General features: G+C 31.0%; 14 protein-coding genes across 17 annotated transcripts; 9 read left to right on the top strand and 5 right to left on the bottom strand.

The window, feature by feature from the left end:
- The first annotated feature begins 114,016 nt into the window (after window positions 1–114,016).
- LOC129906084 (steroidogenic acute regulatory protein-like) lies at window positions 114,017–126,485 on the top strand. Its single transcript, XM_055981717.1, has 12 exons — window positions 114,017–114,161; window positions 120,541–120,696; window positions 120,762–120,910; window positions 120,972–121,130; window positions 121,192–121,245; window positions 121,314–121,446; window positions 121,505–121,635; window positions 125,161–125,313; window positions 125,391–125,495; window positions 125,552–126,102; window positions 126,168–126,291; window positions 126,343–126,485. The coding sequence occupies exons 2-12, from the start codon at window positions 120,591–120,593 to the stop codon at window positions 126,463–126,465; spliced, it is 1,788 nt and encodes a 595-aa protein (XP_055837692.1). The 5' UTR covers window positions 114,017–114,161; window positions 120,541–120,590; the 3' UTR covers window positions 126,466–126,485.
- Window positions 126,486–130,110: 3,625 nt separating this feature from the next.
- Window positions 130,111–131,522, bottom strand: LOC129906095 (cilia- and flagella-associated protein 57). Its single transcript, XM_055981732.1, has 2 exons — window positions 130,829–131,522; window positions 130,111–130,770 (listed from the first exon to the last, which is right to left on the bottom strand). The coding sequence occupies exons 1-2, from the start codon at window positions 131,389–131,391 to the stop codon at window positions 130,176–130,178; spliced, it is 1,158 nt and encodes a 385-aa protein (XP_055837707.1). The 5' UTR covers window positions 131,392–131,522; the 3' UTR covers window positions 130,111–130,175.
- A 2,033-nt stretch (window positions 131,523–133,555) lies between these two features.
- LOC129910984 (uncharacterized) lies at window positions 133,556–135,679 on the bottom strand. Its single transcript, XM_055988608.1, has 8 exons — window positions 135,547–135,679; window positions 135,354–135,483; window positions 135,172–135,288; window positions 134,974–135,112; window positions 134,639–134,922; window positions 134,322–134,582; window positions 134,179–134,261; window positions 133,556–133,651 (listed from the first exon to the last, which is right to left on the bottom strand). Exons 1-8 carry the CDS (start codon window positions 135,634–135,636, stop codon window positions 133,556–133,558), a joined length of 1,200 nt encoding a protein of 399 aa, XP_055844583.1. The 5' UTR covers window positions 135,637–135,679.
- Window positions 135,680–143,640: 7,961 nt separating this feature from the next.
- Window positions 143,641–210,196, top strand: LOC129906086 (cuticlin-4). Of its 3 annotated transcripts, XM_055981720.1 has the most exons (10): window positions 172,031–172,144; window positions 179,787–179,833; window positions 181,838–181,886; window positions 186,592–186,775; window positions 186,842–186,908; window positions 208,099–208,607; window positions 208,678–208,837; window positions 208,892–209,050; window positions 209,109–209,332; window positions 209,388–210,196. In XM_055981720.1, exons 1-9 carry the CDS (start codon window positions 172,123–172,125, stop codon window positions 209,304–209,306), a joined length of 1,395 nt encoding a protein of 464 aa, XP_055837695.1. In that variant the 5' UTR covers window positions 172,031–172,122; the 3' UTR covers window positions 209,307–209,332; window positions 209,388–210,196. The 3 variants fall into 3 exon arrangements, with proteins under 3 accessions (XP_055837696.1, XP_055837695.1, XP_055837694.1); XM_055981721.1 differs by lacking the exon at window positions 172,031–172,144 and adding an exon at window positions 143,641–144,406 and having other exon boundaries at window positions 209,109–210,196; XM_055981719.1 differs by having other exon boundaries at window positions 209,109–210,196.
- Window positions 190,108–191,219, bottom strand: LOC129906092 (apolipoprotein D-like). Its single transcript, XM_055981729.1, has 6 exons — window positions 191,100–191,219; window positions 190,908–191,025; window positions 190,717–190,847; window positions 190,536–190,624; window positions 190,369–190,464; window positions 190,108–190,279 (listed from the first exon to the last, which is right to left on the bottom strand). The coding sequence occupies exons 1-6, from the start codon at window positions 191,114–191,116 to the stop codon at window positions 190,152–190,154; spliced, it is 579 nt and encodes a 192-aa protein (XP_055837704.1). The 5' UTR covers window positions 191,117–191,219; the 3' UTR covers window positions 190,108–190,151.
- An 8,098-nt stretch (window positions 210,197–218,294) lies between the features above and the next one.
- Window positions 218,295–225,895, top strand: LOC129906082 (nucleolar GTP-binding protein 1). Its single transcript, XM_055981714.1, has 3 exons — window positions 218,295–218,453; window positions 218,582–218,856; window positions 224,105–225,895. The coding sequence occupies exons 1-3, from the start codon at window positions 218,406–218,408 to the stop codon at window positions 225,741–225,743; spliced, it is 1,962 nt and encodes a 653-aa protein (XP_055837689.1). The 5' UTR covers window positions 218,295–218,405; the 3' UTR covers window positions 225,744–225,895.
- On the bottom strand, window positions 225,771–239,479 carry LOC129906087 (odorant receptor 56a). Of its 2 annotated transcripts, none has more exons than XM_055981723.1 (9): window positions 239,277–239,479; window positions 233,407–233,524; window positions 233,121–233,338; window positions 232,854–233,057; window positions 227,929–228,059; window positions 226,422–226,524; window positions 226,258–226,359; window positions 226,035–226,187; window positions 225,771–225,970 (listed from the first exon to the last, which is right to left on the bottom strand). In XM_055981723.1, exons 2-9 carry the CDS (start codon window positions 233,477–233,479, stop codon window positions 225,917–225,919), a joined length of 1,038 nt encoding a protein of 345 aa, XP_055837698.1. In that variant the 5' UTR covers window positions 233,480–233,524; window positions 239,277–239,479; the 3' UTR covers window positions 225,771–225,916. The 2 variants fall into 2 exon arrangements, with proteins under 2 accessions (XP_055837698.1, XP_055837697.1); XM_055981722.1 differs by lacking the exon at window positions 239,277–239,479 and adding an exon at window positions 233,592–233,784.
- LOC129906093 (dynein axonemal light chain 1) lies at window positions 237,643–238,523 on the top strand. Its single transcript, XM_055981730.1, has 3 exons — window positions 237,643–237,829; window positions 237,901–238,012; window positions 238,072–238,523. The coding sequence occupies exons 1-3, from the start codon at window positions 237,678–237,680 to the stop codon at window positions 238,375–238,377; spliced, it is 570 nt and encodes a 189-aa protein (XP_055837705.1). The 5' UTR covers window positions 237,643–237,677; the 3' UTR covers window positions 238,378–238,523.
- Window positions 239,480–242,806: 3,327 nt separating the features above from the next.
- LOC129910976 (odorant receptor 85c-like) lies at window positions 242,807–243,718 on the top strand. Its single transcript, XM_055988596.1, has 2 exons — window positions 242,807–243,543; window positions 243,607–243,718. Exons 1-2 carry the CDS (start codon window positions 242,807–242,809, stop codon window positions 243,716–243,718), a joined length of 849 nt encoding a protein of 282 aa, XP_055844571.1.
- Window positions 243,719–246,956: 3,238 nt separating this feature from the next.
- Window positions 246,957–264,145, top strand: LOC129906091 (putative odorant receptor 92a). The gene is made up of 4 exons (XM_055981728.1): window positions 246,957–247,699; window positions 263,590–263,791; window positions 263,851–264,006; window positions 264,064–264,145. Exons 1-4 carry the CDS (start codon window positions 247,044–247,046, stop codon window positions 264,109–264,111), a joined length of 1,062 nt encoding a protein of 353 aa, XP_055837703.1. The 5' UTR covers window positions 246,957–247,043; the 3' UTR covers window positions 264,112–264,145.
- A 2,166-nt stretch (window positions 264,146–266,311) lies between these two features.
- On the top strand, window positions 266,312–267,740 carry LOC129910967 (odorant receptor 67c-like). Its single transcript, XM_055988583.1, has 5 exons — window positions 266,312–266,966; window positions 267,039–267,167; window positions 267,218–267,419; window positions 267,479–267,634; window positions 267,693–267,740. Exons 1-5 carry the CDS (start codon window positions 266,425–266,427, stop codon window positions 267,738–267,740), a joined length of 1,077 nt encoding a protein of 358 aa, XP_055844558.1. The 5' UTR covers window positions 266,312–266,424.
- Window positions 267,741–272,136: 4,396 nt separating this feature from the next.
- On the top strand, window positions 272,137–273,398 carry LOC129906089 (uncharacterized). Its single transcript, XM_055981726.1, has one exon. The coding sequence runs from the start codon at window positions 272,199–272,201 to the stop codon at window positions 273,381–273,383; it is 1,185 nt and encodes a 394-aa protein (XP_055837701.1). The 5' UTR covers window positions 272,137–272,198; the 3' UTR covers window positions 273,384–273,398.
- Window positions 273,399–274,868: 1,470 nt separating this feature from the next.
- Window positions 274,869–283,132, top strand: LOC129906085 (fatty acyl-CoA reductase wat-like). Its single transcript, XM_055981718.1, has 6 exons — window positions 274,869–275,083; window positions 279,083–279,170; window positions 279,231–279,479; window positions 279,560–280,106; window positions 280,163–280,343; window positions 282,683–283,132. The coding sequence occupies exons 1-6, from the start codon at window positions 274,926–274,928 to the stop codon at window positions 283,095–283,097; spliced, it is 1,638 nt and encodes a 545-aa protein (XP_055837693.1). The 5' UTR covers window positions 274,869–274,925; the 3' UTR covers window positions 283,098–283,132.
- Window positions 283,133–283,144: 12 nt separating this feature from the next.
- Window positions 283,145–287,070, bottom strand: LOC129910959 (putative odorant receptor 92a). The gene is made up of 4 exons (XM_055988572.1): window positions 286,499–287,070; window positions 283,676–283,877; window positions 283,460–283,615; window positions 283,145–283,394 (listed from the first exon to the last, which is right to left on the bottom strand). The coding sequence occupies exons 1-4, from the start codon at window positions 287,068–287,070 to the stop codon at window positions 283,347–283,349; spliced, it is 978 nt and encodes a 325-aa protein (XP_055844547.1). The 3' UTR covers window positions 283,145–283,346.
- Between the last annotated feature and the right edge of the window lie 1,288 nt (window positions 287,071–288,358).

The raw sequence follows: 288,358 nt of genomic DNA, 5'->3' as shown, positions 1-288,358 counted from the left end.
TTCAGGAGAAGCAAAAGCGAAAAAGGTTACCAAAGGTTTTTCCTTTTGGAGCACCTCTCTCTCATCTTTCAAGCTCTGTGCGAGCTCTCTAGAGCTCTGTAGTGAGTGATGATATGGAAGTGCGGTGGTCGGTTCGGTGGTGGTGCTTGTGGAAGAGTGGATGATGCCAGCTCAAGCCTCTCATTCTTACGGGACAAACCGATTTGCATGTGTTCCTTTTGTATCAAAGCAAAGAAAAAAAAATGTAGTCGCCCCAATCTGTGGAGTGGAAAAGGCGGCCAGAAAAAAAAAACAAAACGGCACAAAATATAAAAAGCAAAAAAAAAAAAAAAAACACAAAATAACAAAAACCAGGAACGACTCCAACGCAGCCATATTTAATGACAGAGCTTCGGTTGCTTTTACATACCTCAGCGTAGCCAACACTTGACGATAAGAGGAGCGGTTGGTTGGCTGGCTATACCTACTCTTGTATCTTGCGCTTTTTTGCATTAGGTATATCTATAGAGTTGCTTTTGGGTCTCCCGGTCGGTGTTTCTTTGGATATTGCTTTTTTTTTCCTCTCGTGTCGTTATCCAATATGGCGAAGAAACAAGGAACGTACAATGTGTGGGGGAGCCAACCGAAAGCAACCGACCACAATATCTGGACAAAGTATCTACCAATTCCACGTATAGTTTTGTGCAACAACAAGTAAAACAGAATGTTTTTTTTCCAGGATCGTAATCAATTATTCAATAATTTGGGCGCCAGGATCGATTGCATAAGGACAAAATTATCCAAATTTGGTTTCAAATTTTTGCCCCCAATTTCCAACATTATGGAATTCTTTGTATTAATGGTAGGTAGAAGTGTTTATTTCTAATCCGAATTTCTTGGAAACTACTATGTAATTCGATTTCAACGAAAATTTTTCTAAAAAAGGATTCATATAATTTTAGTATAACCCACAAACAAAATTTTTTGTAAAATAACACTGGTCAACAAGGTTTTCGCCACAAGAACCAAAATATACTTTTCTATATGTTTTTGATGTGCTGAACTCAAATCTGAAGTCAGAAAATTTGTTTCCGTTTTGGAAATATTACCGTTAGAAAATGCCGAAAAACGTCATTTTGGCTGTTTTCGAGGTTATGTTTTTATGTGGGGTAATTCCTTATGAAAAAATTTGTTACGGTGCCTATAAGAACTGGTTTTATTCTTCCAAAAAATGTTTTAATCTTTCTGATATCTCTTTTACTGCCCGAGAGATTTAAAATTTAAGGAGTGGTCTTTGACCCAGAAACAGCACTGGCCAAATAAATTAAACTTTTTTTGCCTTTTCTAAAGGTTTTTGGGTTGTTGAAATCGAATCCGCAGTCAGAAAAATTATATTGGCCTCCGTTCTTGAAATATAACCGTTATAAAATGCAAAAAAAAGTGTTTTTTTTATAACGGTTATATTTCAAAAACGGAAGCTAATAGAATTTTTTTGATTGCGGATTTGAGTTTAGCGACCTAAAAACCTCTAGAAAAGTATATATTGGTTCTTGTGGCAAAAATTTTATGACCAGTCACTTAAACTTTAGATTAAGTTTAGTTTCTATTTGGCTTACTAACTTAAACTTAAGATATATCGAGCGATTAAAGAGATATCGGGAAAATTTAAACAGTTTTTCAAAGAAGAATATCTGTTCTTATAATCACCGGTACAAATTTGTTTATAATGCATTACCCCACATAAAAACAGAAGCTCGAAAAAATCAAAAAATGAAGTTTTTTTTAGCATTTTATAACTGTAATATCTCAAAAACGGAGGCCAATCAAATTTTCCTGACTTCAGATTCGAGTTCAGCACATCAAAAACCTCTAGAAAAGTATATCTTGGTTCTTGTGGCAAAAAAAAAGTTCAATTTTGTTGACCAGTGATAATTTGTAGATTTTTAAATAATTTGTGGATTTAAAAAAAAAAATTTGGTTTTTTTTTTTTTGAAAAATCAAATTTTCGAAAATCTGACATTGAATTATTTTGAAATTTTGGTTTTAGATGTTGATCAGTGATTTCTAAAAAATGACATACCAATTTTATTTTAAAACTTTTTTTTCAAAAAAAATTATTTATAAAAAATTAGTTTTTTTGAAAAACCGCTCTAACGATTTTTTTTCTAAAAATGCATCTTAGTAAAACAAATAAAATTGCATACTTGTTTAAGAGAGAAATTTAATTTAAGATGATGTTTTATTCCTTTGAAAACGATACAATAAATACATTGCTAAATAAAAAGTCCTAAAAATTCTAATACCTTGAACCCAAAGAGAAAGTTCGTGCTACCCAGTCGTGCATTTTTTTTATATAAACGTTTTTTTTTTTTATTGATTCACTTTTTATTTAAGAAGCAACAAATATTTTGTACAAGAAGCCAAATAATTTTAATTAAAAATTGAAATTATTTCGCACAGACTCTGTTAGACCATATTTCATATTGAGAATTTTATGAAAGTCAATATGTAAATTTTTCCAATCAATTTGGGCAGAATGTTCATTTGATGAATGAACACCACATAATAATATTTCTTGCAATTTATCTTGGAAGGTCACTGTGGCGTATGTGGAACTTTTTATAATTGTTAATTTTAATGTCTAATGGAAATTTGTATATTCTTGAGCAGTTAATCAAATCAATTGAGATTTGTTGTAATTCTTATGGTTAAATTGATCATTCGAACTTACAAATATGGTAGCCAACACTAAGCGCCAGTTAAAATTTGTAGTACAGTAGCTTTAGTTAAGAAAAACTGATATAAATGTAATAGAATAAGATTTTCAACTTTTTAGTTTTTCTAATTTTAACTTTTCTGTTTATAAAATTTTACTATTGAAAATATTATTGAAAAACAGATTTTGAAAGAAAAAAAGAAAAGACATAATAGGTTTTTACGATGTCAAAAATTTAATCTTGCAGAACAGAAAAACTGTTGAATAAAGAAATTTGTAAATTTGCAGATTTATTTCGGGTGCGTAAAGCCTTAAAAAGCAGTCCTCAATTTATGATATCTTTATTTACTTAATAAATGTAGCGAAATAATTTATGAATGGATACCTTCCTCTAAACGTTTTCGAGGTATTGCAATTTTCTCGAAAACGTTGCTTAGTCGATTTAATTTGGTGAGAGTCAGGGAAGTTATTAAAACAAAACTTGATTAAAAACAAAAAGTTAATTTTTTTTTAAATTTTTTTTTTAACTTATAAATATTGTGTGAAAAAAAATTGAACATTGCAGAGTTTTAATAAATAAAATGCATGACTGGGTCGCACGAACTTGCTCTTTGAGTTAAAGTTGCTTAAATTTTTAAGACTTTTTATATAGAAATTTGGAAAAAAAATAAAATTCGTTTTTAAAAAAAAAATAAAATAAAATCTTAAATTAAATTGCCCTCCGAAACAAGTATGCAGTTTTGATTGATATATTAAGATGCATTTTTAGAAAAAAAAATTTCAAAATCGTTAGAGCCGTTTTTTTAAAAATTAATTTTTTATAAATAATTTTTTTGGAAAAAAAGTTTTAAAACAAAATTGGTATGCCATTTTGTAGAAATCACTAATCAACATCTAAAAACAAAATTTAAAAAAAAAATTCAATGTCCCGTTTTCGAAAACTTAATTTTTCAAAAAAAAATTTTCAAATTTTTTTTAAAAAATCCAAAATATATTTTTTCAAAATTTTATTTTTGTTTTACGTTAAAATTATATAAATGCTTCTTCACAAAAAGTTTCGTTGAAATCGAACAATCAGTTTCGGAGATAATCGGATTTGAAAAAAAAACGGTACTATGGCAGGTACCGTTAATATTGATTTAAAAAAAAAATTTTCATCAAGAGATAGACCGTGTTTTAAAACTTACATTTGAATTTTTTAAACAAAATCGTTCAAGCCGTTTTTGAGCAATTTCAATTTTACTAAAATCGGTATATGTCAAGTACCGTTACATTTTATCCAAAAAAATTAATTCCAAAAACCCCTCTGGAGAGTCACCAAATAACGCTACATACCAAGTTTGACATTAATCGGTCCATCCGTTTAGGCTGTAGCTTCGTACACACACAGACAGACCGAAAGACTTACTTCCGGGACCCACTTTTTTGGCATTCTATATCATCGTAATGTCATGGAAAAATGTTATCTCCATACAAATAAACAAGCAAAAAGTAATATTTTAACTAGATAAGAAATGACATTTATATCACAGCTTAAATAGCCAAACGTCATTTTAAGCTAAAATGAAATTTATTGGAGCAGTTTTTCAAATTATTTTCTAACAGCTTACAGGAACAAATTTTAAAGAAATTGCTTTTTTTTTGTTTTGAAAAACCCTGCTTTTACCGACTTCCAAAAAGGAGGAGGTATTTAATTCGTCTGTATTTTTTTTTATTTTTATGTTTGTTACCGCATAACTTTGGACAGAGTCAATCAATTTTGATAATTCTTTTTGTATTGGAAAGCTAGTGGCTACAGTGTGGTCCCATTTCAATTTCGTTCAGTTAAAGCCATAGGAACTATTAAAAAAACATAAAACCCCGTTTTGAATCATGGAAGTCGGTTTTGTTTTTTTTTTTTATATAAAAATGATTATGTTGTCTTCAAATTGTAATATTTTTCGATCCAACTTCAACTTTGGAAACTTTTATGCTTTTTTTGAGAACTGCAAAACCGGGACAAGTTTTTAAAATAATAAACCAGTGTCACACCATACAAATATTTTCGAAATAAAAGTAAAAAATTGAGTTTTTATAAATCTTTCAAAAGAGCGTATGAAATGAAAAATATTTTAATCAATTAATTGTTTCTTAATATTGGGCAATGTTTAAGTGAGAGAATATTAAAAAAACAAAAACAATTATGGGTGGAGAAAGCAAAATACTGTTGCAAAAGGAGGGAGTTTTGAAATTGCACAAAAACTGCGTTTAATGATGAATGGATGAACAAGTTATCAAATTCTGAAAAACCTTAACCTATCAGAACAGTGACCATCCGTCCCGGTTTTTCCGGGACTGTCCCGTATTTCTAAAGCTTTACACGGGTTTTTATTAAAAAAAAAAAACGGGACGTAATAGTGTCAGGTATTTTGTAATTTGTCCTGTATTTCTCTGACTTTTTTAATCAAAATTTTAAATAATAAAAAGAAATAAAAGTTTTCTAATTTTTCGGATTTTTCTTCAATTATTCAGTTTCCACTTGTGTTTGTCAGATTGAAAAGCTACAACAGAAAAAAGTTTTTTTTTTCGAATAATGAAAATGTGGAAGAGTTACAAACCCAGCTAAATTTTAAAACTTTTAAGAACATGTTAAAAGTAGAATTAAAGGTTCTAAATTTCAAAATCATTTAAAATTAAATAAAATAAAATAAAATAAATAAAATAAAATAAAATAAAATAAAATAAAATAAATTAAAATAAAATAAAATAAAATAAAATAAAATAAAATAAAATAAAATAAAATAAAATAAAATAAAATAAAATAAAATAAAATAAAATAAAAAAAAATAAAATAAAATAAAATAAAATAAAATAAAATAAAATAAAATAAAATAAAATAAAATAAAATAAAATAAAATAAAATAAAATAAAATAAAATAAAATAAAATAAAATAAAATAAAATAAAATAAAATAAAATAAAATAAAATAAAATAAAATAAAATAAAATAAAATAAAATAAAATAAAATAAAATAAAATAAAATAAAATAAAATAAAATAAAATAAAATAAAATAAAATAAAATAAAATAAAATAAAATAAAATAAAATAAAATAAAATAAAATAAAATAAAATAAAAAAACAGCTCTCACGATTTTGATTAAAAAAAATATTTTATAGAAATTAACAGTTTAAACAGTAATATGCCCGTGTTCTTAATTTCGTTAACGACTGATTTCAACAAAAATAATGACATAAAATCGTTTAAGAAATCTTGAACGAAATTTAAAAAAAATTAAATCTCATATTTTTTTGAAGAATCAGTATTTTTAAAACGATCCAACAAATTTTTTTTCTGTTCTGGGTTTCGTTCCTAGAAATATGCACAGTTACATACACCTATAAAACCAAAACCATCCGCCTAACTTTGCTAAGTCACCGTTCTTCGGGCCACTCAAAATTATTAAATTCAGCCCTGAATGTTTTCATCACTTCAGAACGTTGGTTATGAATACCTTGGCAGGGCGCTGCTTTATAATTTTTTTTCAGTTTCTTTTTTTTGTTTTTGTATATATTTTGTGTGCGGCATATCTACATAAAGTATCTTATATGCGAACAGGTACACAATATAAGGCCCGTTTGTTGTTGCATGATATAAAATATTCATATATCGTTGCCATTGGATTGGATTGGGTGCCGGTGGGCCCCATGTATTTTTAATAGGGGGGCATGTTGCATGCACAGCAGAGAGAGGCCTTAGAGCGCCGGGAAGGCATTTCGTTTTTATTTTTTTTTTTAAGAAGGAACAACAACGTCATGTCGTCATGCATATGTACCGAGCGTAGGTTGAACGTACGTATAGTGGGATAGAGTTGAATTGTGCACGAAGCACACACATATCGAAATGACATGCATCCCAGAAGAAAACACAACACAAAAAAAAAACTATTGGTACACCTTTTATATATATTTGTAGGTATATAAGTTTTTATTAAGCAGAATGGTGTACCGAAGTGCGGTTGCCTTATAAAAATGTTGGCTACATTTGCCGATAGCAGGAGGCGTCATCGAAGTTTAAAACAAAAATTGAAAAAAAAAAAATAACTTTCAAAATGGGAATTCACTTTTTTTATCGGTCTTGAGGTTTTCTGGTTATTCGGGATCCTTTAAAGAAATATTTTGTTATCCCTCACATAGCTTGAAGGTCTTGTTTTTGTTTGGCCAAAGCTTTCTATATAGCAAGTCAAGTATGGCGTCCATCATATTTTTGCTTCGTTCAGCCAACACACGAAGGGAACTAAAAGATGGGAAAATAAAATCTTTAGTAAGAAATCTATCATGAATTGCATATTCATATCCATTTTACCTGATAGATGCTTTGATAAGATAGAATTTTTATTAAAGCGTGTTTTTACAGAAGTGCATATACTCGTATGAATAATTTTAACATTATTGTGCCAGTGCCATACTTTTCCTACGAATTCAAATTAATTAAGTCAAAATATCGACTTAGTGTTAAAAAACACTGAAAAATACTGAAAAATGTATGATACTTTTGAGTAATTCCGTTTAAATATAGAGATTTAAAAAGATAAATGCCCATTAACAATTTCTGAATAATTTGAAAGACCTTATTTTATACGGTCATTGGGGGTGTATGTGTACTTTTTTACTTGCGATATAGGTACTATTATATCAAGTTATGCATTCGTACAAAAAAAAAAAGTTGAGATAGCATTTTTCCATGACATTACGTATTACGATGGTAAAGAATGCCAAAAAAGTGGGTCCCGGAAGTCCGTCTATCTGTCCGTCTGTCAGTCTGTCTGTCTGTAAACGAAGCTAAAGCCTAAACGGATGGACCGATTGAAACTTGGTATGTAGCATTATTTGGCGACTCTCCAGAGTGGTTTTTGGAATAAATTTTTTCGGACCAAAAATAACAGTAATTGTCATATACCGATTTTAGTAAAATTGAAATTGCTCAAAAACGGCTTCAACGATTTTGTTTAAAAAATTCAAATGTAAGTTCAAAGACAAAGTCTAACTTCTAATGAAAAATTTTTTTTTGAAAATCATTATTAACGGTACCTGCCATAGAACCGTTTTTTTTTTCAAATCCGATTATCTCCAAAACCAATTATTCGATTTAAAAATAAAAAATTAAAATTTGAAAAAAATAATTTTTGGATTTTTAAAACAATTTTGAATTTTTTTTTTTTTGAAAAATCAAATTTTCGAAAACGGGACCTCTAATTTTTTTAAATTTTGTTTTTAGATGTTGATTAGTGATTTCTACAAAATGGCATACCAATTTTATTTTAAAACTTTTTTCCCAAAAAAATATTTATAAAAAATTAGTTTTTTTTAAAAACGGCTCTAATGATTTTGAAATTTTTTTTTCTAAAAGTGCATCTAAATATATCAATCAAAACTGCATACTTGTTTTGGAGGGAAATTTGATTTCAGATTTTATTTTATTTTTTTTTTTTTTGTACCTATACATATAGTAGGTACCTACATTTTCCAAATTTCTATATAAAAAGTCTTAAAATTTTAAACAACTTTAAGTCTAAGAGCAAGTTCGTGCGAACCAGTCGTGCATTTTTTTCTTAAGAAATTCCTTATTTGATTTGAGCAAAAAAACATTTGTGGGAATCGTTAATTTTATTCTGAAGACTTTTTTTGTTATTAAAGAAAAAGTTTAATTTTAATTAAAACGTTCCACCAGTGTGGCATAAATTTCAATTAAAAATTAAAAATAAACTCTTGGAGATACTAAAATCTTTTATAGTTTATTTAAAAGTCAATAACCTAAAGGCAATTAGAAATATTTTCTAAACGCGACGTTGTAAGAATTTGAAATTTATTGCTAGGCTAACAAAGGTATCGAAAAAATTTTAGAAAATTTCAAAACCAAGTTATAAATGGTTTTTTTTTTTAAACTTAAACATGTGGTAGGCCTTTGACAAAGTAGTGATTATATGTAGGTAGGAAAAATTTTGTTTGACAATTTGAAAAATGCCATTCAATAAGTAATGGAAAAAAATTTGGAGTTTGATATAGATTTTTTTTCGTCTCTGCGTTTTATTTCGAAATATGAATTTTTGAAAAAACACCTAGTTTTTTAGAGGTTCTTTTGGGTGTTTTTTTTTTTTTTTAATTTTTAACAGTTTTTTGGAGCACTTTAACTTAGAGGATATATACGTTGTGGCCATGCTTATGCATGTGCAAAAAATTAGTATTCTCAAATGATTTTTTACTGAATAACGGGAAAAACAAGTTTTTGACCGTTTCTAACAGTTTTTTATTTTTATCTTTCTTCAACATATAAATAAATGAAATTTATATCGTTGATAGATAATAGGCAGGACTTTATTTCTGCAAAATTTCAATCAATTTCTCCTTTACAATTTTGAGATAACAATAAAATTAAATTCTTTTTTTTAAACACGTTCTTTTGATCTAGAGCACATAAAAATGTATTTAACTCCATTGAGCATGCTGATAATATTACCTTTTATTTGATATATCACACATTACGGTACATTTACTACAAGCTACACAATGTTAAATTAAAAAATCTCAGAAATACCTCAAAACACCTGTGCGGATCTGTTGCCCATGACCTGACCAGCCACCAGTGTGGGAAGTAGCGTAAAATCTTACTTTTTTGTAGGCATCGTAGAAATATGATTAAGGCGTCATATAAAAGGTAAAATTATAAGCTTTCAGATGATATAAAATATATTATATGTTGTCATATAAAAAAATTGATTAAATGGTGGTAGGAGATAAAAAAGATTGATTTTTGCTTTTTTTTGAAGAAAGTTGATTGGGTTCAAAATATTCTAGCTCTTTCTGTAGATGTCGTACAGGCATGGTTGATATGAGTATTTTGAGCTGAAACAATAGGCTTTTAGATGGTATAAAATTTATTAAATGTAGTTAAGAAAAATGGATTTAATAGTGTTAGAAAAAAAAAAAGTTTGATTTTTTCACTAATTTCATGAAAAATGATTGTTTTTAATAAATTATTTGTATACCTATTTTGCATTTTAAAAATTTAAATATGGCTTATGATTGGATTCTAAAAGTTATTCAGTTTTTCTGCAAAACATACAGATATAAATATGTAAGGTTCATCTTTAGCTTAAGTACTTTCTATAAGAGCTATTTTTTTATATATTTTTTTACAAGAAAGTTGGCAAAATAATTTTTAGATCATTTTTTTTTTCAACAAAAGCACACAACCTGTTTTCTTATGACGTTATCACCTAAAATCATCGTCCGTAAACCAACTTTACAGACAACCACTTTTCTTTAAATATTTTCTGTCATTTTTACATTTCATGTCACATTTTTGCAAAATAGTCTCAAACGGTCACTGTGGTGTATACGTAACATTGTTTTTTTTACATAGTTTTCTGTTATTTTATAGCTCCTCTTCCTAAAATATCAATAAAAAGTTGAAACAAATGCCATTTAGTTGTTTTTAAAATAATATTTATCATCAAATTGAACCGGAAATATGCCATGATGCATTGCCTTCAAAACCTGATTGATCTTTAGTCAATTGAATTTAAAACTGACTTTTAAATCGAAAGCAAAGCATCATCTTATAAAAAAGTACCTATATGACGTGAGTAAAGATATTTATCCTCCTCTTTAGTCCGAAAGTTCACCCCGCCACTCTCTCCCCTTTTGCTCGATATGTCAGCACCTTTACATTGTGTATTATGGCATCCAATTTAAGATATTAGATTCCATGAAACTGTGCAATTTCATGACCGCCAAACGTATAATTTTCGCACATTTCTATGGAAATGCAATGATGACGGCGGATAAAGGAAAAAAATGTTGCACCCCGATGGATGAACCGAAGCTATAATGCTCCCTACGTTCTGACACACAACCATCAGCTTGAGCACTATATGTGTTTTCAATTAGCATTATCGTGCTGTGCCCTGTTACTGGCTACTATACAAAACCATCATCGTCAGCGTTGGTCGTCACGTCAAAGTGATTCATTTCAATCATTCCCAGGGCATGATGTGTTGTTATAGTAGTAAAGTCCAAGATCAGGTGGTGGTGCCTATAAAACCTATACTTGAAGCTTACCTAGTGAGAAAAAGTATTTAATCGGATGGCTGGACTTGATAGGCACCTTTGGTAGCTAGCTAGCTGACGGACGCTCCCGAGCCTGACACTGGCAATATAATGCAAATATGTTATTATATTTTTTTCTAGAGTTACCAACTCGAGAGGTTTGAAACTGGGGGGTTGGGGTACATATCTATAAATTTAATTAAAAAAAAAAAAAGTTAGCAAACCTGCTGTAAACCGCAATCAGCGTAATAGAGAATGAGAAAAAAATGAAAAAAAAAAAAAACCTATTAAAACAACTATATCGACTTTGCCACCCATCAGATGACCAACCCCATCGTGGTGCCAGGATAAGAAAAGACTTCCATTTCCTCTTCTTTTTTGAATATGTTGTGTTGGCTCCATGATGGACCGCCACGCGCATGATCCTTTGGCATTTCATCCCCCCAAAAGCCCATCAAAAGCCATCAGAGCAGTCATGCGAGAATAAGGAACGTGAATGAAATTTCATGATGGCGTTCGTCAACGCAGAAGGTGGTCATGACTGGTGACTGGTGACGGTGAGGTTTTACGTAAAGACAGAAAAAATACAGGAAAAAAAAAAACTAAATGCCAAACCTTATGCTTAGGGAGCAAGCACGTATAAGACTTCTTTCATCCATGGATGGAAAGTGGAGTAAAAAGTTGGCAACTAGCAATGGCAACTGGTTCCTGGATGGGTTCATTATGAATTCAATTTTTTTGTTTTATTTTTTTTTTGCAGGTTTTTTTTTTGCTTGATGCTTTATTTCATTGCAGCATCAACGTGACTGGAAGATTGATTTTTTGTATCCATCAATCCAAAAACCATTATGCTCGGTGATTGTTCATGATGATGTCTTTATATTCATATGGAAAGTTTTTTTTTCTTTCTTTCACTTTTATAGGATGGAGCTTTAAATGATTTTCTTGAATGAAAAAAAAAAAAATATGGTAAAAACAAAATGTTATTCATTGGAGCAAATATTAATAAAACTTTATAGCCGTAACTAGATATCAAACAGTTTAAAAATAGAATCTAAACCTTATGTAACACTTAATTTAGTTGAGATTAAAAAGTCTTGAACTAAAATTTTAATAAATGAAAAAGTTTAGAAATACAAATTTAACAATTTATCTATACTAAAAAGAAAACTTAAGTTCGAATTTCGTAAACATTTTTTTTTCTAAGCCAATTTTAAACTGATTTTCATAAAAAATACCTCGTTTGATTTGGAAATAAATATTATTTTAGAATATATTTTTAAAACATCATGTTGTTGTCAAAATATATAACTTTAATTTGATGTCGAAGCTGGGTAAATGACGAAAAAAATGGAATTTTTGAACTTTGAGAGCTTAAAAATTATAAATGGTTTAACCGAGTTATATGTTTTATATATTGTTGTACATATATTAATCTCCTACCAGAAACTCGAAAATCGAAAATGGGTAAAAATTTGACAAAGCTAGATTTTTTTTTAAATGGGTGAAGGTAAAAAAAAACCGTTTTTTGGCCCTAACTCCAGATTTTGGGGGTGTTAGGGACTTTTTAAATACCGTTTCGTAATCAGTGCGACTAGCTCTACAAAAAGTGATATGTCTCCGCCCGCGTATATTTTGAGTGTTACACCGTGTTATTGGCTTTATGGCACTTTTAACAGAATTTAATCCCTCGTCGAAAAAAAAACACCCTTTTATCCTTGGTTTCTATCTCAAATCAACGTAATATTCAAATTTTATCAATGCACCCTATCATTTATGTTTTTTTTTTCAAAAGAACTACATTTTAACCACATTCGTATAGATACTTTAGGTTCAAAATTCCAATCTTAAATGTAATATAACAGCAGGATTTCAGTATGGTTTTACTATTTATTACATTTATAACATTTCCCTTGCACTTCAAAAAACACTTTTTCACTTGAAAAATGAATAGACTTTTTGATTCGTAATTCCCATGGCAAAATTAAATAAATTTTATAAGGCTACCTTTTATACCATGGATTTTTTAGGATTTATCGCGAATTTTACTTATTAAAAAAAAAAACACCCTATTACATAAAATATTTGTATACACTGCTTAAATTCCTACTTTCTGTCCCAATTGAAACAGTTTTACCAATTTTCATTGGGGAATATCACTTTTTTTTTACAGTTTTTTAGGTATTCTGAAGTTCATCTTTTCTTAAAAAACAAAAAAATACCCTCAAGATTATTTTATAGACTATTTATATTCTTAATTTTTATAACAAACGAAACATTTTAACCAAGTTTGAAAAATAAACAAAATTTATGTCAGCTGTTATGAAACTTTTTTTTTATATTAACTTCAAAAATATTGAGAAAATCGCAAAAATACGATTTTTTGATTGTTTATTTTTTGTTTTCACAAAAATAGTTGGATTTTAACAAAACTTTTTTTTTTAGAAAAAAATAATTTTTGTATTTAAAAACATAGTCTATTTTGCATTTAAAAAAGTCACCAAAATTTGTTTGAATTTAGAAATTTCTGGGATGCCGTGTTTAAGATAAAAACAATATTTAAGACTTTTATTTAAAAAAATATTTGGAAAATTTTTAAAAATTAAAAAACGATTTATTAAGATCAATTTTTCCGTGAATGATAATAATATTGGCCGCAGCCAAATTTCGCCATAGATATTTTTGTATTGGATTTTGAATTAATTTTAGCCTAAAAAAAGTAAAGTACCTATGTACACTGAGGAAAAAAACGCAACTTAAAATGTAATATGTTCAACGTTGATTTAATGTTGAAATAATCATTTTTATCAATAAATTTTATCCATAGATCAAAACTGGGTTTTATGGTTTTTCTCATAGTTTCTATAGCCAGAACTGAACGAAATTAAATTGGGACCACACTACATACATCAGCTTATCAAAATTGATTCTCTCAGTCCAAAGTTATGAGGAAATCGGTAAAAAATTAACATGAAACATCTTTAAATTATAATTAAAACAACGTAAAACATTATTTTTATTTTTGTCGAACTTCAGCTTTTATTTCCAACAGTGAGATAGCACTTTGGTAAAGCATTTGCCTGGTGACCCAAGAGTTGTAGGTTCCATCACCAGTGACTGCCAATTTTTTTTTTTTTTCTAATAAATTGATGCTTTTTTCAAAGTTCAAGTAACTTTTTATAACGGCAAACCACTTTAAACTAACGATGTTCTACTTTAATTTTAAAATTTTCGTTTTCAACGAAAAATCATTCCGAAAAATAATGGAATGAACTAGATATTTTATTTTATAAAAAAAAAAAAAAAATTGAACAACAAGAAATATCCTTCAAAAGGAAAGGAATTAAAATCCACACGAATCTAATTCTTTTTTTTAATGTCAAAACAATATCATCATCATCATCATGTTGTATAGTGACTGAAAACCAAATGAATGTTATTTATATAAACACATAACAAATAAAAATAAATAGAAACCACTTCTTTCTCTGTTTGACTGTCCAAGGGCCGTTTCTGAATCCGGATATCCGGAATTCCATTGTTTCTCCATATGACTCCCGAAGCACTTGATGAAGAAGAAGAGAGGATGCATTGTTTCTAACATCTCTCATTCCATCAGACACTTGAATTTCTTTAAACTGTTCTTATTGTGGGTATAGAAGTGGAAAAAATAGGTACATAACAAAAAAACAAAGCCAAATACGAAGAAAACAAAAAGAAGAACAATTTTCAGAATTTTTTTTGTTTTGTTTTTTAAAAATCAAAAAAATGAAAAAAAAAAATGAGAAAACAATGCAATTGCACTTGACACACTTCCTCTCTTATTGGTAAGTTGGCCCGGCCCGTTGCAGCTCCAGGACCACATTTATACACAATAGAAGTAGAAGATATGGTAAATGGCAGTTGTAGATGGTGCCGGTGGTGGTGGTGATGGTGTTGGTTGCTTGGTTTGGTCGGCTGGGTGCTCCGCTGTTTTAATTCATTGTTTCCCCACTTGCTGTTGCTATTGTTCAACAATAAACAAAACATTTTTCACATTCCAACTTCCACAGCTTCACCATATTGCGAACGGACGCGACGACGACGATGATGATGACGACGGAGACGGGCGAAGGTTGTGGTCGGTGGTGTTGTCATTGTTTTCCTAAGGGATGCTGGGGTCCTATATTCCTCCATATGGAGATGGAAAAGGTATAAACATGGACGGGAAGAGAAACAAGAACGATGAAAAATACTTTGTTGCCTCTCTGTAATTATGCTCAATTAGGGGATGGAATGAGTTACACCTTTTGTCTTAGCTAGTCTTGAGCATCAATCCAATCATCCGTCCTTGCCATTTCTGTGTACTACCCTCACATTCATGTGAATTTAGGTATTGCTTGGCTTTCCTCATGAGATGAAACACTTGAAAGGGAATTTGAATTGTTTTGTAACCCTTGTCATTCTTGGTGGGTTTTTTTTTTCATCCGCGTGAATTGATGATGATTATACTCGTATAAATGGTATTAAGGGATGATGGTTGTAAATAAAATAGGGTGGTCGACCTTCGTCTGGATTATACGTATTTTACGGTAATGATATTACGTCACAACAATATAAAACTAATTCAATATTATCTCAGTAATGAGCCACGATTTATTTGTTGTTAGTTTAACGTCACTGAATTTTGAAAAGAGTACTGACCTTCGACAAATTTTTAGCTGTGGTAAGTCTAATGTAAACTAAAAACTAACAGATTACTTTATTGAACTGTTTTAAGAAGAAACCTTATAGCTGGAGAAGTGACCCTTGAGTTACTTAGCTCATAAGGTAAGAGGTTAAAATTGGTGGCAAATAAAAGAAAAGTTGGTTCTGAAAATAAAAAAATTGGGTTTTCCACTTTTAGAATGGGAACTTCTATGTGGCAACCCTATTTTAAAGTACAAATTGTCATATAACTAATACTCTCATAACTTTGTTGTTTGTCCAGATACAAACATTTTTGAAATGCTAAACGAAAGTCTATATATGTACTTAGTAAAAAAAAAAATTAAAATAATATAGGGAACGTAAGCCTACAAGTGTGGCAACCCTATTCAAATGAAAATAACAATGACAAAAAAAAATCTTCTTTGAAAAAACAGTACAACTTTTTATACACTAAAAAGCTAAATTATACACAATAGTTTAAATAATACTCTCTTCTCTCTTGGTTATCACCTCTCAATTATGGATAACTCGGCAACCCTTTCCAAATGCTAAAAAACACTAAAATCACTACTTTTCAAGCTACAATGTATAATATTTGATGGAGTTAAAGGCTAAAACATACATCCGCTTTTAGCTAAGACTCTCTTCTGTCTTAAAAATGTTGGATGCCACCTCTCAAATACAGACAAGTACTCGGAAACCCTAGGCAAATGCTAAAAAAACTAAACTAAACTTAAAAATATTCGAAAAAATTGAATAAAAAAACGGTTTTTAAGACCGATTTTTTCGTAATATTGGCTAGAAATATTTTTCTCTACAGACCCAATTTGTCTTATTGCCTTTGACCTTCTTAATTTGAATCTAGCATTATAATGGCTCTACCGTGTCAAGTTTTTGAGATATTGAATTTTGAACTATGAAAAACTCTCTTTTTTTGATGTTTTTGAACTCGAAACTACTCAAAACTGCAATTTAGATTTTTGATGCAGAAATGTTTTTTTGGGATCTCAATAATAAAGTTAATGTTTCTTTAAATCCGTTATCTAGATATTCGCCTTTGCGGGCTTACTTTTACGTTTCCTTACTCATGTTGACGCAAATAGCTCTGTTATAAAAATGGTAGAAACTTAAATAATGGCTTTGTTTTTAGAAGAAACATGACCCTTTTATACCGCGTTTCAATAAAATTGAAATCGTTTTTAAATTTTATATATTTTGATATTCAATTCTGACCGATCGATTTTTCTGCCCTATTCGATTTTGAGATATTACCGTCCATAAATATCACAAGAATAGTGTTGGAAATAGCATTTGGAAATGCATAGGTTTAATTGATGCATCATGTTTTATCGAATTAAATAAATAGTTCACAGAACTCGACTTTGTTTTGTTGAATTCATTTGAAATTAATCGTTTTTTTTTTCATGCTTTATGAAATTCATCATTAATTCTTTTAACTTTTCATCTACCTGATAATCAGGTCCTGATTTTATTGGAAAATTCGAGCTAATTTTATTACTTTTTAATTGTGTCCGTGCGTTTTCTCATTCTTCAGTGGATTTTGCGTAATTTTCTATGTCCTTTCTATTATTTCCGAATACTCTCTTAGTTTTCTCTCAATACTTTGCCAGATTTGTCTGTTATTTGCAAAAGTTTAACAGCATCGACAACGAGAAAAACGGGTTTGAAACCAATCATCTGATATCTTATTTGATGAAAATACTGAAAAAGACGGAAAATATCTCAAATACATAAAATCAACTTACTGTCAATTTCAGGTTTTTGGAAGTGAAATAAATTTCACTTTAATATGCTAGAAAGCTTAATCTTGAACCAGAGCTAAAATACTGGATTGTTAATTATACCAAAATCTAATTTCTTTCCTTGTGCCATTCTAAAGGCTCTAGGTTTGTAGAGTCTTTATCCAAATAACATCGAGTATCTTCAATTTTTGAAATCGTCCTTTCAAAAATTTTAATAATTAATTGAAGAAACTACACACTTTCTGCATAGATAATAAAATAGATATAAGCACGATACAAAGTAGAATAATTAATGTCTGTTTTTACAACATGGAAATACCAATTCTTGTCGCATCAAAATCAATCGCTACTTCTGTCAATAAGTAATATTATCAAAATAATTTATATTTGTTATGCCCATGGAAAGACTATACTATACTGCATTAAACCTACTATTCTGAGATATTCATGAAATTAAGTTTCCTTCGCTTGAGCTTCACTTTTCCACCCTGTAATTTTGCCACGCCTTTGCAGCGGCAGAAGTAGAACACGCTCCATCAACAACAACACAGCATCACAGAGATAAAGTCACTCCACATCGACATCCTTTGGAGCCATGCATAGCATACCTATACCTATGACTCAAATGCTCTTCTGCTCCGGATAAATCCCAGGGTAGATAGATGAAAGTCGATGCGCCATTTTGAATTTTAAGGCAGAAACATGTCTCACTATGAGGAGTACCGAAAGGGGGAGGTATAGCAGGCGCTTTATCTCTGGTTTTTTTTTTCCTGCACTGTAAAGGGCATCATCCCTTGAATGTTTGCGTGTGGCAAAAAAATGAAAAAAAAAAAAGAAGAAAAATCAATCAAACCTGCAACGTGTCGAGAGCATCTCGAAATGGAGGCATCAACCTCTCATCTCCTTGGTCCTGTCATGGCACCAATCCAATCTACTCGAGGAGAAATCAAGTCACGTATTTGATTAAACATTTCCATGTCAAGCCATTTACCTTCGATTTAATTGGCGCTCACTTCAGGTTCCAGAGCAGCGTCCCAGGATCTCATCTTCATCTTCTTCTATACGCGCAACACTATCTGGATGCGGTTCCAAGACAAGAGGTGATGACGACCGACGACGATGGAGAGGAATAAAATGATTAGCTATGCTCCATCAGATGCAGATCCTATTCCAATCGATGCGGCTATGACTGGGTGGAAACGCATGGAACCTATCATCATCGCTTTTAATTGAACTGCTTGCGCTCACTCGCTGCAGTTCAACGTTTCATCTTTATTAGTTGTATGGAAGATGCCAGTGAAGCTAATGCACCTGAAGGTGATGATGGTTCGAACTTGAAGCTGCCAGGAAATGTCTTCAACCGGCAAAAGGATGTTCTATATCGCTGGGATATAATATTATATGCTTAGATGCTTATACACACGTCTGCGCTGCTGGATGCAATGCAGGTGAATTCATAATTGAATTGAATTTTTTTTTGTGTCAAAAGGAATGCAATTTAAGTTTAAGAGATTGCAATGCTGCAGAAAGGTGTTGACATATCTCATTGAAAATGCAAAGTCACGATTGCATCTATTCAAATACTGGAATTAATTTTATAGCATTTATTCTATAACTTATTTAACACACACAAATATACTTAAATGTACAAATATATCTTCTTAAGAATTAAACAAATCAAAGATGCTTGAATGAAAAACCAGATAAATCTTAGTTGAAATTATGTACTAATCAAAAATTTCTCATCCGATACGGAAGAAGATGATTTTTTACTATTATTGAAAAAAATTAAATTGGAGCAAGTCATTTTGATATTTCCGCTATTGGAAACCCAAATATAGCATTTATGACTCAAAAAAACTCGATTCCGAGAATCCAGATCATCGTAAATGATTTAAACATGATATTTAGTTAAATTTTGTTAAATAAAAATCAACTTTAGAAATTATAAGTAAAGGAATCTAAAGTGTCGTAATTTATTGATGTTGAAAAAAGGCACTTATAATATGAGTTTATATTATGTATGCTTTCAATCTTGATTTAACATTTTTGTAAATATTTTCAAAGGTTTCAATATCGAATATAACATTATCGCTATATGATTCCACATTTTGTTCTTCGCCTAAAATAGCACTTGCATATAAAATAAATTGCACGACTGGGTCGCACGTACTTGATCTTGTGGGTCAAAGTATCGATATCTTAAATATCTATCGGAAATTTATGATTTTGTTAAGTTTCGAGAAACAAATAAAAAAAAATATAAAGTTAAAAATAAATTTTATATCTTTTTTTTTCAAAAACTTAATTTTTTGGTTACATTTAACACTTAAAAATTATAAGAAATACCTGTCTGTAAGTTTTGAATAAAATTGGCTTATGCTTTGACGATATAAACGAACTTTAAAAATATGTCAATTTTTGAAAAAAACCGCAACGCCATATTTTTGTTCTCCGCATTTTTCTAGAAAAACTAAAAACGCAGTTTTGTTACAATTAATAAGACTATTACGTACACCAAATTTAATCAAAATCGTTAGAGCCGTTTTCGAGAAAATTGTAATACCTCGAAAGCGTTATATGGGAGATATGCGTTAAAAAGGCGATATTTAAAAAATAAAAAAAAAAAAACGGGAATTACGCAAAAATCATATGTGCCAAATTTCAAGCAAATCCATCCATCCGTTTAGGCCCTAGCTCGATGTACAGATGGACGCACAGACGCACAGACGCACGGACGCACGAAACCAATTGCCCTATAGAGCAAGTAAAAATTGTGTAAATGTAAATGTAATTAATTGGAAGCATACTATTGTATATCATTTAGGTTTTTTTACTTGTCACAGATTTTTTCTTTTTCCCAAAATTACACATTTTCAATTTTGGGTTGGGGTCGAAATTCTGTATGTTGCAAAAATCTGTATTCAAAATGCTGTACGAACAAAATTCTGAAAGTCAAAATTCTGTATAGCAAAATTCTGGTTGGTCAAAATACTGTATTTCAAAATTCTGTACATCAAAATTCTGTATAGCAAAATTCTGTAAAAATGCTGTAAAAAATATCGTTTTGATAATGTAAAAAAGTGCGTTTGTGTTCCTAAAATTGATTTACTTTTTTACTTTAATAATTATGTTTGTATAAAATTAAAACTTTACTGTCAATAATTATATTTAAAGCTAATATTGAGTGTTTTTTTTTTATCAAAGGAAATTTCTTTAAAAATACAGTATTTTGCCGTACAGAATTTTACAAAACAGAATTTTGCAAGTCAGTATTTTGTTCATACAGTATTTTGACGTACAGAATTTTGTATTTACAGTATAATGACGTACAGAATTATGGTCTTACAGTATTTTGACCCCACAGAATTTTGTCGTACAAACATTTTTAACATTTTTATGCGATCTACTAAGATTCTTGTTTTTTTATGTTGATTTCTTACCTGTTTCCATAGGGGTACCATTTTTGTCATACTTTTGGCAATATTTCTGAGTTTTAACATTTCCCAAAAATACACCCTTTATAAGAATAAATTAAAATAGACACATACAATTGAGTGAGCATATTATTATTCAAGTTTGATTATTATTCAAGTTTGTTGCTCAGCTCTTTTGTTTTTAATTTTGCTCATACTTTATGATTATTGTAGTACAGCGATGTCAATAAAAATATGGTGCAATATTATTTTGTTTATGAGGATTTTGTGCATTGTTAAACTTACTGTCAAATTAATTCCATGTTACCTCAGGTGCAGAGAAATTCTATCAAATTGCATCCAGCAATAAAAAGAATTATTGAAATGGGCAAGGTCAAAAACAATAAAATACGCGATTGGGTAGCAAGTACTTGCCTGTAAGATAGTGCAAAGATGGTTTAAATTTTTCAACAAAAATTTGTATAAATTGATGATAATTTCGAAATTTCTTTTTTTAATGTTAATTAACTAATTATTTCTTCAAAATGTCATACTAACATTAAAGAGTGCTTTCTTTTGATGTCTCATTCGATGGATTTATAGAAAATTTCTAAAAATTCGTAATTTTTTAACATTGTGTAGCTTGTAGTTAGTCTACCGTTATGTGTGATATACCAAATGAAAGGTAATTGTGTCAGGATTCTCATAAAAGTTTAATAAAATCTATCTATCTGCTCTTGGTCAAAAGTTATAACCTGTTGAATTCTAATTATTTTTCCGTTATCTCAAAATTGTGTTTACGAAAATGATTGAAATTTCGCACACATATAGTCGTAGTCATGGTCTATCATTACTCCAAATATAATATTCCTCTATCTATTAAAGAAAAAAAGGTAAAAATTAAAAACGATGAAAATCGGTTAAAAACGGCCAAAAAAAGTGTTTTTTAAAAACTTATTTTTCTCCGTATTCAGTCAAAACTCTTTTAACGATTCCAATTTTTTGCACATGTATGCGCATTTCCCATATAACTTGAACGCTCCAAAAAAAAGCTAATAATCAAAAACTACCCAAAAATACCCCTAAAAAAGTAGGTATTTTTCAAAAATTCATATTTCGAAACGCAGAGAGTTGGAAAAAAATCCGTATGAGACACCTAATTTTTTTTCCTTCATCTTTCACCTGGCACCTTTAGAATTGTCAAAAAAAATTTCCCCTACCCATAATCAACATTTTGTCATACCCACAACACCTGATCATAACGTTCAAACAAAACGTTATAGCGGAGTTCCAGAAATTTTTAGAATTTTTTCTTAAATGCAGTTATCAGTCTCTTCTATCTATAACAAAATGAATCAACTCTCTACGACCACGCTTTTAGATTTTCGCCCAAATTTCATCTTTCCGTTTTACCCTATTAAATGACGGAATTTTTAAAAATCCTTCATTTGGATTAGGCTTTAGATTATTATCTTTCAAATAAGCTTTAGGACATTTTTGTATCTCTAATTGTTTATTTTTAATTTTAAATTTAAATTTTTTGCCGCACTGCGAAAGTGCGAGAGTGTAACGCTAGAAAATGGCGTCACTTTTTTGTGGTGGCTGCCATGGTTCATCGATTTATAAGACGTTATCACGTCAAAAAAAAAAATATTTCGATTGCAAATAATTCAACAACCCGAACTCGTACAAACTTTTGGTTCTCAGTTATGAATAGAGTCTAAAGAGTCCTTTCTTTTGATATCTCATTTGATGGATTTGGAGAAAATTTTTGAAAATTCAGAATTTTTAGACAAGGGGTACCCCTTGTATAATTTTCGAAAATCTTGAAAAAAATAAATTTGTAATTTTTTTAACTGAATGCGTAGGCAAAAACTTGTTTGGGGACTTTGATCCGAAAATATCTACTTTCGAATTTTAAAAAAATATTTGAGATATCCTTCCGATACTGTTGTTATTTTCTTTAAAAAAAAGGTCTATCTCTCAAAAAAATGTAATTCCAACCAACTAGACAAATAAAAGGATAACATCAACAAAATACAATACAAAATGTTGAATAGGACATTAATGTCATAGGGCAATCAAAACAACACTGCGGGATAATAAGGGCGCACATCACAGTCACACAGGATATTCCCATCACACACCCATCAAGGAGTGCGGGTGCTGGAATGTGGAAAAGGAACCCAGTTAAACAACCCACAATCAATCGCCATGCCGCATTATGATTCCGGATTATACTCCCCTGTCTAATGAAGGGGGATGGTAAAAGACTATTCCGATGAAGTATGACGCCACTGCTACTATACCGCCGCCGCCGCCATCAAAGACTTCTTCATCATCATCAACATCATCCGTCGTCGTCGTCGTCGAGGTTTCCTAACGACCATATCGTGATGGCTTGTAGTGATGTTTTTTTTTTGTATTTTGTGTTTTCAATTCATGTGCAACATTGTGTCGACTCCTTTATTCCCATGCAATATTGTATACCAAAGGGCTTAATTAATTGACAATGGCATTAAATTGAGGATGCAATGAAACGTGTAATCTTCAGGATAGCACGTGCTCTTCAAGAGAATCAATTCGATTGATGATGGGATGCTGTTTCTTATTGGATGCAAAACTACAACCAAAATGCACTTTTTAACTGGAAATAAAGAGAGAGCAATGACAAATCGCTTCGTGGTGGAATATATGCATAGCGGAAGTGGACCCTTCAAAACTAGACAATCGTAATCTCATTACGACATCATCGAAATCCCATTAAACATTCCCTAATCGCTGAACTGGAAAACGAGCTGCGTTCACGTTCAGTTGAATGAGCTGATTCTCTCTGGAGTCATATATGAATATGTCTTCTTTTCATTCTTTGTCATGAATGACCAGGCCACAATGAATGTAGAATTAGTCCGTTGGTGTTCCTGTTTCTATTTGAACAACAAAAAAAAAGTGACACACGTTGTCAAAAGTCACGCGGCAATCGCTGCTGGCTGTTATCGAATCGACATTCATCAATGCGCCAATGAATATCTTTTTATAGATGATCGCTGGATTAGGATTCTAAGCTGGCTGATAGTACAAAGACTCAGAATACGCGGGAGCTATGTATGCGTTCCCATCAAAAGCTTTTGTGTCAATTCTGTGAAGTGACAAAATTTAGCTGCCTCTGCATCTATTCAGAATCAACGAACTGATATTTGATTCAATGTGAATGCGAATTGTTATAGTGTCAAGTTTGGGTGGCGCTTTACTGCTGAGCTAAAGAGTGTGGGATCTGCTTTGATAATCCATACGCAGCAGGACATTGGTGTTAGGAAATTGTGGCAATTCCCGGGGACTATATTCTATTTTATAAGAACGACGACGATAACTATGGCGACGACGACGACGATGATGATGATGACAACGCACAGGAACTCTCTCTCTCTGTATCTATTCGGTGTGTGAATAGAATAGGGAATGGGGACGAACGAACTGAAGAAACAGCGAAGCACGAAATTAGAGCTGATTGTTGTGATTTGAAGTTGAAGGATTCAACAAATTGAATAGACTTGATTGTGCGGTGCGCTATGTCTGTGTGTATATTATGCTTTGTCTGGTTTAAGTTGACTCTGGATTCGTAATGTGTGCGATGATAAGGATAACGATGACAGAAGTTATATAATATGGAAAGAATATCTTTTTATCCGGTCAGCAGGTATCACAATGGTGGAAGTAAGTTGGTAAATTTTGTAATGTCGAGTGGAAGTAATTTTAAAGAATTTTGATTCAGGAAGTTTCAATTCTTCAAGAAATGTCAAATGGTGTTTTTGGAACTTGCGTAATTAGGTAACATAGGAGAAATAATCTATTCATGGAGATTTTAAAAGAAGGGAAATTTCGAATAAGGTTAGATTTTTTTCATTGGGAAAAAACTATCTGTACAACTTTGTTGATAGGTTTATTTAGTTGTGAAGGGAACTATCGAATGATTTGAACTATCGAAAGTTAGTAACTGAATGATTTGAACTATTGAATAGTTCATTCATTCATTTATTTATTCATTCGAATAAAAGCTATCGAATAAACTATCAAATAAACTATCGAATAAAAAAAACTATTCGATTGAAAAAACTATCGAATAAAAAACTATCGAATGAAAAATCTATTCGAATAAAAATAGTAACTATTTAAATGAATGAATAAATGATTTAAAACTATCGAATGAATGAATATTTCAAAACTATCGATAGTTTATATTCTATAGTTCCCATCACTAATATTTAGCAGGTTAAATTAATAATTATATTAATCCACTGTTTTTCATACTGATAAGATAATCATTTTCGCTGGAAAAAAACACTATTTTTGCACACAAAAAAATCACACGTATCCTACCCATCACAAGCGTTTCCTAACGAATGAATTCAACACTTTATTACTAAAGCTTTCGAACCCACCAAAAAAAGCCGGACAACTAAGAAAACAATTTTTTATACAATAACAATGTATACTACTTCTTCTAAGCTGAAAACCAATACACTTTCTGGATTTACATTTGTTATATCTTTTTTTCAAAATTATGACCATATAAAAAAAAAATTGAACTTCAGTCCCTTTTTTGATAAAAAAAAAAATTAAAACCATTTCACTAACTTTTTATACTAATCCAGTAACTAGACATTATTATATTATTATCTTTCAATTAAGCCATTGAAACCTAAAAAAACTATTTTATGGAATATTTTTTACGAATTTTTAAATATATGTTACATGAGAGTAACACTGAGTTCGAAAGGGTTAAGTAATTCTATACTTATCAAGACTGTCCTATCCATTTTACTTGACAAATCGTGATTTTACATATATGACGTATGATTAGGTTAGGTAGAAATGGCTGTCAGGAAAACAACTGACACACTTAGACCATTTATTGGTCCGTTGTGATACCATGATTTTGTGAGGAAATTCCTCACTAATTAAACCAGTTGGAGCTTTTAATAAAGCGGTGAAGGTTGAAGATGTCAGTATTGATTAGCTCTCTGGTATCTTCTAAGAAATATTTTTCCAGGTATTTTTTACGTCTACTGGAAAGGGCAGGACATGAGCAGAGAAGATGTTGGATTGTTTCTTCTTCTTCCTCATCAAGGCAACTTCTACAGAAGTCGTTAGAGATTACGCCAAGTCTTATGGCGTGTCTACCTATGAGACAGTGTCCTGTTAAGACACCTATTACAGAGCTGATATGCAATCTGCTTAGAGACAACAAATTTTTTGAACGTTTTGGATCTAGCCTAGGCCAGATCTGCTTGGTCGTTTGGCAAGTTATAATGTTTGACCATCGTATGTTTGTTGCCTCTATAGCTTCTTGCTTCAGCATGAGTTTGCACGTTGCGATTGGTATACCAATATTTGCCTTATTGGGTAAAATTGGTATTAGAGTTCCATTTCTGGCGAGTTCGTCTGCTTCACAGTTTCCCAGAATATCTCTGTGACCCGGCACCCAGAAAAGGTGAATGTTAAACTGTTCTGACATCTCCATGAGAGATGATCGACAGTCGCGGGCAGTAACGGAGTTTGTGGAAACCGAAGCTAACGATTTAAGGGCGGCCTGGCTATCAGAGAAGATGCGGATATCCGATTTAGATATCACGTTTTCTTTGAGCCAAGTCAGTACTTCTTTAATCGCCATTATTTCCGCTTGGAACACGCTGCAGTGATTAGGGAGACGGAAGGAGAGACTAACATTAAGTCTATCGGAGTAAACCCCGCCACCCACTCCGTCATTGGTTTTAGAACCATCTGTATAGAAATGAATTGAATCATCTCTTAGAAACTCGGCATTGTCCCATTCTGATCTATTTGGGATGGTGACTTCATAATTATTGCCGAAAACCAATTGTGGGGTGGTGTAGTCGGAGTGACTGTGGATTGATCCGAATGAATTCAGAATATTTGTGTGGCCAATAGAGTTATTGGTCCATTGAGAGATGGCTTGGAGTCGAATAGCAGTGCTCGCGGCCACCTGCTTGCTGAATATATCTATGGGTGGAAGATTGAGTAATATATCAAGAGCGGCGGAAGGTGTCGAACGGAGAGCTCCGCTGATGCACATGCAGGCTGAACGTTGGACTTTGCTTAACTTGTCTCGATATGTTACTTTTTCCAGAGCAGTCCACCAAACTGCTACCCCGTAAGTGAGAATAGGTCTGATGACTGCAGTGTATAGCCAATGAGTTATTTTAGGAGATAGTCCCCATTTATTCCCTATAGCTTTTTTGCAAGAAAAGAGTGCCACTGTGGCTTTTCTTATTCTTTCTTGTATGTTGGTTTTCCAGTTTAATTTGCTATCCAAAATAAGACCCAGGTATTTGGCTTCGCTGGCAAAATTAAGTGGAACACCATTAATAGAGGGGGGGTCTAGTTGTGGAATTTTATATTTCTTTGTAAAGAGGACAAGTTCTGTTTTTTGAGGATTTACCCCCAATCCACAGTTTGTTGCCCATTTTAGTAGCTTATTTAGAGCAGTTTGCATTAGTTCTATTATAGTATGGAGATGTTTTCCTGATATGGCAATGGCGACGTCGTCAGCGTATGCAATCACTTTGAATCCATCTACTTCTAGACCGACTAGTAGTTCATTAACCACTAAGTTCCACAGGAGTGGGGAGAGTACCCCTCCTTGTGGTGTACCTCTACTAACAGATCTTCTTGCTGAGAAATCTCCTAGAGTTGAGTTAATAATTCTGCTTTTCAGCATAAGGTCTATTAGCTCGCTCAGTGAGCTATCTACTTTAAGGTTCTTCAGTGCATTTGTGATTGCTATGTTGCTGACGTTGTTGAACGCGCCTTCAATATCAAGAAATGCAACTAAGGTGAACTCTTTATGATGGAGGGAATATTCAATAGTGCGCACTACAGTATGTAGTGCTGTTTCAACCGATTTCCCTTTACAATAAGCGTGTTGTGCTGTAGATATAAGATTGGGATCTATGACATTACGCAAGTGGATATCAATCATTCGTTCTAAGGTTTTAAGAAGGAATGATGATAGGCTGATAGGTCGGAGGTCTTTCGGATTGACATGAGAGAATTTGCCTGCTTTGGGTATGAATACAACTTTAACTTCTCTCCATAGGGCAGGGATGTGTTTCAATTTTACACATCCATTCAGAATTATCTCTAAGATGGGAATTAGAATATCTGATGCCATTTGAAGTTCGGCTGGTATTATACCATCCGGTCCAGCGGATTTGTATGGTTTGAAGGCGTTGATGGCCCACTTTAGCTTCTCTCTTGTAATCAGACCAAGATTGTTTTTTGAATTTGTGTCTGGCCCTGATGGGTCGACTCTGTTTATAATGTTTGAGCTACTTGGAAAATGAGTATCTAGTAGCAAATTGAGTGATTCTTCACAGGAGTTGGTCCAGGCCCCGTTATGATTAATCCCCAAGAAGCTACCAAACGAAGACAATTTGAGAAGGGGAACTTCAACGTGGAAGAACTTTAATCTAAAAAGACTGCCACTGCCTAGTCCGCTAAAGTATTTTTAGGATATACAAATATCTAACAAGTGATAAAATGGACCCAAAAGATCACTGGGAAAATTGATAGAATGAACTAAAGCTAAGCTAGCTATAAGCTTGATGTGGCCTAAGTTTTTTTCCAAACCAACAAGTTGATGTTACATCTAATTATCGTGTATTTCATTCAACAGTCAATACCTATATAATGGTCATCAAGTCTTTGGATATTTGCCTCTCGGAAAATTCAAAAGAATCCAAAGCGTCTGGTATAACACCCATTTCTACAAACAACTAACTCAGTTTGAAGAGACTATTTCAATCAGCTGATAAATGCTGATGAAGATGAAAACTCCACAAATAGGTAGCCAGTAGAAATCAACCTGGAGAATATTCTAGAGCTCAAAAAAAAGATCAAAGAAGCTATCGCAAGGCTTAAATTCAACAAAGCAGCATTAACTAATGGAATAATATCAGAACATTTCAAAAGTGAAACCTTAGGTTCATCTGTGTCATACATGAAAAAATGAAAAAAGCCTTCTCTACGCTTAACTAAGGTAGGTAGGTAAGATTGGGGGTCTCTACCCAACTAACAATTTTACTTCCACAAGGGTCTAACGAAGCTGTTTCGATTTTAGAAATATTGCTTGTATACGACCATAGAGAAGCCCATTTGGCCAACCCGAGAAGAACAATATAGAACAATTTCTCAGAAAAGCCCTATTAGCCCTGATTTGCGTCTTTTGTGGTCTTTATTGTTTGTGGAATGGTTAAGCTTGGTTCTGGTTTGTTTTAGAATCCGTTTATCCCAATCACCCTCCAGTTTTGAGCAAAATGCAAACCACTAAACAAAAAGGCAATTTTTTGACTTTTTTTTTTGGCATTTTGTTCAAAACCGGAGGGTTGGAATTCCGATTCAGCGTGTCCAAATACATCTGGATAGATAGGTCTGGTCCCAAGTACATGCTCCTTTTTTTTATTGGTGTGCCGTGCCGGTGTAATTTTACCCATATCAGATGAGAAAAGCAATGTTGTGTTAAGTGGCATGAGAGATTTTGAATGTTTGCCTTTGGCCCTATTGCACCAACCACTTTTCATTTTGCAACTTTGCAAAACAATACTTTTCTGCAAAGTAAAAGTTCAAAGTGTTGCACCAAAATTAAAAGTTCCCCACTTTGCAATTTGCAATTTTTGATGTTTTTTTGCAAAGTAAAAAGTGCGGGCGTTGCACCAACTACAAATGAAAGTTTGCATAATTTGAAAAGTTGCAAAATAAAACAATGTAAATAGTTTCAACTTCTTTCGTTGTTAAAATAGTTGAGAACTTGTGTTTTTACTTCACCAACGATGTCTTTCGAAATTTTGTTGTACTATACTAAATCATTTGTTATTTTTTGGTCATATTTACTATGTACAAATGTTGATTTGCTGTAATTTGATTAAAGAAGTAAGTATTATATTAGAGTTTTTAATATCAACATAATATCATGATTTTAACTTTAGATTGCAATCGTTTTGTATTTTTTTAATTCAAATATTTTTAATAATTATTATAATGCAAGAAAATTTTGAATACAAAACATGATTTTCAGTTATAATAATGGAAATGGCATTATTCTAAAAAAAAATAGTTTTTTGACAGTTTTACAGTATCTAAATCATTCCTAAATGCTTAAAAAAAACCTTTCCTCTTCAACAATTAGTTTTGACAAAGCCATAGTTAACTATGGTTAAAAAAAAGGGTGATGTGTTTGGCAAGAAACAACCAAATTTAATTTGTTGCAAGTAGCAACACACTTCAATCGTAATACTCGTACTTCAAGGAATGCTTATTAGTTTACACTTGAGCTCAACTTCAGACGCACCGTCAAGTACAGAGAATCTTTCTATAGTCGTACTACGAGAATGTGGAATGCATTACGCCCCTCAGTTTTTTCCTTCTATTTTAATACTCAGAACTTTAAAACTAATGTGCATCGGCATCTCCTTTTAAATCCTTCACTCTTTTCCTGACCCTCGTACTGCGTTTAAATAATTACGGTTACCCAAAACTCCTTTAGCGCACGTTATAATAATAATAAGAAAAAAATTTTGTCTTTGCATATTATTGCAAAACTTTGCAGAATTTGAAATGGAAAGTGCAAAGTGTTTTTGTTCAGTGCAACGAAATCAAAGAATTCTTTGCAAACTGGCAAAACTTTGCCCTTTTTACAAAAGTACTTTGTACTTTGCAAATTTGCTGTTGGTGCAACAAAATTTGCAAAGAAGAAATTTTTGTTTTACTTTTCAAAAAAATAATTTCCTCTTTGCAAATTGGAGTTTGGTGCAACAGAATTTGCAAAGTTAAAGTGCAAAGTTGCAAAATGCAAAGTGCAAAGTGGTTGGTGCAATAGGGCCCTTGTCCAGCAAAACAGTTATCCGCTTAACGACCTGTTATACTGATAGGGACTATACTTAGTTTCGCCATCCATTTCCCAACGCCGATTCCAAAGCCGTCAATCAGGGGACCCAGCCAGTTTTTTGCTCGAAAGGGTGCCTATAAATTTCGCTCACTTTTGGATTGGATTTGATTGCTGGAATAGATTTAACTTAATATGGACCCTGAATAAGATCTGTTCTTTTACACAACACTACATCGTGTAAGATCCTTATTAAACTTCTCAATCTGTTTTCTGAACCTTTTTTTGGACCTTTTCAATGTGGCTCGAGACCTGGAAAATCCACATAGGTAACTTTCATAGGTTTACTACATCTAAATACAGTGAAAAGTATATCTAATCGACAACAAATTATTTTCTAGGATCACTTAATAATTCTTGAATCTATTCTTATAAAGTGAGCTATAAACAAACAACTTTTAATATCTATTAATTTTGTTTTCAGTGTTTAAAAAAAAAAATTTTCTTTTATTGTTCCTTTTAAAATTCAGTTATCTAAAAGCAATTATTGAAAATCAAAGTTTTTCACAAAAAAATTACAAAAAAAAAACAAAATGTAATTTCATTCTAAAATTTGCTTCATAACAAGAAAAGTTTTTTTTAAAAGAAAACTTTATCACAAAATCAACAGAAGAAAGAAAAACTTTAAGCTGACAACTTCTTTCAATTTATTCTCTCAACCAATTTTATTTGGTAAGCATGTTGGCCAACCAGCTACAGCATATTATCATTACCACCAACTGCTTTTACACAAAATCCATTTCCCAAACCACCTCACTCTTGAATATGTACTAGATACTATTAGGGTTGTATAAGACTTTTTCAAACCCCACATAAGAAAATATCTCAAACCAAAAGTTTCTTATGAATATTTGACAAAGAAAGAACATACATATATCATATACCTACCACAAAGGCATCCTAGAAAATTCAAGGAAAAAGACTAAAGACGTCGTCGTCGGTAAGTAAAGGAAACACAAAAAAATGTCTGTGCTAGTGCCAGCTTGTGTGTTGCCAAGAAGTTTTCCATTTTCTTGCAATTAATTTAATGGCAGATCCTATCCCCCCACGGAAGTTAGTCAACCAAAGAAAGGACTTCACATTTTATGTAACTAAACATCACTTCACATAGCTACATAGATAAATAGCTATGTCTATATGCTTGCTTTCTTTAGTATGTGGTAAAACTATAGGAAGTAAAAGACTGTGAGTTGAGTAGCTTGACATAATATAAGGAATATAAGGGTGGTTCATCCCTTATTTATGTGAGATGTTCTGTAATGATAAATGAGTTGAACTGATGGAAATGTCTGTCCACTGCCAAATAGAATTGCGGTCGAATAACGCGACAAATGTGGTAGATACTTCAAAATAGATATTCCAATGACTAGAGCTACATTTTGTTTGGTTATATTTTTAATGAAGGGAGTTTTTTGTTTAGTTTCGGGAAAAGATTAAACTCAAAATGGTGGACGTCTTTTAGTGCTTCAAAATAATGGTTTTTAGGTTCACATACATAATCCTGACATGAATAAATAAAATATGGTAATTTTTTACAATTCCAATAGGAATTTTTTTATCGCACACAACAATTGGAAAAAATCATTGTTTTTTACCTATATACAAAAAATGTTTCTTAGACTTGACAATATTGATGTTTTTGTTTTTTTTTTTTAATCCTTAAGTTGCTCGAACAATTTTTTACTAAAATAAAATGTAAGAAAAATAAGAAGTTGATGTTTAAATTACGTTGCAATATAAAGAAAAGAAAATATGAAATTCTCAACCTATTAAAACGCTCTATAATAACAACAACCGTATAAAATAAGAATTAAGGCAATGCGCTGTCAAAAAGTGACACACTTACAATTCACTTTCATTTTTACTAAAAATAACTTCCCTTGACTTTTTAAAAATGTTGTTACTTAAAAAAAAAATACTTAAACATTACAATTTCTTACAAATTTTATGGAACCTACTGATATCACAATTGGATCTCCTATCCTCTACGAGAATCAATAGGTACATCCTGGGCCCTGTTTAGAGCTACTACATCAACTACATCAGCTACATTTACTATATCAACAACCTTAAAAGCCAATAGTTGAGTCTGATTGAACGTCGGGAAATACTTGTTATGGTTTAAATAGTGAAATTGTTCAAAAAAGTGCTTAGGGTAGTCCAACAGGCCGCCGCAATTAATGTTTAAAGTCATTGATGTAAACAATGTAGTATGCTTTGAAATAAGCCTAAGGCCCTGTTTTTAAATATCCGCATCTACTCTTAAGGTTTTTGTATAATATTTAAAATCTTGTATAAATTAGGGGTTAATGGAAAGTTTCAAGAGGTGTTTTATAAAGTATCTATGCAACTTGCCAAATTTTTCATTTTCTTCGAAGCCTCTTGCCTGACTTTCGTAGCAAAAAAATTATTCGACATTTATGGATGTAACTTCTTTTCTACACAAAAAAAAATTTTCTTTTCCAACTTACAATTTATCAACTTTTCTTGTGGGAGCAAGCTGAGGTTTATGCTAAAATATTTACATACCTACACTGTTTCATTGTTAAACTCCTTTTGGTTTTGATGGGTTGATAACGATGATTCTATTTATTGAAATATTCCGCTAGTCTGTTTTTCATGAACTGAAGTGTATTTGGCTTTTATACTAGCAAAAAACAAGCCTTTGATAGATCATTATTGAGTATTATTCTTCCAGAAAGTTTTTCAAAAAGATCATGCAGAAACAAGCTGAACAAAAGTGGTCCAACTTAATACTGTTTTATGCCGGAAAATTTCTATTCGATTCCAAAAAGGAATTACACTATCCTTTTAGATATTTTCTAATGAAAAGGGCTTTTTAGAAGATAATCCAATGTTGAGTAGTTTTATTTAAGCAAAAGAGCTCTCTTATTTACTGAGTCAAAGGTATGTAGTTCGAAAATCAATAAAAAGGAATAGAGCTTTCTTCCATTTCCAAGATAAATTTTCCCAATATATCCAAGCACAAAAATACTGTTCGTTGCTGAGTAGCTTGTCCTGAAACACATTAGTTTCTATCCAACATGTGTGAATTAAGGAATGAATTTCTCTGTAGTTTCCTATATTGATCGGGTACGTACTCTTGTTTAAAAATGGGAAATCTGATTTTTTAACGGTTCCTAGAGTATAAATGATTTGAAAATTTTTTTTTTTTAAACTGGACTAAACTTTGTGTCGTATTTTTATAAAATTCAAAAAATATTGCAACTGTATGAAAGAAATATTTATGCTTCTTTTTTAAAGGTTAGTTAATATGCAAATGCCCAGCTCTGGATTCAACCAAACGACAAAGTTATAAAAAGCATTAAATACTGATGTAATTTTTTTCTATAAAGTCGAGTTGACCAATGCCAAATTTTCTTTCGTTAAACATCAAATTAAACTTCTAACCTTACAGAATTTAATCACTTGAAAGAAGTACACAATTGTAAATGTTTCGAATTCTGTAAAGATTTTTAAGCTTGATGAACGAAACAAATTTTCACGAACGTAAGCACGTACCAACCATTTTTTATAAAAATGACAGATTTATATTCAATTTCAATCGGAGAGATGTGTACAATTCGATAAATCAGACGAATCACAATAGCTTCATGGATGTTTAAAAAAAAATAAAGTTCGCTGCTCAGCTCTTTTGTTTAATTAGATCAATAATAAGCTAGCAACAAAAAATGGTTATTTTTCTATTATAAAGTTTGAATCATTAAAGATTAAATAAAAAAAATAGTAATTTTGTTTATTAGCAGCTTGAAAAATCATAAAAATGCCGTTATTCGAATATATTTGAACAATGTTAAGTGGGTTTTTTTTCTTCCTAATAAATAGCGCTGTTTAAGAAACTTGAGCAATTTTTCATTTGTTTTATATTTGAACGACGAGTTCAAAAACACGCCATACATTATTTACACTACAAATCAAGATACAATCATATGTACTTCAAAGGTTCAAACATATTTTCAAAATCAAAATTTTGACAAAAGAAAATAAAAACTAACAAAATAATTATGAAAAATTATTTTATCAGATTTTTCATTTTTCAAAATATTTTTTTTGTTTTTATTTGTTTTTATTTTTCAATTTTCTCAAAAACTAGAAGACATAGAATCATATAGTTTTCACTGTTCGATAAGGAATCAATTGAGGCAGTTTTCTGTGTGAGTAATTTTTTTTTATTAAAATTCACAGTCTGGACAAAAATAGTATAAAATGAGTTTTAAAAATTTTTTTTTCGCCTATTTTTAACTTTGAAATCGATTAATTCAAAAACTATTGGTTAGAATATATTGATTCACAAATTAGAATTAAATGTACAATTTTGCCTTTCGGAAATGGTATCATTTATTACTGTAAGTGTTGCCGTTGTTTTTTAATATTTTTTTTTTCTTTTGATAATTTTTTTTTTAGAAAACTGCCCCTCCCACCTAAACGGGGGGAGATAGACCCCATCCCAAAGAAAAAAAAGTTTGTATTGAACTCCTCTACAAAAACCCGTTATCAAATCCTGGCGCCCAAGTTATCCTACTACGTGCCAAAACAACATTTTTGTTCTATACCTAAAAGTTCGAATTTCTGTATCTGGGTTGAAATCGTAAAATTTTTTTTTCTAACCCAATTTTAAACTGATTTTCATAAAAAATACCTCGTTTGATTTGGAAATAAATATTATTTTTGAATATATTTTTAAAACAGCATGTTGTTGTGAAAATATATCCATTAATTTGATGTCGAAGTTGGATAAATGACGAAAAAAATGAAATTTTTGAACTTTGGCAACCTATAAATTGTAGGTGGTTTAACCGAGTTACATGTTTTATATTTATCTCCTATCAGAAACTATAAAAAAATCGAAAATGGGTAAAAATTTGACGAAGTTAGATTTTTTTCAATGGTTGAAGGTCAAAAAAACTGTTTTTTGCCCCTAACTCCAGATTTTGGTTGTGTTATCGACTTTTTAAATACCGTTTCGTAATCAGTGCGACTAGCACTACAAAATGTGATAGGTCTCTGCCCGCGTATATTTTAAAACCTCATTTTTGTAACACCGTGTAATTTAATACTGAGTCCTTTTTATTCATAAAAAGAACCTAAGAAAATTCAATTCTCGCCAAAACTATGCACAAAGTAGAAATCGTCTGTTTCCTTTCTAACAACGGAAATGTCTTTTCGGTCTTCCATTATACCTATTTCGTCCTTCGCAACACGCATCCCTTAAAATCCTGCTGGCCCACCTTCTTCACATCAATGTACATATATGAAGGTAATTACAATAATTATTCTTATCGAGTGAACAAATGGCCATTCAGATGAATTAAATTTCGTATACATCAATAGACTTGCGGTGCCTAGACGAAGAAGGGCGTGTCACACACCCTCTCAACTTGAGCCCGTTTCAAATGTGACTTTTGTCTGACACTAATTACTTATGTTACGTTTCCAAAATTCATCCAACAACATATACAGAGAGACCATACCGCGCTACTACATCCATCGCATCCATCGGTTGTCCTTCTCAGAGAAAAAGGAACAGGATGGATTCACGTAGGTTCTTCTTCTTCAATGTGTGATCTGCACAATTTTGGGCAAATGACCCATCAATTTTATTGGACGGATGCGAGGACGACGCAAGAAAGCAGTCAACCATCACGATGACCTACGACTACTAGCTCTCTATTGACAACGACCGACGACGCTCAGTTGACCAAAGTTAATTACTGGTTATAAAGCAACATTGTCTTCAATTATATCGAATGCCCCGATTGCATCAGAGGATCCAGGAAGTTGCTGCATCCGAGAATTTTATCTAAGAAAATGGAATGTCTTGTTTTGTAATTAATTGAGTCTGTCGTATTTATATGGGATTGGATTGGATATAATGATTTTGTGAAGAGTGCAGATGTGAATATATGAAAATAGAGACATCTAAGGGGTTATCTGGCGTTCTGATGACTGCGATGGCACCTTTGACGAGAGGAAAATGTCCGCCATGCTTGGGTTTAAACTACCTTTTAAAGGAAACATAATGGCAGGTGGCTCTATATATTATTGCTGTTAAGCTAAAGCTGATGTGTGGCTGAGCGACTACCTATAACTTTCTTTGGAATTTTGCTGATTTTTTGTGTTTGCGCGGCTTCTCCATTGGACATTCTGTCCTTTGACTCTGTGTCATTCGTCAGGCTGAGAGAGCGCGTTTGCGTTTGCGTTCGCGCAACCAAAGGAACACCGGTGGAATTCTTATCATAGTACCGCGGACAGTGACGGATCTCTTTGATGTCATACCGCGCAACGCTACAGAGCGGCCTGTCAAAAGCTGAAGGCTGTTAAACTGGTCACTCTTTCTATCTGGTGCGAGGAAATGATGATGGGGATACACACTATATATCGAGAGGGGGTGGGGTTAGGAATGTTGTGGCTGTTTTTTCTGCTGCTTTGGCATCTCCGCGTGCGACACAACAAATATTTCTCCATTTCCGACCGAGCGAGAGGCTTTTGGAACAAAGGCCGCAACTAAGCAATCCACATCATCATCATGACGACTTAGAGAGACGTTGGGCTTTGCGATGATGACCGAAGCAGCAGCGATGGATTAAAGAAAAAGGAAGGAAATTCCCACATTTTCCCTAGTCGCAATTCACAAGGCTCCGTCCGACTTTGCTAAGGTGAATTTATGCGAAAATCTCAATCCCGATTGCACACTTCTGCATTCAGTGTTGCCCCCACTGTGTTAAGCTTGCGTTGATGATTTTTGTTGTGTCCTCTATCACTCACACCCGGACAGACGGACACGGATGGACAGATTGAATTAGTGGATGGACGGCAGATGGATAGACGCCAATTTATGTGCGGATAAGTTTTCCAAAGAAATCAAAAGAAAAAACGACAGACATTTTTGGATTTCCCTGTGCGCTTTAGCTTTTCCCAATGTGCGCACATTTCACTAGGTTTTGATGGTCAGTCTCTCTTGGATGCGCATTTGAAAAATTCAACTCTCTGAGTTGACAAGCGCATCAGTTCTGAGTAGAGTGGAGATGGGAGCTGGACTGTAGACAATGCTGTTGCACACACGACTGACAGGGATCGAACGATGAGTAAATCAATGGGACAAGGTGAGTAGTAAGTTTGCCATCGCGCATTTCGCATAAAGCGGCATCTATCTGGAGATTTTGTAGAAGAAAGGCAAAAACAAACAAACACAAAGATTACGGTATGCTAAATATTTTCCTTGAGAATCGTGCGCAAATGGATACATGTTCTTTGATGATGGTTTTGTGGGATCAATGAACCGAATCGAGAAGGTGGATTATAATGACTTTGTTAGATAGAACCCGCATAAAGCTGTTAGGGTCAACTAAATTTTTTTTATCGTGGAAACACGGTTCTTTGACGGTTGTTTGATCTGCGATAGATTATTCAATAGCATCAATGTGATATAGAAAAAAACAACTCTTAAATAAAAATACAAAATAGTTTAAAAGTGGAATAACTTTAGCTCAAAAAATAGGAATTTTTCAAACAAAGATTGCTAAAAAAAAGGATACAAAATTGCTGCTGTTGCGGCAACACTTAGGTCCAATTTATTCACTCTCCATTATATTTAAAGTCTCCATTAAAAATTATAAATCTGTCAAATCGCATACAAATTTTAAAATTTCCCTTTTTTAATGGCGACTTTAAATTTAATGGAGTGTGAATAAATTGGACCTTAGACATACTTTAAAAATTTATAAATTTTTAAAATTCAGAAACTGATTCCTGTCTTTTAGCTTAAAATCGAATTAATTGAGGCCCATTTGCTCATACGGATCATAACTTTTAATCTAAGCTTTGTCGAACATAGCTCTTATATTTTACTAAGTTCATTCTAAGTTGCTAAAAAATATTTATGTTCAACCTAGCAATGATTTACTTTCATGCTGAGAATTCAAAATGTCAAATAGAGACAAACGTCAGTAATTTAAATAATATAGAGAGTGGCAAAAAATAGGATTCTGGTTTAATAAAAAAAATTTTATTTGAAGTTTTTTTTTTGTGTAAATGTGTTTGTATGTCACAATTTGTTTGGGAATTGTAACAGCAAAATGATGAAGCTTTCAAATTCGTGCGTCAAATTGTACCATGGTTAACACAAATAAAAGTAAGTTTACCGTTGTAAAATCTAAAATTGATGTTAATTTTGCAGACAAAATCATTTTTTAAGGGACGTTATTTCTTTTTTGTTCAATAAAAGGGCTTAAGTAGAACATAAAACCCTTATGTTCTACTATTTCTTCCCCCTAAGTTATGATAAACTTAGAGAAATTTATGACACAATTTTAAGTTCGTGCAAACCGATATGTAGAACTTAAGGGTTTAAGTATCACATAAATATTTAAGTTTCGTTTCAGCAAATGGGCCTGAATAAAGCGTTTTTGAAAATCTGGTCCTAAAAATCCGAATTTTGAAAACAAAAATTACAGTTTAGAAACATTTTTTTTTAAATTGCTAAATTTTCATTCAAAACTTTTACTAAATCAAAATTTTTGTTTTGAAATATATAATTATCTCTTTTACTTTAACACATTAGAACTTCAAACTTACAGCAAAATTCATATTACATTATTGTAATTTTATTTTTGTTTTCTGTTTGAAGTCAATTTTTGAGAAAATTGCACCTACCACCTGAACGATGCAAAGTGGTCCACAACACACAACATTTTTAGAAAAATTTGTTCTTGTTCACAAAAATCTAAAGTGTCTAAAAATAAACCCTAAATAAAGTTTTAGTGTCTGCCTCTGATAAATTTGAAAAAAAAAAAATGACAAATAGCGTAGATAGATGGATGCTTGTAGAGTTAAATCCGTATGTAATGTACAAAGGTTCCTATTACTAAAATTTTAATCATGCATCCAAATATGTATATGTATATAGATATTTTTGTTTCAATCGCTAAGGACTTTTTGAAGTTAAAACTTCTTTAGTATATCTTAGTGATTTGAAACAAGATGACACGAAAACGCGACACGAATATTCAACTTGCTTTAACTTTTTTGTTTTAATAGATAGTTGAATGAAATTTGTACTGTATAGATAGGTAATTAAATAAACTATAAATGTACAAAATTTCAATTAATTTTATATTCAAAATTCTGAGATAACGGTAAAAAGATGTTCTTTTTCTACACACGTTATATCTTTTGATCTAGTGCACATACAAATTTGATTTAACTTTAATACGCATGCTGATAACAAATTTTTTTATTTGATAAGTATATCACACATCGGTACGTGCTCTACAAGTTACACAATCTTAAATTGAAAAAAATTGAAAAATACCTCAAAACACCTGTGGAGATCTGTTGCCCATGACCAGCCACCAGTGTAGGAAGTACCGTAATCTCAGTCTGGAAATTCGACATGGTTGACTTTAAAAAAATCTAACTTCTCTTGCAGGCATCTTTGAAATGAGATTGATACGTCATATGAAAGGTGAAACAATAAGCTTTCACATAGTATATAATTTTTTATAGGTTGTCAGATGGTGTAAACATTTTTATAGGTTGTTAAGGAAAAAAATGTATTTGATAGCGTGAGAAGATAAAAATACGTGTTTTTTCGCTTTTTTTGATGGAAATTGATCGAGTTCAAAAAATTCTAGCTCTTTTTGTAGATGTCTAATAAACCTGATCGATATATTATATATTTTGAGCTAAGACAATAAGCTATCAGATGGTGTAAAAATAGGTTAATGAGGAAAAAAATTACGTAATTTTTTCGCTTTTTTGATGAAAATGATTGTTTTGAATAAATTATTTTTATGCTTTTTGCGTATTGTAAAAATTTAAGTATATGGCTTAATTCTTAAGAAAACTTTGTAAGCTTTTTGATAGTTTATTTTTTTTTTTTTTCAAGAAAAATGATTTTTTAAGGTTTCACTTCTACCACTTGTGCATTGCACACACGATTTTTTTTATTTTTGAGTAGAAAAAAAAAATTGAACTTAAAACTTTATTATTTTTATTAAAACTTACCTACATATGAGGCGTTCAGAATAATAATGGGTCAAGTTCATTTGAAATTTGGGCATTATTTTGAACTTTGAGAATCTTTTTCTCAGGAAATAAACGAAAGGAAAGAAAAATGGTTCAAAAAGACCAAAAACAGAAGATTTTAAAAGTCCATATTTTATTTAATTTTCGCCGTATTCAATTTTGGTGAATATTATGTTTAAAGATAAAGTATCTTCTTTTCTCTAGTGACATGTTACAAGTTACATGTTCAGTAGCTATAAATGTTCAAAGGATAAAAATAGACCAATTAGTAAAACCATCAGCAATTTGTTATTTTTTTTCCACTTTTTTGAATAGTTTTTTTTTTTAACAATATTTTAGTTTTAATTAAAGGATACACATCGATAGGAAATTTAATTATCTACAAAAATTTACTTGTTAAAAATTTTCAAATTCCGCTTTTCAAGTTATAGACGAAAACTCAAAAAAATAACAGAAAAATTTACAAAAATGGTCATATCTTTATAATTCATGCATAGGAAAAGGGGGAGCATTTGCCAGTGGGGTGCCTTTGCCAGTCCAGGTTTTTTTCCAAACCAACAGAATATTAAATACCGAAAAATCATTTTCTGTTGCACATTTATGATTGAAAACTTTCCACAAAGTTTGACAGCTTTTGGCTGGACACGAAATAAATTAGACGCTTGTGTTTTTTTTTTAGTTTTTTAATGTTGAAAACCAAAATATGAAGGAACATAATCGTCGTAAATTTTTAATATTTGTCTTGTTAAATTACTTTTTTATACAAATATCTTTTGAAAATTATGTGTACCATGCTGTGTAGAAGTGATTTTTTTATTGTTTAACTTATAAAAAAGTTATAAGTGAATTTTTGAAAAATTAGCTTGTGGGGTGCATTTGCCATTTGTTTTTGGGTAGGTTTTGCCAGTACCCCCCCATGGGGTACATTTGCCAGAAGCAAGCTTCCTCAAAAGAGGATGACAGAATCCTTAAAAATCAATCCCTTCTTCGTACTTTCAGCTAAAAAGAAGTTTTGTTTATGATTATTGGTTCTATTTGTATTAACTTTTATATTTAGGTAACTGGCAACCCCTCCCCACCCCCGTGGCAAAACCTCCCACCTGGGGAGGCTTTGCCACATCACTTTTCGTTTTTTTGAATAAATTATTAAAAATATAAATAATTAATATATCAAGATGAAAAAAATATTTAAGTGAAGATGACAAAGTCAATAATAATATCAGATATAAAAAAATTAAAAGAAACGTAAAAACTTTGCGTTATATCAATTTTCCTAAATCCTGGCAAATCCTCCCCCTTCTACCCTATATATGTTGAAGAAAATTATCTTTTTATCTTTGTTAGAAAGTGTACTACACATGAAAAATTTAAAACTATGAGGATTCAAAAGATTTTGATTTTTTTCTTTCAGTACTTAATAAAGTTTTTTTTTTGCAAAAATTTCCTTTAAAAAATCGATTTTTTAAAATGTTTACATTGAACTTAAGCATCTGGAGTGACCCAGAAAAGTTGTTCTAGTGTTTATTGCTTATTGTACTCAGCTTTCAGGAGCTGGTTTTTCTGTTCGAATTAGTCGTTTATTAATCAATATTAGCCCGAATTCTAAGTATGCTGGGAAGAACAACGACAAAAAACTTTGAAAAGTCATATCTCGAAACACTATCCATAAATATTTTTTTTAGATAAGATTTTTTGAGTTTTCTGAGCTCAAATATATACGAAAAGCATAACGGCAGTTGGTGTCCAAAAATATTTGATTTTTTTGTAAACTAGTGTAAATGACAATTATTTCAATCCATGAGTCTTTGGAAAAAATCTTTGAAGTGGACAATTTAATTTTAAGAAGGCTCATTTCTAGAACATAAAATAAGTGCGTTCAAATAAATACATGCATACCTATATGGTTAAAAATTAATTTATTGTATATTTCTATACAGGGTGTCCCAAAAGTTAACGTCAAACGAAAACGGTAGATAGGGCAGGTGGTGACAGTTATCAGAAAAATAATAAAAAAAATCGCAGCCATATATTTTGGGAGTTATTGGCATTTGAAAAAAAGTCGAAAAAATGGTCACCATGTAAAGGTTTTTCATGTGCTGTGACTACAAATTTTAATTTTTCTCATTTTTTTCTTTTGTTACGGAACCTTGAATAACCCTGCTATCAAATGCATTCACTAATACTTTTTTACCCAACTTAGTACTAAACAATTTTACATGACTCTAATTCAATGAGCCGTAGTGTAAAAAAAATGCACTACGATGTTTCAGCAAGTTGCCTTAAAAGTTGGTGTGTTCAATTCTCTTTTCAAAATGGAATAACATTGTTGGGGGTATTTCATTAATAACCGAGATAATTTTTTTTTTCTTAAGAAATCCGACCTTTTTTTTAGTTAATTTTTCCATATTATTTAAGTTTTTGTATTCTGAAAGGTTCTGAAAGGGTACAAAACTTGAATAACATGGAAAAATTACCTCATAAAAAAGTCGGATTTCTTAAGAAAAAAAAATTTATCTCGGTTATTTATGGAATATTCCCAACAATGTTGTACCATTTTGAAAAGAGAATTGAACACACCAACTTTTAAGGTAACTTGCCGAAACATCGTAGTGCATTTTTTTTACACTACGGTTCATTCAATTAGAGTCATGTAAAATTTTTTAATACTTAGTTGGGCAAAAAAGTAATATTTGCTTTAAAACTGATGCAGCTCAGTTAAAATTGTTGAATGTATTTGGTAGCAGGGTTATTCAAGGTTCCGTAACAAAAAAAAAAAATGAGAAAAATTAAGATTTGTAGTCACAGCACATGAAAAACCGTCACATGGTGACCATTTTTTCGACTTTTTTTCAAATGCCAATAACTCCCAAAATATATGGCTGCGATTTTTTTTATTATTTTTCTGATAACTGTCACCACCTACCCTATGTACTGTTTTCGTTTCGACGTTAACTTTTGGGACACCCTGTATATTACACTGGTTAACAAAATTAAACTTTTTTTTTGTTGCCGGAACAAAAATATACTTTTCTGAAGGTTTTCGGTGTGCTGAACTCGAATCCGAAGTCAAAAAAAAATTAATCAGCTCCCGTTTTTTAAATGTTGCCGTTATAAAATGCAGTACTTCGGACCTTATTCTTTTATATAACGAAAATTGTTTGAGCATAATTAGTAACGGTTTTTAAAAGAAATATTTTCCACCTTTTTAAATCTGTTTAAATCTTCTCGATATCTTTTTTACTGCCCGAGATATTCTCAGTTGTTTGGTATTTTTATAAATTTTATAACGTCATTATCTCCTTTATGATGTATGAAGCCAAACCCACTTGATGAGATAGTTTCAAAGATATCCTGATTATAGAATTTTCGAATCGGTACTAGATGTGTTTGAAATCATATCGTAACTTTCAAAACAACTAACGGAAACAATTATGAAAAGAAAAAAACAATGGTTCCGCAGTTCCACAATTTCTACGGATAACTATATCTAGTGAATCTAATACCATACCATTCTCATTCTTACCATAAATTAGCTCACTTTTACTTTATCCAATTAGTTGTTACCAGTGGGCAGTGGCATTAAAATTGATCCAGCTACCAAGCTTCCAAATGCATTTATTTCCATCGACATCCAATCTACGGGCCATCATTCATCACAAAAACTGGAAATAATTCGGCACAAGCTTGAATCCTCGTTTAGCAAATGTAAATCCATCACAATCACTGTTCTACTGGTAAACATTAAAAAAGTGTTTTTCTAAATTACCAACTAATTAGGTTATCAAATACATTCTGCGGAATCAACTGCAACCGACTTCATCAACACAATCCACCCGCCATTATCTTTTTTTTTTTCTCTTTGGCGCGCGCAAATTACATAAAGCCACAGCACAAAACAAAGCCCCCTTCCTAAGCCTGCTGTTGTCTGTGTGAATCGCCAACGCCATCGCATATTATACCTATATCGAACCCCCGGACCAATTAACATGATTTAATAATAACAATCAACAGTTATCATGTCACCTATTAACGGTAATGTTCCCCTAAACGCTGAAAATTTGTATCAAACTCTTCTAATTGACAGCTTGGTGACAAGTGTACCTACACTTCAATATAATATATGGCAAAGGAGAATCATAATTTTCTCAACCAACCTCCACACCACCACCGCCGCAATAGCTACAAGCTGCCAGGCGGTTAATGGCAGTTTATTTAGCATTTTTTAATTTATGATTTAAAAATTCAATGCTCATGATACACTACAATTAACGGATAATGGAGTGCTGAATTAAAACGATTGCTGTATGGCGGTGGTGGCGGCAGCGGGTGGTTACGGAAGAAGAAGGGAGAATAGAACAATAAAATAATAAAAATAAAAAAAAAAAAGAGATACAAATGGACAGATTGCATTAAGAATAAGAACAAGTTGAAGAGCTTGCAGAAAATAAAAAAAAAAATTGAAAAAAAACGAAAAGATACTTTTGATTTCGTTTAAATTGCACAGGTTTTGTGGTTTGGTTTGTTTATGGTTTGGTTATTCGCCTTTTTTTAACCCCCTTTTTTTGATGTTTGATTCCTTTTTTGAAGAAAAAAAAATCCCCCTCTTCTTGCACTGACATGACAGTTTAATTATTATTTTGGCCACAAAGAAAATAACCATAAAAGTTCTTTTAGACTGGAAATAGAAGTGTATTAGTGAGTGGAACTGGAAATACATTTTAAATCCCACCTCTTTTTTATTATTAGCTTGTTCAATATCAACGGGTGGGAGAGAGATGGAGTGTAGATGATGAATGTTAGCTGGAAGAAAACATCATGGCAGACAATTGAGTGGGGAATATGTAATAATACATCTATGGCCATCTAGCGGATGGTAGTGAAATCATAAATGAAGGTAAGGTAGTGTTCACAGTGTAGTACAAGAATATTGGACACTGGGGAAAATATACTTATGTATTTAATTTTAAATGCTGATTGACTTTTGAAAAGTCAGTTCGTCGGCTCAACGAAAATATTTAATTTTTCGTAATATGAAAACCTTCATCAATTAATGAAAACGTTTCATACACTTTTTCTTCCTTTTTAGTGCCAAAAAATCCAATTTAATGAAAAGATTCATCAATTTAACGAAAAATTGTATAGGTACTCATTTTAAAGAATAAAAATAAGAATTTTTTCCTTACTTTATCAAAGTTTTAATTAAGTAACGAAAAAATTCATTCATCAACTTATGAAATTCACCATTAACTAACGAAAATCTTCATAAACTTATGAAAATTCTTCATATAGGCACTAATGAAATATTACATCGGCTTATGAAAAAATACATCAATTAACGAAAAAAAATCGTTGACTTACAAAAAAAAAAAACGTAGACTTGGGTGCATTTCTGTTTTAATTATTAAAAATTGAATCTTGCTGGATATAGTTCACATTAGGTTTTTGTTTAAAAATCTATGTAAGTTCACCTGAATATAAAAAATATTTGCGTATTGACAAGGTGTCTCACGATAAGTCAACTGATGAGTCCAAGTGAGCTCCACCGGGACAAAACGCCAATTTATAAAAAAAATTCAAAATATGTTTTTTTTTATGGTGAAAAATTTTCAGCGGATTTTCTGAATTTCAGGTTTTTTTATATGAAATGAATCAAAAACGAAAAAATTCGTAATTCTACGAAAAGAATGTATTTACGTAAGGATTTATTTCAGTGTAGTAAAATTTGTTTGAGAAATATGCATTTAAAATAAATATATCAAATCTTCATTGGAAAAAGCTGACAAATTGTTTTTAATTAGCATCGATTTCTTCTTCTTTAGCAGTTTCTTGTTGTTCTCGTTAGATGATGATATCTGAGCATTTCGATAAATTATTCAAGTTCGGGTCTCAGCTCTTTTGTTTTCCATTGGATTTTGAAATATAATACATAAGTAAAAAAACAAAATGTAATTCTTTTCTAAATAAATTTATAATCCAGTCAAATAAGGGTTTAACCTCGGAATGAATGTTAGTAGAAATTTTTTTTGCTCAATATCTTCCTTTTGCCATTCTATAATATATCTCAAAAGTCTAGAAAAATCTCATGTCCGCTTGTCGCGATTTCAAGGTCAAATCGCGAAATGGAGATTTTCAAAATTAGCAATAATAGGCTATGGTATTATATACACATATGATACATGATTTCAAGGTATTTTTAAATACTGATTCCAAAAAATCTAAAATCAAGACAATCTGACGTCTCTGGAAAAAGTTATACCTGTTTTTCATCTGTCAACTCTTATTATTATAACAGTTGCAAACTTACTGCCGAAAAACCCTTAAAAGTTATGGTAGATGAACTAAATTTTGCATTAAGATTTTAGAATCCATCATTATTAAAAATCAAAACAATCCATTACAAAAATATATATACCTACGAAATAATGGTATTTTTTGATGGAGGGGCAAATTTTAGAATATGCACTAAAGAAGATTCTTGTTCATCTTAGGAATAAGTGCAAATAGGCTAATTTTTTCATTTTAATCTTTGTTTGGATATTCTTTAATTACCCTCAAAAATTTAAAAAAAATCTCATGTCCGCAAGTCCTAATTTTCTTGGTTTGAAAATAAGGTGCAGATTTAAAAAAATTGAAAAACTACACCTTAGATATTTGTGTCAGATCAACATGAATAAGGTGCATTACTTTTCAGGGATGGTCAGGTTGACTTGTTTGTGAGTTTTGTTGGAATTAGTGTTAAAAAATACCTTTAAATCATGTCGCTTAAGTTGGTATACATATAAAAATTTAAACTTTTCTTATTAATTTTTTAAAATCTGCACCTTATTTTCAAACCAAGAAAATTAGGTCTTGCGGACATGAGATTTTTTTAGATTTTTGAGGGTAATTAAAGAATATCCAAACAAAGATTAAAATGAAAAAATTAGGCTATTTGCACTTATTCCTAAGATGAACAAGAATCTTCTTTAGTGCATATCCTAAAATTTGCCCCTCCATCAAAAAATACCATTATTTCGTAGGTGTATATATTTTTTGTAAGGGATCGTTTTGATTTTTAATAATGATGGATTCTAAAATCTTCATGCAAAATTTGGTTCGTCTATCATAACTTTTAAGGGTTTTTCGGCAGTAAGTTTGCAACTGTTATAATAATATGAGTTGACAGATGAAAAACAGGTATAACTTTTTCCAGAGACGTCAGATTGTCTTAATTTTAGATTTTTTGGAATCAGCATTAAAATATACCTTGAAATCATGTATCATATGTGTATATAATACCATAGCCTATTTTTGCTAATTTTGAAAATCTCCATTTCGCGATTTGGCCTTGAAATCGCGACAAGCGGACATGAGATTTTTCTAGACTTTTGAGATATGTTATAGAATGGCAAAAGGAAGATATTGAGCAAAAAAAATTTCTACTAACATTCATTCCGAGATTTACCCCTTTTTTCTCCTTATTTGACTGTATTATTAAAGTTTCATCAAATTATTAAAAAACGATTAAAAAAAAAAAAAAACATATTCTTTTTCAAACCAAAAAACTTTAACCCTTAAGTATTAACCATCTATTTAAAAGCTTGAGCTCTTTTAAGATATTTAAATACAAATTTTAACCTAATCCCGATGTATAATTTATCCTCTAAGTTTATATGAGAGGTTCAAAGACCTTGAAAAAAATGTCGAACTTATTTTATAGTTTAAGATAAGAAGAGCATTTGGTTGAGTTTAGAAAAATTGTAAAAGAAAATTCCAAGTTTCATCAAAAAGTTATGAAACGCATTTTTGCCACGAAACTTATACTAAATATTTAGGAACTAAAAATAATTTATGCAGGTGGTATTAGTTAGTTATACTCCTTTATTATTTTCTTAAATGAACGTTCAAAAAACTGAATGGGTAAACTAACAGAATTAAGTAACACTGGGATATTAAAAAAAAAAAACAAACAGACCTTACGGTTACATTCAATGAATTTAGCATATCAAACAAAAAAAAATGTCTGCTCAATTTTAAATTTTACACGTGTGTAACGCGCAAAAAGAAGTATAGAATGAAAAATAGTTGAAGAATTGATGGAAATTAAATTAAAAATAGAAATTTTTGGGACCATAAATAGTATTAACCATATTTAATAGCATTAAATTGTTCTCCGAAGTTTAAAATATAAACACAAAATTTGGCGTATTTTTCCTCCTTATTAAAAATTGTCCTTCTCAGTTGATCAAATCAATTAATTTAAACTCATCAATTTGGGTGAAATATTTGTGTTAATATTCCATTTTTTAATTTTTTATTTATAAATCAACATTCAGTTTTCAATCTTTTCTTCTTTTTATCGGTTTAGTAGCATTGTCTTCGGCTGTGTTAAAAAATACTCTTTATATTCAAGTTCGCTGCTCAGCTCTTTTGTTTTCCATCATATTTTCTTTGTTTATATAAAAAGTTTTAACAGCAGGAATCTTTTTCTTTGTTATTCTGTTATTATGTATGTACATCAATATAAATGGTGACATTATATAAAAAAAAAAAAAAGATATTATTGCCGTTTTACTTCAAGCACGGAAATTCGAAGTCACATTAATTTAAAATTTAAACTATAAAAATAAATTTAAAAATCATAGCTCTTATCTTTTAATTATCAGTTAGGCTATCAAAAGAATAATCTCAACATGAAAAAATGGATGTTCTTATTAATGAGCTCGCACGTTTATTTGAAAACTGAAAATTCAGGGCTTATAAAAAATGTTAAAGAAGTGCAAATCGTCATCAAAATATTAATAAAAAAAAACAAAAACACATTACAACTCTTAAGCCCAAAAACATTAACACCTTCACTCGTATAGTCAATTCCTGTTTCAATGGCCAAAAATGAGTAAAGTAAAATAAAATGAATTTCTCGTTTAATATTACGTCTAAAGCATTTGCAAGAAAATCGTTATTTTTTGTTCATTTTATTTTAATTTTAATGAAAATAAAAAAAAACACCCATAAGCCCAATGAATCTTAAATGATTCCTGTTATAGCGTTGACCCTAACGACCATCCATTTAAAATCTTGAACTCTTTTTATAGACATTAAAATGAAGTAAAGTAAAATAAAAAAAATATTAAACCTTCATCGCAAAAAATAATCAAGAATCAAGTACATCACCAACCATAATAATTTAACATGCATACCTAACTACATATATGTATATAAAAAGAATGAAAGGGAAAATGATTCATCTGCACCGGGCCCTTAGGGCGAATACAAGTATAAACATGGAAGACCTTAAACCGAACGAAATGCATAAATGCTATATTTCCCTGTTTCTTTTGGTTCTTTTTCGAATAAAGTTGTATATCATTTTTATTGCTGCCATTTTTCTTTTGATATCAAAATTGGAAATATACAAAAAAAAAAAAAAACAAAAATAACAACTAACAAGTTATAAGAAACTTATGAAAATTTATTGCAAAAAGTATGAATGCACAGGGACTTTGTACAATTTTTGTAGCACATTATAAAATAAAATTTGTATTTATTATGAAAATGTTTACAAGATTAAGAATCTTCAAATCAAAACATTACCACCATTAGAAGATGAATTGTCACATTTACGTCATTAAGGCTTTTTTTTAAATAACTCCTGTATTTTTAGAAACATATCTTAAAAGGAACATGATTCAAGAATCCGTCTACTTAAACCAATGTTTGATAAGGTTTTAAACTGTGGGGTAGAGTTGCCTAATTCCGGCCGTCTCCAGTAGGCGGCCACCTTTCAGAAAAATCGTTATAGTGATTTCGTAGCATTTATTCCAACTTTTTTTTTAAATGTCTCTCCTAGATGGCCGAAAATAGGAAACAAAGGCCGAATTTATGAAAATCGGTCTTTTTTTACAAAAAGTTAAATAGATTATTTTTGGGAAAAATTATTAACTTTTTTTTTAATTTCATAGGAAAAGAAATATGTACTTTACCATACATTTTACTTCAAGAACTATTCGAAAATAGTGATATTTGACGTTTATGTGCTTTATTTAATGAAAAAAAAATCCTTAAGGGGCTGGCTACTAGCAACTCTACCCTACTTTTTTAAGATAATAAAGTGTTTTCCAATAAAAAGTTCTTTAGTAGGTAATTTATTTTATAATTATTATGATCAAAGAGTTTTGATGCATTTTATGAAAAAAAAAAAACTCAACCAAGATATTTCAAATTTAGATAAGTCGCTATTCTTAATTTGGCAATACTGCACTAATATACATTATGTGCGTCTGAAAAAGACATTTAAGTCCTATCATCACATAAAATAGTTCGATTTTTATAAAATTTTGTGACAATATTAATTTTCCTATCTTATTTTTTTTTAAACTAAGCATCGATTTTCGGTAACTTAACAAATTTTATTGTAATCAAGAAATGTACATTTTGCTTCAAGAAAAAGAAAAAAAAAATGCAAGACTGGGTCGCAAGTCATTGCTCTTATAGAAAAAATTTTAATGAATGGAATATAAAACCTTTTTTGTAAAAATTCATTAAAGAATATTTTTAACATAATTTTATAAGAAATTCAATAAAAACTTAAAACATAAACTTATTTTTTTTTTTTTTAATATTTCAAAAACATCACGAAGTTTGACAATTATTGTTAATAACAGTTAAAAAATTTATTTTTTTAGAATTAGGACCTTATTTTTGTCTGGTAGAAATGGCAGCCTCTAAAGCATTTGCTCAGAGTTGAACAATTAGCGCTGATTTGCCCCGTTTTTGATGCCAAAAAACTTGACCTTAATTGTTTATGGAATCGGGTTAAAATCAGAAAAACCGAAAGCCCACAAGCCCGAAAATTAAAAAAATCACCTATGTGATTCTAAAGCCCATAATCCGAAAAATCTGAATCCTTAAATCCCAAATGGGATCCCGAAACGCTGAAAAACTAAATTTTCGCAAATTTTTCTTTCATAAAATTTTTCGGGTTTTAGATTTCGGAAAATAGTCTTTATTGTAAAATGGAAAAAATTATCTTCGGTGAGATAAAAAACATAAAAAAACGATACAATCTTAAAGAGAAAAAAAATTTTGATTAACGCTGAACGCAATGATATTTTTCATTTTTGAAATGTGAGTCCAATTGCTCACTAAATACTACATCCATAACCTACAACGTTGATTTTTCCTAGAAAATAATACCATTAAACACTTCTCAAGACCGCAATAATGTGGCGCAAACAATTCTTGTTCTCCATCAACTTCATAACATGTTGTATATCCACTATAGCCACCACAAAACGAACCAAAACCTAACCAAAATGCAGTGTATTCCAGGAAAAGGAGCAAAAAAAGTTTGTAACATGGCGACCAGCACAAGATACGACAGAAACAAAAACAAAGCAAAAAAAAACTATTTCGCCTTGAGTTCATATAAAATGAATTTTTTACGAGGATTTTGGCGCATCCATCTTGGCAAGTAATTGAAAGGTGTTATTAGAGGATCGCGAACATGCTCCACAGACACAGAAGATATACTATACAACAGCATATGTCTCACATCTGCTGCACATATAAGGATATAGTAGAGCCTTGTTGCATTTTGACTGGGGGAATGAACGAAGAAGATATACCTATAATTTAAATCCAAAGATCATAAGGTAAAAAAGGATGCTATTAACATAGGCACTCTCTTGTGCATCATCATGATGAGAAAAATCTCTCTGCCAGGATATATACGGTGCCTCGGTCTCGGTCTCCTGTTGCACTCAATCTGATGACTGATGCAATAATTAACACGTGAGCTTGATGGACGGACATTTCATTCGTGGTTCTTGGAAAACATCGTCATTTGACGGAATAGCCAAATAACTTATTCACGAAACTCCATCCGCATGTTCGCGAGGCGACCATCAGGAAGACCCACCAGGACGAAACACTATACAAATGAACAACCAGGATAATTTGTTTACTTTGAATAATTGAATCGAGCTGAGAGGCCGACTTTACCTACATGGCATTGTGTGTTTATTGAAGATGTCGTTCGTCATCGCACCATCGTCGTCGTCGTCAGCGGAAGCACAGTCGTCGTCGTTGTATTTAGTTTGACGAACATGAAATTAGGTTGTTTGAGTCAACAGAGGAATGTCCTCGTCTTACACCACTCAGTCATACAACCGTAATTGCGAAGGGGGGGTTTAGTTGGATGAAAAATAGAAAAAAAAAAAAAGGACATTCGTCGTAGAGCTGTCGTCCACCTCAAATGTATTACCTAGAATTCCGCCCTAGAAATTAGTTATGTATGTAGATGTCCACTATTGTCGCATGTCGTCCATCAAGGAGTCGCGCGAGAGTGGAATTGTTTGTGCTGTGACCCTTCCAATTACCTATACCCACATTAACGGTATACAAAGAATACGAACGTTATGGTTTTGTTCGCACCAAGAAACGAGGAGTAGCAACGATTGGACTTTTCGTCCATCAAATATTCAAGATAAGTAAATAAAATACTAGAAAATGGGTAGTCTCTTGTGAAAGAGAATGATTGAAAAAAAAAAAATAAGTAAAAATGAGGAAGTGGACAAGGGAATAAATAAAATAAAAAAAAAACAGGACATACACGTGAAGTAACGTGACCTCCATATTATAAGGCATTTGTATAAGAAACAGTGGCAGCTACTTACATACATGTTGTCGTTATTTTTTTTTTTTTTGCTCTTATGTGTCCTTTTAAATTTGTAATGGCGGAAGAAGTTCAAAGGGGCACGCAACCACAAAGGTACATAGTGTTATGGTCATCGTGTGTGCCAGGATAACGAAATGATTTGGATGGATAGGTTTATTGGCTAATTATTATTGCAACATTTATTTTGTGGTTAACTAGTATTTGTTGAATTTTTATTATGAATAACAAAATGATCTATGTTTTGAGAATTGTGTCATATGGGAAGTTGTTAGGAAAAAGAAGTAATGGTCCCAAATAATGAAGAAGGTGCTTAAATGATTTGTTGTTTGGGACAATTCAGTCAAAACAATTAAAAAATAGATTCACAATTTAACCGATGAAGAAAAAAAAATTAAAAAAAAAAAACTTGTAAACTGTGTAAGCTTTTACGAATTTAAGTCGGAAAGAAGGAATTTGGTCAGACATAATTTTGTGAACATTTAAAAACTTTTTAAAAATTCTCATTTTGCTTGTTTTAGTTTTCCGTACACTTAAAATAAGTATGGATAAAGAAAAATCATTCCTTCGAAATTTTTTCGGGATTAATTTTTGGAATAATTTGTTTTTAATTGTTGAATATGTAAAAACTCAATATCGTTGGTAGAGTTCAGATAATTTAAGTAGGAAAACAACAGAGTTAAACTAAGATTAAATATAAATTTGAGCTATTTTTGATAAATTCTTCATTTACCTACTTTAACTTCCAAAAATGGGTATATTTTTTCCAAATTATTTTTAATGAATATTTTTTGTTGAAATACGAATATTTTTCAATTTTTTTTTATAAACACAAAATTATTCATATAACTCTTTGTGCTTAAAAAGCTATTGCCTTTGATAAAATTAAATGTACCTACTTTTGACAAAAAACACTTTGCTATGTTCTGTTTTTCATTTCTATATAATTTCAATTATTAAGCATTAGGTATAGTTTTGCATTTGGTAAACGTTTATTGAAAATTTGCAATTTAAAAACTTGCTTACATAATTTAAAGAATTACCCCTGCCATTGAAATAGGCTCTTGAAAACAAAAGAGCTGAGTAGCAAACTTGAATAGAGTATTGAAATAAAAATCCCTTTTTTTAAATATGATTGTAGACAGCAAAAAAATATTTAAATACAATGAAAAAACTTACAACATCAAGGCGTTTACTTAAGGCGAAATTCCTGTCTTTTATTTACATTTCAAAACTTGTACAGATAAATTAAAATAAAAATTGAAATAAATTTTACATTTCTATTAAAAAAAAAAAACCTTTTACTCAAAATGCGCACCAATCGTGGAACTGAGTGGTAAATTTCCTTAAGTTTTATTTTTGTAATTTTTTCATAACATTCCTATTAGTACGGGACCATTCCATCAAACTTACATTTTGGTCCAACATCCAACTTCATTGTTATTCTTGCAAACAATTTTATAATGTCCATGCTGTTTGATTACACACATTGCTCACTCTCTCTGTTTTTTTTTTTTTTTTTTTCAAACCAAGTTTTTTTCATGAATAAATTTTTGGAATTTGTGAACTTTTTTTTAATATTTCTTTCATTTGCAAATGCTTTGGTAGTAGACATCACAATTCACAAATATCTAAATTGTAGTGTCTAAGATAAAAAAAAAAAACTTAAGATTATCATAATGAAACTTTTTTGACTGATTTAACCGAAGTGTTCGAGAAAGTCAATCATCCATTTTATACTTACCGATACCAGCAAAACAAAAGATTTTTAAAAATTCATAATGGTATTTTAAATCTAATTTAAAAAAAAAAATTACTAAAACTTGAAAAAATTATAAAATTTTTATATAAAATTACAAAAACATAAAAAAATTTGACATCAAAACCTCAACGTAACTTTTCTTGGAAAACAGCGAATTTTTAGGATATTTTTTGTTTGAAAATCGTAAGAGCCGTTTTTAATTTGGTATGCCAATAAAAACGAAATATTAATCGACATATAAAAATAATTTTTTTGAAAATCATTCTCAACTTTGAGATTTAGGTTAACAAAACGTTTTTTTTTTCAACTTTTTTTTTGTTAAAATCGATTACGTACCGTTAATATCGGTCCAAAAAATATTTTTGTATGTAAAAGTAGGACCTTGTTGGTTTAAAAAAAAACCGTTATGTGAACAGATAGATTGTACAGCTCTTAAATTATTTTTTTTTATACAGGGAACACGATGGCACAACTAGAAAATGATTAAAGATATTTGGGAAATTTCCATCAGATTGCCTTCATGAATTATCAACAATCAATTCTTTATAATACCCATAGTGAAAATTTCAATATTCTAATTTTGAAATTGTGTTTTCCATTTTTCGAAGAAAAATTTAAAAAAAATTGACATTTTCAGTGATTCTGTATTTGTTATCAACAATGGATCTCAAATGTATTATACTTTTTTTGACTCAATGCTTATACCTAATATAATTTTCATAACATTTACCAAGAATTTGTTTTATTTTAAAATATATTCACTACCAACCTATATTTACTTATTCTTAGACGTCATACAAGATCCAAAACAAACCCTATAATTTAAAAATTCCTTTTATGATTCACTAAATTCAAACTCCAACTCTCCATTTTGCAATATGTTTGAATATAAGTAGATTTACCCAAACCAAAAATAATAAGCAGTTTGTTGCCAATAAAATATTTCGTCCATCCGCTGAAACAAAAAAACAGACAAATAAAATATATTATCCGCATACTGCAAGCTGAGCCGCATATATTCTACCGCCGCCATTTTGTATAGATCGATCATTCGAATCGCCCGCAACACAAGACCCCATCGACTCTACTTGATGCGAATGCGCGAATAACCATAAAGAGATCTATCTTGCTGCAAGTAAATCATGCATCCCAACAACAATATGGTGGAATATGCCACACAAATAATGGACACAGGCAACCCAACACGAACCAAACAAAAGCCAACGATCTGGCGGCTTTTAATTGTATATCCCTGGCGATGTTGGCTGGACCTGGATGGACTCGGACTGTTAAAAAAAAAACCATACCTTTATGCAGGCACCGCGTCTTTGTGTCTTGTGGATGCAAGATCGTGTTGCATTATTGGCTGATGATGATCCTGATGTATCTCTCCATTGCCAACATCCGAGTCGAGAATAAAACTCCAACTTGCAAAGAAAAAAGAAAAAGTCTTTATAGGAGAGGTATAAGATCCTCGATACAGCTCTTAGGTCGCGGCACCACCATCCACCGCCACCGATACCATCAAAAATTGCCGGAGTGGCAGGCAGGCAAAGCCATTTCAACTGCAATCCAATGAGGTGCCACGGTGCACTATCGTTTGTTGGAATCTCAAATCACGTTCTGTGCCGCTCAACTTCATCATGCATGGACCGCAGCAGCATACAAAATGCCGCCTTAGCCCAAGCCCCAAAGCAGATTCAGCCAGACAAATGTTATACCTTTTGAATTTTATTCTTTTTGTCTCTGTTGGTTTTTTTTATGTTTTATTCTTTAACATAGCCATTTTTCTTCAAGACATATTTGAAGGCGTGGGAGCGAGCTTCGCCATTTTTTTTTTTTTTTCTTAACTTGCCATACCTTCATAAGCTACAAGTAACTCAAGTTTGTTTGTGTTTATACGGGGCTCACATAAGCTGAATTCTAGTTTGTGTTTGGTTCTAGTCCCTGTTTAGCCTGAAGACTTGGTTTTTTTTTTTAATTCATAGGCTAGCCAATGTTATGGTAACCGCAACATGCAACACAAATGACGTGACATGACAAATTTAATGTCAGCGGGGGTTGTGTTCTACTCCCTTGTTCAACTTGATTGCACACAAGAGAAACCACATTTTGACAGCCACAATTTGTGGGCAAAGCAGGATATAGGCAACTTGGGTGCAACTTTTTCCAATGAAAAGGCAAAAAAAATAAGAAGAGTCCTTGTATGAGAATGGATTTCTGCTCTCCCGAAGTTAAAAGCTCCATGGGAATGACATTTTTTTGTCAAAAATAAATTCGTCAATGCTTGCATTCCTTCTGTCATTTTTAGCAAATTTTTAACGCACCTTCCGTACTACACGAGATTCTGTCGATTTTGCTGCTTTTTCCACATTCTCAAATTATAGACAAATCGATAGCTTAAAGCCCCACAGGTTAACTATTTGCGAATACAAGAAATATACCTTTAAATCCGTCAGTACCAAGGACATTTCTCACACGATTTATACTATGCTTTGCTATGTGCCACGAAAACTGTCGAAAAATTGCAATAAGCTACCAATCAACTGTCTTGCCGCGATATCCACCAAAAGGTATAATCGTCAGCTCACGATCTTTCTTAAAGGTACTTTGCTGTAGTGTGTCTTTTTTTTATGTGTGAGTTTAGTCTTCAACCCCATTAATTATAGGTATGCTTATTCATGACATGGTAAACTGGCTGAGAGATGTTGGCTCTATATGCACCTCAAATAACCAAGCTTAAAGATAAACTTCTTGTCCATTTTGCTGTCTTGCTGGCTTATATAAGAAAATTGTAGTCAGATACTTTTTTTTGTTGTGTGTCTATTGTTGTACTTATTTTTATGTTCTTTTTGGACAAAGTGATCAATGATGGATCTTTGGGTATAAAGTAAGTGATTTTTTAATGTTAGGTTATCCCTTAAGGGGGTTGTTATAGATGTTTTGTATATGGGTATGTTGTACTGTTTTTTTTACAGTCAATGCTGTGTTTATGGCTTTGTTTTTTTTTTAAATCGTGTCACGCTTTTAGGAACACTCCTTTTGTACCTAACACAAAAAAAAAACTTGAAAAAAAAAAATTGTAGCTGAATTTTAGTGTCACGATGTTGATTTTATTTTACCATCGAACAAGATTAAGTGATTGACGTTGGTGGTCCTATAGGTGAATTCTGTCAAAGAATGGTGATTCTAGTTTCGTTTTGAATTTATTTCAGGATCAATAATAGACTAATAAAATTATTAAGCAAAAATACCTTTTTAAATTAGCTATTTTGAAGGTTTAAAATATAACCTTTACCAATAAGATTTTTACGTTTCTTAATAAAACTTTTATTTTTTGATAAAGTTTTGGTGAACGCTTAAGCTTTTATTAATAAACGACAAGGCTTCTTAGAGCTGCCATATAAATATACTACAAAGCCAGTTGTTATAAGCACATTCTAAATTTCTGAATGTTGCTGGTTTCTAAAAGGCATCAAAGAAACTTTATGGCGAAACAAAAATTCGTATATGCTCGGTTTTCTGAAATACTGAATTTTCCGCTAAAATCAATCTGAAGAAGAAGTGATTTAGTAAGCTATAAACTTTGTTTTATTTTCTTTTAAAAAATTTCCGCTTAAATAAAATTGAGGTTAGGGGACCGGACGACAGTAAAACGGTTTGTTTTTTTTTTTTTTTTTAAAGTCCAATATTGTAGCTAATTAAATACTTATTTGATGTGCACAAATTAGTTTTGTAGCTCCTATTGGTAAATTGACCTTTCAATTTAAGTTTAAAAATGCACTTCCGGCTTTAAAAAAATAATGTTTGGAAAATGTTTTTTTCTCCGTAATTATAGTTTTTGAAAATATAACTTTTGGTGCAAACACCAATAGTTAAAATATTTTTTTTTATTAAAGCAATTGAAAACCTTCAAATGTCGATGCCACATGACTTATTTTAACGGAAAATTCAATAACTCGAAAACGCGAAATACAAACTATAGTTTTTTTGTTTGCGTAACAAATTAACATTTAGTAAGCTATAGTTTCTGAGATCATTTTTTCCGCCACAAAGTGTTAGCCAAAGTAAGAGACATCCATCAAAGAGATTTATTGACTGCGTTTTCAATCAACTTATATGACTCTTCAAAAACCTATCAAGCTTCTCGAGTGTTTCAAATGGACTCTATCAATTGTATACAAACAATTTTTCTGAATCCGAAATAGCTTCGTCATCGTTAGTCCAGTATGGAAGTAAAATTGTTAGCTTTGTGTGTTTCTTTTAAATTCTGAACTTTGAACTTAAAGTATTTGAGGTAAATGCGCACGCTTATGGAATATAGAATTGAGGTTAATATTTATGACCTTAAATCACGATGTTACCAAATAAATTAATTTAATTACTTTGGAAGTGAACTAGCAGAGGTTGTAGATATTACTGAGTACATCATATTTCGGCATTTGAAATTTTTCATAGACCCTCAAAATTTCAAGTTATCGTCAAAAAACCGTTTGTCAATGTTTTCACATTTCAAAGATTTTTTACTCAGTTATTTTTCGGTCAGTTTCAGATTTTTTTTAAGTCTTAAACAGAGGAGTACTTGTTCTTTTTGAAAATATTTTTTTATTTTGCTCAAGCACCAAATTGCGTGTAAATTTCATTTACTGAATCTCAAAGTACAACATTTTGTCCCCGTTTTTTAGAATTCGGAGATCGTTTTAAGCTACATTTTGCTAGCTATGTATATGAAATGTTTCTCACACATAACTCAACTCCTCAAAAATAAACCTTTTAACCAAAAATATTTTTATGAAATTTATGGATTCCGTGTCCCTGCTTTATCATAAACCTCAATGAAAAAATATAAATTTAAAAACAAGATAATTATTATTTTATTTTTATTTTTAATTTTATTTTTAGTTTTAAAACTTAATATTTACAACATTTTTTTTTTGTTTAATTTTTAAATATTGCGACGCGTTTCGGATTTAATCCATCATCGGGCAGAGGTGTAGTTGACGTCAACTACACCTCTGCCCGATGATGGATTAAATCCGAAACGCGTCGCAATATTTAAAAATTAAACAAAAAAAAAAAAAAAAAAAAATTTTGTAAATATTAAGTTTTAAAACTAAAAATAAAATTAAAAATAAAAATAAAATAATAATTATCTTGTTTTTAAATTTATATTTTTTCATATACACTATACAACATGGAGACAACACCACAAATTATATAAACCTCAATCTTGAATTTGTTCAGTGTATCACGTTTTTCACATGCACTCAATCCGAAACTTTTTTTAGAGTTATTTTATTTAATTTTGATTCAGCATAAAAAAAATAACTTGAAAACATGTGTCATGATTTTTGTTTAACTGTCTTGTTGACCTAAACCCCTTGCCTCTATTCCGCGAAAAAAAAATTTTCAACCCAGAGTTCTTAAGGGGGTCGCGGCCGCAGGCCAAATATTGATAAAAAAAAATAAAAATAATTCTAAATAAAAACAAAAGACAAAAAAAATTTCTCAGTGCGACAAATGTGTTTGTATGTTTTTTAATAAATGTTGAAATCTTGGATTGATCTCTGATACTTAAACGATTAAATCGTTTTCCAAGTTGATTCTGTTTTTCTTCATAGTTTTCATGCAAAGTGCACTAACAACCGCAAAGCTTTGTTTGCTAGCTCAGAATACTATTCATTCTTACTATACCACCTGCAGCTAAATCTATAAGGTTTTCTTTCAGTTTTACAGACAAGATAAGCAAATTCAACCGAATTATTAGTTTTTCGAGAAATCTTCTGATCTTGTCTTTTGCAGTTATATTGTTTTCCTCTCTTCCATTCAGGATCTTATTAAGGAATTTTAAGTACTCCAAAAGATTAGATTTTGAATTTTGAACCAATTTGATCGCATACAATCCTAAAAATTCGACTTTGCAAGGCCTTCCTTTTATAAAGTTCACTTCTCTAATCACATCTTAAAGCACCTTTTAATTCTGAAGGCAGTACCTTCTATGCAAGAACTTGTCGATGAAGAAAGCAGTACACACTGCTCATGAAGAGTTTGGCATTATGATTTATGAGTTTCAATTTTGTAATTAGTCCTTTTTTGTTGCCGTTCAAAGCTTTGGCACCATCGTTAAGCGTTCTAAAAGCATGTGGTACAAACACTGGCCATAAGTGTAAGCAGGAAGAGCAATGTGCAATGAGCATGTGCAACACGGGAAAAAATTTCTTCGCGAATAAGTAAAATCTTATGTAATTAGATCGAGTTTTGAACGGGTACAACAGTGAACAGCTATTTAAAAATACTGACACATTATAGTATGAGGGGGTCGCCAAAATATTTTTCCTCTCAAGGGGGTCGCGAACTCAAAAAGTTTGAAAAACACTGAGCTAGATAAAACATATACAAATACATAGTCCAATGCATTTATGAAATTTTGTTTGAGTTACCCAGCAGTAACCGCAACTTTTTTTTTTCATTTAGGAAATCGGCAGAAAATCTTTGTCGCACTTATTTTAGTAGCAAAAATCACGTTTGACGGCCATGAGAAAAAAATTGAAGTTGGTACAAACTGCTGCGTCAAATGATAAATTACTGGGAAGCTGCGTTAAAGTTAATTTTAAATTCTGTATGTTTCCATGCTGACAATCTAACATAAAAAAAAATAAAATCATTTATTGATTTACTCGTATTTCAAGAAATGTAAAAAAAAATTCAATTACCTTAAAACAATTGATTTTGTATATTAAATTTTTAAAGCAAATTCAGAAACAAAATCATAAAGTCTTATAAATCAATGAACAACGGCTGCATGTACAAAAAAGTATGATGTTCCACCTGTGCCCGTTAGCAGAGTGGTAGATTGCAATTTCACCTTAAAGGTCAAGAGATATGAAGTCAAGTGCCACTTTAACAAAGTTAAAAGCTGGATTTTTATATACGTTTAGTTGTTTAAAGATTTGTCTTTTGCACCAGAGCAGAGGTCCAAGGTTCGAATCTCAAAACAGTCCAATACCCTTTTTTATTACTTTTTTCTTTGCTCTCAAATAAAATAAATAACATGACAATTTTTTGAAAAATGTAGATATTCATTGAGAACATGCCTTCCTTCTGCACACTAAGCTTCAATTGCAACTGTTCATCTTTAATTGACCCAATTATGCAATTCTATCTGTCTACGTATGAGCATTTAATTATAACTTCCATTACTTAATATTTTTAATTGAAAATTGAAGTTATATTAATTTATTCAAAACATAATAATTTGATTGCAAACGATCAAAATCCTCAGGCCATCTCTTGTCGTCTTCTGTACACAAGGTTAACATAAGCTTTATTTTTCTTTAAAAAAAACTGCAATTTTATTTTGTTTTCAAACATAGAAAATTGTAATCAAACCTTGTTGTAATTGTTACCCTTCAAGCAAGAAAACTGAGTTCAACAAAGACACTCCGCCCTCAGAACGCGAAAAAAGGGGTTGCACTCACACACTTGCAACTTTTTGTGTATGAACACAAAAGTCGAAGGAGAAGCGTGGTGAAAAATGAGAAAAGGAAAAGAAAGACAAGGCCAACAAGAGCCAAAGCGTCATTTTGTTATTTTTTGTTGAAGTGTTTGGTCGCGTCGTGTCTCGTGTCGTTGTTTGTATAATGTTAGTTTATTAATTATAAACAATTTTATTAAATTATAAACAATATGGAAAACAAAAAAGGTATGTTTTATATATCGCTCAAAGTGTTTGGGTTAAAATGTTGTTTCTTCTTGTGTTGTAGATGAAGAAAAATCTAGAAGGTGAAACATGCGATTGGGAATTAAAAAAAACACCAACAACAGCAGCAGCATCAAATGAAATAAAATAAAAAAAAAGTTATTGTATTTTATATTGTATTTATTGTGAAAATTTCGTTTGCCAAAATAAAATAAAAAATAAAACAGTTTCAGTGAAAAAAAAAAATAAATCTTGTTCTTTTTTTGGTCGCAAATGCGAAATGTCATCCCTTTCTTATTCCTCTTTCTGGTAGGTTTTCGCTGCTCCGGCTCAGGTCCGCCTTCGGCTCCGTTTTCTCGGAATGGAGATTTTCACCACACCAATACATATGCAATCGACTTCGCGGTGATTATAATTTCCATACTAATTTGAGCCGCCTTCGGACCAGTTTCTGATCCGAAGTCGGACTCAGCTCCGCCTCAGGCGGAGCGGATTCGGACCGAGGTCGGACCTGTTTGCTTGAAGGGTATCCTTTAACTTATGTCAGTTTCATTCACTCAACTGTCATATGTCAGTGCATTTGCATTGCTCAAACAAGGGTTCTGTCATTTGTCAAAAAATACTAAGTCCCTCACCAAAAGACAACTTCCTTTCTTACTCTGACGGTTTGTCTGTCCATCATCTTGCATCATTTTCTTTTTTTTTTGGCCCTCACGCAAAAACCTTAAACAGAATCGTGTACGCACGCAATCTCTATCTACCTACACCACCACCCGATACGTCTAGTATGTCCAACATCCGCCAATTTGTACTTCTCGTGTGCTCAACAACAACAACTGTTGTTGTTTCTGGCCTTCTGACATGTCGACGGATTTAAGACAAGAACATAAGAAAAAAAAACCTTCCATCGCATCGTTTTGATCGGGATTCTTTTTCTTCTGGTGGAGCGCATGAGAGTAGCCAAATAGACCAAGTCCAATGTTTTCATGTTTCTCCTGCCTGACGGTCCGATAAGACATCGTCATGTGAGCTGGAATCGCAGTAAAACGCAACGCCACATTGTGTTTTGTTTTGAGACTTGGCCCAAGATATACCGACATACAGGTGTAATTACTGGTATACGAGTCAAGTCGAGACTGAGACATGGAAGAGATGCGTTACAACTGGAAATTTCCCTGCGGTTTGCCTTGCGTGGTATTTTTAAGGCAGAAGATGCAACCAAAGAAACAATTCAAGTACGAATCCGAATGTTCGTGATTTCGAATGATAAAAGTTGAAAGAAAAGAAAAAAATAAGAATCTAAGCTGAGAATGCGTCCCACCAGTACGCAAGTAAGGAAACTACATCCTCATCCGGGGACAAAAGTCTGAGATGCTGCCGGAGTGGTTTCATGGTTCTGGAAGAGCGCCCTGTAATTATAGATACTGGGGGTATCTCTTTTCTCAGGCACCTTTACGAAACAACCCTAAACTTCTTCGAAGGAGCTAAGTGTAAATTTAACAATACACAAGTTTTATAGAGTCCAGGTAGATAGCAAGTCGATTGGTTTTTATAGATGACAGTTAGAAGTCCTTTAATAGCATATAGGAAGTATCTATCAGAAAAAATATCAAAAAATATAATTTTTCGGGAGGATATTGCCGACAAATTTTCCTCAATGAAAATCGTCCGGCATCTGAATTATTCCTGAGATATACACGCCCTCCATATTGGAGGCTCTGCTCAATCGTCTATTTCCACACACACAACAATGAGCAAGGTTTGACTCTAATTGCTGCCGGATGAATTATTGAAATTAATTGCCTAGCAATTATGGGATCAGAGGATAATAATTATTACAATTTGTGCATTCGGACTTGGAATTTGTGTTTTGTTCTTTTTTTTTATTATATTTTGTTTTATTTCATGCCGACGGAATATATTCATTCATAAAATTTACAAAAGAAGTCAATTTGGTTACTTTTATTGTTATATGTTTTGTTTTTATTTCGAATGAAAAATACGAGTGCTCTGGGCAAGGTGGATGTTTTTCGGAACAGGCAGGGTGGTCTGACATGTACCGTCATTGTGATGCGGAAGGATATATGATTTGTTTAATGTGATAAAGCGTGCTTTTAAGGAGATCAACGTTTTTAATTTGTTAAGTACTTATACGAAATTTTGAAAAAAGATGAATGCGATGAACTTAAGCTAATGAGGATTTTTTTCTATCCAGTTTCAATAAAGTTTAAAAAAAATTGATGCAACTGTTGAAATTGAACTGTTGTTCCAATGCGGCAATAGCTATTTCAGAAATTTCTCACTACAAACTTCTTAAGCTGGAAAAGATCTTAGAAACTTTCAGATACAATGGTTCAAGAAATGCAATTGGCTCACAAATTTGGAAAATCGGTGAGTCAGCATTTTGTTTAATTTTTCCTGACAACACGCTGAGCAACGCAAAGAACCCTAAGCTTCGGTGGAGTGGGAAATCAAATGTCATTTCCATATTCCGTCTGTGGTGTGAAAAAAATGTTCCTTTCGTTACAAAATCATTATTTCTTTATTCCAAGCTCAAGACTGGCTTACTTTAAGTGTCAAGGTCTATAGAGGGATTAAAAAAATATATGCAGAGTGTCCTACACTCATTCTTAAATTTAACCACTCTGATCAACATTTTTTGAACGTTGGAGCATTTTTATTGCAGCAGTAATATCATAAACGGATTTTCAACTGGTTTATATAACTTAAATAAAACTATAAATGTGTTTTCTTTTAATTTAAAAAAACATTTTTCAATACCAAAATTCAATCATAACATCTACACTTCTCCATTTTTTTATCAACAAGTTAATTGTTAAGGGTGTAATTTGAGTTATGTTTAGTTTAAATTAAGGTTTTTATATAGGCATGTTGTTGCAACTCAACATTTTTGCATAAAACTTAAATAAAATTTGTATGTAACAAGCATTAAAAAGAGCTTAAAGCACTGTTTTTATCTGCAAAAGAAAATTAATAAGAAATGGCTCTTGTTTCTTGTACATATCGCTAGTTGAGAATTATAAGGGTGTATTTCATACAAAATACAAAAAATGAGTTTTATACACCAAAATTTTCGTAATTTCAACGGCTTTCAGATAAAATTTTAAAAAAAATTAGAAACAAATTAATGGCGACGGTACAGGTAAAAAAGACATACAACTTTCATGATTTCACATAAATTTATTAATATAATAAGGTTCTATGTTATTCAAATTGCAACATAGAACCCTTTTACTGATTTTTTTCCAAACAAAAAAATACATTGATTTAAGTTACATAGAACTTTTTTACGCAAATTTTTCAAAATGAAATCTTATGGAAATGATATTTTTTTTAATTAAAGTAAAAAAGATCTTTTGATTTTTTTTTTGTGGGTATTGAACAACAGGTGTGGAATCGGCTAACTTGATAGTCAATAGTTGACAGTCAAAAACGACGATTTTGCTCCATAATTCGTAGTTTTTTGACTATAAACTATATACTAAAACAAGTTAGCGAATTTCACTCTAGGGCTTTTGCTAAACAGTAAAGAATATTTGTATCTCGTTCTGTACTCTTTAAACCAAAATATGTACTATCCAACTGTAACTTTTGCAATAATTCTTTCGGGTTACCTAACCTAGATATTCTTACATCATAATATAATTAGAGTAATGTTTTTTTTTTTTGTGCCAAGAATTGGAAGTGATTTTTTGAAAACTTTTTTTTCATAATCGAGGTTGGGAATTTCATAGTTCGTATTAATAAACAAAAAGTTAAAGAAATGCTAAGATTCCTTAACTTAAAACAAGTACCTTCGGACAAACCTAAATTCGATGGCAAGATATACTAGGATAAAGCAAACGAGATTCAGCTTTCACCTTAGTACCCAAAAAACAAAAATATTAAACAAAAAATTAACTTTAAGTCAAGATTTTACTCTACTAACCGAAGTGAACTCTTCGTTATTCATCTTTACAATTATATTGCTGTATTTCTATTAATAGTTTCATCGAATAAAACTTTTTTTTTTTTAACTTGAAGCAAATTTACTTACGTTATACATGGAGACAAAGAAGGCACTTAGAACCAAGATGATACTCCTCTAAAATCCAATCCTCTTAAATTAATAAGATTTCTAATAAAAATAAGTAAAATTTGTTTAAACTTTGCTAAAATCAAAGTGAACTTCATTTTAACAAGAATTTACTTTTAAAGAAAATTTAAGTGTAGATACCAACTAAGATTGAAATGATTTTTTTAATAATTTTATGTGCATTTTTAATTAAAATTAAAATATTAAACAAACTTTCAATTTTTTTTTTGGCATACATTTTGCATCGTAGATGAATTGTTGTTTTCTATAAATGCAACAACGTGATTTGTGGTATTTCTTTCTGTTATTTAAAATAGAATTTGACTGTTTTGTGCAAAACTTAAATAAAATTAAATTAAATCAAAGCCTATTTCACGATGAAGTTAGTTTTTTTTTCATATAAAATCCATTTATTACATGTAAGCTCTTTATAACTAAAAGGTTCTATGTTGAACATAGAACCTTTTTCAAATTCAAATAAAAAGGTTCTATGTCATTTTTAAAAAATTCTCATAGAATCCTTTTTTCTTGTGAAATTAATGTTTTTTTTTTCATGGTTTTATGATTTTTTTTAGGGTCCTTTATAAGATTGCATCAATACTTTACTGCTATGATACTATTTTATTCGAAAACCAGCCTTAAAAAACTTTGAGATCGATTTTCTCAAAACTAAGGTTAATTGACATACAACCCTATAATTCTCAGCCAGCGATATATTAAAAACAAAGATTCTTGAATAATAACATTATAGGCAAGTTGCCACAAAAAACAAAAACATAAATACTCATAAATAAAAGGAAAAACTTGTATTGATATAAAGGCCATCAATCGTAAATAAAATGAAATTTTTTTTTCTCAAAAATTTAGCCCTATAATTTGGTATGAAGATTCTTAATTTCCAATTATAAAGATTTTTTCATGCATAACTATATTCAGGGAAGTCAGATTGCCTTGGGTTAAGGTACGGAGATAGCTTAAAAAAATGTCCTAAGAAACTTCTTTCAAATTCGGATTATTTAAAAAAAAAAATAAGATTCTCTTGATTCATTATTGTGTTACTATCATTCAAAAAAAAAGTTACAGTATCATTTAAAAACTTAAATTAAGTTACATTAAAAGTTGGTGTTTTCAATTCTCTTTTCAAATTGGTATAACATTGTTGAGAATATTCCATAAATAACCGAGATAAAAATTTTTTTCCGACTTTTTTATTAAGTAATTTGTCCATGTTATTTAAGTTTTGTACCCTTTCAGAAACTTTCAGAATACAAAAACTTCAATAATATGGAAAAATTACCTAATAAAAAAAATTGAAATTCATACAATTGTTTTTTGTTATTTTTTTTTTATTCAAAATTTTTTTTTTTGTATTTTTATTTTACTTACTGAATCGAAATACATTACATTCGAAACAAATTGTTTGCAACTTCAAAAACGCTTGTAATAATAAAATCTAAAAAAAATTAGTATGAAATTACCCCAAAAATGTGAAAAATTAAAATATCTAAAAAAAAATAGAGCTCGTAGAAAGCATCCAGTGTTATTTTTAGGCTAAGTGAACCCAAATTAATTAGGTTCGATAAGAAAATTTCTGGAAAATGTTAACAAACAGTTAAAATAAGCATAACATTAAAATAAGTACGAAATTACCCCCAAAATGTGGAAAACTACAATATTTATAAAAAAATAGAGCTCCTAGAAATAAATAAATGTGATTTTTAGATTTACTGGCCCCAAATATGTACATTGAGTTTAATATAAATTTTTCTTGAAAATTTTAATAAACGCTCGTAATAAGAAAAACTTAAAAATTAGTATGAATACTTCCCCAAATATGTAAAATTAAATATTTCAAAAACTAGAGCGTCTAAAAAAAACCAATATTATTTTTGAGCTTACTGAACCCAAATCTATAAAATTTGATATAAAACTTTCTGGAAAATTTTAAAAAGTTGAAAATTGTTGGTCAGTGTTATCATCGAAAAAATAATGTAATAATGTGTATACCTAGGAGAATTTTGTGTGCATCTATTTAGTCTCCAATAAATAGTAAATTTGTAAAAATGTTGATTACAGTACCAAATTATTAAAAACTGATTTGTACAAACTCACAAAAATAATAACTTCATTGTGAAGTCTATTAAAAGAGCAGCTATCAATTAATGTTTTCATTTTAGAAAATTTCTCTCTCCCCCAAAAATATTTTCAAATACAAATTAAATTTTCAACCAGAATAAGAAAAAAATCCTTAAAGGAAAAAAGGGTAATAAATTAATCAAACGCTTCATCAAAAATTCCAACAAACATTCATGTACGCACATATAAAATCTATAAATTATTATACACACTGTAACAATTCATCGAATTGATTTATGTTCCAAATATATGTTCCTTCGATCCTTATTTGACGAAGAGACTAGATACAATGCAAACACCATCATCGAACTCCATTCCGAAAACGAAGCAAAATATAATAGCAGTATCGATCCTTTGAGGCAATTCCATCGAATCAATATCAATCAATCAAAAGTGGTTTCGCTTTTTTTTAGACATATCTCCTCGAGTCTAACCCAGAGGGCGGTAGGCGTGCTGTAGACGCTTATATTCGAAAACATTCTGATGCTATACCCAGTTTAGACACATATAAGAGAGGGTGTGCTAGCTTTACCGCTGTGTATTGCTTCATCACGACACAACCAAGCCCAGGACAAACGCTTCGTATATCGTGATCTGATCCTGACCGATTTGATAATTTATTACAAATTGAAGTCGACTCTTTACTTTGTTTAATCGAGAAGAAAAAAAAACGACGATGAGGGCGCTCCAATCGAATGATGGATGACTTATCGCAGACAGTTTTTGACGCGTTATTTACGACTGACAGCTATGGTGGCGGGCATTTTGAATATTAATAAGGCGCGCAAACTCCAACCATCGTCGTAGTCCCTCGCTTTCAGCTCGATTTACATTTAAATTGGAACAAATCTAGCCAAGTTGGGTCTGGTGTTTTGGGTCCATGAGTGGAATCTCTTCCATCTCGCATTGATATGATGGCGATAGCGATGGCTTGATGATGCACAATCTCACCAAGTCTTCATATATGGAGAGGACGATTAGAGAATTATGGTTCATTATTTTATTACATTGTGATTACTTATTCAGGTTCAGCGGAGAGTATTATGTCTGGTGGAACGAAACGGAACCACTTCTCATGACCCAAAAGCTAGCCTTTCCTCAATGTCGACGATGTGATGAGATGGTTGGTGGTATGGTGACTTCAAGCATGAGATTGAAATGAAGCTCCATAACCGCCGCCGAAGCTTGATGATTATGATGATGATGATGACGCTCACGCTGCTGGTGGTAATGGTGGCGTTGATGTTGGCTGGCCATGACGATGATGAATTTCTCTCTCTCCTCTATGCAGCGCCAATTGATTCCTCCGTCTAAATTACAGTCATTTTCACAATTTTCTAATTATTTAATCGATTTAATCGACTATTATTGATTTTGATGAGCACTAAAGAGCATCTTTAGGGTGCGTGAGAAACTACTGGCTCTATTCTGATGACGATCCTGTCCTGATGGCTAAGATAATCACTTGGGTAACAAGCACGTGGCACATTATATACGTTTGGGGAAATCCCTGATATGGAATGAAGACATACCTAAATGGCTGACGGTTTACCCCGATACACATCCTGAATCCTGATATAAATGGAATGTCCCAGAGAGAGTAAGATGTGATTATCCCTCGAGGGGTAAATATGTGTTGCACTTTTTCAAATTCGATTGTGGATCGCGCATATTATGTCAATTAAGTTGTTTGGGAGGTGAATTTAAGTGCCATGACGTTTCTGTATCGCTCGCCGGAATACCGGGAAAGTGTTTCCATTGGAGCAATCAAATGTAATCGAGTGATGATTATTATTTGGCCAACAAACGTGTTGGTATTTTATTTGTATATTATTTATTTCTTTATAAAAAAAAATAAAATTACCTACACTCGCACTCGATAATGGGAATCTGTCTTGTTGATTCGAGGATAATTGGACAACCAAGTCCATCGAGGTGAGTTAAATTGAGTTTTCACTTTCGTTTTTTTGTCGTTACACCGACCACATTCAGGCTGATATGGGTGGTTATGGAATTTGGTTGTGGAGAGATAATTTGGATAAGTATCGTAACGGTATGCTGGTTTGTATTTGGAATGAGTATGTATTTACAGTAATGAAGTGGATTTTGGAATACCTTTTTTTCTATTGATGGGGTTTGGAAATTATTCAGAAGGTAAAGGATAATTCAATTAAGGGTTAGTTATATAAATTGAAGGGTTATTTTGGTCGTGAATCTTTGAGTGAAGCAATTTGTTAGATAAACTTTTGATGGTCGGCAATTGATGAAATTGTTATTTTTTGAATAATTGTTAATAAATTGAAAACCTTGGAACAAAAAGATAGGATTTTTGAGAACGAAAATGGAACTTAATGGTGACCATGCCTCACTTTTAAAGCTAGTAAAAGCTTAAAACAATTATTCTTACATCAACTTGTGAACAATTTAAGCCAAAAACTATTTTGCTAAGTTTCCATATCGATTATATTCATATTTTTCAATATAAACGAAAGAGTTGACGTTCGAACCTTACATACTTATATTATAAAAACCATTTGTTTTATTTTTTTCTAATTTTTGTTTTTAAAACCTCTTAATAGTTCAATTAATGGCTTCCATAATAACATTGATAAGTACGATTTATTCTATTAATGGCTTCTTTTTAGAAAAGAAGAAAACGAAGCAAAAAAGGCGGAACATAATTTTTTTTCTCAAAGATTATGTTAAGTGAATTCAAGACAAAAGAGTCGCACACTTGTGACTGGTTAGTAATTTCTATTTTACTTTACACTTCATATATCTTGCGGACAGATGCGTTGGAAGTTTTCACATTGTTGGCTAAGCAAATTAAATATATTCATAAATCCATTATCTAGTGTAGAGAAGAAAAAAAAAATAACGTTAGAACTAAAGTCTAACAAAAATATAGGTGGGAGAATAGTTCTTATACAGTTTTGTTCAACACCTCAGAAAAAATCTACTTCTCAACTAATTTGTTAAAAAAAAAAAAAATTCAATCATATGTAGGTAGGGTAAAACCTACACACGACTTTTCTTAAAGGTGTGAGCCGTTTGTGAGAAGTGATGATTAGAATAGTGTATTTGCGCACTTAAATCACTGGTTTGCTGTTTTTATACTTGTAGAAAAGGAGTGTCAGTTTTTTTTTTATTTTTCTACTTATTTTTGCAAATCATATGCAAATTAAGTACCTGCGATGCAGCTACTGGCTTTTTGTATAAGTAATTTTTGTTTTTACTTTTAATTTTATATTCACATGCCCCAACGGCATTTTTATACCTAATACCTACATATAATTATACAAACTTGCTGTCGATTGATGTTTTTTTTTTTTTGTTACGTTGCTACTTTGTGGTGTAGCTTTGTGTTTTTTAAATATTTCTTTCTTTGAATATGCTATTTTGTGTACTAAATTGTTTAATAAAACCGAAGAATATTGAAGAAAAGCTTGAGTTCAGAGTACAACACAAAAAAGCAACCAAACTGATAATTTGATTAGAAATAACTTGAATTTTTACACAAAGCAGCTAAAATATATTAATATGATTTACACACATATTTTTCAATGTATTAAAAATATGTTAATTTATTTAAAGTCGATATTAAAATAATTAAAAAAAAGTTTTAGAAAAAGATTAAATAGCGCTCTAGTTAGCGCTTCTAGTTTTAGCCTATTTGCATTTAAAGAATTTTCTAAAACAGAGTTATGAAGTTGAATTTTGACCCCGTCAAAATTTCAAACCCAAACCATGACGAAAAGCATTTTTTTGGATTTCTCCATTATCGTAATGTTAATTCGAAGACTTTAGTCGAAGATTTTTTTTTTTTGTATATATTTATTTGTCGTCGACTTTAGTCGTCGACTTTTGTCGTCGATTTTTGTCATCGACTTTTGTAGTCGACTTTTGTCGTCGACTTTTGTTGTCGACTTTTGTCGTCGACTTTTGTCGTCGATTTTTGTCATCGACTTTTGTCATCGACTTTTGTCGTCGACTTTTGTCGTCGACTTTTGTCATCGACTTTTGTCATCGACTTTTGTCATCGACTTTTGTCGTCGACTTTTGTCGTCGACTTTTGTCGTCGACTTTTGTCGTCGACTTTTGTCGTCGACTTTTGTCGTCGACTTTTGTCGTCGACTTTTGTCGTCGACTTTTGTCGTCGACTTTTATCGTCGACTTTTGTCGTCGACTTTTGTCGTCGACTTTTGTCGTCGACTTTTGTCATCGACTTTTGTCGTCGACTTTTGTCGTCGACTTTTGTCGTCGACTTTTGTCGTCGATTTTTGTCGTCGACTTTTGTCGTCGACTTTTGTCGTCGACTTTTGTCGTCGACTTTAGTCGTCGATTTTTGTCATTGACTTTCGTCGTCGACTTTCGTCGTCGACTTTCGTCGTCGACTTTCGTCGTCGATTTTAGTCGTCGGCTTTTGTCGTCGACTTTTGTCGTCGACATTTGACGTCGACTTTAGTCGAAGACTTTAGTCATGGACTTTAGTCGTGGACTTTGTAATGAAACATTACAATTGCATTACCGCCTTTACCTGCCTATTTGAGTTTTGCCGAACGCTGCATCGATATTCACCACACACGATAAAGAAGAATTTAGATAATAAAGGAGAATTGATAAAATTTCCTTATCAATCAGTAAGATCTACGCTGATGGCATCGATTTGCAAACGAACAACAGAGCTCGGTGGTGAATATGTTTCATGAAAATAAAATCATGAATGAGGAGAGGTGTGGTGGATAACGATGGAATATGATTATGTTTTTGTTCGACAGAAAACTATTGAAAATAACTCTTTGTGCTTAATAATTCACACTGAGTTAAGTTCAATAGTAATATAAGAAGCCGCCATACAAACGACAAAATCATCATTCAATCGTGATCATCTCAAGAGGAAGTAACTCCAGGAGCTAAGTAAAATATAAAATTAAATTATTAGACTTCCCCCCACCAGCGGTAAGGGGTCTAAATAATATAACCGACAGTGTACCAGATTACCGGAGGAAACTCCGTGATTTTTACCGGTGGTAACGCCGTGATTTTTACCGGTGGCAACGCCGTGATTTTTACCGGTGGCAACGCCGTGATTTTTACCGGTGGCAACGCCGTGATTTTTACCGGGGGCAACTCCGTGATTTTTACCGGTGGCAACGCCGTGATTTTTTACCGGGGGCAACTCCGTGATTTTTACCGGTGGCAACGCCGTGATTTTTACCGGTGGTAACGCCGAGATTTTTACCGGGGTCAACTCCGTGATTTTTACCGGTGGCAACGCCGTGATTTTTACCGGTGGCAACGCCGTGATTTTACCGGGAGCAATCCAAGATCTACCTAACAACCAAAACCCTTCCCTGCTAAAGAAGTTGAAGGAAACCGCTGACCGACCTGAAGAAATCAACAAGAACCGGAACCAGACCATAAATATTGAGAGAATTGTTTGTTGTTAATTAATATTTTAAGTTTTAAGAGTATAATAAAAGTAAAACCTTTTGATTAAAGTTAAGTGCTTACTTTAATTTGTACTTTGGAATCCGGCGAGCGAAACCTCAGCCTTTGACAAAAAAGCACATCACAAATTGGCGCCCGAGCAGGGACCTTAAAGGTCTTTACCGAAACAAACAAACTCTTAAATCTTAAAAAGGGGAAAAACGGCCTAAAACAACATTCAATTTAATTAATAACAATTTGGTCACCAAAACATTTCCTGAACACTTCGATTTTTTTTTTTAAATTCTGTACCCTTACCTAAAAGTAAGGCGACCTTCAAGGTCGAGCAAACTTATCAAATTAAAAAAAAAAAAATTTTTACCGAACCTGCACCGAACCGAAAGGTTACACACCGACCGTACCCCCACCGAACCCAGAGGTTACATACCGCCTGTTTTTTTTTAATCCCAAGAGGATTAAAAAAACAAAAACCGAAAAATTACCGTACCCGTACCGAACCGACAGGTTATCTACCGTCCGTATCTCTAAAATCCCACGAGGTCCAACAAATCAACCGAGAGGTTACCGTAACTGCACCGAACCGAAAGGTTACCCACCGTACAAAATCCCTAGCGGTCCAAACACAACCGAAAAACATCCGTACCCGAACCCGACCGAATTCCCGTTTTAAGCCAAAATGTCTGAAGAAGGAGATAGCTTCGACATATTTTCTAGTATAGGAGCAATTTATCTTCTTAATAAGGAGGAGCTCAAGCAAAGGATGGCTCAACTAGGCCTGAGTACCGAAGGTACCGTGGCTGCCCTGCGTGCAAGCTTCAGCGCACACATCAAAGAAGACAGAGTCCGAAAATCCATGCAAAACTTGTGTGAAGAAATGGAAAGGTTGGTTGCCGAAAGGGAGTATCATGAAGACGCCCCTCCAACTATCCCCGTTTCTTCCAAAGACTCTTTTGAAATCGAGAGCGTCACTGTATATCCGAGTGGATCTAATACCAACGGAAAGATACAGCAAACAGAGTATACAGAATACCAGTACCGAGTACCAGAGTTACAAAAACATCAGAAACCGATATATACCCCAGCTACTTACGCTGCAATCAACGACCTGGAGAAGATGACTCGGCACCCTGATTATAGAGATTGGTACTACCCATCAAATCTTGCAAGACCAGCCGTTACGACTATCACTTCAGCAGCCCATACCGCTATTACTGAGCTCGAACAGATGACGAAGTTACCTGAATACCGACCTTTTTACTATCCGGATGAAGATACTCAAAATATGGGGCCAAAAACGACCATGTCATACGTCCCATGTTCGTTACCAGGTCAGTATAAAATCACCGACAAAATCCCGAGCACAGAGATGCCAACCACTTCAGTAGCTACTCAACTACCAAGCCATAATCCGATTGTTAACTACCCAAGAACAACTTTACCAGAAAAATTTTCATACGATAGAATACTTATGAACCGAGATGCCGAAGTATTAAATACAGTCCGAAAATGGGGTCTACGATTCGACGGCTCCGGGAGCGCGTTGGAGTTTATAAGACGCATAGAGGAGCTTACCGAATCATACAGGATACAATCGTGTGACATGTTGCGGGCTCTCCCAGAAATTTTTCGAGGATCAGCTTTGGAGTGGTACCGCATTAACCGAGGAGGGTTCAGAAGCTGGGACGATTTCCACCAAGCATTTCTAGGACATTTCCTCCCCATTCGATTCGTTCACAAATTGGAAGATGAAATTTCAAGAAAAAGACAAGGCCCTCGAGAAAAGGCCAAGGATTTCATCAGGGCAACCCAATATTTGATTCACCAACATCCTACTATGCGTATAACCGACAGTGTCGATCGCATATATGACCGACTCCGACCAGAATACCATCTTTACATCCGGCGTAAAGATTTCCGTACGTTAGAGGAGCTGACTAAGCTGGCAGAGGAATTTGAATACATTCAAAGTAAAAGCCGTAACCTGAATACCACTACCACCAGAACAGTACCAAACACCCAACCGAATCCGTTCCGAGAACAACAACCACGGCGACAAGTTTCTGAACTGGACACTATTAATAACTATGAAACATGTAGAGAAAATTTGTATTACCTAGCCCCAGACCCAGCCCGAAATAAGTCTATTGAAAGGAGCAAACAGCCTGTTACAGAATATTACCGATGGTCTCATTGCTGGAAATGTAAGCGTCAAGGTCATAACCGGTTCCAATGCAAGAATCAACCCATAAAATTTTGCTCTCACTGCGGAAAAGAAGGTGTTCTGAGTAGGGATTGCACATGCCATCCCCATGGGTTCACCGTACTTGAAAAACCCAAAAATCGTTCATTCCACCAACCAAAACTAAAGGAAATTCGATGCAATGCTGTTTTAAAAGAAAACCAGCAGGCGCTTATGAGGGCTAATGGTGATCCTTCCGTTTGCTCTAAAAGGCAACCAACCCACTCCAAACGTCGAAACCGAAAACCCAGAAACACAAATATCAACGAGGCTAACAAAATCAAAGCCGAATCCGAAAAATATTCGGATAACAAGAAAGCAAATATAAAAATCCGATTAAAGAAAAAAATTAAACATCCCAACCAGAAAACTGCAATACCGAATTTTAAAAATAAAAAAAAAAAAAAAAATTTTGAAAGTAACGTCGTAAGAGAAAATAAAAAAAAAAAATAAAGTAGGTACCTACCTACATAATTTTCCTCAAAAAAAAAAAAAAACTGTTGTAATGTTTTTTTTGTTAAAAAAAAAATTACCTGAATTAATTAATACAAAGTTTTTTTTTAAGCTTCATTTAAAAAAAAAATATATTTTTAGTTATTTTTTTACCGGAATTGAACCTGAATTTCCCGTATCCGCATTCAAATAAAAAAAAAAAATTAATTTTTTTTCTATCCATTAATTTTGTATTTACCCGAATCATACCTGAATACAAACCCGTATCCGACTGAAATCTAAAAAAAAAAAAAAAAGGAAAAAAATGTTAAAAGTAATATTGTAACATTGTTTTTATCCCGTATCCGACCTACTCTCAAAAAAAAAAAAAACAAAAAAAAAAGGGTTAAAATTAATATTTTCAATATTTTTAATACTTGTTTTTTTTTATCATTTATTTTTTTTATATCATATTATATCATTTTGCTGCTTTTATTTTTTTTACCCGAGAAATAATTTCAGACGAGAAGGTTCTCGTCTCCGAAGAAGGGGTGAGTTGTAATGAAACATTACAATTGCATTACCGCCTTTACCTGCCTATTTGAGTTTTGCCGAACGCTGCATCGATATTCACCACACACGATAAAGAAGAATTTAGATAACAAAGGAGAATTGATAAAATTTCCTTATCAATCAGTAAGATCTACGCTGATGGCATCGATTTGCAAACGAACAACAGAGCTCGGTGGTGAATATGTTTCATGAAAATAAAATCATGAATGAGGAGAGGTGTGGTGGATAACGATGGAATATGATTATGTTTTTGTTCGACAGAAAACTATTGAAAATAACTCTTTGTGCTTAATAATTCACACTGAGTTAAGTTCAATAGTAATATAAGAAGCCGCCATACAAACGACAAAATCATCATTCAATCGTGATCATCTCAAGAGGAAGTAACTCCAGGAGCTAAGTAAAATATAAAATTAAATTATTAGACTTCCCCCCACCAGCGGTAAGGGGTCTAAATAATATAACCGACAGTGTACCAGATTACCGGAGGAAACTCCGTGATTTTTACCGGTGGTAACGCCGTGATTTTTACCGGTGGTAACGCCGTGATTTTTACCGGGGGCAACTCCGTGATTTTTACCGGTGGCAACGCCGTGATTTTTACCGGTGGCAACGCCGTGATTTTTACCGGGGGCAACTCCGTGATTTTTACCGGTGGCAACGCCGTGATTTTTACCGGGGGCAACTCCGTGATTTTTACCGGTGGTAACGCCGTGATTTTTACCGGGGGCAACTCCGTGATTTTTACCGGGGGCAACTCCGTGATTTTTACCGGTGGCAACGCCGTGATTTTTTACCGGGGGCAACTCAAGATCTACCTAACAACCAAAACCCTTCCCTGCTAAAGAAGTTGAAGGAAACCGCTGACCGACCTGAAGAAATCAACAAGAACCGGAACCAGACCATAAATATTGAGAGAATTGTTTGTTGTTAATTAATATTTTAAGTTTTAAGAGTATAATAAAAGTAAAACCTTTTGATTAAAGTTAAGTGCTTACTTTAATTTGTACTTTGGAATCCGGCGAGCGAAACCTCAGCCTTTGACAAAAAAGCACATCACAACTTTAGTCGTGGACTTTAGTCGTGGACTTTAGTCGTGGACTTTAGTCGTGGACTTTAGTCGTGGACTTTAGTCGTGGACTTTAGTCGTGGACTTTAGTCGTGGACTTTAGTCGTGGACTTTAGTCGTGGACTTTAGTCGTGGACTTAAGTCGTGGACTTAAGTCGTGGACTTAAGTCGTGGACTTTAGTCGTGGACTTTAGTCGTGGACTTTAGTCGTGGACTTTAGTCGTGGACTTTAGTCGTGGACTTTAGTCGTGGACTTTAGTCGTGGACTTTAGTCGTGGACTTTAGTCGTGGACTTTAGTCGTGGACTTTAGTCGTGGACTTTAGTCGTGGACTTTAGTCGTGGACTTTAGTCGTGGACTTTAGTCGTGGACTTTAGTCGTGGACTTTAGTCGTGGACTTTAGTCGTGGACTTTAGTCGTGGACTTTAGTCGTGGACTTAAGTCGTCGACTTTTGTCGACATTTGTCGTCGACTTTTGTTGTCGACATTTGTTTTTGTCGTCGACTTTTGTCGTCGACTTTTGTCCTCGACTTTTATCGTCGACTTTTGTCGTCGACTTTTGTCGTCGACTTTTATCGTCGACTTTTGTCGTCGACTTTTGTCGTCGACTTTTGTCATCGACTTTTGTCGTCGACTTTTGTCGTCGACTTTTGTCGTCGACTTTTGTCGTCGACTTTTGTCGTCGACTTTTGTCGTCGACTTTTGTCGTCGATTTTTGTCGTCGATTTTTGTCATCGACTTTTGTCGTCGATTTTTGTCATCGACTTTTGTCGTCGAATTTTGTCATCGACTTTTGTCATCGACTTTTGTCGTCGACTTTTGTCGTCGACTTTTGTCATCGACTTTTGTCGTCGACTTTTGTCGTCGACTTTTGTCGTCGACTTTTGTCATCGACTTTTGTCATCGACTTTTGTCGTCGACTTTTGTCGTCGACTTTTGTCATCGACTTTTGTCGTCGATTTTTGTCATCGACTTTTCTCGTCGACTTTTGTCGTCGACTTTTGTCGTCGACTTTTGTCGTCGACTTTTGTCGTCGACTTTTGTCGTCGACTTTTGTCGTCGACTTTTGTCGTCGACTTTTGTCATCGACTTTTGTCGTCGACTTTTGTCGTCGATTTTTGTCGTCGACTTTTGTCGTCGACTTTTGTCGTCGACTTTTGTCGTCGACTTTTGTCGTCGACTTTTGTCGTCGACTTTTGTCATCGACTTTTGTCATCGACTTTTGTCGTCGACTTTTGTCGTCGACTTTTGTCATCGACTTTTGTCGTCGACTTTTGTCGTCGACTTTTGTCGTCGACTTTTGTCGTCGACTTTTGTCGTCGATTTTTGTCATCGACTTTTCTCGTCGACTTTTCTCGTCGACTTTTGTCGTCGACTTTTGTCGTCGACTTTTGTCGTCGACTTTTGTCGTCGACTTTTGTCGTCGACTTTTGTCGTCGACTTTTGTCGCCGACTTTTGTCGTCGACTTTTGTCGTCGACTTTTGTCGTCGACTTTTGTCGCCGACTTTTGTCGTCGACTTTTGTCGTCGACTTTTGTCGTCGACTTTTGTCGTCGACTTTTGTCGTCGACTTTTGTCGTCGACTTTTGTCGTCGACTTTTGTCGTCGACTTTTGTCGTCGACTTTTGTCGTCGACTTTTGTCATCGACTTTTGTCATCGACTTTTGTCGTCGACTTTTGTCGTCGACTTTTGTCATCGACTTTTGTCGTCGATTTTTGTCATCGACTTTTCTCGTCGACTTTTGTCGTCGACTTTTGTCGTCGACTTTTGTCGTCGACTTTTGTCGTCGACTTTTGTCGTCGACTTTTGTCGTCGACTTTTGTCGTCGACTTTTGTCGTCGACTTTTGTCGTCGACTTTTGTCATCGACTTTTGTCGTCGACTTTTGTCGTCGATTTTTGTCGTCGACTTTTGTCGTCGACTTTTGTCGTCGACTTTTGTCGTCGACTTTTGTCGTCGACTTTTGTCGTCGACTTTTGTCGTCGACTTTTGTCGTCGACTTTTGTCATCGACTTTTGTAATCGACTTTTGTCGTCGACTTTTGTCGTCGACTTTTGTCATCGACTTTTGTCGTCGACTTTTGTCGTCGACTTTTTTCGTCGACTTTTGTCATCGACTTTTGTCATCGACTTTTGTCGTCGACTTTTGTCGCCGACTTTTGTCGTCGACTTTTGTCGTCGACTTTTGTCGTCGACTTTTGTCGTCGACTTTTGTCGTCGACTTTTGTCGTCGACTTTTGTCGTCGACTTTTGTCGTCGACTTTTGTCGTCGACTTTTGTCGTCGACTTTTTTCGTCGACTTTTGTCATCGACTTTTGTCATCGACTTTTGTCGTCGACTTTTGTCGCCGACTTTTGTCGTCGACTTTTGTCGTCGACTTTTGTCGTCGACTTTTGTCGTCGACTTTTGTCGCCGACTTTTGTCGTCGACTTTTGTCGTCGACTTTTGTCGTCGACTTTTGTCGTCGACTTTTGTCGTCGACTTTTGTCGTCGACTTTTTTCGTCGACTTTTGTCATCGACTTTTGTCATCGACTTTTGTCGTCGACTTTTGTCGTCGACTTTTGTCGTCGACTTTTGTCGTCGACTTTTGTCGTCGACTTTTGTCGTCGATTTTTGTCGTCGACTTTTGTCGTCGACTTTTTTCGTCGACTTTTGTCGTCGACTTTTGTCGTCGACTTTTGTCGTCGACTTTTGTCGCCGACTTTTGTCGTCGACTTTTGTCGTCGACTTTTGTCGTCGACTTTTGTCGTCGACTTTTGTCGTCGACTTTTGTCGTCGACTTTTGTCGTCGACTTTTTTCGTCGACTTTTGTCATCGACTTTTGTCATCGACTTTTGTCGTCGACTTTTGTCGTCGACTTTTGTCATCGACTTTTGTCGTCGATTTTTGTCATCGACTTTTCTCGTCGACTTTTGTCGTCGACTTTTGTCGTCGACTTTTGTCGTCGACTTTTGTCGTCGACTTTTGTCGTCGACTTTTGTCGTCGACTTTTGTCGTCGACTTTTGTCGTCGACTTTTGTCGTCGACTTTTGTCGTCGACTTTTGTCTACGACTTTTGTCGTCGACTTTTTTCGTCGACTTTTGTCATCGACTTTTGTCATCGACTTTTGTCGTCGACTTTTGTCGCCGACTTTTGTCATCGACTTTTGTCGTCGACTTTTGTCGTCGACTTTTGTCGTCGACTTTTGTCATCGACTTTTGTCATCGACTTTTGTCGTCGACTTTTGTCGTCGACTTTTGTCATCGACTTTTGTCGTCGATTTTTGTCATCGACTTTTTTCGTCGACTTTTGTCGTCGACTTTTTTCGTCGACTTTTGTCGTCGACTTTTGTCGTCGACTTTTGTCGTCGACTTTTGTCGTCGACTTTTGTCGTCGACTTTTGTCGTCGACTTTTGTCGTCGACTTTTGTCGTCGACTTTTGTCGTCGACTTTTGTCGTCGACTTTTGTCATCGACTTTTGTCATCGACTTTTGTCGTCGACTTTTGTCGTCGACTTTTGTCATCGACTTTTGTCGTCGACTTTTGTCGTCGACTTTTGTCGCCGACTTTTGTCGTCGACTTTTGTCGTCGACTTTTGTCGTCGATTTTTGTCATCGACTTTTCTCGTCGACTTTTGTCGCCGACTTTTGTCGTCGACTTTTGTCGTCGACTTTTGTCGTCGACTTTTGTCGTCGACTTTTGTCGTCGACTTTTACTTTTGTCGTCGACTTTTGTCGTCGACTTTTGTCGTCGACTTTTGTCGTCGACTTTTGTCGTCGACTTTTGTCATCGACTTTTGTCATCGACTTTTGTCGTCGACTTTTGTCGTCGACTTTTGTCATCGACTTTTGTCGTCGACTTTTGTCGTCGACTTTTGTCGTCGACTTTTGTCATCGACTTTTGTCGTCGATTTTTGTCATCGACTTTTCTCGTCGACTTTTGTCGTCGACTTTTGTCGTCGACTTTTGTCGTCGACTTTTGTCGTCGACTTTTGTCGTCGACTTTTGTCGTCGACTTTTGTCGTCGACTTTTGTCGTCGACTTTTGTCGTCGACTTTTGTCGTCGACTTTTGTCATCGACTTTTGTCATCGACTTTTGTCGTCGACTTTTGTCGTCGACTTTTGTCATCGACTTTTGTCGTCGACTTTTGTCGTCGACTTTTGTCGTCGACTTTTGTCGTCGACTTTTGTCGTCGACTTTTGTCATCGACTTTTGTCATCGACTTTTGTCGTCGACTTTTGTCGTCGACTTTTGTCATCGACTTTTGTCGTCGACTTTTGTCGCCGACTTTTGTCGTCGACTTTTGTCGTCGACTTTTGTCGTCGACTTTTGTCGTCGACTTTTGTCATCGACTTTTGTCGTCGACTTTTGTCGTCGATTTTTGTCGTCGACTTTTGTCGTCGACTTTTGTCGTCGACTTTTGTCGTCGACTTTTGTCGTCGACTTTTGTCGTCGACTTTTGTCGTCGACTTTTGTCGTCGACTTTTGTCGTCGACTTTTGTCGTCGACTTTTGTCATCGACTTTTGTCATCGACTTTTGTCGTCGACTTTTGTCGTCGACTTTTGTCATCGACTTTTGTCGTCGACTTTTGTCGTCGACTTTTGTCGCCGACTTTTGTCGTCGACTTTTGTCGTCGACTTTTGTCGTCGATTTTTGTCATCGACTTTTCTCGTCGACTTTTGTCGTCGACTTTTGTCGTCGACTTTTGTCGTCGACTTTTGTCGTCGACTTTTGTCGTCGACTTTTGTCGTCGACTTTTGTCGTCGACTTTTGTCGTCGACTTTTGTCGTCGACTTTTGTCGTCGACTTTTGTCATCGACTTTTGTCGTCGACTTTTGTCGTCGACTTTTGTCGTCGACTTTTGTCATCGACTTTTGTCGTCGACTTTTGTCGTCGACTTTTGTCGCCGACTTTTGTCGTCGACTTTTGTCGTCGACTTTTGTCGTCGATTTTTGTCATCGACTTTTCTCGTCGACTTTTGTCGCCGACTTTTGTCGTCGACTTTTGTCGTCGACTTTTGTCGTCGACTTTTGTCGTCGACTTTTACTTTTGTCGTCGACTTTTGTCGTCGACTTTTGTCGTCGACTTTTGTCGTCGACTTTTGTCGTCGACTTTTGTCATCGACTTTTGTCATCGACTTTTGTCGTCGACTTTTGTCGTCGACTTTTGTCATCGACTTTTGTCGTCGACTTTTGTCGTCGACTTTTGTCGTCGACTTTTGTCATCGACTTTTGTCGTCGATTTTTGTCATCGACTTTTCTCGTCGACTTTTGTCGTCGACTTTTGTCGTCGACTTTTGTCGTCGACTTTTGTCGTCGACTTTTGTCGTCGACTTTTGTCGTCGACTTTTGTCGTCGACTTTTGTCGTCGACTTTTGTCGTCGACTTTTGTCATCGACTTTTGTCATCGACTTTTGTCGTCGACTTTTGTCGTCGACTTTTGTCATCGACTTTTGTCGTCGACTTTTGTCGTCGACTTTTGTCGTCGACTTTTGTCGTCGACTTTTGTCGTCGACTTTTGTCATCGACTTTTGTCATCGACTTTTGTCGTCGACTTTTGTCGTCGACTTTTGTCATCGACTTTTGTCGTCGACTTTTGTCGCCGACTTTTGTCGTCGACTTTTGTCGTCGACTTTTGTCGTCGACTTTTGTCGTCGACTTTTGTCATCGACTTTTGTCGTCGACTTTTGTCGTCGATTTTTGTCGTCGACTTTTGTCGTCGACTTTTGTCGTCGACTTTTGTCGTCGACTTTTGTCGTCGACTTTTGTCGTCGACTTTTGTCGTCGACTTTTGTCGTCGACTTTTGTCGTCGACTTTTGTCGTCGACTTTTGTCATCGACTTTTGTCATCGACTTTTGTCGTCGACTTTTGTCGTCGACTTTTGTCATCGACTTTTGTCGTCGACTTTTGTCGTCGACTTTTGTCGCCGACTTTTGTCGTCGACTTTTGTCGTCGACTTTTGTCGTCGATTTTTGTCATCGACTTTTCTCGTCGACTTTTGTCGTCGACTTTTGTCGTCGACTTTTGTCGTCGACTTTTGTCGTCGACTTTTGTCGTCGACTTTTGTCGTCGACTTTTGTCGTCGACTTTTGTCGTCGACTTTTTTCGTCGACTTTTGTCGTCGACTTTTGTCGTCGACTTTTGTCGCCGACTTTTGTCGTCGACTTTTGTCGTCGACTTTTGTCGTCGACTTTTTTCGTCGACTTTTGTCGCCGACTTTTGTCGTCGACTTTTGTCGTCGACTTTTGTCGTCGACTTTTGTCGTCGACTTTTGTCGTCGACTTTTGTCGCCGACTTTTGTCGTCGACTTTTGTCATCGACTTTTGTCGTCGACTTTTGTCGTCGACTTTTGTCGTCGACTTTTGTCGTCGACTTTTGTCGTCGACTTTTGTCGTCGACTTTTGTCGTCTACTTTTGTCGTCGATTTTTGTCGTCGACTTTTGTCGTCGACTTTTGTCGTCTACTTTTGTCGTCGATTTTTGTCGTCGACTTTTGTCGTCGACTTTTGTCATCGACTTTTGTCGTCGACTTTTGTCGTCGACTTTTGTCGTCGACTTTTGTCGTCGACTTTTGTCATCGACTTTTGTCGTCGACTTTTGTCGTCGACTTTTGTCGTCGACTTTTGTCGTCGACTTTTGTCGTCGACTTTTGTCGTCGACTTTTGTCGTCTACTTTTGTCGTCGATTTTTGTCGTCGACTTTTGTCGTCGACTTTTGTCATCGACTTTTGTCGTCGACTTTTGTCGTCGACTTTTGTCGTCGACTTTTGTCGTCGACTTTTGTCGTCGACTTTTGTCGTCGACTTTTGTCGTCGACTTTTGTCGTCGACTTTTGTCGTCGACTTTTGTCGCCGACTTTCGTCGTCGACTTTTGTCGTCGACTTTTGTCGTCGACTTTTGTCGTCGACTTTTGTCGTCGACTTTTTTCGTCGACTTTTGTCGTCGACTTTTGTCGTCGACTTTTGTCGTCGACTTTTGTCGTCGACTTTTGTCGTCGACTTTTGTCGTCGACTTTTGTCGTCGACTTTTGTCCTCGACTTTTGTCCTCGACTTTTGTCGTCGACTTTTGTCGTCGATTATTGTCATCGACTTTTGTCGTCGACTTTTGTCGTCGAATTTTGTCGTCGACTTTTGTCGTCGACTTTTGTCGTCGACTTTTGTCGTCGACTTTTGTCGTCGACTTTTGTCGCCGACTTTCGTCGTCGACTTTTGTCGTCGACTTTTGTCGTCGACTTTTGTCGTCGACTTTTTTCGTCGACTTTTGTCATCGACTTTTGTCGTCGACTTTTGTCGTCGACTTTTGTCGTCGACTTTTGTCGTCGACTTTTGTCGTCGACTTTTGTCCTCGACTTTTGTCCTCGACTTTTGTCCTCGACTTTTGTCGTCGACTTTTGTCGTCGACTTTTGTCGTCGACTTTTGTCGTCGACTTTTGTCGTCGACTTTTGTCGTCGAATTTTGTCGTCGACTTTTGTCGTCGACTTTTGTCGTCGACTTTTGTCGTCGACTTTTGTCATCGACTTTTGTCGTCGACTTTTGTCGTCGACTTTTGTCGTCGACTTTTGTCGTCGACTTTTGTCGTCGACTTTTGTCGTCGACTTTTGTCGCCGACTTTCGTCGTCGACTTTTGTCGTCGACTTTTGTCGTCGACTTTTGTCGTCGACTTTTGTCGTCGACTTTTGTCGTCGACTTTTTTCGTCGACTTTTGTCATCGACTTTTGTCGTCGACTTTTGTCGTCGACTTTTGTCGTCGACTTTTGTCGTCGACTTTTGTCGTCGACTTTTGTCCTCGACTTTTGTCCTCGACTTTTGTCGTCGACTTTTGTCGTCGATTATTGTCATCGACTTTTGTCGTCGACTTTTGTCGTCGACTTTTGTCGTCGACTTTTGTCGTCGACTTTTGTCATCGACTTTTGTCGTCGACTTTTGTCATCGACTTTTGTCGTCGATTTTTGTCGTCGACTTTTGTCGTCGACTTTTGTCGTCGACTTTTGTCGTCGACTTTTGTCGTCGACTTTTGTCGTCGACTTTTGTCGTCGACTTTTGTCGTCGACTTTTGTCGTCGACTTTTTTCGTCGACTTTTGTCATCGACTTTTGTCGTCGACTTTTGTCGTCGACTTTTGTCCTCGACTTTTGTCGTCGACTTTTGTCGTCGACTTTTGTCGTCGACTTTTGTCATCGACTTTTGTCGTCGACTTTTTTCGTCGACTTTTGTCATCGACTTTTGTCGTCGACTTTTGTCATCGAATTTTGTCGTCGACTTTTGTCGTCGATTTTTGTCATCGACTTTTGTCGTCGACTTTTGTCATCGACTTTTGTCGTCGACTTTTATCGTCGATTTTTGTCATCGAATTTTGTCGTCGACTTTTGTCGTCGACTTTTGTCGTCGATTTTTGTCATCGACTTTCGTCGTCGACTTTTGTCGTCGACTTTTGTCGTCGGCTTTTGTCGTCGACTTTTGTCGTCGACTTTTGTCGTCGACTTTTGTCGTCGACTTTTGTCGTCGACTTTTGTCGTCGACATTTGTCGTCGACATTTGTCGTCGACTTTAGTCGAAGACTTTAGTCGCGGACTTTAGTCGTGGACTTTAGTCGTGGACTTTAGTCGTGGACTTTAGTCGTGGACTTAAGTCGTGGACTTTAGTCGTGGACTTTAGTCGTGGACTTTAGTCGTGGACTTTTGTCATCGACTTTTGTCGTCGACTTTTGTCGTCGACATTTGTTTTTGTCGTCGACTTTTGTCGTCGACTTTTGTCATCGACTTTTGTCGTCGACTTTTATCGTCGATTTTTGTCATCGACTTTTGTCGTCGACTTTTGTCATCGACTTTTGTCGTCGACTTTTATCGTCGATTTTTGTCATCGAATTTTGTCGTCGACTTTTGTCGTCGACTTTTGTCGTCGATTTTTGTCATCGACTTTCGTCGTCGACTTTTGTCGTCGACTTTTGTCGTCGGCTTTTGTCGTCGACTTTTGTCGTCGACTTTTGTCGTCGACTTTTGTCATCGACTTTCGTCGTCGACTTTTGTCGTCGACTTTTGTCGTCGACTTTTGTCGTCGACTTTTGTCGTCGACATTTGTCGTCGACATTTGTCGTCGACATTTGTCGTCGACTTTAGTCGAAGACTTTAGTCGCGGACTTTAGTCGTGGACTTTAGTCGTGGACTTTAGTCGTGGACTTTAGTCGTGGACTTAAGTCGTGGACTTTAGTCGTGGACTTTTGTCATCGACTTTTGTCGTCGACTTTTGTCGTCGACATTTGTTTTTGTCGTCGACTTTTGTCGTCGACTTTTGTCGTCGACTTTTGTCATCGACTTTTGTCATCGACTTTTGTCGTCGACTTTTGTCGTCGACTTTTGTCGTCGACTTTTGTCGTCGACTTTTGTCGTCGACTTTTGTCGTCGACTTTTGTCGTCGACTTTTGTCGTCGACTTTTGTCGTCGACTTTTGTCGTCGACTTTTGTCGTCGACTTTTGTCATCGACTTTTGTCGTCGACTTTTGTCGTCGACTTTTGTCGTCGACTTTTGTCGTCGACTTTTGTCGTCGACTTTTGTCGTCGATTTTTGTCATCGACTTTTGTCGTCGATTTTCGTCATCGACTTTTGTCGTCGACTTTTGTCGTCGACTTTTGTCGTCGACTTTTGTCGTCGACTTTTGTCATCGACTTTTGTCGTCGACTTTTGTCGTCGACTTTTGTCGTCGACTTTTGTCGTCGACTTTTGTCGTCGACTTTTGTCGTCGACTTTTGTCATCGACTTTTGTCGTCGACTTTTGTCGTCGACTTTTGTCGTCGACTTTTGTCGTCGACTTTTGTCGTCGACTTTTGTCGTCGATTTTTGTCATCGACTTTTGTCGTCGATTTTTGTCATCGAATTTTGTCGTCGACTTTTGTCGTCGACTTTTGTCGTCGATTTTTGTCATCGACTTTCGTCGTCGACTTTTGTCGTCGACTTTTGTCGTCGGCTTTTGTCGTCGACTTTTGTCGTCGACTTTTGTCGTCGACTTTTGTCATCGACTTTCGTCGTCGACTTTTGTCGTCGACTTTTGTCGTCGACTTTTGTCGTCGACATTTGTCGTCGACATTTGTCGTCGACTTTAGTCGAAGACTTTAGTCGCGGACTTTAGTCGTGGACTTTAGTCGTGGACTTTAGTCGTGGACTTTAGTCGTGGACTTTAGTCGTGGACTTAAGTCGTGGACTTTAGTCGTGGACTTTTGTCATCGACTTTTGTCGTCGACTTTTGTCGTCGACATTTGTTTTTGTCGTCGACTTTTGTCGTCGACTTTTGTCGTCGACTTTTGTCATCGACTTTTGTCATCGACTTTTGTCGTCGACTTTTGTCGTCGACATTTGTTTTTGTCGTCGACTTTTGTCGTCGACTTTTGTCGTCGACTTTTGTCGTCGACTTTTGTCGTCGACTTTTGTCGTCGACTTTTGTCGTCGACTTTTGTCGTCGACTTTTGTCGTCGACTTTTGTCGTCGACTTTTGTCATCGACTTTTGTCGTCGACTTTTGTCGTCGACTTTTGTCGTCGACTTTTGTCGTCGACTTTTGTCGTCGACTTTTGTCGTCGATTTTTGTCATCGACTTTTGTCGTCGATTTTCGTCATCGACTTTTGTCGTCGACTTTTGTCGTCGACTTTGTCATCGACTTTTGTCGTCGACTTTTGTCGTCGACTTTTGTCGTCGACTTTTGTCGTCGACTTTTGTCGTCGACTTTTGTCGTCGACTTTTGTCGTCGACTTTTGTCGTCGACCTTGTCATCGACTTTTGTCATCGACTTTTGTCGTTGACTTTTGTCGTCGACTTTAGTCGCCGACTTTAGTCGCCGACTTTAGTCGCCGACTTTAGTCGCCGACTTTAGTCGCCGACTTTAGTCGCCGACTTTAGTCGCCGACTTTAGTCGCCGACTTTAGTCACCGACCTTTTTCGTCGACTTTTGTCGTCGACTTTAGTCGAAGACTTTAGAAGACTTTAGTCGAAAACTTTAGTTGCCGACTTTAGTCACCGACCTTAGTCACCGACTTTAGTCATCGACTTCAGTCACCGACTTCACCGGCTTTAGTCGCTGACTTCACCGACTTTAGTATAATACATAGCTTGTTGAATTATGATAAGCAGTGTAGAAGAAAAAGAATTTTCTAAAACAGAGTTATGAAGTTGAATTTTGACCCCGTCAAAATTTCCAACCCAAACCATGACGAAAAGCACTTTTTTTTTGGATTTCTCCATTATCGTAATGTTATTTTTTTTTTAATTTTTATTAAAAACTCTAAATTTTTTTGACATAATTACTTTTGCCATATTCGACCAAGTAATAAAGAAAAGCCAACATTTACATCAATATTTACTTAAAAGTCTTATAATCTTATAATAACCTCCTAACTTTGACATCAATGTTAAGATTACACTGGTCAACAAAATTTAACTTTTTTTTTGCCACAAGAACCCAAATATACTTTTCTAGTAGTTTTTGGGGTGCTGAATCCGAATCTGAAGTCAGAAAAATTTGATTGGCCTTCGTTTTTGAAATATTACCGTTAGAAAATGTCAAAAAACGTAATTTTGGCTGTTTTCGAGGTTCTGTTTTTATGTGGGGTAATTCAATATAAATAAATTTGTAATGGTTATTATAAGAACAGATATTCTTCTTTCAAAAACTGTTTAAATTTTCCCGATATCTCTTTTATTGCTCGAGATATCTTTAGTTTCATTTAATAAGTCAAAGAGAAACTAAACTTAATCTAAAGTTTAAGTCACTGGCCACAGAATTTTTGCCACAAGAAACAAAATATACTTTTCTGAAGGTTTTTGAGTTGCTGAACTCAAATCCGCAATCGGAAAAATTCTATTAGCCTTCGTTCTTGAAATATAACCGTTATAAAAAAAAACCCTTTTTTGGATTTTATAACGGTAATATTTAAAGAACGAAGGCTAACAGAATTTTTCTGATAGTGGATTCGAGTTCAGCAACCCAAAAACCTTCAGAAAAGTATATTTTGATTCTTGTGGAAAAAAAAGTGTAATTTGGTTGGCCAGTGTTGTTTCTGATTCAAAGACCGCTACTTAAATTTTAAATATCTCGGGCAATAAAAGAGATATCGGAAAGATTTAAACATTTTTTGAATGAATAAAACTAGCTCTTATTGGCACCGTTATAAATTTATTCACAATTAATTACTCCACATAAAAACATAACCTCGAAAACAGCCAAAATTACGTTTTTTGACATTTTCTATTTGAAAAACGAAGGCCAATCAAATTTTTCTGACTTCAGATTCGGATTCAGCACCCCAAAAACTACTAGAAAAGTATATTTTGGTTCTTGTGGCAAAAACCTTGTTGACCAGTGTTATCATATTACTAGGCTTTATAAACCTTAACTTTAAATCTTTGCGTTACATATTTATTTACCAAAATATGACCAATATTTTAAATTGAAAAACGCTATAAGCTAAACATGAAAAAATCATTTCTACAAATCGAATATTTTGGACTTGCTGATTCAATAGAAACATAATTTAATTTATTGAAAATATTTTTGTGTTAAAATTTCACAATGTCCTAATATCCTTAAGGTATAGATTTTTTATTGGATAGATAGAAGTTTCTGAAGTAAATTTTCTTTTGTTGTGTTTCTTTTTTCTTTGCAAAAATGAAGTTTAGCAAAATAGTATCTATACTACTTCGAATGGCGACCGACAAAGAACACCAAGATAGAATAACCAAACTACGTATTTTTTTCTATTTTTTACTCAACATATCGCAAACCCCTTTAGCGGGCGCAGTATCATTCACAAAGCCTCACACGCGAGGCTAGTGTGCTTCTCCAATTAGAACGCCTCTAGCTACCAATTATACGAGGTGGGTTTTGCCCTAAAGGCCACCGATTTTATAAAGGTAGATATGTATAGGTTTAAACCTTTATAACTGCTATATGCAAGTCTATGCCATAGCCACAGACGCCAACAAACTTTATATGTTTTTTAGACGTTTGAATGTCAGTTTGGCACAACATTCTCTGCAGTCAGCCACGATGACGACTAACCGACAACGACTTCAGCCCCAAATACAAATCCACAGAGCGCAACAAAATTTAACCACAAACAAAACCTAAAAGCAATAACAAAATAAAAAAAAATTCACCACAAATGTGCTGAAAACTACCCCCGAGGGCAGAATTCGTATGCGATTCTCTCCCCTTTTATATCGGGAATCGGAGCCAGGTACCTTTATTGCTGGATTTTGCCGTTTTGCTTGAAACGGCAGCAATCAAGCCAAAGAAACGTATCACCGTATTCATTGCCCGAGCATAAAAAAGATACGTTCGACATCTTTTTTGTTTTATTCATGTAGGTTTTTTCAGCATCCAAAGCCTCTGTATGTGGATCTTCTCTTTCCCGCTGGACATTTCGAGCCCCTAGTAGAAGTTGATGTTCGGCGCGCATGAGATGGTAATTAAAAACCATCGAGCTGATGGAGTTTTAGCAATCAATCACCATTAAATCATGATCCAGTAATATAGTGGCTGCAAGACATCCACCAATATATAGGGTAGCCCCTAACCGACGACCGACACGATGCTTTGGTTGGGATTTTTTAGGAAATTAGTTCGACTGGTGGTTAGCACGAGCCAAAATATTTATACGGTTCATCTTCTTTTATGTTTCACGAACAGAAACCTTTTGATGAATTATTTATCATTAAATCTACATCAACAAAATATCTTGTCTAATATTCTCCTTAACCCAATAGCCCTTAAGATGTTACAGCAACTACTATTGACTATAAGATGTTGTATATAAATTAGTTTTATCTAGTTATGAAATTGAAGTGGATAATTATTTTAATTTTTTGTAGCTACTGGTATAAGTTTTGCCGTGCCTCAAACATCACACAGCGAGATATAATTATTATTTGTATAATATCCATACGATCCACGTGAGTAGCATGATAGACACATAACCTAAAAGGTGCGGTTACTGTATATGAAGTAATTAAAAATCAATAAAAAAAAAAACTACATACATATGAGAAGTTATAAATACTTGTTCACACCCAACTTCATGGAGGTAATTGACTTTTTTTTTCTTACTCAAAATAGTACTTTTATGAATATAATTAAGTTATAAATATACAATTTTTGTGATATGGTGTTAAAAAGTTGGGGACACTTTACTTTCATACTTTGTAAGTAACATTGAAAATAATTATTATTATTGAATTTGGTTGTTGTAAAAGCGAAAGGTAAACATGGTTATTGCATACATTAAAAATAATAGAATAGTTGTATATTTTCGACTTTTGTATATAAATTATAATAATCGAGCTATGTCGTATCTAATTAATCTTTAATAACTGGTTATTTCAAACATATTCAGTTACTTCAAAAGGATCAATAAAAAAAAACAAGTTGTATTGTTTTATCGGGATTTTTTTCTACTAATTATCGCACTATTTGACGCGCTATGAGCGTGATGTCAATAGGGCTTTTTTGAGCATCGATGCTTCGCTTTATGTACGTACAACCGTGCCAAGACCAATTTGGTGGGTTATAAGTTCACAAACCAATTACGGACTAACACTTGCAACACATCCAATTGGATCAAAAAACCAGGTTGTAAGTTTAAGGTGCTTAAGAAAGATTTATTTAGGCCCATTTGCTGAAACGGAACTTTAATATTTAAGTAAAACATAAAGGCCTTAGTTCCACATACCGGTTTGCACGAACTTAAAAGTAACCCCTAAATCTGACTAAGTTTAACATAATTTAAAATGAGGAAATAGTAGATCATAAGGGTTTTAAATGTTCTACTTAAGCAATTTTTATTGGGAAAAAAAGAAAAAACACCCCTATAAAATGATTTTGGGTGTAAAATAAAAAATAATTATAAGTTTAAGAACGGTTAACTTACTTTATACGTTTTAACCATTAGCAGATGGTAAAATGTGCCGCACAAATTCGTACACAATTTTTAACAAATTGTTGTCAAAATTTCCACACAAAATACAAACAAACACAGTGACACAGAAATACATATACACAAAAATAATCCTTCAAATGAATAATTTGTTTTTATTAACAAGTATAATATTTGTAACTTGAGTGTTAAAATTATTTTATTTTAGTTTTGAAATTTGTTTGAAGATTTTTTTTCGAAAAGTAAAACTGAAATTATTCTCGAGAAAGTTTTGAAAGATTTTCCAAAGTATAACAATTTCCAACTCTCGAACGATTCTGTATTAAATTTTCAAAAACCCTTATTTCCGTTTTTCAAAACTATTTTTGAAAATTTATAAATGTAAATTCTTTCGAAAGTTGACGCGGGTTTCATTTTTGAAAACTAAATAATGCAATATTCCAAATTTCACTCAAATTCTATATTTTGCTACTACTTAGAAAGAGACAGCGAATTAACTAAAAAGATAAGAGCACAGCAAATATGGATGAATCAAAACTGAACAGGAATTTTGTGTGACGCTATTCCTGACTGTATACTACTTTATGTCCCAGAGAAAAACGGATATAAAATCCCTTGCCCCACAAGACCAAAAATAACACGCAACTATTTAAATCATTGAATTCAATTTAAAAGTTCAAGTGACTTCAACTCCAACTATTTATTAATGTTTGTTATAATATTTTGTATAGAAACAGTTTTTCACAAACGCTTTATTTTAAAAATCTCGTTACTGGAAGTGGAATGTATTTTGCTTCCAGTTGAACATTTCAGGCTTTGTAAGAGAAGAACTTGGAAAGAATGTGGGCCTTCATCATTACAAATTTATTTTTAATCGGAACTTAAACCACTGAAAAAAGATTGTATTGGGTAGCAATTATTCAGAGATATTTGGATGTGTTATAGTAAATATATTATATGTAATTATTGCCAAATGGAATAAGCTTCCAAAATTTCACTAAGTCTTAATTGTTATTGATATTTATATTTATCACAAAAAGCAGCTGACGATAAAAGAAGAAGAACAAAGTGCGGACAAAAGTATATTAGTTAAGTCTCCTTGATTTTGGTGCTTTGGATGTTACATGGTTTCATATTCAATCATTGAGTTAGCAAAGCATCTAGAGTCATTGGACAGATTATAAGGCTACAAGTCTGCTAATTTTCTGTGATAGTTTCAACAAAAGAAAGTACCAACATTTTTTAAATTTAAGCGAAGATAAACTAACTAAAATTTTCACAAGCTTTATTTAAACCTTGATAGTTGTTTTGCTAACAACTTCCATGATTGTTTTTTTTTTTTTGTTTCGTGAAACCACAAAGTTGCGTTTTTTCGTAAATATTTAATTTATTTTATTTTTTATAAATTATTTGTATTCTTTTTTTCGGGGGTTTTTCGTGTTGCATGTTACTCGCTACGACCGACAAATTCTATTATGTTGCGGTTGCATGTTACGATCCAGGGTAAATGTTTAAACATGACAACCTAGCTACCTGTGATGAGTTTTTTTGGCAGCTAAAGGGTATAGAAAAGCCCATCCATGTTATCCAAATCGAAAAAGAAGTCATTTTTGAATTCTTGATTTCTCGATCCAACTTCTTGTCGTCTTGGTCGTGCAGGTTGTTTTGGACGGGACGATCCTAATTTTCACTTCCTGCCTGCAGGGTGAATTGCTGGCCCAGACAAACTTTACCAAATCCAAGAAGACATCTCCAAGAAATGCCGAACAACAATCAAAAATTAACTCTTTTCTTTTTTTTCGGGGGGATTTTAAGTTTGATAGTAATTTCCTGGATTCGAATGTTTCATGTTTGAAGTCTTTCTTTTTTTTTCTTTACTTTTTATGTTGAATGAAAATCTTTTTGGCGCACTGTAGTAATTATAGGTTAGATTGTCTGAAGACCAAAGCACAACCATTCGATGGTTATTTCTACAGAAATGTTTTTCTTTTTTTTCTTTATTTTATTTTTAATGTTCTTTAAAAGGGATATCACGCTTAAACCTTTATTTCTCCCTCTAATCGACATTTTGGGACTAAAGTTTTATCAGCAGCAATAAAAGTTGTTCGTTTTTCATCGCTTTGGGGGCATCTCAAATTGGAATATTAAAATCAAATTTATTTTAGATAATTAGGTTGTTTGAAGGTGAAGCGTTTTACATTCATCTATTCAATGTTGGTAGGTGTATAGGCAAAGGTTAAGACCAGTGGCTAGAACATGACAATTTAATAACCTCTTACCAGACATATGGAATGATAATTTAAATTGAAGATGGTGTAATTTCTAGTGAGCTCTTTCGGTTTATAATCTGTAAGGTCATAGGTGATAGGTACCGAGGCCGACGGCAGTATCATAATTTTCTTGAAGAAATAAAAGTTTGTGCAAGACTTTTTTAGGTAAGATTCTGGGTTTTTGATTTAAAAATAGCACTTAACCTTTTTGTTGAATGCAACAGAAGGAAAGGTTTAAAAGCTTCTTATTCTATGAGAAAAATAATTTATTACGGATTAAAATTAATGAAACTACTCTTATTTATTTAACATTATTTTTACGTTGATATAATTCCAAGTTGAATGTATACATATATTAGGCTACGAGAACAATAGTGGCGTAAGCCACAAAATGAAGTTTTGCGCTACGAGAGATTTAAGATACAGGGTTTTTTAAAACAACACTTTTTAGTGCCATCTAGTTCTGAGTGTATCTAGCTGCATAAATCAATTCTTGTATTAAAATAGATGTATTAAGAGACCAAGGTCTTATGAAAAACTCATTTTTGAAAAAAAGTGCTCTCATGGCCTCATATGTACTTGTACATAATACATTCAGATAATCATCAAATAAACTGTTTCTTTAGCACAACATTGCAAATTTCTAGGTATACAATGTTAGAAAAGTATCCAAAACAAACATTAACTTTCTTTAAGACTTTAAGTTAACAATGCAGAATTTTCTGCATTTAAACAAAAGAGCTGAGAAGCGAACTTTTTTTTTAAATGTTCTTAAATTAGTATTCTTAAATTCCTGTAATATATCATCATTTTACACTTCTAAATGTTGAAGTAGATTTCTATCTACCTATTTAAAAAAAAAAAAAAAACTTTATAAAAACGCCACAGAGTTCACAACTGAACTGAAAAAAGGGTATTTTTTTTCGATAAATCTAAAAAAAAAAAGACGACGCACACATGTAGAGGAATTACATTTTTTTTTAAGAAACATTTTATTTTTCATGAAATTTTTTTTTTTTTTTTGAAAAAAAAAATTTTTTTTGATTACTTTTAAATGTCCAAAATACAAAATTATTTGACTACGAGAGAAAAAATTCAGGATTAAAATTTTTATAACATTAATTATATAAATTTATATTAAAATTTTCTAGGTGCTGAAATTTTGCACAACTGCAATATTCTGCGGTTTAATTCTTAAGGATTTGTTAGGTAAGGAATTCAAGTTTTCATATAAATAACAACAGCTGCCAGATCTACCTCAATACATAAAGAAATATCTTTTTATACATAAAAATCTTTAAAAAAATATCTTTATTTTAACCCTTTTTTTCCGATCACCAAAAAATATTAAAATTAAAGAAATTTTATAAAATAAATTGTATTTGAAATGTCAAATAACTCTTGTTTCCGCTATTTTGACCAGAAAAAACTTAAACACTGCAATTTTAATAAAGGGGACTCCGCTCCAAAGCTTCTGATGTATTCTTAAAGTCGCAAGAGCTTCCTTTTGATGTTTTTGCTTTAAGCGAAACTAATTTAACTAATGATTTTAATAGTAATGAATTTTTTTCATCAGACTATAATGTTTACCGTAAAGATGGTCAGTTAGAATTAGGGAATAGGTCTGGAAGAGGGGTTCTTATTGCTGTTAACACTAGTTACGACAGTTCTCTGATTGAAATTCCTAATACCGAAAACATTGAAATGATTTGTGTAAAAATTAAACTTATGCGAAAAAACATTTATATTATGTGCTGCTATTTGCGACCTTGCAGCCCCATCGAAACTTATCAAAATCTCATTAATGCAGTTGACTTCTTGGATGACACTATTGAAGTTCATGATAACTTATTGGTCCTAGGTGATTTTAATCTTTCTAATCTGTCGTGGTCAAAGTCCGATGATGACTCACATTTTATTGCAACTAACGCAACAACCGAAAAAGAAACTTTATTCACTGATAATCTGTCTGATTGCGGCTTACTTCAGATTAGTGATATAAAAAATAACTTGAATAGGCAACTCGATCTGATCTTCTCCAATGATGCTCATAACTGCATCGTAAAGGAAAGTAGCCTTATTCTCTCAACTATTGACCTGTATCATCCACCACTATGCTTAAGCTTCGCCTATGAACATTGTAACTCAGAAGTAGAGTCTGAAAAACAATATTGTTTTAATTTCCGGAAGGCTAATTTTAACAAACTGAATGAGCTTCTAAGTAATATAAATTTTGATCTTATTTTAAATAGTGTCAACGATAGTATCGATAGTTTAACCACCAATTTTTACGTAGCCATTTTCGAATGTTTTTACCAGTCAGTACCATATTCACAAAAGAAAAATATGTCTTCTTCACCCCCATGGTATTCAAAGGAGCTTCGTTCTCTACGCAACTCCCGAAACGCTCTATGGAAGAAATATTTAAGATCTAGATCAGACATGGATTTTTCTCTTTATATGGATGTAAGCAATGAATTTTCGAGCCTTTCAAAACTTCTCTACGATGACTACATCAATCAAATGCAATTTGATTTAATTTCAAACCCTAAGCGTTTTTGGCAATTTATTAATCTAAAAAGAAAGTCAGACGGTTATCCTAATACCTTAAATTATTTAAATCACTCTTCTAGTGATTCTAAAGTTATAACTAATTTATTTGCCAATTTTTTCAGCCTTGCGTTTTTTGATAGTAACTTTGTGCCTGATAGTAACTACTTCACCTACATGAATAACTGTAACCAAACATCTTTAGTATCAATTAATATTACTGTTGAAGACGTGATACAAAAAATTCATAAACTTAAGAATGATTTCTCATCGGGTCCTGATGGCTTGCCCGCGATTGTACTAAAAAATTGTGTAGCCCATTTAGCCTCACCTATTGCCACTCTGTTTCAAAAATCCATAACTCTAGGGTTTTTTCCATCAATCTGGAAGGATTCATTCATCATCCCTATTCACAAAAAGGGATGCAAAAGTGATATTGCTAACTATAGACCAATTGCCAAATTATCGTGCATCCCAAAACTTTTTGAAAGTATTATCTTCGACACACTATATTTTAATTGTAAATCATTGTTTTCAGCCAGACAACACGGTTTTCTGAAAGGCAAATCTACGACCACTAATTTAACCGAGTTTGTATCGTACACTTTGAAATCATTAGAAAATAAGAACGAAGTTGATGTCATTGCTACAGACTTTAGCAAGGCGTTTGATAGAATATCACATAAAATTATATCGTTTAAACTTAAAGCTCTAGGATTTCCTCCCGGTTTTATTCAATGGATGAATTCATACCTTTATAATCGTAAATATCAAGTACTTTTTAGATCTTCAATCTCAGATCCATTTATTGCAAAGTCGGGCGTCCCACAAGGAAGTCATTTAGGCCCCATAATTTTTATTTTGACAATCAATGACGTAGAATCAGTCATTCAGCATTGTGAAGTCTCTACGTACGCAGATGATATGAAAATCTTTAGGACAATTTCATCGTCAAACGACCCTTTGCTTTTGCAAATTGATTTAGACAATTTCTTTGTTTGGTGTCAGAAAAATAACTTAGATCTTAATGTTGAAAAATGCCAAGCAATCACATATTCCCGCAAACGACTCCGTCCTCCACCACGAGACTATTTTATCAATGATTGTTTCAAGAGTAACAACCATTAAGGATTTGGGTGTAATTTGTGATAATGAACTTAACTTCAGATCCCACTATGACAATATTATATCTAGGGCTAATTCTGCTTTAGGTTTCGTCAAGCGCTTGTCTAAAGAGTTTTCTGACCCTTACGTTACGAAATCACTTTATACCACGTTTGTGAGGCCTTTACTTGAATATGCTAGCCAAGTCTGGTCCCCTTATCACCAAGTCCACATCAAGAGAATTGAAGCAGTACAGCGTAGATTCCTCCGTTTTGCCTTAAGAGGACTTCCGTGGGTTGATAATTTCAACTTGCCCCCTTATCAAGAACGTTTGCAACTCATTAACTTACAATCTTTAGAAAAACGTCGCGAAGTTGCCGATGTTATTTTCATACACCAAATTTTATGTAATGTAATTGAAAACTCCACCCTCCTTGAGCAAATTAGTTTTAACGTAAGTTCCTATTCTCTCAGAACGACCCCGCAATTTCATCAAGCTCTTCATAGAACTGATTATGGCAAAAATGAACCGATTACGAGAATGTTAAGGAATGTTAATAAAAATTGTAATATTTTTGATTGTAATAACAGCAAGATCACACAAAAAAACCTACTATATGGTATTTCATAGCCCTCTTGGACCTAAAGATTAGTAAAGATTAGTAAATAGTGAAATAGTAAAAGAGAAACTGAAACTGGACTTTTTATTTTTTTTACTGATCTAACAAGTGCTTAAGCATGCTTTTTTATTTTATTTATTGTTTTTTTTCTACACTTTTTTAATTTTTTTACTTATTTTTAAATTTTAACTTTATTTAATACTTTATTTTAATTTTTTTTCTATATGGTTGTATGTTTCCCCATGCTCCCATATAGTTACATATTTATTTTTACATTTTGTATCTGCTTGTAATAAGCAGCCCCGCTCTTATCTCGTGTTTATTTTTTTCTTCAAAAAACTCTAATTTAAGTGCCGATATGACTAGCCACCGCAAGTGCCATCATACTCGGTGTAAATGGACCCCAGCGCGTGCGGTATCTGGGGGGGAAAGAGGCGTGGGATAATTTAATTTAATTTAATTTAATAAATATCTAACACTTTCCCAAGACCGCGCAAATCACTTATTTGCCAAATCAGTACCTTCTCACAAAGTTTCAATGATTAAGTTCCGACTAATTTTTTTTTGGTTTCTCGCAATTGGAGAAGAGTGGGGTTTCAGCTTGTTGTTTTTTGGAGTGTCCTACTTGTTGAAATTATAACGGATAGATCATGCAAATATCTCTATGTGGCAAAATTTTTTATCAGAGAATTTTTTCTTTGCACATTCCAACATATGCTTACAAAAAACCATACATTTTTATAAGTTTCAAGCCATTAAACCTGGAAATTTGGAAGAAAAACTTTGAATAAAAAATGTGTTTTAGTTATTTTTGAACACAACTGGTATAAAATGTATAATACAAATTTTTCAAACGTGTTTTATCATTATCTAGAAGTAATTTTTTAAGTACCATATCTGGAAAATGTCCTCAAAGTATATTTTACTTATTATGCTATAAGAAATAATTCGCCGACCCAAAAGTTTAAATTCACCTTCCTTAAATTGAAGTTAAACCTTTATAAGAAGAAATTTTTGTTTATGTTTTGCGGACTTTATGAAGTTAAAAAGTTTTTATGACCTGTAGTCCAAAATGTTGTTGTACCCTTTCTAAGAAGCAAAATTTTGGTCGATGATTACCGACATTATTAAACCTTTGTTTTAAATTAAAGACAACGTTCACTTATCTTCTGAGCACTTTATCACTTTTCGTCCAAAGCTTGATTTCATTTTGCTGAGAAAGTCATAGATTAAAATATTCAACCTGACTAATTGTGTAGGTTGTTAAATAGATTCAATAATTTTGTTCAAACTTAATAAATTAAGTTTTTTTAAACTTTAAATTAAATCAAGGATAATTACGAACTTAATCTATACAATACAGTCAGTTTTCAGACAAAAAGTAATACCTTTATTTAATGCATTTTTTGTTTGCCTGCAATTTGTACATAAACCTTTTTTTATCTGCTACTGTTTTATGGTTACAAAATTAAATTAAAATGCAAAAATAAACTACCAACAAGAACAACTTTAAAAATAACTAACAACAACAACATAAATATTATCCTTAAAATTTTTTCTCCCTTGCCACTGAATTTTTGCCTACAATTTTCCAATATAATTTTCATTTGCCGCAATTTAATTATAACAAAGACCAATAATACTACCACCACCAGTAAATGGTTGAAACTCGCAAGCCACCATCCAACCACTCTTTCTCTATTGCAAAGGAAGAAGCAGCAAATCCATCAGCAGCGGCAGCAGACATTTTATTTTAAGTAACTTCCCACGGAAGTGTGGAATAAAAGAGGCATGGGTAACGGTAAACTAACAAAACTTCTAGCGCGCTACATTATTAGAAAAAAAACGTTTGTTGTTTGCGTGGTTTTTGGCCATATAAACCAAAATCTACCTTAATAACACGTTCTTCTATAAAATTGCACAAAAAAAACATTGAAGCTATAAAAAAAGAAACTAAAAAAGAAAAAAATACAAAATGTCCGCCGGAAAGTGTATTTTTTTTTTTTGGTTACTTTTTTTGTATTTTCTTGTGAAAAATTGGTGATGATGGGTTGTTGTGTAGGTGGCAAACACAATTTCACTCGATCAAAAAGGGTGATGGTAACGATTTATGTGGCAAATAGCATTTTCAAAAGCCGCTTAGATAATTGTTTGCAATTTGCACATTTGTATGTGAGTTACTTTTTTTTTGTGTTGTTTTTCTTTTAATTCTTGTTTTCTATTTCGAAATTAATTGAGTTAGTCCCAGGAGTGTGTTTGGGTGTTAAATGGAATTTGATTGTAAAAGTACAAATTTTATTTTAATGCAATCGCATAAACTTATCATTTAATGCACCCTTTAGAGGTAGGTCCTGTTTTGTTTAAGTAATTGCATTAGGAATGGACATGTATTTTATTAACAAATGGTTTTATATAGAATTTCCATTAGCTAAATTTTGTTATAGAGCAGACTGAAATTATTTCTGATGTTAGAGATAAAGTGAATAAAAGCCCTTTTAGAACAATAGATTGCATGAAAATTTGACTGTAGACAATTTTATTAAAGGAAATAATAGTTTGTTGAATTTTATTGAGATTTTACAATAGGTATTGCATTTGAGTACAAGATTTGGTTTGGGACATAATTTGATTAAACTAACTTTCAAGACAGCCTTTGAAAGCCTGCCCAAAGTATTATAGTTTTCTCTTTTGTTTTTTTTTTTTGTAAATAAAAATCTCATAAAAAATTGTCGATCATTAATTTTTCATGCTTTTCACTGCCTATACAGATAAAAAAAATGTTCAAGGACGCTTTATTTTGAAAGCGAATCTTCAAACATAGAATTATCCATTTAAATTCCAACCAAACAAGAGCATACGAGATTTTTCAAACATTTGCAATCAACAAAGCGGACTCAATGAAAAATGTTAGACCCAAAACATTGTAATTATCCTTGAATTAAAAGTTTGCCTTCAAAAAAAAAAACACACACACCTAATCATCTCTTTCGAATCATGCGGTCGTGTTCAGACGAATGGAACAAGAAAACGAAAAAAAAACTTAAAACAATCCACCCTTCACTTAATAACATGCAATTTTCAACTCACAAAACATCCTTTTGAAAATGCAACACAAGTTTCTGTTGGCATACAATATTTTCGTAGAAAGGATACTACAATCAATATAATATTTTATAAAAAACGAACAAAACTTCAACTTTATAAGAATCCATCTAACCCTTCAAGCCCAAGCCCTTGATAGTTTGGTGGACCAATATAATCAAGTCGTTGTGATTCTTGCGTTTCTTTCGTTGGTGGAAGGTCTGCGTGACTTTTTGTTTCGGAATTTATAGCAATTATCCTTTGGATTATAATTTCATGGTTTCACTAAAAATTTTGAACTTGACCTATAGCTTGTGAGAAAATGTTATTTTATTCCAGACATACCTACATATCTGAAACGTGGGTATATTTTTGGGTTTTGTTAAAACTTTTAACTGGCTTTATAAATAACTTATAATATATTGGGAATTTAATAGGTGTCGGATGAATATAAGATACACTATTAAAAGGATTACAATTTCAATATATCAATGCAAGCTTTGCATAGTATGAGTAGGCAAACAAAAAAAAAAAACTAAAAACTAATACCCGACTATTCTAAAAATAACTCTCTAAAAAGTATGAAGCAAGAAAATATTTTCATCAGAAATTATTATGTGATTTTTATTCATATGCCACCAAACATAATAAACAAAACTACTTTTAAAAGCGTGATTTAAGAATAGATTCTAATTTTTGGGTAAATTATCTCTGCGTTCGGGATTTTATGTCTTTTTCTTTCAATCCACTTCGAGTAGGTACCCTTTTAGTTCTTATTTTTTTCTCATTTTGTGGTTTTTTCTCTTTCTTAACGCCACAAAATAATAAACATTTTTTGCTCGGGAATAATTTTTACTTCAAGGTAAATCTGGAATATACTTCTCAGTGAAGTGAAAAAAACCATATTAATTTCATGATAAAGAATTTGAAGAGCGAGAGCGACAAGAAAACCCTTTATTTTTATTTTCAGACTTTTGTCTTGAGAGGGTGCAGCAGATCGGCCATTCCGTTTTAACTTTGAGGACATATAGACGCTTGTTATCTAGTTTATTTTGTTAAGGAAGCAATCTTTTCTCCTTAAACTTGGTGAGTTTTAAGGGCACATGATAAAGACGCGTACTCGTCTTCTCCGTTAGCGTCTTTATCTTTGAATAGTTTGATTAATTTTCCAATTAAAATACTTTTAAATGGCCTTTAGCAAAAGGAGCTACAATATTGTTTTCTGTTTATGGTATATTTGGGTAAGCATAAGGTGTAACTAGAACCTAGACTACTTCTTGTGGTGTCCCACCCTCTAAAATTGAATAATCTTTTCCGTGTCTAACGCGGAAAATTCTTTTCTCAAGATATTTTCTAAAATTTGTATACATTCATTCTGGCCATAATTTTTCAAAAGATTGAGACACATTTAAAAAAACCTCTGAGCAATTTTTCTTTCTTCAAAAGCTTTCTCTATAACTTCGCGTCGTGTGTCGGTGATTATTCTATCAATCGTGGAGAAATTTCTTCTAAAAACGAATTGGTGTTCAGACGAGACTTTTTTTCTATTATTTATATATTTGCTTGTATGATTAAATTTTCAAGAGGCATATTTTAACTAAGAGTAGTTTTCATTTCTCCAAAGCGTTTAACCAGCAATTAAGTCGTATTCTGGATTTTTTTCAACCTAAACTTCTTGATTTACTTGCATATTTCGGTTAGTGTAACATTTCCTGTAAAGAACCTTACACATATCTGAGTTACAAAGGTTTGTTTTATGTATATAACTATGCGTATTATGTTGCATTTTAGATAGATCATGGTTAAATAACAAGGTTATATAACAAGTTTTTACATAGAAACGAAAAATACATCAAAAAAGCTAAAGCTGCAAAACACTGAAAATTCATGCTTTTTTCCTTTAATTTTCGTCTTCATTAATTTGAGAACATTTTTTAGATAAAACAAAGTCAATATTTTATTAGAGACTTGTTTAGAGGCAAAATATCGTGTTTCCTAAGACGGTTTATGAATTAATTCTGAAAGTAACGTATTGACACGGTGCATTTAAAGTTTTTCTCGATCTATGTATTATGGATGCATACGATATTATAACAATGATATGATGAGTTTACATAATGATAAATAAGTGTAATAAAAAAGTTTATGAGTTCAATATTTTATTTTTAAAAACTAATAACTACTAAACATCATAGCATCATCATATAGATAAGATGGGACCAAGTTTGCAAGAATTTAAAATTTCATTGGCTCAAGACAGTTAGAAAAGAAAGCAAGAAACCTTACCGAAAATAAAAGAACAAAAACTGAAGAAAAACGAGGAAAAAGTCTGCTGGAATAAAAATGTAATTTAATAAGACTAAAAACAAATTCCCAGTTAACTTATCAATTCGTGATAAATTGCAATTCAAAAACATTCACTTATACAAAAGGAATTAAGAAAGTTAAACGCCTGACGATTCTTGTCTCAGAAAACGACTCTGAGACTTACGAGTACCAAAACGTTTTAGAAAATGAAGGGGGCAGGGGAAAAACGACACATGTCCACTTTTTGTCAAAAATAAACTAATGATGAGGTCTTGTAGTATTTACTGATAACATCCTTACTTTTATAAAACAAATTTAAGCCTTGCTGAAAAAATAAATAAATTGTGTGCTACTAAGTTGTAGATATGGAGAACAAAATTTTAAAATTCGTTTTTCTCGAAATGAATTGAAATGGACTTGTGCTGTTTTTCCCCTGGACCCTTCAAATGGTTAAAAACATATTTGACACTGATTTTGAGACATTGTAGTACAAGCTATAAATTTTGACATGAATACCTTTAACAGGGCTTCCAAGAACGCAAGCAGAAGTTCAGACCATATCTATAGCTTGCTTATTTCAAATAATTCAAATATTCTTCTCTTGAAATTAAATTAAATCTATTTAATGGATTTTATACATTTCGAGAACTATAAAACGACTGCCGTGATTTGTATTAAGCTCAAAACTATTTCCTAAAAGCTCTCTACCCTACATTGTCCAAAGCAAGTAGATATTCAATCATAAACCTTACCTGCCTTAGTTTTTGGAAAAAAAAAACGAAAAAAACTTTGTGGTAAGAACTTCCTGTGGCCTCGCAACCACAATTCAAAATTTCTTCTTCTTCTGTTGCCATTTCTATAAAACCACCACCATCAGTCAGACCACACACAATACCACCAACCAAAGTGGCGCCCAATTCAAGCTGTTTCAACGCGATTTCACCCTTACGATAAGAATTATTATGAATGTTACTTAAAAGTGTTCTCTTCTTCGTTCTTTTTTTTGCAAATATCCTGCAGGCATGCGAGAATTTTTTATGCAAACAAAGCACAGAGAAGCAACCCACAATATACCGAAACAAACATCAAACAGAAAAAAACAAACTTAATTCATTTGGCCTCGGTAAATATTTTGGCACCTGCCTGACTATATTTTTAGTAGAATCATGAAATTTATTGTCCTACATGTTTTCGGATATGGCATCCATGGTACGAGTATTCCATTTTTGTTTTTATTTATTCTGAGACCACCTTCATAAGGAGAAAATGTCAAATCTGTAATTTATTTCTGAAGTGACCCCCGATTGTAAAAGGAGGTTTACATTATGCCTCACAAAAAAAAAACCAGGTCTTTTACATGTTTGACTTTCTTTAGCAACAACGACCACCTTCTGGCCATAACGACTTCCTGATGATGCTGATGCGCTCTTGCTAATGTTCTGCTAACACATCGCATCGCTTCGATTGTGGCAGATCTTAGCAGTTGATATCCTTGCGGAGTGATTATAATTTTAAATTTTTTAATTGCTTCTGTGCCGTCGCATCGTTGGTCTTCGCCCAGAATTCTATACTAACTTGGCTGCTGGTAGCTTTTTAAAAACGGGGGCAGTGTTAGAGTTTTATTATTATTTTGTTCGTTTTTCATACTCGTATTGTATAAGAAGTATCATGGACAGAACGGCAACGATGACACCTTAGGTGGTTTTTGGTTGTTGTCGGGTTTTTTGATTTAATTTCGGAGAATGGATCCTTGAAGTTGTCTGAAGGCTTTAAATAAAAAACTGCTGAAAGTCAAGTTCAGAAAATGTAGTTTTTTGTTGTATTTGACTGGAAGTTGTTGTTGTAGATATATGTAACACTGTCTCTATTGCATAATAATGGACGGACGCCCCCGAGACGACGATTAAATGTCTTCATTCTGGTAAAGGGTGACAAATCCCAACTTATTAGCCAGTGGCTTTTTCTCAAATAACAATTTTTCTTCTTTAAATGATTACAAATTTATTTATTTAGAAGCTTCAGCTTCTGTAAAGCTTTATAGAAACAAAAGAGTTACTAAGGTTTAAGATTTGCGTGTGCGGATGAGTGAATGTGAACATGCGTGTATTTACTTGTAATCTTCTGTTCTATAAAAGTCTGTTACTTTGGCTTGAATGCAGCATGAGAACCAAAACCCGTAAAATGGGGATGAACATTTTTTTAACAAGATTCAAGGTAAATCCTTGTCATTCCTGTAAAACCCCAATTTACCTAGTTTCTTCAGTAAAACTTTATCTCAACCACAATCATTAGCTTAAAAACAAATTTTTGAAAAAAGAAAAAATCTCAAATAAAATCTAGAGAAATATCAGCACGTTCGCGCTTTAACCCCGATTTCGATAATCTTTTGTAAATCGGTCGGTAATCGTTCAATTATCGCATTCGTACATTTCGCACGTGGATACTTTTTTCTCTGCAATATAATCGCATCCACTTTTAAGACTTTTGCAAAGTTCCATAAGGATTTAAAATACCATCAAGTCGTATTGGATAGGTACTTTGCATAGAGAGCTTCAATTAGGTTCATATATAAGTATTTCCATCACACAGTACGAGTCCGGATCGAATAATTTTGTAATCGATTACAGGTTGAGATCTAAATTATGGCAATCAATTCACTGACACCGGACATATACGCTATTAGGCGATGATTATGCGAAGAAATCAGAGTATTTGAATCCCTGTTTTAAGACTCGTGACCTAAACTTTTGACATTTTGATGGTCATTGTGCAAGGGGATAATGTACGAACTATAGAGGATCTTCAGGATCTTTAATGGAAAGTACAAGAATTGGTACATGGATGGATGAAAACGTATAGGTCAAGGATTGAGTTTAAGCGTGAAACACCTTGAGAGTAAATCATTGTAATGAGAGGGCTTTCGAGCTAGGTCCTGGGAAACTATGTGTTTGATTGTATCCTGGGAAATATTTTAAGCAGGTGAAATTATCCCAATTAGATAGTAGGTAAAATTATTTTGTTTAACAAAAGAAAGCAAAAAATGATCTTTAAACATTTTTGATTTTTCTGTGAACGGGTATGTGAAAATCAGAGTCTGAAAAGTGTAATTTGCATGTAAACAATTTGTGGAAATAGGTCCAACGTATACCTACTAGTTATACAAACAAACAAAATGACTGCTTTGTGTTGAATATAGCTTTTAAATTTCTTAAACGTGTGATGAGTGATGTTTGTTTCTAACCAAAACAAGAATGGTTACTAATTCATAATTTTCAATAACTAATAAGACTTTTGAAAAAGAGGTGGTCTACATCCATTAATTTAACATTTAAAAACTTACACTTTTCAAACTAAAAATAGTAAAATAAAAAAAAATGCAACAACATCGTACAAGATAATTAATGGAATAGTTCAAGTGATCGAATCGGAGCAATGGCCTCGGCATTGTAAAGCGAACTTATGGGTTATACAAACAAAGACCATTATTTAGCTATACGAAGAAGTATACCTACCTACTTGGTTAAATTTTACTATCATAAGAGATAATTTGTCATGAGTGGAGACGCAGAGGTTGATTTGGTTTTCAACGTTAAAACGGTTTGCATTTCAGTTTACAACAAAGTTATGTACAGACAAATCATAGTAGTAATTAGAGGGGGGTTACAGGATTTAATCCTGTAGCCCAAGAAAATGATTTTTTAAGGTTTTACTTCTACCACGTGTGAATTGCACACATGACTTTTTTTTCAAAAAGTACTGATTTGTACGGAATTTTCAACCCTCTTATAATAAGGCGTACACAAAAACGGTTAAACATAAATTGAGTGGTCTTCCTTTAAAGTATACAGTTTTTGCTAAAAGAGCTCACTTTTGAAATAATACGCCATAAACTTGGGAATGTCATTCTTACTGCCATATTATTCACTACTTTAAAAAACACATCTGGATGTAAAATTGTCAAATGTCAAAAATAAATCCAAATCCAAAATAGTTATCCCGATTTTAACTATGAAAATAGTTAAAAAAATAGTTAAAAATGACTATTTTTTCTCTGCGTGTGATAGTGAATATTATGGATTTGGATTTATTTTTGACATTTCAATTTCTTTACATCCAGATGTATTTTTTAAACTTTAAACTAATATGGCCGTTATAGTTGTGTACTGAATAATTTGTTTGGTCAAATTCAGGTCCGTGCCGCTTGCGGTAGCACAGCAAACTAGGCTGAATATGAACAAGAAACGAAACTTTCATTTTTAAACGTTATAATATTGACAGTTTGGGTTGAGTTTTTTTTTTTTTTTTTGTAGATATTTATCACGAAAACGGATTTTTTTTACTTCCTATATTTGAATCTTAAACTGGCGTAAAAAAGTAAACAAAATTTTTTTAAATATTTTGCTGAACTTCTGAACAAGGAGTTAAAAATTGGATTTTTCAAATTTATACGTGATATACAATTTATATATGTAGGTACATTGATATTTAATAAAAAAAATTCTTTGAGATGGAAGATTTCAACTTGAATTCGATATTAAGGCCATGTGTGAATTGAGTTAAATATTTAGCCAAGGATATAGAAAAGTTTCCAAAAGATGAGCTCTTAAAATTAATATTTAGAGGTGCCTATTTCTATTTTTCTTATGGGAATAACAAGAGATTTCGGACCTCGTCCGATCAGTTTTAAATTGCAGCCAAACTATTTGTTTTTTTTTTTTTTTATTTTTTACATTTAATGTGTAAAGAACGACTTTTTTAAAAAAAAGTCTGAAAAAAATGATTTTCTTTACCGAGCTGAATCTTCGAAAGTATGACAGTTAGAAATCTCAAAAAAAAAAATCCGAATGATAGCTACAACTACATATATAAGGTTTAAGTCTGTAAACAACAAATAGTTTAGCTGGAATTTAAAACTGATCGGACGAGGTCCGAAATCCCTTGTTATTCCCATAAGAAACTTCAACCGCTTAGAGGAATGGGTTAGAATTATGTTAGAGAGTTCAAATTTTGGGAATATTGCCATTGCAAACGAAATATACGAAATAAAAGTCATAATTTCATATATTTTGAGCTTTAAGTTTGAATAACTTCAGTGGGGTTCACTCTAAAAAAAAATGTCTTGAAGACAGGTGAGGTGCTCAATTTACTATAAGAATCAAATAAAACTACAAAAATAAGATAAAAACAAAAATTTTTCCCATGTTATTTAGGTATATTGAAAATAGAAAATCAGAAATAGGTACCTCTAAATATTAATTTTAAGAGCTCATCTTTTGAGAGACTTTGTTCTTCATATTTTCGAAAATGTTAGGACTGTTTTTTTATTTGAAAAAGAAAAGTTGCCTCAAAACGACACAGTCTCCTATTGTTCATAGCTCTGGTTTATCATAACTTCGGTTTTTCATAACTTTGACGCGCATAAATTTGTCGGCCATAACTCTGGTGTTCATAACTCTGTTACTATTTCAGTTTCCATTGTCCACTATCACAAAGTTCAATCTTATGCATTATTTAAGCAAGAAAAAAAATCAGAATTATTAAAATTTTAACTGATTCATCCAAATCATCTCAAACCCAGCCAATAAATTAACTCCAGGCGGAGTTTATTTCGACTTAGAATTTTTCAACCTTCTCGCAACAATCGCCATTCAATATTGATTCCGAAGAACTCCATGAAAAAATAATTGATTTATACGTTTGCAGAGATTGATACGTGATGCTATACGGCATAAATATATTGGGGATTGGACGCCAATCATAATCCCAGCTTCGACGCCAAAACGAGAGAGGTTTTGCTTTTTGGAATGGTTCCACCTAGTCTTTGAGCACGTAGATACATCGCGAACAGGCTTCAGAACAGATGCTTTAATGATAGGTGTGTGCTGAGGAATAAGATTCAAGTATTTTTCTTGGAATTTAACAATTTTATTCGTGTTTCGCTTTTTGATATGCGAATTTCTTTTTTTTTTATTTTGTTTTTATTTTGCAAAAGTTATATATTCCGTAAAAAGCCCTTAAGGTATATGGAATTCATTGTGCAGCATGCGGGTATAACCTAGAATTTGAATTGAAACTTTTTTGATAAATAAAACGTAATAAATCTTTTGAATATTGGTGATTTATTGGTGAAAATGATCAGTGTCTAATGATTGTAGAAGATTTATGTGCTTCATGATTGCTCTTATTGGTGATTAATGATTTCTTTTTTTTTTTCGAATTAGAAAGAATGTTAAGTACGATTTGTGAAAAAGTAGATGATTTATAGATTTTTAGCAAACTTGGACTTCAGTATGAATCACTTTTATTGAAACATCGAAGCTTACGAGGAAATTTGTTAAACTTTTGGATTCAATCGAAAAAAAACCTGTGCATTTCTTACATTAGATAAAAAATGTTGAATAAAATAATATTTTACTAGAAAATGAGGATATACAAATACAATGCATTTATAGGATCTTAAAATTAAAATATACATAGAAAACCCTACTAACAATTTTGCTTCTATTGTATCTGTAAAGCTTTATAGAACCAAAATTGTTTGTTCAAATCAACTAGAAAAAAACCGTTAAGTTATTTTCCTTAATTTTAATTCAAATACAATACACCCCAGAAGTATGCAATAATATTTTTGCTGATGAAAGTATGGAATAAAATTTGTTTAACTCTGTCTTTTTCACAAGTTCTCAAACTGTTTTAGACAGTATAACAAAATACTATTATAGACAAGAACCATCTGAACTAAAACTGCATATCAGAGGTGTCATTGCCAATATCTGATAAATGTCAAAAGAATATCGTATTTAAAAGTATTATAAAAGTAAGCTGATTTTTGATAGTTGACTGTCAAATTCAAGAAAATTCGTCTGTGTAAGATGATAGTCAAAAGTGACTATCATATTTTTTTGACTTTTTCAGCTGACACCTATTTAGGTGTCAATTTGATACAATTTAACATTTGTAGCATATTTTTTTTTTCTTGGTTTTCGTTGTGCTTTTATTTTGTTTGGAAAAAATGAATATTTTTGTGCCCGTGCCATTATTTTAAGACTACAAAATTAAAAGTAACTGAATATGAAATAGAAAATAGAAGTCAGACTTGAAAAACAAATTAAATTATATTTTACATCCCCGACTCAAAGTAATTTGCAATCATACCTTTGTACACAAAAAAAAAAAAAATAATAATTTGAAATAATATTTAGCGCTTTTTATAGACTCGTACAAAATTTTCGAATAACATAAGATACTTTTTTTGAGTAAATTACACATTTTGGATCTGCCATCTGAATTCAAAGTTTATACAATATTTTGTGGGATTCTTTGTAAGCGATCCTTTTCGAGTTTTGTTTGCTGGATAGACATTAAAGTTATAAATTATTATTTTAAGCGTTTCAAAAAATATTAACTTACGTTTTTAATAATTGTCTTCTCAATTATTGTAGCTATGGAAGTGAAAAACTGAAACTCTGCATCGTTTTCTTTTTTAATTTAATGACGTTTGACAGATGTCAAACCGAAGTGATACCAACTAAACCAAAAATAAAAATGATCTAAAGACGATCACCTTACACAGATGGAAAATAGTTGACTATCAAATTTGATAGTAAAAAATATGATAGTCAAATATCATTTTAGCCGATTCCACCCCAGTTTTCACTAGAGCCCAAATACGATAATAGGTGTGTTTTTTATAACTAAACTGGACACGGCCACATGGTGAGGAGACGACATCTCGACAAGGTGACATGGCGACAAGGCGACATGGCAACAAGGCGATATGGTGACATAGCAACAAGGCGATATTGTGACAAGCGATATTGTGTGCACGCAAAACTATAGTAACATGAAAATGACGTTTTCCAAAAGTTCGAATGCTGGTAGCGGGGAAACCACGCAACTAAAAATTAAATCATCATGGATTTGCTTCCATACAGTCCTAGAGAACATCCCTACAAAGTTTGAGCAAAATCTAAAATGAGACAGCAATTCCAATTGAACGCTTGCATACGGAATGATGGTGAACGGTGATTAAAAATTGTTGTAATCGAAAGAGGTTACATTTTTGTTTTAAAATTCTTATTTGACCTATTAATAATGCAGCCCTATACTTGTTTTATATATTCATTGACTTTTTCTAGATTCCGAAATTTTACCAATTTTATGCTTAATTTTACTCGACTATGTGCTATTTTTGTATTGAAAATTTCGTTTCGCTTCAGCTGCGTACTAGACTCTACTAAAAACCTACTAAAAGTGTTATAAGCATTCTAAGACGACAGCACTGACTGTTGTGGTTGAAAGATGAACACATCTAATTTTGACATTTGCCATTTCTGACATTTGTCTGACAGTTTGTTTTCTTGTATTTTGCATATTTTTGCATTTACTTGCATTTGCCGTACAAGTACATAAGCGTATTTCTTGTTTTTTTGCAAATAAAAAAAAAACTATTTTATTATAAAATTCTTGCATTATAAAAAGTAAAATTTACTAAAACTCTTGGTGCTATAAAGTTAAAAACTTATATGCAGTTCGCATTGAATTGTTTTGTGAAACAAAAATAGGTCAGTAAACAATAAAGTATATTATTTATATAGCTACTTTAGTTTCCATCGATAAAAGTAACAAAGAAAATGCATTGCAAGATACGGAAAAATCTTTAATATTTTATTTTAAAAAATGATAAGCTTTTGTTTCTTATTTTGTTGATATAGCTACTTTAATAGATTTCAATTGTCCTTATTAACTCAAAAAATATGTCGAAAATCTAAACCATTACAAAAGACAAAACATTTTTTGCATTGAAGGTTTATAACCGAATAATTAACAAATTTCGCACTCAATAACCAATATATTAGTCATCATAACAATTTGTAAATTTTTTTTATCTTTTATTATTTATGGCATTTGATCTTTTGCTGGGATATAACAAAATAACAATGTTTTCGCCCAGCTGGGATCTTGGTTGTTATCAATTGAATACCAACAAATTAGTCATTCTCATTAAAAATTTGTTTAATTGGCTTACAAATAGAGTGTACCGCATTAAATGTACATATATAAAGTTCAAAACAATTTCGACAATTTGTTATTGATAAAGTGTATTATCAAGTGAAAGGTTTTGATTTTTCTTTTATATTAAAAGTTGACTTGTTTAGGACCTTTTCTTATCAAGTTTTAATCAAAAGGTATATATTTGGCAAGTATCTCCCGGTGGGTGTTATAGCTTTTAAGTTTTGTTGTTTAGTTTCTTTTCTTGGTGTTCTTATTTGGACCATCTCGCATTGACTAAATTTTATTATTGCAGTAGTATTTGCAGTTCGTAGTCTTTTTTCAACCTCAAGAAACATAATGGTAAATCCCTAGGTCAAACTTTAGTTAGGTTGCTTTTCGTCTTTTTGTCATCTTTGATTGTTTTTTACTCGCTAGTTTTTTACTTGCAGTTAATTGTCTCACTGTTGTTCTTGAAGATCCATTCTGTGACTTTAAATCTCAACACGCTTTCTCTTATAAAAAATTTCTATCGGTACATAATCACTTCTATAAAGAAAGCTCCTAAGTAATCTTTATCCACTGGTTCCTCCTCCTAGTCCCTTACTGTTAGTTAGGTTCATGGAACGTTGGGCAAGTAAGTTTGGTGTTCTGGCGGTTGGTGAACTGTCTTTTCATTTTCAAACTTTAGTGAATCGGTTGAAAAAGATATCTCTCTCAAGTGTTAAAAAAAAACCGAAATTCTTTTTTTTTTTAATTTACACTTCAAAAAATCGATTGCTAGAAACCTCTAGAATAAACTCACCAAATATTAGCTCTTTATATTAATGGGAAGAGGACCTTCCCATTAATATAAAGAGCTTCCCAATTTTCCATCATTTACATCAATCTTCTACAAAAAAATCATTTTCTTATAAATCGACTTTTTAGCAAATTTCTTTACATATTCTTGTAGGAAATTGAACGCTGAACAAAAAAGGCTTTGTATACTTTTGATATTTGAGGCCCAAAAATTGATAAATTCTTTGAAGATTCGTATTTTGTTCTTATAGGCTATTGATTATGTCGAAAAAAACAGGGCAATAAGGAACTAAGACGTTCACGGGTTTTTATTGCAGGAATCGTTCAATGGGTTATAAAAGAACATAAAACCGCGGAGTGCTATTAAATGAGAGGGTGGAAACTAAAGATAGGGGTGTAAAAGCCCCCTTTTTGTTTTTTTCAATATATCTCGTAAACCGAGCAAAATTTTAGTATATTGCTCTCAAAACTTTTTGTAGAGAATTGAATTTCCTATAAGAATAATGTTTTCTAAAAATTGAAAAAAAAATTTCCATACCAAAATAGACGAAACAATCATAAAAAAAATATCAAAAAAATCGATTTTTTGAGTTTTTTTGCTAGTTGTACATTTTTTTTGGGTTGAGATAGACATAAACATTGCTCCAAAGAAAAAAAGAAGATTAAATTTCCTTCAAAACCCTGTACTTACTAAATTTTTTCATTGAAAATTAACCGAAGTATGGCCATTTTAATCTATCTTTTTTTCGCATTTTTAGTTTTACTCAAGTAAAACAGAAACATTTGAGGGGATAATTCCAAAAGCTAGAATTATAAACTTAATATTAATTTTAAAATGAAGTTATTTTAATCAATTGTTTTTGAAATACCCGTTTTCAAAGTCAAAACTTGCGAAAAAAAAGTTTAAAAAGCACATTGAGTACAATTTTCACAAAGACTGTGGACTTCAATACGAAATTGATCGACAAAGTAAACTGCCTTAATTGATTTCTTATCAAATCATGAAAATCATAATATTCCTATGCCTTCTACTTTTTGAGAAAATTGAAAAATAGACAAAATATTTTCATTATTGGAATCACTCGTTTATTTCAAAAACAATTGATTAAAATAACTTCATTTTAAAATTAATATTAAGTTTATAATTCCAGCTTTTGGAAAAAGTATCAATCAAAACTGTGAGTGTTGCCGTTGTTTTTTAATAATTTTTTTTTATTTTAAGTATTTTTTTTAGAAAATTGCCCCTCCCGCCAAAACGGGGGGACATAGATCCCCCCTCCCATAGTAAACAATGATTGTATTTAACCCCTCTACAAAATCTCATTATCAGTTCTTGGTGCTTAAGTTATCGTACTTTCCCCTCAAATGTTTCTGTTTTACTTGAGTAAAACTAAAAATGCGAAAAAAAGATAGATTAAAATGGCCATACTTCGGTTAATTTTCAATGAAAAAATTTAGTAAGTACAGGGTTTTGAAGGAAATTTAATCTTCTTTTTTTCTTTGGAGCAATGTTTATGTCTATCTCAACCCAAAAAAAATGTACAACTAAAAAAGCAAAAAAACTCAAAAAATCGATTTTTTTGATATTTTTTTTATGATTGTTTCGTCTATTTTGGTATGGAAATTTTTTTTTCAATTTTTAGAAAACATTATTCTTATAGGAAATTCAATTCTCTACAAAAAGTTTTGAGAGCAATATACTAAAATTTTGATCGGTTTACGAGATATACTGAAAAAACCAAAAAGGGGGCTTTTACACCCCTATCTTCAGTTTCCACCCTCTCATTTAATAGCACTCCGCGGTTTTATGTTCTTTTATAACCCATTGAACGATTCCTGCAATAAAAACCCGTGAACGTCTTAGTTCCTTTCTAAATGACATAATCAATAGCCTATTAATTTCGTAACAAATTGAAAAATTATAATAAATCAGACAGGGAAGAAATATTCTTGTAGGAAACAGATTGCTCCACAAAAAAGGTCGTGTAAACTTTTATTATTTAACCATTTGAAAGATCTTCGACGTCAAAGCTAAAAAAAAATTATAAAAACATAAGAAAATTTTCTAATTCACTGAAAAGTCATTATTATCAAATAATCGAGATGTATTCTTGGAGGGGCTTAAACATTCTACAAAAAAGTCCGTAGCATCAAAGTGATTGTTTAAACGTTTTAGAAGACATTCGTATCCAAACCCTAATGCACATTGATTTCAATAGTTTTCTTATGACCATTGCGAATTTTTGTTTCGATTTTTTTGATCCACCTTACTCTACATTCTACAATGATGCCTGATTCACAATATAGCGAGACAAGACGAAAGCGTTGTGTTTTTCCTAACGTTTGGCATTAAAAAAAAAAAAAAAAACTATAAAACCGTTAGGTAATTTACAATGCTGCTATTTTTGGATAAATTGAATTAGTTTTTAGTAATGTAAGCAAAAAAATATATACATATTTCAAACCTTGTCATAGTTGACCTTAGCAAAGTTGACACAACTTTTTAAATAAAAAAAAAATCGTCGTCTCGTGTGTCTTTTAACAAAATTTTTAATAATTCACGCAACGAGAATCACAATATTGTGTATTGTTTTATACAATTTCATTGTTTGAAAATTTTAAAAATTGTCAACGAGGTTCTCGCAATGATCTCTCGTTTTGCAATTTTGTGAATCGCGCATGATCAAGATCACAAACGTTCCGAGAGGCAAAGATAGGCTTGAAGTTTAAAAATTCAAATGCAAATATTCGAAGCTCTATTTGATATTATTAGGAACTTCGATTTTGACATGTTGGTATCACAAAAAACTGCATGTTCCTGATCGCGGCTCCCTCAATCTCTTGAATAGCTATATCACCAGACACAGTGAACACACTGCTAACCTGGCAAAAAATATGCTGCCTTCACTGATGTAATGGCATCGGGTTGGGCTCCTAGTGTGGGCAGCCGATTAAATAGTCGACTCGATAGGAAGTATTTTAGTTTGAAGGCAATTGTGTAGCAAAACAAACTTTTTTTTTCGATCGAACAAACTTTTTCATCGGCCGATACTTATGTCGTTTTCGATTGGAATCACTCAAGGATTCACTCATTCTGAAATCCAATAAAACAGTTTGAATCGCTTCCACTCAATTCTGTTTTTTTTGTGTTTGTGTTTGTTTTTCTTTGAAAATTAAAATGTCAAACATGGCATACGACTTGAAAAAAAATTAATATTTAAAGAAAATTTTACCTAATTTTTAACGAATTAATGGGAAATTCCTTTTGGAAAATATTTTAAAGGCATAATTTATTTGTTTGAAAATAAATTATCAAATTAATTGCAGAAAACAAAAAAAAAAATTGAATGGAAAACAGAAAAAAACAATGATTGAGTTTTTCTTTGACATGTAAGTATAAATGTATTAGTGCTTCTTGATTCGATTCTGATTTGAAATCGAGAAGAGAATTTCTCTTCTGAGAAGCGTTCTGGCTGTCATTTCCATGCCAATAAAACGGTATCAGAAGGCTTCTGAATGCTTCCGGACGCTTCTGGACGTCCAATCGAAAACGACATTAATCATTGTAGTGTGCGCACTTTCATACATTTCCATACTGATTAAGAGACCGATTAAACTGTAGGCCGATAGAGGGTTTGTAGTGTGCAGGGGCTCTAAAAAATATACAGGGTGTCCCACAGTCACCGCCCCAAATGAAAACCATGGATTCCTGAGGTCATTTTAAGTCGAAAAACTTAAGAGGTAATTTTCTCGTTTTCGTCCCGTTTTCGAGTTACAACGGTTTTTATGATTTTTTCTCTTTTGTCCTTTAACTGGCCTTATCTTTGCCAAACTACCTTTGATTTGAAAGATTTTGTTTGCAACTAATCAAGAATTTATTGCAGTTATTAAAAAATTTTTCTGAGCTTTATCTATTTGTTCTTTTCTTAACCACAATTGCTCAGAAAAAGTTTTTAATTCATTTAAATTAATTTTGTATTTAAAAATTATTTTTTTTTTTCATTCACTCAGTTTGTTTATTTTTTTTAATTACTTTCAGTAGCCTTTTTTATGAAATAAAACTTATTTTTTTTTTTATGAAAATAAACTGGGCTTTAATAAAATGCACAAAAAATTTATACTCATTAACGTGTTTTTTGACTTAAATGATATGAAAGTGTAAAAAACAACTTAAAAAACGAAAAAAGTTGTGTTTGATGCAAAATTGTGGAGAAACGGTTGTCCGCAGAAAAAAAAGTTTTGAGACAAACTTAAACTGCAATAAATTCTTGATTGGTTGCAAAAAAAATCTTTCAAATCAAAGGTAGTTTGGCAAAGATAAGGCCAGTTAAAGGACAAAAGAGAAAAAATCATAAAAACCGTGGTAATTTGAAAACGGGACGAAAACGAGAAAATTACCTCTTAAGTTTTTCGACTTAAAATGAATTCAGGAATCCATGGTTTTCATTTGGGGCGGTGACTGTGGGACACCCTGTATATTATTCGACACTAAAAACAAAGTTTCAATAAAATTCATTGGCCCGTTTTCAAAATATTTCTTCCATATTTGTTGTATTTTTTTCGAGTCGTTTTTGAGTCGTTGACTTTTTTTCATAAAACGACAAGAAAACGACCTCCTCTAGGAGCGCCACTCTCCGCCCTTCTTCCCTATAATAACGATAATTTTGGCTCCGTCGTTTTTGTGTCGTTTTATGACAAACGCCTACCGTTTATTTTTATACATATCAAATCCCCCAAAAAGCATCAACCAAATGCACCACACACCAAAGCCGCAGGAAGCTTATATTCTTAACTTTGCACACATAAAACTGCCTTATTTTGAAAATATACTAAACATTTCAATGAATAATGCAATTCTAGAATTTTTTCTTAAATTACTTAACGGAAGTAAGAAAGCCCTTGTTTATGTCCTTGAAACATTCCTTGCATAAGTCGCCCATGCTGAGTTTCATATTTTTCTTGTATAGGGTAATAGTAATGTTTGCAAAAAACAGCAAGGATTTTTATACTTAATTCGGTACATCATTTCTTTATCCAACCAAGGATTTCATAGATCACGGTTATATCCCTCATATTTAAACCATATTTAACATTTTTTATTATTATTATAAAAAAGTATTTGTTTCTCCAATTTCCTAACTTCTTTTACAGACATGCATCGATGTTAGATGATCAAAAAATAATTGGAAACCATCTATATTATGCCCCGTGAACATGCAGATGGCATTCGTATAGCAGCCGAAGCAATCTACAGCAACGCCCGCCCAATGAATCATCGTGGACCCTATCAACCGCAGTTCGACTACAGTAATTGAACTATCTTCCAAAATATGCTTTCTTATTGATTAATTTTATTTATTTATTATTTTAAGATCGAGCCCATGCTGTTAACCTCCTCTCGGAAGATTTCCTTGGTGGTTATATGCAAGATGGACGAATGTCGGTTGTTCGGAGATTCTTTTGCTTGTTTGTCACATTCGATTTGTTTTTTGTGTCTTTCCTCTGGATAATATGTATTATGGTAAGCAAAATCATATTGATCGCGTAACATGGATGTATTAGATTGAAGTCTCTTTTTTTAGCTCCATGGTGGAACAATAATGGATGCCCTCCAGAAACAGGTGGTGCACTATACAATCTACACGTCATTGTTTGATGTTGTGGGAACGGCCATTTGTCGATTTGTTGCCCTGGTTTTATTCTATGGACTTTTTTACATGAATCATTGGTCGATAATTGCTGTAAGTTGAATAAGTTCTATTGAATTTTAACTTGTGTCTTCTAATAAATTATTATTTTCAGTTATCAACGACTGCTTCGTGCGCGTTTCTCATCTCCAAAGTTTTCTTTTTTGATGTAAGTTTTTCTTTTTTGAATTCATATTTTAACAGAATTCTCATATTAATTGGATTTATATTTTGCAGTGGGTACATTCACCAGAACCTGTATTCGGAGTTGTTCTTGTTTTAACATCCTTTGTGCTGTCTTGGGGTGAAGCATGGTTCTTTGATGGCAGAGTTATACCTCAAGAGCGACATGCGAGGAGTTATCTTGCAGGTTTGTGGAATATTTTTAATAATATTATTCAAACAGTAAAGGAAAAAAATTGAATTAGCTTTATCGTCAAACGATCGTTCACCACTGATGGCTCCATTTTTGGCCTCTGAAGGAGAACGACCCCCACCAGAGAGTGTGTTCTATTCACCTTTTGATACTAGGCAAAACAGTGATGACGAAGAAGAACAGGTATGTAAATATTAACATCATTCAATGTGATTGTGACACACAGAATACTTGCCCCTTTCTTTAAGTCAACAAACTGGTTACCTGTTTTATAAATTATGCAACAACTATTTATTGCCAAATTTTGCAGAAAAAATTAAAACAGTTAATGATTTTTTTTGTATTTACCGAACCTGTTTATTTGCAATTGCTATTTAAAAGTTAAAACAAACAAGAATTCTACAAAATTTGACAATAGGGGCTAGGAGTTGATTTTGTCATTATTTGAAATCGCATCTATGGTATCAAGTTCATTGTGTGAAATAGATTTATTTTATTTTTTAAATAATGGCAACGACAAGCGACGTAAGTTCTTCATTCGGTTCTTAGTAATCTAAAATTGAAATGCTTATTTTTACTTAATTTTAACGAAGACATTGTGTTATTTTGTTAGTTGATAGTATACTATCTATGTAGGTATATATTATATCTGCACCTAAAGCGAAGTGCAACGCGGCAAACCAAATGAACTGTGTTCCAATAGCTTCCTAACATAAAATATGAATTGAAGTGCTTAAATGAAATACCTTGTAGTGATTTTTTTTTTTTTTTTCATGAAGAGAAGTTTAAATATCAACAAGAAGAATTTTTTGTCCAATAAGTATTATCTCAAATGAACTGCCATCTTTTTTCTTAAATTCAGAAGCAGATATTTTGGGATCAACGTGTCGAAAAATGTTTTGGTTTGCAGATATGAGCTCAAAATGAACAGGCCTATCAATTTTTGTAAAAATATTAGATTTTTTTTTTTTGAGGATTTTCGAGAAAAAATCAAGGTTAACCCCTTGTCTGAAAAAAATCGATTTTAAAAAAAATTTCTCCAAAACCATCGAGTGATACATCAAAAAAAAGGTCTCTCTGAGTACTATTTGTTAGTGAAAACCAAACGTTTCTAGGACTTCTGGTTGCGATGATATTTGCGATGGAAATATTTTTTTTTTTTATTTTTCTTTATATTTCAATTGCATATTTCAATTGAATTTGATGTTGGGACTTGTTGAAAACATTTTTAATTTGTATAACATTGACTTAGTAAGAATTAGTAAGTGTTCTCCGTTGTCTAAAAGAATTTACATAAATAGTAAATTATAAATAGTGAATATATTCCCTTTGTAAAATCAAAGAGATATTGGATTGAATGTTTTTGGAAGAACAAAAACATTTCTCATAGACATCGTTACAACTTATGTTGAAATAAATTACCACACATTAAAGCATAACATAACAGTCAAAATAATTTTTTTTAAATTTTAATACAATAATATAACCTTCAGAAAAGTATATTTTGGTTGTTGTGGCAAAAAAAGGTTAATATTAAGCAGCTTTTATTTTTTTTTTGAGGTAATTATTAGTTAATATTTTTGACGCTATACTTCTATGTATATCAGCTTTTCATTTTTGAGATGCGTTTCTTAAAATAAATGCTAAAGCGAGTTTACAATCATTTTGTGTAATTTGTTTTACTGATAGTAAATGTAAAAGAATTATTGAAATACTGATTTATATTAAAAACAAGTTAATATAATTTTTTTTTAACATTATGTACCAAAAATACCTAAGTGAAATGTCAATTAAATCTCTCCACATTTCCCTTCCGCGAAAAAAACACCGTTTTAACCAAAGTATTTGAAAGCAAAGCATACACGATACACGATGATTTAAGCTCGTAGAAGATTTCGGGTGTGAACGATAGTAAAATATTAATTGTATTTTGGAAACATAATAATAAATCGGACGCTTTTATTTTGTATTTTTAACCATTAGATGCACTTTGCTTATTGAAGGCGGAAAATCCAAAAATCTATTAATACATGAGTTTTTCTAGTATGAGACTAAAATATTCTATCGGTGTGTCAACCATTTTGTTGGTGTCACAATTACTAATCTTAAGAGCCCCCATTACGGCCTGCTTGAATTGCACATCTTAAACACATACCTTTTCAAAAATCGAAGATTTACAGATATACCCAAAATCTGTTGCGGGCTGTTAGTCTAATAGGTGTTTTACTCCTTTCAAATATTTTTTTTTTCTTTTAGGTCATTTTTTATTGTTTATTTCAGACTAATATGCTCTAAATTTGTGCCGTATTTATACAAATCACCCTGTATAAGAATCTTTTAACAGTAGTACAATTTTATTTCAAAATCATCAACCACATTTAGAAAATAAACTGTTGATTACAATTTAGCAGCTCTGATTATTTGTTGCACCGAACACATATCAAACGCAGTGCCAATGCACTGGAGTAAAAAAATATGTCACTGCGAGTACAAGTTCAGTGCTCCGAAGTACACCTCAGTGCGACCATCGAACAAAACTGCTATCGACAAAATGATTGTGTCTGGTTGATAGATAAATATGTATCATTAGACATTGAATTGTATTTTCAAGATCACAATATAATGAGAAAAAAATCTAAAGCGACATTAAACTGAGGGCGAAATTCCAGATTTTTCTCAAGGGAACTACTGAAGCCGTTTTTTGGCATCTTGAATTATGATAAAATCAATTTCGGTAGAGGTTTTGATTTCAAAAAGAAATAGTATCCGAAGTAAACCGATACCAAACAATACAAAAAAATACTTAGTTGATAGTTGCCTGGATTGCGAAGTCTCACGGAAGCACGGCTACAACACAAATACAACTTAGAAAATGTTATGTTAAGAAATTGGGTTACACAAAGTTTTTTTTCGCACGCCCGCATTTTGATCGTTTTAAAATTATATAATTGAAATATTTAGATATTATACATATTAGAAATTCATGCAATCGTTTAGGTTGATAAATTTTATGTTGCGTTCTTAGTACAAAATAAAAAATTGGGGCAAAATGTCAAAAAGCGATTTAGAAATGCAGAATGAAACTTAAATTAAAAATAATACCATTATAAGCCTCCATCGGGCATACAGCTGCCCAGTTTAATTTTTTTTAACTAATGCCTTGTCCGTTATATTCAAAATGGTAATTTTGCACGTCATGTTCAAAGATCAGTTGCCCTAAGTTGCAAAACAAATTTTATTGCAGTTCAACATTTCTGGAAAGTTATTTATTTTTAACTACTTTCCTTTAAGAGCAATTACATACAACTTATTCGTGGTCGTTATTATCTTGTACCGACCAAAAATAATTAATACTTTTTGGCTTGATAAGGCGTATCTGTTTTTTTTTTTTTTAATTGATTACCCACAATCGCTGTGCAGAAAAAAAGAAACAAAAGATTTCAAGATTCGATTTGAATTTGTCCCCCCAGTTCGTATAGATTTTATTTACTTAAACAAATTCATTTATGCAATTCAGTTGATATTAGAAATGCAAATGAATACCTTTTCGTTTCGTGATTTGTTTGGTTTTGAATGAAAACGAATTTAAAGAAGTTCTCTCTCCAGAAATCTAACAGTATCATCTGATAAGTCATCATGTCTCCAGTACATAGAACCCACTTTAAACAAAAATAAAATAATCATTCAATGGTTTTTTGCTATTTTCAGGATGAAGACTACAGACAACAAGGTTTGGAATGCGTTCGCAAGTGCTATCAACTTCTAAAAGCAAGTGATTGGAAGGTCGAAAAAGTAACACAAAAAAATGATACCATTCAAAGTATCAATCGGGAGAAACTAGGCAAAATATACAGATTAACTGTGAGTTTTTTTTTTTTTTTTCTTTCCAGATAAAGTGATTTATTAATTAATGATTTTATTGTTCTTTGTTATTTTAGGGTCGTATTAAGTTTCCAGCCAAGGCATTACTTGAGGAACTTTTCTATAAAATCGAAGATGTTCCCAAATGGAATCCAACACTGTTAGAATCAAAAATTCTTCGTGTATGTCTAACTTATCTTAAAAAAAATTTATTCTAATTTAATATTTGTTTATGCAGAAAATTAACACCTATACAGACATCAGTTACAATGCTACCACCAGTGGAGGTGGTGGAATTGTTAAAAGTCGAGACTTTGTCAACTTACGCTGCTGGCGGCTGTGTTGTGATGGCAGAGTCATCGAAGACAGTGACAGTGAAGAATACAAAAACAAAGAAGATGACGACGACGATGATGAGAACATTCTAAATCGATCTTGTGAAGGAAGTGTTTCAACAATCTCAGGAGACAATGACTATGTGCCAGGTGGTTCGGCAAATTCAAATGTCCGAACTTCTAGAAGTTCTATGAAACTAGGGGAGAATATGTCTCCACCAAATGCAGGAATGTATCGAACACTTAGTCAGAGTTTAGGAGCTAAAGGCTTTCAGGGACATTTAGACTTTCCTGATCCTCCTCCTTTGGATGAGGATTTCCACGATGCTGAAGAAACTCCTGTGTCTGAAGTGAAGAAATCGACTGAACCTCCGAAGGAGAAAGATAGGATCTATGTTAGTGCTGCCATAAGCATTGTTTATCCTGGTATGCCACCAATTCCTAAATACACTAGGTGAGATTATTCTTCACGGTTCCAATATGGATTAACTGAAATAAAATACAATTTATTTGTTGTAGAGGTGAAAATCTTATATCTTGTTGGGCAATGCGTGAGGTAGAGGGCAAGTCCGATGTATGCATATTTGAGTGGCTCCTTTGTTTAGATCTTAAAGGCTATATGCCGCGATATGTCTTGGACAATGTAAGTTCTTAAAAATACTTTTCGTAACCTTTAAAACCTTGTTTTTTTTAGACATACACAACATTCATGACAGACTATATGCTATATTTACGCAAATATGTTTGTGAACTTCGTGAAAAACGAAAGAGAAGTGCCTCTCATCATCGATACTCAGCTACTGTAGAAGACGATTAAAATATTTAAATACAAAAAAAGTAAACATTTTAAAGGAATTATTTTAAACTGCTAAAGGGCAGTGTATTCGTGTTCATGTGCATATTATACATTCAATTTAAAGTTAAGAAATATTAATTTTTTTTTGTATAAAATATTTATCCATTTTGTATGTGAAATGAAAAATGTGTGTGTGCTCGCAATAAAAAAAAAAATAATAACCAATAAAATTGGGGAAACAAAAAATTAGAGTAACTCAAATTATATAAAAATTAATGACATGAACTGGCATCACAATTATTAAGAGAAAGTATTTTTTTTTTTTATTTTTTAAAAAAATATTTAATCAGAAGTTAATTATTAAATCAAAACAAAAAATCCATTTTTTTATACATAAATAAAACAATGTTTTTACACTCGCAGAAGCAGAAGGTATTTAATTTTTGACAGAATTAAGTATATCAGATATCAATCAAAATTGCTAACCCCACAGGCGGATCACTAGTTTTAAGCAAATATGTGGGAGTGTTATAATCACTTTGACATCGAGATCATAATAGCGCCGAAGAAAAAAAAAAGAAGAAGAATCAACATTGGAGGAGAAAAGACTAATTTTTATCACTGCTCCTATGAAAAATTCTGTTATAGTGATCGTCTGAAATCAGAGAAATAATCAAGAATAAAATGTTCTGACTTCAAATGAATGAACAATGGATCACTAAAATAACAGAAAAACTTTCGGCTCTACAGCAGAAATAAAGTAATATCGCTAAGATGAAGAAATGATTTAGGAGGAAATAACTGTGAATCTTCTCTCAAGGAGGAAAATAAGGACTCACTTAAAAAAAAAAAAAAATTATAGGAAGAGCTCTTCAAACATGTTGAAGAAGGAATGGAATCTTAGTATCTACTTTCACAAAAAAGAAGCAATCGTCTACAAAACATTACAATTGGGATATGAAGAAGCCTAGAATTGCAGTTTCAGACATGTAAATGGAAAAGTTCTAAAAAATTGATATCGTTACTCATTTACTTTTCATAGACAGAGTGGATGTAAACCAGAGCAATTTTACTTTTGTCCCATTTCTTTTTGAAATATTCTAACCTGTGAAGTAAGAAATATTACACTAAAGGATAGCAAACAAAAAACTAAGAACCACCCGGTTCTTAATCATTCTTCATCATAAAAAAAAAAACATTCGAAAAAAAAACCCAATGGAACACTGCTCTGAAGATTCTTCTTAAGTAAGTACATTTTTCTCTCATATTTTTGACTCCAAAACATTAGCAAATATTGTCAGTAATTTGTCAACAAATCTCAATGGGTTTCAAACATAGAAATGTTAAATCAGTTCTTAAAGTTTTTTAAGTTAACATTTAAAACTTATAGCACCTATAAAAAAATATATTCAATTTTAATGATTTTGTGTTAAGTGATAAAAATACTAAAATCTTTCAATTTAATAAATTTGTACGTTCATATCTGTGAATGATACGGACAAATTCACATACCTATGTATTTTTCAATAGTGAATATGAAGGAGTTTTGATTACCACATTTTAAAGGCTTCATTTGAGTTTTAACTGAAGCGGTCACTTTGGTGTATGTGGAATAATTTTACTTTTATTGAAAGAAAGTCGCGCTCATGCTTTTGTGGTTCGATTAAAATAAAAAAATTAAGAGCTACTTCGTTGTAGTAAAAATAGAGTTATGATATAATGTAATATGAAAAGTCTACTTTTTGGATTATTAAAATAATAATAAGATGAGATGAGCATTCACTACGAACTATATGGTGGCATTGTGATTTGTTTTTATCAATTTTATCCTTTCCAAGAACAAAATAAATTATCTACATTCATAAGTTAGTTGCATATATTAGGAATCAAAAATATTTAATTGAGTCAATCTTATAAGGTATGATATTTGTATGGGAATATCAATGGATATCTAATATAAAAAGCAACATATCCAAATAATTTTTTGATTTTGCGAATCAACATCCCAAACAGTTAGTCCAGTAAAAGTAACTATTAAAGTGCAATCCTGGAAAAATTCAAACCAGAAGAAAATTCGTATAGACTTTTGAATCGTAATTAAAAACAGATATCGCAAAGTCCCCATAAATCCCATGTCTGCCTAAAAGTTGTTCAAAGCTAATAATACATGGCAAATATCTGTTGTTCGTAAAAATGGTAGTAAAAATGGAAGATTGTGTGGTTTTCTATAAACCCGCATGCTGCTTAAAGCCATCTAAAATAAATTAAAAATTTGGCAAAAACTATAAAATTTCAATTTTGAAAGCTTTCTCAAAAAACCTGAAATATTAGTAAAATATTATCAATTTAAGTTTAATACTGATAATATGCTTTCTGCAGATAAACTTATAGAAAAAACTTATATGAACCACCATTTGAAAGAATTTGCATTTCAAAGTAGTTTGGGCATCTTAGCAATCGTTTTTTCGTCTCTAACACTGGCTTCCTAAATGAAATTTTTCTTTGTTACTCAAGATTTTAAAGACTGGTTTTGAAGCTTGTAGTTTTTGAACAGCCTTTTATATACAAAATCTAGAGCTATTGTATTGGCATCCTTAAATTTGAACTATGTAGAATGTAGATGGTGTACAAAATCTAGAGGGAAGTTTAGTAAAAGAAGTAAAATTGTATTGGAAAGCTAAAATTATCAAAAAGCAACTCGTATTTTTCGATGCAAAGCGTGTGTGGATTGAAATCAGTTCCAAACTAATAGGAAGGAGTTTATGATCAGAAGATTTAGTTCAATTTACAACAAAATCATATAAGTTTTTTGTAATATTTATTATTACTTTTATTTTATCAAACGCTTATATAACAGTTTTCAAAGCTCACATATAAATTTTAATTATTATTAAATTGCATACAATAAATAGTGGACCTTATTATAAGTATCTTATTAACTAGGCAGCTGCTTTACTTGTTTTCCTGGGGAAACCATGATTGGCAAGCTTCCACAGCAATTTCACACATGGCTGCAATGGCTTTTCCGTTGTCGTATTCTGTTAAGGAAAGATTATTTAAATATTAATTTTCAAAATATTTGTTTTAAAACTTACCAATGCTGTTGCGCTTTCCAAAGATGCTTCCATTGAATGGTGGCTTCCTGTAGGCAGCTTCAGTTGATTCAACCAAAATGGCAGCAATCAAGAAAGCAACAAGGAGGAATGACATAACTCGGATAGCGGCCATTTTAATATTGAAATTTATTGTTTTCAAGATTGATAGAAGAACAAAGACCAAAGAACTGCTGATGCTAGTTGATTGAAGACGATGAAAGAACTGATACTGAATTTGCAGTTTACAAGCCTTTTTATAGTCAAGTTACTAAGAGAAATATAAGGTCCCTCAAGTGGGACATTCAAGATTGCTTTTCAATTTACTGCTAATTTTCTCTTCGAACGAAAATTAATTGATATCTAATTGGAAATCGTATATGAAAGGGTTGATACAGAAATTGGTGTCAAAGGGTGGGTTTCCTTGGTTCAAATGCATCGAAGTCTTCTTAAGAAAATAAATATACATTCCGTTGAATTTGGTAGCAAAAAAGAGCAGCTGAAAAGCTTATGGAAAACCAAGACAAACTTGCCTTATTTAAAAAGATGATTGTTTTAAGACAAACCATTTTTAGATTTTATTTTAATTCATAAATACAATTCATAGATACAAAAAAACACAAAATTTCCCATGAAAAATTAAACTTTCGTTTGCCAATCTAGGACCTTAGTGAACTCCTTCTCACCAAATGCAATCATTCTCGACTGTTCCATACACAAATTTTGACGCTTCAAGTTATCGATTAGAAATAATTGCTTCTTGTAAGCGTTCAATAAGTCCGCACGTTGCTTCTTCAATCCTTTAATTTGTTTCTCCCGAACATCACTTTCATTTCGAACCGATTCTCTGATCTCTTTTTCTGCACTTTTCATTTGATTCAAGACATTTCTGGTATTTTCAAGCTCTTCATTGGTTCGATACAAACGTTTTTCTAGATTAGCATTCGTTTGTGTAAGAACTTTTAGTTCACGTTTTGTAGTCTCGAGTTCCTTTCGGGTAGAATTGTGTTCAGAGTCTTTCTCTTTTAAACGACGTTGTGCTTCTTCCAATTGTCCTTCCAGTTTGGTCATTTGCTCTGACAAAGCATTGTTCCTGGTGTAAGCAAGATCACGTTGGTTTTCAACTTTCTTCTGCCGTTCGACACTCTTTTCGGCTAATTCCTTCTGATCCGACATTTCTTGAGTAAGTTTCTCATGTTCACTTTGTAAAATAACGATTCTAGATTTTAAATATCTGCAAAAGATGAAGGTAATAGAAATATTGACTTCTACAGACAGCAAAAAGAACCTACTTTACGAGACCTTCCGAGCTAAGGTTGACTTTGGGACGAGCTGTTGAAAGAGCAGTACTCAATTCAGATGTACACGAAGTTGCTAGACTCCTAATAGATTCGTTTTCATCTCTAACTAGGATTTCCAGCGATGGACTTTGAATAAACGAACTATTTTTATATCTCAAGACCACATTTGACGGATTTTTCGAAGCAGTGCTTCGAGTTAAAGGAAGAGTTCGAACAGAATTTCTTGGACTGGCCATAGTATTGCGTTCGAAAATATTTTTTTTCTCTTCGACAATACCTTGAAGTGGACGTTCTTTGGGTATAATTTTTTTCCTAGCTCCATTTGTCGAAATATTTTCTTTAGTATTGGAATGCTTTTCCTTGAATCCATTCAAAGATATTTCATCAGTTTTAGCATTCTGTCGAATGACGGTAATTGGACCCTTTTTTGTATAAGTTGCATACTTGGAATCAATTTTCGTTGGTTGTGGTTTTTCAAAAGCCATTTTAGTCATCTTGTCTAAATGTTCGTTGATTTTGAGAAATTCTTGTTCGCGTGAAAGGAATTCAGTCATTGGAATAGTTTTCTTTCAATTTTTTATCAATTTCAAAATCTAAACGGTAATTTGTAAGAATTTTAAATGAAAAAAAAAAGAAATGAATTGATTTTGATGTTTTCGTCGTGAAGTTATAAAAGTTATTGAAAATGTTTGAATATGTTACTAGGATAACCGGAAAAGGAATTTAAAGGAGTTATTTATCATAATATGGTTGTCAGGTGCTATTTTGGGTGGGTGGAAGTTTGTAATAGTTATAGTGGATCGATTGAGTTTGGTAGAGTGGGAAAAATGTCCTAGTAACTATTAAGCTAGAGGGTGTAAAAACTTTTAAAAGGAACTGCGCCAAAAATTCAAAGACACAAAGGAAATATGTTTTTGTTTTTATGGAAGTTGTTATTAATAATAGACATGTACATACTTTTATAGTTTACTTGATATGATTATATCTATAGTATATTAATTGAGTAGAGGAATCTCTTTTTTTCGTTAAGGGTGTGAAGTAAATAAAACATATTCGTAGAACATTTTTAGCAATGTTGACGCTTAGAACTTAAGGGTTTATTTTGAAGTTCTTATGATCAAATAAAATAAAATTAATTATATTTTAAAACTAATTGAGTATATTTTTTGGTTATGGAAAAATAGGAGAAAGCTCATTTGAGATTTTTTATGTTTTGTACGGAAAATAGACCGAAATTTTGTTTTGGTAAAAATTATAGTAAATATTTTATTTTTCAATAAGTTTTTGATTTTCCTACGTTTTCTAGCCGTTTTAAGTTTTTGTGATATTAACAAATCACTAAGGCTATTATTTATAAACGTTGTTTAACTTTAAACAACTGCTTTAATTTGGAAAATGTGTTCAAAAACCATATTTGTAGTTGTCTTATAGCTGTAAAACTTGGGTTTAAATATAAACTGTCTTAAATTTGAATATTGAGATTTTTTTTAATAAATAAAGTATATTTCCCACAATTTGAAAAAAAGTTAAGCAGTGTTTAAGTGAACAAAAACAGTCGTATTTATTAGATTTTTGTCTACTTATACACTACATAACTTTTTTCAAATTGTTGGAAATATGCTTTATTTAATAAAAATAATAATCACATTGTTCGCGGTTAGGACAATATACTCTTTTGTATAAGTTTGACAGCTATAAGACAACAATAAACAAAGGTTTTGATCACATTTTCCAAATTTAAACAGTTGTATAAAGTTATACAAAGTTTATAAATAATGGGGAAAATCTATAAATAAGCCAATTATTTTGGTAGCTATTGAAAATATCGGTGTATGAAGGCAAGGGGTGAAAAATAATAACGTTTATGCAAGAAGCATAAACCAAAATACCAAAAAAAGTTCTAAAAATTCTAAAAATTTTCGGCCATAACATTGTAAAAAAAAAAACGGTTTTGTACAGTTTGTTCTACAATTAAATATATTTTGTGTTTTTTTTTTCAATCTATGTGCTCCCCAAATTTGAATTTGGAGGCAAAAAACTTTTTATTCGACCTTCAGCCGATTTGAGTGTTTTTACTTGTTTTGAAAAGAAGATATTTGAACATTTTCAGTGATTTTCATGTAAAGCATGTGCTTTCCTAAAACGAGGCTCCTATATGAAAACCGGTTACAAATTGGCTGAAAAAAAAACTTTTACAAATTTAAACTCAGTAAGAAATTTGAACATTTAGGCAAAAAACAACTAGACTATTTTCATTCAACACCTTATTAGGTGGTAGTTTAACATTTCAGACCCTATAAAGAACAGTAGGTAGGTATATGGAACAAAACATACTGAAAACTGAAATACCCATTAAAACAAAAAAAATCATCTACACATTAAACGATAAACCCGTAAAAACGCAAAAAATATGTTTCTTAATAATCATTGGTGTCAAATAAAATTTAACTATTCCAAAAATAAAAAGAATGATAATGTGCACGACTGGGTGGCACGAAACTACTCTTAGAGTTCAAGTTGTTTTATTTTTTACTTGAACATACCTAAACTTTTGTTTTTCAAATGCAAAAAACAACATCTAAAATGCATATGAGCTCAAAAATCTTATGCAATTTGTTTTTTTGCATTACATTTTTCCGACAAAAAAAATTTCAAATTTTGTATACTCGTACGTAGATTTTAATTCATGAACATTATTTTAAATTTCACTTCAAAATTTTATGAACAACTTAACTCCTCCGTGTTTGGTACTTCTTTGGTTAGCTGTAATCCATCATCATTGACGCAGTAGCACATTTCATTTCTGCATTGTACCTGAAAACAATAAGCAAGTAAGTAAATTAAAAGGAGCCTAGCTTCATTTCCGCAAAATATTTTTAAAACTATTTTCAGGTTGTGTACTTTTCATAAAGCCATTTTTGTACTTCTGACGCAAGCGACTCAATGGATTTCGACAAACAAAATTTACATACATGTTTTTAAGCTATTTAAATTTTGTTGCAGTTAAAAAATTAATGAATTGAAATAAGAAAATAAGCACTTAAAGCTGCTTTGAATTTAGCATTAAGGAAAAGCACATACGTTTTTGTTCTAGTTTCTCAGGAGACCCAGAAGGCAAAGAGCACAATAAAAGACATCAGTCTTATTGTCATTAAGCGGTACAAAGTACTGTTTTAGAACAACGTTAACATAGATAGGTACTTAATATTATAATATCGTTTTGTTAAAAGCCCACTATAGAACAGGAAGACAGTTTAATTAAGTTTTTGATTCAAAATCACGCAGTGATAGGTTTTTATTGTGCGATGAAATACCTACTTATCTACCCAATGTTTACAAACCTTCTTAAAATTTCCATTAGTAGAACATTCCGGTAAATCCTTAAGATTCTCTTTACGCAACAAGTGGCGAGTTCTGGCACATTCTAAAATAATTCCCACATATAATTAAACTAAACAATATTGAAAGTAAATTGTAAACTTACTGCAGTTCATATTAATTGCATCCTGGCTTCCTTTTTCTACTTCGAACCCTTCAATCTTTTGATTATATTTATCCACACAAAATAAAGTATTGCCATCCTTTTGCACCGCATCAAACCATCCATCTGGTTGACAATTGGGAAAATCATATCCAAAGACTGAAAATTGTTTACCTTTAGCTGCTTCAATTTCTTTCGCCAAATCATTCCTTATTTCTTCACAATTATGCGAATATTTATATTCTAAATGCATTTTGCGATCAACTTAAAAAAAAATTTCTTTAATACAAACTAAAGGAAGTTGTAACTTGAAAACTCACAACATGGCATAAGTTTGTAATCCGAACCAGTCACAACGGTAACTGAACTCGACGGAGATCCAGAATCATGTTCAATACAAACACATTTTCCGTTCATGCACTGCAATTGATCAAAGCTTCCATCTTCTTGACATCTAGCTGTCGAAACAGGATACTTAAATTTCATGGTACTCAAAAATTGATCAACCATCCTGGAACATTCACATTTCATAGTTGCTTCCGTGGTTAGGCTATAAGGAGCTTCTCCAAAGATCCTCTTGCCTTTTTTGCTGACACAAAAACATCTACAAAATGGAGGTTTTTAAAAAATTGAAAATGAACCAATGATGACTTACGATTGCCCAATGTTGCATTTTGCTGATAGATAATTTCCATCACCATCACATTTCGGTCGTTGCATAAAGGATCCTAATAGTCCAGCAGATTTTTTCTCATCATACGCAATTTGCTCACGAAAACATTCAGTATGAGTCACTGAAAGATGAGTCATTAGAACTGTGTGAAAACTAATAGTTTTTTTTTAAAACTCTTACTTTTTTGGCAAGTATATTCCGATTTGACTGGATCCTGTTTACAGTATAAACCTGGTCCACAAACAAGCATTGGAGGGGTAACATCTGGAGATCCTATTGTACAAGGATCACCTTCATCTACAAGAATATTGAATATAAAAACTATTTCAAAGATTGCTAAAACGGTTAGCTAGCTATCTTACGAAGATTTTGTAGACAAACATCACAACAACCACACGGAACTTGTCCCGGAAATAGCTCTCCGCTATAAGTTTTGTTTTGAATTCGGCAAGCGTCACTTGTTGACATGCATTCATTTTGTTCAATGTAATACTTTAAATTAAATACAAAAATACAATTATTCAAAAAGAACCAAATATTCCAATTCTTAGTTACCGAACAAAAGTCTTCTGAACATAGTAAATTATTGGCAGCAAGAATGCAAGCTGATGAACTAAATAAAAAAATAAACGATAATATCAGCATGATTTCATTTGACAAAGATTTTAGATAAACTGCAATTTGTTGTGGCGATATTAAGTTTGTCAGAGTGAAGAACAATTACAAAGAATCTTATCAAAGTTCTTGAAAATTGTGTTCGATAATTATAGATAAAGAGATACCAACGATAATTTTGGGAAGTAAGATAAGAAATATGACATCGACATCTGTGTATTGTGTTCAACTATAAAAATAGTAACCAGCATATAGTTGAAGAAATAAAATGAACCACTAGGTGGAACAAAATTGCTTTTAAAATTTTTAGAAACAAATAAATAAAACTGAGTTTAAAATAAAACTGGAAACCCTCCCACTTTTGTCAAAATCGGGAGAGCTGTTTTTTTTTTTTTTATTTTATTTTAAATGATTTTGAAACTGTCTAATGTTTAATTCAACATTTAACATGTCCTTAAAAGTTTTGAAATTTAGCTGAGTTCGTTACTCTTCCACATGTTGTTCATTATTAGAAAAAAAAAAAATTTGTCTGGTGTAGCTCTTCAACCTGGCTGGAACTGAATAACTGACGAAAAATTTTAAAAACTTATGTTTTTATATGTAAAATTAGAAACACTTTTATTTCTTGTTTTCCGTACAAAGTATTTAAAATTTTGATTAAAACTATCAGAGAATGTGCAAATACGGGAAAATCACGGGACAAATTACAAAATACGGGACACTTATGTATACGTCCCGGGTTTCTTCAATAAAAACCCGGGACAAGCTATAGAATTACGGGACAGTCCCGTGTAAACCGGGACGGATGGTCACCGTACGGTTTTATATGAAAAAGTGATTTTTTTCCTTCGCTTATTATTATTTCGCAGATTCTTTACTGTGTGTTCAATTTCACCAAAGATAAGCTTAAACGTTTTTTCTTGGAATTATCTTTCACGAGAAAGCCTAAAAATATTAAATATATTTTTTTTTTGCATCCAAACGGTACAGTTAAAAAAAAACATACATTTCAAAAATCGTTAAAGATCCAAATTTCTTCGATTTCCTACTATATTTTGAGCGAGCCTAAGATATTAATATGAAATGAAAATTGTAAACGCAGAATTTAATTTTGATAAGCAATGCAACTTCTAAAAGCTATTACATTTGAAAAGTTCATAGTTGAGCACTTGGACACACCCTATTATACATACATTTGAGTCTTATTTGAAAGTGGTATGAGTCCATGTAAAAAAAAGGCTAAATTGACTTTCCAACTAACCGCACTTGAACCGTATCTCTTTTCTAAGTAAAATATTGCATCCATTTGATGTGTGAGGAGTTACTCCACTTTATATTCATACAAAAAATCCGTTAAATTGTTGTGTTTTTTTTAAAAATATTTACATGTTTTGAAAAGCGTGCAAAATGTAACTTATTCCACTTTAAATTATAACGACTATATATTTTATTTAAAAGAATGATTTTTGTTTTAAATTTACTCACACATTTAATATAAAAAAAATTTTTGACGATTATTTTAATATGTAATTGCAAGCACCCATTCTAATATTTTATTTATCTTTTTATTTTTACTTACTTTACTTTTTCCTTTTTTTAGTTCAACCCAAAACTTCATGATAAAGATTCAAGGGACACGGTAGTGCCCAGCCACAGCCAAGTTGTCTAGCAACTTTGGAACTAGCCCCTTATTTGCAGGAAACAACTCAGGCCATTTTCGACCCCCCCTCTAACTTCTATACCAAAGATGCCAGAAATTTCAAACTCGCTTCATTTGTTTTTTGTTTAAATTTTGATTGCTTACTTGGTAATTTTTCAAATAGCTTTAAAAATCGGGAATTAAAAGAAAAATTGTCAAGCATTAGAACTTGGTACACTTTTACATTTCAGGACTTTTGTGCTTGCATAGTTTCAAGATAGGAGAACTTGGCCCTTTTTTTAACAGTACTGTTTTTTTTGTGATATAAATGAATGAGACCAACAAATTGAAGTTACTTTGACTAAAAAGTTTAAATCTAAGAAGTAAACAAAAAAAAAAATTTTTTAAGCTTTGGTCCAAAAATATACTTATATAAATGTACTTACGAGTACTATACGAGTACTTTCTCCCAAAATAGTCCGATTTAATAAAACTATTTACTTGTTCCAAAAAGTAGTTACATTTTTTTTTTTTTTTAAATAATAACAGATAACTCAATGGTTTAGTTTTCAACTTCTTGTGCGGTTTCCGTACATCGAACATTGGGTTTTCTTATCTTTGACCAAGTTGTATAAATAATCTGTTCTATGATCGAAAATAATTTATGTGCTGTCTCGACTGTTCTAGGCTGTAGACTTTAGTATGTCGAATCGATTGACGGTTCTTGTCTTTGCTGAATTCGGCAGCCTGCTATCTTCATGAAACAAAAAATATCATTGATAACAACTTTGATGGATCTTTTCTGATGTTGCCAATGATTCTCTACTTTTGGTGTTACAAGTAGAGGGATGCGAGAGATAAGACAAAGATCAATCAGCAATTGTTATTGCACTATTTTTACTTGCGATATAGGTACTATAGGGCAAGTTTAGGATTCGTAAAAAAAATCGAACTCGATATAACAATTTTACATGACATTACTATGATGGAGAATGCCAAAAAAGTTGGTTCGGCAATTCTGTCTGTCTGTCTGTCTATCTGTCTGCCTGTATATACCTCGAGCTACAGCCTAAACGAGTGAAGTGATTTTCTTCAAACTTGGTAGTTAGCAGTTTTTGGTGATTCCCTAGAGGGGAAATTGAAAATTTTTTTTTATGACCATCAAAACTAAAGGTACCTGCCATATAACGGAAATAGAAAAGTTAATTTTTTTCAAAAACGGCTCTAACGATTTTGATTAAAATTTTTGTGTGTAGTATTACACATAACAGCCAACTTTTGGAATAAAAAAAATATTTTTTGTAACCTTATTAACGGTACCTGTCATAGAACGGTTTTTTTTGGTTTCTGAATATCTCGTACAAAATTAACCCGATTTCAACGATTTTTATGCAAAAGCGTTTAGATAAAGGTAATATTAAAATTTTAGAAAATTTTCAAAAAGTGCATTTTTGGATTTTTAAAAAATATTTCAAAATTTTTTTTTTGAAAAATCAATTTTTTGAAAACGGGCTTGTGAAAAATTTTGAAATTTCGTTTTTATGTGTAAATTAATTATTTCTTCAAAATGGCATACCAACTTTTTTTTGAAAAATGTTAGAAATTTTTTATATATACAAAATTATTTTTTTAGAAAACGGCTCTAACGATTTTGGAAAATTTTTTTCTAAAAATACATTTTTTTGCAAGTAATAAAATAGCATACTTGGTTTTTTGTAAATCATAATTTAAAACGGTGTTTCTTGAATAAAAAGCTTTAACATTAGAGTTACTTTTAGCATAAGAGCAAGTACGTGCGACCCCAGTCGTGCATTTTATTTTAGATTTGATTTTCCACGTTCAATATTCTCACAGTAAGCCGATTCCGGTTTTTTTTTAATAATAAAGTTCCCATCCTCTTGGTTCAATTTTGTAAAACAACAACTTTGCTGCTCCTTCAAAATCTTTTAAGCAGTTTGATAACAAATTACTTATCTATCACCCTTTACAAAGTTCGAAAGATTGAGAGCCTCTTTGCAAAATTTAGTAACTCAAGCCCTCATAATAAATTCACTCAAGAGATGTGCGCCATTTGAACACTTCCAATGGAATTTTGGCCAAAACAACTATTCCAATCTATTCTCTGGCTCATTCTCTTCTCTCAGTCTGTCTGTGGCTTGAAGGTTTTTGTTAATATTTAAGTTTCAATACACACATCTTATAAAAATCAGCTGAAAAGATTATGTATCTTCATCAACACTTAAGCATTGTATTGTATGAAGACATACAATCATACCTACGTTTGAATGTATCTTTTGCTTACTCATGGAAACTTATGAATAGAGGAGCACCATAGTTTGCTAAAAAATTATTTGAGTGTTAGTAAAAATACCCTCAAGCTATAAATGCAAGGAAAAGATAGAAAAAAAAGCAAAACAACATCATCGTAAACATTACTTAATAATATAACAACTCTTACTAACTAAGTGGAAGCTTTGGTTATCGCTTATAGGTGTTAGGTAGCAATGTGGTCATGCGGATCTTATTTTACTGTATATAAGATTGAATGAAATAAATAAGCTTCATTCACTTATTTTTTTATAAATCCTTTAAAATTCATATCCCAAAGCTAAAACTTCTTTCATTTATCGGACAAAGTTAAACTTCTTAAATAAAACCACTTTATCTCATAATTCAATCCCACGAACTGTTTAAAGTTCTTAGAATTTACTTTGCAAAAACAAAAACGAATGAATTGACAAAGACGAGGAGAATGAAAATATTAGTCACTTTGGAACTTGGAACGGATTGAACTATACATTTGACTTTTGTAGGCGTTGAATAATTTCAAATCCAAGGCCGTTAGACTTTGTGTAGACGATATTGTTAAGAAGTATGTTTGCGGTTTGTGTCTCATTTAATGGAAATTATTTTTATTTTTTTGGGTGACTTACGTAAGCATGTAGGAGGAGAATAGGAAGATAAATCAAATTAGGTATTTTTATTTTGTAAAGTGATACAACATTTTATATTAAATTATTTATAAGAAAATTCGTGTTCTTAAAACGATATTTATTAATTTTTTGAATTAAAAGTATTTATTTTCAAAAAAATATTTACCATTCATTTAAAATTTACTTTCAATTTTTTGCCGAAACAATAAAATACTTTATAAAAAGATGTATTAAATTTTATAAGGAAATTTCAATACGATTTAATTTTTACTTGTATTTCAATTCAAAATAATCTAATTTGTTCTGTTTTTAAAAACATTGTTTAAAACTGTATGACAGTTTTTTTTTTCAAGTCTAAAATGTAGAATTGATCTAACTTCACTTAATATTTACAATAAGAAGAATCAAATTTACTGTGGATTTTTTAAAGTTATGGCTTTGGCTATTTTTCATGTTTTTTATTAAGCATCAGAAATATGCACATTTTCAATCTACCAATGCTGCCTAAAAAAAGGACTTTTTTCACTCTGAAAATCACAGACAAAAAATTTAACACTAGTTTTTTTTTTAATTTGCGAACCAATTTTTTAAAATACTGAAAATCTTGATGCTGGAAAATGCTCTTAGCCTCAAAATCGGAAATATGGATACCTATTTGTATTAAAAAAATTTAAAAACGTTTTTGTCTTGTTTTTTTTTCCAAAAAAAAAAAAATTTCTATTCAAAAAATTAAATGGCATACATTTTTTTAAAATTTTAAAATCAAGTTTTCAGCTTTTTTAAAATTTTTTGTTAAGTTTTCTTTTTTTATTATCTACCTACACTAAAATTTTGGAAGTAGCTTAGGAAAAAAACATCGCCTCCTGCCACGCTAATTTTGAATGGTTAGAATGTAGGCTATTGATTATGTCGAAAAAAACAGGGTAATAAGGAACTAAGACGTTCACGGGTTTTTATTGCAGGAATCGTTGAATGGGTTATAAAAGAAGATAAAACCGCTGAGTGCTATTAAATGAGAGGGTGGAAACTGAAGATAGGGGTGCAAAAGCCCCCATTTTGTTTTTTTCAATATACCTCGTAAACCAAGCAAAATTTTGATATATGTATTGCATATAAAACTTTTTGTAGAGAATTAAATTTCCTATTGGAATAATGTTTTTTAAAAATTTAAAAAAAATTTCCATACCACAATAGTCGAAACAATCATAAAAAAATATCAAAAAAATCGTTTTTTTGATCAGAAATTATATTGGTACAAAGGAAAAAAAGAATTTTAATTTGGCAATTTTAAAATTTTTGGAACACCAAAATTTTAAACTGGTTGATCTTTTGGAGGCTGCGAGTGGTTTGGGATTGGGAAGTTACATATATTTTTTGGTCATTGTCAGTTTAGATATACCAGGTCGAATTTTGTTAGGACAATATGTTAATATTAATAAGCGTATTAGTAGGCGATATTTTTTTCTTATTTTATATATTTTGTTACCTAAAAGTTTTCAAAAAAATAACTATTACCTGGTGAGATGCACTCTTGAATTTAACATCTCGATCTTTTTAAATAGCCAACATTCAGACAAAATAAAAATAAATACAAGACTACGTCACTCGAATCTTGAAACTTTTTCTATACAAATTTTGTAGACATGTATGCAAATGAAATAAATATTAAAATTATAATAATAAAAAAAAATAACATACTACATAATGTACATAGGTAAGGTAGGTATGTAATTAGTTCTTTAAATGCAAAAAAAACTAACATCTTAATTCTTAAATAAATTTGAGTTCCAAAAGAAAGTAAGCAATTTGATTTCTTTTATTATTTTCAGAAAAATTAAAACTTCAAAAAAGTTGGAACGATTTACAAAAAAAAAATATATTAATCATTTTTGTGGCAGTCAATCAACAACTGTCTCCAAAATTAAAAAAAAAAAAAAATCGAAAGTTTGGTTTTTTCAAAAAACAAAAGTAAAATTTTCTTTTACCTACATAAATCCAAAAATATATTTTCTAAAATTTTTCATTTCATTTCATTTATGCTATACCTACCTACGATTGCTTTTGTATCAAAAAATTCGTTTAAACTAAATTAGAGAGAAATTCAGAAATAAAAAAAAATTGGCATGGCTTGCACCATAAGTAATGGTTTTCAAAAAAAAACGGTTGGATTTTAAACAAAAATAAAATACAAGCTTGTATAGCTAAATTACTATACCAAAGAAGTAATACGGAAACGGCTCATTAAAAAATATGTTCAATCATTATTAATTATAGTTAATATCTTTTTCTTTACAATAACAAACATAATTTATCACATAAGACAAAAGAAAGGCAAAAGAATCTTCTTAAACAAGAACTTATTCATTAAAAAAAATATAATGTATTCCTAATTACTTGAACTTTATAGCTAATAATTTCCGGTGTTTTTACGAATAAAACAGTTTTAAGTATCTAATTTACTATACCAAAATTTGCTATGTGCTATTTTTTTCTTTATTTTATTGCTAACAATACACTCAACACTATAAACAAAGCAAACCATAATTTTTTATATATACAAAAAAAATCATATTATAAGATTAACAATCTTTTATAATCTTCTACACATCCACCTTTATTCGCAAGAATTATACTTTTCTCGCCTATTAACATTCACATCATATCCCATCATTCTAAAAATAGGGTTTGTGCCATCATATCATAAAAAAAAATAAAAAAAAAAAAACAATAGATGGTCATCACTCACTGACCCCTTCCTGTGCCATCATCAGATCCACACGATATGTGTCTGTCTTCTTCGTCATGCCGCACGCACATACCTTCAATAATTTCCTTCGTCTATACAACAACAACAACTAAAGAAAAATAATAAAAATAAAATAAAACAAAAAATAAATAAAAATAACGACAACAAAATTTGCCTTCCTCCCATCTATAGAGCTAGAGGGGTAACCCTCTTTATACCGCTTACCATCATCAGCTTAAAAAAAAACAGCAGCAACAGTGCGGCTCAATTCAAGTATTCTTATCCGGGCGTCTCAAGGTATTCCAGTATCCCACGAATTCCAATAAAAAATAAACACACAAAAAGCAAAGCAAAAAAACTGGTAGGCTAACAACCACACTATTACCAAGCTACCAACAAATCCACCAGAGGTATTATGATCTCAGCAAAGTAAAAGGGGTCTCCAAAACATTCATCAATACTACCAAAGTGGTCAACAACGATAATATACACACAGTTCGACGACGATCATACAAAAAAAAGGTATCTATACAAACAAACTGAGAAAAAGATACAAAATGAATTCATAAGATACACTCGTGTCTAACGAAAGGTTTTTATAATCTGAGTTTAACTCGGTCTTTCAATCGGCTTTAACCAGGCTGAGTCTTACGTGAGAGACATCTCAGCGCAAAGGTAAGATAGTATGGAAGAAATTGTATCTGTGTACAAAAGACTGGCTTGAATCTCATAGATACTTGAAACTTTTAACTCAAAATCACTCAGCCGTATACACAAGAAACAACTTAGCCAACTTCGGTTGGAAATAGTTAACTCCAGTCTTAAGATTGTTCGAGCGAAGTCAACAACGAAACACCATCGCGACACCATCGTAGCTGCAGTAACAGGTGTTTGTCTGTGTGTGTGTGAGTGGCGTATCTCTCGATATCGTACAAGATCGATCGATCGCACTGATCGTGGAAAAGATAGATTTTTTGGTTTTTCCGAAATTCATCATTATTGAAAAACGCGTTTTTTGTTTTCTTGCAAATTCGATAGTTTGCATTAAAAAAAATTGAAAAAAAATTAAATTAACATAAACGGTTTGTGTCTTGGCTAAATTGTGGCGAGGATCATATATTTTTTTCTTCCAACATCACAATAATTGTATTCCAGTCAGTGTTTCGCAATTTTCTGTTTACACACAGGATATTGTTGTTTCTTCACAATAAAAAGATAAATCCTAAGAAAAAAGTGTAAAAGAAGAAGGAAAGAAATAGATAAAAAGTGTGTGCAAAAATCAACGAAAACCAAAACAAAAAAGATAATCACTCTTACTGCCATATCACGAATCGATCATTTTTAATGGATTTTATAAAACAACATTTCTTTACATAACCATCTGGATCTTTGAAGTTATAAAAACAACTTTCCTGCTTGCCTTGAGGATTATTTTAGATACACGACAATATTCATACACATTGTGACTTTATTGGAAATAAGGTAACTTCATTTTCCAGTATAAATCAATTAATCATTTAAATAGCCATTCTCAACTTTTGATCAAAATATTATATTGATGTGGGTGTGATGAGTTTTAAACAGCAGGTGAACGTTCGTGTGTATCAAAATTAAAGATAGGTTTTTAATCAATTCGTCACCTATTGTAATGTGTGTAAAGTTTGAAAACCGTGAAAGAGCCCGCATTATTTTATTCACAATTTTTTTGAATTTTCTTTACCTACTGTTTTCTTGTCAGTCAGCCAGATGGATCACCCTGAAAGCTGGTATAGTATTTATTTTGAGTGCATTATTTGCACGTAAAGGGGAAATATTTGAATCGTGAAAATATGTTGCTCAGGTTTTTTTTAGAGGCAAATTTTAACCCTTAAAAAGGAGCTTTTGTTTGATGAGTGACTAGAAATGTACAGGAAATTCTGTTATTTCATTTATGAAAATTGTTTATAAACCTTAGGTACCATTAATGTAAGATTTTAACAAATTATGAGCATGAACGTACGACCAAAAAAAACATACATTTTACTTTTATAATTATTTTATTGAATTGTTGAATGAAAAAAAGAAAAAAATGAATTAATTCCATGCAATGTGATGCATGATGGTGTCGAATTGAAACAACAATAATATCGTTCACAATCGTCATTTATTATATAGAGCTTCTATTAGGTAATACCCATATCGTATCAGGTATAAAGTAAGACACACAATGTGGGTTAATTTATTTCGATTTAAGCCTTTTGTGGAATAGTTTTTTTTTTTCTCAATGTGTATTGTTAACCGGGTTACGTGTGTTTTTATTGATTTTTGTGTATTTGGGGAAAAGGATTATGCATAATTAATATGAAATGATAAATTAGGTGTTAAGTGGATAGGGAATAGATTATAATTTGAAGACAATATATCAAATAATAACATAAATAGAAGTTGTATTTAAAAATTGGTATAGAAAGGAATAAGCCAAGAGAACAATGAAGAATAGTTATGAAACTCCATATCTTATCCCCGTTAGTGAGAATTTTTCTTGTGGGATTGTTTGAAATATTTTAGAAAATTTTATGGAAGCTTGACCATTATTTGGTCTCAACTTGATTTAAAATACATAAATGTTGTACTTGTTGTTTCTAAGCTTCGTATAGATAGAGGATTATCCACTATTAGTTTAATGGTTTGCAGTGCGAACGTCTAATTGTCATAAGGATGTAAGAAATTCCTTTTTTTTAAAAATGATTCCTTGGAACAAAATACTTCCTTTTATTGATTACAGTGGTCGGCAACGAAAATAGAGCTAGAACCAAACCATACTTTTCTAAAGGATTTTTTTATGCTGAGTCCGAATCCGAAGTCAAAATTTCACTGGCACGTCACGTTTTTGAAATACTTGAATATTAACAGGTCAAATAACACCACCGTAAAATATTTTTTTGCAAATCTTCTTATGCAATTTCAAAACGCAATATTTTATCGTCCTAAATATTATTTACATTTTTTTCAAAATTAATTTTTTTCTCAAAGATATTGCAAAAACAAATTTATGATATCTCAAAATCTTACTATGTACATATCGTAGTGAATGGTTTTTTTTTATCCAAATTACAGTTTGCTACTTCTGATTTCGATTTCAAAAAACAACATTTTAAGGAAAAATGTATTTTCTTCGATTAAACATCAAAAAGAACTTCATTGAAAATTATTTTTTGAGAATTAATAGTGAAAATAGAGATGAGTAGGTATAGCTCAAAAACTAGACGTGATAGAACAAAACTGTAAACAGTTTTGAATTCGGCACACTAAAGTCAAAGTTCTTGCTCCCGACTTTTTTTTATTTTTGCCGACCAGTGTTATCTTTTCTTTTAAAGAATTGAAACCCTTTACCTTTGCAAACAGCTGAAATACAAAAAAAAAAAAAAAACAGTTTTAACTGTGAAAAGAATGCGAAAGCTTATCTTTAACATGTAGGGTTAAGAAATAGACTAGGAGATTTATAAAATAAAAACATTTAAACCACAGAGCTAACTGACTATTTATTTGAAATCAATTTTTATGTCTTATCTTGCGAGCTAAGTTTTCCGACGGGTATCAGCACATTAACTAATATTATGTAGTTAAAATGGATTAGAAAAACATTTATTGAATATTTTGACATCCAAAATACTCAAACATAATTCTTGTTAAATTGGCAGCGCACAGTGGTCCATTTGATGCTTTTTGGTGTCAAAAAGCATTTGCATGGTTATTTCTTGACGAAAAGTCATAACATTGGAAACACCAAAGAATATTAGTATAGAAATACGAAAAAGTTTCCAATTTTTTTTTTCTTTAAAATATCAGCTTCAAAATGGTGCCCTCAAAATGGCGATAGACAAGCATTTAAATAGAATTTTCTTTTTCACTGTTTTAGTAGGAAATTCATCTAAATTTGAGCCAAAAAGATGAAAAAAAAAGTTTTAAAAATTGAAAAACAAGTTGAAGAAATGCCAAATTAGTAACATGTTTTAAGAACTTTTATTTTGCTATTTATAAGATTTTTTTTTTTTTTTTCAAAATTAGCAACAATTTTGTCAATTTTGATATTTCTTTTCCTAAAGCAACTTTTGGTGGGATATTGTTGCCAACCATGTTTCAAGGTAAAGATAAAAAAAAAACGATATTGTAGAGAATTTAAAAATGTTGGACAAAACTGAATATTTAATTTGTCGTTGAACCAAAAAAATTAAAAAGAATTAAATCCGGAGTTTTTTGAGATCTAAGAACTTTAAGATGAGTTTTCATCTTCGAAACATGACGACACAGATTTTTTTTTTTTTTACTTTGGGTTCGAATTTAGAATATTAAAGTTTATTAGAAAAGTATATTTTGGTTCAACTTCTGTTGAACATTGTAGATTTTTTTATTATTTAATTTTTTTCAATCTTTCTTTAAAACATAGTTAGTAATGATATAACGCCAAAAAAAGTCAATTTTGTATTCTTATTATAAATATTTTATTTGATATTTTCTTATATATAGGAAATTCGTCAAAATTGTTATTAATTGAACAAAATAAAAGAAATAGCATAATAAAAAAAAAAATAAAATAAAAAATTAAAAAAAAAAAATGGATTAAAACAAATTATTTTTTAAGCCCTGATTTTTCAATCTATCAGAAGAATTAATGTCAATATAAAAAAAAAACCTTTTATTCCTAGGAATAGGCTTTAACTGGGGTTTATCTGGTATACATTTAGCATTTTTTTTTTTATAAAAGTTAAGATTTTAAGTAACTTAAACTCTATGATCAAGTTTTTTTTAAATTTGCCAACAACACATACAGACTATCTTCGTCTTTAATTAAGGCCCAATTATTAAAGCTCTAATATTTCATGCTTATGTCAAAATTTAAAGATTTTCTTCATCATGTTTTCAAAATACATACATACATGCTAAATGAACTAACAATGCATTTTCTAGCTAGCCTTACGGGATTGTGTGTTTTCGCTCACTCTCATAGGCCCATTTCGTTATTATCTCATATAAGCTCAAAAAACAAACAGTAATAAAGTTTTTTCTGTAAAATCTGTTGTCACTTATGATGAAGTTGCTTACTTTAAAATGGGAGAAAATAGTCCCTTAAGAAATGAAATCCTGAAAACGATTGGGTCAGCGAAATTTAACCAGCTGGGCCTCATTTCGTTTTTTTCTATTTCGAAAGTAGAAAATAAAATTTCAGCACTTGATATCGTAATATTCAATAACACTGGTCTGCAAGGAAATCCTCCTTTAAATAAAACTAATTTTTCTAAAAAAAGGATTTTTGTATGCTGATTCCGAATCCGAAGTCAGAATTGATCTTGCACGTCACGTTTTTTAGATATTCCCGTTAGAAAATCTCAAAACCCATTTTTTTGCTGTTTTCGAAGAAATATTTTGGCATAATGTAATATTTTTCAATAAAAATTGTTACGGTTTATAAAAGAACTTATTTTTTTCTTTCAAATTCAGTTTCAATCTTCTCAATATCTATTTTCTTCTCCGAGATATCTTAATTTAAGTAAGTTTAGTATGTTTGGCATATCTTATCATAAAAAAAACTGATCTCTAAAAATTAATATATCTTTCTCCCTAGAACAAAAATATACTTTTCTAATGGACTTTAGTGTGCTGATTTTGAATCCGAACTCAAAAAATTTTGGTCAGCTCTGGTTTGTGAGATATAGTGGTTTTTATTGAGATTTTCTAAGAAAAAACTAGATTTTGTGATACTTTAATGCGAATATCTTAAAATCCTCACGTGATAGAATTTTTTTGACTTCGAATTCTAACTCAGCACATCAAAAACTATAAGAAAAGTATACTTTTGTTTCTAAGAGAAACAAATCTGAAGGTTTACAAGGCAGTTTATCGAATGGTTTATTACAAATAAGATATTTCTAAATAGATAAATAGTATATAAAATTACAAAACACGTAAAAATTTTGTTTAATGTATTTTATTATGGTTTTCTTTACATATTTGACTTTTTAAATATAATGGGCGTTGATATTTTACATTTTCTATAATTAAGGTGTGCCGCCGATTTCTGAGGTCAACCCGGCGAACCCCACAGGCGGATCACTAGTGTGAAGCAGTAACGTGGGAAGGTTATGATCCCCTCGACATCGAGATCATAACAGCGCCGAGAAAAAGGAAGAAGAAGAAGGTGTTCTTGTTCATGTTGGATTTACTTAAAAGTAAAGGATTTCGATATTTCTGCTTTTTTTATAAATCAGTATTTTAAAATATGAGTAAACATTAATGTAAAAGGACATATTTGGTGTCAATCGATAGGCCATCTTACGAGGAATAAGTCCTCCAAATTTGAGCTCAATGCTACAAATAGTTTTAATTTTGCACGAGTTCAAATAAATCTAAAAGGTTGATTTTTTAGAAACTACCCACATTTTTCAAAAATCATTTTTACAAAAATGGTACCTGATAGAATTTTTCTGAAACCAGGGGTCGAATTACAGCATACGATTACGATCATTCGTTAACGTTTTTAATATTTGTCTCTCTATTTAATTAGTAGAAAAAGATAGGGACACATAGCAACCATACGATAACGAGCGTATGCCGTAATTCGACCCCTGATTTAGGTTCAGGAAAGTCTAATCTTTCATAATATTAAAAAAATTATTTGAAGGAGAAAAAAGAAGTTAAATTTTGCAGACCAGTGTAATTAATCGGACTTTTTAAAGCACCCTGATATACATAAGTACATAATAACATACAAATCACAGGCGTTCAATCCTTCCAATACTGATGTAAATTAGTCTTCTAACATGGTATAATAGCAATTTGCAATTAATTAATTAAATAATATCTTTTCACACCTATGTTTATAAAATGTAATTGAATAACTAGCAATTTAGTTCTGTTAAATAAATAAACTCTAAAACCAAAACAAATGAGCTCCAATCAAACCCTTAGAAATTTTGATATTTTTTCAAATACTAAATCACATAGAACTCAGAAGCTAAATTAGTCATTATCATGAAATATGGGAGTAATGCTTAACCGTTTGCTCACCGCACCTTTAGATTTTATCAAAACTTCCCGTATATAAATCTTATTCTCAAACAATATTTATTTCATTTTAAAGTTAATTCATCAAACAAAACGATTTATCTTTTTCATTCAAATTGATTGATATTAAAATTATTTAAGATAAAATCAATTTTATGCTAATCGAATTGATTTCCGGGTCATGTTTGAAAATTAATTGTTTTCTTTATACGATTTAAAGTACCGAATACAAATAGGTTCATTCAACTCTTTTTTAACGATGAATGTGTTAAAGAACAGCAGTTAACTTCAAAATCAAAAGTCCTTCGTCAAATGTTCATTTATCTAAAACACAGGCGCCTATGTTTTCTTCCTAAGCACGTGTCAGTTAAACACGGACACAAAACCATTATCGAGGTGTGTTTGCTGTATATAAGTTCGAAGAACTCTGATTAATCGATTGTTTTCGAGAGGCACTTTCATGTTTTTTTTTTTTTTTTTGTTGTAATTAATCGATTGTAAAACCTTTCTCATCGCATCACAAAGCCCATATACTTTAGAATCATCTGTCAAAATATTTCTATTCTACAAATCGTGTATATCATGATGGAGTGATTCTTCTTTAAAAATTTGATATCCAACTTTATATAAATGGTGGAGATGAAAGAGAATAATGTAAAGCAGCTAAACAGCGGGATTGACCGTTTAGGCAATTAAGGTTTGTTTTTTTTTTCCATAGACCATGATCTGTGAGAATCTAATTTCGGTCTTCATCTACAGTTTTTTTTATCTCATTTTATGGAAGAACCCAAGAATAATAAAATCAACCGCCTTTGACATTTAATATTGTCACTCTTTTGATGTGAATTCTGTTCATTCAGTCATACACGACCGAGTGACTTCCAAAAATGGAAACTGTGGTGTGTGTTATATGAGTAAGACTTTTTATACATGGCAAGAGCTCATTTAACCAGTTGACCTTGAAATGAAAAGATAATTTAAAAAAGACTATAACAAAACAGCGCCAACGAAATGGATCAGGATATTCAGGTTTCCACTAACCATAATTTATATAAGCTTGAGTCATACTTATACGAATTTAAATATAAAATGGTTTTTGTTTATTTTTTTGGTGTTATAATTATCAAATATTTTATCATAAAGCAAAAAAAAAAAAAAAAGTCGAATTCAATTGAATTAATATTCGACTGTTTCTGACTTTAAAGAAACTTTTGACAGGTTCTGAGTAAGGAGAATTGTCAATTCTTAAAAGCTGCCAAAAGCTGGTACACAGGTTATATTTTCCATACAAATAAATAATATTTCTTCACCGCAAGATCTTAAATAAATCGATCCTTTCTTAAATATTCTCCTTACGACAACTTTAAAATTGTATTACCTGCACTATTTAAGGTTAGGTAATGCTAAAGATTTATTACTTAAATAGAATCCAGTGGCAAGATCGTAATTTATATCGCCAACACAGCATTAGCCAATTTTCAAATCGAAACAATACCTAGCCTATGTAATTTCAAAACCATATTAAGGTTTGTCAGTTACAAAACAAGAAATAAGAAAAACACATTTTTTCTGCAGACAAAATAATCGAACGATATATTTTATACCATGATTTTGCCTCCAACGACGACGTCGACAAAACGACGCGACTTTAGCGTGGGTAAGGTGGAGTCTACCCAATTAAATGATTGTTAACAGTTTAAAGAACAAAAAATTGTAATTGGACACTTGGCCACTTTAAGTCTTCGAGAATACGGAACACCAAAAGATTCTCACAATAGTTCTTTCTAATTAATTGTCAAAACAAAATAAACAATCGACTAACTACTTTCATAAGATGCTTTCCAAGCTCTTAGTTGAACCAGGTTTAAAAAAAAAATTATACATCACAGCATCTCGTCGTTTATAACAATTAGATACTTCCTAGCTTGTTTTTTGCGCGAACCCAGAAGTAGCTATAATAAGTTTTATGAATAAATTTGATATCATGATTATATATCTACCTACAGTCCGGTTGTGAGTGTGTTTTGGCGTGTTGGTGTATAATATAAGTGGTAACTCGAAGAGTAATTGTTATATGAAGACAATGAATAAAGCATAGCAGCAGCATCGGGGACAGATACAACGGCTCTTGTGTCTTATAAATGCAGTTATAATAGTATTAATGCGATGGCTAGTTTTGTATATCACAATTATTTAAGCCACGTTTAGAGAGACAGATATTTAACACTATAACTGGAATATAGTTTTTCATTTTTTAGAAAAGTCTAGTGGTTTTGTTTTGGGGTAGAAGAAAAGTTGAAAGTTGTAAAGTACCTATCCTACTTGATTATTTTGCGGACATTGTTGTGTGATCTGTCTTAAAAAAACGGTCGAGATGCGTTTGCTATTTCTAAAAAATAAAGCCGGGAACTATTTATAGAAAAAAAAAACAGCTCACGACATACTTTATGTTAATTTTATTTTTTTAAACAAAAGAGCTGATGTTCGAACTCGAAAATTTCTAAAATGTTGCCTAATGACATAGGTTTAAAGATATCGCCACAATTTTTGAATTGTTAAATCTAGGGGGTATTTCGTCATCGTCGGATCAAGTTATAAGAATTTTGTATGTCTTTTTTATTGCTTTGTCGCAATGATTCTTGAAGAAAAAAGACTTGCCATCGGATTTCCATCAATTCCATCGGTTTTTTTTTTTAACTTATCTAAACATTGATCTTGACTCCAGCTCTTTTTACCTTTTTAGCGAATGGATTAATTTTAATTTATTACATCCGTAAACAAGCAATTAATTCCATTAAGCAATCTTTCCAAATCTAAACCGGCCAAAAGAAGGAAATCATTTATAAATCATTCTTAAAATCCACCAAGTTTTATCTTAATTCTTTATTTCACTGACTACACTTGGACATTTCAATATAGAAATGCAATCTTTATCAGTATACACCCAGCCATACCCCCTGTGCCACTCCTTTCACGATATTGAAAAGTTGTTTTCGTGCATAGTCTGAAAATGGGCTATGCAGAAAAAAAACTACATTAATTGGTTTAATTAACCAGCAAATACTTTCTGTTCTTTCAAGACCATTTCAAATCTATGACTGCATGTCTGTGTGCCTCGTCTACCTGTTCACACCCCCTTATATACATATAAAACATTTTAAATTGCAAATTCAAGTCTCTTTTTAAATCGATCGAACCAGTTTCACTGTCAATCCCGTGGGATTATATAGCAAACTATCTCTCACTTATCAAAAAAACAGGAAAATCTTCAAATCTAAATATGAGTAGGTATCCCTATACAACATCCACGCTGATGCTTTTCGTGAGAATTATGTCGGGCGGGATGTTGTATTTAGTTCAAGTTAACATCTTCTCATCCCATAGTTCCAGTCAGAGATCAGTACTAAGATCTATTTTAATAAGACGACATTCAACAAATCGAACATCGATCATATTTTTACTCAGTATTCATAGCCTCAAAGTCCATTCCAGATTATGGTCAAGACAGAAAATACCGGTTTTTGTATACTATATCGTGACTAAAACGTGTGCACTTAGAGTCCTTGTAGTTTTTTATCTCAATATATCTGTCTATATATCCATTTTATATTGGTGGACTGAGTTGAGTGTATCTGGTCTGTATAATGTGCATTAAGATTCATGAGTATATGATGATGGCGAGGTTTGAAAAAAAAAAATAAAGTTAAAATATAAAATATGGGTTGTTTATTTCTGCCGATTTTGGTCAAGTCCGGCATCATGTAGCCACATTTTACGTCATCTAATTCGGGGAAGGTTTATGATTGAGTTGGAATTTGAGTGTGATGTTGTGTGGTTTTCCGTTTGATGGATTTGTTGGGCGTTTTTCTTATATGAAAAAGAAGAAAAAAAAAAAAATACAACACAAAATCGCTTTTCCCAGAAATGAATCAGCAAAGACTTATAAAGAGTTTGTATATATTGTGCAATGAAACCTTCCTATGAGAAAATTTGTAACAAATAGTTATTTGGATTGTGTGAAAATTTTAACTCTGATTTAAATGCTGGCATTTAAAATGCAGTGTTATGAAGTTTAAGTTTATGTAATAGCTGTAATTTAAGAGGCCCGGATGCCATAGTTTTTTTTTTTTTTTTTTTTTAAGGAATAATAAGTATCAAAGGGATTTTCAAAATTCCATTTAAGGTTTTTCCCATTTCCCACATAGATTATCACAATTTTAAATGAGGTTATTACCACAATAAAACTTTATTGCATAAATTTTCAATGAAAATTTACTTCGAAATGTGTACTGTACATCATGATTTTTTTTATTTTTATACTTATTATTCCTTCAAAATGTATGGTATTTGATAGAGATAGAGCTATAGGTTAAAACATAGGTAGGTACATCAGATTTAAGGTAAGATCCTCTTTTGTCTTTAAAATTTCGGATTTCATCATTACAATACGAGCAAGTACTCGGCAACCGGCAACTCGGCAAATTCGAAATTAAAAAAATAGTAAAAATAATAATTTTTCAGCCAAAATGTGCGATATTTGATAGACATCAGTATTTTAAGTGGTTTTAAGCATAGTTTAGCATAGAGTTGTTGAGTACATGCACGTATTTAAGTGATAACGCCCGACATTTTTAAGATAGAAGAGGGTCCAACCTTAAATCTGATGTAAGTTTTAGCCTTCAAATTTACAAAATATAATACATTTTGGCCGAAAAAAATAGTATTCTTGTGTCGTGTTCGATTGGTTTCACTAAAGAATTCACTCATTCTGAAATCGAATGGAACAGGTCAAGTGGCATCCACTCAATGCATAGGGACAATAAGAAAACTATTGAAATCAGTGGGCATTGGTTTGGATGCGAATATCTTCTAAACGGTTAAAGCAACCAATTTGATGCCAAGGACAATAATTCATCTTACTAATTTAATAATAATGACTTTTCAGTGAATTAGAAAATTTTGAAAAGTAAAAAAAGTTTTTACATTTTTATTTAACTTTGACCTCGAATATCTTTCAAATGGTTAGATTAATAAAAAAAGTTAATAAGACTATTTTTGTGGAGCAATCTGTTTCCTACAAGAATATATCATGCGCGTTTTATTATTATAATTTTTCAATTTGTTACAAAATTAAGAACAAAAAACGAATTTTTAAAGATTTTCTTGATTTTTGGACCTCAAATATCTACTAAACGGTTAGATAATTCAACAAAGTGTATTTAACCTTTTTTGTAGAGCGTTCAATTTTCTACAAGAATATGTAAAAAAAATTGGCTAAAAAGTCAATTAATAAAAAAATTATTTCTTTTTTGGTAGAAGCTTGATGTAAAAATGGAAAATTGAAAAGCGGAGGGCCTTACCATTAAGATAAAGAGCTCATATTTGGTGAGTATATTCTAGAGGTGTCTAGCAATCGAGTTTTCGAAGTACCAAATCAAAAAAAAAAGAATTTCCATTTTTTTGACCCACCCTAATGTGCCTACATACATGTGTACATGTTTTCAAGAAATTTATTTTCCAAAAAAAATCCTATATTTTTTTAAATTTTATGTAAGCCCGTATGATACTTCTTTTTTTTTTTTTTCTTATTTGTAATACTTTAAAAAAGGAAACAGACCAGTACAACATGTTTGAAATACAAAATCACTTGAAGAGTGAGTGAGTAAAAATATTATCAAAAAGCCAAAAAGCTTGGAACTAAAATCAAAAACATTTAACATTTCTTCATTTTATCAGTGGAAATAAACTTTTTGCTAAAGACACCTTCAATATCAAGATCTAGTGCAACTAAAATGAAATATTTTTAAAAATTTTCTGCTTTAAATTTTCAACTTCTGTCGTCTATTCAAAGGCCAAAAGAAGTGTTCCGGAGGTGTAAACATTTTGAAGAATACCTACCTATAATCTACCTAAGTGAATTTACATACAGTCACAAAGAACGTGATTATTTTAAAAATTTGCCATAAGATTTAACCTTCATCAAATAATATTAGATTTGACGGATTTTATGGGTTGGAGAAACAACACTTCAATAAAATCAACCAATCAGTCAATATTTTATCTTACAATTACATCAATTAATTCAAATCGAATTCCAACACGCATCATCTAATATTTCTATATTTCTATACCAATAGCCACATAAGTATGTATGTATGTATGTACATATGTGTACATTTATTTATTATTGAAGTCACTTGAAGATTACGTCAGATTATTCTGTCAGCTTTATATGAAACCAAATGTCAAAGTCATTTGATTAATTTGTTCCGAAGTGTGACTTCTGTATGCTCTGATGACAAATCCAAAACTCTATTACAATAACAACAACAAAAGTATAAGACAAACGAAACCGCAATCTTATTCAACAGATGCATAATATTGATGTAGGTACGCCACATGCATCATTGAAGCCTTAACAAAAAAAAAAAGACCACCACCATCATCATCATCATCACCACAACCACCTTCAAATCAAGCCGCCATTATGTATTTCTTCTTTTTATTTTTTTTTCATACCAAGCCACAAGTCTTTACTCACCTCCATACCTCTCCAAAGCAGCCGCCATTAATGTTTACAAACTTCAAGACTCTGGTTTTTCCACTAAAGAGATCTTCGTGACTTTGAGATGTGATAAAAAAATAAACACAAAAAAATACAAAAAAAAAACACGCAAAAAGGCTTATATCTTCCTTCACACTTCTCCTGCATTTGTTGATTACCTTTACAATGTCTGTCGAATAGTTTGGTCTGGGATTGTCTCTCTAAGTTGTTTGGGTTGTTATGAGATTCCTCCTAATGCTTTACCATTAAACACGGATATCCGATTTATTTTCAAGCTCTCTGGGAGAGGTGAAAATATCTAGGCATGACGCCTGCCTCGATACGGCAAAGATTTGAGCTCCCAGCTTTTGGTATGGTTTTGGCATCCCAGCCATATAAAAAGTGAAAGAGGAAGATCAACCAGCCAGGTTAAGACTTATAAGGTGTGACAGACGGCGGTGAGGTAGTGTGTCGGTGTGAAATCACGTAATTCAATGGCAATGACAACGTCAAGACCGAAAACAAAAATGAGGATGCTGCTAGCGATGAATCTACGATATACCATAACTTGAATAAACAACCGGAAACTTTAATTTGAAAACAATAAATTTCTATTCGATAAACCATTTGGTGTTAAACATTCCTCCACATAGTTTATGGTAGCATCTTATTTGTTATATGCTTGTGCTTGTTTGATGGTTATTAGCAATTGTATTGCTGATTATGATCATGAAAGAAGCATCAGCACCCAAGCACGTGCGCACTGTATAAAATTTTATACAGTAAACCCGCTTATGGTATGAGAGCTTGTATTAGCTTCCTTGTTTAAATTGTATTTTTCCTATTAAATTCTATAAGAAGATTCGACGAGTTAGATGGTCAAGATGGGTGTGCGTAATTTTAAAACGTAGTCATAGTCAGTAATCAAGCAAGAAAGCCAGCTAAATGGAGCTGTAATGGATTCTATTTTGTGATCTTGTTGGTTATAAAGAACTGATATATCTATACGTGAGGTAACGGGATTTGATAATTGGAAAATATAATTAGGAAATGTGTGGTAAATTGTATTTTAACTGAATTAACATTTTTAGGATCATGACTTTGAGTTTTTTATTGTAACATGAGCAATTTAGTTTTTTTTTGAAAAGCAATTAAAACGAATTTTGATGTTTTATTTGAAGAACACAACAATATTGTAAGAATTTGTACTAAAACAGTTCATTAAACATTAAAGGACACTGTTATAGTTCTTGATATTTATATATTACGTATTTAAAATAATTGCCCCCCTTATAAAAAAAAAAAACAGTTCATTAAACTTCCTCCTTTTTTATAAAACGAAAGAGTTGACGTTAAAACTTTTTTTTTTTCTTTCAGTCGAAATCCGCAATTTTACGAAGAGTTCTCTTACTTTTGCATCAATCACGTTAAACAAATCAGGTCAATTTCATATCACGAATTGTTTCTGACCTCAAACTGACAGGACTTATGTATATATTTTTTTTAAAGAAATGAAATAATAAGAAAAAATATACTTTCTCGGCCTTGAGTATTCTTTTTTTTTTAAGTCTAAGCTTTGGTTTCAGGCAGTAATGAATTGTTTGGCAGTATTATTTATGTCTTTTTGCCAATTTGAAATCATGTTATTCAAACAAAGTCTTTTGATTTTTTTTTTTTTTTTGAAAACAAATTAGACTCAGGTAGGTAAACCTAATTATACCAATTTAATGTTTCACCAATTCGTTTGTTTGATTTGTTCGGCTCTTTGAGTTTCAATTCAAAGAGAATTGTGTTGTGAATTTTAAATTAATTGTTTCCTTCACTTTTGTCGAATTATGAAGCGAATGTATTAAATTTAAGCCGAAAAGTCCGCATGCATAATGTTAAATGACAAACTTGACATACCTTGCGGTCATAGCCTCAAAACAGTTTGCCATCGGTTTGCACACACACCTTTTGTTCCGTTTTTTTTAAATACTTTTGGAATAAATACATGAGCTCATTAGAGCTTACCATTCATATTTTCTTGAAAGACCTGAATCTTTTTCAATAATTCTTAAACACAATTAAGTTGTTATACTTGTTGTTCGTTTTTGTTTTGGCAAAAAAGTATTTTTTGTTTGCTTCTTTTATTTAATCAAACGTTTTTGTCCCACAAAAATCAAGTTAGATGATCCATGCTCATTTATATTCAGCACAGGCAACATCTCGTATCATTTTAGATTAAATCTCATTTTAAATTCCATCAAGTTTGTTTTTGTTTTTTTTGCACCTCCTTAAGTTGAAGACTTATGTACGTTACTTTCCAAGCTATTAGCATGCAAACTTTTTACGTTTCTATTTGGGTTAAATGGATTTAAAGTTAGACGTTAATCTTTATGGAAGATATTGTATACCTTCCTAGAGTTTTGCAAAGACTATAATATGAATGCTAAGTGTGAATTATCTAAGGCTTGGCAGCATTGTGTGTCGGCATGTCAACCATCATCATAGTTTACTCTCTGTGCGAGACTATATTATCTTTTGAATATTTTGCTTTGAACTCACGCTTGCATTTGGCACTTAAGTGTCAACTTACAACGCAGTTAAGTAATTGAGTAATTGTCGAAGAATAGAAAGGAAGTCGATTATGTCAAAAATAGAGAAAAAAATATTCAAATACCACTCGCTAAAGTTTATGTATTTTAATTTTTATGATGATACCTGTGTGTGCTAGAAACCTAGAAAATGTGTATTTTTTTTATGATGTATCCAATTTCCATATGGTTTACTTTTGAACCTGGGTCTTTTGATATGTAAATACATTAAACAGTTGAATATTTTGCAAAGAAGAATTTACACATTCTTAGATGGTTCCCACTTTTGGTTTCTATGGCAAATAAATTTAATCTTAGTCGAATCAGGAAGATCATTGATATTAACGTGTTCGACATAACTCGTTATATAGGTTTCTTTTTTGGAGCTATATTAGATAACGGATTAAAATAAAAAACAATTATTTTATTACTAAGACCCCAAAAGAACATTTCTGTATCAAGAAATCTGAAGTGCAAGAAACTTTGAGTTATGTCCGCTTCAAAACGTACCGTGCTTGGTAAAGCCAAAATTTATCCATGTTATCAAATTTAATCAATATTTACACACCAATAAATTAAAAATTAAATAATGGGCCACCCTAATGAAAATATCGAGTAAATAAGTCCCAGAAAATTAATGATCCGTTTAGACTTTTAGTGTCTAGAAGTTCGATTTGTAATGGGAACACAAAATAAAATAAGTTTTCCGATTAGTGAGTGTTTTTTTTTTTAAGTGAAGGAAACAAAAAATATCTCCGAATAAAATTTCCGTTCAAAATCTCTAAATATCCTTTGCTCGAAAAAAGACTCTTTTATACAAGATCATTGTATTGCCTTCATTGTAATATTATTACTAGTGGATTCCAATCGGGTACTTCTTTTAAAACTGATTTTCGATATTAAATACTTGTGTTCTCACCCCAAAAAAAAAAACAACGTTTAGCTCAAAATTTATTTTTTTTGTTTTTCTATGAGAAATTGAACGTTTATATTAAATATCTGAGACGTTATACACAATTCATGTGATTTTTGGGACTTATTAAAGAATTTACTCCCTCCTTGGAATAAACACCCTTACTTCCAAAATTATTTTTTGAGGTCTTATTATTCTTGCTTTCTTTCCCACTTTCTTTCCCAAATTTAACGTTTAGTGGAGTAACTAAAGCAAATTATTTGAGCCCCCGCACACTACAAACTTTCTATCGGCCTACAGTTTCGGTCTCTTAATCAGAAGGAAAATGTATGAGAGTGCAGACACTACAACGATTAAGTATCGGCCGATCAAAAAGTTTGTTTGATCGAAAAAAAAGTTTATTTTGCTACACAAATGCGTTCAAACTAAAATATTTCCTAGCGACCCGACTGTTTAGTCGGCTGCCTGTGCGCACACTAGGAGCCCAACCCGACTAAACTATCGGCCGATAGAAAGTATGTAGTGTGCGGGGGCTCTTAGGGAACCCGGCCGAATAGCTCTGATTTTGATGATTTTTTTTTTTTTTTCAAACGTCGTACTTTATAGTCAATAGGTTAAAAAATGTCGACGTTGCCGTATTGTTTTTTTAAATTAAAATTACATTTTTTTTTGAAGAAAACCATTTTTTTGCTTAAATGTCATAAAATAAATGAGACCAAAAGATTTTCTAGGTAATTTAAGGAAATAAAAATATATGGGAGTCAGAGACAATCTTCCATGGTAAAAGCGATAAATGCAATTTTCTCACAAACTGACTTCAAAAACAAAAAAAAAATATTTTGAACACAACGGCAACACTAACAATATTTACATACACGTTTTTAAAATGCCAGAATCTCATTTCTATCTGTAAAATTTAAATTCACTATATTTAATCAAGAGTTTTTGAAAGAATGGTCCTCAACTCAAAATTTTGGAAAAAAAAAACATTATTAAAAATTTTTAAATGGCTTTTTTTAAACTATTTCGTTGTAAAATATGAATTTATTTAAAAAAAAAATTTTGGCCATAAATATTATCAGTTGAATTCCGAAGCAGAAAAAGTAGTATATATCACACTTTAAAAAAAAATGTTAAATTACTTCAATTTCAATGGGTTTTTTGATAAAAACTGAATTTTTGCATTGAAATAATTGCTTTTCTCAAAGACTTTGGCAAATAAGAACTTTAAACTTTTGCTTTTTAACTTTCAACAATAAGGGCTATTGAATGAATAAAAAAAAAACTTTATATTTAAATGTTGAACTTAAAAAAAAAGTTATAATATTTTTTTCAAAACTTCTATTAAAAAAAGTTCTTTGAAAATGAAATACTTTTTAAATTTTTTCATAAACTGTAATACATATTGACATTTCCTTTTATAATTTCAAATCATAAATAAATGTGGCGAAAAAAAATTGAAAAATAAATGCATTTTATATTACGAAAAAGTTTTAAAAACGACGCGTTAAAATTTTTTCGATAATTTTTTTTCAAAAATCTGAGTTTAGTTACCATTTTTTCAAAAAACCCTTCATTCAATTTACTTACATAATTTTTAAAATAGGAATAAGCTTCTAGTCTTTTAAAAATGTATATTTAAATATTGTAGGTGTTGCCGTTGTGTTCGAATTTTTTTTTCCGTGTTTGAAGTCAATTTATGAGAAAATTGCATCTATCGCTTAAACGATGCAAGATTGTCCCTCACTCCCATGTATTTTGTATCCTTTAATTTCCTAGACAATCTTTTGTCATCAATTAGTTTATGAAATTTAAGCAAAATTTTTGAAAATAAAATTTTTTGTTCACAAAAATCTTCAATTTAATTTAAACAAAAAATTTAATTTAATAAAAACATCAAAACGGCTACAGCCGCAATTTTTAATTAATAGACTTTAAAGTATTTTTAATTACCGATGTTTGAAAGAAAACATCATCAAAATCAGAGCTGTTTGGCCGGGTTCCCTAATATTGCCATTTTTTAAGCTTTAGTTACTATACTAGTTGTTATATTACCAAATTTCAATAAGGTGGCCCATTTTTTTTTTTTTTTTCAATAAAAAAAAACCTGGTTAGCATGAAATTCTTACAGACATTAATAAGATTCTTGACTCCAATCTCAAATGTAACATTATTGCTGATTAAATTCATGGTCCCAAATTTTGCATTAAACCCATATTTTCTCTAAATCTCAAAAAACACCCTGTCGCATGAAAAAATGTATAGACTTATTTTATTCTTAACTCCAATGTCAGACTTTCTTTATTTCCCTATAAAACACCCTTTCACCAAAAATATTTTTAGATTCTTGGTTTATGTTGTAAATGAAGCATTTTTGCCAATTTCTATCGAGGTATCATTTTTGTCACAGTTTGTTTGGCAATTATCTTTGCTTTAAGAAAAAAACAATCTTTCACCAAAAATATTTTTCAGAACTTTAGGTATGGATTCTTTGTCCCTGTTTCATCTAAAACTACCATATCAAATCTCAACATTTTTTCATAAATAATGCATGATCGTTCATAATTGGATGATCGTTTTTAAAACACCATTCTATTCTACATGTTTACGTATTGAACAAAAAAAACTTTACTTTTTCTTTTTATTTAAATTTAAAAGATCTTAAAAAAAATAAATTAAGGCTAATTGACTTTCAATTACCTTACAAGAGAAAAAACGTTATTATTATTCATTAAACAATACACTTAAGTATACATATGAGTACAAAAAGATCAAATTAATCTCCATGCTTGAATGGAACCACGAAATTGAACACATTACACATGAAACATGAAACCACTAAATTGACTTGGCCTCATTTTATGATTGAGAAAAATATTACTTTCTATAGTTCTTAGCCCTAAGCTTCAAGCTTCCAGTAAAACAAAAAAAAAAGAAAAGAAAGACCTAATTTAAGAACATGCATGCTGTATATTTTCTGGCATTAATATTGATCTGCCTGCAAATGATAAATGAGTTTTGGGAAACTTTCAAACCAAACTAACTGTTAAATTAGATTTTAAAGTATCATTCATTTCATACATGAATTAAAGAATCATAAGAAATATGAGAGAAAAAGAACAGTTCTATCAAAAAAAAAAGTAGCACAACATTTTAAATGAGACTCGTATAATTTTTATAAAAATCCAATAGGAATTGACCTCCATAAATCTTCATTTTTTCGTGTTTTTTTATATACAAAATATTGCATAAAGAATTTGCACACAATTTTATCCAACAAAACTACAAAATTGATGCGGTTTTTCTTTTTTTTGGTATTATTTTATTGTTTGGCACATAAAAATACAATCTTTTGACCACAAAATTGATTTCAACCTATAAAAAGAAAGTTAGACAGCCACACGCAATACGTACGAAAAGTCGTAAGACAATTTTTATTTTTTCGCAAGGCGTTTCAAATTTGAAATTCAAATCGAGTATATATACGAACAAGATAAATGAATTGGCACACAAGATTTATGAGAATGATAAATCGATGATGGGAAGCTTAAGACAGACCCATAAAAGCTATAGATATAGATAGAGCCTGCATCGTTATCCGCCCCAGATCGCAAGCCCATCGCACAGTGGGACAAACTATTGTGTAGAAATGTGCACTGATTGTTTAAGCAATTTATCAAGTTTGTAGAGGTGTTTAAGCAATCCAAGCTCCTTGGAGAAGCTTTACCGAAGTATTAATTATCGCTGAGCTTATTTCTTGAGAAAACGGTTTCTTCTGTTTGGTTTCCAAACTGATGAAGAATTTTATTCCAGTTTAGATGTAACATTGCCCTATTGTGACTCACATTAATTCACATATACTTTGTCTACAGTCACTTCTAATTGAAAGTGAATCGAACAAATTGCCCCAAGGTGATCCCATTCAGTATATTGCCACTGCACGCGGTATATGAGTCTACATTTTGGTTTTAGGGGGCGCCTGATTGCCTCTTAGATTCCACTATAAAGTTGGAATTCTTGTTTAAAGCCATTCACTTACTTATTATTTAAACATAGTATAACACTGCAACTGTTTGTTTTCTAGTTTATTCCGCTAAATTAACTCACTGGTTATATATTATTGTGTATCAAGTTTTTTCCAATTCCATGTATTTTTGTTTCCATAAGCCTAGCAAATTTATCCGTTCAAAATGGATAAATTGATGGAAAGGCTCTACGTGTTTTCAATTTAATTTCTTCCGTCTTCTCACGCGGGAATGTAGTGTATTTCGAATTGAAAATCCTATTGAAGCGGAGGTAATTTTCATTGTATAGATGGCGTAATGATGTCAAAGCAATCATCGATCGCGCGGTGCAAGAAAAAAAAATGACAAAACAGAAGCTAATCATTAAGTATAATTAAATCAGGAAAGAAGCAATATCGACAGACATCATAAATTGTTTCGTTCATTGATGGTTTTTTTTTCTGTTTTAATTTTTCCAACTAGAGTAAATTGGATAACTTGAAATATATTAACATCAGGATGCAAATTCAAATGATATTTAGTTATAGAAGATTTCATTTAGGTAGTTATAATCAAATTGTAGAGTAGTGGATGGCGTGTTTATATGAGACCCGGCTGAACCAGTATATTTAATCGTTCAGAAAAATATAGTAATTTTCTGTCGGAAGACACAACTTTTTTTATTTCCAGTTAAATGTACTATAAAATGCCACTTTATAACTTCATCAAAAAGATAAAAATTGAAGTTTAAGTCAAACTTGACATTGCAATGAAAAACAGACACGGTCAAAATCCAGTGTCAACACATATTTTTCCTGTTTGCGATAGTGCATATCTTTATTTTTATGTTTTTAATTATGAGTTAAAAAAAGGAAATCAATGTAATTAGTTGAGATTTACATACTTGTCAATAAAAAGTGTTGCATAAGGAAAAAAAAAACAATGATCGAAATTTCATTCGAATATACAAACACAAAATTGCTTGTAAATATCATATCAACTCTTACTTTTTACACTTTCTCTGAACCATTTTATTCCTTAAATGAGAGTTTAGAACATTGCATTCTTTTTTTTCCGGATTTTGTTTTCCAGAAATTAATTTTCGTCAGTTCAGTTGTAAAACAAAAGAGTTGACATACGAACCTTATTTTATTTTTTTTTCTATTTTTGTCACATTTCTTACACGCCTGATTTTTAAATCTAGTTTAAAGTTGAAATAGTGTATATATAGCCAGAAAAATCAATGTTTCGTTGAATCAAAACCAACATAAACATGAAAACTTGTTGTTTAATGGAATTTGTTTGACATGACAAAAAACCAAATCACCAAAGCAGAACTAATTAGCTAGACAGTTTCAAATCTTATCCAAGATTCTTCAAATGAGCACACATTTCTTTTCTAGTTTACAACTTCAAAGAATCATGAAAGATACATTTTCATGTCAAAAACACTCAAACATAGTTCTAATACTTAGTCATATAAAGATTAAGGTCAGCTGTCAACCTATATCTTGAAAGAAAAAGAAATACAAAAAAAAAAAATATTGTAAATTAATGACGGCGACGTAAAGTTGCGTTCTACTATAATTCTTGTCTCTAGAGAATGCACATTTTTAATGATCATCCAGAAGCCATTCAATTGAATTGAATTCAAAATTTTTATTTTCACACTAAATTAATTTGCATTTTAGAAGAATGAAGATTCAGAATAAAATAAAAGAAATGAAATTAATGGGACAAAGTCCCGTACATTAAATTCGTGTCACCTTCAGCTTTAAACGAATAGACAATATACAATACAACGGCCTTTAGTCGTCACAGTGTCGTCTATCGATTTTGCTGTCGTAGAATTAAAACACATTCATTATGGACAAACTATAGACACAAATAAACAAAAAAAGAAAAATGGCACACCGTGTTATTGTACCATGCTTCACCAGACAAAACAAAAAGTGTTATAAAATAAAAACACACTATTAACCTCGTGCATCGCTCCAGAAAAATGCTCATCACGCAGTTGGTTACGTTTCTCGTATCTATCTTTCGAATGACAAATGGTATAGGTAGACAAAACAAAGCAAAAAAAAAAGATTATAACAATGCCATTTATTTTAAACTTTGCAAACGCCTGGTGAATAGAAGAGAATACCCAAACCGGACTTAATATAAATGCAAAAAGTTAATAGATACACTGCTGAAACTAATGATTTAAAATAAACACGAAATCTGTTCGCTGATTACCATTTCGCTATACAATAAAACTCTTTGAAGTACATAAAACTTTATAAATGATATTTTTGGTAAACCTGTCAAGTTGTACAAATTAGTGATCTTCTTATCAAAGTACTTACTTATTTCCTTAGCATAATCCGGAAACTATTTAAAAAAAAAACTAGGTATAGCTTAATTAAATTTAAATGCTGAATTGAATTTTAAGTTCAAAATCGTTTGAGTCATTTTAAAACGTTATTTATGAGTTAGTCAAAAAATCGGAAAGAAACGCAGAAATCATAATAGTCGTTTTTATTATGAATAAAAGAAGCTTCTTCAAAAATATTGTGAATATTGAAACTTCGACAGTTTTTTTTTCTTCAACTAATACATATAAGGCGTGTTTTTTCTACAACTCATTCATTCTAGCTACTCATTGTTTTATTTTATTCGAAAAACAATAAAAACAAATATTTTCTTGTGTAATTTTTATTATTGTTTTGCGAATAAAATCAAAAATAAGTAGCTACTGAGTATTAGAAAAAACACACCTATAGAAATTGATCTTCTGTACAGGATAGTAATTTTTAAAATACTAATGGCGATTTTATTCACTATTGCTCAACTTGAAGAAAACTCTAAAGCTGGGCAACTTTTGAGTTGACTTCAAAACTACAGTTGAAACGCAAGTTGGAAAGTTGTTTTATTCACTCGTTTTCCTATCAACTTCCTATTTTGAATTAAAAAGTTGGTAAAATTCACAGTACACATAATAAGGTAATATAATTCCGAACGTTGTCAAAATTTGTTTGTCAAAAATGGGCACCAATCTGTCAGGTCGGCCTTTAATTTTTATATTTCAATCGCAGTAAACAGGAAATTTGTTTTTGTTTTAATTTATAAAATGTCATTTGAAAAAATTATAAATTGAAATAAAAACGTTTCTTCGCGGAAAATGGTCGATAATTTTTGAAAAATTAGTGGTGTGCGTGGTTTTTCGGTTTTTGTGCGTTTTTCGTCGGTAATTTGAAGCAATTAAGAATTCGGTAGCTGACATTGGTCGCCAAATTGTCATGTTTTGACAATTTGGCGACCAATGTCAGTTCGGAATATATTACCTTTTTATGTGTACTGTGGGTAAAATTGTTGTTTCAAAAATATCCTTGGGAAATTTGTGACGTTTAATGAATATGTCTTCAATTTCAAATGTAATTTTGAACGTTTTGTCATTCTAATGGCGTTTTCGATTGGCAGTCCGGAAGCGTCCGGAATCATTCTGAAAGCGTTTTATTCGCACAAAACTGATAGTTTTGTGTGAATAAAACTTTTTCAGAATGATTCCGGACGCTTCCAGACTTCCAATCGAAAACGCCATAAATGAAGTTTCTGACTTTCTTTTTTTTTATTCATGATTTCAGAGGGTGGAATATTTTTAACGGTTGCATTACTGCCGTTTGAGAACAATATTTTCTTTTAGCAGTGCCTATTTGCAATGAAAATAAAATACATAATGATTCCCGTAAAACAGGAACCCAAAGAAAGCACGAGGCAAACCTGTTTTTTTCATAGAATCCACTAGAAAAAAAACATACATTTTTGAAACACACATTTTTTATTTGCATTTATATTTACATACATATATGAAAGAATATGACATGCAAATAATTTTTTTTTATATACATAGGTATTTGCATTTTATAACTAAACAACGATGTTCTCGAGCTTGGCGTCGCAGAATATTGTTTTTATTCTTTTAATACACAAAAAATCTTGAGACATCTTTACTTTTTTAACAATCATGGCCAATTTTCCAAAAGAATTATTTTTTGTATGACAATATTATATCTTCTATATTTTCTAATAATAATTTAAACAAGCTTTTGAGTTTTGACACAAAAATAAAAACTAAAATATGACATTTAGAACTAGAATCTCAAGTTTGCTTGTCAAACTTCTCATATTTTCTGGAGTTGAGAAAATCTAAAGTTGATAAACTCTAGATTTGAAAATTGACAGTGGAAATCGTAAACTTTCAGTGAATGAAAACAAATTCTAAAGTTGAAACTAAAAATCCTCAAGTTGAGTTCAACTTTAAGTGAATAAAATCGCCCTAAGTTTATTGAACAAAATAGGTATATGTATATCGAATCTTAAACGCCATGTTATCGTGTAATTGACTTTATAGCAAGCTACAACAGAGTTTAAGAAAAAATCTCTTTTTTAATTTTTTTTTCTAAGCCTTTTTGGAGAAAAAGATGGATTTTTATGTGTTCTTGAGAAATATTGATAAGATTAAAAAAATAAATTACAACATTGTAAATGTTGCCCAATAATTCATGATTTTTTGTTGGTGAGAAAAGCTCGATATGATAGATTTATTCGTGTTATTAGACAAGCTTGTGGTCAGATTATTTGATCTTGTCACTCCACGGAAAGGCATTGAATTCAGAATTTGTGCAATTTAGATTTTTTTCAAAAACCTAAAAAAAAAATCAAATTAAATGCATGACTTAATTCCGAATTCGAAGCCAAAATTTAACCGGCACATCAAGATTTTGAAATACTTGAATATTAACAGGTCAAAACCACGCTTTTGTTTTTTCACAGATATTGAAATAGAAATGTATGATTTTTCAAAATCTTAGTCGTTAACATTAGGTACTAATGATAATTTTTAGGCACTAATGGTTTTTTGAAGAAAATACCAATTTTTGACTTCTGATTCAGTATTAAAATAATTGAATTCAACACACTAAATTCAATTGCAATCACACATCAAGGTTGTTGCTCTCGATTTTTCTTTGTTTTCGCTGACTAGAGTAATTAATAGATCTATATACAGGGTGGCACAGAAGAAATGTCATTATGTAAATGCGTTTTTATTTTTGAAGATGATGCCTGCAAATGTCTTGAAAGAAGTACAATTGTGCTTCAACAAGCGAAGTGCGACATTGTATTGTTATTTTTGCTAAGTATCATTAATTTTACATCTTTAAATTAAACTTTTCATAAAAACAAAGATCATATTTCAACATTTTAAACACCGTGTTGTTTTAGAAAATAAAATAGAAGAATATATAAACGGCTCCTACGATTTCGTTCAAAAAATTCAAGTTGTATTGTTGAGACAAGGTCTATTTTTAAGTGTTTTTTTTTTTTTTAATCTTGACTAACTAGTTCAATTTGGAAAATTTTTTTTTGAATTTTTGAAAAAACTTTGTATATTTTTTTTTTTTTTTTTTTTTGAAAACCCGATTTTTTAAAAAACGAGCCATTGAATTTTTTTTTGAAATTTTAGTTTTAGATAATAGGTGTGTTTTTTTGTTTATCTACATAGATTTTGTGCAAAAAAACGACATCGGGATTTTTGAAATCCATGCAAACATTTGGCACCACTGTACATATACTTTGGCAGCTGTCTGTCAAAAATGTTGCTTTTATTTTTTTTTTATTTTAATTCGAAGTGGGAAGGCCATTACATCCATGTTGGATGCAAACAAAAATTTTCATATGGCCATGGCATCCATGTTGGATTCAAAAAAATTGTTTTTTCACATAAAACCAAAAATTATCTCTATATTCTTAGCTACATTTTAAGACCATGACCATTAACATTAGTTGCGTCGTTCTTGTGTTATAAGCGTTTGAAGGTAACCATATTGAATTTTTTTTCGATTTTTTAAAAATCAAATGTGAAAACTTTTTTATTTTTATTTCTAATTTTTCGAAAAAACTTTGGTAATTTTATATACATATCTGTTCAACAATCTTATCAGGATCCATTTAAGACTTTTATCTGAAAAGTGCATTGCGTATATCTCGAGATATTAACATTTCAATGCAACCATGTCAAACAAATTTTTTGATTATTTTTTTCTATGAGAGTTTTTTTCAAACCTCGTTTTCTCCGCTTTTTTTTTTGTTAATATTTTCAGATATTTTTGTATGAACACAACAAATAAAGTACCTTGGCACTACTGTTTTTATCGAGAGAAAGTAAAATCTGGATAATTATCTGGATTTTTCAAAAATCTATACAGATAAAGTTTTTGTTGTTTTTAACACGTAAATTGTTTTGATTTCAAAAATCTCGATGTCGTTTTTTTGCACAAAATCTATATAGATAAACAAAAAAACACACCTATTGATAAATAATTGCCACAGAATGGGATTCTTACTTTATTTAAAAAAAAAATATTTTTTTTAAAGGGCTAGAACGATTTTGAAAATATTTTTCTAAAAAGCATCTTCACAAAAGAAATGAAACTGCATACTTTTTTTGGAGATCAATTTCATTTAAAGAGTTGTATTTTTTTCATTGTAAGAATGAATTATTTATTTATTTTTTTTTTTTTACTTTTCCTATACCTATACCAATTTTTTTTATAAAAATCTTAAAAATTTAAGTAAGTATTCTAAGACCAAGTAAGTTCATTTTATATTCTACGAAATTCTATTTGTTTGAGTTTAAAATGTAATATTTTTTTTTTAGACCTAATAACTATTTAAGCGAGTTTTAAACTCCGTAGAATATGTACAAATAGGAAATTGAAAAAAATCGAAACCGTAAACATTTTTTTCAAGTAATACACTAGAGAGGAAATAAATTCAAAAATATTTAATTTGATTGAAAACAATAATCATTTATGAAAAAAAAAATAATAATAAAAATGAGTTTTTTAAAAACTAAAAAATTTCTTTAAATGCGAGGAGAACTAGCTGCTTATTTTAAATGGATGCTGTCTTAGGCTTTATATTTTAGATCACGGATCAAAGAAGATACAGGAAAAACGAAAATTGAAAAAAAAGTTTTTCCACTCCACCCTCTGTCGGGTACTGTGGTGTATGTGTAACTTTTTTTTATTGAAAATCTTAAGAAATGACGAAAAAAGTCTAGTATTTGCCATTATTCAAATTTAGCTCACATATAAAAGGAATTGTTTACTATGTTTTTTCTGAGTGTAAGTAAATAACTTAACTAGAGTGTCATCAAATATTATAAACAAAATTATACAGAGCATGTGTTTGGCACTAATTGCAAGTTCGGAACGACCTTGTCGATCTGCATCATCGTCTACCTCAAACTTCATACAACTATCTAGTCTAGTGTAACTATAATATGAATTTCAACGGATTTCAACTATCATTCGGACAGGTTAGATGAGAGTCTGATTAATCGCCTACTAATAAACAATATTGTTCGATGGTGGCTCTCTGTTTGCCTGACTTGGCGGTATAAAAATGACTTGAGGTTAGTGGGCGCATCTGCCACTGGTTTGTTGTTTACTGCAAGCTGGACTGGACTGCGGCTATCTGTTTGCTAACAACCATAGAGCTATATTCTATTAAAACTTCATAGAAAAACTCGTACTCGCGCTTACTCGTGTACTATTGTATTCGGTATCTTTCAATTAGATTGAATGATTGATGGGAAATGCCACTCGTTCGTTTATTTTTGTATCTCCATCTCTCTTAATTTGTGTATTCAGTTTGCAATTTTTTTTTTAGCTCAAAAGTTTATGCATTTTGTTAGTTGTAGGTAGCAGAGTTGTTAAAAAGAGTTAGGTTAATCAGCAATAGCGTATGTTTGTACTATTGGCCTACTAAAAATAAATGTGTGTGAGGTCATCTTTTGTATAGTAGTGAGATACAGATAATGTTTTTTTCTTTTTTATTTAATTTGCATAAAATATTCGAACTTGCTGCGGTATTATGATGCAATATAAAGTTAAACTATAACAAACTTCCGTTTTTGTTTTAAATTTTATTTTAAGTTAGATTTGGTGTGAGCATGATGATTTATAATTTTAAACTTCAACTATATTAGATATTTTTGTAACTTAATGTGAACTTAATTTGGTAAAATAGTCAAGATTTTACGGTCAATCCAAGTGAAAGTTATAATTTACATGGTCAATAATTTGCTTATATGTAAGAAATTATATATAGTTGTATATTGTATAATAATGGTGTTGGAATAAAGGTGTTTAAATATAATTATCAAGATGGAGCGAAGTGAAGAAATGATAATCATTTTGATGAGACTTATGTTAACATAACTATCTTGTTATGTCTTAAAAAAATAAAGACAATACATTTTTGAAATCACGCGAAACATGTGTACATTTTGGTGTCTTATTGGTTGATTTTTAGTTTTGAAATTCTGGAAGTTATTTCATTTTCGGTCATGTGAACAAACAAATTTAACAATTTTTATGTTAAAGTTCCTTTTTTGTTTCTAGCTTTAGTTGGACATATTTTAATCTTAATTAAAAACAATCCAATATTACGTTCATTTTTACTTTTATTTCCTTTTTATTTTTTATTTCATTTTTAATTATGTAGTAATTTATTTATTTTAGTACCTACATATTTTTATACTTTATGCGCACTTTTTAGATTGTCTCAAAAATAAAATATTGAGTGAACTTAGTAAAAGGGTAAAAAAAATACGCGTGGGTGGAGACCTATCACTTTTTGTAAGGCACTATAAAAATTCCCAAAATGTGGACTTAAGGGCAAAAAAACGATAATTTTGGACCTTCATACATTGAAAAACATCTAACTTCGTCAAATTTCCCCAAAATATTTGTTGGTGTTTTAGAAAGAAAGCACTTAGACCTTTTCAAGAATGTTTAAAACCTGTGGTTTGATTAAACCATCTAGACTGTATAAGCTGAACGATTTCCAAAATTCCATTTTCTAAGTCATTTTCCCAACTTCAACTACAATTTATAGCATGTTTTTTGAGCAACATGCCTTTTAAAAAACAAAGCTGAAAATGAAAATCATTTCCCAAACCAAATGACATATTTTTAATGAAAATAGGTTGAAATTCACTAAGAAAAAAAAATCACTATGAAAAACTTCTATAGTAGATCAATTTAAAAAAAGAAAATTAAAGGCAAAGAACGTCCTTAATATCTTTTTGTTCCAATTATTGCCAAAGTATTTGTGCCAAAACTCGGCTTCCAAATTCTGTATACCATAATTCTGTGATTCGTATACTATAGCTCTATAAATTGACATTCTGTTTTTTTAAATTCTGGAAATAAAAAATTCTGTTTTCCAAAATCCTTTGAAGCCATAATAATCTAAAACATTTTTGATAGTTAAATAAAATTGCTCACTTTTTTCAGTATCAAAACCATTTTTTTTTTCACATAGTTTTGAACTCTTCAACTTTTCTAAAGTTTGAAAAAAAATTGAAATGCAGAATAATTGAAAAGCAGAATATCGGAATACAGAAATATGTTCATATTGAATTTTTGATGCAAAAACAGAATATATACAGAACTACAGTATTAAAAACAAATATTTATGCGAAAATGCTATCTGTTTTATTAAAACAGAAATACAAATTATAAAATCAGTTTTGAAAATGTGTCTATACAAATTTAAAGGCATTGTTCTTGTATTTAAATTTCGAGATCAAACCTTCAAATATCGTGCGTCCAAATTTAGATTTATTAACCCTTGTTCAATTTATGTACAAACTTATTTTATACAAAAAAAAACCTTCTTAAAAAATAGAAACTTTATCGATGTACCTACCTCATTTCACAATTTAGTTCAACTGGCCTTTTGTCCTACTATGCAATATGCATCAAGCCAGCAGCAGTTTGGTGGGTGACTTCTTGTACTACTAACAACAGTCACGTCTTATTTAAATTTTTCTTGCTTCCAACAAGTTTGCATATAGTACCAACGAAATGAACAGTCACAGTCACCAATGAAAAACTCTCTGCTCCTGATCTACAAAATGAGATCACAGACCCAATATCTAATGCCCAATAAACCTCACCACACAACTTGAATTGGACACAAATCTGCATTTGCATTCTGCATATAAAGCGGACCTTCAATTTTCCATAGAGTTTATATGTGTAGTTATATTCGGTAAGTTCCTATAAGCGCCCACTCTTTTGTGGCACATTGTGTTCTATAACAAAGCAATAAACCACCATTATCCGATGTCTGTATATACTCCGTACTCTCATATAAATAGTTAGTGGCACATAGAAGATTGGAACTTTTTCTCTGTGTTTTTAAAATTGTACTCAAGATCGTTCGATAAACAAATGGTAGTCTGCTAGAGCATTTGGGGTCAACCATGAATATGCCCATATACCATTTGGTATGGGTAACTCTATGCCACACGAATTTGAATTCGTTTCTTGCAACTCTGACGAAGTAATTGTGATTGGGCTTCATGAAAACAAATGTGGAACATAGGATATAGCTGACTTCCGTATTCCTGGTTAGCTTAGCTATTGCAATGGCAAGAATAGAAATCGGTTAGCTCTTTATTTTGTCCAATGTGAAGATGCAGATGCAGACCCCAACATGTCAAGATGCTACACGTTTGCAATTCCATAGTATCTGTGTTTCATAGAAAAATACTGCTGGCGACATTTCTATCTGTTCTGCCATCGAAAATGACACTATTTGCATGCTGCTGCATGGATGGCGGTCAAAATCGTGCCACACCATGAAGGTTCTAGAAATTCTTTTCTATTTTATTCATGACCACGCATCTACCTGTTGGTTTTTTTTTTGTACAAGAAAAACAAACAAACATAAAAAACAACAAGGACATTGTAACTTTGAAGCAAATCCCGAAAAGTGTCATTGGATATATTTTTCACATTGCATTTTTTTTTGTTGGATTGCACTACGGATCGCATTCAACTCGTGATGGTTCATTGTCGGTACTTATGATGACCCGTATCTGAATTCAGTTTCAAGCCAGGGGGTTACAGCATGTTTAACATGAACACATCACCATGACACAACGGGACTAACAGAAATACGAATATGTACTTGTACTGTTTGTAGTTGTGACCCCGAATGAATGCGGAGAAGCTAATGAATTTAATGAATCTAACGGAAAACAACAAGTAAAGAAAAAAAGAGAAGAATGTAATCGAACTCTGAGATTGTTAATTTGGGCTCCATTCACACCTTGTTCATGTTGTTTTTGTTGTTGTTGTTTTTGAAGTAGGTATAATTTGGGGTGTGTATTGATGGGAATGAGATTTTTTTTAAGTTTGGGAAGGAACAGCTTTCAATTTGTTAAGGTATACACTTTTAAAGACGTCTAAATGATTTAAAGGGGAAAATGAAATGGTCCGCTGAACTGAATGTCCGTTAAGTGAGCTCATTTTCTTATTTTTATGTTCATCATTTTCCTTGCGGAACGGCCTAAAGTTTTAGAAATAAAGTGTTAAGGAACATAGACTCTGTATTAGAATCTTTATTTTAGAATAGCAAACATTTTTTTTGTTATATTGTTAGAAGATTTTATAAAATGTGTCATACAAATAAAAAAAAAACACTGCCAGAACAATTAAAAACAAGTAAAATTTTAGAAGCACACATTTTTGGATTCAAAAAGAAAATCAATTTGTTTTTTTTTTTTTGTTCAGTCAATTTTATAAAACTTTGTTTTTAAGTGTTTATTAACTAATTATCAAAAAATTATTAAAACAAAATTGATAGCGATAATACAGACTTATCAGTTTTCTTGACAGTCAGGAAATATCAATCCCTGGCAATTGTTAACTGCAATAAATTGAACCAAATTGTGAAATGAGGTAGGTAGGTGTGTGTGTCAAAATGCTAAAGTATGGAATTTTCAAATGTAATAGCTTTTAAAAGTTGCATTACTTATCAAAAATAAATCCTGCGTTTACAATTTTCATCATCATCATCATATAATAAAACGGCAAACACTTATTTTGTGGTACAAAATACGTGGCCCACAAAAACCGAAGGGGCATAAATTATATACGGAACGATAGGAAATTTTATCTAGATGTGCAGAATATATACTTTATTTATTTTTTTTTTTCCGAAATAGCTAAAAACAATAAATTAAAATTGAGGAAAAAAACAAAAACAAATGTGCTGAACCACGCCCTCTCCCTTCTAGAAGTGGAAACTTCTAAAAGCAAAGACGAGAACCTTCGAAAACATTCTCGAATTTCGAAAAAAATTAAGTGTTGCATATTCTTAGTAGTAAATAAAGTGATTTATATAGTGTGCTTATTTGAGCATAAATAAAAGTTACAGTTGGCACTTGAATTTTTAGTGCGGGGTCGGCTAGTTTTAATTAATATCTTTGCCCCGCTCAAAATATAGGAAGAAATCGAAGAAATTTGAATTTTTAGAGATTTTTTTATGTTTTTTTTTGAATTGCGCCGTTTAAATACAAAACAAATATATTAAATATATATCAAATAACGAAGAAAAAAATAACAAAAATAATAAAAAATTATTAAAATTATCTTAATTGAATTATAAATTGAATTAAATATATATCTTTATAAGAAAAACTTTTAAGCTAATATTTGTCGAAATTGAACACTTAGTAAAGAAGCTGCGAAATAATATGCGAAGAAAAAAATAATTTTTTCATATAAAACCGTTTATTCCTAACAACTTCAACCGATTTAAGCGAGCCAAAGATGAACGATATTATAATTTTTGTTAACATATTATTAAACCTTAGACCCTAATAAAACTTTTGAGTACTTCTTTTTGGCCATACAAACGTGACACACCCTAATGTACATACATCGATTAGTTTCTATTTTGGAAGAACTTTTTTTAACGAACTAAGTAATTTCGTGCATTAAATGAACAATAACCCTTGTTCAATTTATGTACGGAAAATTCGTTCGCATAAATCCAAGTTTGGACGCACTATATTTGAAAGTTCGGTTTCAAAATGCAAATATACAATGCAAAAACTTGATTTGAAAATATCATTATCATTGGACTTTATACATCTAACATGAATAAAATTTGATAATAATAAGAACGGTTTGTCTAATATTTGGTGTTAAAATTGAAATCATGGTTGTTTGCATTTAGACATATTCTTAAATTGATTGTTTTCCAGTATCTTAGCATATAAATTGGACCCGTTAAAACAAAAGAGCTGAACAGCGAACTTTTATTTTTTTTGTTTTTACTTGATCAATATAAACCAACATTAGTATGACTGACAAATAAAAAAAATCATGTTTGCAATTTACTCGTGGTAGAAGTGAAACTTTAAAAACTCATTTTTCTTGAAAAAAAAAATCGAGAAAATCTACATACATATATTTATTTTCTTCCATCACCAACATGACAACCTATACCTAATAAATTTTATATCATATGAAAGGTTATTTATTTAAGCTTTTAATATTTTTTTCAATCATTTCTGTCTCATATCTACAAAAAAAGCTAGAATTTTTTGAACCCAATCAGTTTACATCAAAAAAGCAAAAAAAATCAATCTTTTTCTCTTCCAACACCATTAAATCTATTTTTTTTTAAATGACAACCTATAATAAATTTTATATCATCTGAAAGCTTATTATTTTACCTTTTATATGATGCTTACAAAAAAGGAAAATTTTTTTAAGGCCAACCATGTCGAAATTTCAAACTGAGATTACGGTACTTCCTACATATCTGGTGGCTGGTTATCGGCAACAGATCTCCACAGGTGTTTTGACTTTTGAGTTTTAAGTTTTTCAATTTAGGATTGTGTAGCTTGTAGAGCACGTACCGTTAAGTGTGATATATCAAATGAAAGGTAATGTTAATCAAATTTGTATGTAAGATATAACGTGTTAAGAAAAAGAACATCCTTTCACTGTTATCTCAGGATTTTGAACAAGAAATTAATTGAAATTTTGTGCAGTTATAGTTTATTCTATTACCTATCTACAGTATAAATTTCATTCATCTATCTATTAAAACAAAAAAGTTAAAATCAATAGATTTTTCCTGTCGCCTTTTCGTTTCATGTAAACGCAGTTGGCGGTTACATGCACTACAAAAACAACACGCAGCCGCCGATAGGAATACAAGCTAAACCAAGCTGCGGATAAAATTTTGACGAAGTGTATAAGTTTACGTTTTCCTTTCTCTTGGTGTGTGCATATAAATTATTCAACAGTGTTGATATTTGGGAAATCCTACTGCGGATAGCTTTGCCAAAAAACACGCCTATAGTGTTTCAAATCACTACGATACTAAAGAAGTTTTCACTTGAAAAATAGTCTTTTCTAGATCTTTCATCAGTCTGTGCGTTCATCTGTACACATTTCCACTGTCTAAAAAAAGAAACTAATGTTCCTCAAATTTTTAATATCTCGCTCAAAACAAATAAATATAATCTTTCGATTCACGTGAATCGAATATCAGAGTAGGGTTGTTAGTTTTAAAAGCTATCGAAACGCCTTTTCTTTTGAAACATTCACCTCAGCAAAATTGCAGAATACGACAGAATATTGTTTTCAAAGGAAGTTATCTATTCTTTTGACGAATTTCTTGTAAGAACTAAACTCCAGAATCAAATAAAAAAGTAGTTCATTATTTAATTATTTTTTCTGCTAAAAGTATAAGCAACTAACTATCTTTTGTCTTCAAAAATACATAAATGAAGGAATCGTTAATACAGTTAAGTATAGGCAAATTATGAAATTCGTTAATATGCAATATGAAGCAATAGTTTTTCGAATATTTGCATAATAAAAATAATTATGCGCTGCGCAAATAAAATTGCAAAATTTTAAACATTACAATCAGTAACTTTAAAGTGTCATACTCTCAAACTAAACTATTGAAGTTGATATTTCCTTTCCTTATTCATATACATAGTTAGACGATAAAAATAGAAAAAAATCCTACATAAATGCACAAGTGAGACATCTTAATTATATGTGTTGTTAGAGTTCATTAAATAAATGACAAGACATCGCCAACTTTGCTTTGGGGCCCCACGTAAATTATTCATTTTTAGTGCTAAACCAACTTTAATGCAAACTATGCATACACATTGCAAAAGGTTTACTCTATAAAGAACTGATTTTTGCATTCAAAAATGTATATCTTGTTGAAGTTTTATTTTGATGAATCAAGAGTTGAAAAATTTACATTTCAAGTTTTTGCCTGAAAAAAATCTTAAACTTGTAACGCCTCTGCTTTTCGTCTTTATTTCTTATATGCCTTGATCTTTTCCATGTAAGGGATATTTATATGGAAAAGAACGCAAAAGTACGCAAATTAAACTTAATTTGCATATGAATATTTTATGAAATGTTTTTAATGTCACTCTTAAATCAAAATAAAAATGTTGAATAAGTTTGTAATCAAAGTTTATTTTTTTAATCAGATGTCTTATATGATCATATTAACTTGACTGGCGTGCTTTGAATTTATTTGTTTTATGGAGATCACATGCCATTAGCTCAAGCAGATTCATCGAAAATCTTTTACATTAAGATAAGAAAAAGTACATATCTACGGAATAAAATTTCAGTGTCTTGTGAAATTCAACTTTTTATCTGGTTTCATTTAAACGTGTGTAGAGTAGGTTAATCTTCTGTTCAGGTTCTAAATTCTAATGTCTGAATGTCTAGTCATTGAGACTGAATCTATCATGAATACCGTTCTATCTTGTTAGGCATGTTTAATGGATTTCAAATGAAATTGCCATAAATATATTTTATTCTTAATTTATTTTTTTAGTTTGATATTTACTAATTTTTTGTATCTTTTTTATTTTCAGATAAAATGACGTCACCTCGCATCATATACACCGCGCTGCAGATTTTTGTAAGTATTTCTTAATTTTTTGTATTTATTTGTGAACTTATAGATTGTTTTATGTGGGATGTTGGCTTTTGTGTAAATTTGAAGACTTTTAATGTTAAGATCAATCTTTATAGACAAAAATCAATTTATTCGCCCTATATGTTATTTAAAAAATATTATTTCTTAAGAATGTGAAGTCAAGTTGTGAAACTAAACAAGTTTACTTAAACCAAGCCATTGTATTTTTTGGTAAATTGTCTTAAAGCACTGTTTATTTGATTTACCTAATTTAGTTTGAATTGTTTATGACGGAGAGCCTTTTTTAAAAATTAGAGCTGTTTTTGACCTTTTCCTTAAAAATATCAGTCGAAATGTTTTGAGTAGTTAAATAAATGATTAAAAATAAAAACAAATGCACGTACTTCATCTTTTGATAAAATTTGCTTAAAATACTAAAGCTTCTTAAAAATTCACAGAGGAATACTTTTTCTAATTAAAAAAAATTATTAAAAACATAAAAAGCTATGTATTAAAGGAGACTGGGCTCTTTTGTATGGGACGTGGCCCATCGGTGTAACACAATGTGACATTCATCAAATGAAAGGTCTCGATGAGTGTATTATTTTTTTATATGGGCTGCATCTCGTGCAGGGAAATTGCAGTGATGCATAAAATTATTTGTTTGAAAAAAGTTTTTTCTTAAAATTTCTTTTAATACAAGATATCAAATGGTATATTATGGTTTTGTGTTAAAGATCATTAAAAACGGGAGCGGTACGATTGATCGCAAACTAAAATCTCTGACAACAAAATTTCGTATTTTTTAAAAAAAAATTTCGCATTTTATACATTTCACATAATCTCGCATTTTCATTTTCATTTCCTGCAAGGTAAAATCTCGCTTTTTAGGAAAAAAATCTTGCTAGTACATTGAATTCTTGCTATATCAAAATCTCGCATAAAATTTGAATTTGTTTTGAGCGTAATTTAAATTGCTTTTTTGACAGTAAAGTGTTTAAGCAACAGATTAAAGAACAGGGAAGGTCGAATAAAAAAACATGCATTAAGTCTTTTTGACTCCAACATCTCTAGTTGATCCTGAACACTATGAATAGCTAACATAGGCGGCTGACAGATAACTAACCTTAACCTTTTAAATTTTTCTCTTCAAAACTTAACAACAAACAAATAGTAGAGAGAGGTTATGGGCTATGCTTAGCTAGTTATAATCTCACATTGAATAAAATATTTATTTATTCGAGATTATAAATTTCGGGATTTTAGTTTGCGAGATTTTAATGTTGCGAGCTTTAGTTAAGCGAGATTTTTTAATTGCGAGATTTCGAAATAAGAGATTTCATAATGCGAGATTTTAAGATGCGAGATTTTAAGAAGGAGATTTTAAAATGCGGTGTTTAATTAATTATAAAACAGATTTTATCTTTTTTACATTTCTTATGAAATACCTTAAAATAATCAAATTGTAAATTTTTCCAATTCAATAAATGCATTTTTTTCATTCAAACTGATATAATTTTCAGATCAATACATTCGTTTAAAAGTTGCATTTTTTTAAATTCGGAGTTCAACAATGAATATTTTTTTACCACAATGTATACCAAAAAAAAGATTGTGCAATATTTTCTTCGGAACCTTGTCCATTTTGATCTAATCGCCACAAATATTAATTTTTATGTAATTCAGAGTAAAGATGTTCTTCTAATGCATAATTTGTGTTTTCTGATAAAAAGCTTAATATTTAACCTTTTTTCGAAGTTATTTAACATGATTTAATCAGAAATCACTAATTATATGCCCTACGGTGCGAACCGAGGCGTGGTATCTATCATCTTAAAATAGCTTACATCAAGTTACTGTCTTGAGATGAATATTTAATTGTGTCTATGATCACATAACATTACTATCAATTTGCACTTTCTTTTAACTTTTATAAAAAATAACATAATTCTCTTTTTAAGATGTGCGAACAATAATAATTCATTATTTTTGTTCATTTTATTTCAGACAATCGTAACATTGAGTACAAACGGAGCACAAATCCCAACAGCGACAAGTAAGTAAAAAAATATCTTCATTTTGTTTTTATTTTTACTTTTATTTTTAAAAATTAGATATCATGTTATTTTTGAAAAGATAAGGTCTTAAAGTTTATTTATTGATGGACATCTTTTTTGTTACTTAAAACCTATTGAACAATTTTTTTCACTTAACGAATGTAACGCTTTTGAAACCGTCAATAATCATCACTAAATTGGATTAAAATAATAAAACAAAGACAAAGAAAGTGAATTCACAAAAAAAGTTACAAAATAAAAGAAAAAATATACATATTCAGTCACGAGTATATGTAACTCATTTTTTTGGATAAGTCGTGGCAAACGAAACATATTTTGTCATAAACACCTAGTGCCACTGTAAGTCTTATGCTGTAATACTTTTGGTATTCATCTAAGTCGTGATTTGATTCGCGTTAATAGGTTGTATGTTTAAGGGAAGAGTTTTTCACTTTCAGAAGCAAAAATGTCGTAGTACGTAAATAGTTTAGCATATTTGCTTCTTCATAATTTCTGGAGATATAGTTGAGATCAAGATTTTGTCCGAGGCCCGAATAAAAATTGTTATAAAACCTAAGACTTGCAATAGAACGATCAAGAGAAAATTATGCTCCTACCTACAAAACACCCTGTATAGAATATTTTAAAATTTATTTTAACGACGACATTCATTACAGAAATAATATTGCGTGACTCTGCTTTGCGTTCGCATCAGCATAAAATATGTCTTCTGCACACCTTGCTCTCTATCCAAACCCACGCCACGCAGAGTCTCAAAGCCAACACCTTCTATATACATCGAGATAGACTTTTTGACCTTTAGATGAATTCCGCATGCGATAAAGCCCACACCTAAGGCATCGCATAACAAAAAAAGACAGCTTTAGTATGCAAGCATTTTATATATTTTATAGCCCTATGATGGAGACTCTTGAGCTCTTAGAGTCTTACAGAAATTGCATGAAGTTAAGTAAAAAAACAAAATAAATAATAGGTTCAATGCACCTTGTCCACCACCATCATCAGAAGTCTCGTGCCTGCAGCTATGTTGGGCTTTAAATCAACCTCAAGTCGAGGAAGAAATTGTTAAAGATGCACTTTTTATCTGCTTTTACCCATAAGATGACATGGTTGTATGTACCTGGCTGCAAGGTACACCGCTGGCAGGGTCGTATTGTAGAAAAATGGCGCCCGGGTAGAGTAAAAATTCTTTTTCCATCAGATTTTTTAGATTTGTAGGCATCTGTATTAAGACTTTAAAACCTTCTTTAGCATTTTTCTTCTTTTTGTTAAGACCTCGATTTTCTATTTCTACTTTTCCAAAACCTGCCTCAGAAACCCTCCGTTTTTGAAATAACAAAAAACTATTTTATTCGAATTTTAACTAGCGCCCGGTTCCTTTTCTTCGCCCTTAAACCTGCACTGATCATAATGGTACCTCATGTAATAATCTCGTGTTGGGCTTCTTCTCCCATAGGAACAAAAATGGCTAAGGTCGAAACGAACCTTTTTGCTGCGCTGTGTGCAAATGCGCAAAGAAAACACAGCAATAATGGAACAGCCAAGCCATAAAAATACAACAAGAACCTCACAGAATGAAGAAAGGCTCCCCTTTTTTTGTGTGGACCAACCAAGAACCAACGAACGTTTTACGACAAGAGTCGACTTCTTCATTCCTCCTCCGTCGGTCGGTCGTCCGATCGGTGTCGAGTTTATAGACACAGACTTTTAGAATTTATTGGGTTCAAGGAACTGGCATGGAAACCAAGATAAAGTTAGCAGAACACACAGAGATCTTCTTGAAAGGCGAATTCTTTGTGCTCTGTGTGGAGCTTGGCTACTCAATGTCATTGCCAATGCAATTTTTTTTTTGTTTTTGTTGGTAGTAGTTGTTGGTGGGTATAGATAGATCTGCATCTCAGCGCTTGTTATCCATAGCAAACTTGGAGAACATGGAATTGATTTATCGTTTGGTTTTGAATTGTTGAAAACGAGTTCTTCATTTTGGCCATATTTGGTAAGGTTTAGTATATAGTGGATGCAGAGTGGCTCTCGAGGGTCCAATTTTGTTAAATGATCTTTAGAACGTTGAGACTTTTGGTGAAAGAAGAATGTATTGTTGCTGATTGGGAATAAATTTTGCTGATTCTTATAACATTTTTTTGTTCTGCTAAAATGTAGTTTGCTTTTTTTTACAACTCATTTTCTGTCAGTGCTGCTATATATGTCTTGAGAGACTTTGAAGTATTTGATGAATGTGAAATTTATTGCATCAGGAGTTACAATCACATTGTCTATTGTGTGGAAAACTATGTGCAGTTATTACATGTGTGAGAAGCTGTTGCCACTGGCCTGGATTTAGTTTTACATAACGGAACATTGTTTTTTCTTTGAAGTTCATGGTGCACACTATGAAGTTCAGGTGCCACGCTAAGAAGTTAGAAGTTCATAAAATTGATATGACTTGGACTTTAATGCATGAAATTGAGAGATATTTAACCTTAGCGACTGAAAAGCTGATTAGTTATGAGAAATTTTTGAGGTAATGTGAATTAATTTCGAAATCTGTATTGTTCTAGCGATCTTGTACGTGAAAAAATGTTGTAGAACCATATTTTGCAACTACTCGTGGGTTTTCTGATTACCGCAATTTTGAAGATTGACAAAGTTATGAAGAAGGAAATGAGCTCGACAGCTGTCTGATTGTAAACTTTTTTCCGTTGGCAAAACTTTACTATTCAAACATGGAAAATTCAAATTTTGCATAAATTATACATTCCATCAATAAATTTATAAATTTAAAATTTTCGACACGAGGTATATGGGATGGTACGGGTGTACGGATTTTACATTCATCAAGAAACTGACACTGACTTTACACTGAGGGAAAAAATAAATTGAAGTTGAAACGTCTGTGTTTCAAAGATTAACTACTTTGATTTATGCTACTTTAAGATACGAAACCATACAAAATTAACCATGTTTATTTTAAAATGTTTATATTCAATGCAAAATCATTCCGAGTAATAGTTAAATCATTAAACCATTGCATTAATCCTAAATTTCCTCTTCCCTCGTTTTATAAAAGTAATTTTTTTGGCGTCCGAAAACGGACTTGTCACTATTAAAAGTTGGACGCAATGTGAAATAAATATTGACAAGCTTTCAAACTCTCAGCTATAGGGTTATCAATTCCAACTTATTTTTCAGCAAACCGATACACAATTATTTATGAGAACTACTTGAATGTTCGTTGTGAAGCCACACGTGTTATAGAAGAAGTTAGTTAGTTCTAAATCTTATTAACCCTCTGTCGGCACACGGGTGCGAATTTGGCAGGACAAAAATAAAAAAATTACGATTTTTCAAAAAAGTGGTCACAAAAAAGTCTCATTATAAGGGTGAAAATATTTTTGTTCGGAATTGTGAATACAATATTCGAATGCCTCCCAAAATTCTACATCAATTTCATATACGATTCTCTATAAAATATTGAGACCGAAAAAAGTTCTAGCGACATGAAAAAGTATAAACCAACTTATTATTAACAATTACAACAAAAGTGTCTGGTTTGTGATTGTAACTTGCGATATAGGTAGTATAAGACGTTAAGGTTACTAACCTTAGTGTTAAAGCTAGGCAAAAAAAAATATTGTTCGATTTAAAAAAAAATTCAAGATTTTTGTTTTAAATTTATTGTCAGTTTTTAAAACAAAGAAATATTTTTTATAAAATAAATTAAAAATTTGAATTGAATCTTTTCATCACAACATTTAATTTAATAATTTTTTAAAAGCGACGCGTTTCGGAAACCATCTTCGGAATTATGACCGATGACCGATCTTATGACTTATTTTGAACTATAAAAAACCATTTATTTGAAACGGTTCTAACTATTTATAAGTTTTCTTTTTAAAAAGGCGCAAATCAGCGTTTAATGGACTTTCCTGAACGGGATCGGGTCAACATTCTGACTTCAAAATTCTGGTTTTCAAAATTCTGCTTTTTTTAAGAAAATTCTGTTTTTCGAATTTCTACTATTTTTATATTCTGTCTTTCAAAATTCTACTTTTCAAAATTCTGCCAGGAAGACTGAACTTCTTATAAACCGCATCTATGTACATTTTTTAATTTTATTAATTTATCAAAAAAAATGAATATTAAAAAATGGACATATTACTCGTAAGTAAGTAATCTCAAATAAGCAGGAAATTTTGCTAGTTGATGATTTTACAAAATTCTGCAAAAAATTAAAACAGGGTTTGGAAAATGTTTTGTAAAACAGAATTATATAAAGCAGAATTTTGAAAAACAGAATTTTAAAAAGCAGAATTTTGACCCCGGCAGAATTTTGACCCCAACCCTAATAAATTCTTGTTGCATTCAGAGAACTCAAGAGTTAGCTATATAATGTTCAGTAAATCAGGCTTAATTCATTCCAAAGGTGTTTGTAATAGCAAACAAAAATAAAATCTTTAAAAGTTGGTTGGAAAATTTGGTGAAGGTTGTTGAAATATCATCCTGCAATTTAGTTTTAAATTGTGTTAAACTCTTGCATTCGTGACCCGAACCCAAATAAGGTATCATAAATTATTATTTTAAAATTAAAAAACTACCGATTTGTTTTGAATATTCTAGCCTATATTATATTATAGTAAAGTAAATAATTATTTTATTTAATTAATTTTTATTTATTTGTTTTAGATTCACCATCATTGCAAAGAAACAGTGGCAGTGGCATTGAACCAACTGTTCGAATACAATGCATGTCGGGATCAATGTTAATCACTATCAAAGATGCACCACCAAATCATGAGAATGGCCTTTTCAGTGGAATGGTTTACCCTAAAGGACTTTCAAAGAATTCCACTTGCCTATCGGAATATCGGTAAGAAACACTTAAAAATAAAACAAAAGAAAATGCTTTTTTTTTAAACAATTCAAATAATCACAGAGATCATCAGGGACCCCTGAGGTATAAGTTGCCACTGAGGAGTTGTAATACGATGCCACAAGAAACGGTAAGTGTTATTTATTAAATTTATTCAATGAGTAACCTTTCAGCAAAAAAAAAAATGGTGTTACGTAAGAAACAGACTCAACAACTTAATAACTAACTTAGCGAAAAAATTAAAATCAGCATTGAAAAGATTCAAGTGATTTCTTTGTGTGTAAAACAGTTTTGTTTCCATTCTTCTTGAAATGACGTAATTTAAAGTACTTCAGATTATGCTAAACAAAGCACCCACTCATCAAGATGATTTTTCAAGTTCACTGAAGAAACTGTGATGTAATCGGTCGTAAAAGTCAAATTGTTAATTACGGTTTTTACTTTTTATAACACTTTCATAAAGCTCAAATTTTAAGTTCAACTTAAAATGGAATAAAAAGAAGATTGACGGTATTATTTAGCTTTGGGCAGACTTAAAATTGAAAAAGTATCTGGTTTTAGTCTCAGGGAAAGTACATAAATCTGGCGTTATGGTGTTTTTTATCATCATAATTTCAAATTCATCAAATGGGAAGCAGTTAGTACCTGAAATAAAAGTTAAACTGGAACAAAGTGTTGATTATGTAACTTTGAAACCAAAGCAAAAAGCCAATTATTAAGCTTAAATAGATTCTAGTTTTATCGAAATATATCAAATTTGGCCATCTAATGATTAAAAAGAATAAGATGACACATATCTTATTTCAAATATCAATTTAAGGTTTCAAATGGTTTAACTTCGTGTCGTTAACACTAACAATCGTATTTGATTGAACTTCTAATGAACTGCGTGGGATAAAAGACCTTGGTTTAAGATAAATCACATTTGTATCTCAATGTGATTGATTCATTTAACAAGGTATTGTTTATTATTTGGTTGGAAAATTTAATTTATTAAAGTTTGTAGGTGGGTGGACAACCAAAAATCAAGAGATCATCAAACTCCATCAAAAGTTCAAAGACAATAATAAATTGTGTTATCTCTATATGAATGTTTACAATAAATCACAATAAAGTTCTTCTTTAAATTATGTAGGAGTTTAACACATGTAACAAGAAAAACTCACTTAATGAATCCTTCAAATAGTGTGAATAATTTATTAAGATGAATTGCTTGCAGAACTTTTGTGTTTTATGAATCACGATCAAAAATCTTCTGAAAATTTCTGGTTGCTTCTTCAGATGATATTTTGAAGAACACAAATACCTTCATAAAATGATTATACAATTGTCAATTTTGATTATGAGTAAGAGCTTTTTTAAAGGATAGTCATTTTATAAAATTGTGTTTTTCAAAGTGGTCATCTGTGAAAATTGGGAAAAAAGCAATATTTTTATTCAAAAATAAATATTTTTTAATGATCAATGATTTTTTAAACAAATTAATGGATGGTCTGGTCATGCGGAAATTTTAGATGGTCATCTTTTAGGAAAAAACTAGAAAAAATTGTCACTTTTTGGGACCAGGTTAACAAACCTGAATAAAAGTTTGTGAAATTGAAATCTATTTTCGAAAGCAGTTCAACCGTGGAATTTTTATTACGGGATCGGGTCAAAATTCTGGCTTCAAAATTCTGCTTTTTTAACGAAAATTCTGTTTTTCAAAATTCTGCTTTTTTTCTATTCTGCTTTTCAAAATTCTGCTTTTTAAAATTTTGCTTTTCAAAATTCTTCTATCATTATACTTGAACAAAAAAATTCTGCCAATTCTGTGTTTTTTTTTATAGCATATGCGCTGCTGACTAAAGAAAAATACACCTCATTGATGTAATTCAACAAGTTAGTGTCGCAAATATTTTAAAATACATAGACTGACTTTCTTTCAAATAAAATCTATAACTTATTGGAACCGATGTTGTTTGATACAAAATATTCCTTTTCTTATTCAAATTTTTGAATATTCACCTTTATTTCATAAGTTAAAAAATTTTGAATTATTTTCGGAAATGTTAAGTATTAAAAACCTTTTCTTAATATTTTCAAATTTATTCATTTATAAAACAAAAATTAATATGCATTCAAGGAATGACAAATTATGTAGGTAAGTAATCAAATAAGTAGATAATTTTTCAAGAAGATGATTTTACAGAATTTTGCAAAAAATTAAAAAATGGTTTGGAAAATGTTAAAAAGCTCGCGCTTTTGAAAAACAGAATTATGAAAAGCAGAATTTGAAAAACAGAATTTTGAAAAACAGAATTTTGAAAAGCAGAATTTTGTAAAGCAGAATTTTGAAAGCAGAATTTTGACAAAAGAATTTTTACCCCGGCAGAATTTTGACCCCAACCATTTTATTACAGTATTTGGAAAGTTATACCGAAAAAATCTCAAAAAGATAAATTGCAGCTTTTCAAAAAAAAAAAAAAAATTAAATTTTTAACACACAATTCTCCTGCATCAGAAGGAGTTTATTTTGTGACCTTCATTAGTTTATAATAATACTATTAGGATTGATTTCAAACTAAGATTTTTCCGAGTTTTCTAACATTTTGTTCTAAAGTGAAAGAATCTCTTTTCAAAAAAGTTTTACACTTCCAAAAACACTTGTGGCAATGTTTTGAAATGCAGGTTTACTGAAAACTGAAACAAGTTGAATCATCTGAATACTATCTGGATTTTCCAGATTCTCTGTAAATCGTTTAGTTATAAAAAAATACAAAATATTGATCAATAAGTTTTATGGGTTTTTTTACGTCGATAAGAAAGTTTGGATCATAATTTTTGTTTTAATTTCATTAGTTTCTTCAATCTCGTTAAACGTTATCTACCTACTTAAAATTTTAATTGATAGATCGTACGATCATGAACTTTTCTTTATTGATTCTAAATAAAAATCTTCATTGTGTCATTCTTCATATTGGTTTTATAAAATCATTTTATATGTTTTACAATTAATTCACCTAATAAATAACTCTAAATACAGTTTTTGGTAGGTGTAACATAGTCATTAATAATATGACAAAGTTAATCCATCAATGTTTTGATTTTTTTTTGTCAAGTGATTGATATTAGCACCTCCAATATAATTTATACAAAGGCCTTACCATATGAGTGGGTGAATATTTTGAAGATTAAAAGCGATCATTGAACTTTAGTTGGAAAAATTGACTAATAGCATTACCTATGTGTAAACTTGAATTTACATCCGCATCCGGTAACGAAAAAAATGTATCATTTTTATTTTCAAGTCATCAACCTTCTAATTTATTGTTTAAAAGATAAACTACACATTTTTCATCTAATAATTAGCTAATTTATTTCCAAATTGTTATTATTAACAATTGTCTTGGGCTGTTACTCTCAAATTATCAACTGAAAGCTTGTTCTTAGTAATAACTTTAACAGCATCAAGAATTGTTTGAACTGATGGTGATTTTGCTCGAGTTAGAATCCATAAGATTTCTTTAAAATTAAAAGAAAAAAAAAATATTATAATGAATTTGTAAAAAAAATATATATCAAAAAGTATAATAATTTCTTATTATAATTACCTGTATGAGATGTTGATGATTTTTGCGAGCAAGAAAAGACCACACTATAGTTTACGTAGTCTGTATGTAAGACCCAGTAATTGCTACCGGTTTTGGCTATGAATGGAAAATAATTTTATCAGATATTTTTTGTATCAAATGTGAAAATCAAATATTTAATATCTTACCACCTCCAGGAACAGATGGGAAATTGACCAATAATTTGGCATTACCAACAACTACTGCATTTCCTTTGATAGTTAAAGGTGAATGGGTGCTGTTAAAAAAATTCGTAATAATTTCGTCATATCTCTATATTTCACAATTTTGATTAGGAATGTCCACAAAAAATAAAATTTTTGCACTTACTATTTATTATATTGAGAATTTTCAACTGCAACTGTTCCATTTGGCAATAGAGTATATTTTGCTGTTACACATGAGCCACCGGTTTCAAAAATAGCTGGATATTTAGCTGATTCATACCACAATCCCATGTACTGAAATAATTTCGCAAAAATGTTTATACATTTCAAATTTCAAAATATTTTAAAACTTACCGCAGTAGCGTTAAAATTGGGAATAAGTGTCACATTTGGACATGCTCCTTGAGCTTGTACTTGTGCCTGACAACCAGCTACAAGACCAAAAAGGCTTACTGCAACAATAACTAAAATACTATAAAACAAAACAATAGTATTTAAAAAAAAATAAATTAAGAACTATTTATTTAAAAATTAAGCGAAACAAACCTCTTTGTGGCAATCATTTTTATAAGTTCTAACTCTGATAGTTTAATAAGACTTTTCGGGTCTTGTTTTGCTTTTTATATAAAACAAACCATTGTCTTATCTTATAATTTAAATAATTACAATTTTTATCTATTCAAGTGTTGTGTTTTTTTTTTTATTTGAATGACTATTTGACTTGTTGTTAAACTTAAAAATAAATTGAAATCGCATGAATTTGATTGATTTTTGGAACCCCATAAGTATCTGTACTTATATCAAGATAGTTTAAAATGTAAACAACTTGATAAGAGATAAGAGATTTACTGAAGTATATAGAGCCTTATACGCAACTGAAGTAATATAAAATTTGTCTGTAGTCTCAAAGTCGATTGGGAAATTGGTGTGACCACCGAGCTATATCGACAAATTTCTTAATACGATGTTTTTTATTTATAAAATTCGAAGAATTGTCGATAAGAAAGCAGTTCAGTGAGTTAAATTCTTTCTGTTTTGGCAGAGTTGTTGAAACTTATAGTCATACTTTTTTTGTGATTTTAACCTTAAAAATCAATTTTAAAAAAGTTAAAAAACCGATTGTGAATTTGTACCTTAAGCTATATTATCTTTTAAAATTGTAAAGGTGTTTTTAGAAAAAAAAGTAAAAGGGTATTCATTTGTCCAACAATTGACGTTTTGTCTTGTGCAGCAGACATGCTTGTTTACTTGATAGCGTGTTCTAAGTTTTATCCTCTTTTACTTCAATAACAAAAATTTTAATCAGTTCTTCAATTGCTATGAACAAATTAACTTTATCTACCTACATTCTTATCAGGTTGAAATATTTGTTTTATTTCAAAAATGAATCATATTTTATAATAGGTATGTAACTACGTAATTATAATAATCACGTACATGATTGTTTAATTTAATTTTTATTACAAATTATTCGTGTGCCGTTGATGTCTTTTTTCAAGAAAATATTTCGAGAATTGCTTAATCGATTTCTATGAAATTTCAAGCATTTATTAAATTTCAAATACTAAGGACATCTAGATGGAGCATGTTTTTGAGTTTCCAAATTCCACTTGCAATTTGAATTTCAAAAATCTAAAAAACAAAAACTGCAAAGAGAACATTTTTTGTATTAACTTTATTCTTCAATCACAAAGTTATTTCCGTTACTTTAAATATTTAAAGTGACGGACAAATTAAACAAACAATCTCAACCTTCAAGATAATTTATTTTTACTTGAGTTGAATGTTGTTATTTATTTTTAGCCAGACAAGCGTAGGTGCTTATTGATATTGACTATTGAATGTATAATGGTCAATGATGTGTAATGTTTCTTTTGACAAGCGCCGAACAAATATTGTTTAGTTAAGGAAATACAAGAATGTCAGTAGAGAATATCATATATACCAATTTAATAGGGTAAATGCACTTGCACTCGTATAACTTAATATTTCAGAAAGAATTTTAATAAAATTAAATAATATACCTAATATGTAAATGCTAAATAGGGAAAATATAATCGCGCTTTGAACAAAATATGAACAAAAGTGCTGATCAAATTTTCAGTGGTAATTTTAATGTGAAGGTGGAAGCATAAATTAATGTCCAAAAAATGATACATCGAAAACGATCCCACAAAAACCGTACGAACAAAGTTTTTTTTTTTTTTCCTTTAATTAAAATATTGAATTTTTAAATACTGTTTTATTGGAATAGTAAAAAATTACACAAAAATTCAAATATGTTACTGAGAGATAATTTTAAAAAAGTAAAGATTCAGTAAAATTTATTTTTTCTTCATAAAGTTTCAAGGTTGTCTTCTGGCACTTTCGGAAAGTATCTTAAAATATTTATTTGCTATTTTAAATTTCGCATTTTGTATACAAGAAAATATCTTTATCTCTTAATTTTGGGAAAAATGAGTAAATAATAAAAATATTTAAACATTTAAAGAATGCAATTATGGAGAGACTATGGTACGACATAAAAACTAGTTAAAAGTGTTATTAAAGCTGTTCACGACTGGTTATCTCAAAAACCGCAGCTAAAAGAAAAGAGTTAGAGGAAAAAAAATCCTTTTTCAATTAGTTTTAAAGAAAAGAATGTATAAGCAATTACATAAAACCTACTTACCAATATTCCGAAAAAATGATTTCAAACTTAAATATCCTAAGAACGTAAACAATTTTTGATTCAGATTGATTTTGTCCAATCAAAAAACAGTCATATTCTTGTTGTTAAAACGAAAATTAATTTTTGCTCTGCGTTGATGTCCAATCAACATTTGTTTCAAACATGCGATTTATTTAGGTATTACAGCTTGCAGATACCAAAAAATGATCTGTTTTTTATTGAGTAATATCATTTATTTTTGTATGTCAATAATTTTCTTCAGGCCTGGGGAGTATTGTGAATGTTAAGGATTGATATTTTCCTTTTTGTGATATTCGTTCATTCGACTCAAGACCTTGAACATTTGGATGCAGAATATTGAAATACGTTTTGAACGTCTTATATTAATAAAATATAAAAATACGTGTACCATCCACTCAGGCTAACTTAAGGTAGAAAGAAGGAACATTGACTTGTATTGTTATTCAGCAAAACTCAGATAATGACGGTTTAAAAAAAACACCATTTTATTTACAAAAGTGATGAGTTAACTCCAATGAAAGTGGTAAAAAAAACCTTAAAGCTATAATCAAGCTAAAATTGTAAAATAACGCACATGCATATAAGTATGATTGGTTTTTAAGTGAGTTTCGTTCCATCAAGCCCCCACTTCAATTTCAACCCATCAATGGTTGGTCTGTTGTTCTCCTCAGGAGTTTGCGTATGTCATGAAAAAATTTTTTAACTTACACTCAGCGTCACTTAAATGAAATATGTACATTTTTTTAGAAAAAAGCTTAACATGGTCTTAAACAGTTTGTTTAAGTTTAAACAGTTTTACACTTTTCGTTATTACGTTAATTGTTGGTACTTAAAAATCATATAAACAAATACTAAGGCCCAATTTATTCACTCTCCATTATATTTAAAATCGCCATTACAAATACAAATTTTAAAATTCCCCCTTTCAAATGGCGCCTTTAAATTTAATGGAGAGTGAATAAATTGGGCCTAAAAGTTTTAATTAAGATCAAAATTGAATAAAATATTTTGGGAAAAAAAGTAAGCTAAACAAGAAATGAACCCATTTAAATGACCCAGAGTGTCTATTCAAATAAAGTACATATTGATGTACCTCACATTAAGTATTGGTTTTCTGCAAAAATCTGCCTCGCTGTTTCTCGGGAAACGTAAACAATTTGTATGGGTGAAAGTATGCGCTGCGAATTGCTCTTCGATGATGCCATAAAACAAGTTTTAAAAAAGTAAAAATATTTTTGCAAAAAGGAAGATACAAAATTTAGACATAACAAGTCAAACAAAACAAAAAAAAAAGTACAGGACGACCTTACTTAGCTTTATGAAGACCAACTTTGGTTAATATACAAACAAGCCTTTGCTTGTTTGTGGCATGATATGAGATCAGCATAAAGTCGCCTTAGCAAATAAGTGAATATTATTTGATGCCATCATATAGCGATCATTAGACTTGTAGCTTTTTTTTTTTTTATTCATAAATGATAAATGATTAATGCTTTGGCGGTATAGGTTATATACAGTGTGCATCTTTCATAAAATTAATTGCAAATTATTTTCGTTACCTCTCTATATTGCAAAAGATAATAATCATTAATTGCTATAATGAAATAAGCATTAAGATAGTGTACACTCTTGGCGACTTAGATGATGATTTAAGAAGCTTCAAGTAGGTAATGAGTAATCAAGTTTTGTAATTATGTTTGTTTTTTGTTTTTTTTTTTTTTTGTGTATAGAATCGAAGGTCAGTGTCAATGGTATCAGGTTTAACTTAAAGCATAGCGTGATAATATTTATTTTTGAAATGATGTATGTCTAGAAGATGTTCGATTATTATTTTTTAGAAACCTTCATTAAACTAAAAAATAATCAAGATGAAGATTACGTGATTAGAATCTATTTATAAATTGTTTGACACATTTGCAAGGCATTGAAGCATGATGATTCAAATGACAGAGACTTGACATATTATAACTGACACCATAAATGTTCCCGGAGATAGCTTCAAAATAGGAATTTATAGAAATTGATATTTTTAAACTAATGATATAATAATTCAGTGAGAAAAATAAGAAGCAGTTAGGAATAGTGAAATAAATTAACAAACTTGCGAAAATAGTGTTGTTCTTATTGATATAGATTGGGGCATAACAATGAGGAGATCCATTACTGTAGGATGTTTTAAGAAATGAAATTTGTTTTTATACACTTGGATATAGTATAAAGCAATTCTCATATTCAAAATATGTGAAAGACAAAAATCATAAAGTTTAATGCTTAAATTTAAAAAGAAAAAAATGTAATAGGTATATAATAAGAAAATTATTTCAAATCTTCTTAGTACTAAATAAAAAAATAAAGAAACCTGTTGCTTTGCTATCGCGATAAGATTAATTATCATTTTTTATTGCATAAATAGACTTTTATCAACGTTTCATAATATTGCTTGTCGATATTGATATCAGGATTAAAGGAAGTTAAGATTTTGGGTCTTATTTGTATTCTTTTGATGTCCGTGTGATGTTACATTTAAAGCTGGAGCTGCTGTAGCGATAGCTGCTTTCAATCACTATACTTTTTCACTGAGCAGATAACAGTTTCGATTGCTCCTCAATATAGCTGCTAAATGCTCAGTCATCAGCCTTACAAAAATCCAACCCAATTCAATTCCCTGGTGTTCTTTTTTTTTTCTTATACAATGATGAACATGAAGCAATCAAGTCAACAGGGAGAACAGTTAAATGTTCTTTGCTTCTAAAGATTTCACTGCTTTAATAAGCAAAATGCTCTCTGTTCTTTGTAACTTCACTGTCTTTTTCAAAAAATATTCGCGACTCTTAAAAATTTCACTGCTTTTTTGTGAGCATTTTGTTCTCTTGTAATGATTTGAAAAGTTTACCATGATAATGACGAAAGGGAGTAGTTCAATTTGAAATGCCATTTTTTTTAGTACAGGCATCTAAGAAGTTACTTCTTATTATAAAAATCAAAAATGGCCACTTTCTTTTTATTTATTTCGATTTCATATTTTCAATCTCAAATCAGGAATCAGTAATTTGCAGAGTTAACTGCTATTTTAAAAGTGATTAAATAGCAGCTATTAATTGCTGCTCTTTTTATATGCTGCTCGCTGCTATCACTTCTCTTTAAAAAAGAGTGTGTGTAGTGTACACATGTACACGCGACTGAAGTTATACTTCTCACTCTGTATATGTATGTAAATGAATTTCATTTCATATTTTTATTTTTTATTATTAAAATAATTAATCCGCACTTCGTTTTTTACAGGGTTGGTGATGAATGACCAAAACCCATTATCCCAAAGAGAAAATCCCCAAAGCCAAAATCCCCAAGACTAACCTAGGTATAGACAAAATCTCCAGGAAAAAATTTAAAAAAAAAAAAATCTAAGAGCGAAAATCCCAAAATTTCAGATGCGCAAGTTGCGCATCTTCATTTTGTAAAGACCTATTTTTACTCATATTTAATTGTATGATGTGATAACTTGCCTCAAAAGATTATACTTAGTTCAACTCGCTGTATCCTTCCAGTATATTAGAGTCATTGTTAAGGCACACGAATGGTAGGTCAAACAAGGAAGGTTCAAGTCACGGTTGTTTACACAATTTATTTTTTCTATTCCGTTTTAAAAGAAGAACCTTTATGATTTTAAAATTGTCGTGTTTAGTTCTGATTTTACTTTGACCCACAGTGTTTTTTTTATCATTCTATTACGTTTTTGTTTTTGCTAATTGGAGATTTTTGGGGATTTGGAGAAAATGGGAGAAAAAATTATTTATTGGAGATTTTGTCCATTGGAGATTTTGTCCATGGGGTCAAAAATTTTCTGGAGATTTTATCCGATTGAGATTTTATTATTTATTGGAGATTTTGTCCATTGGATGCCTTTCCCCATGGAGATTTTGTCCATGGGGTCAAAAATTTTCTGGAGATTTTATCCGATTGAGATTTTATTTTTTGGAGATAGTGTAGGTTTCCCTTTTTTACATTGTTATCAAGTAAACACTAAATTAATTCTTCCATCCTCCTTGCGTCCATGGTTTTCAATTTATTCTGTGAAATTTACAACTTACAGGACGTAACTTGCCACATGCAACTTGCCACATGAAACTTGCAACTTGCCACATGCAACTTGCCACATGCAACTTGCCACATGCAACTTGCCACATGCAACTTGTCACAGGCAACTTGCACCATGTTTCATGCCAAATGGTACTTGCCACATGCCACACGCAACTTGTGACATGAAACATGCAACTTGCCACGTGTTGTGTGTTTTTTTTTTGCCGTACGGCGCACAGTGTGCAACTTTGCCAATCTAGCAGTACTTAATTCTAATTCCAAGTAAACTTAATTTTTTTGATGCAAACCAGCTTAATTTTGTTAAGTATTGTATTTCTACAAGGGTTTTATTGATTTTCAAAATAATATATCTAACTATATGTCCAATATGTGGTATACGAGTACAAAATGTACCACAATGGGTGGGGAAGAGCCGACATCGAGCAAACGATTTTGGGAGTTGGTTCTTAAACTGTCTCTATTTCGAAAACGAAGCAAAATATCGAAAAATTTCATTTAATCTTTTTGTCTTATTTTGCCAACAAGAATCTAAAAAAGTCATTTTCAATTTGTAAAAATGTGATGTGCGATTTTTCAAAAGATCAAAAAATTGGTTTTTGGCCTATGTACCTGAACAAAAAAAAAAATTTTGTATGGGGTCAGCAGTCTAAAGCATGGAAAGTAAACGAATTCTAACACAGAATATACCAACGGAGATTTTAAACCCAATAACACGAAATATACACGAGGATACATTTTTAAAACGCTTCACAAAGTTACAGAACACAATAAAAAAACATCACTTTTAAGGACTTCAAACAAACGACTTTTTTTTTTTTATTTGTAAGTGCACAAAAAAATTACTTACCCTGAGAAGTTCTAATATATTACCAAAAATAAATAAAATAAATTTAATTTACACAACTTATTTTCCACTTGACCACGCTGTTATCAACTTGACATAAGAAAAGCAATGAGCTTCAATTTTTTTTTCTCTTGAACCAAGCTGATGTTTGTGATTCTGTTGAACGGTAAATACAGTTGTTTTCTTGTTTTTTTTTTTAACACTCTATTGCCAGAGGTTTTACCTTTCATATGATACCAATTTTGTCGCATTTGAGAGACATTTATTTTTGATTAAAGTTCCGCTAGATTGGCAAAATTACACACTGTGCGGCGTCGTACTGCATTTTTAAATACTAAAGTAATACCAACTCTAAAGGTGAAACGACAGCCCTGCTTAACCAATGTTGACTCTGTACCTTTTCTGTACTTTTTTTTAAATTGTATGGAAAATTTTGTTTGTGCAAACATTTTGCACCGTAGCTGCTTTGTTTAGGTGCAAGTAATTAAGACGAGGTTTTGTGCATTTATCTCATTTCAAGACGGAAATCTTAGCAAAAACCTATTCAGAAATCCATTTAATTTAATACAAATTTCATTCGTTTTTAGAATTTCTTTTTTCTCCGTGTACAATGCAATATGTCACACAACGCATACAAAATAGGATCTTCTTCTCTCTTGTTTTGGGCACTGAAGATAATCGCAATAGTTTTATCCAACAAATAGAGGTTCTATCCAGTGAGGTTTTGTAATATAATTTAAGTTTTTATTCTTACTAAAACCGAAATTCATAAAATTTTCATAGCCATATAAAATGCAAACATTTTATTAATAAAAAAACATTAAAAACATTCAATTAATTTTTTTATTCTGAACCTGCTGCCACATGTTCATTATAATTTTTTTTTTTTTTTTTTTCAAAAAAAAACAAAAAAAACTGCAAATGTCTATCTCTATAGACTCAGTTTTGAAGCCGCTTCGGAATTAGTTACATGCGTTACGCCACTTGTAATGTTGATTGTTTGCTCGACGAGTCGCATCGCTTCAAAATTTATTGCACACCCAAATCCCAGCCAACACTCTTCATCCGAAAAGGCAATTCCAGATGAAAACTCGATATGATTTATGCTCCACTAGAGATTCACATAGACCGCAAAAAATCAGGGCTGTCGAAAAGACTATTAGATATATGAAAGACTTATAGTTGTAATAAACCAAGTCTCAAAAATGCATTCGCGAAAAAAAGATTTAAAGTTAACACGTTGCCTTTTATTACTTTTTCACACACTTCCGAAATTTGTTAATTTTAATATTTCTTTTTTTATTCTGATTTAATTTTCATACCTTCAATTCTTTAAGTTCTTATCATAATCCATTGATTTTCAAGTTATTTTAATATGCCCCCATAGGAGTTTTGTGGTTTTTTAACCAATATTTAGTTAAATTTTAAATTTTAAGTTAAATTGTCTTCTCGAATTTTGAAGTATGAACAAAAAAAAAATCGTTTTGAAAACGACAGCCCTGATCGTACCACATTGCGAACTATGATTATAGATCTAAACAGACCAGAAACACCATTGGATTGAGTTACGCATCAAGCAAAGGATTGTGTGCACTTGAGTATTGAGTAATTCAGCGATGAAGCAGAGAGAGAGATGATGTGAGGTGTTGCATTGATGATCCGATCGCTACAATAGATTGTTTTGCTCGATTTATCTTTCTTCTTGTACCCCCATTGCGAAAATCGACACCAAAACATTCGAATAGAGTTTCCAATACAAAAAAAAAAATGAAAATTGCACTGCAATAAAAAAAAGAAGATATCTTCTATCGTATCCAACCACACCAAATGGCATTTCCATTACCATTCATTTAAAGGTGCACATTGGAGGCGGTTTTGATGTTCATAAATATTGACGATTCTCAGGTGATTCTTCGACAGGTTCAATCTCTGTTGAGTGGGATCTTCAGATTAGAAGCTTGAAGGTAATTAATAGTTTCTGATTTTTTTTTTCTTTCTGGCAAGTGTTTGGTTGATCTTTTAGCAATGAACACACTTTGCTGTGTGGTGAGTTATAACTTCTTCGTTTTCTAAAGACCACATAAGTTAATGATAGGGTTAGAGTCTTATAGGCAGTGGGCACTCATGGCTATCGGGAACGGGCATACTGACTGGTTTAATGTTGAAGGTTATTAAAGGTATTTGAACTTAAATATTTAACCATCAGAGCGTGGATATCAGGTGTGAAAGATGAGAAGGTTTAAAAAATTAGAAATACTGAAATACTATAATTATTTATATAACAGATTGTGGAATGTAATTTTACTTGATTTTCTCATTTTATTTTACTCATCCACGCAATGATTGTTTTTGATGATGATAGAAACATTTCTGATGTACCTGATGTAAAGGTTTATACATATTTGTTGATCAAGTTAATTTTAATAAAGCTTGCAGAAATACTTTATATGAAAAAAGGTATAAAAAAAAAGGGTTTCAAAAAAATGTACCTGAGGAATTTTGATCAAAAACGGTCATGGATTTTCCCAATGATTTATTTGAGTTATGGTCGGTGGATATAATGGACTCTTTTGAGTTAAACTTAAACATGGAGTTATTAGAAGTGCAGTTATGGTTCATGCACAGAATACTGCACTTATGGACAGAACAATTTTGAAAAGAAGAAGGAATTTTTAAAAGTTAAATTCAATAAATTTAAATATGAAAAAAAAAACAGATTTCTGGGTGCCGCGAAATAATGCTTAGCAAAAAAATACCGAATTTCAAAGTTAAGCGTTATTTCATTTTACAACAGCGAAAATTAAGTAAAAATTTCAAAAAAAAAAAATTGGATTTCTTATAAAATCGATGAAAAATTGCTTAACAACTTTTTTCTTTGCAAAATGTTAGAAATTGCTTTTTAAAACGACTCTAACGAATTCATTTAATTTTTTAAAAATTCCTTATTATATTGACATGTTTTATTTTTGGCCACACGATATCAGTGAACAGAGGCAAGGGGTTTGCAGGGAGGCAGCTTTTCCATACGCATTTTACAATCTACGCACTATTATGTATTAAAAATTTTGCAATAGATCGTGAATGGATGAGTTTAAAAAAATAAAACTTACGAAGTTAAATAATGTCAATTCAACGTTATTTCAATTTGTCATGGTGAAATAATGAACTTTCGTTCATTGAAATAAGCCAAATTTTGTAATTTTCCGTTTATTCGCTCTGCGTTGTTTTACGGCACCGACTTTTGAAAGCCAAATTTTGTAAAAAATAAATTTGACCCCGGAAAGTAACATTTGAAACAAATCACCGAATAAGCCAATTCAAAATTAAAAAAAAAGAAATTCTTATACATACGTCGAAAAAATGTTTCTTATTAAGGTTAACTGATTTGAAAATAAAGTTAAACTTGAATTGCGAGATTTTCTCGGAATCACAATTCAAATATTTAAATCGAAGATTTAGCTGCTGACTTATCTGTTCATCAAGTAAAATAATTTTCATTCAGAAGTATTCTCTGAAAAATAAATTTAAAGCGTATGAAAGCCGCATGTTGCAATACTGGAAAATTTGTCAGAAATATGACCACTTTTTGTACAATGATGCAATACCACGTTAAGAATTTGGAGAATATGCTGGAACAAAGAAGAACTTACACAGCAATTGTTAGAAGAAATGTAAAGATTTAATCATTAATATTAATCAGAATATGTACCTTCACCGGTCACTGTACCTTGGCGGCCGCAAGCTTAATCATTAATTAAAGCTTCTAGGTTTCGCTTGACGTCTCATCAAACAGACAAAATAAATGATCATCATCTTCTTAATACAAACACGCAAATACTAAAGTTTTTTAGAAGTATTCTTTAGAATATGACAAAGAAAAAGCATTAGTTTTTTCATGGTCATCATGAGTCAACTTCACAAAACAAACATTGTTTATTTGCAAATTAAAGTCTACCACATTTGCAAATATTTTTCTAAGTAGAATTAAAATTTGTTAAACTTGACCTTAAATCAATGCATTTAATTAAACGAACATCTTCACTGATCAAAACAAAGTATTTAAATCTTATCGATACACAAATAATTCCTCAGGAGGTCATCTTGATTTTTATTTGATTATGTCTCTTATTTCGGCATAAATCAGAAATCCTTCCAAAAACGTTACAACTTTATCATCTGCAACACTATTTCTCAAACTATGCCAATAAAAACCCTTTTGTGTTCCAAACCTTATTCGAGACATACTGATCTACATGCAACACCCAGGTGCAACCAATTTTAAGTATTCAAGTCCATTCATGGAAATTATAGCCAAAAAGGCAAGACAACAAAAACTCATTCACTATAAACATACAATTATTTCTCATTTTTTACAATGTGTTGCTGAGTCGCGCCACCTACGTGTCGTGGGTGGGCGCATGAAAAGTCGATAACCTTGACAATTTCCATTAATAAAAAAAAAAATCTATATAGGAAATTTCATGGTCGATGATGCGTAAACGATAACAAGACAGCTACCAATGTCATTTTGTTGTTTTGGGATGCCAACAAACTCTATTACTTTGTGAAATGAAAAATGTCTTGAGTTTCATCTTCCTATCAATTGTTGTTTTTTATGTTCATTATTATTTTATTTAAAAAAAAATCAAACAAAAGTAAAAAGAGGAGGAAACTTATTGTTTACTTTTTTTTTATCACATACAACAAAATGCGCATATAATTAACGTGAAAAAAAAGATTTATATTTATTTTGCTATTTAAAGTCAAGAAGCCACTTTACTTTACTCTTCTGAGACTACCATTTTTTCTCAGATTCTCAGAAGCAAAAGGTACAAAAATAAACGATCATTTTTTTCTTCGCGGTTGGTTGAAGGCATATCTACAATGAACGTTAAAAAAACGATACATGCATGGTCATCAGTGGAAGTTAAATAATGATGATAATTAGCACCAGGTGAATCTTCTTTTGGAAGGTGAATGTTAAAATCAGTTTGTTTGGTCATATGATTCTGTGAGAAATGTGCACATAAAATTTTATTGACTTTTGTTGAAGTAGAATCGAAAATTCTTTAATGCAAACGGGCCTTGGAATTAAATATTCTTATAGACACTAATTGTTTTTGAAAATACTAAAAATACTTATTTTATTTTGAAAGTCATTAAAAATAACTATAGTAGTTTGATAAGCGTCGTAGAGATATGATTAGGGCATCAAATCAAAGCTTAAGATGTAAGCTTTCCAACGATATACAATTTATTATAGGTTGTCCTATAATTTAACATTTTTCTACATAAGTTAAATTGGGAAAGCTAAAAATATGTTATTGAAAAAATTTTTAAAACTGTCAGTTTAAATAGGGGTGCTTCAGAATGCGCTTTTAAAAAACAAAACTTACTCTCATTACTCAAGGTCAGTTTAGTTGGGAAATTTCATACAAATTTTTTTTAAATTTAACTACCACCAACAACAATAAAAAATTCATCTTCCTAAAAAGGTTTTATTGTTCTGAACTTAATTTCAGTAATATGCCATCTTCAGGTCACACGTTCAACAATTAAAATATAAGCAAAACATCTCCAAATTCGTTTTTCATTCAATGTCTCCAATTAATGTCACTGTGTTAGTATAATTAAATTAAATCAGCTCAAGTTTAATGATCTAATAAAATCAAGGCCTTCAACTTTAGGCGACATTAAACGAACTTGGAATGTTAAACTTAAATAAAAAAATATTATTTATGAATCATTGTTTTGTGGGAGTAATAAATACCAAATATACTAAAGTTGATTTTTTTTAAGCAGATGACTTGAATTTAAATTGCGGTTTTGCAAAGATATTAACTGTTTTTTTTTATACCGTCTATTTATTTTTAATAAGAAATTCCTAAGATGATTCTTTAATAAATTTCCCAGATTAGTAATTCCTGGAAACTATCTAATCTGTCATCAAATCGTACAAAATCACCGACAACAGAAAAAAATTCACTTTGATGTTGGCACAATGATGGCATACTTATTTTGATTGTACCTGCTAAGAGTAAGAACAACATTAGCACAAGAATGAGTTCTACTTCTGATGGTTACAATAAAAGATCGTGCAAACGATGATGATATTTGTTTTGGAATCATACGCATACACATGCAAGAAAAAATACATAAAATATTTTGCGATAAAATCACAATGTCAGTAACAATTAATCAAGTGTATACCTACTCTGTGATGAGAATAACGTTTCTTGGAGTTAACTTTGTTATTCTCTCGTACACCGGCCATTAAAAGAATATATTGAAGAAAAAAAGTATGCGTGTAAGTCTTACTTCTTATTCTTTTTCGTATACGGCTTGACTGAGCATTGTTTTCTGAGGCAGAAAGACCCGCAAAGCAACCGTACTTCTTCACCTTAAACTACGCACGACATACCAACGCTGATAGTATTGGATATGTACGTGATTGAATTTTTTAACAAGAATTAAAAAAAAAGAAAGACAAAAATGCAAAAGTCGTAAAGGTGATAACCATTTTGTGATTTCATTGGAACCTCTTTCTGGTTAAAGAAAGATGGAGAAATACATATGAATAAGAAACGGAAACTATTTGTGACAGAGGAAGTTACATAGTCAAAAAGATTTCCTTTACTAGTTTGTTGGTTTTGGGCTTGTAAATTCAGTTTAAATCAAGTTCTATTGGAAATTTTGATTAAAACAAAAGAGCTGACGCAAGAACCTTATTTTGATTTTGAAAGGATTTCAATTCCAACTGTTAAAAGTTAAAAAGAAAATTTTGACATATAAAATACTTGCACAACTCCTTACCAGGTGGGAGTTTTTCCCGGCGGCGAAAAGAAGATTAATTGCCATTCTGCTTAAACCATTTGCAAAACTTTGGCATGTGTGTTGAATTATTAATACAAAATAGATATCAAGTCGTATTTTGTCATCGAGAAATATTCTAAACACCCTCAAATGAAAAGTACATAGGTATACGTCCGGTTGCTGTTGGGTATGGTTATGTAATTAATTTATTAGAATTACTTGGATGACATTTTCAATAGAAGTATTATTATTAATGAATTATTATGCAGATGATGTCTTCAAGTTTTGCTTGCAATTTTCTAACCAGAATTTATGATAAAGTGAAGTTAGATAGAAAGGTGAAATATAGTATAGGTACTGTATTAAATTCTAGAAAATGAAACTGACAGAATTTATTCCAATAATCTCATTTGTGGTAAAAAAAAAACTTTTTTTTTATTTATTCTATTTCTGAAAATTGTAAAACTCTATGAAATGATATTTACTCTCTAAGTAGTAAAAAGAGAGTTGATTTTCACTCTGTAGCTATGAAGTGTTACATTTTTTTTTTTGTTTTTTTTTTAGCTACAAATTTACAAATTAATTAGCTTTGATGTTGCAAAATTCTATATAGTTCTTGTTTTACACAATTCTTTAATATATTAAAATCAATTACATTAAAATAATTATTAAAAGCTGTACACGCAGCAAACAAAGGTTCATGAATTCCATAATTTGTTCAGTTAAATCTTTGACTTAGAAAATCAATTGATCTTAATGATCTTGGATAAATATTTATGTTCAGTTGTGACAAAAGATACTGACAAATAAAATGTTTGTAGTAGTAATGGCAAATTAATTAAGGCTAGGCGTTGGTTATAAGGTGGTAGATTTGTGTTGTTATTCCATGATAGATGTCGAAGGGCATAAAGTAAGAATTGTTTTTGTACGGACTCTAGTCGGTTAATATTAGATTGGTAACATGTGCTCCAAACACAGCTGCAATATTCTATACTTGACCGCACAAGAGAACAGTATAAGGTCTTTAAGATGTATGGGTCTCGAAAATCTTTTGAAAAACGGCACACAAACACATTTAGTTGTGCTTTTATGAGCACATTAGAGTTAATTTTAGCCCTGCGCGAATGCCTTCGCTTATTGATTTCATCGTTAAATTGTTTTATCTCTGTGCGTCCTTTGAAACTGATACCTAGCTCCCATATAATGGACTCCGAAATATTTCAATTTTCTCGAAAACAGCTCTAGTGATTTCCACTAAATTTTTGAGTGTCAACATGAGTAAGCTCTTTGCCCCTTGAAAATAAAGCGTTTACTTCAATTTTTGCTTATGAATACGAACTGAAAAAATTCTGCTCAGACAACTTAAATAAAATTTTAGCTTGAGCAACAACTATGAATTCCACCCTTAGTGTAATCCAAAAACATTGGTTTTTCGAGATAAGAAAAATATGGCGTTACCGTTTTTATCGAAAAATAGATATTTGTTTGTATTGTTTGTTTGTATTGAAAAATCTTCCAAGAATATCAATATAATAAAGAAGTGCATCTTTTTATGAAATAGGCAAACAGAATGTTTTTCTTCGAACTGTCTTTGCTTATTTTGGACTTTAAATATACACCCCCATATGAAATTATTCTCAATTTTACTTAAAACACCTTCGGTTTTACAGACCTTATTTAAAATTTATTTTATTATAATATACATTAGACTGGGCCAAAAAAATAAAATATTTTTTTTTTTGAAAGTTACTTCGAAAATCTTGTTCAGGATGATGAAAAAAAAATTTGGTGAAAATTTGAGCCGTTAAAAAAAATTTTAAGAGGTCTATCATCGGTGTTTTTTATTTTTATACATGATATGATGTTTTACAACAGAACTGCTAGACGATCAAAGTAAAAAAAAATTCTGTTCATTTTTTCTTATATAAAATTAAATTTCCTACAAAAAGATCTAATTGAAAATTTTCGTCAGACGAGCCGTATTCGAGTAATTAAGCTTTTTAAATCGAAGTGTTTTTTCAATATGCCTGTTTCACTTTGGAATTTTGTGATGAGCAAATAAGTGAATAGAAAAATAAAACCACGACAGATTCTTATAGGAAATTTAATTCTCTACAAAAAAGGTCTCTTAGTAATTTTCCTTAAATTGAGTTTTGAAGAAGTTATTCACGATTTAAATCGAGAAAAAAATTAAAAAATCAATTTTCAATTTCAAAATTTTCTAATTCACTGAAAATTCAATATTTTCAAATTAGCAAGATGTTTTCTTGTAGGGAATTAAACGTTCTATAAAAAGTTCCTTGGCAGCAAATTAATTGCTTTAACCGTTTAGAAGATAATCGTATTCAAATCGCAAATGCATACTTGTCATAAAAAAACTATTGAAATCAGTGGGCGTTGGTTTTGATACGAATATCTTCTTAACGGTTAAAGCAATTAATTTGCTGCCAAGGAACTTTTTATAGAACGTTTAATTCCCTACAAGAAAACATCTTGCTAATTTGAAAATATTGAATTTTCAGTGAATTAGAAAATTTTGAAATTGAAAATTGATTTTTTAATTTTTTTCTCGATTTAAATCGTGAATAACTTCTTCAAAACTCAATTTAAGGAAAATTACTAAGAGACCTTTTTTGTAGAGAATTAAATTTCCTATAAGAATCTGTCGTGGTTTTATTTTTCTATTCACTTATTTGCTCATCACAAAATTCCAAAGTGAAACAGGCATATTGAAAAAACACTTCGATTTAAAAAGCTTAATTACTCGAATACGGCTCGTCTGACGAAAATTTTCAATTAGATCTTTTTGTAGGAAATTTAATTTTATATAAGAAAAAATGAACAGAAATTTTTTTTACTTTGATCGTCTAGCAGTTCTGTTGTAAAACATCATATCATGTATAAAAATAAAAAACACCGATGATAGACCTCTTAAAATTTTTTTTAACGGCTCAAATTTTCACCAAATTTTTTTTTCATCATCCTGAACAAGATTTTCGAAGTAACTTTCAAAAAAAAAAATATTTTATTTTTTTACACAAGTTCTTCTACATAACGACATCAAAATAAATAACTTTTTTTCCCTTTATTTTTTCCAGGACGATGGTGGAATAGAATTCTTCAACACAATTGTCCTCCAGCCCCATTTGAAATTGGTCACAGATTTGGGACGTGGTTATCATGTACGTTGCCGTTACAAGAGTCGTGATGCTGCTACCAACAACAAATGGCGTACATCTGCTTCCATATCAAAATATGCCGAAAATCCACAACCATTACGAAGTGATGAAGACGAACCAGAAGCCTATCGCCGAACCGGAGATCGTCGTGATTACGGCCGATCATTGGATAAATTCAGTGATTCATCCATCGATGATAATACAACCAACGATGACGATGAAAATGCTATCAATGAACTTCCAATGCCCGGTTGTCATATGAAAATTTACAACGAAGAGAAACACATTGCCGAGAATGTGAAGATCGGTGACCCCTTGACGATTGTTATCAACATAGACAAACAGGATGTCTATGGGCTGCATGTGACCGATTGTCTGGTACGTGATGGACTCGGTTGGGGTGAACAACGACTTGTTGGTGAAGATGGGTATGTTTTTTGTTTTGTCAACACTTCAGGAGAAAAAAACTGTATGTTTACACATTTCGTATTTATTTAGATGTCCAATGGACAACGAGATAATGGGTCAATTCAAGTATTCTGGTGACAGGTTGGCGGCCAACGTTACATTCCCAGCACACAAATTCCCTTACACAGCATCTGTGTACTATCAATGCAATGTGAGATTGTGCGCTGTTGAAGACCCAGACTGTCGAAAGGTAAATAAACATTGTTTTTATGGAATTTTGGTGAAATAAGGAATCTTTTGGTAGGCACCTGCATGTGGAGAGAATGCCAAGCGACCGAAACGACAAGCTAATGGAAAAGACGACGAGGGTCTACCAGCAACTATCGAAGTGTATTCAGGACTTTATGTTAATGAGAATGTCGATGTGTCAGAGAGCGATGATGATTCAGTCTTTAAGGAGAAGGTATGTCTCCTAACTTATCTAGTTTTTGTTTATAACATTTGATATTAATTCCTTTTAGACCCTTGATGACGCCCTTTGTGTATCACAACGAACATTTGCTATTGCAATTGCAATTGCTGGTCTCGTCCTGATGTTGGCCGTGGTGGCTGCTGTCCTTTGCATCATGGCCCGTCGAAGAACAAAGACTGTCTCAAATTCAGGCAGCTCTATCTACAGTGGACCCTATACGAATACAGCTTTTAGCCATAGCAGTTAGATAGTCACCAAGTAGTATTTAAGAAGGTTTTAACTTTAATACATATTTTTGAATTTCAACTGAAACGAATTACTACTTTAGGTTACTTAGATTTTTTCAAAATTTTGAACTCAATTTGGTGCATAGCATGAACATGAAATCCTAATTAATTGCTTTAAGCCCAAAAAAAAAAAGGATATTCCAAAATTATCTATTTCTCAATTTAAAACAACGAAGATGCACTCATGTAGAAGAACAAACAAAAAACAACAAAAGTCCTGGATATACACTTAAAAGTTTAACTTTAACACTTAAGTCGATATTTTATTTTGTAAACAACAAAAACAAACCCACAAATGATGTAGCGATAAAAGAATACAATACCCTATAATACCTACATTTTAGTTTTTAAGGATCAAAACTTAGATATTACTTGGCAATAAATGCATTGCCAACTAATATCGCAGAGATGTTTCAAAAAGTCGGAAATTTAATCAAAGTCTCGTCTTGCACATCTCTGGAATTTAACGATTAATTAATTATTCCTTAATTTCTCATAGAATTAAAAAAAAAAAATGGTTAATCTCAAAAAATCCACTCATGGTGATGGGTTGTTCTGACTCGGTTTTTAACTTACCTTTTTTCCCCCCTGTGACTTACTTTTTTTTATTTTTTTTCCACCATCAGATTTAATTTAGGATACTTTTTGCCAAAGTTAATCCATTATTCTTATTCTTTACGATTTTTTTTTATTTACTTAGGATACTATTTTCAATCTTGTCATAATATTATTAACTATTTAATTAATTCTTTTAGATAAATAAAAATAAATAAATATTTTAAATGTCGAAGAAAACAAAAAAATTAAGACCCTTTGAACACATCCGTCCGCTTAAGTCATTATTATGTAAAATAGTTAAATTCTTAATAAAAATACACTCCTGCTCAAATTTAACGCACATCGTATTTGTTTTACAGAAAAGTCTTATTATTACTTAATGTCACAGTATCATGGTTATTTTCTCAAATGAGATAGGAGTGATCTTAAATTGAAGGTATGCAATAAAATGTTTTTAGGGAAGATTTGGAGAGATATTCGCTGAAGTCTTCTGTCAACCCGCGAACCTTTTAGAGAAGTTTAATGAATTTGCATGAAGTAAAATCTGCTAAACAACACGTACGGAGTAAGCGAGCTCTCCTAGACATACGTTAAGTACCAAAAGATACTTGACTGATATTCCCGAACAGCATCCGGTTCCAATCACCCCTAGATTTGGTCCACAGTTTAGTCTGATGCATGATAATGCATGCTAGAGCGCTTTGAGAATATCTTCAAGATTTCAATATGCCGACTTTGGATTGACCACACAGAAATCCAGATTTGAATTCAATAGAACATGTCTTGGAAATATTGAAAAGATGCATTCGCGACCGAAATCCACTTCCAAGCAGTCTTGATCAATTGAAAACTACAGTGAAAGAAGTGTTTCAACAAAACCTTTAAAAGTTAATTAGTGGAATGAACAGACGGCTCCAGGTTGTCAAATACGTTAGAGGAGACAATACCAAGTATTGCATAAAATTATTGGAAAGAACTGTCACTTGCTTCCTTTAAAAAAAATTTTTTTTCTTAAAAAACAAAAATTATTTTAATATCAGTTTTCTGACCTAAAATTGCTAAATTTGGTTCATCTTTTTTTTGGTTGATAATACTGTTGCAGTTTAGCATTTTTTTTGACTTACTAAAAAAAAAGCAAACACAAAAAAATACAACAAAGAATTTCAAAGCCATTTTGAATAAAATACAGGGGTTAAACTAAAGAAGAAAAAAGTGTGCGTTAATTTTGAGCAGGAGTGTATATTGGTTTAACTGTTTTGAATATTTTTTTATAATTATAAATAAAAAAAAATATTTTATTAGAATTAAAAAAAAAAAATAAATCACATATAAATAAAATGAAAAGTCAACAATATATAGAAATTTTGTCAAATTTTTGCACTGCTTCACAAAATCATTTTTTTAAAACAAATTTTAATTTCTTAAATAACAAAAAACAAAAAAATAAAATATTAATTTAATTAATAAATTTATTAAAAATAAAATAAAATGGCTTTCTGGAGCTTTGCAATTTTGACAAGTTTAATGATACGATAATTTTTTTGTAACTCGCAATTGAAACCCTATATTTAATATGGGATCTCATGTGATTTGAATTATATAATTGTGTAATAAATAATAAGAAATGATAATATTGTAATATGTGAGGTTATTATTTTATGATGGGGTGCTTAAATAAAATAATTAATTAAAAATAATTTTTATGTGTTGTTTTAATTTTTTTTAATTTTCAGTTGAAAGTGTCATGCGGTTAATATACCATTTAGTATCTACAAAAATCTATTAATGCTTTTTTGAATACATTTGATTCGAAAATATTTGCTTCCGAAATTAGAAAAATAAAAGTTTTGATTGCAAGCTCCTCAGATTTTCAGAAGTTAAAATAACTTTTGGTTTCATTTTGTTGAAAGTGCTTAAAGAGATCATTTATTTGAGGTCTCACTTGATGAATTCGGGATATTTTTCAAATGCACTTTTTTCGGCAAGGGAATTTTTTTTCTGAAAAATATAAATTTTTAATTTTTGTACTGAAAATGCATGTCCTCCTCACAATGAACTCATTTTTTTAAACAAAAACTTGTTTTGAGATTTTGTTGTTTGAAAATCTTCTTCCGAATAATGTAAGAAAAAACTGTGTTTGATTGCAAATAACTCAGTAACCAGACTTCTAAGGAACTTTTGGTTTTCACGTGTTAATAGAGCTTAAAGAGACCTTTCTTTTCATATCTTACTCGAAGGATTTCTAGGAATTTTTTTAAAAGTCACTTTTTTCGGAAAGGGGTTAACCTTGGATTTTTTTCGAAAATCTGAAAAATATAAATTTTTAATTTTTGTACTAGATTTGCATGTCCTCCTCACAATGAACTCATATTTTTAAACAAAAATTTGTTTTGAGATTTTGTTGTCCGAAAATCTTCTTCCGAATGTAAGAAAAAATTGTGTTTGATTGCAAATAACTCAGTAACCAGACTTCTAAGGAACTTTTGGTTTTCACGTGTTAATAGAGCTTAAAGAGACCTTTCTTTTGATATCTTACTCGAAGGATTTGGAGGAATTTTTTTAAAAGTCACTTTTTTCGGAAAGGGGTTAGCCTTGGATTTTTTTCGAAAATCTGAAAAATATAAATTTTTAATTTGTGTACTAGATTTCCATGTCCTCCTCATAATGAACTCATATTTTTAAACAAAAACTTGTTTTGAGATTTTGTGGTCCGAAAATCTTCTTCCGAATGTAAGAAAAAACTGTGTTTGATTGCAAATAACTCAGTAACCAGACTTCTAAGGAACTTTTGGTTTTCACGTGTTAATAGAGCTTAAAGAGACCTTTCTTTTCATATCTTATTCGAAGGATTTGGAGGAATTTTTTTAAATTAATTTTTTTTTCGGAAAGGGGTTAACCTTGGATTTTTTTCGAAAATCTGAAAAGTATAAATTTTTAATTTTTGTACTTAAAATGCATGTCCTCCTCACAATGAACTCATATTTTTAAACAAAAACTTGTTTTGAGATTTTGTGGTCCGAAAATCTTCTTCCGAATGTAAGAAAAAACTGTGTTTGATTGCAAATAACTCAGTAACCAGACTTCTAAGGAACTTTTGGTTTTCACGTGTTAATAGAGCTTAAAGAGACCTTTCTTTTGATATCTTACTCGAAGGATTTGGAGGAATTTTTTTAAAAGTCACTTTTTTCGGAAAGGGGTTAGCCTTGGATTTTTTTCGAAAATCTGAAAAATATAAATTTTTAATTTGTGTACTAGATTTCCATGTCCTCCTCATAATGAACTCATATTTTTAAACAAAAACTTGTTTTGAGATTTTGTGGTCCGAAAATCTTCTTCCGAATGTAAGAAAAAACTGTGTTTGATTGCAAATAACTCAGTAACCAGACTTCTAAGGAACTTTTGGTTTTCACGTGTTAATAGAGCTTAAAGAGACCTTTCTTTTCATATCTTATTCGAAGGATTTGGAGGAATTTTTTTAAATTAATTTTTTTTTCGGAAAGGGGTTAACCTTGGATTTTTTTCGAAAATCTGAAAAGTATAAATTTTTAATTTTTGTACTTAAAATGCATGTCCTCCTCACAATGAACTCATATTTTTAAACAAAAACTTGTTTTGAGATTTTGTGGTCCGAAAATCTTCTTCCGAATGTAAGAAAAAACTGTGTTTGATTGCAAATAACTCAGTAACCAGACTTCTAAGGAACTTTTGGTTTTCACGTGTTAATAGAGCTTAAAGAGACCTTTCTTTTCATATCTTATTCGAAGGATTTGGAGGAATTTTTTTAAATTAATTTTTTTTTCGGAAAGGGGTTAACCTTGGATTTTTTTCGAAAATCTGAAAAGTATAAATTTTTAATTTTTGTACTTAAAATGCATGTCCTCCTCACAATGAACTCATATTTTTAAACAAAAACTTGTTTTGAGATTTTGTGGTCCGAAAATCTTCTTCCGAATGTAAGAAAAAACTGTGTTTGATTGCAAATAACTCAGTAACCAGACTTCTAAGGAACTTTTGGTTTTCACGTGTTAATAGAGCTTAAAGAGACCTTTCTTTTCATATCTTATTCGAAGGATTTGGAGGAATTTTTTTAAATTAATTTTTTTTTCGGAAAGGGGTTAACCTTGGATTTTTTTCGAAAATCTGAAAAGTATAAATTTTTAATTTTTGTGCTTAAAATGCATGTCCTCCTCACAATGAACTCATATTTTTAAACAAAAACTAGTTTTGAGATTTTGTGGTCCGAAATTCTTCTTCCGAATGTAAGAAAAAACTGTGTTTGATTGCAAATAACTCAGTGACCAGACTTCAAAGGAACTTTTTGTTTTCACGTGTTAATACAGCTCAAAGAGACCTTTCTTTTGTTATCTTACTCAAAGGATTTGGAGGAATTTTCTTAAATTAATTATATTTTCGGAAAGGGGTTAACCTTGGATTATTTTCGAAAATCTGAAAAGTATAAATTTTTAATTTTTGTGCTTAAAATGCATGTCCTCCTCACAATGAACTCATATTTTTAAACAAAAACTTGTTTTGAGATTTTGTTGTCCGAAAATCTTCTTCCGAATGTAAGAAAAAACTGTGTTTGATTGCAAATAACTCAGTAACCAGACTTCTAAGGAACTTTTGGTTTTCACGTGTTAATAGAGCTTAAAGAGACCTTTCTTTTGATATCTTACTCGAAGGATTTGGAGGAATTTTTTTAAAAGTCACTTTTTTCGGAAAGGGGTTAGCCTTGGATTTTTTTCGAAAATCTGAAAAATATAAATTTTTAATTTGTGTACTAGATTTCCATGTCCTCCTCATAATGAACTCATATTTTTAAACAAAAACTTGTTTTGAGATTTTGTGGTCCGAAAATCTTCTTCCGAATGTAAGAAAAAACTGTGTTTGATTGCAAATAACTCAGTAACCAGACTTCTAAGGAACTTTTGGTTTTCACGTGTTAATAGAGCTTAAAGAGACCTTTCTTTTGATATCTTACTCGAAGGATTTGGAGGAATTTTTTTAAAAGTCACTTTTTTCGGAAAGGGGAGCCTTGGATTTTTTTCGAAAATCTGAAAAATATAAATTTTTAATTTGTGTACTAGATTTCCATGTCCTCCTCATAATGAACTCATATTTTTAAACAAAAACTTAGTTTAAGATTTTGTGGTCCGAAAATCTTCTTCCGAATATAAGAAAAAACTGTGTTTGATTGCAAATAACCCAGTAACCAGATTTCAAAAGAACTTTTGGTTTTGACATGTTAATAGAGCTTAAAGAGACCTTTCTTTTAATTTAATTTGGAGGAATTTTTTTTAAATTAATTTTTTTCGGAAAGGGGTTAACCTTGGATTTTTTTCGAAAATCTGAAAAAAATAAATTTTCAATTTTTGTACTTAAAATACATGTCCTCCTCACAATTAACTCATATTTTTAAACAAAAACTTAGTTTAAGATTTTGTGGTCCGAAAATCTTCTTCTGAATGTAAGAAAAAACTGTGTTTGATTGCAAATAACTCAGTAACCAGACTTCTAAGGAACTTTTGGTTTTCACGTGTTAATAGAGCTTAAAGAGACCTTTCTTTTGATATCTTACTCGAAGGATTTGGAGGAAATTTTTTTAAAAGTCACTTTTTTCGGAAAGGGGTTAACCTTGGATTTTTTTCGAAAATCTGAAAAATATAAATTTTTAATTTTTGTACTAGATTTGCATGTTCTCCTCACAATGAACTCATATTTTTAAACAAAAACTAGTTTTGAGATTTTGTGGTCCGAAATTCTTCTTCCGAATGTAAGAAAAAACTGTGTTTGATTGCAAATAACTTAGTAACCAGACTTCTAAGGAACTTTTGGTTTTCACGTGTTAATAGAGCTTAAAGAGACCTTTCTTTTGTTATCTTACTCAAAGGATTTGGAGGAATTTTCTTAAATTAATTATTTTTTAAAATTTTTTTTTAAAAGTCACTTTTTTCGGAAAGGGGTTAACCTTGGATTATTTTCGAAAATCTGAAAAGCATAAATTTTTAATTTTTGTGCTTAAAATGCATGTCCTCCTCACAATGAACTCATATTTTTAAACAAAAACTTGTTTTGAGATTTTGTTGTCCGAAAATCTTCTTCCGAATGTAAGAAAAAACTGTGTTTGATTGCAAATAACTCAGTAACCAGACTTCTAAGGAACTTTTGGTTTTCACGTGTTAATAGACCTTAAAGAGACCTTTCTTTTGATATCTTACTCGAAGGATTTGGAGGAATTTTTTTAAAAGTCACTTTTTTCGGAAAGGGGCTAACCTTGGATTTTTTTCGAAAATCTGAAAAATATAAATTTTTAATTTTTGTCCTGAAAATGCATGTCCTCCTCACAATGAACTCATATTTTTAAACAAAACTTGTTTTGAGATTTTGTGGTCCGAAAATCTTCTTCTGAATGTAAGAAAAAACTGTGTTTGATTGCAAATAACTAAGCCACCAGACTTCTAAGGAATTTTTGGTTTTCACGTGTTAATAGAGCATAAACAGATCTTTCTTTTGATATCTTACTCGAAGGATTTGTAGGATTTTTTTTAATTCATTTTTTTTTCGGAAAGGGGTTAACCTTGTTTTTTTTCGAAAATCTGAATAATAGGTGTGTTTTTTATTACCACCGGTCTTAACTGGACAAAAAAAACGCAGTCGGGGCTAAGGAATTTACTTGTTAAATGGAACAACACTTTAGCCCTTTGGGCTTAGCTGGTAAGCCCGGAGAATTCTCTGATCTTAACTTTTTCAACAGATTTAAATCTGTGCTACCAAACAAACTTGTTCGTAAATTGTTTAGAATTTGTTTAAAAACATCAAAACTGATGTTTGGAAGGACAATTATTATTTTAAATATTTATTTAATAGTTAGTTGAACTTTTTTTTCAAAAACACACAAGAAACCCCAAAAGCGAAAAATATGACAACTTTATATTTTTTTTGTGTCAGCTGATTTCGGAACATTTAGTATGCAGTGCTGCCAATTTTTCTCACTAAGCCCCGAAACGTTTTTTTTAACCAGTTAAGCCCGGTGGTAATAAAAAACACACATAATATAAATTTTTTATTTTTGTACTAAAAATGCATGTCCTCCTCACAATGAACTCATATTTTTAAACAAAAACTTGTTTTGAGATTTTGTGGTCCGAAAATTTTCTTCCGAATGTAAGAAAAAACTGTGTTTGGTTGCAAATAACTCAGGAACCCGACTTCTAAGTCAGCTATTACATGAAGCCTCAAGAGGCGCGCCTCTTTTCAAACGTAATGGGTGCAAAAGAGAAAAAAGATGAAACAAAAAATTATCCGACCAGAGAGTCGTGGGTCGGAATTCTGAGACTCTTTTTTGACGTTTCTTTTTCCACTTTTCCTTTTTTCAACATTCTCTTTCATTTCTTTTTGCTTCTTGGTGCAATACAACAACAAATTTTAAATCAAAAGAGAAATGTCAAATTTGAGTCCTGGACTCAAGAGGCATCGTGTAATAGTACGCGCCTCACAGAATGATTATCAAAAGAAAATTAGAAAAAAGAGTCAAGCCTCTTGAGGCTTCATGTAATAGCTGACTAAGGAACTTTTGGTTTCCACGTGTTAATAGAGCTTAAAGAGAACTTTCTTTTGATATCTTACTCGAAGGATTTGGAGGAATTTTTTTTAGAAGTCATTTTTTTCGGAAAGGGGTTAACCTTGTATTTTTTTCGAAATTTTAAAAATATAAATTTTTAATTTTTGTACTTAAAATGCATGTTTTTCTCACAAAGAACTCATATTTTTAAACAAAAACTTGTTTTGAGATTTTGTGGTCTGAAAAATTTCTTCGGAACGGAGAAAAAACTGTTTTTGATTGCAAATAACTCAGCAACCAGACCTCAAAAGAATTTTTGGTTTTCACGTGTTAATAGAGCATAAAGAGACCTTTCTTTTAATATCTTACTCGAAGGATTTGGAGGAATTTTTGTTAAATTCATTTTTTTCGGAAAGGGGTTAACCTTGGATTTTTTCGAAAATCTGAAAAATATAAATTTTCAATTTTTGTACTTAAAATGCATGTCCTCCTCACAATGAACTCATATTTTTAAACCAAAAACATGTTTTGGGGTTTTGTGGTCCGAAAATCTTCTTTCGAATAAAAGAAAAAACTGCGTTTGATTGCAAATAACTCAGCAACCAGACTGAGAACTTTTGATTTTCAGCTGTTAATAGAAATGTGTTTTTCGATGGACTTAAACGAAATGCTTTTTTTTCGGAAAAAGATCATTTTCGTGTACTAAAAATATAATTGCTTCTATCCATGCACAGATGGCGCATCGAGCATTTTTGTTTTGTTATCCATAAATTTTCCGCACATCGATGATTTTTGGCTTGATGTCAACTTGACGTTTAATTTTTCAAACAAACGTCATCTTTCTTTACGAATCGGCCGTCACCTCGTGGTGTTTATTGTGCCTTTGATTCGTTTTATTTTTCATTAAATTTCGTGAAAAATAATTAAAAAATAATACAAAATGAGTTTGTATAATTTCAAAAAAATTATGGTGGTTCCGCCAGCAAAGGTAAATATTCAATAAAACTAAAATAAATATGAAATTTTCAAAATAAATAAAAAACCTAACCTAAAAATTATGCATTTGCGTCGTAATAAAATACAAATTTCAAAAAAAATGTGTTTATATTATTTTAGGACTTTATTGATATTATGCTATCAAAAACACAACGTAAAACCCCCACCGTTGTGCACAAAGGATACAAAATATCTCGCATTCGTGCTTTCTACACCCGTAAGGTGAAATACACTCAACAAAATTTCCACGATCGTCTATCGCAAATTATTCAGGACTTTCCCAAGTTGGATGATGTCCATCCATTCTATGCTGATTTGATGAATGTACTCTACGATAAGGACCATTACAAATTGGCTTTGGGTCAGTTGAACACTGCCAGGCATTTAATTGACAAGTGAGTATGATTTATTTCTATTGCACATGTTATTTTTTATTAAAAGACTTCAATTTCATAAACTAGCTTTATAATTAGTATTGTTTTAAGTTGTGAAATCAAATTTCCAAAGAACTTAAGTTGCATTTTTTTACAATTTTAAGAAGATAGAAGGTTTAATTTAGTTGAATTGGCTTTGAGAAAAATATCGCTTCCGCACTGAGAGCTTATTGTGATACTATATAAAAAAACATCCTCTTCGTTAAGCCAACCTGAATTAGTCACTTGCGATCATTGCCTTGTAGTTATATTCATTCAAAGAAAAACATTTGAGTAGAAAATAATTCAAAGAATCTCGAGTACTTAAGTAGGCACTTTTTGTATTGTAAATTGTAAATAAGGTAAACACAATCAGAGATCACTACAACTTAGGAGCGATTCCTCAAGAAAAATCATTCTGGGTTTCAAAAGCACTTGAATTACTTACAATATACAAAATAGTTATTAAGTTAAATTCGGGAATTCGATAAGCTGTAGTATAATGGAACAATAATGGCAATCATTACAATTGATAGACGTAGATGCTAGCCGGATAACCATGTTTTAACAAGATTTTACATTTTTGCTCGCCGGCGATATTCCTCTATTAGAAATTGATAGAGATGGATTTTGAAATAATTTGAAAAAAAAAGACATTTAAAAAAAATCTATTTACGTTCAAGAATACAAACAGCTACAAATTCAGCATTCAACATGCTTGTTCTTTGAAAATATCTTGAAGAGTTTTAATTGAAAAACTTAGTGACTATACTTAATTGAACAAGGCCATTAATCCATCCAGTCATGATTTTGTTTAATAATTTTGCTTTCATGAATGCTGAAAGCTAGAGAAATTATTTCAAAAGATTCTATATTAATATGTTGTTTTGCAAACACAATACATTTTTAAAGATTCTTTGTCAATTAAAGATACTTACGTAAACTACGTGCGTTGAAATTTTGTTTAAGAAGTCTCTGTCTTATAGTCGTGGTGCCTACATTAAAATTTAGTTCTTTTTGGATTTCAACAGAGAACAAAGGAGGATTTAATATTATAACAGTTGTCTGTCGTCTATAGCAGGCATGTCAAACTCAATGGTTACGAAGGGCCAAAACAGAGAGATCAAAATTTGTATGGGCCGCAGAAAAAAGTAAAACTAAAATTTTTATAAAACAAATTTATAAAAAAATCAGGCAGAAGGATAACATTAATGTATTCCATTTACCAAGTTTTTTCTAAGACAAAGGTTAGTTAGGCAACTCATTCCTCTAAATGAATAAAATAACAGCTCGCATTGACAGGTATACATTTAACAGGAAAAAATCAAGAGAGCTTGTTTTTCAAAGACATAAATTTGCAATCCTTTTTTATATTCAGTATTAAAGTTTAGATTTTTTGTGGATTATTTTTGATACTACCGACCACCGATGAAAACTTACCAAAATTTGGCATATTGCATGCTGGTGTTAAGGTTTTTATCATCATCCAATTATTCGCTTTCTAATTCACTTTAACAAATCACAGAACTGATTTGCGCCACGAGATTTTATAAAATGTATAATTTTGTTTTTAAGTTCAATGTATGTACATACATGTCGTGTTCCATACATAATCAGCCCTATCGGCAATACAATTTCCCTGGAAAAATTTCTCTATTCCGAAAAATCGGTATCGCCAATACTTTTTGAATGGAAAAATTTCCTAGGAAAAAATTCCCACACAAAAATACCTATCGGGAATGAAGTTTCTCCCCCGAAGTATTTCTATCATATTTTTTATGGGGAACAGATATTTTGAAGCCAAAATGTAAGTATTTTTCTTTCAAAATATTCTGTTAAAAATATTAAATTATTACTTCCTTAATCCAACAAAAAGCAAATGATATTGCAACTGGATAACGCAAAATAGTAGACAAAAATAAAATATAAGAAAACCTTAAAAAAAAAGCATGGAACAAAAGGAGACCATTCCGAGAGCATTAGTTTGCTGCTTTGGTCGAAAAAATGATCAAATTATGTGGAATGCCTCAATTTATTTCAGTTATTTGTTTATCATGTCAAAAAAAAAAAAAACAAAGCTTAAGAAACTTTATTGATTGATTCTTTAATTAAAATTAAAAACACAAAACTAATTACATGTCCATCTGAAGAAACAAACAAAGTAATAAGTTGGGCAAAAAATAAAAAAAATTATTGAATAAAAATCCACAAATCAACACCAAAGAAAAAAATTATATAAATATTTACTATTAAACATTTTAATTGTTTTTGTGCACCAAATACAATCAAATTAGAGTTGTCAAAATTTTCGAAGACATGTGTTCGAAGGTTTTTTTGTTTTGCCAAGTACTGTGGCTGTACTTCTTTCCCGAAAACGAAATTCCGATGGAGGTTACCGATAAGGAGAAAAATTCCCGGGAGAGAAAACCTACTCCCGGGGAAATTTCTCACGTGAAATTGCCGATAGGGCTGAATTTTATTACCGACTTCCAATTTTGATAATTCTTTTTGTATTGGAAAGCTGGTGACTGCGATGTGGTCTTATTTCAATTTCGTTCAGTTTTAGCCATGGGAACTATTAAAAAAACCAAAAACCCTATTTTCATTCATGGAAGTCGGTTTTGTTTTTTGATAAAAATGATTATTTATTTGTTGATTAGAAAAAAAGGAGGTGCATGTATGTCGAAAGCTAGGACAAAATCTAAATTAGAAACTTGAGCTCAAAATTATTTAAAATTTGGACTGGGCCGCAGAGTTATGCGTTGTGGGCCGCATGCGGCCCGCGGGCCGCAAGTTTGACATGCCTGGTCTATAGGGTAAATTTTTTATATTCCGAGGGTTTCGGCTATTTCCGTAAATTTCAAAAGCATTTTCTGTCATAGGAGACAGCATAAAATATTTTCAATTTCCGAATTAGTCCTTTCTTCCTTTTTTAATTTTTTTTAATGAACGGACGTTTTTTTTTAACAGAAAAATGTTTAGAACTTACCACTTACGAAATAAAAAGGCTTTCTTTTACCTTTTAATTTATAAAGATTACACACAAACATTTTCAAAACTGTTATTAATCATTTCTGACCAAATGGAGAGTGTTAATTATGTAACAGCATTAGGTTTTCTCGAGCAGCTTTATTTTTTAAATTATTCATACAAAAAACTGCATACAAATTCATAATTTTTAAAATTTTTATTTCACTTACTAAGCTTAAATACATTACATTTAATAGCCGTGTTTTATTGGTATTCAGTATTTTACTGAGTAAACATTTTACGCTGTAAACAACAAAAAACGATTACTTTTATTTATTATTTATAATCCTCTAATGTTGAAGCGTCAAAAATGTATAAGTTTAGAAACAAATTTTCTCCGTAAACCAAAAAATAAAAAACTTTTGTTTATCCTAAGCTAAGTACTGAGTTACCAATAAAACACGGCTAATATTAATTTTTTCGGTAAAACTTTAAACACGTATGTGATAAAAAAAAAAATTAAAAAATAAGTATGATTTTTAAAATGTGGAAATAGAAAAGTTAGAGCTCCAAGAAAGGAACCAATATGATTTTTGGGCCTAGTTAAATCAAATCCATAAAATTTGATATAAATCTTTTTGAAAATTTCTAAAACGTCAAAAGTTGTTGGCAAGAATTATCTAAGGCCTTAATTTCTTATTTTTAATATATTTTTTTTTATCTTAAAATTTTTAAAAACTTGACTTCACTACTTGCAACATGTATAAAGAGCAAGTGATTGATATTTAATTTACAATTGTTAATATGTTCAGATAATTAAGTTTTATATCTAGGTACAATCATATTATGAGAAATAAATGTTTTGAGATATCGGCATTGTAAAAATCAATTTGTTCAAAGTAAAAAGACCATTAAAATCATAAATGTATTTTTTTTGTACTCACACTTTCGAGTGCGACTGTGGGTCAAATTTCCAATTATTTAAAATAAAAATCTCTCATTTCAATAAATCAAAGTCTAAACCTTTGTGGTCTTCATTGTAAGAAGACAAACTAAACCCAGATTTTCAACAATACTCTTATTTAAAAAAATTAAAAATCAATTTTATCGAACAAAAAAAACACAAATATGTATTTGGTTCAAAGGGGATAATTTAAAACAGCACCCTGAAAAAAATCCGTATGATTTGTCATTGTTGTGTTATATTAAAAACTTTCCCTGTTATAGTAATTTTCAAAAAAGTAAAAAGTCTTCAAAATTTTACTTAGAACGAAAGATGCAGATTTGAAAACAGAAAAAATGAATAAAAAACAACATCATGTGGCTCTGCAGCCCTTCAAAGTTGATGCTTCGAGTTTGCGCCGTGCAATGTCCAGGTCCAGGAAATTATTTATAATCAAAAGAGAATTTTGTTTCCATTAAAATATGTTAGTACGCATTGCATGAACCTAAATTTAGTAAACACAAATGAAAAATAAAAATTATAGACAAGAAAAAAACACCATGTTGTTCTATAAACAAATTATTAAAAATAATATTCATTGTTTTTATTATATTAAACTTTTAGGTTTATGCAATGGCCAATAATTTAACGAGTGATATTCTTTTTATTTCATGTCGATAGCTTCATTAGTTTTCGAGGAACATCTATCTAGGAACATTTGAAGATTCGTATATCGTTAAGACCACTGAAAAAAGCTTTTTCAGATGATAAATAAATTTTCTGAGCAATAAAAATAAACTAAAAAAAAAATTATTCCAGAAGGATTTGCCCCCTTAAGAATTCCTTTGAGAAAAGAAAAATTATTTGGAAAAGATATTACATAATTTAAAAAAAAAACTCCTTTAGATTGCAAAAATAGTTCTGTAAACATTTTTTCGCCGTGATAAACCTAATCATATTCTATGTCTTGCAAATCTTACTCATTTATGGCCAATTTCATAAACATTTAAGAGGCTTTTAGAGCGGGATTCAGAGTCGTCACTCAAGTAAAAATTTTACTCAAGTGAACATTTGCTCTTGCGTTTGGCCCACTTCATCTATTTGTTACGTAAAGAAAACCTAAGGGTTTCTTAACTTTTAGCTAATGAATAATTTAAACTGAGGAAATTTTGAAGCAAATGCTAGAGCAAACACTCAAAAAATTCATCTCAGACTTGTGCTTGAGTGATGACTCTGTGTGTTGAATCTTGCCTATTTAAGATTTTTTTTTTTTCAAAAGAAATGTTTTATTAACATAATTTCACTTTTTAATTTCAGTGTCGCCAAAGATTACGTTCGTCTGCTGAAATACGGTGACTCACTGTACCGTTGCAAACAATTGAAAAAAGCAGCCCTTGGTCGTATGGCCACAATCATGAAACGTCAAGCTTCCAACTTAACATATTTGGAACAAGTGCGTCAGCATTTATCGCGTTTGCCAACAATTGATCCTTACAACAGGACCATAATTATTTGTGGTTTCCCCAATGTTGGAAAATCAAGTTTCATCAACAAAATTACACGTGCTGACGTTGAAGTACAGCCATACGCATTCACAACCAAGAGTTTATATGTCGGTCACACAGATTATAAATACCTGCGTTGGCAGGTAATTGATACTCCTGGAATTCTAGATCATCCATTGGAGGAACGTAACGTCATTGAAATGCAGGCTATCACAGCCCTGGCTCATTTAAGAGCATGTGTCTTGTACTTTATGGACATCTCAGAGCAATGTGGACACTCTTTAGAAGAGCAAGTCAAACTTTTCGAAGGAATCAAGCCCTTGTTCACAAATAAGCCCTTGATTGTTGCCATCAACAAAATCGATATCGTAACACTTGATGAATTGAACGATGATAGAAGACAAATCATTACAAAATTGCAAGAAGACAAGAACATTCCCGTAATGTTCATGTCCACTGTCAACGAAGAAGGTGTCATGGAAGTCAAAATCGAAGCCTGCGAACGATTGTTGTCGTTCCGTGTTGACCAGAAAATGCGCACCAAGAAAGTCGATAACATCCTCAACCGTCTCCATTTGGCAGTTCCAGCGGCACGTGATGAAAAGTCACGTCCTCCATGCATACCAGAAGGAGCACTTAAACGTCTCCAAACCAATGCCGAAAAGGCCGAACGCAAACGCAAGCTCGAGAAAGAAATCGAACAGGAAATGGGCGATGACTATACACTCGATCTTAAGAAGAACTACACAACGATACCCGAAGAGGAACGTTACGATGTCATTCCCGAATTCTGGGAAGGCCACAACATCGCCGACTACATCGATCCAGATATATTCGAGAAACTGGAAGAACTCGAACGTGCCGAAGGTATCCGCGAAGAATCCGGTATCTACAATCCACCCGACATGTCTATGGACGAAACACTCAAAGAAATTCGCGAAATGGCTAAACAAATCCGAGGCAAACGATTCCTCCTGCGTGACGAGAAACGTCTTACGGCTAGAAAGAACAAGCCAATTATTCCCCGTAACAAACAACCCAAGGTCCGTGATCGTTCGGTCACAAAACTTCGTGAAACCATGGAGAATCTTGGAGTCGATATGTCTGGCACAGAAAATGCCAACTTTACAAAGAGCGTTGTCGATATTCGACGAGGTCTTGTTCAAGTTGGTAGTAAACCATCGATTGGCAAGAAGATACTACTCGACAAAGAATCTTCAGCGGTTGTCCGTTCGACAGGTCAAGCACTCAAGCGTGCACCTCCCCGAGATCACCAAGGTGTCAAGAATACGGCTATGAAGAAGAAGTTGCACATAATGGCCAAGCGAGATATTGCCAAGAAGGTGACGAGAAACGGTCTTAAGGGAGAAGCGGATCGTTTCATTGGAACGAAGATGCCCAAGCATTTGTTCGCTGGCAAGCGTGGAAATGGCAAAACAGATAGACGTTAATTTAGAGTGTGATTTTATGATTTGTAATTTTTATTTTGATTTTTTTTTGTATTCTGTGGAAGTGGGGGTGTGTACTCTTTCACAGATTTAATATTATTAATTTTATAACAATGAACTAAGAAGAGAATAAATAGATCTACGATAAAAAATGATGTTTTGTTATTGTTGAGCATTTATCTTGATGTTTTCCTTAAGAGACTGAAGTAGCTATAAGCAGCTCTTATAATCTGAAAGGTAGAAAAGGTTAGTTGGGATTTGTTTTCAATTCGAAATAGGAATAGGAACAGATACATCGATAAATGTTGTTAAACTTAACGGAACTAGAACGGCTTTGATTTCCAATGGTCGAGCTGTAATTATCATAGCCATTTGGATGAGCTTTTGAACTTTTATGGGATAGTTATACCAATCGCATGAGTAAATTGCAAATCCCATTTCAACACTCTGTAAAGTAGAAGAAGAAGGAGCAAAACTATATCGATTATTTAAATTAAACAAAAAATGATTAACTTACGTTCTCTTTGATGAGAGTTGCATGCCAATGATAGAGCCAAAGTATGGAAGACATCACAAATAAATACAAACACATGAAGACAAAGTCCATATTTGTTGGATTCTAATAAAAAAAAAAGAGTATCGGTTAGAAAAATATTTAAAATTAATTATTCAGTAGCTTACTCCTGTAACTAGTTCATAAAACAAGAAACAAATTAGGATTGAAAAGATGATAAAGTCTGCAAACACTGGGATACCAATTAGTTCTTGAAGTTCGCGAGCAAACCTGAAGCAAAAAAAAAAAGAAAGAATTTTAAATTTATTTAAGTAGATCGGGGAGGCTGGTAAGTTATCTTATCGTTATCATTAGCGGTAAATATAAATTTTGGTCGACAAAATTGACTCTAAAACTCCTCTGTGAGTATAACAAGTTAAGGACTTAAAAGTTAGTTAAGTCTCTGATTCCTTAACTGTTTATAAAAATCTTTGCCATTGCAGGCAATTTTAATGGAAAGTTGACTAGTCAAAACAAACAAACAAACAAACAAAGAACCCTTGTGAGAGAGAAATTTATTTTCCCCAAAGTGCCAAACATTATAGTGTTTAGAGCATTTGCTTAATTTTTTTACGATTTTGAGGAAATACCCCAACGGACCTTTTAATAGGAATTAAAATAAGTCCGTTTCAACAATTGAGGATGGAGATGGGTTAGAAGTGGAAGTTAGAAGTATTTTTATAGACCTTACTTCTAAAAGTGTTTAACTCCATTTTAGCAAATTTTATAAGAGAGCAAAAAAAAAACAAAATCGTTTTGAAGGCATTTGTATGAGTTTTAATTTTTTAATTTGCTAATAAAATAAAAACTATGAACTTTCAGGGGATTCTGAGTTTAAGGAACGGTAGATATTAGGTTTGTCTAACAGATTTTTTACTTCAACAGTTAAAATATAACCGAAAACCATGTGAAAAAACATGATACACTGATGAAATTCGGGATGAAGGTTTTAGAAATAGGTAGGGACAAAGGATCCATAAAGTTCTAAAAAATATTTTTGCTAATAGGGTGTTTTTCTGAGGGATTCATTTATGTGTGAGAAATAAAGGTATCATAACAACTGACATACATTTTGTGAAAGTTTCGTTTGTTATAAGAAACTAAAGAAAACTAAAGAGTTTACAAAATTATTTTGTGTGAAAGGGTGTTTTTTTTTTAAGAAATGATGAAATTCAGAGTTAGTACCACAAAAACTGGGACAAAAATGGTACCTCAATGAAAATCGTTAGAAATGTGTCATTTATAACAGAAACCAAAAATTTGAATAGTCTATAAAAATATTCTAGGTGAAAGGGTGCTTTTTTCGGAAATAAGTAAATTCGGGATAAGTCCAATAAAATCAATGGTATAAATGATACCCCAAAGAATTTTATTAAAAATGTTGTCTTTTCCTGCGGATAAATTGTGAAATAAAATAGTGAAAATAAATAGTGAAAATGTGGGTCTGTTGAAAAAACTAAGTAATGATAGTGGTACCGTATTGAAATTCAACAATTATGCTACTTTTGAGATGAAGCAAGAATCTCAAATGTCTATACAAAAAATGGGATAGAAAGCAAGAATAATGAGATAGAAAGCAAGAATATGTCGGAATTTTGTTTTTGTTTAAATTTCTTATATTTATTTAACACTTACCAACGAATTCGGATTTGTTCAACTACACAAAATTTGCACATTCTTTCACGCAAGAAATTAATTTTATTTTCATCTCCAACTAAAGATGAATGATATAGTATTTCATTTGGTTCCAATATAACTTTTGATACCTAAAATCAAAATCAAATCAAAATCAATCTTTAGTTTTTGAAAAAATAACTCCTGGTTAATAAAACGATATAAATCTAGGTATATAAAAGTAAAAATTATGTGCAATTTTTTTCCAAGATTAAATTTAAATTCTTGTTTTTATTAATTGATAAAAAAAAAATAATACCAAAAATGTCACTTATGTATTGTGGGAAAGCGTGCATTGATAAATTGTATAGGCCACCGTTTTCAAGAAAAAATATAGGTAAATACAAATATTTTTTTTATAAAAATACCATTTGAGTAAATGCGGTATTAAAGCAGAAATTGTAAATTGTTTATTTTTTTAAGAAAATTAATTTTTTTAAACAGTTTCAGAAATGGTTTAGTTAAAAAGATTGTTTTTGAACATAGGAAGAGATAAAAAGTTCTGGTATAATAAAGTAAGTAGTAAAAAAAAATAATATCTAACATCCATTGTGGATAGCCGTTTTTGCATTATCTTCCATTTCAAAACAACATAAGTCATCATGCCCGTAATAAATGTATGCCATAAAGGAATAGCCATTATGCCCAGAAATAAAGCGTACAGTGGCATAATGTAACCCACGAACCAATCATCATGAACTTCTCGAAATGGAAAAAGTCTTATTAGTAATGGCTGAGCATCTGGGGCCAATTCAATCTATGAAAATGAAGTAGGAGGAAGTTAAAATTTTTTTTTTTTTTTTATTATTATTTTACCTTTTTGTTTTGCTTCTTTAATTCTAAATTAAATTGAATTAAAGAAGCAAAACAAAAAGGTAAAATAAGAATTATAAGTACTTAATCCAGCAATACAAAAAACGAAATATTTAAAATTTTTTTCTCAAATCCATTTAGAAACTTACAATATCTAAATTAAAAATTATATCTGGAACGAAAACCATCATATAAAAAGCTTCAATGTAGGCCATAAAACCGGCCACTAAAGAAGGTATCCATACGCAAATTGTTATCAATTTCATATATCTGTACGATTCTTTGAAGAGCTGTTCTTCAAGATAATCGGGCTTACTTTGAAGTGTGTCCAGATCCCTTTGCAAAAATGTCAACATTCTAGCAATTCCTTGAAGTACGATTATTAATTATTTCCATCTTTAAGATATTTTCTACCAAAACTTACTCTTTCTTCGAAAAAATGCCGTATGTATTGCAATGGATGTAGTTAGATAAAGAACTGCAGTGGCAGGACTCATAGAACTACCTTCTCTCTGTCCGTAACTTAAAATCAATTTACCGAACTTTTTGGAAATTCATTAGAATTTAAAATAGCTGAATTGTGGCAATACTCACTTCCAAAGCACAACTCAGAGCTAGCGAAAGTGTAAAAAACACACCAACACAAAAATGCCAAAATGGATATTTTTGGGTTTCATCAATTAGATAGCCACTTAGACGTAACGCCTTAACTTGAACATAGAAAAGTTTATTTTCAAATATTTTTGGATTCAGAGGATAGTTATAAGTGTACACCATGATTGCAAGATGAATTCAAAAGTATTGTCCGCAAAATTCAAAACGAAAATCAAAATTTGAAGTGTTTAATTGCTGTTGAATTCATCGCCTTTAATAATAAAGGAAACACTTAAGATCATATAATTAATAAATGATTGTAAAGGGTTAACGTGTAGTAATGTGAAACACTTTAAATAATTACCTTGTCATTACATACGACCAATTAATTTTATTTGTAAATTGCATACAGAAAGGAAGGTAGGTATCAATTTCAAAATTGGTAATGTATAATTTATGTTAATGGTAAGGTGAAATTTAAGTAGGTACAATACGTATGCTGAGTTCTTAGTCGTAAGATTTAAACTATTCGAAATTGAATGCTAAAAGGTCAAGATTTTAAAAGTCAAAAAATCTTAAAAAAAAAAAAAATAGGTAGAGAATATTTCCAGCTACGACTGTTAAGGCAGTTCTAATTTTTGAAAAATTGGAACTTGTATGCTCTCATGGTTTGAAATAATTAAAAAATATTCTCCAAGTTTCAAGTCTCCAACGCTTTGTCTTTACGAGATCAAAAACAAAGTTAAAAAAACCCTTTTTATTTGAAAAAAAAATTAAAATTACACTGGTCTGTCAGGAAATCCTCCTTTAAATAAAACTATACTTTTCTAAAGGATTTTTGTATGCTGATTCCGAATCTGAAGTCATAATTGACCTAGCACGTCACGTTTTTTTTTTAGATATTCCCGTTAAAAAATCTCAAAAACCAATTTTTTTGCTGTTTTCGAAGAAATATTTTGGCAAAATGTAATCTTTTTCAATTAAAATTGATACGGTTTATGAAAGAACTTATTTTTTTTCTTTCAAATTCAATTTCAATCTTCTCAATATCTCTTTTCTTCTCCAAGATATCTTAATTTAAGTAAGTTTAGTAGGTTTGGCATATCTTACCATAAAGAAACTCATCTCTAAAAATTAATATGTCTTTCTCCCTAGAACAAAAGTATACTTTTCTAATGGACTTTAGTGTGCTGATTTTGAATCCGAACTCAAAAAATTTTGGGTCGGCTCTGGTTTTTGAGATATAGTAGTTTTTTTGAGATTTTCTAAAATTTTTTGATACTTTAATGCGAATATCTTAAAATCCTGACGTGATATAATTTTTTTCTCAGCACATCAAAAACTACATATAAGAAAAGTGTACTATTGTTTCTAGGAGAAACAAATCTGAAGCTTTACAAGGCAGTTTATCAAATGGTTTATTACAAATAAGATATTTCTAAATAGAAAAATAGTAGGTATATAAAATTACAAAACACGTAAAAATTTTGTTTAATGTATTTTATTTTGGTTTTCTTTACATATTTGACTTTTTAAATATAATGCGCATTGATATTTTACATTTTCCTTAATTAAGGTGCTTTTGTTTATGTAGGATTTACTAAAAAGTGAAGGATTTCGAAATGTCTGCTTTTTTTGTCAATCAGTATTTTAAAAAATGAGTAAACATGAATGTAAAAGAACATATTTGGTGTCAATCGATGGGTCATTCATTACTGTTAAAAAAAAGAGGCAAGTTCTCTTATGTTGAAATTATGTTGAAAAAATTAACATTTCAGTACTTTTTGTGTCAGCATAATTTCAACATAAGAGAACTTGGCTCTTTTTTAACAGTAATATTTTTGTTGTGATTTCACTATTTATTGCAAGGTTTTTCTGTGGAACTTAAAATCTCTATAATTGATGAAAATTCAGAGCAAATGGGCGGTTACCACGCCCCCTGTCTCAAATTTTAAATATTTTCTTTTGTATAAACTACCAGGTCTACCATTCTACCAAATTTCAAGATTCTACGAGAGTTAGAAGTGCTCTATAATATTTGATAAAAATTCAGTGGAGATAGGCAGTTGCCACGCCCCCTATCCAAAATTCTCAAATTTTAAATTTTTTTCTTACTATCTACCATTCTACGAATTTTCAAGATTCTACGATAATCAGAAGTGCTCTTAAACATTTGATGAAAATTAATTGAAAATGGGCGGTTACCACGCCCCCTGAATTAAAAATCTCAAATTTTTGATTTTTTCCTTTGTATACACCACAAGGCCCATCAACCAACGTACCAAATTACAAGTTTCTCCGATAGCGGGAAGTTCTCCATAATTTTGATGATCTGTCAGTGAGTGAGTCAGTCAGTCAGTCAGTTACGGTTTTTGCGATTTTTGAAGCCCTATATCTCAGGAACTACTCATCGTAAGTATCTGAAATTTTGTGAGGTTTTTCCCAGCTAAACAAATGAAGCGAGTTTGAAATGTCTAGCATCTTGGGTATGGAAGTTAGAGGGGGGTCGAAAATGGTCTGAGTTGTTTCCTGTAAATAAGGTTGTAGTGCCAACGTTGCTAGAGAACTTGGCTGGGCACTACCGTGCCTCTTGATGTATTCAAACTCAGAATTAAAAACAAAAATAATAATTAAAATAATTTTACATACTCATATTTAAGTACTCATTGTTAGTTGAATTCATAAGAGAAAAATGTCCTTTGTACTTTTATACAGTTAAGAGTAAAAATAAAAAAAAGTTTTTCATTTTCATTGTAACCAAGTGTCCGCCATTGCTATAGCTCTGGGGTCGAATTACGGCATACGTTCGTTAACGAATGGTTGCTATGTGTCCCTATCGTTTTCTAATAATTTAATAGAGAGAGAAATATTCAAAACGTTAACGTATGATCGTAATCGAGTGCCGTAATTCGACCCCTGGTTTTTCATAGCTTCGGTTTTCATATCTTTGATACGAATAACACTGTCGCGCATAATTTTGGTTTACATAACTTGGTCAAGTTCCCGTAATGAAAGTCTCCACAAATATTATATAATTTCATAAGCCTCAGCAAACTAATTCTAAACTTTTCAAAATCAGAACCCCCTTATGTAATATTTTTTTATCGTTAAGAATGACGAATTGCAAAATATATAGCGTATTTAGTGAATTATAAAAAAAAAATGGGTCACTGTGGCGTATGTGGAACATTTTTTTTTTTTTAATTTTAGCATTTTCATTAATATGTCAAGTTATGCTTGATTTTTTAGAAATAAGGCTAACTTTTAATTTAACATTCGAAATGAGAGAATTTGCGAAATTATCTCATTTGGACTCTAGTGAAAACATGCTAGAAGATATCAATCATTTTCGAGTATAGGAGATGTTAAATAAATTTATATCAATCAGGGGATATGATCAACCTTACTTTTACAATAATCCGCTTTAGAAGAAATAATGCAATTTTATATATTGCATTTAAATGTGTCTACATACTTACATCCATTTCAGACAACCGTTTATGCATTACTTTCCACTTTAAAATCACATAGATCATAAGACTGGTAATAAATGTATGCCACAAAGGTATAGCAACAACACCAATTAATAGGGCATACAATGGCAAAAAGAATCCGAAAAAGGTATTATCAAAAACATCGCCAAATGGAAAGAGTCTATTTAATAATGTTGGTGTATCCGAATCCTATAAAAAACAACATTTTTAAAATTTCTCCTTTAAGAGCCTTTCCTTTTTTTTTTAACTTACATCTTCACCTGTTGGATACCAGAAAGAACCAAATGCAATTCTATAAAAAGCTTCAACGTAGGCAATAAAAGCAGCTACCGCTGTCGGTATCCAAATCGAAACAGTTATTGCTTTAATGTATTTGTGCATTTCTTCAAAAAGTTTTTCTTCTTGTTCATCTGATTTAATTAAAAATTTGTCAACGTCTTTTTGCAAAAAGATCAACATTCTTGCGATTCCTTTAAAAATTAAACAATTTTTTGAAATGATTTAAAAAAATGTATTCATGTTCAATATTTATATCTACTTTCTTTTTGAAAAAATGCAGCATTAAACGCTATGCCAGTTGATAGATATAGAAATGTTGTTGCAGCACTCATGGCACTACCTCCAGTAAATTGAGGATGTAGCACTAATTTTGAAAACTAGAAAATTGCAGTGAATTTTATTTACATTATTAGTTTTTTTTTTAAGTATAGTTAAAACACTAACACCCAAAGCAAAACAAACTGCATATGAAAAGGTAAAAAACGCTGACCGACAATAATGAAACAATTGATATTTGTCATTTTCCTTAACAATGTAACCAATGTAACGTAAAGTAATAACTTGTGCTCTTAAAAGTTTATTTTTGAATATTTTTTCATTCAAAGGATATCTATAAGTTATTTGCATCATTGCAATTTTTTTTAAGTGCAACACTGAAATAAGGAACTGAATGAAGTAAGTTCTGTTTTTATAGGTTATATAGGCATATTGCAAAAGTGCCATTTTAAATATTTATTTATCGCGATAATTGTGTGTTCGTTAAATGTCAAATAATTATTGTTGTGAGAATTAAAATCTTATTTAATCAAAATAGAAATTATTTTAATTGTTATTGATTCAATGCGATATAAAAAGAAGTAAAAAGGATAAGTTACAAAACATATAGTATCAAGGGGCACGGTAGTGCCCAGCCGAGTTCTCTAGCAACTTTGGCACTACACCCTTATTTACAGAAAAAAACTCAGGCCATTTTCGACCCCTCTCCAAATTCTATACCAAATATGTCAGAAATTTCAAACTCACTCCATTTGTTGAACTAGTCGAAAACAAACTTCTTACGAAATTTCTAGGGCTTCGAAAATCTCAAAAACCGTAACTGACTGACTGACTGATTCACTCACTATGGAGAACTTCCCGTTATCGTAGAAACTTGTAATTTGGCACAGTGATGGGGATTGAGGTGCATACAAAGGAAAACATTTGAGATTTTCAATTCAGGGGGCGTGGTAACCGCCCATTTTCGCTGAATTGTCATCAATTATTTTAGAGCACTTCTAATTATCGTAAAATCTTGAAACTTGGTAGAATGATAAAGCTGGTGGTTTATACAAAGGGAAAAATTTTAAATTTTAGAATTTTAGCCAGGGGGCGTGGTAACCGTCCATTTTCACTAAATTTCATCAAATTTTTTAGAGCACTTCTGACTATCGTAGAATTTTGAAACTTGGTAGAATGGTAAATCTAGTAAGTTATACCAAGGAAAAATTTAAAATTGGAAAATTTTGGATAGGGGGCGTGGCAACCGCCCATTTCTGCTGAATTTTCATCAAATATTATAGAGCATTTCTAACATTCGTAGAACCTTAAAATTTGGTAGAATGGTAGACCTGGTAGTTTAAACAAAAGAAAAAAATTTAAATTTGAGAATTTTAGACAAGGGGCGTGCTAACCGCCCATTTTCTCTAAATGTTCATCAGTTATAGAGATTTTAAGTTCTACAGCAATACCTTGCAAAAAGTAGTGAAATCACAACAAAAACGTCAATGTTAAAAAAGGAGCCAAGTTCTCCTATGTTGAAGTTATGCTGGCACAAAAAGTACTGAAATGTAAAAGTGTACCAAGTTCTAAAGCTTGGCTTTAAATTTGTATAAATAAAATGTTGATTGTTTGCTTGGCAATTTTTCAAATAGCTTTAAAAATTGGTAATTAAAAGAAAAATTTTCAATAGAACAATCAACATTGTATTAATACAAATTTAAAGCCAAGCTTTAGAACTTGGTACACTTTTACATTTCAGTACTTTTTGTGCCAGCATAACTTCAACATAGGAGAACTTGGCTCCTTTTTTAACAGTAATGTTTTTGTTGTGATCTACTATACTTTATTCATCAGCCGTCTCATTTATCAAACATTAATAGATTTCGCCTGGAGAAAGTGTTTCTTTGGGTTATAACAACCAAGCTGCATGAATGAAGGAAAATTGCTGATTATGCAGAAAGTTGAGCTGGCTCATTGGCTTCACTTCTAACTACCTATACTAAAATTTTATCCTAACATAAGTCCCGAATTTTTTTCCCACTTTACTGGGTCATAAGTCCCGAATCGAATTTGGGAATCAAAAAAAAAATTCGGGACTTGTGTCCCGGGGACTTATGTCCCTGCGCCAGTGATTACCTATGGCTTAATGGACAGTGAAAAGCCTAAGCTTAAAACAAAATATTAATATTTTAGCTATGAATACAAATCAACTATTGATCAATCATCACCTCCTCCCCCACTCTTGCAGGAGAATTTCGGAGTATTTTGAACCTGCTATTGACATTGAGGGTTAAATTCAGCGGCGGCGGTGGTGGTAAAAATAATTAAAATTCATGAATTAAATTTTTCTGACCTCAGCTCCCATCTTTCCTATTCTAGGTAGTCCTAGGTAAAATAGTAAAAAAAAATCAATAAATATAAATAATTGTTGCCCTCATGAAATTTGGCAAAAAGTTTGCTTTTGGAATAAGAAGCAAGGATCAAAAAAGTTATTTTCGTGGGAGAGATAGATAAAGTGAAAAAAATTTTAATATTTTTTTTTAATTTAAGATAGTGCCAATTGCTTATAAAATGTTATCCTAATTTGAGAATTAACTACCAACTCAAGTTAATTTTTTTACCCTCAAAATCTTTAAAGCACCTCTTATAACATTTGTATTAAAAACTACTCAAAAAAGGTTAACGTAGGAACAAAATAGGCGAAAAGTATTTCCAAATTAACTCGGAAAATATGGAGCATAGAGAAAAATTTATTAAGATAAAAGTTGAAGAAAATATAATTATCTACAAGTTTTTTCTTAATCATTTTCATCAAAAGTTAAAAATGGTCGAGTTATTCACTAAAATCTGTTTTTTGGAAAATCAAAGATGGCGACTAAGGCTCATGCTCGATTTTCCCGAAAAACTTGTTTTAGGCTCTAAGTGATCACCTATATCGTTCTGTAAATATAAACTAAACGAAATGGTAACGGAGTTCGAATACCAGAGTTATAAGCGACAAAGTAACGCGCGTCAAAGTTACGCAAAACCGAAGTTACGCAAAACCGAAGTTACGCAAAACCGAAGTTACGAAAAACCGAAGTTATGAAAGACCGAAGTTATGAAAGACCGAAGTTACAAAAAACCGAAGTTATGAAAAACCAGAGTTATGAACTCCAAAGCTATGAAACGATGATTTAGGGTTGGCAACCATTAAGATGAAAGATATACGGCAGGAACGAAAAAGCTTGAGCGTATAGGTTGAGTCAAGGCAAGAAAAAAATTGTATGGGACGGGGGCGTCTATTCCCCTCCGTTTAGCCGGGAGGGGGGATTTTCTAAAAAAATGACTTAATTTGGAAAAAAAATATTAAAAATCAACGGCTACACCATTAATATCTTACTGTACTTTTTTGTAAAGCCAAAGACTTATTTTTGTATCTTGTTTTTAAATGAATCTGTTTGATGAAACAGTTTTTGAAAAATTAATTTCCAAAAAAAAAATATATGGCTTTTTTGAAAAAAAGTAGTTTTAGTTTTTTTTTTTTAATTTATCGAAAACGACAAGACGTTTTTGGATCCAGTTTTCAGTTTTCGATACAAACAAGTCAAAATATTAAATTATATAATTTAAATTTGCACTTAATTACATCAAATTTTGAAAGATATAAGTTCGAAATTTATTTTTTCACTTTTTTTTCAAAATTTTGATTTTGAAAACTAATAAAACAGCTATATTGAAAAACATGTTAAAAGATATAGTTTTTAGCTTTACAAAAACGTACAGTACGTTACTTTTGGTATAACCTTTGATTTTAAATAATTTTTTAATTTTAATTTTTTTGGTACGTTCCTCCCGTATATCATCTTAAAGGATGCCAACCCTAAAACATCGTTTCATAGCTTTGGAGTTCATAACTCTGGTTTTTCATAACTTCGGTTTTTCGTAACTTCGGTCTTTCATAACTTCGGTTTTTCGCAACTTCGGTTTTGCGTAACTTTGACGCGCGTAACTCTGTCACGCATAACTCTGGTATACCATAACTTCGTCGGTTTCCCAAACTAAACGAATATAAATATACCCACGTATTTTCCATTTTAAATGTTTAATCGACTGGAGAAAAAAAAAAACAATCATTGTTATTTACGTTTTATACTCGTGAACGAAGTGCATACAGCATACACGTTGCTATAGAATACACAAATACGTAGTTTTTAAAGATATTTATTTGGTCGATAATACAAACAAATAACTTTCTGCTATTTTTTTTTTTGTATAAAATTAATTTAAACAATGTCAAAAGCAACAACTATTAAAGAAGCTTTAAAAAGATTTGAAGAACGTGCCCGGGTTAGTTCTTCCGAAGCAACAGAAATTGATTTACAATTTCAATGGCCTCCAATCGAAAAGATGGATGGAGCACTTGGAAATCTCGTTAATTGCAAGTATAAAAGACATTCTATTAGAAAATTTCCTGATAAATGAATTTCTAAAATGTTATATTCTTTTCTGACAGATGGTTAAGTTTATCAACAAACATGATTGAAAAAATAAATGGTTTGAATGGAATGAGAAATTTACGTGTCCTTTCGCTATCTAGAAATTATATTAAACAAATTTCTGGATTGGTAAGAGAAGTAATAATTTTCCCCAAATGCTTTTATTTGATGAACGTTTTTGTTCACAGGAAGTTGTTGCTGACACATTGCAAGAACTTTGGCTCAGCTATAATTTAATTGAAAAACTTAAGGGCTTAAGTGCACTCAAAAATCTTAAACTTTTATTTATAAGCAATAATCTATTGAAAGATTGGTGTGAAATTAATAAATTACAAGAATTGACAAGCTTAGAAGATTTGCTTTTGGTTGGAAATCCAATATGCGAAGGATATGATGAAACTGGCTGGAGAGCTGAATGCATTAAACGTTTGCCACTTTTGAAGAAATTAGATGGTGAACCAGTTGTAGTTAATGAAGATCCTGTTGTTGGTTGAGAGAAAATTTTTTTTAAAACTATAAAATTTATTTGATCCTTTTATTATCCCTTACAAAATTGTATGGTTTCTTACACGTGGGTAAAAATAATTATGAAAAAAAAACCTTTAAGAGGAAATAAACGTCAATTTAAACACCTAAATAATTTATTATTTTGATTGCTGCTTATTTATCAATCATAGGTCCTTTAATGTGATATTTCATTTCTTATACAAACAATCCCAACAAATCATTTTCCATTAGAAAAGGTAAATTATGAATTGTTGTTTCTAGAAAACCATTCATTATTTTCGTTTATGTGGAAATACACATTTTCACATTAAGGACTCTGATATCCTTATTTAAACTCGAAATAATTTTCAAATTCTTTTAGTTCGAATACAAAACCGTGACCCCAAAGATTAAAAATATCAAAGCATGACCAATAAAAATAGTGCCCGATATACTGCGCGAACAATATTTTTCTTCCGTGTTATTGGATTTGAATTGGATAATAAAAGCCAATGGATGAATGTTAAATTCTATTTTTCACTCATCAATCTTGTCATAATGATTTTTGGTCAATTTTTGTATTTGGCATTTATAGATAACAAGGATTTACACAAAGGCACTCAAAATACGTCTTATGTTAATTTCGGTCTGGTGTCTATTGCAAAAGCTTTTGTGTTAATTAACCATCGAAAGAATATTTATGAACTTTTCAACGAACTCACAAAATTATATCCATCTAAAGAATTAGAAATTTCTTACAATTCACAAAAATATCTGAAGCAATCTTTGTGGATTGAAATTATTTTAATTGGTTTCTCTCAATTTCTATGCATTTTCTATGCATCTTTTCCATTGATATCGTCTTTTGTGAATTTTTGTTTGGCTGGAACTTTTGGTTATAAAATACCTGTGGCAGTTTGGTATGGACTTGGTACTGGAGATTATTGGCTGTTTTACGTTATTTCATATGTTCATCAGGTTATATCAATTTTTGTTGAAAGTATTATTATTTTGGGCTTAGACATTTGTCTATATTGTACACTACAACAACTTTGCATGCATTTTGAAATTATTCGAAAAAATATTTTGAAAATTGAACCGGATAGATCTGAGAAGTGTAATCAGTTGTTGATTGAACAAATAATTTATCATCAAAAAGTTTTGAGGTAAGTATAAGCTATTGACTATTTAAATTGTTTTTAGAATAAAACTAGTGTTTTAAGGAAATTCAAATAAAACATTTTTTTTTTATTATGACAATGTCTTTTTAAAAGGTTTTGACCAAAACGAAGTATGCCAATTGATTTGATTTTTGTACAACAAAGAGTTTTTAGAATTGTTTTTTAACCACAAATATAAAAATTTTCGAAATATAAAAAAAAATTGGAATATTGCTCTCAAGAAATTAGAAAGATAAAAGCAAAATTTAAAGAGAGCTAAATTTTTTTTTGATAATTGAAAAAAAAATTAGAACGATTTTTTTTAGTTAAAACCTAAAATGAATTAATTCGGCCACTCAAACACACTTGTGTGTGGTTATTTGACTGGGCTTTGATTCTTTCGTGATAAAAAATATTTTTTGAAGCGATTTTTCTGAATTTCTCGTATAGGCAATTTAGTCGATTTTAACGAATATTAAAAAAAAAATTAAATGTTTTTTGAATAATCAATTTGTTGAAAAAGAGTTGGTGAATGTTTTTTAAATTTCGTTTTTACGTGATGGTAAATATTTTCAAAAAAAATTGTGTAGGTACTAACTTTTTTTAATAAATGTAAGAAAAAGAAAGAATATTCATTATAGTGTAACTAAAGCTCAAAAATGGCAATATTAGGGAACCCTTGACTTGTTACACAAAAAAAAAAGTCATGTGTGCAATTCACACGTGGTAGAAGTAAAACCTTAAAAAAAATTTTTCTTGCAAAAAAAAAAAATCTACCTATTTTTTATTCTATCTCCTTTAAATACATGTTTTTTATATGACAACCTATATTAATTTTATATCATCTGAAAGCTTATTATTTCAGCTCAAAATATTTATTTCGCCCATGTCTATACAACATCTACAAAAAGAGCTTATTTTTTTCAAACCAAATCACTTTTCATCAAAAAAGCAAAAAAATCAATCTTTTTTCTCTTTTAACACCATTAAATATATATCATCTGAAAGGTTATTTCACCTTTTATATGACATATGAATCATATTTCTACCATGCCTAGAAAAAAAATAAGATTTTTTGTAAAGCCAACTATGTCGAAATTTTAAGCTGAGATTACGGTACTTCCTACACTGGTCATCGTCAACAGATCTCCACATGGGTTTTGAGGTAATTTTCAATTTAAGATCAATTAATCAATTTAAGATTGTGTAACTTATAGAGCTCGTACAGTTAATTCTGATATATCAAATGAAAGGTTATGTTACCAGCATGCGTATTAAAGCTAAATCAAATTTGTATGTGCAATAGATCAAAAGATATAACGTGTGTAGAAAAAGAACATCTTTTTACCGTTATCTCAGAATTTTGAATATGAAATTAATTGAAATTTTGTACATTTATAGTTTATTTAATTACCTATCTACGAAATTTCATTCATCTATCTATTAAAACAAAAAAGTTATAACAAGTTGAATGTTCGTGTCGCGTTTTCGTTTCATCTTGTTTCAAATCACTACGATACTAAAGAAGTTTTCACTTCAAAAATAAAAATTGAACACAACGGAAACACCTACAATATTGAAATATGAATTTTTAAAAAGCTAGAACCTCATTCATATTTGTAAAATCAAAATTAAGTAAATTGAATTAAGTCTTTTGAAAAACTGGTCCTGAAACTCAGAATTTTGAAAAAAAAAATTATTGAAAAAATTTTAACATGTCATTTTTAACACTTTCTCGTAAAAAAATATGCATTTGTTTTTTTAACAGTTTATGAAAAAAGTTAAAAAGTATTTTATTTCGAATAACTTTTTTTAATAGAAGTTTTTGAAGTAAAAACTAACTTTTTTTTTGAAGGTCTTATTTGTCAAAGTCTTAGAGAAAATCAATTACTTTGATAAAAAAAAATTCAGTTTTTATAAAAAAAAAATCCAATGAAATTGAAGTAATTTTAATTTTTTTTTTTTAAACTGTAATATATGTATACGAGTATTATACTTTTTTCTCTTCGGAAAATTGATAATATTTATGGCGAAAAAATTCTTCAAAATAAATTTATATTTTATTACGGAAAGGTTTGAAAAAAAAAGTCATTTAGAATTTTTTAACAACGTTTTTTTTTCTTCAGAATTCTGAGTTTGAGGACCATTTTTTAAAAAACTCTTCATTAAATTTAGTGGATTTAATCAGTTTTTGAGAAAATTGCATTAATGGCTTGCTTAGACGATGGAAGATTGTCCTTTTCTCCCATATTTTCTTTTTCTTTAAATTACCTAAAAAGTTTTTTGGTATCGTTTAATTTATGAAATTAAAGCAAAAAAATGGTTTTGTAAAAAAATAAATTAATTTTAATTAAAAAAAAAAACCAATACGGCAACATCGGTAATTTTTAACCTATAGAGGTTTAAGAATTTTTAATTACCGACTGACGTTTGAAAAAAAGTAGTAATTTGCTTTAGTTAATCCAAAATATTTAACAAAAAAATAATTGCTCTAACGGTTTTCATTTTTTCTCTTAAAATTCCTTTTAATTCCTTTATTTGTTTTTCAAACGCTTGTTTTAGTCATTATAGAAACAAATATAATATTTTAAACTTTTTTTATGAATCTTATGTTTTCAAAATTTACCGCTTTATCTACTCTTAACAAATACCTTTCTCACAGTTAAAAATGTTATTATAATAAATATAAATAAATATTATTATAATTATATTAATATTATCGTAGACCTATCTCCTAAACTTAATAATTTTTTTCAAAACCACGAGTTATGGACTTGTTGAATTTATTTGACGCAAAACGACTATAAAAATAGAAAATATAATAATAAACATCTAGTAAGGTATGTTTTATAAAAACAAAAACATCTTAAATCAGTAGGTACTGCTACCACATACTACAAACAACTCCTCCTTTCCATCTGTTGGTTTGGAAAATTTTCTCACAAAAATACACAGCTGCAATTACCATAGGTAAAGAAAACTCCCCTGTCTGGCAGAAGGTATCAATTTAAATTGCAAAACGATTCAATTACCAAGAAATTTTGTATATTCAATGAAATTACATAACCAAACAAAATCTTACTGAAACAATAATACAAATTCAATTATTCATGGTAAAAAATATGATGCCTGCAATTACTATTTTTGAAGATTTTCGTCTTCGGTTCTTTTAAGATTTTCAAAGTTCTCTTGAATTTAATGTATAAATAGAAAGAATCTTTACATTACATTTAGTCTTCTCTCAAAATTTTCCTTAGCGAGTTTTTGTTTACCAAAAATGACAAACAATAATTCTGAACAATTCATAAACGGTCCAGTTCGTTACTTTCGATTAATAGGCTTTGAGTTTGAAACTACAGAAAAATGGATGAAATTTCTTCTAATCATTGGTCTTTGTAACGTGAGCATTGTACTTGTAGCTCAAATATTGTTTGGAGCTTTATCAGATGTTGAACTTGCTGAAAGAACTGCTGGCATATCTTACTTGAACTATTTTCTCGTATCCATTGGAAAGATGATCTCACTCATTTACAATAGAAGTGTAATGGTCAAAACATTGAATGAATTTCGAATGATTTATCCATCGAAACATTTGGAGAAAACTTTTAAACTTCAGAAATATCTCAAGAAATACTTGCTAATCGAAAGATTTATCACAGGATTCTTTAAAAGTATTACAATATTTTATTGCATCTTCCCAGTCATACTGTGTTTGACTGAACTTGTTCGTAATAGAGAATTTACTTATCGAACACCGCTAATGTTGTGGTATCCAATCGAAATTCGTAACAATTATGGATTTTATATTTTCACCTATTTGCAACAAACATGGGCCAGTTTTGAAGTTGCTATAATTATTTTGGGAACTGATTTGTGTCTTTTTAGTTCTTTATTGCAATTATGTATGCATTTAGAAGTTATTAAGAGAAATATCCTTAATATTAAACCTGATAAGACTGAAATAGCTGAAAAGAAATTGAAGAAACAAATCATTTATCATCAAATGGTGTTAAGGTTGGTTTACTTGTCTCGCCTTGGGAAGTGTTCTTTTCAAGAATTTTTAAATTTTTTTTACAGACTTGCTGAGAAAATCAATGATATTTTTACACCATCAGTTTTATTTAGTTTGCTGGCATCGTCCTTTATTATCTGCTTTACAGGATATCAATTGCTAGGGGTGATAAACTAATTAAAAATGTAAGCGAACATTTTGTGAAGAAAAATTTAAAAACTGATTAATTTTTAGAGTTTTCAAATTGCTGAAGCAATGTATGAAAGTAAATGGTATAATGGAACTCCAAAATATAAAATATTAGTTTGGAAAGGTTCGTGTTTTTATGAATTTTTTTTTTCTTTTTGTTCTATTATAAAACAAAATATTATGTTTTGTGTTTCTAGGTTATGAGTATTTCATACCAAATATTCACTGTTCTTAAAATGGGCAGTTCAAAATCAAGCGGATAATCAAGCAACATCAATTAAGAAACACAAAGCAAAAAAGGGAACCTTAAAATAAGATAATGCCCACCTTAAATCCCACCATCTTAAAACAATAGGATTTCCGTTTAAAATTTGTGAAATCTGTTAATTTTAAGGTGAACTTCCTTTCATTTTAATGTGAATTTTCATCTTAAAAAAAAGACAAAAAATACAAATTTTAAAATTATAGTCAGACTTCAGCTTTAGTTACAGTTTGTTATACTTATTTCCAACAGTGAGATAGGTAATGCACTTGCCTGGTGTCCCAAAAGTTTTTGGATCGATCCACAGTGGCTGCTAGTTTTTTTTAATTAAAATGTTTCCACATAAAAATAAAATGATTTTCCAGCTAAATTAAGTGGATTTCTTTTAATTTTGCACATTCAAGAAATTAAGAGGATTTGTCCGCTTAATTTAAGCAAAAGTCATCTTAGCAAAAATCCATGCAGAAATCCGCTTAATTTAATGTGATACCTGCTTGTTTTTAAGTGGTCTTTTTTCTCAGTGAACGAAAGCATATAATCTTTAATCTATATGGTCTTACTCTACACAAAATTCCTTCTGTATGGATTCAATATTTAATATCTTTCTATCTAAAATGAATTTTGGAAGCCTTTTTTCATTTTTTTGAGGATTACAAAATTAGTGTAGGTACCTATTTTAGAAATAATGAATCAATTACTACCAATACATTTTTAAAGAACAAATTAGCTTAACAAAACTTCAAACTATCATTTTCTAAAATACATACCTAATCAAACTTCCATAACTCGAACTTCCTTAAGTCGAAGTCTCTATAAGTCGAAGTTTTTTTTTTGAGAACTTTGCGAACTCGAATACTGTTTTAGATCCGGTATACAACAAAATTTACTCACTGTTTTTCTGAGCCAAAATTTGTCCGCCACACCTTTTTTGGAACTTCCATTCCTTCAAAAATAGATGTCCCATTCAGATGGGGCATAAGTCCATAATTGTGAAGTTATGTCCCACTGAGGTGAATCATATATCATATGACGCTATTTATGTCCCTGCGCCGTAAAGATGCATTTTTATGGAGAAGTTACATGATGTTTCACAATCGCCATCAAAACAAAAATTATTAAAAGAAAAGATTTTTTTTTTTACAAAAGATAAACTTAATGACTCACGAAAAAAATTGAAAAATTGTTCAGTTACATCGTGAAAGAGCCGCTAAAGCAGTAGCCTGTGGCCCAAAAAGTTGGCCGCGAGGTCTCAGTCTATATAAATTAATATTGGGATTTTGGGTACCTACTCGCATTCCTTTGTGCTCTTATATCCCTGATTACAAAAATAAGAATAAGAAATTTTTTTATTTTTGTCGGATTTTAACTTTTGTAGCATTTTATCACCCTAATTTCCACAGTGGTAAAGCATTCGCCTAGTGACACAAGAGTTGTAGGTTCGATTTTTAATAAATTGATGATTTTTTTCAAAGTTGAAACAACTTTTTTTAAAATGTTTTATAACGGCAAATCACTTTAAACTAACGATGTTCTACTTTGATTTTAAAATTTTCGTCTTCAACTCAAAATCATTTCGAAAAATAGTTAAATCAACGTGATTTTCGAATTGCTTATTTAACGAGATAAACTGGAAACAAGCATCCGTCAATATGTACTCTCCGTTACTTTGGAATGGCCCTTTTCCACTTGACAATAATTGTCAAGATTGAAATTCATTGTCAATTATTGAAAAATATTGGATAAATTTCACTTCACAAGCAAATTAACTGCGCTGCGTTCGTATACACTTTGGCCAGAAATGGTCAATTCGCTTTATTGATAATGAAACTAAAGTTTAAAATACTGTAGTTAAAGTTGAAAGTACGACGAAAACAGGACATAATTGCACTACATTATGCCGAAGTTGAAGCTGAATTTTTAATTCAGGTGTTGAAATAAAAGCCATTTAAACAAAACTAAAGTGGTAATTTTTGCGAAGATTTGTTCTTCTCAAATGTTTACCACTTCTAACAACCCGTTTTGTTGTCGTTAAACTGCATTTTATACCGGTTTTCAGCTTAGTTTTTAGACCGAAGTCATGCTGTTGTGATCATTGCACATCTATCGTCCCATGTTGTGACTGAGTTGCATCGACTTTTAATGTTGTTTCTATACCCTTGGATATTGCGCAAATAACTGCTTACTAAATTTTAACTTGCGTTTGTTTTTGTCCCAATGCATCGTTGGTTTCGGGCTGATTCAAAGACTTCTTTTATTTTCCCCATTTTTTCCGCGCCTAAAGATTTTTTCACGACCCGTTTTCATCCTTACAGGTTATACACAATCAGATTTATTTACAGACACAATTTTGAGTCCAACAGACCCATGCAACTCATCATTTATTAACATTTTTTGCTTTTGAACCTATTCAGATGAGCCAAAAAATATGCTTGATTTTTTGACTAGATTTGGTCTAGCTACCGTGTGAGAAGAACGGTAGGCCCCAAGACAATTTTTTTTCTCCTAAACTAAGCGCATAAAGATGTTCTCTCGTTACGTATATAAAAAAGATGTGCCATTGCATTAAATACCAAGACAGGCTAAAAGTAAGATGAACTAAAATGTGAACCTATTCAGATGAGCGGCAGTGTATATTATGTTGGTTTTATTTTCAAAATCGAACCCTGTCGCTGTCGTTTTTGATGTCCTTTTTTTTTGGCGAATCTAACTTTCAAGAAAAAACGTAAATGTCCTACAGTAATATATGTATATGTATGTAATTTAAAAAAAGAATGTCATACATTTATATCAAAATAATTAAAAATTTAATCGAAAATTATAAACTTTGTACTTTACGCTGCCTTGTCGAAGTAAAGGATAATTATCCTTTATATTATTTTATATCCATGCAAAACTTTTCTCAGTCATCTCTTAGCAATGACTTCGAAACTATCGAGAAACGCATGAGGTAAATTTTTCAAAATGAAAACTCAAAACACGGATCGATTTTTAAACGGCACTTATCTATATTTTCGATTAATTGGATTCGAATTTGAAAACGAAAACCATTACATGAAAGTGATATTAAGAATGGCTCTCGTCAATGTTGTTTTTGTTGTTGTGGGTCTTTGTTTGTATGTTGCCTTCGCAGAGATAAATCTTTATGCGAAAACAGAAGCATTACTTAATATAAATTACTATTTTGTAGCAGTTGCAAAAATAATAACAATGATTCCAAATCGCAAACGTATTCTTGAAGCATTTAATGAATTCCATGAAACGCATCCTGGAAAATGCATATTGGAAAATGCCTACATTTATCAAATGCACGAAAAGAAGTACAAATTAATTGAAAAAGTCGTTGTTAAATTTTTTTGGAGTGCTATGATTTTTTATTGTTTTCAAGCATTAACAGTGTCGTTTATTGATTTGGTAATGAAAGGAACATTCACATTTAATTTACCCTGGATGATGGTGTGGTATGGAATAGAATTTCCTAAAGAAAATGTACCGTATTACGTTTTTATGTATATTTCTCAAACTTGGTCTATTTACGTAGCTGCGAGTATATCATTGGCAATGGATTTGTGTATTTATAGTTCAATAATACAATTAAATATGCGATTGGATATTATATGCAAGAATATAATTAATATTGAGCCTGATGAAACCAACAAAGCCTTTAAAGAACTGCAAAAGGAAATTAGTGCTCATCAACGATTTATAAGGTAGGTTTTTTTTTTTTAGGTACAATTTTTTAATACTTTTATGTCCCTAGTATTAAAAAAATGTTATCAATTAGATTTAAATACAATTACATTAAAAATGTACAGGATAAAAATTACATAGTATAACCAATTAACCTGCAAACCAGGTCACGTCACTTTATCATGACTTTATATCAGAATAATTGAATAAAATTTTGTTTATAAGACGAGCCTTCACAGCAATTAGGGCTTTTGTATATATCCTTGCAAAACATTAACAACAATCAAAATGAAAACTAATAACGCGGAACGATTTTTCAATGGTGCTTTTATTTATTTTCGATTAGTTGGGTTCGACTTTGAAAACTCCAGAGTGATTTTTAAAATATCTCTAATCAATAAATTTTTTATAGTTGTTGGACTTTGCTTATGTTTTTTCTTCTGTGAATCTAATATTCATGAAAAAACTCAATTGTTACTCTTTATAAATTACTATTTTCTGGCATTTGCAAAAACAATAACACTTTTTTACTATCGCAAGGCAATTATAGAAGCATTTAAAGAATTTCGTGAAACGAATCCTGTATCGATATTAATGGAAAATTATTACAATCTACAAGCTCACGAAAGACAATACAAATTAATTGAAAATGCTCTTTTTGGATTTTTTTGGAGTGCCGTATATTTCTACTGTTTTCAACCGTTAGTAGTATCGTTTATGAATTTGATTAGATATGGAAAATTCACATTTAATTTGCCCTGGAGAGTGTACTATGGAATAGAAATGCCTAAAGAAAATTTAGCATTTTACACTTTTATGTATACATCACAAGCTTGGTCTGTTTTTACATGTGCAGCTATTGCTTTGGGAATGGATATGTGTATTTTTTGTTCAGTAATACAGATAAATATGCGATTGGATATTATTAGCAAGAAAATACTACATATTGAGCCTGATGAAACAAAGAAAGCTATCAAAGAATTTCTCAAGGAAATCGTGGCTCATCAACGGTTAATAAAGTAGGTGTCTTATTTAACTTTTTTTGAGAGACGTAACATATTTTTTTTCTCAATAATTTAAATTCAAATTTCTTCGACTCCAACATTTTTTGTGTTGCTTGACCTAAAATAAAAATTCGAATTCCAGTTATCTATTGTTTTGAGTTTTTTTTTTTTTTTTTCATTTTAAGCTATTAATTGTATCAACTTAAAGTTAAAACTTCAGCGGACACTGTGGCGTATGTGTAACCTTTTTTCTTAATACATTTTTTCTTTTTCCTTCAAACTATTCAATTGTCAGTGCAAATTTTATGAGTAAGTTGGCGCTTGCAGATATTTATTAATATTCTAGATTATTAGGAAGACGTTAGTTTTCATAGTTTGATCTTTATAAGATATAAAGATAATAAGAACGGGTTATACTATTCCCTATACCGAAGTCTTCCTGGCTTAATTCTTGTTTATTTATTTACATATTTCTTTATTTATTTTTAAAATGAATTTTATAATATTTAACTTAGTGCCAAAAAAAAAACTAAAAACCCTTTTTACAATATTTTTCAATTTTTAACTTTCCCTATAAAGTCCGGTAAAAATAGACCAAAAAAGGGTGAGGTACAAAAATTCGCAGCCAGGTGAAAATTGGCAGAATTGTTAAAAATAACCATCATAAATAAAATCTAAAAAATCCTCACGTAAAAAAAAAAAACAGGCTTTGGATTGGGTATCATTAACACATGGCAGGCTGCGCGACACAATGCGATACGACACTAAACAACATGAAACGACACTTCACGACACAAAACGCAATGCAACGCGACACAACGCAAGACAACAACGTCACAAATCGCGGAAAAAAATTAAAATTAAACACACAACGGCTTAGTATTTAAATACTGCAAAACAAACACAAAAAATAAAATCATAAACAAAAAAAAAAATTTAATATACATATCAATATAATTATGGGAGGATTTTGCCGCGTCGTGTCGCGTTGTGTCGCATCGTGTCGCGTTGTGTCGCGTTGTGTCGCGTTATGTCGCGTTGTTTCGCGTTGTGTCGCGTTGTGTCGCGTAGAGCTGGGCAAATCGTTCATTTCAAAAGATCGAATCGCTCAAAGATTGATTTCACCAAAGATTCGGTCTTTTCTATCAATCGTTCTTTCGTTTATTTAATCGAAACCATTTCTTTTTCACTCATTTCGTTCTGATAAATGAGAGAAGAAACAAGAAATCGCGTATAACCTGAAATATTAACATTTCAATGCAACCATATAAAACAATTTTTCGTTTAAATTTTCTATGAGAGTTTTTTAAAAATCTAATTATCTCCGCTTTTTTTTTTTGAAAATCTATTTTTGGAAAATTTGATTATTAGTAAGGCATTATGTCTCCGCCAAGTTCAAAACTTCGAAAAAGATACATCAAAAATAAAAAGAAGTTAAGGTCAGATATTCGATAGAAATTCCCAATTGAATCCGATTCAATTCAAAATCTGAACCTGCTTATATAAACTTGTGCCAGTTGTATGCATGGAATCGAAATGATGATTCAGAATGAATGGAATGAACGAAATCCGAGTTCTGAGAGATTTTTTAGATGATTTTTGATTGTGAACGATTTGGATGAACAAAACGTTCTTTTCCACTTCATGGTTTTTGATTGTAAACGATTTGGATGAACGAAACGTACTTTTCTACTTCGTACTTTCTTATTTTATGAACGAGATTGATATAAGGATTGATTGATTTGGTTTATAGTGATTGCAATCACTCAGAATTTTCGGTGAACGGGTCAAATAGACCGAATCAATCACGATTGACACAGCTCTAGTGTCGCGTCGTGTCCCGAAGTGTCTCGTCGTGTCACGGTGTGTCGTGTCGTTTTTTGCATAACAAATTAGCATTAATTAGGTTCAATTTGTACATCGAAAAAATAATAGTTTTCCCATTTTTGTTCTCGAATTTTAGTCTTATTTTAGCGGATTTTTTATGAATATTGATAAGAAAGTTGTAAAAATTGTTTCAGACAAAAAAAAATCCATTAAATTAACGTACATATGTATGTTTCATTGATTTGGCACTTTTTGGATCCTCTTTTCATCTTTTTTATTTGGAATAAAGAGTGATACCTAAATGCAGGAAAGACTTCTCTTTTTTTTAAAATCTTCTTATCTTTTTTTAATAGTATCTATACCTATGTACATTTTTAACTTTAGAAGATTCTTGCCTTTTCCAGTTTTATTTCCTATAATTTATAATATACATAACTGATTTTTATTTCCAGGCTTGCCGAAAAGTTGAATACTATTTTTACACCCTCACTACTTTTTAGTCTTCTCTCATCATCATTGATAATTTGCTTTACTGGATTTCAATTACTTGGGGAACTATCGTTTATAATAGTTATCAAAGCAATATTTTTATTGGCCTATGAATTAAAACAAGTTGCTATAACTTGTTTTTTGGGAGACAAATTAATTCAAGTCGTATGTTTTTTTACTTTCGTTTTTCACTTTCAAAAATTGTCTTATATTTTACATTTTTAGAGTCTAAAAATCAGCGAAGCAATTTACGAACACAAATGGTACAATGGCACACCAAAATATAGACGACTTGTTTTGATGGTCCTAATGCGATCGCAGCATAGCGTTACTCTACATATTGCTGGCATTTCGGATATATCACTTCAAACATTTCGAAAGGTAAATAATATCAGTTTGTGAAAATAATGGAAAATTAACGTTTTTTTTTTAAGGTTATGAGTGCCTCTTATCAAATCTTTACTGTTCTTAAAAGTCGATAAATACACCACCCAACCTGGAGAAAACACTTTTTATGTAGATACTAGTAAATAATCAAAGTTTAACAAAAGTTTTTGAACTTTTAGAAATAAAATATTAATTTGAACATAATTGTTGTTTACCTGCAAGAATTTCTAATCGATTTTTGAAAATTCATCTTAGTCCAGTCAAGTAAGGAAAAATAAAAGCAAATAAATCATCCAGTCCATGACATTATTTAAGGTAATAAAGGTGTGACACCTAGGCAGAACATATTCAAAGTCCCCACACAGCTGCGTACCTTAAGCTGCCAGGAGCCCTGAGGCAAGACTTAATTTGGCAAGACTTAATTTGCCAAGACTTAATTTTGAAGTGATAGTATAATACAATAAGTATTCTGTGAGTTATCGTTTATAGGAGTAGTATTGGAATGTCAATGAACTCCTATAGGTCTTCTTTGGGAAGCGTTAATAGTCATTAGGGTGTGTCACTTTGGTATGGCCCAGAAAAAAAACTCTAATTTTGCAATGTTAGTGGGCAATAGTTGTATTAGGGTGTAAGGTTTAATAATATTAAAAAAAAAAAAAATCCAAGAAAACTGACCTCAAAGTCAAAAATTATCATGGGCAAGAAAAATTGAACTGGCCTTGAAAATATAATATCTGACCAATAATAAAGATATAAAATATTTTTAAACGTAGTTATATAAAGAATGATATTTCTTCTAAGATTTAAAACCATAACAAAGTTTCTAGCATAAGTATTATCAGAGATATTAGAGTTTACGTGGGTCAAGGTATACCAAAATAAGCTGTTTCTCAAGCGTTTTTTTTTTTTTTTCAAAGATAAATTTTTCGTACTTGGCTCAGCAATTGTGTGGTGCAAATACCCTATTCGACTTAATGCATGGACTGGTATTGATTTTTTTGTAGGTCTATTCAAACTCCATACACTGTAAAAAAAATGGTGTTTTTTGTTTCATTTACTAAAACTTTAAAAATAATTTTTTTTAATTTCAAATTTAAATTTAGTGATAAATAATAAAACCAGGTACTATGTATTAACAAAAAATAAGATTTTTCATTAAATATGTCATAATTGCAAAAATTAAAATTAAGAATTTTTTTTTTCTCTAGAAAAAAATTTACCAACTTTGAAGACCTCTGTAAATTAAACTATGTAGTAATCAAAAAATTATTTTTAGAAATAAAAAACAAAACAATAAAAATAAAACATCAGAATTTGTATTATTGCCACGACTTTTCCCTTTTTGGACAACAGTGCGGCGCAATTAAAAAAAATATATAATTAAAAAATCTCTAAAAAATCCTATCGATTTTTTCCTGTATTTTGAGCGAGCCAAAGATATTAATAAAAATAAAATTGGTTAACCCAGAACTTAATTCTGATAAGCAATGCAACTTTTAAAAGCTATTAATTTTGAAAATTCTATAGTTGGAGCACTTTGACACACCCTAATAGTCATATCGAACCGACCATACCTATATTATTATGCAATAAGTACACTTTTATAAACACTTACACTTAACCTAACACATACATAAATGTATACCTACTACTATTCGCTCTTGATAAAAATATTTATCAGAGTATAAGATTGTTCTTCTTTTAGCGGCTATGGGAGCCAATAAAAGTTGTTGCATTTTGCATTGACTCTTTTGGAATTTTATAGGTATCTTACACGGCCAAAATAAATGATGACAAGAAACTTCTGTGGATTATTTTAAAAGCGAAATTGTTAGATAAGTATTCGCAGGTACCTATATAATGTATATTTATTAAAAATTTCTATCTAAAAAAAAATTAATTTGTTCTGACCAAGCTATAGGTCTTAATTTGATGATTTGCTATGATTGCGAAATTTTATACTTTTCGCATTTTTTTAAGAACTATTTTTTCTTAAAGTACTGAAGAAGCGTGAAAAGTCGATGAAATTATAGCAAATCATCAAATTAAGACCTATAGCCTGCTCAGAAGAAATTAATTAATTCAATAAGATCACGAAGATAGGAACAATAAATCTAAAAGAATTAGATAGTGAAACAATTTTGACTTTAAAGAAAAAACAGCTTCGAATATTTGATTTCAAACCAATCTGAAAATATTATTAAAAAGCAAAATAGCTTTCTAAGAAAAAAAAAAAGGCTAGTCCCTAGCAAAATAAGAATTCTTATAAATATTGGGTCCGCAGCATATCACTTTTCAAACAATCTTGTATCAATCCTGTCGGAATAAACATTTCAAATGGAAAAAATTTAGTCATGAATTTTATTTCATAGAACAGAAGAGGAGGTCACTAAGGGCCATTTGCTGAATCGATACTTAAATAATTTATGTTGAACATAAACTCTTATTCTCTACTTTTATGTATGTTGAACTTAAATGCTTAAGTTTCGATTCAGCAAACGGGTCTAAGAGCTTAAAACCAGTTTTTCGTTAACCCTTTCGAACCCAAGCTATAAAAATCAATATTAAAAAATGTTTTTTCAGTATTATCGTGTCAAAAACATTACAACTAAGAAATATGAATAGCAAAAAGTTATTTTCCAAAATAATAAATAGCAAAACTAATGTGTTACTCTCATGTTACATGTTAGTAACATGCACTGCCTATGACCAACAAAAAAAGTCGGACAAAAGAAAATAACTTTTTACGGAACTATAATGTATGCTACTTCTTTTAAGCCAAAAAACAAAACACTTTCTGGATTAACATTTGTTATATCTTTTTTTCAAAATTATGACCATATAAATAAAAAAAAAAAAATTTGAAAAAAAAATGTGAATAAGAGTCCCTTTTTCGATAAAAAAAATAAAGGTATAATATTTGACTAACTGTTTGTAATAATCCAGTAACTAGGCATTATTATCTTTTATTTAAGACATCGAAACTATAAAATTATTCAATGGAATATTTTTAACGAGTTTTTAAAGATATGTTACATGAGAGTAACGCTGGGTCCGAAAAGGTTAAAATCGAGATTGAGCCAAAGCCGCCATCTTTGATTTAAGGAAAAACAAGTTTTAGTGAATTACTCGGTCATTTTCTATTTATTAACAAAAATTGTTCAACCAAAACCCATAGAAAATTTTATTTTCTAAAACTTTTGTCTTAATACATTTTTCTCTATGACCCATATTCTTGGAGTTAATTTGAAAATGCTATTCCCTTACGTTATACACTCTTGGAATATAGATGCTCTGTGAAAAAAATTTCCCGACAAAATTTTTTTCATTTCAGCTTTATTTCTTGTACATCCTGACTGGACTACACTTTTTCTGTCTGAAGCAAATGGCTCTGGTTATACCTGAAAGTTAATCCTAGTACTTAAAATAATAACTTAAACTACAGGTTTTTTTTTCCGTATCATTTTTTTTTATGTTTGGTCTTTGATGACTAGGCATATCAATAAATTTTTAATCTATAACAACAATCATCAAAAATGCTTAACTTTGCCTTTAACATGCTTACGCTGAATTCTATGAAATGCACTTTTAATATGAATACCAGTTATCTATTGCATCTCAGTCTCTAAACATATATTTTACAAAAAATGCAAACTAACAACGCGGAACGATTTTTAAACGGTACCATTCTGTATTGTCGATTGATGGGTTTCGAATATGACAACAAAAGTCAGAGAATGAAAGTTCTTTTTAAAGTTGGTCTTATAAACGCAGCTTTTGTATACATAGGTTTATGGATGTACTTTTTTAACTTTGAAATTGATCTTCACGAGAAAATTTACATGTTACTTTATTTAAATTATTATACAATGTCAATTGCAAAGATAGTTGCATTAGTTTACAATCGAGGAACTATTCTGAAAGCTTTCAATGAATTCCGTGAAACGTATCCTACTGAAAAATTGGAAAAGGCATATAAACTTCATAGCTACGCTAAGGAATATAAGTTAATTGAAAATATACTTGCTGGATTTTTTTGGAGTGCCATTTATGTTTACTGTGTTCACCCGTTTGTTATGTCGTTTATGAATTTAATTATCTATGGAAAATTCTCATTTAATTATCCTTGGAAGGTGTGGTATGGTGTAGAAATGCCTAAAGAACATGTACTGTTTTATATTCCCGTGTATATTTCACAAGCTTGGTCAATTTATGTATCAGCACTTGTAGTTATGGGAATTGATTTGAGTATATTTAGTTCAATAATGCAGTTAAATATGCATTTTGATATAATATGTCAAAATATAATTAACATTGAACCTGATGAGACGAACAAAGGTGCACGAAGATTCACTCAGGAAATCAAATCTCATCAAAGATTAATCAGGTAGGTGTAAAATTTGATTAGTATCCGATTCGTAAAAAAGTAGGCAATATATAATTTCGGTGTGTCTGTTAAACATAGCAAACTTAATGCGCCAAACTTAATTAACAAATAAGAATACAAACAAAAAATTGTTTTAAAAAGAAAGAGACAAAAACTCATGGAGAGAACAAATGCATGCAAATGAAATGATAGCGAAACTTTAAAGATAATAAACTCAAACATTTAACCCTCTACTGCATGAATTATGAACGAAATGAAATAAAATTTTTTTTAACAATTTTTTAGCCTTATTAGGGGTTGAAAAAAGGTATTACATAACATTTTTTATTTTTTTACATATATATAAATTTTTAGAAACATAAACCATATATGGGTTAGTATGCAGCAAGTCGATTTCCAACAAAAAATTAATAACCCATATATGGTTTAGTATGCATTCAAGGTATGTTTTATAAAGTATGTTTTTATTACATTGGACTTTCCTTATTCATGGAATTTATTCAAACTCTGTCTTTTATCATTGTTGCAGGAGAACACCTTCCATTTTCTACACGTACACAAAACGTTTTCAGTCCGCAAATTTGACATATTGGTGTTTTTGTTTGCCATTCAGGGATATGGTCCATGTTTTCAGTCAGCATTGAATTCAACGGCTTTTGCCCTTGGTTGTTGTGAGTGAATTGGATTTTCGGGATTAGATGGGGCTGGACTTCCGTGACTTGTATATAGCTCCCTCAGCTTTGTTTTGTTCCATCTCTGCTTTGATCATCTGCCAAAGCTGAAGGGCATCCCCTTTTTCGTGACATTGTAGGTGTTACAGATTTGCAAAAGTGCTCGGAAATGGCTTGTTTGATGTTAAAAAGGGTCAGAATCTGAAGCTAGATCGTCATCACTTCGAAAGCCATCACCAGTTTAGCATTATCACACTTATTTTTTTCATAGAAAGTCTTCGATTTCATTTTACAAAAAAAAAATAAAATTCCCACAAAAATCAGTAATGTAAGTCGCCAACGCATGATAACCCATATATGGTGTTTTGGAAAAAACGCAAAAAAAAGGCAAAAATTATTAAAAAAACAAAAAACAAACTTCGTAAACATATACAAGTATAATAAATTCATACGAAACTTATTTTTAATTGGATGCAACTTACTTATTTATTATAAAAAAACTCTTGAAAAGTTCACACTTTTATTCACTGATTTGCACTTTAGACATGCTCTTGAAACAATGAGTTTATTTCAGAATCACGACTCTCTTACTGATAATAAAAACCGGTTAATTATAAAAAAATAGACATAGTTTTATTAAAGTTTTTTCTTTTTGACATTTGGTGCAATATAACGGGGATAAATCGATATGAAGTCGATAAACCATATATGGGTTAGTATGCGGTAGAGGGTTAATCCGGTGATTTTTTTCGAAGTTTCCAATTTTCTTTTTTGTTCCTTTAAAAAATGCACCTCCTCCTAAAAATTTTTCAAGTAATAGCAATTTCCTCGAAAGCGGCACTACCAATTTTTTTAATATGCATACTAATTCAGAGAAATCCATGCTGTGAAACGTACAGATGGACTAGCAGACCTATAAATGGCATTACGAAAACGACTTTTTCGGACTTCTCCACCATTGTAGTGTTTTTTTTGATTTTTTTACAGGATTTTTAGCTAAAATTCATAAAAGAATTTTTTAATTTTTTTGATATAGTAAATTACCTAAATAAAAACTTAAAAAAAAACTATACAACATTTTTATAACTTAAACATCTTTTTAATAGGTACATCTCAAAATGCAAAGTACGATAAAATTTCTTAAAATTTTTTTTTCAAAGTCGCTAGAGGTGTAATTTAACTTTTTCCAAGAGAAAAATTGATATGGCCTATAAAAACAAAATGTCAAACAAATTCATTGACAAAAAAATATTTTTTTCAAAAGCATTTGAGTCTTTTTAATTCCTAGCCTAAAATATTTATTTTTTTTCTATTTTTCTTTAAGGTCTGGTTGCAGAGTTATTTGAAAACCAAATATGTTCCTATTTTAACTTTGGACCCGAAATTCGAAACAAATTTTAGTTTCAATATTGTAAGATCATAGTGAACAGGCCTATCCATTAAGATACAAGAAAATTACAAATCTATTTTGTTAAGTTTAGTTTTTTTTTAAAGGAAAACGTTGTTTAAAAAAAAATAAATTGGTCCTTACAAAAAATTTAGTTTCCCTCACCTCCATAACTACCAAGTTTTAAACAAATCGATCCATTGGTTTGAGATAGAGACAGATAGGTAGACAGAGTTGTGAGTCAATCTTGTTCGCATTCTCTCATCTTAATGTCATCATTATTGATTTTCTCGATTTGAATTACGAGTCATAAATTAGCACTAAATGAGTTTGTCGGCACTCCTGCCCTCAATGCCTCCTTTAAGGCGAAAACCTGTTTCTATTTCAACGATCCATTTTGTCAACTAATCTAACGTATTACCCTTGCCTAGTACTTCCACTCTATGGCATTAATTCTTTTCTTTTTATTTCTTTCTTATCTATTAAAATATCTATAACTTGTTATTAAAATAATCCATGCCATGTGATTATATTTAAGATAACTCTAATTTCATATTCATTAAAAAATCATTACCAATTACAACAAGAGAGTATAAAAATGTCATCCTTCGATAGGATATAATTTTTTATTGTTGCAACAAATCCTTGCAATATTGATACTTTTTAGTACTAACAATTTAAATTAAATACACGGTTTGACTATCCAACCTCCGCAATATAAATTTAAACATTATTTATTCTTTCCCAAAAAAAAATAAAATAAAAAGTACTCTATTTATAAGGAGCATCGTCGTTTAAGGAAGTAGTTTCCTTTCAAACTTGCATTTCTTAACATATTCATTTAGAAATGAAGAATGACAGCGTTGAAAAATATTTTCACGGTACCATTTATTATTTTCGAACAATCGGCTTTGAATACGATAAACAAGACAAAAGAATGACTTATTATTTGACGGTGGGCCTCATTAATACAGCTGTAATTATGATTGGCCAAATATCATTCAATATATTTCGTGAAGTTGGTTTGCAACAAAGAACAACAAATTTAACCTATCTCAACTACTATTTGGTATCGAGTGCTAAATTAATTGCATTACTTTACTATCGTGAAACTGTCAACGAAATTATCAAAGAATTTCATCAATTACGTCCAAGTGAAAAATTGGAGAAAGAATTAAATCTTCAAAGATTTTTGAATCAATCTTTGCGGATAGAAAAAGTTCTGACGGTATTCTTTCAGAGCATTACTTTGTTTTACACATGGTTTCCACTTGTTTTGTCTGTGGTAGATTTCTTTGATAGTGGAAATTTCACTTATAGACTACCTTATATGTGCTGGTATGGAATAAATTTTGCCAAGGAAAATTATTGGTTTTATGGATTCAAGTATTTATTACAAGCTCATGCAACTTGGATATCAGCAGTCACTATTTTAGCATTAGATTTGTGTCTATTTAGTTCAATGCTGCAACTGTGCATGCATTTCGATGTTATTAATAAAACCATTCTCTTAATTGAGCCTAGTAAAAATAATGGAGCTATGTTAATATTAAAGACACAAATTGCTTACCATCAAAAGTTATTAAGGTAAAATTATAAACTAAATTGGGTTATTATTAATTAAGTGGTAATATTAGGAATTAGATGTTTTTGTTTTTCTAGATAGTGCAGTCAAATTTCATTTGACATCACAAAAATTTTTAACAGCATTTTGTCTGCATTCTGTTATTCTTTCAAGCCCTAGACATAAAAATATTAATTCTCGTATTTTTTTTTCGAGCGCTTAATTCAAATTTGACCACTGGCCCCCTTAGCTTTTGAAATCGATTTATTTCAATTCTTACTGAATGAAAAGAAATAATCCTGTTAAAATTTTGAACATTTAATCGTTCCTTTTTTAGAAAATAATTTCAGTTGTTCCAAAATAAGAGGTAGGTAAGTTTGAAAAAAATAATTGCAGATTGAAATTTCAAACAATTTATGTCTTTAGTCTGCCTACATAAAGTAACTACACAAAAAGATAGACGGCAACTATCAAAAACTCAATCATAGCCGTAGCTAGGATTTCATTTCGGAGGGGGTTATCTCAGACCAAAAAAATTTTTTTTAAGAATCACAATACTTTGTATCAACTACATGTAACTGCAGTCGATTCTTAATAGTGCTAAAGCAAATGGTCATTAGAACTGTGTCAAAGCGAAAAACTTGTCAATATCCTTTTCAAGTATTCGTAGTTAAAAGTTTAAAATAGTTCTGCTTACCGTAAACGAATTGAAAAATGGCCGAATATTCAGCGGTATGTTTAGTTTAAATTGGTACAAAGAGCGAATAAGTTGGTTTATATAAATTGCGAGCGTTAGCGAGCAAGAAAATTTTTGTGAAGAAACAAATTTTAACCATTTTTAGGCTTTATACAAAAAATTATTTCGCACAATTTTATATATAAAACATTTTATGTATTGAGTTCCAAATTAAATTGGCAGTACTTAAAAACAAAAATTTTAAATAATCCAAGTTGTTTGGCATGAGCTAATTATACTTCACTTTGAAATTTAACAATAAACTGAAATTGTATGTTGTACATACAATTTTAAAGTTCAAGTGACCTCAATTCCAAATTTATAAAGCGTTTCGCCTACTTAAAATAAAAATAATTTTAATAATTTTTTATTATTTTTGTTATTTTTCTTCGTTATTAAATGTTGTACATAGGTACTACAATACTGAATAAATGGATACATTAATTTTCGCTTATATACTGGATTTAAGCTTAACATAGAACAAAAGTGGGTAACAAGCAGCTGAAGATATCTCGGACAGTAGAAAAGATGTCGGAAAGATTTAAATAGATTTAACCGTAATATTTCAAAAACGAGATGTGGTCGAATATTTCTGTTAGTGTCCGACCGAAGCTTCGGATTCGGCCTTCGGCTTCGGACGAATTCGCTCAAAAAAACAACATTCGGCCAAACATTCGGCTTCGGCTATTTTAGGCCGAAGTTTTGGCCGAAGCCGAAGGTTCTGTTTATTATATCGAGCATCGTACTGGGCACTGGAAAAAATTTCAATTTTTGAAATTTTTGAATATCTAAGAAAAGATTGCAATTGTTTCTTCGGTAGGTATTCAAAAATTTCAAAACAAGTGTGTGCCATCATAGTAGCCGCCGAACAAAATTTCAAATTTTGAATATTGGAGGAGAATTCTTGACTTTTTTTCAACCTTAGGCTTCGGCTTCGGCCGAACATTTTCTTTCAGCCTAATAATTCGGCTGAAAATCGACCTTCGGTCGGACACTAATGTCTGTCTATGGATTCGAGTTCGGCACACCGAAACCCTTTGAAAAAGTATAGTTTAGTCTGGGCCAGTGGCGTAGCAAGCCCTTTGGGGGCCCTGTATCCAAATTTTTTTGGGGGCCCCCTCCATCTCCTAGACTTGGACACAGCCTTAAGCCTTAACATTGGCTCAAAAAGGGAAAATTTTCAAACCTATTTTTGTATAGTTTTCCGGGCTGTTTAGCAGAAATTTAAAGTAACCCAGACCCAAATGGAATGCTTAAACCTCGATTTTGTAGCTTGATTATTTTCACTTATTTATAAAACCTTAAATATTTCAAAAAGAGTTGATCTACTTACAAAATGTGGATTTGCACCGTAAAAGCTATAATTAACAAAAAAAAAAAATAAAAACAGCAGGTACCTATTTTAAAAAAATTTTCCACTGGCCGAGCAAACTGGAAGTGCACTTTTTAAACTTAAAATTGAAATATGAAACTAACCATAGGATCTACAGATTGATTTTTGCACAAGAAATTAGCAATTAACTAGCTTCAATATCCGAGATTAGTTTTTCGTTGATTCGGCCACAAAGGATCCACCAAATTAGGGGACGTAATAATTTAGCAAGTTTTTTAATGGAATAATTTTAAGCACATTTTTAAAGCAACTAGTTCCTCGTAGAAACAACTGGAGAGTATTTATTCTACTTTTCTACCAGTTTTGTTTATTCTTGTTTCATTACATGATTTGATACTATTCAGACCATGAAGGCTCTAAAATCCTTGTTGAATTCAACCCATCGAAATATCCCAGGCGGCATTTGTAAACGTTGAGTTCAAAGCACGATTCCGGATTTGAAATTCTTACTTCATTACTTCTGCCAACTCATCAAAAAAGCGTTTCGTTATTTTCCTGCTTTTATTTTTGAAAGCCTTGAAAAGTGCTAAACAGCAACTTTACCACCGATTTCAGAAGATAAAAAATGCTGAACTACGGATTAAGTAGGTATTTGTACAACTGGCCCTAAGTGTTTACGTCATTTTGTTGAAGGACTTTGGAAACAAGATCTATATTTTCAAACACAAAAATCGATACTAACATTTTTAAAATTCGTTTCGTTGTTCTAGATACAAAGGAAAAAAAACTATCCCAAAGGCTTATGTACAAAAAATGGTTATCATTATCAGAAAATGTTTAATACTCAATATTTTGGGGGCCCCTATATCTCGGGGGCCCTGTTACATGGATACAGCTGATACAGCGGTAGCTACGCCACTGGTCTGGGAACCAAAAACCTTGCATAAATACTTGTGGTATTTAAAGGGTTCTTTAAAGAGCATTTTAAGATGTTAGCATGGTGCTTAAGGAAATGGTCAAAGAGACAAAAACTCGTTTTTTGAAAAATCCCTTACCAAGATCCTCTGATTTGAACTAAAATGTTTTTACAAAAATTTTAATTTTAATTAAAAAAATAAAAAAAATTAGATTTTAGTTTTTTTTTGGGAAAAATCAATTCTTAGAAAACGAAACACTATTTTTTTCTAAATTTTATTTTTATTTTATTAATAATTTTTATCGGCTTAAGAATTTTTTCTTCATTATTTTTAAACGGTTCTAAAACAAAATTATCAATAATTCATTTCCGTCGTTAACATTTTCAAATCTTTTTTTTTTTTTTTCTTTAAACCTACCTACATTAAAAAAAACTTTATTTTTTTCTTAACTTTTTTATTTTACTATTTTCGTGTAACCTGAAACCCCTTAAAAGCTGAAATTGATTTTCTTAGTAAAGCCACACAAAGATTTTAATAAACAGACTTTTTAAAATCGTTTATTTTCAAAAATAGTAAGACTCCATCGTCACTCATTGTTTTCCTTTAAATTTTACTCATTATTGTATAAAAATAAATATATAATCTTATATAATACACAGGGTTAAATCTGTTAATTAATTAAACTGGTGCAAAGATAAATATGTTAACTTACATTTTCTTAAAAGTTGAATGTCATGGGTGGGACAAAACAAAGTTATATTGAAGTACATAAGCTTTTTCTTATTAAAACAACAGTCTATAAAAATTTGAGATCCAATTAAAAAACTTAAGAATTCTTTCTTAATGAGGTCAAATAAGGTGAAAAAAGGGATAAACCTCGGAATGAATGCTAATAGAATTTTTTTTGCTGAATATCTTCGTTTTACCATTCTATAACTTACCTCAAAAGTCTAGAAAAATCTTATGTCCTCAAGTCGCGATTTTCAAGGTCAAATCGCGAAATGTAGATTTTCAAAAATGAGATTTTTCTAAACTTTTGAGGTATGTTATAGAATGGCAAAACGAAGATTTTGAACAAAAAAATTTTCTATTAGCATTAATTCCGAGGTTAAACCCTCATTTGACTGGATTATAATGTAAAACGAGAATATAATTCTATGGCGCAAGTTGAATAAGCCTTAATATACCAATTATTTTTTTATTTACAGACTCGCCGAGAAATTGAATATCGTTTTTACACCATCAGTACTTTTCAGTTTGCTCTCATCTTCATTGATAATTTGCTTTACTGGATTTCAATTGCTCGGAGAATTATCATTATTTATAGTTGTCAAAGCGATATTTTTACTGGCCTATGAATTGAAACAAGTTGCTATTACATGTTTCTTGGGAGATAAACTTATCGAAATTGTATGTTTGTTTCATTATTAAATTTGATGCTTTTAAAATTTTTAATCTTATTATTTCAGAGTCTTAAAATTAGTGATGCAATTTACGAACACAAATGGTATAATGGCACACCAAAATATAGACGACTTGTTTTGATGGTTCTAATGCGATCGCAACACAGTGTTGCTCTTCATATTGCTGGAATTTCAGATATATCACTTCAAACTTTTCGACAGGTGCACAATGTTAAAGATAATATTTTCAAAAAAAAAAAAATAGATCTTTATTTTCAGGTTATGAGCATCTCGTACCAAATTTTCACTGTTCTTAGAACTGGATAGTTATATCACCCCAACAAGAAATAAAGATATTTTTTTATCACATAGTTTTTATTGGATATTAGTATAAATAAAATAATAAAGAGTAATAGCTGAAGAAAAACAATAATGAGTTTGAAATTATTTCAAATTTGTTCTCCGTCTTTAAATTATGTTAATACCTGCCAGAGTTTCAAGGCCCTTTACCGATGGGTAGACTTTGGGACATCTAGGGCTTTTTTTTAATCCGCAGAGATCACCATTCCGTGTGTTGAATTCTAATCATTTGTATTGATATTAAAAATAATAAATTTAATTGAACGACGAGTTGGTGCCAGAGCATTTTTTTCGCCAAACAGCCTTAGAAAGTGTAACAAAAATTACACAAATTAATTTTCTAATTTAATAAGAACATTTTGACGCTAGATATATTCTTTAATCTGTGAAACAGTTCCAATGTGGCAAAAAATTTCGAAAAAAAACATCTAAAACCGACCATTTTTTTACTATATGTAAAAAACTGCCTTTAAATAAGTTACTTGTTGTAATAAGTCCTTGTTGTAAGGGTAACTTAATTATTATTCATTTATAAAATAATTTTATAAATCTACATTATATTCTATATATATAAAAATTAAATGCTGTTAGTTAGTCTCGCTGAAACGCGAGAACGGCTTGACAGATTTTCCTAATTTTGGTCTTGAAATATTTGTGGAAGTCCAGGGAAGGTTTAAAAGGTTTTACCATACGCACGATTCTTAAAAAATTTTGTCTGCATATCAATCAGGTAATTCTAAGATTCACCCAAAATCTTTTTTTCACACACCATGGTTAGGGTGGTCCAATAATTGTTATTTATTTTTATCATTTAGCTTTGAAAATTATCAAATTAACAAATTTTTTTTTTAATTTCCGAATAATTGAAAGAAAAATCAATGAAAACAAAAATTAATAAATCAATAAAGGGCAAATAAATTAAAAAAGCTATAAGTTTATTATAAATTCATTTTTGTTTACTTGTTTACTTTAATCTCTCTGTCAGTCCGTCTATATCTATCCTAAGCTACAGCCTAAACTACAAAACTGTTAGGGTGGAACGATTTTTGGAACGATTGTTATAAAATTTTGTGTGCATTTACAGTTAAGTCTAAGGTTCAGCAAAAGTCTATTTTGAATACTCCAAACAAATTCTTATTATTATTTTTTGGAATAAGTTTTATAAAATTTTAGATGTTTTTATAACTGAAGACCGGCTGAACCGATTTAGCTTAAATTTGGTAGAGATGTTGGTTAGCACCAGGAGAAGGATACAAGATACTTAAAAAACTTGCATCATTTACGATTGATACCCAAGGTCTCATTTTAATCCATGCTGTTTTTTTTTTTCTGCCGTTCATTTGTTAAAAATGGTATAATAAAACGCAATTGATAAAAAAATCAATTTATTTTTTGATCTAAATCTGTCAAAAAAACAATTTTTGATCTGTTCAACTCCAATTAAGTAGTAGCAATAACAGTTTTTCGACAGATTTAGATCAAAAAATAAATAAATTTTTTTACCAAACGAAAACACCATAAGATGTAAGTCAGTGAACTACATTTGTAATTCATCATCATCCAATTTTATTTTTAATCTCCTTGGATATACCTACTTACCACTACATAATAGTCATGATTCAAGACATTAACCAAACTATGCAACGGAACGCGTTTAGTGGTAAATAAATTGATGAACAATGTGATTTATGCTACAATTTCAATGGGAAGTTCGAAGATGAGGAAGTTCTCATTCCGAGGATCACCATCATATTAACCAATATGTCGTTTGTGTTTAAATGACTTCAATTTCCGGGCCGTCTTGCATTCGCCACTACCATTAATATGTCACAAATCGTTGAAAGTTTGTGGTCGGAATCTGACCATGGGGTCAATTATATGTGACATGTTCAGGGTTCACGAGTTGGAAGAACATCTGTGTAACGTTAAATGTCGTCCATCACAAGGTGTTTCATTGAAGAGTGCAACCCATGCACCAAAATTCATGTCCAACAGTAAATTTTTAAAATAATTGATTTTTTTTTTTTTGTCACATATATTTACTATCCTAACTTCCTCTTTATTTGCTCTAGGGCGGGACAACGTTCGCCGGGTCCGCTAGTTATTAACTAAATATATATCATTATTCGTAATAACTTTAACTGCCCTTGTTCATGCTTTCACAAAATTGCACCTATTAAGGATATTTATTTGTAAAATGGACTTCAGTTACTCATAAAGGAAGGAACAATCCAATACTACCAAACAGCACTCACTTGAGTTTTTGAACAGTTTTTCAAAATGAAAACAACTAACAAAGCAGAAGGATTTTTACACGGCACCATCTTCTATTGTCGATTGATGGGCTTTGAATTTGAAAATAAGAACATCAGGATGAAAGTATTATTCCGATTGGGTTTCCTCAACGAATTATTTATAATGCTTGGTCTATGTTTATACTTTGGTTCCTTTGAACTTGGCCTCCATGAGAAAATTTATATGTTACTTTATTTAAATTATTATATTGTGTCAGTTGCAAAAGTAATATCATTAATCTACCATCGAGAGACTATTCTTCAAGCTTTTAATGAATTTCGTGAAACACATCCTGCAGAAACATTAGAAAAAGCCTACAATCTTCAGACTTACACAAAGAAATACAAAATAATTGAAAATGTTCTTGTGATATTTTTCTGGAATTTAATATTTGTATTTTGTGTTCAACCGATACTTTTATCGTTTATTGATTTGGTGAAAGATGGAAAATTCACATTTAATTTAACTTGGATGGTGTGGTATGGAATCGAAATACCAAAAGAAAATATTCCAATCTACTTGCTCATGTATATCTCTCAAGCTTGTTCGGTATTTGTATCTGCACTTATGATTTTGGGAATGGATTTATGTATTTTTAGTTCATTGATACAATTAACTATGAGATTCGATGTTATACGAAAAAATATAATGCTTATTGAACCTGATAACACAAACGAAGGTGCAAGGAAATTGATTAAGGAAATCGGTGCTCATCAAAGATTTATCAGGTATTGTGTGTCCTTTGACTTACATTTTTACAACTTGGTATTTTTTACAGTCTTGCTAAGAAGTTGAACACAGTGTTTATACCTTCAGTATTATTAAGTCTTTTTTCGTCCTCTTTGATCCTTTGTTTTACTGGATTTCAATTACTTGGAGAAATTACATTTTTAATAGTTATTCAAGCAATATTTCTCCTAGCTTATGAACTAAAACAAGTTTTTATCATGTGTTATTTGGGAGATAAAATGATTGAAATTGTAAGTATAATTTTGAAAAATTAAACAAAAATTAACGAAACTATTATTTTTAATTGAAGAGCTTAAAAATCAGTGATGCAATTTACGAACACAAATGGTATAATGGCACATCAAAATATAAGCGACTTGTTTTGATTGTGTTAATGCGTTCACAGCACATGGTGGGTCTTCATGTTGTTGGTATTTCAGAAATATCACTTCAAACATTTAAAACGGTAATCGAAATGTTTTCCAATCAAATAAACTGGTTTAATTTTTAGAATTTTTTTATAGGTTATGAGTGCTTCTTATCAAATTTTTACTGTTCTTAGAAGTACATAAACAACATGGCCCATAAAAAAGGAAAATTTCACTGTTTCACGAAACAAAAAAAAATTAGTGAAAAATTTTTTTCCAAAACTTTTTTTTGAAAATTTAAATAAATTTTATAAAAGGGAGTACCATATTATTTCCATTATCAGAAATTTTCAGAAAAAGTACAAAAACAGTTTTTCTATAGTTATTTAGACCACTCCGAACACCAAATCTTATTTAAATTGTTAGAGCTGATACCTACTAAGGTATCAATTCTTTATTAGAAAATATAATGGCAACGGATCGTTATTCTGTATTCCATTATTCTGTATTTCAAAATTCTGTAAATCCAAAACTCTGTTTTCAAAATTCTGCAAATCCATTAATCTGGGGTCAAATTACGGCACACGATTACGATCATACGTTAACGTTTTTACTATTTGTGTCTCTATTTAATTAGTAGAAAATGATAGGGACACATAGCAACCATACGTTAACGAACGTATGCCGTAATTCGACCCCTGTTTTTCTATACAAAAATTCGATAGAGAAATCTTGAACGAAATTGAATTTGTTTTGTTTTTGCTCTAAAACTTATTGTTTTTTTCTATTCATTATAAAAACAATTTTTATTTGATCATTTACAGAATTTTGGAATCCAGAATTTTGAAATCCAGAATTTTGTATTTACAGAATTTTAGAATAGAAAAGAAATTTAAAAAAGAACCATAAAATTCGTTTTCCAAAGCAATAAAACAACAACTCGTCGCCCGTCGTTGTTTTGTCGTAAACGCCAAAATGGACTTTTTTAAACTGGATATGTAGTAATAGGTTTTAGAACATTATCTTTTCATTTCTGTTATCAGATTTGTCCTATAGTTTACCGTTACTGTGATAATTAGTTTGCATTTTGTCGTATATCCACAAAATAAGCATTGGATTAGCGTTGGTTTGTCGTAAGCGCCAACTTTTGGCGTTTACGACAAAAATTCTATGTATTTTTCAGCTTTTTTTTTCTTCAGTATTGGTTTGTCGTACGTCGTACAAAAGAAAATTTAGAACGAAATTTTAAAATTGTTTTTTCTTACATGTATGTAGGTATACAGGGTGTCCCATAAGTAATGGATCAAACGAAGTATGCTGATAGGGGATCTTAAGGGCTCTCAGAATTTGGTAACTTGTTCATCCCAAATCCTTACGGTTTTCGATTTAATGCAATTCTTGTGAAATTTCAAAAAATCCCTAGTTGGCAACAGTATTTTGCTTCCTGCGCCCATTATTGATTTTTGTTTTCTAAAATTCTTTTACAAAAACATTGGCAAATAATAAGGAACAATTAATTAATCAAAATAATTTTTATTCCATACGCCATTTCGCTGCAAATTAACTAACAGTTTCAAGTTTGATAAAAAATCAATTTTTAACTTTTATTTGAGAGCAACACGGCGACAAAAATTTCTACGGTGTGAGAATGGTTTATTATTTTAAAAAGTTGCCCTGCTATTGTAGTTTTCAAAAATGTATAAAAGTTTCCAAAGTTGCAGTTAGATCAGAAAATATTACTATTTGAATTCAACAAAACAGGGTTTTTCACAGCAAAAATACAAACAAAAATAGACGCTTTTGTTCAAACAAAAATAAACAAATAACAGTTCGAGAAATGTGTTTATTTTTGGTTGTTTTTTGTTCTGAAAAACCCTGTTTTGTTGAATTCAAATTGTAATATTTTCTGATCTAACTTCAACTTTGGAAACTTTTATACATTTTTGAAAACTACAATAGCAGGGCAACTTTTTAAAATAATAAACCATTCTCACACCGTAGAAATTTTTGTCGCCGTGTTGCTCTCAAATAAAAGTTAAAAATTGATTTTTTATCAAACTTGAAACTGTTAGTTAATTTGCAGCGAAATGGCGTATGGAATAAAAATTATTTTGATTAATTAATTGTTCCTTATTATTTGCCAATGTTTTTGTAAAAGAATTTTAGAAAACAAAAATCAATAATGGGCGCAGGAAGCAAAATACTGTTGCCAACTAGGGATTTTTTGAAATTTCACAAGAATTGCATTAAATCGAAAACCGTAAGGATTTGGGATGAACAAGTTACCAAATTCTGAGAGCCCTTAAGGAGGCCTATCACCATATTTCGTTTGATCCATTACTTTTGGGACACCCTGTATATCCGAAATAGAATATAAATAGATATAATATACCTACTAGAAAAGTATTTATTGAAAATAAGGACTTCATGTGATATAGGGACAACGACTTTAAAAACTATGGGCTGCATTAAGCTCTGCGCTACTTGAGGTTTTGCTTTATTTCTAGAGGTACAAGGAAGAAAGAAGTGCATTTCAGAGACATCTTAAATGTTGTGTTTAATTAATGGTTCTTGTCGTTTGTTCCTATCGCAAGTATCTTGGCCGTGGCGCCTCTTCGTTCACGCGCGCTGTCGTTTTGTTATTGCACCCGCTCGCAAAAACACCTGCTAGTCGAAAATTATTTTTTTAAGGCGCCATTGTTCTTCGCGAAATTTGCGATATTGTTTTGCAAATTGGCTGATGCTGAATTGCATTTGATGTCAATGTAATGTGTTTATATAAGAAAGACCGGTCTAAAAAACTTTCATTTCTGTGGTAAATCTCATTGTGTAGAATATTATGAAGCGATATTCAAATAAAAAAATTAGAATAAATTTAATTTAATTTTATTTACTTATTTAATTTACTTTTATTTATGCTCATATATTTATTTATTAATTTAACCAAACTTTGTTTATTTTTTTTTTATTTCTTTCATGTTTCATAGTCATAGAATGGCTTTTATTTTTTGTTAAATTTTTTTTTCTTTATTTTTTTTCCATGTTTATATATGGTCATATTTATTGTTTTATTCTTTGTGTTTAATCTATTTATTTTACTACTTCTATGTAATAAGAAACTATTTTTAAATGTTTAATTAATAAATAAAAACGAACTGTGAAAATTGAAAATTTACCTACTTTTTTTATTTATGTCGTACGTGCGCCTACTTTGTCGTACGTGTATGGGATGGAAAAAAAAGTTGATTTTGGTGGCGTTTACGACAAACTGATTTTGGGTAAAAACCTTGGTAATTTGAAAACCAAACTAGATGTGACAATTTTGACAACATAAATATGAAGAAGATATCGCACAAAATATTCTATTAAAAATTGAAAAAAATCTATCGGCCAGTTTTTTTTTTAAACCTTAAAATGCGATTTCCCAAAATTCCAAAATTTGCGTATACGACAAAATAATTCTCGGGCGACGAACTGAAATCAAATCCAAAACAAGTATGCAGTTTTATTTGATATGTTTAAGATGCATTTAAAAAAAAAATCGTTGGAGCCGTTTTTAAAAAAAAACTATTGTTTTATAAATAATTCTTTGGAAAAAAAGTTTTAAAATAAAATTGGTACGCTATTTTGCAGAAATCACTAATCAAAATCTAAATCAAAATTTAAAAAAATTCAATGTAACGTTTTCGAAAATTTGACATTTCAAAAAAATTCGTTGGAATACAATACGCACTTCGGCAGAAAATCAGATTTGAAATAAGTGGTTCTAGGCAGGTACCGTTAATAATGATTTTCAAAAAAAAAAAAAAATTCGTCAAAAGATGGACTTTGTTAAAAAACCAACATTTGATTTTTTTTAACAAAATCGTTGGTGCCGTTTTCATTAACATAAAACTTTTCTGAAATTACTTATGGCACCTACGGTTTTTTTGTGGTCCAAAAAAATTAATTACAAAAACTCCTTAATCTTAAGAAATAAATACACCTTACTTTAAGTGCACTTTTTGGCACATTTTCGTTAGTTCAATAAATGCCTTTTGGTCAAAACCACTTAATAAGAAGATCCTCCAAGTACAGCGTTATAATGCATTTTTCAAAATCAAAGCTATACTTAACACTTAAATGTTTAATATGTTACAACCGACACAACGGAATTTGACGGAGTACATTAGTAAAACAACAAAGAATTTGTAAAACAACAGAAAAATATTACTTTTAATTAAATCACAAAAGATATTAAAACACTTTTTTTTAACAACTACATTTACGAATTTAAAATAACACACCTGCAGCTGAAGTATTCACTAACAAAATTGTAAACAATAACGCAAAACTTTGTATAAATAATTAATTTAAATCAACAAATTTTTTTTCTTTTTGATGATGCACAAAAATTAATACACCACTGATTGACTTTGAACTTGTGCTGCAACGAAACAAGTTCGATTTAAAAAAAAATTACAGCTTATTGATTTACGAAAAAATATTGACACCATTTTGGTATGAACTTCACTTCTTAGTTTTACAACTTAGACAGGCAGCGATCAGATGGTATCAATTTTTTTACTGAGAATATTAAAAAACTCAGAAATTCAAACTGGCTAAATTTAAAAAAAAATAAAACAATGTTCTAATAAAAAATTTGTCAAATAATTTTTAAAGATGCTTTGTGATCCAAGTCCAAGATTTGCAGAATGTAAATGTGAGATCCATAAAACTCACCCGCACAAACCTCTCTCCATTTTAATTCTTGACTGTTGGCAACGGGAATACGACAAAAGGACGTATGAAAATTTTCAAATAAACAAAAAGTTTTTCGAAGAACGAATGAAGAGAATTTTTACAGAACAAGATTGGTTTGTTCTTATTGATTATCTTATGAAACGAAAACCAAAAAGTGTACAAATATGCAACATTGAAATACCTGATTTCAAAAATGTTACTTTGTTGGAAAATCTTATCAAGGGATTCAAAAATGCTGAAACTATTCAACTCAAGAATGTTTCCCTTTCAACTAGTTTTCTTTTTGGACTTCAGAAAAATATCAACTCGCTCAAATTCAAACATTTAGATCTAAGTCAAAATGAATTATCTGCGGAGCACTTGTTACATCTCCGGTGCATTTTGATACAATCTGATATTCTTGAATATTTAAATGTCGAAAATTGTTTTATAAATGAAAATACATTTCCGATTCTTGCTGATGGCTTACATAAATCGAAGAGTATTCGATGTATTAATATAAGTCGACCATGTCCTATGTCTAGGGGAAGTATTTTCGATAGCAGCAAATTAATCAACATAGTATCGCAGCTGATTTGGCAAAATAAGTTAACAACTTTAATTCTGCGTCATTTAAATCTCAATGGACACGATATGGAAATAATTTCCGAGTACTTAGAAACGCCAAGTTCAAAACTACAACATTTGGATTTAAAATCAAATAATTTAACTTCACATGGAACTGAAGTACTTTTTAATGCCCTCATGAAAAACAAAGCTTTGCAGACGTTGAATTTATGTGGAAATAATTTGGGATCAAAAGGTGGCATTGTAATAGCAAGACATATTTCTTATTCCAACATTCAATCCCTCGACATTTCCCACAATCAAATTGATTGCGAAGCAATGTACGAGTTGCTAACCGCAATAAAGAAACCATGTGGACTTCAAATTTTTAAAATTTATGGAAATAAATTCAACGCAAAAACAGCGTCTATTTTGAAGCGTCTTCTAAGAGCAAATGTTTTGAATCAAAATGATATCGATGTAACTTACACGTGGGACCATTCCAAAAATGAATTATGTGTTATTCCTTATTTTGGGATTGAAAGAATGCATATTTGAATTTGTAATTAATAAATTTTTTAGTTCGTTAAAAATTTTGTTTTGAAGCATCTGTTCACTATCCACTTTAAACATGAATGTTGTCCAGTGGCTCTTCAGTGGAAAACAGTTTACTTAGGAGAAATGTTGCAGAAACATATGTCACTAAGAGATACTTATATAGGGAACATGTTGCTTAGAAAATTATCATCAGAAAATATGTTGCTTTGAACTTGTTCCTGGGATATGTCACAGGGAATATGTCGGACGGGAAAATCTCGTTAAGTATCACCTCCTCAGGGAACATGTTGCTAAGGGACATGTTAGAGGAAATATGTCTAGCATAGACATATGACATGACACATAGCATTTTGAAATGAATCTACACAGAGAAAAAATAAGGCGGGGATTTATTTCTGGTATATTCAACTTTATTCTGATTAAATATACTAGAAGTAAAGTTATCCCTGGCGTTATGTTTTCTCCGTGTAGAGAACATGACGTGAATAAAAATGTCTCTAGGGAATTTGGTTTGTGTCTTACAAAATGAAAAATTGACGACTATTGCGGTTACCTACCAGTTACATGAAATATGTCACTTGACAACAGATGTCGACATCTGGCTAGGGGATATGTTGTACATTTCACTAGGGGACACGTCATTAGAAACATGTTGATGCTATTATGTCTTAAGGAACATGTCCTTAGCAACATATCACCACAAAACATTTCACATAGGAAATATGTAATTAAGGAATACGTTGCTTGGGGAATTCTCCTAGGAAAAATGTTGCTTTTAAACTACAGATAAAGAAACATGGGACATTTTTTTGGAAATAAGTTGCTTTGAAACTACAGATACAGAAACATGGGACATTTTTTTTTTGGAATAACCACCAGAACCACACTGTCACACTTTGAACACTTTTTATGGATTTGTTTTAAACGGAACGATATTATTCAAACTTGGCTAATTTAAACAAAATAACACAATTATTCCAAAATTAAAAAAATAAGAGCTCTTTGCCAACGAATATATTTACAGCATTGTTACGATTTCTTTGTATTCTAAAGTGAAAGTCCCCATTGAAATATACATAAATTAAAATTAAGTTTCAAATTAAAAATAAATACAATTCCAATAGTAAACATTAGACATGTTTTCTGATTCAATAAATGCGTAAAAATAGTTCACTTTCTAAGTTGTTTATAGAGATCAATAACCCTCTATATCGCTTTATACCAAAACAGTTAAATACTTAATCTATTTGTTTGTAATAGAATGTAAATTTATTGTACTTATTCATTAACAGAATTCAATTATTTGAAGTACGCGTTGCTATTAAAAAATCGCATAAATTAACTTTTAACCTAAACCAAAATATCGTTGTTATAGGTTTCAATTTTCGGCAACGCATCAGTTGTTGTTCTTTTATCAGTTCGCAGAGACATCGTTGGTGCTATTACAAAATATTTTGTTTAAAAAGTTGTGTTTTGGAAAAAATTTCATCTTTTTATTGTAAATTAAAAAGAGAAAATTTAAAACGAAAAATCTTTCAAAAAATGGAGACTATAGCTCCAGAAAGTGAATTTAATAAAATTATTGAAAATGGAGATGAAAATAAATTGACTCCAATGAGATTATTTTTTAAAGACAAATCAGTATTTTTAACTGGTGGACTAGGATTCTTGGGGCAGCTGTATGTTGAAAAATTGTTAAGGTAAGTAACATGTGAGAAATTAAATTTTAAGAATTCACAAGGTTAGTCATAATGTTTAAAAATAAACTTCTTTACAATGATCACTGATTCAACGGGTGTGTATTTAAGAAGCTCAAGAGTGATTGGACTTCTTAAAATATTCTTTTACCAAAACTAGAGTTAATGAAAAGTTAGCATTTCTTGTTATGTTCAAACTGAAGAACACCTAATAATGATTTCATTTTTTATTTGGAAAGCAAAAGAAATGTGTTTCTAAATCAACAAATTTTGTTGCAAAAAAAAGTTGCACATACGTCACAGTGACCGTAACAAGCCTATATTAATTGCTTTTTACTCTTTCAAATGATTAATTAATGACAGTGTTGGTGTGGAAAAACGTCAAACCTAGCTTAATGTACAAATGGACTTATTTTAAATTTTTAACCAAATTTGTTTAATTTGAAGCAGCCAGGGCAAAAACTAGATAACTCAACTTCGTTTTGTGTTTGGGCCAAAATACTTTTTGATGCCAGTGAATTTTGAAAAAATAAAATGCACGACTAGGACTTTTTATACAGGGTGTCCCAAAAGTAATGGATCAAACGAAATATGCTGATAGGCCAACTTTAGGGCTCTCAGAATTTGGTAACTTGTTCATCCCAAATCCTTACGGTTTTCGATTTAATGCAGTTTTTGTGAAATTTCGAAAAATCCCGACTTTGCAACAGTATTTTGCTTCTTCCGCTCATAATTGATTTTTGTTTTTCACAATTCTTTCACTAAAACATTGCCTAATAATAAGAAATAATCAATTAATCAAAATATTTTTCATTTCATACGCCATTTTGCTGCAAATTAATTAACAGTTCCATGTTTTATAAAAATTCAATTTCTTTCTTTTATTTCAGAGCAACACCCTGAAAAAAATTTTTATGGTGTGGCACTGGTTTATTATTTTGAAAACTTTTCGTGTTATTGCAGTTTTCAAAAATGTATAAAAGTTTCCAAAGTTGAAGTTAGAACTGAAGATATTACAATTTAAAAGCAACAAAACAAGGCTTTTCAGAGAAAAATAACAAATAAAAATAAACACATTTTCTCGACTGTTGTTTGTTTATTTCATTTTGAACAAAAGCCTCGATTTTTGTTTGTTATTTTGCTCTGAAAACGACTGTTTTTTGCATTCAAATTGTAATATCTCTCGTTCTAATTTCAACTTTGGAAATTTTTATACATTTTTGAAAACTGCAATAACACGAAAAGTTTTCAAAATAATAAACCAGTGCCACACCATACAAATTTTTTTCAGGGTGTTGCTCTGAAATAAAAGAAAGAAATTGAGTTTTTATAAAACATGGAACTGTTAATTAATTTGCAGCAAAATGGCGTATGAAATGAAAAATATTTTGATTAATTGATTATTTCTTATTATTAGGCAATGTTTTAGTGAAAGAATTGTGAAAAACAAAAATCAATTATGAGCGGAAGAAGCAAAATACTGTTGCAAAGTCGGGATTTTTCGAAATTTCACAAAAACTGCATTAAATCGAAAACCGTAAGGATTTGGGATGAATAAGTTACCAAATTCTGAGAGCCCTAAAGTTGGCCTATCAGCATATTTCGTTTGATACATTACTTTTGGGACACCCTGTATAGAAATTTAGTAAATGTTATTAGCTGCGTTCCTTTGGAAATATTTATCTACTTTTTAGTACTTAAAGCTGCTTTGAACTACTTTTTCAGTATAGCAAAGTAGATCAAAGTAGTTTTAAGTACTAAAAAGTAGATAAATATTTCCAAAGGAACGCAGCTATTATTGTAGTTATATAAAAAAAAAATAAAAATAAAAAAAACATAAAAATCGTTTTTCAAAATAATAAAACAGTATCTGAAATGGAAATGCCCTCCAAAACAAGTATGCAATTTCATTTGTTTTATTAAGATGTATTCTTACAAAAAATCGTTAGAAAAGTATTTAAAAAAAAAACTAATTTTTCATAGGTAAATGATTTTTTGGAAAAAAAGTTTTAAAATTAAATTGGTATGCCATTTTGTAGAAATTACCAATCAATGTCTAAAACCAAAATTTCAAAAAAATTCAATGTCCCGTTTTCGAAAATTTGATTTTTCAAAAAAAAATTTCAAATTATTTTTGGCTTATATAAAAATTATAATAAGTGCTTTTATACAAAAAGTTTCGTTGAAATCGAATGATTCAGTTTCGGAGTAAAACCGATTTAAAAAAAAAAAAAACAGTTCTATGGCAGGTAACGTTAATAATGATTTTCAAACAAAAAAAATTTTCATTAAAAGATAGACCTTGTCTTAAAACTTAAAATAGATTTTTTTTAGAAAAATCTTTGGAGCCATTTTCGAGCAAATTCAACTTTACTAAAATCGATATATAACAGGTACCGTTATTTTCGGTTCAAAAAAATTAATTCCAAATATCCCTCTGGAGAGTAGCCAAAAATGCTACATACCAAGTTTGATGTTAATCGGTTCATCCGTTTAGGCTGTAGCTTCGTATACAGACAGATAGACAGACAGACCCACTTTTTTGGCATTCACTATCATCCTTATGTCATGGAAAAATGTTATCTCAACTTTTTTTTTTTACGAATGCATAACTTGATATACAGGGTGTCCGGTAAAAAATGCATAAGCCTGAAATGACTGATAGCTTAACTTATGAATATACTAAAACCAAATAGAAAAAATTTCTATCGCAACCAGTTAAGAAAATACATACTAGCTTTTTTTCGTTCAGTGTATTTTAAATTTCATCATCTTACGTTTTCGTTCACCACAACCAAGAATGAATGAATTTTATGAATTTCTTATTTTTATAATTTTCTACAATAATTGACTAAAACCATGAGCATTACATAATTCTCAAAGCTGTTGCAATTTTTCTCTGAAAAAAAATATTGAAATTCGTTTTTCGATGCAAAATGTTAAAAAAAAAATATTTACACCTGTGGTATGAAAAAAATCTATAGGAACGCAGGTGGCCAACTTTTTTAAAAATATGCGCTTCCAAAGGGGATTGCAGAATGGTAATAATTTTTATCAAATCTAGAGTTACTAAGAAGTCATTGGTACCAAAAAGCAAAAAAAGCTTATTAATTTAATAAATTATTTTAACAGTATAATCTATGAATTCTTTTCACATTGCTGCCATAAATGCATCCATTATTTTTTTTTTATCAGTCACATTTTACAATAATTTTTCTAATACGTTACCATAAAAAAAACGTTATTTCAGTTTTATTTGTAAAATCATATAATTCAGCTCTCTGATATTCCTATTTGAAACTATAGGAACAACGTAAGTCTCCTATGAAGTTATATCACAGAAAAATTAATTTCAATTAAATATTCAATAGTTTAATTCATTAATAAGCTTTAAAACTTTAAATTTTCTAAAAACACCACTGCGTTACCAAGATAAACTACAGTGTTACCCTGATTTGCAAACAATTCAATCCAAATTTGTGTTTCAAACTTGTAAATGTAAATAATGTTAATTTTATAAATCAATATAGTTTTTCTACTAATTTGTACTTTTTCTTCAAGAAAAATCAAATTCAACCAAAGGGACAACTTTTTAGGCACTAAATAGTATTTTGGCCCGTTTACAAAAATCATCATACGGTGACTCTGCAAATTTGGTCAGAGTTTTTAAATAACGCGTTTGTAACGTCTTTATTACATTAGTTATTTGAAGTTAGTTTTTAACGTTAGTTTTTTTTATTTTTGTTTAAAGATTTACTAAGTTGGAACTCAGGTTTAAAATTGTAATTTAGGTATAGAGTCAGAGTAGTGATCGTGAAGTTAGTAAAGAATATTATTTTGGAATTGACCTCACATAAAAAATTATTTATGTAAGCAATGAACAAGTGATAAAACATTCTTTATAAGCAACGACAAATGAAATTAAATTTAAACAATTTAATTAAATTTAAACAGTAACTATATATTTTGTTTAATTGTTTGCAATAATTTTCATAAAAATAGATGTGATGTCAAGCATATTTATCTATTGGGACGACCTAAAAAGGGCAAAAGCACTGAAGAACGTCTCAAAAATACATTCACTGGATCGGTTCGTTTTGTTGACTTCTTTTAATTAATTAATAATTTTCGTTTTTCTTATTAATACCAGCATTTCATGAAACTGTACAACCATGATCCTCACTATTTGAAACGTGTTTCAATTATTGAAGGTGATATGGGAAGTTTAAACATGGGAATATCAGAATCCGATGAAAAAGAACTTATTGAAAATGTTCAAATTGTCATTCATGCTGCTGCTGATGTACGATTTGATGAAAAACTAAAAACACTTTTGATGATCAATTTGCGTGGAACTCGTGAAATTCTTGAACTTACAATGAAAATGAAACAAATTCAAGTAAGTATAGACTGTGACAAATATTTTATTCAGAACATTCAATTTTTTACGATATTATTACTAACTTCAATTTTTTAAAGGTTTTTACATTCATATCAACCGCATTTAGCCACTGTGTTAGAACCTACATTGAAGAGAAGTTCTACGATTCTCCTTTAGATCCAGATATTATGATTAGACTCGGAGAACAACTTAATGATAAGTCTACCAAAGACTTGGAAGTATTAACAGAACGAATTATCAAACCCTGGCCCAATACCTACACTTATACAAAATCACTCACCGAAGAGTTGGTTCGTCATTATGGCAACAAGTTTCCTATTTGTATCATGAGACCATCCATTGTTATTTCCACACACGAAGACCCAGTGCCGGCTTGGTGTAATAATATTTATGGATTAAATGGGATTCTAGTAGCTTGTGGTCTAGGTGTCCTTAGATTGCTGCCAATTAAAGAAAATAATGTAGGAGATGTTGTTTGTGCGGATTTTGTTATCAATTCAACTTTGGCTGCTTTGTGGGCTACACATGAGGAACATGAACAAGCTAAAGCATCAAAAGTTAAAGTAGAAAAAGATCCTGAAATTTATAATGTTTGTACTTCAACTGATAGACCTGTTACATGGGGTATACAAATTTGTCTTTTTTTATTTTGGCCCATAGATTTTTAACATAATTTCCAGGTACTATCGCTGAAAGTATGGGTAATCTTTTCAGACAATACCCTGCAAAGAGAGTTTTATGGAAACATTGTCATAATATTGTTAATAATCAATTTATGTTCACATACTTAACAATTTGGTATCATGTTATACCAGGTCTAATCACAGATCTTGCTCTGAAGATAGGTAAAAAGGATCTGAGGTAAGTAAATTTTACTTCCTTAACTCAAATTCTCTTAACGATGTCAAACAATAGCTTTGAAGTCAATAAAAAGATGATGTTGATTTTTATATTCTCCTATAGAATTCGTTCCAGTGTAGAAATCTGGTCAATTGTAGAATAACCAGGTATAAGGCCGCACCGGTGCGGTCCACTTCAAAAGACTAATTCTCCTATTGTAAACTTCAGGGACCCAGAGTTTTTTTTTTTGCTGCTTATTTCTTTAAAATGTGGAAAGTTGTACGATCAATTTGAACTAGGATCATACCAAATAATTGTCTAGTTAAATACTAACATTATGAGACCATAAAGCTCAAAATTCAAAGTCCAAAGTGAGCAAATGAACAAATTCTCCAATGTACAAACTATAAGTCGTGCCAACAAATTTTGTCAGGTACTTCAACTACCTCGAGCTCTTCCCAGCCTTCGCTCACTCCCTTGGCTGTTCTCCTTTATGAGTTTATCGGTATCCCGATTCTTCTGCCTTCTTGAATGAACGCGTTTTTCAAGCTTTTGTCCAACCCACTGCCATTTATAACTTTTAGGAAAATAGATTCAATGGATTAACTACCCGTTCTTTATTTGAACAATCGCACTGCAAAATTTCTTTTAAGAATTTTCCCAACAACTCACGTTTTTAAAGTCGGTGCCCATCATAACTTAAAAACTACTGTACCGATCCTCTTAAAATGTGGAACACTTTTTCCTTACATTATTAAGGTAAACTTGGAGACATTTTCAAAATTGTGAACAGGCCTATGCATTCAGCTAAAAAATTACAAATTTATTTTTTTAAGATTTTCGAAAATTATCCAAGGGGTACCCCTTGTCTAAAAATTCGGAATTTCTCCAAATCCATCGAATGAGACATCAAAAGAAAGGACTCTTTAGACTCTATTCATAACTGAAAACCAAGAGTTTGTAGGAGTTCAGGTTGTTGAATTACTGCAATCGAAATATTTTTTTTTCATTCGGAAACAGATATTTTGGGATAAAAATCCCGAAACATATTTTGGTTAACAGATATGAGATCACAGTGAACATGCCTATGCACTCAGCTTAAAAAAATTACAAATTTATTTTTCTTAAGATTTTCGAAAATTATACAAGGGGTACCTACCCCTTGTTTAAAAATTCGGAATTTTCAAAATTTTTCTTGAAATCCATCGAATGAGACATCAAAAGAAAAGATTCTTTAGACTCTATTCATAACTGAAAACCAAGAGTTTGTAGGAGTCCGGGTTGTTGAAATATTTGCAATCGAAATATTTTTTTTTATTCGGAAGCAGATATTTTCGGATCAAAGACCCGAAACAAGTTTTGGTTAACAGATATGAGATCACATTGAACAGGCCTATAATTTGTTTTAAATTCGCAAAAACCTGACTTCTTTATTACGAGTTTCAGGTACAGATTACACCGGCTCACAAAAAAAATGCAATACTTTTGATCGGACCTACCTTTCTTAATATATTTCAACAGCAGAATCCGCATCTGTAGTTAGGTACAACATTTCAAAATGTTGAGTAAATTGCGAAAAACCACCGACTTTTATGTTTTTTTTAAATATACCTACTTAAAATTCTGAGGGTGTTTGGGCAAAACTGTTTCAGTTACGGATTCAGTGCGTCAAAATACATATATAAAAGTATTATTATTTTTTTTTTTTTTTTTGTAACGGATTTATCGGATTTTGAATTTTTTTTGTTTGAAAATTCATTTTAATAACGAAATTAAATTGATAATAATTTTTTTTGGAACTCAATTTCATTGAAAATGACGTGTTTTCTACACTTTTAGAATTTTCCAAACATTTTCTAATTTATATAGAATTTTATAAAATCATCCTTTCACTTATTTAAGCAAAAAATTTACCGAATAACAAAATTATTATTTTTCTGTTTACTTACCTGTTATTCCTGGTCATTTCACCTTTAATATTCATTTTTATTTGATAAATTAATAATTTTAAGTGTTAAATATTTGCAAAAAAAATTAAATTAAAACATTTTTTTAATGCATCAAATAAAAATGAATATTCAAAAATTTGAATAAGAAAATTAATATTTTGCAACTCACTAAATCGTCCCTTATTAGTTGTCAATGAATATTATACATAATCTGAGTTGGGAAAAGTCAACTTGTGCATTTTTAAAAATAAGCAGTAAGCTGTTAGATTACTATAGTTGAATAAAATTTGTTTATTAAGGGCGTTTAAAAAGCTGAATATTGAAGTCAGAAATCTAACCCGCTTCGACATAATATATTTAAATTTATTTTTAACTAATTTTCTGTGCTTTTATTTTATTTTTTAATTTCAGAGTAATGCCGATTTATAGAAAAGTGCAGCGTTTTATGGTTGCTCTATCGTTCTTTATGAAAGTTGACTGGCGTTTTGATACAACCAACATGAAACGTGTCATTCAAAAAATGACACCTGAAGATAGGGAATTCTTCCCCAGTGATGTTCGTCGATATAGTTGGTCAACATTTTTGTATAATTATTTGAGTGGATTGAAAGTTTACATTGGACTCGAATCACTTGATGATGGTGAAAAGGCCAAAGCAAAGTACAAACGATTAGAAATGCTACATTATTTAGTTTTGTTTTTCTATTATGGAATACATATTTTCATTTTCACAATGATCGCTTTAAAATTAGGAGTTACTACTTATTTGAAAAACAGTTTAATTGAGAATTATGAGTTTTTAAAAAATCCTCAATTAGAATATTAATAAACTTAAGAGTTTAAATACCTAGTAAGATTGACAAAAAAATTACATTATGTTTTTTATATATTTAATAAAATCATCAATTCATTAAATATGGTATCTATTTTTTGTATTTTTTAATCATTAATTTTTTTATAGATTTAAATCGAATTCAACTTTACGATTATCAAATCAAACAATTTGATAGTTTTCATCAAATTTATGTAATGGCCTTGCGACTGTCCATCACACACACCTCGTTTTTAAGTTTGTTTATCCGGCTTTAAGAAGTGTAAACACTTGATATGAAATACTCATAACCTGAAAATAAATAGGAAAAACATTAAATTATTCATTAAATACAAGTTCTTTGTTTATTTTATTACATTTCGAAAAGTTTGAAGTGATATATCTGAAATACCGCCTATACGAAGACCAACACTTTTTTGAGATCGCATTAAAACCATCAAAACTATTTCCCTGTATTTTGGTGTTCCCAGATACCATTTGTGGGCATACATTGAATTACTAATTTGTTGGCTCTAAATTTAGTGAAATAAACTAAAAGATTTATAAGTTAAGTTAAACCAAAATAAACTTACAATTTCAATCAATTTGTCACCCAAAAAACATGTGATGGCAACTTGTTTCAATTCATAAGCTAATAAAATAACTGATTTAGTAATGATGAATAATGACAAGTCACCAAGCAATTGAAATCCAGCAAAACAAATTATCAAGGATGATGATAGAAGACTGAATAGTACTGAAGGTGTAAACACAACATTTAACTTTTCTGCTAGCCTGTGAATGAAAATCAATGTTTATTGTTTAATCATCATTTAAGAACCTTAGTAAAAAAAAAATCATGTTGGCAGTTATGATGTCTGTACAAAACACCACAGAATTGTTATTATATTTTAATATTAATTTTAAAATAAATGTCAAAAAAGAAAATAATAAAAAAATATTTTTAACATTAACCCACTGTCGGCACACGGGTGTGAAATTAGCAGGACAAAAATAAAAAAATTACGATTTTTCAAAAAGTGGTCACAAAAAAGTCTCTTTAAAAGGGTGAAAATATTTTTTTTCGGAATTGTGAATACAATATTCGAATTTCTCGGAATATTCTACATCAATTTCATACTTTGATTCTCTATAAAATATTGTGACCGAAAAAAATTCTAGCGACATGAAAAAGTATAAACCCAATTGGCACACGTGTGCCTATCACGTCACAAAAAAGAAGTGTGCCTACAGAGGGTTAAGAAAGGCCTTTTTAAATGGTTTAGATCTCCAAACGAAGTTTTTTTATTTTATTTCTTATACATAAAGCAAAGAAGTTTTGAAATTTGTTTTTTTTTTTTTTAATCATTGTAATTGTAATTCAAAAATACAAATATAGTTTTTGGAAATTAAAAAAAAATCGAGAAAATTCATCGAATTTCTTATTTTCACATATTTCGAAGTGAAGTTATGTCCCATGTGAACCTTATATGTAGACCTTATATAGTTAAAACAGAGCCCAGAATTGGTAACTTTCTAATCCAGAATCTAAACGGTTGTTATAAAAACATTAACTTCAAACATTTTTTTTTTTTGCTACCCCAGTCCATAATTTTGCCCGAAGTTCACTTTTAACGGAAAACAAAAAAAAAATAAAATGCACGACTATGGGTCGCACGAACTTCCTCTTAAGTTAAAGTTGCTTAAATTTTTAAGACTTTTTATATAGAAATTTGGAAAATGTAGGTACCTCCTATATAAACTCCTGCTCAAAATTAACGCACACTTTTTTCTGCTTTAGTTTTACCCCTTTATCTTATTTAAAATAGCTTTGAAATTTTTTGGTTTATTTTTTGTGTTTGCTTATTATTTAACAAGTCGAAAAATTTCGGTCGCAAATGCATCTTTTCAACATTTCCTAGACATGTTCTATTGAATTCAAATCCGAATTTCTGTGTGGTCAATCTAAACCCGGCATATTAAAATCTTGAAGATGTTCTCAAAGCACTCTAGCATGCATTATCGTGCATCAGACTAAACTGTGGAACAAATCTAGAGGTGATTGAAAACGGATGCTGTCCGAGAACGTCAGTCAATTATCTTTGGGTAAATGGGTACTTAACGCAGGTCTAGGAGGGCTCAATAACTCCGTAGGTGTTGTAAGGCAGATTTTACTCAATAAAAATGTATGACTCTTCTTTTTCTTCGCGGGTTAACAGACAGACTTCAGCAAATCTTCCCCACAAACATTTTATTCCATACCTTGAATTTAAGATCAATACTGTCTCATTTGAAAAAAATAACCATGATACTGTGGCATTAAGTAATAACAGGACTTTACTGTAAAATAAATAGGATGTGCGTAAAATTTGAGCAATAGTACAAAACAAAAAAAAAAAAAAAAAATAAAATTCGTTTTTTAAAAAAATAAAATCTGAAATCAAATTGCCCTCCAAAACAAGTATGCAGTTTTGATTGATATATTAAGATGCATTTTTAGAAAAAAAAATTCTCAAAATCATTAGAGCCGTTTTTTAAAAAAACTAATTTTTTGGGAAAAAAAAGTTTTAAAATCAAATTGGTATCAAAATTTCAAAAAAATTCAATGTCCCGTTTTCGAAAATTTCAAATTTTTTTTAAAAATCCAAAAATTATTTTTTTTCGAAATTTTATGTATTTTTGGCTCATATTAAAATTATATAAATGCTTCTTCACAAAAAGTTTCGGTGAAATCGAATAAGCAGTTTCAGAGTTAATCGGATTTTAAAAAAACGGTTCTATGGCAGGTACCGTTAATAATGATTTTCAAAAAAAAATGTTTTCATTAGAAGATAGACCTTGTTTTAAAACTTGCATTCGAATTTTTTAAACAAAATCATTGGAGCCGTTTTTGAGCAATTTCAAGTTGTAGGACAAAAACCAACAAAAAGAGTAGAAAATATTGATCGTTCAAAATTGATCATAATCTTTATAACATGTGTATAGATTTTAAAGAAAACTATCAAAAATTTAAAACTATGAGGACTCGAAAGAATTTGATTTTTTCTTTCAGTAAGAAATTTTTTTTGGCAAAAATTTCCTTTAAGAAATCAATTTTTTTAAATGTTTAGTGACACAGAAAAGTTATTCAAGTGTGTTTTGCTTATTTATTTAAATTTCAGGTGCCGGTTGTTTTGTTCAAATTGATCGTTTATCATTGAAGATATAGTCCGAATACTAAGTATGCTGGGAAAAACAACGACAAAAAAGTTTGAAAAATCATATCTCGAAAACCTATCCATACAAATTTTTTTAGTTAAGATTTTCGTTTTTCTGGCCTCAAATCTTAACGAACAAAGTTTTTTAATTTTTTTTTTTAAATTAATGGAATCATAATCAATTATAATTTTTATAGCGCGTTACGTGTTTATTTTTACCTTAAAAGTCTCTGATGATAAACAATTTGTTCCTTCAATTTTACTGTCGCTTTTTCATCAGGCTCAATCAATAAAATATTTTTACTAACAATATCGAAATGCATACAAAGTTGTAACAATGAACTGAAGAGACACAAATCCAAACCTAAAATTGTCGTAGCTGCAACACAACTTGCATGTGATTGTGAAAAGTAATACAACACATAAAGAAAGTAGTTATCCTTCGGAGATTCAATACCATACCACAACATGCATGGAGTTATAAAACCAAATCTACCATTTTTAATCAATTCCAATACCGACAATACAAATGGAAATGAAGTATAAAATGAAAAGATAGTCTTAAAAAATCCAGCTAGAACTTTTTCAATTTTCAAATATTGATTTAAATATTTTTGTAGATGAAATGCTTTTTCACATTCTTCAGTTGGATATGTTTGACGAAATTCTTTAAATATTTCGTTAATATTTGTTCGATAGTAATATAATGACGATAATTTAGCAGTTGATACTAGAAAATAGTTTATATAGCTTATATTGATTGTTCTAGTTTGTAAATCGACTTCTTCCATGATATTGAATAATATTTGACCTATTATAATTATTGCCAAATTTATAAGTCCAACAATTAAATAGAGATTTATTGATTTATCGTATGTAACTCCGATTAGGCGAAAGTAAGTAATTGTTCCGTGCAAAAAATGTTCGACATTTTTATTTTTCATTATTTTTTTGGCAGGGAAAATGTTATTCACTGCGATTGTGTAACTAAACTGGTCTTATTTGCGAAGATGCTTTCAAATAAATAGAATTTTTGTAAATAAATAAATGAATGGTGGTTAATCTACATTAAAAATTGAAACTTACTATTGACTTTAACTTATTTAGGGATTACACTATTTTTAATGATTTTTTAATGATTTTAACCTCAAAAATTATGCTATCCAAAAGCAATTTGTTGTTAAGTAATAAGATGCAGGTGGTGAACGTCTCAGGCAGCAGCGTTAGGCGAGCTTGCGGTTACAAAATTTTACGGTCTTTGGTGAGATTTAATTAATTCTATCAACACATGAATTTTAGAAATTGCTCGTATTTATATTTGAAAGGACAACAATCTTGATTGAATATTTCAAAATTTAATGCAAAAGTTGAAAAAATAAAGACATGGCTTCAGCGCGAATGCCTTTCTCAACTCAATTCCGTCCTTCGGTTTCATTCGGTTCTCGGTATGAACAAGGAGAAAACGACAACGGAAATAGGTACCTACATCTGAAAAAGAACGTTTGAATTTGTATCAAACTGAATATTTTAAAACCGTTTAGAAATCGTCAATTAAAGTTTATTTCATAGTAGTTCTGCAGGCTCTTCAAATATTCTTCGGCTTTTAGTTTAAAAGTATGCAGCAAATTTAAAAACTGAAATTCTTCTTCGTCAAATTTGTTTTATAAGAAGAATAACTAAATTATACCCAAATAGTCAAACTACAGAAAGAACTATAGCAGTATCATAGCACTATTAATATCTTCCGAATATTAGAAAAAAAAAACTTTGATTGCAAATAATTCTTCAACCAGACCTCATAGGACTTTTTGGTTTTCATTTGTTAATAGAGCTTAGAACCCTTTTTTTGTGATGTGCTGTTTGATTATTTTGGAGGAGATTTTTGAAAATTCCAAGCATACTTCCAAAAAATGTGTTTTGTGATCTCTTTGAAATGGCCAACTAAGCCTCGTGATCTCAACCCTATTGAGAATTCTAGGAACGACATAGAAGGGACAATTAGATTTTATCTTTAAGATTATTGTATTTATCACTAGTTTATTTTTCTTTTAATCTATGGTATCTTTTAATGCTTTGCTA

Source organism: Episyrphus balteatus, chromosome 1 (genome assembly GCF_945859705.1).
Source record: "Episyrphus balteatus chromosome 1, idEpiBalt1.1, whole genome shotgun sequence".
In the NCBI taxonomy this organism is placed as follows: domain Eukaryota; kingdom Metazoa; phylum Arthropoda; class Insecta; order Diptera; family Syrphidae; genus Episyrphus; species Episyrphus balteatus.
Note: the sequence above shows the minus strand (reverse complement) of the source record. Positions and strands in the feature narration are given on the sequence as shown.

Excerpts from the sequence above, each read along its gene's own strand:
- LOC129906084 (XM_055981717.1), top strand. The coding sequence starts at position 120,591 with ATGCCCCGTGAACATGCAGATGGCATTCGTATAGCAGCCGAAGCAATC. Across the intron at positions 120,697-120,761 it reads TCAACCGCAGTTCGACTACA|ATCGAGCCCATGCTGTTAAC; the intron begins GTAATTGAACTA and ends TATTATTTTAAG. Across the intron at positions 120,911-120,971 it reads TCTGGATAATATGTATTATG|CTCCATGGTGGAACAATAAT; the intron begins GTAAGCAAAATC and ends CTCTTTTTTTAG.
- LOC129906095 (XM_055981732.1), bottom strand. The coding sequence starts at position 131,391 with ATGACTGAATTCCTTTCACGCGAACAAGAATTTCTCAAAATCAACGAA. Across the intron at positions 130,771-130,828 it reads AGCTCGGAAGGTCTCGTAAA|ATATTTAAAATCTAGAATCG; the intron begins GTAGGTTCTTTT and ends CATCTTTTGCAG.
- LOC129910984 (XM_055988608.1), bottom strand. The coding sequence starts at position 135,636 with ATGCTGATATTATCGTTTATTTTTTTATTTAGTTCATCAGCTTGCATT. Across the intron at positions 135,484-135,546 it reads GTTCAGAAGACTTTTGTTCG|TATTACATTGAACAAAATGA; the intron begins GTAACTAAGAAT and ends TTTAATTTAAAG. Across the intron at positions 134,262-134,321 it reads TGCAATTAATATGAACTGCA|AATGTGCCAGAACTCGCCAC; the intron begins GTAAGTTTACAA and ends GAATTATTTTAG.
- LOC129906086 (XM_055981720.1), top strand. The coding sequence starts at position 172,123 with ATGGTCAATAATTTGCTTATAT. Across the intron at positions 186,776-186,841 it reads ACTTGCCTATCGGAATATCG|AGATCATCAGGGACCCCTGA; the intron begins GTAAGAAACACT and ends AAATAATCACAG. Across the intron at positions 208,838-208,891 it reads AAGACCCAGACTGTCGAAAG|GCACCTGCATGTGGAGAGAA; the intron begins GTAAATAAACAT and ends ATCTTTTGGTAG.
- LOC129906092 (XM_055981729.1), bottom strand. Across the intron at positions 190,465-190,535 it reads CCCATCTGTTCCTGGAGGTG|CCAAAACCGGTAGCAATTAC; the intron begins GTAAGATATTAA and ends TTCCATTCATAG. Across the intron at positions 190,280-190,368 it reads ATCATCAACATCTCATACAG|AAATCTTATGGATTCTAACT; the intron begins GTAATTATAATA and ends TTAATTTTAAAG.
- LOC129906082 (XM_055981714.1), top strand. The coding sequence starts at position 218,406 with ATGAGTTTGTATAATTTCAAAAAAATTATGGTGGTTCCGCCAGCAAAG. Across the intron at positions 218,454-218,581 it reads TGGTGGTTCCGCCAGCAAAG|GACTTTATTGATATTATGCT; the intron begins GTAAATATTCAA and ends ATATTATTTTAG. Across the intron at positions 218,857-224,104 it reads GCCAGGCATTTAATTGACAA|TGTCGCCAAAGATTACGTTC; the intron begins GTGAGTATGATT and ends TTTTAATTTCAG.
- LOC129906087 (XM_055981722.1), bottom strand. The coding sequence starts at position 233,777 with ATGATGCAAATAACTTATAGATATCCTTTGAATGAAAAAATATTCAAA. Across the intron at positions 233,525-233,591 it reads CAGTTTGTTTTGCTTTGGGT|TTTTCAAAATTAGTGCTACA; the intron begins GTTAGTGTTTTA and ends GCAATTTTCTAG. Across the intron at positions 233,058-233,120 it reads GGTATCCAACAGGTGAAGAT|GATTCGGATACACCAACATT; the intron begins GTAAGTTAAAAA and ends TGTTTTTTATAG.
- LOC129906093 (XM_055981730.1), top strand. The coding sequence starts at position 237,678 with ATGTCAAAAGCAACAACTATTAAAGAAGCTTTAAAAAGATTTGAAGAA. Across the intron at positions 237,830-237,900 it reads GGAAATCTCGTTAATTGCAA|ATGGTTAAGTTTATCAACAA; the intron begins GTATAAAAGACA and ends CTTTTCTGACAG. Across the intron at positions 238,013-238,071 it reads TTAAACAAATTTCTGGATTG|GAAGTTGTTGCTGACACATT; the intron begins GTAAGAGAAGTA and ends TTTTGTTCACAG.
- LOC129910976 (XM_055988596.1), top strand. The coding sequence starts at position 242,807 with ATGACAAACAATAATTCTGAACAATTCATAAACGGTCCAGTTCGTTAC. Across the intron at positions 243,544-243,606 it reads TATCATCAAATGGTGTTAAG|ACTTGCTGAGAAAATCAATG; the intron begins GTTGGTTTACTT and ends TTTTTTTTACAG.
- LOC129906091 (XM_055981728.1), top strand. The coding sequence starts at position 247,044 with ATGAAAGTGATATTAAGAATGGCTCTCGTCAATGTTGTTTTTGTTGTT. Across the intron at positions 263,792-263,850 it reads GAGATAAACTTATCGAAATT|AGTCTTAAAATTAGTGATGC; the intron begins GTATGTTTGTTT and ends TTATTATTTCAG. Across the intron at positions 264,007-264,063 it reads CACTTCAAACTTTTCGACAG|GTTATGAGCATCTCGTACCA; the intron begins GTGCACAATGTT and ends CTTTATTTTCAG.
- LOC129910967 (XM_055988583.1), top strand. The coding sequence starts at position 266,425 with ATGAAAACAACTAACAAAGCAGAAGGATTTTTACACGGCACCATCTTC. Across the intron at positions 267,168-267,217 it reads GCTCATCAAAGATTTATCAG|TCTTGCTAAGAAGTTGAACA; the intron begins GTATTGTGTGTC and ends TATTTTTTACAG. Across the intron at positions 267,635-267,692 it reads CACTTCAAACATTTAAAACG|GTTATGAGTGCTTCTTATCA; the intron begins GTAATCGAAATG and ends ATTTTTTTATAG.
- LOC129906089 (XM_055981726.1), top strand. The coding sequence starts at position 272,199 with ATGCTTTGTGATCCAAGTCCAAGATTTGCAGAATGTAAATGTGAGATC.
- LOC129906085 (XM_055981718.1), top strand. The coding sequence starts at position 274,926 with ATGGAGACTATAGCTCCAGAAAGTGAATTTAATAAAATTATTGAAAAT. Across the intron at positions 275,084-279,082 it reads TATGTTGAAAAATTGTTAAG|ATGTGATGTCAAGCATATTT; the intron begins GTAAGTAACATG and ends TCATAAAAATAG. Across the intron at positions 279,480-279,559 it reads TGAAAATGAAACAAATTCAA|GTTTTTACATTCATATCAAC; the intron begins GTAAGTATAGAC and ends AATTTTTTAAAG.
- LOC129910959 (XM_055988572.1), bottom strand. The coding sequence starts at position 287,070 with ATGGAAGAAGTCGATTTACAAACTAGAACAATCAATATAAGCTATATA. Across the intron at positions 283,878-286,498 it reads TATCATCAGAGACTTTTAAG|GCTAGCAGAAAAGTTAAATG; the intron begins GTAAAAATAAAC and ends TTTCATTCACAG. Across the intron at positions 283,616-283,675 it reads GTGACAAATTGATTGAAATT|AGCCAACAAATTAGTAATTC; the intron begins GTAAGTTTATTT and ends CACTAAATTTAG.